General features: G+C 51.8%; 5 protein-coding genes across 18 annotated transcripts in view; 3 read left to right on the top strand and 2 right to left on the bottom strand.

Moving 5' to 3' along the window:
- The first annotated feature begins 12,362 nt into the window (after nucleotides 1-12,362).
- SDHB (succinate dehydrogenase complex iron sulfur subunit B) lies at nucleotides 12,363-31,769 on the top strand. Its single transcript, XM_074975326.1, has 8 exons — nucleotides 12,363-12,563; nucleotides 13,390-13,538; nucleotides 15,236-15,321; nucleotides 18,698-18,834; nucleotides 19,215-19,331; nucleotides 22,941-23,042; nucleotides 25,140-25,262; nucleotides 31,550-31,769. Exons 1-8 carry the CDS (start codon nucleotides 12,489-12,491, stop codon nucleotides 31,625-31,627), a joined length of 867 nt encoding a protein of 288 aa, XP_074831427.1. The 5' UTR covers nucleotides 12,363-12,488; the 3' UTR covers nucleotides 31,628-31,769.
- Nucleotides 31,770-35,849: 4,080 nt separating this feature from the next.
- Nucleotides 35,850-105,981, top strand: ATP13A2 (ATPase cation transporting 13A2). Its single transcript, XM_074975266.1, has 29 exons — nucleotides 35,850-35,929; nucleotides 57,845-57,918; nucleotides 59,890-60,057; nucleotides 60,538-60,596; nucleotides 62,217-62,328; nucleotides 62,454-62,533; nucleotides 69,023-69,100; nucleotides 70,755-70,824; nucleotides 72,061-72,195; nucleotides 73,304-73,370; nucleotides 76,199-76,330; nucleotides 77,391-77,558; nucleotides 78,842-78,952; nucleotides 79,056-79,102; nucleotides 80,116-80,304; nucleotides 80,398-80,604; nucleotides 93,171-93,284; nucleotides 94,563-94,719; nucleotides 95,267-95,387; nucleotides 96,054-96,178; nucleotides 96,605-96,765; nucleotides 97,525-97,635; nucleotides 98,559-98,638; nucleotides 100,121-100,273; nucleotides 101,059-101,155; nucleotides 102,257-102,480; nucleotides 102,905-103,056; nucleotides 103,183-103,355; nucleotides 104,246-105,981. The coding sequence occupies exons 1-29, from the start codon at nucleotides 35,899-35,901 to the stop codon at nucleotides 104,414-104,416; spliced, it is 3,567 nt and encodes a 1,188-aa protein (XP_074831367.1). The 5' UTR covers nucleotides 35,850-35,898; the 3' UTR covers nucleotides 104,417-105,981.
- Nucleotides 105,982-117,660: 11,679 nt separating this feature from the next.
- MFAP2 (microfibril associated protein 2) lies at nucleotides 117,661-153,033 on the top strand. Of its 2 annotated transcripts, none has more exons than XM_074975213.1 (9): nucleotides 117,661-117,813; nucleotides 134,380-134,486; nucleotides 143,589-143,672; nucleotides 145,518-145,544; nucleotides 145,977-146,063; nucleotides 146,592-146,630; nucleotides 149,830-149,917; nucleotides 150,557-150,630; nucleotides 151,154-153,033. In XM_074975213.1, the coding sequence occupies exons 2-9, from the start codon at nucleotides 134,450-134,452 to the stop codon at nucleotides 151,255-151,257; spliced, it is 540 nt and encodes a 179-aa protein (XP_074831314.1). In that variant the 5' UTR covers nucleotides 117,661-117,813; nucleotides 134,380-134,449; the 3' UTR covers nucleotides 151,258-153,033. The 2 variants fall into 2 exon arrangements, with proteins under 2 accessions (XP_074831314.1, XP_074831313.1); XM_074975212.1 differs by having other exon boundaries at nucleotides 143,586-143,672.
- Nucleotides 153,034-156,163: 3,130 nt separating this feature from the next.
- Nucleotides 156,164-215,772, bottom strand: CROCC (ciliary rootlet coiled-coil, rootletin). 12 transcript variants are annotated; one of them, XM_074975199.1, is made up of 41 exons: nucleotides 215,519-215,772; nucleotides 212,414-212,555; nucleotides 211,156-211,307; nucleotides 202,466-202,516; nucleotides 201,699-201,749; nucleotides 200,616-200,699; nucleotides 198,999-199,190; nucleotides 197,907-197,990; nucleotides 197,220-197,317; nucleotides 196,087-196,252; nucleotides 195,343-195,449; nucleotides 194,617-194,844; nucleotides 193,408-193,504; nucleotides 193,060-193,164; nucleotides 191,760-192,008; nucleotides 191,067-191,266; nucleotides 190,648-190,830; nucleotides 188,855-188,999; nucleotides 187,641-187,787; nucleotides 186,340-186,570; nucleotides 185,584-185,777; nucleotides 183,955-184,082; nucleotides 183,397-183,566; nucleotides 181,115-181,294; nucleotides 180,601-180,735; nucleotides 179,559-179,702; nucleotides 179,000-179,238; nucleotides 178,757-178,916; nucleotides 177,784-177,951; nucleotides 176,873-177,257; nucleotides 175,964-176,175; nucleotides 175,719-175,839; nucleotides 171,032-171,195; nucleotides 166,632-166,847; nucleotides 165,767-165,991; nucleotides 165,124-165,273; nucleotides 164,185-164,385; nucleotides 163,082-163,213; nucleotides 161,492-161,533; nucleotides 158,958-159,137; nucleotides 156,164-158,674 (listed from the first exon to the last, which is right to left on the bottom strand). In XM_074975199.1, exons 1-41 carry the CDS (start codon nucleotides 215,573-215,575, stop codon nucleotides 158,588-158,590), a joined length of 6,402 nt encoding a protein of 2,133 aa, XP_074831300.1. In that variant the 5' UTR covers nucleotides 215,576-215,772; the 3' UTR covers nucleotides 156,164-158,587. The 12 variants fall into 12 exon arrangements, with proteins under 12 accessions (XP_074831300.1, XP_074831301.1, XP_074831303.1 ...); XM_074975200.1 differs by having other exon boundaries at nucleotides 211,156-211,304; XM_074975202.1 differs by lacking the exon at nucleotides 201,699-201,749 and having other exon boundaries at nucleotides 215,519-215,771.
- Nucleotides 215,773-229,630: 13,858 nt separating this feature from the next.
- Nucleotides 229,631-233,768, bottom strand: part of NECAP2 (NECAP endocytosis associated 2) — a 16,174-nt gene continuing 12,036 nt past the window's right edge. For both annotated transcript variants that reach the window (XM_074934110.1, XM_074934111.1), the window contains 2 exons: nucleotides 232,395-232,479; nucleotides 229,631-231,162 (listed from right to left, as the gene is read on the bottom strand). In XM_074934110.1, the coding sequence (XP_074790211.1) occupies nucleotides 231,114-231,162; nucleotides 232,395-232,479 (134 nt within the window). In that variant the 3' untranslated portion in view covers nucleotides 229,631-231,113. The remainder of the gene's footprint in view (nucleotides 231,163-232,394; nucleotides 232,480-233,768) is intronic.

The following is a 233,768-nucleotide window of genomic DNA, read 5'->3' as shown; positions in this document are numbered from 1 at the left end:
TTCAGTCTTTATTCCTCAGATGTTTCCAAGTGTGTTGTTGCAGGGAGAGTGAGGACCGCCCATGATGTCATTTTTCCCCTTTTATATTTTCTACTCACTTGCTGGAAAGCTCTTTTGCTATGACCTGGGTCAAACAGTTCCCATTGTGCTGTGCTATCTCTGAGAACTTTCTATTGTACACAGTTCCTGGGGTAATCCCTGTGCTTGTGTGCATTTCCTGAATAAACCATTCACATTGTTTGGCCTTTTTACTGTTGCACCTGAAAGGCTGCTTGTGGGTGTTTTCAATCTCACAACATGTTTCAGTAACACACACAGAGCCAAATTTCAAAACTTCACATACGATGATAGCACATACAATCCAATGAGATATTACTGTCTAGCAGATCAAGACATGATACCTCACAAGACATACTTTGTGCAAAATATATCCTAATTACATGATAGTGGTGAATATTGTGGTGCCAGGGTGTCACACTCGCTGCCAGGAAGATTTTCCCCTATTGTCAGCCTAAATTTTCCCTTTCTTAACTTCATCCCCTCATTTCCAGTTATGCCTCTTTGCACACCTTAAATATTTTCTCTTTTTGGTATTTACATACCTCGGTTAGCTGAGATTGTTACGTTCATGCATTACCCAGTCTCTGCACATCTTTCCTCGTAAATCAATCAATCCCTCAACCTTTCTTCATCGTTTTGCTCTTTTTTATACTATCCCCAGCACATCTGTATCTGTTGGACCTGAGGTACAGAAAGGGACACAATATTAGAGGTATGGTCTTTCTAGAACTGTAGAGAGGGGTCCATCCTCTTGGCTGGATGGCATTCTGCCCCAAGTGGAAGGAAACTGGTCCTTTTTAAAGGAGACACTCTGGACAGTAAAGAAATGGTCCAAATATGATGAACCAGAGCCTAGTCTGTCCAGACTTTGATTTCCACTGAATCTCTTTGTATTATTTGTACTTAGTAAGAGAAGGCGCAGATTGATTTTCAGCCAAATCCCTCTTCCCTGAGAATCCTACATAGTAACCAGGACCCAGATCTTCCAAGGGAGTTAGATACCTAAATACTAGGTGTCCGGAGACAGCAATTACCACTCTTCATGGCAGTTCTAATGTATCCCTGGCTGGTTCTGTGCTAGTCAATTACAGTTTACTGGGCTTTTTTTGCCCAGCTCTGAACCTAGCCTCATGTGACCATGCAATAGACCATCAAAAATTGGTTGCTTAGTAGAGATGGGCATATAAATGAAGGAGAAATAAAACTGCTCTGGAAACCTTGATGACACTTTACATTGTTGCTTAAAAGAGAGGAGTGCCTAATGGTGATGCTCCTGTGTGCAAGTTTCACTGTGTATTGGGCGGGGGAGTGCAAAATGCAGCCCTGGGATATTCTGAGAGTACCTTGTATTGTACGTTAAATAACGCCTTTTCGTGCTTGAAATGTTACTTTTCTATGAGGTTAGATTTCACTATGAAAACTCTTCATTTTCTCTCCCTGCTCCATCCATCTCTCCAACCAGCATTTCTGTAGGTTTGAGTCCATTCTAACGTGTCTAAAATGCAGATTTTAGGGACCTCATTTTCCACTGCCTTGCATCTCGGGCAGTCATCCACGTTGATCCAAAGTGGGTAGAAAACTCTACCTTTCTGATCTGGCAGCACTTCTCACTGGAGTAAATGATGCGTCGTGAAGAATCTGGACTCTATAAGAGAGGATGCATAACACATGCAAATTGACTTATCGACTGATTTCTCTGGCACAGTGCCCAAAATCAGACCTATGTCCTCTGAGGATCCCAGTGTCCAAAAGCAAACATTGTCACTTCTAATATTTTATTGTGAGTTCAGCAACCTGCAACACAAAAAATAAAGCTGGAGATGAGCGCACGCCCTCCTCCAGTCTATGGGAAGGCTTCAGTTACACGCCAGTCAAGGCAGCAGAATGGCCAGTGGAAGAGCGAGACAAGCAATGACCACACACAATACTATAGAAAGCAACACAGACTATTAGATGACGCAGGGTTCCTTCAACGGGGGCAAAGGCCCAGAAAAGACCTCTTTTTTAACAAGAGGCTGCTCACCCCGTTCCAGGCTAGTGCTCCGGAGAGCCAGAACAAGAGGACAGCAAAGGATGAAAGGGTAGAAGCGCCATGAAAAGAGTCAGGCAGCTACTCCCTGCTCCCCTCCCCTCTGAAATCCCAGTCATTGGGAGATTGTTTGGGGATTAGAATGTAGACAGGAGACAGCGTTATAGGTCTGCCTGTGGGGATATTGTGAAAGCCAACCACACAGAACCAAATCCTTCCCATCTATTATATAGAGTGTAAATTAGCTGCTGTAGCCACAATGTCTTTGGCATGCATTTGATCGTCCAGTGTAGGTAGGACCCCCTCCCATCAGCAACATGCAAGCTGATGCCTCAGTCAGACCCAAGCAGCTAGTTGTATACCATTTCTTACACACCATGAGACCCCAGACAAGTGCCTTCCCTGCTCTGTGCCTCAGTTTCCCCATTTGAAAATTGGAAATAAGGCACACCTAGGGGGTGCAGTGAGGCTTGCCTCGCCAGTGGTTGTAATGTGCTTTGAGATCCATGGATAGAAGGCAGAATGGACCTAATCCTGTGAAGGGCTGAGTGCCCCCAACTCCCCATGTTTTTAGTGGCTTGACATATTTCAGGAACAAGCCAATATTGCCAATTACATACTAACACTGAGCAGGAGATTCTCCTACTAGCCACGGAAACCAGGAACCAGTCCTCTTTTTAGCACAATTGCTGGAGGCAACGCAAGGGGGCAGTTACAATGGCACATGGCTTACCCGCCAGAGACAGCAACTGGAATTGGACTAGGCCTCCAACCAATCAAGCTGGTGATCCTTGAGTTGCTCGCTTGATAGGAGGAAGTTAAATTGATAGCTTTTAGCTGTGTTCCTATGGAAGATTTTTACAGCATTAATTTGTTGGGGGCAGATTGTTCCCTATGCAGAAATAATCTGAGTTGGGGCTAGAGACGCTGTGAGGTTCCCTGGCATCATAGAAAGAAGCTGCCCCCCTGTGGAACTAGAAGGGAATTTGATCTCCGGTAGACCAACAGCTTCACTAAAGTCCTTTGCTTTCACGTTGGCATCCAGCTCCCTCTGACGCCAGAATCCCCAGGCAAGGGGCCCAAATCATGAAAGCAGAGGGTGCCTAAGTTACTGCTGGCCCAGTTCTATGCCCTATTCTGCCACTGATTCCCTCTGTAACTTTGAGCAAAGCAAGCTGGGCCTCAGTTTCCCAAGCCAGGAGGCTAGCACTCACCAACGTGGAGAAGTGCCTTGAGAGGCTCAAGTGAAGGGCACTATTTGCATGTGCAAAGCATTCTCAGCCATCTGGACTGAGCCCAAACCCTCCAGCAAGGAGATCAGGTTAGAAAAAGAGCCGGAGCAAGGTGCTGTGTGACAGGAGATGGCTGCAGCCCCCATAAAGCCGGAGCATTCACTAAGACAGTGTCACCGCTGATGCTAATACCACCACCACCCTGGCCCAAGATTAAATTTAGTCCCAAGTGGCTCAAAAGATACTAAATGGCTTGTAGGGGGTGAGACTCCCAGTAAGGACAGGCCAGTCAGCCGGCTGCCAGGGAGGGCCAACGGATGACATCGCTGTCTGTTCTGGGAATCTGCCCGCTGGAGGAATGGAGAGTGGAGGCTAGAGAAAGATAGACCACATAACTGGTGAGCTCCAAACCTGCCTGTCTTTGTTGTGATGCCAGATGGGGTTACCATCCTGCTAAAGTGTTCAGAACTTGCAGCAGCTGAAGTGCCCCCAACTATGTGAAATGCAACCCAAGAGAGGGGGTGCATGCCCTCTCGCTCCAAATGGGGCTGTGCCGTCACCCCGCTAGCGGGAGGTCCAGGTCAGGCATGCCTGTTGCCCCTCGTCCACCTGTTCTGGAAGATGGAGTCCACAGCTGAAGGAAGCTTTAGTCAGACATTCTTTCTCTCCCAAATGAAGGGTCTAATTATGCTCCTCAATTTGTGTGGAATGTTTTCGGAGGTCTTCGGCCAAAGCAAACAGGAGAAATAGCTGACTTGTGAGGCAGTGGCCATGCTGATTAGATGAGGACATCCACTTAATGAGCCCAGGTCAAATTTCCACTGTGTTTAGTAACAAGCGGCAGTAACATATACATCGACATTTTTAACACCCCGATTATTAGATTTTCCACCAGCAATGAATGCAGAGGAAGATCAGCTGCTAAGACTTCTCTCAGCCAAATAAACTCCTGAGTCTTTTGACGCTCTTCAGTGTCATCTCTGAGCAGAGAAATCAAAAGGATTCTTCCTATAAGTTCAAGTCTTGGCATTGTTCTCCAACGCGGAGTTTGCGCTGAGCATGCCAAAGGACTTCTCCGTTCTGCTTGTAAGCTACAATAAGCATATGACACCCCAGCCCTGATTCTCTCCTCCTTTCCTCAGTGGTGTAAAGCAGGAGTAACTCCATTTTCTTCTGCGGTGTTGCACCAGTGTGAGGAATGATTATTTATTTGTATCACAGCAGCACCTAGGGGCCCCCATCCAAAATTGGGGGGCCCCATTATGCTAGGCACTGTTTGTGCCCATAGTAAAAGACAGTCCCTGCCCTGAAAGGCAGACATAAGATGGAAGAAAGGACGTGTAACCTCTCTTTTACCCAAGAGGTTAGCCAAAATTCAAGGGCTAGCGTGGTGTTTTGCTTAGGAGGGAAAAATGGATGAGGGAGTCAGGTATTTCTTTGATGCGTTCCTGTTTATTTACAAAGAACATACAAAGCCCTGTTTCCCTGAACACAAGAGGACTCAAACAGTAGGTGACAGTTTCTTTGCTCACAATACTAAGCCACTTTATAGCCAGCATTTAACCCAAAAGCTCTCTTTCTAGGCTGTCCTCAGTGGCATGTTCCCAGGGCTTGTTCTAGCTATGTCTCCTGCTTCTCTCGCACACACAAAGGCACAAAGCTCTCCCGAAACTCCTTCACCCACAAAGCTGAGGTTCCCGAGCGGCTTTCCTTGTTTCTGTGTTTTGGGTGGAGGTTCCTATTGTTCTACAAGGCGCTTAATTGTCTCTTACGTTTATCCCAAATGAAGGGCGGCTGTTACTCCCACCAGTTGCAACAAGGCTTAACTCACCCCTAACCAAGGGCTTATTCTCCTCATTTTACAGATGGGAAGTGAATCTCGGAGATTAAATGACTTGCCCAAGGAAGAGCGGTGGAGTCAGGAACCGAAGTCAGCTCTACGGCATCCCCGTCTCGGGCCGTGGCCACAAAGCCACCCTTACTCAGAACCAGCGCCTGTATGCACCCCGGCACCTCCAGCTTCATCCACGTCATTGTTACCCCAGGTGCCTAGAGATGAATGGATCAGAAAAGACAATGGACTGTGTGACACTCAATCAGGTTACTGATCCAATGTGAATGAATTAGATAAGACTGCCCAGGATTATAGCAGAGGGACAGTGTTTTAATGTGTCCCCACCAGAGCTTTATAGGGTCTGATGAGCCCATGGGAATTCCGATGTAGCCAGTCATGAGGGGAGCAGAGCTAGGGCCATGTGAACTATGCCATCCCACATGGTGCTCTGCCCCAGAGGCTCCCTTGGCAGCAAAAGTCTGAGGGCAGGTAACAGTGGCAAGAAAGAAAATGGTAGAAGAAGTGCTAAGCCACCTGCCCGTCCCCCTGAAGTCAATGGGCATTGTGAATCACCTGCCTGTCTCAGCGTCAGGCCCTAAATCAGGAGATGGGAGGGGTGAGAATGGAGGTGAGCCACAGCTGATGAGCAACCAGAGCAACAGAAGATCATGGTGGGAGGGAAAACCAGGAGTTTCGTTGGCATGAACAAAATCAGTGACCCCTCTCAAACGATCCTCACACTGGTGACCCTCCGTAAGCCAGCACTGGAGTGAAGGCAGCATTGCAGGGGACCAGCTCACATCTGTCATAACAAAAGGTCCATTGAATATTCAACAGTGGATCTGCAGTCTCTACTCTGGCCTTGTGAGACCTATCCTGCCCCATCTGTTCTCCTGCCAGACGAGGCATGTTCCACAGCATGATAACGAGTGACAATACTGGCCTAATTTTCACAGCTAATGAGCAACCCCAGCTCCTAGGTAAGTCAATGTGACTGCAAATGCTCTGCATCTTTGAACACCAGGCCATAAGTGCCTGTACTGCTTTGAGATCAATTTAGTTAGACCTTCCGATTGCTTCCTAGTGCTCATTCTGCATCTGAGCTGCATGGTCTCTGCAGTTTAGATTGTAGGCTCCTCAGGGCAGGGACTGCCTCCTCTTCTCTGTTTCCTGTGACTCACATGGGATCAATAACTGATCATTTCAACAAGGCCAAGATGAAGAAGGCAAGAGATGAGGCAGCCCTGATGCCTATCATGACCTAGATCAATTAGCCTAGCAGACTATTAGCAACCCCGGGGGGGGGGGGGGGGGTTGATGTATTAAGGACAAATATTGTGGAAGAGGTTCTAAAAGTAACGGCTACCAACACACAGGACAGAGCCCCATGGCTCCTTGGCATTGCTTTCTCTGCCCTGAAGGAAACAGGGCATGCCAACTCCTGGTCACCTCTCTGTTATGCAAAGGGCACCTCGGGTTACCAGCGACCCTGCCTTGGGAGTGGGTATGTTAGCAGGGGAAATGGAGTTCTGTAATCTGAGGGCAGGTCAAAGGGTTTGAAGTCGAGGGCTGGAGTTGGGGCACAGCTGTGGAATGGGATGCGTCTTTGGGACGAGGGAAACAGGATCCTGCTTGAAAAGGGAAAAGTGCCTGAAATGCCAGAGCTATGCGCAGCACAGAGCAGCAGGTCTCCCTCATCTGCTGTCTTGTGACCTCTCCCACCATATCCTTTTACCAGTGGGACAGGTTCTAAGACACCTGTCCACTGCGCCTGCAATAATGCCTTTGAATTCTATCTGCCACTTAAAAGGGAGAACGCTCAAATTCAGCACCTCTAAGGATGGGGAAATTCTGTCACCCCCAGAAGATGCACTTTTTACGTGTTAATGTAGCCACAGCTTCTCCAAGTTGGAAAGTGAAATATTAAGAAGCTAGGCAAAGTCATGGGGCCAGGTCTTTGCTTGGTGTAAACTGACATAGGGCTAGATCCTCAGCTGGTGTCAGTCAGCATAGCTTAAAAAGACAGGAGTTTGCTGATGCTTTAATAAACAGATCTAAAATTCTAATATGGAAATGGTCTTAAGGAAAACCTGATGTGCAAGAGAGAGGGTCAGAAGTAACCAAGAATTATAACCTGGCTAACATAGTTGAAGATACTGAATGCCTTAAACAATGTTTCTTTCCTGTAACTAAAGTAAGAAACCTCTTGCAGGAATTTCCATACTAACCAATTCAGGCATGTAAAATTTAACAGAATATTTAATTTGCTGTTTTCTCGCCCGTAATCTTTACAATGAACATTGCTTTGATGTTACAGATATTAACTCAACTGTCAGCATTCCAACCGTTTGGGTTTATTATTTTTAAAGAGCATCAGTTTTCATTAAGATCACTGTGAAAAGCAGACCAGAAGATTTTGTGCCCGAGCAATTCTCCCTGATGCCTTTGAAAGCTGTAATGGCAATTGCCACCCGGGTCACAGTTGGGAATATAGGACCTGAGCCAGTGCCCACTGAAACCCATTGAATGTTCCCCCGCCTTGATTTCATGGGCTTTGGATTGGGCCCATAGGGCCAAACGCTGCTTTCAGTTACGCTGATGCAATTGCACCCAGGTAACAGAGCAGAAAATGGTACCAGGTGATCCGGGCCTGTCATTACTAGTCTTCAATTCTGCAAATGGTCAATAGAAAAGAAAAAGGTATTTCTTGCATAGTTGCTGATCTGACGGTGAAGGGATCGGGGAGGAACGATGTTATAAAAACTGGCCTTGCCCAGCCTAGGGGAGTCCAGGCACTGAAAGGGACCCAGACCAAAAGCAAGCTAATGGCCCAATTCTTCTCCCATTGAAATCAATGACATAACTCCTATTGCCTTTAATAATGCAGGATAAGATCTTTAATACTTGACAAAGCTATTCTAATCTCTAGAGAAAAGGTGACCTTTACCTAATGTAACAACTGGTTTTAAAGATAATTGCAGAACAGAGAAAGTTCTTTTCAACATCTAAGAGCCCTTTGTCTGGTCATTAGGTTGCTCAATGGTTAAAGCAGAGGCATTCAGCTCCAGCGACTTCAGTTCTGTTTTAGATCAGCTCATAAGTGAAAATGAGTCACGTGGTTTCATCTGAGTCTGCAGTGGACATCTGCCCAGCTCCTAACACAACCACACATTTTGGCACAATTGAGCATGATTGGCAAACTCATGAGAGGCCCAGGCCTGAAATAGCAAGGGGTGCTCAGGTCAGGAGTGAGCTGCAGCTGCAGCACTGTGAGGGGCCCAGGACAAGAATAGCAAGGGTTGCTACAGGTCAGGATAGAAATTAATTGCTTGAAGGTGTCATAAGGGTTTAAAAGGCCATTCCCCTCTCCGCTACACCTCCCAACACGGAGGGCAGGAATCTGCTCCTGTAGGTATGTGTTTGAAGTGAGGGGAGGACAATTGCTGACAAAGACTGACTTGCAAGCTGCAGGAGAGGGTCAGCTTGCTCAGCAGCCAAACAAAAAAGTAATTCACCCATTGAGGTTTTAATCTGGTAGTCTTAAATACCATCTATCCTACCAAAAATACCCTGTGCTACCAACAGGTGTCAGCAAAGAGTGCAGCTGATCAGACTGCTCAGTGTAGGCCGATATTCAGCATTGTTAAAACCATGTACAGTAGAACCTCAGAGTTACGAACACCTCGGGAATGGAGGTTGTGCAAAACACTGAAATGTTCGTAACTCTGTTCAAAACGTCATGGGTGTTCTTTCCAAAGTTTACAACTGAACATTGACTTAATACAGCTTTGAAACTTTACTAGGCAGAAGAAGAATGCTGCTTTTAATCAGCTTAATTCAAATGAAACATGCACAGAAACAGTTTCCTTACCTTGTCAAATCTTTTTTGAAATGTTCCCTGTTATTATTTTAGTAGTTTATGTTTAATGCAGTACCTTACTGTATTTGCCTTTTGTTTTGTTTTGTTTTTTTTGGTCTCTGCTGCTGCTTGATTGCATGCTTCCGGTTCCAAATGAGGGGTGTGGTTGACTGGTCAGTTCGTAATCCTGGTCTCATACCTCTGAGGTTCTACTGTCATGCACAGGTTCAGCAGCGTCCTCTGTGCTGACACCTGTTGTTAGCAATGATTCTTTCTACAGTGCAGGCAAGCCTGCAGTGTGCCGAGATATAAGCAAAGAAACACATGAGAAAAACCCACTTTGGGGTCTACGCCAGCTTTTTAGCAACTACGGGCTGAGTGAGTTCTACCTCTCTCTTTTGACTATTAGATGGTAGCTGTTGTAGTAGAGCTCATTTTATAGATGCTGACAGCAGCCTGACACAGCAGGTGTGTATCAATGGCCACTTTCTCCATCTCATCCCAGCGTCTCCCTCTGCTTGATCATGCAGCAGAGTCAGAATCCATCAGTATTTAGCACATCTCAGCTTGATGGCTGCAGAAATGACTGATGGGCAGGAAAGGTGTCCCTAGGCTCTGTTTGCCAGAAGCTGGGAATGGATGACAGGGGATGGGTCACTTGATGATTCCCTGTTCTGTTCATTCCCTCGGGGGCATCTGGCATTGGCCCTGTCTGAAGACAGGATACTGGGCTAGATGGACCTTTGGTCTGACCCAGTAGGGCCATTCTTATGTTCTTAAACTCAGTACTATGATATTGCTGCTCCACTATGTGGACTAGATGCAATGGGGGGAAGAACATGCCCTTATGAGCATGTGAACAGAATTTAGCCTCAGCAACAAGTGCCAAGCAAAATTATAGAAAACATCCAAAAGACAAAACACATCCAAGTTTAAATCTGACGTTGTTGAAAGTTTTCTCCAGTGCAAATCTCCTTTAAAGTGTTAAAACCACCCCATAGTGTCCTAATCTTATCTTTTCTGTTCTATTCTATATAGGTTCTTATACCACGCTCAACACCGTGGCATTTGAGCACCTTCCAGCAGGGCATTAAGTAATCTGTCTGACATCTGTCACGTTTGTTCTCTCTTTCTCTCCCCAGGGGGAGATGTGTGTACAGAGGAGTGTCTTGTTTTGGATTATTTTTTAATGTTGCTAAATATTTAAGTTAGAGAAGGCAGGTCAAAGACATGCCTCTGGCACATGGAGTGGGGAAGGTGATGGTTTTTAGTTCCTGGGGGTATTTTATTCTAGCCTTGGACCAGCCCCGAAGAAAGTTCTGTCTCCCACACAGATGGGCTTTACCCTTATTGTAGATAGTTCCATTGTGCCAGAGGAGTGAAGTTCTCACCCACAGTCTTCATCCTGGAGCCCTTTCCCAATCTTCTGGAATGTCTCCCATATTCCATGACTTTTCAAAGATAATTGCTAATGGCTCAGGTATCTCCTCAATCAGCTCCTTGAGTAGTCTAGGATGCATTTCATCAGGCCCTGGTGATCTGAAGACATCTAACTTGTCTAAGTAATATTTGACTTGTTCTTTCCCTGTTTTAGACTCTGATCCTACCTCATTTTCACTGGCATTCACTATGTTAGATGTCCAATCGCCACCACATGTCACCGCTGACCTCCAAGGGACGGAATGTCAGACTTTCTCATGTACTTGTGACCTTTTATGCTCTAGCGGTGGGAGGCCTAGAAGCCCTAATGCTACTATAGTAAAAGGAGGTTCTGCTGTACCTCCTGGTAGAAGGACTGCACTTTAGGAAGAGTAGGGCCTGAGATAGGGTTGCTACCTGTCCACGCTTTCCCTAGATCATCCCCTTTTTGAAGTATCTGTCCCCAGAAATCTGTACGGGTGCTCAGTGCACACTGTCAGACCAGCTATCTGATTTTATGGGCTCAGGATTGTCCCGGATGTCCTGGTTATTTGTATCTCAAAGGTGACATCCCGAAACTGAGATCTGTCGCTGGTGATAACTGCACAGTCCCTGCTGCCATCACTGATTAAAGATGCCATCATTTTCCCAGTGTGTTAACAGAGCCTGAAGATGAGACTCAAAGGATCCTGTCACAGCCCCATGCCCTTGGTGCCATACCACTGTACTAAAGGCAGGTGGAATCTCCTTCATTTTACGCCAAGTAGGAGCAGTTGGTGGGCCCCTAGCAAGTCATCAATGTGTCCTTATATTGTGAGGCATGGATGCTCCCAGGTCTGCCTCCAGCACTCTCCAGAGCCACTCCCAAGTTGGCTTCTCAATGTCCGTCTCTCCTCAGCCACTCCCAGTCTTCTTCTTCTTATGTGGCATCTCCATTACTGGTGGTTTGCAACCATGACAGACCATTCTGAATGATCCTCTGCTAATCTTTGTGGATGAAAAATCCTTTTTAATCCACCCAGGATAGCACATTGCTCCTCCAAGATCTTTTTCTGCCTTGTGTTCTTCTGCCATCAACTTTCCCTTCTTGTGCCCGTAGACATGTATTATGCACTGAACCTCTTAAAATGTGCCCTGCAAATCGAATTTTTCTTTTCATCAAATCTCTGACTAGCATTTGCAGTTTTCCAGTCATGTCCAATACTTTTTAGTTGATTACTTGGTCTACCCAGGGTATTTTCAGAATTCTATAGCATGACTGCTCGTGCCGTCTGTATTATCGACTGTTTGAAAGTCCTTGTTTCACAGCTGTAATTTAACACAGATCAAATGTACGTTTTTAAGAGTCTGATTCAGATTTCTGTACCATCTCATCAGACGTTTATGCTTCCGGAATGTCTCTTTCGCTCTTGCTGGTCCGGTGCTGGCTTCAGGATCCCGATCTTCCATCGTCCACCGTGATGTGCCCTAAGCAGCAATAATTTCTCATTGCTGAACCGCCATGTCGATCACTGTGATCTTTCGTGGTTTCCCAGGATCCTTGCAAACCACCGGAGTTTTTGCCTGGGCCACATTCAATTCTAGACCCTATTCTGCCATTCATAATCTTCTCCACCAACTTCATCAGACCTATTTCTGAATCAGCCAATTGCATAGCCATCAACCAGTCATCCGCCACTCCCAATATGGCCGCCTGTTGGCGCTATCTCCTGAGCCTCTCCCAATATGGCTTCCCAGTGGCTCTATCTGTACTGGGCCACTCCCAATGTGGCCTCCCATTGGCTCCATCTGCCGGCAGCCTCTCCCAATATGGCCTCCCATTGGCTCTCTCTGCCCTCTCGCGCTCCCAATGTGGCTTCCCATTGGCTCCATCGCTCCTCAGCGGCTCAGCCCCTCCCCATGGGCCCTTCCATTGTCTCCCTACTTAGCCACTCCCAGTATGGCCGCCTAGTCGCGGCTCTGTGGTCTTTAGGGAAAGCAGCGTCCTTTCCTGTTCCGTCGCGGTGGCCTGTGGGATTGCAACAGCCCGTGTCGCGGTTGGTGTCCGCGCCCAAGATGGCAGCGGCCGTAGTCGGCGTCTCCTTGAAGCGCCGCGTCCCCGCGGTGACCCTGTGGGCGGCCGCGCGGCAGGTGAGGGGGGCCCGGCGGGCGGGTACGTCAGGGAGCGGGTCGGGGGCTGGGCCCGCAGGGGAGGAGGTGGTGGGGTGCCGGGGGGCTGTGAGGGGAAAGGGGGTGGGGGAGCCCCCCTGGGCGGAGGGAATCCAGGGGTGAAGAGTCTCCTGGTAGTGCCCTGCCTGGGTCTCCTGCCCGCATCGCGCCTCTGCCGGGCCCCCCATCGCCCCCTGGGAGTGGGTTGGGGGCTCCCCCGTCATCGTCACTGACTTAACGTCTGATCTTGGGCAAATCATTTCCCCTTTCAGTGCCTCAGTTTCTCTGTGACATAGGGGCGGGCGCTGCGAGGCTGGATAGGTTTGGGGCCACCAGGGACACGTCGGTGACTTTGGTGACAGCTGTTCTGTTTGGCTAAAAATGAGGTTTTTGAGAGGCACGTGAATCATTTTGAAAGTCCTCTAGGTTGGTCATGGTTCTCTCTACCGATTTATGCCAAAAATATATGAGTAAGTAATGGACATCTAGATATTATATGTGGTGGTTACGCTAGCCAAAATTGGATCTGTAATTCTCCTCTGATGTTAGCAGTGTTGGAAACTGTAGCAGGTATGTGGGTAAGAGGTAAGTATTATCTCTGTCTGTTTAATTAGAAAATGAAAATGCTGAGGTGGACGCTTGTTGAAGGCAACACAGTAAGTCAGTGGTCGATCCTGGGCTCCTGACTACAGATATCTTGCTTTAATCGCTAGGCAGCAAAATAAATCTCTTCCCAACCCAACATGTGTTGTCTAGAAAAATACACGAAGGAAGTCTAAGGGGCTGTGTTGTCATTGTTTGAGCATAGGCCTGCCGTGGAGCACAGACAGCAGCTGCAGCAGCACCCGCTGCTCAGGCCATAGCACCACGTATCAAGACGTTTGCTATCTACAGATGGGATCCAGACAAGCCTGGGGACAAGCCGCACATGCAGACCTATGAAATTGATCTGAATAAGTGAGTATGCATGTCAAATTATATGGATGCTGACCCCAGAGTGCTGCTCCACAGAGATGCCTTTTCCTCTGTCAGCTTTGGAGTGGTGTAAATCCTTTAAGACTCTAGACGTGGGTTTAATTTAGTCACTCTGTAGCTGTTAATTAAAGGTCATAACAGCTCTATTAGTTTTACATGATCATTTGAGCTATGTTAGGATGATCAGTTACTGCACAGACGTGTCTCAATCATGTTATAACAAGGCTTGATTTTGCCAGTGTAGATGGGACCAGATAATGTTGTCACCAGATAAAGGAAGCCTGGTACAACCATGTTGTACAATTCCTTTAGCCTGATGGTAACACAGGGCCAGAACATAAGTAGAACTGTGTCCAGAGGAGTCCAACACAGGTGTCTCTCAAGATGATTAAAAGGATTGTTCAATTTCAGAATGTACATGAGACCCTAAAATGTCCCCAAGCCACACTAGAAACGCAAACACATCCAAGGTTTTAACATGTTTTGGAATACATGATAAAGTTTCCATGTTTGTTCCAAAGTGGAACCATGCTGCATGTACAGCTCATGCTGGTATATCAAGAGAAGGATCTAGCAGAAATTATGGAGGTTACATCAGCTCCTCTCAAAGTGAGCATGTGTGCCTGCCATTTATCACTTGGGTTTGCAGCTTGGGGTTGTATTAGAGATGCTCAAGTGGTAGCTGTGGCCAAGAACACTTTTTCCCTCTGCAGTTAGCAAGAAGTGTGCAGCCTTTTCTCTGGGATGTAGGAAGGAACCTTGGTACAAACACCTGTGCCTCTGTTTCCTCAGGATCCATTGCACGCTACTTGGGGTCCATCTTAAGTCTATTCTGAAATTCTAAACTAATGCAGAACGTAGCCACGTGCTTATTAAAAAAAACATCTCGCAGAGAGAGCTGACTCTGTTGCTACTCTGTAGTCAGCATTGGCTTCTGACTAGTTTCTGGGTGGAATTTTGTTTCTTACCTATTACATAAGCCTATTTATTACATAAGCCTATTACATAAACCTATTACATACTTGAATGATTTTGAGACCTGGCTTTCCTTATGTATTATCACCTCATTTATGCTTAATGAGGACACTCAAACTCATAATAATAAACTCATAATTGATTTAAAAGGGAGGAGCCTGTAGCAAGGTCATTTGCAATGAAAGCCTCCCCACTGTCCAACCCAGCCAGAGTTATTGATCTTTGGGGCACAGTGCGAAGCTCATCTGGTTTTTTGGTGGCTTCGTACCCCCCCAGGAATTTTGGTGAGGGTGTGTATTAAGGCATGTGGGGTAGTATCTGTGTTTTATTTGATTGGGTGATATATATTTTGTCACTTGGGATTGGTTTAAATGGGCAAGCTATTGTATTTAGAATTTTTATCCTTAGTATATTTGATAGGCACTTCCTAATAGAAATGCGAAGAATAAAAAATCCAGTTTTTGTAGGATCTGTGTTCTGTAACAACAGACATATAGGCCGATAGCTGGGGGGTGCAGATACTGCTCCTCAAATAAGGAAATGAATCTCTTCAGAATTTCATCAGGAGCAAAGAGGGAGTTGTTGCAAACAAGGTCAGACAAGTAACTTTGTTTCCAGAATCTAATGTGTGAAAAGAGTGGAAAGGAAATAGTTGGGCTGTGGGGAATATGCAGGTTTATTAAAGTGACTGGTTTCCATTATAGGTGTGGGCCTATGGTACTTGATGCGCTGATCAAGATAAAAAATGAGATGGACTCCACTCTGACCTTCCGCAGATCATGTAGGGAAGGTGAGGTGCTCTTTTTATAATTAATTATAAAATCAGTTATGCTGTGGATCATTTGACACACTGGGTTCTGAGAAGATACTCATCTAAACAAAAGTGGATGATGAGAGTGGATATCCTATGTCCAGAAGAACAACTCAGGATAGACCTTAGTATAGGGTGACCAGACAGCAAGTGTGAAAAATTGGGACGAGGGTGGGGGTAATAGGAGCCTATATAAAAAAAATACCCAAAAATCGGGACATCTGGTCACCCTACCTTCGTATACTATATTGCCTCTGATGCTATTAAGTACAGGGCACTTGACATCTGTCAGGTTCAAGTGCTAGGCTCATTCATAGAGGAAAGTTATCAAATAACTTTGTTTCAATCTCAGTACATCAGTCAAAATTATTGCTCCTGAGTTTTGTTTTGTTTGCTGGGAATGACTGAAGGATTTTTCACTCTTTCCTCTTGACCAGGTTAAATGATTAGCGTCGGGGGGAAAATCAACCTTGATGAATTTAAAAGCCACTTCTGTTGTGTACCTTTGTGTGTGCTAGAATGCAGGAGGGTAATTGGCCAAGAATTGTTTCTGGTTTTGCAAATATTTCATATACTGTAAGTCCAGAAGGGACCACTGTGTTCATCTAGCCTGACCTCTTATAGAACACATGCTATAGGACTTCCCTGAATTAATTCCTGTTAGAATTAGAGCAGATCTTTTAGAAAAACATCCAATCCTGATTTTAAAATGTCCAGTGATGGAAAATCCACCATAATCCTTGGTAAATGGTTCCAGTGGCTAGTTGCCCTCGCTGTTCCATATTTGCAGATTATTTCTAGTCCAAATTGTCTAGCTTCAACTTCCATCCATTACCTTTGTCTGCTAGATTGAAGAGCTATCCTTCTAATATCAAATTTCTGTTCCCCATGTAGGTAATTATACACCTTAATCAAGTCATCCCTTAATCTATTCTCTTTGATAAATTAAGTAGGTAGAAGTCTTTGAGTCTTACTGTAAGGCTTTTTTCCCAATCTTTCAGTCATTTTTTCAGCTCTTCTCTGAACCCTCTTCAATTTTTCCAATGTTCTTCATGAAATGTGGACACCAGCACTGGACAGAGTATTCCGGTAGCAGTCACCTGAGTGTAAAATACAGGGGTAATATAACCTCTCTACTTGTAGTTAAAATTCTCCTGTTTATACATCCAAGGATTACATTAGCCCTTTTAGTCACAGTGTCGCACTAGGAGATGAGGTCCCTTCTAACCCTATGATTCTATGTAAGTATCATGCGCAGCTGATTATACATCATGACCCCTAGTCTTTTTCAAAGTCCCTGCTTCCCAGAGTAGCCCTTTATCCTTTAAATGTGGCCTAGGCTCTTCGTTCTTAGGTCTTTGATTTGGCTGTCTTGAAACACAGATGCTGTTCTCTTGCCCCGAGCTTACTAACTGATGCAGATCACTCAGTATCATTTACCTATCTCGTCATTATTTACCATTCCACCAATCTTTGTGTAGTCTACAAACTTTAGCAGTTATCTCTTTTTCTTCCTGGTCTTTGATAAAAATATTGAATAGTGTTGGGCCAAGAGCCAGTCTCCTGTGGGACCCTCTAGAAACACTCCCAGTTGATGGCAATTTCCCATTCACAATTACTTTTTGAGACCTATCAGCTAGCCAATTTTTTATCCATTTAATGAGTACCATGTTGATTTTGTAGCTTCTCTGCTATCCAGCCTAGCTTCTCTTGCTCAGTCCCAGGGTGAGACCATAATTCTGTTGGTAACGACAGTGTGCTGACCTGGGAACAGTTGTGCTGTGATGGCATGGGACAGAAAGATGGGTTGAAAGGGGCAGAGTCCTCATTTTTAACTAATTATACAAGGTTGCAAATAAAAACCAGAAACAAAGGGAAGGGGAATAGATTTCTGTTTAGTCTCAAGTACTAGAATCTTTTCCCCAGAACTGTCTAAAAGACATCTGGTTTTAAATGTTGTTGCCCAGTATTGACTCTGGATATCACAACGAGGAATTTCACACTATGCAGTTGCTTTCAGAATCTGGTGTTGAGGAAACAAATACCTAAGAGGTGGTGCTTACTCTCAGTTCAGTTCCCTATGCATTTGGAAGTAGTTGCTTTGAATATTGTTCTTTAAAAGTTTAACAGTCCCAGTTGGGCTGACCTAATATATGTCCTCTTCTGCCACAGACATTGTTTTGCTCTCCAGTCCCTATTGATAGCTTGCTGGGCTGTCAGAGGGTGCAGGAATTCCACACCAGATCCAACTAGTGGTCCAGCTAGTCCAGTATCCTGTCTAAAAGTGGCCAGCATCACATACTTCTGAGAACAGTTCAAGAATCCGCATAATGGAATAAACAAAGGAAGCTCCTTAACCTGTTAGTTACTGGTTGGCTTATCCCCTAAAACTGGGCTTTATGCCCCTTAAAATTTTTGTGTCCGTATAAAAAGTGAATCCCTCTTTGGAACACTAAATCTTTCGTCTTGGTGATATTTAGGACAGGTTCCACAGAATCTGTTACCAGTGCAGAAAAGTGTTTCCTTTTGTTAGGCTTAAAATGGTTGCTTTTCAGTTTCACTGGCTTTCCCATTGTTCTTCAATTGTGGAAAGATAAATAGCAGCATCCAATATACCTTCTGTATACCATTCATTATTTTATAATCTTCTGTCATGTCTCTTTTCTAAGCTACGCCATCCCAATTTGTTTCAGTCTTGCCCTGTATCGAAGTTCACTGTGCCTTCAGTCTTCTTTGGTTTTTGGGTCACCTGTGTTAGGCCCCCTTCTGTTTTTGCTACATCCCTTTAGGGACAGAGTGACCAGATCTGAACACAGTATTCCAGCTGAGGGGGTGTGATGGATTTTATATAAAGATACTATAATCTTAATAGTTTCCATTCCATTCTTTGTAGAGCCTCAAATATATTTTGCTTGCGTGTGTTTTTTGAACACTGCTCCACATTGCACAGAAACTTCCAGGGAGCTGTCCACAGTTACACCCAAATCTATTTCCTGCATGGCTACAGCTTGTGTATGTGTAGTTCAGATTACTCATTCCAATGTGCATTACCTTACCTTTGTCAACCCTGAATTTGCCAGCTTCTGCTACAGACCCAACATAGTCAACTCTTGATGGAAGTTTGATGGAGCCTGTTTCATTGTTAAACAGTGACACTTCTGGCTGGCACAAGAGTGGCTTTGAATGAGATCCCAAGAGAATTCTGATCTTTCTTCTGGTAGAAGAGTGACAACTACACTAGCTTTTAAGATGGCATAATGGCTGGGGGAAAGGGGTAGTTTGGGGCAAGAAGGCCCCACCAAGAGGGTGAAAGGTTACAAGTCAGATGCTCCATTGTCTCTTCTCTCCTTCTCAGGCATTTGTGGCTCCTGCGCTATGAACATCAATGGTGGGAACACCCTGGCCTGTACCAAAAGAATTGACACCAACCTTAGCAAGGTCTCCAAAATCTACCCTCTCCCCCATATGTATGTGGTAAAGGATCTTGTTCCGGTGAGTTTCTGCCTCTGTTGTGATTTGTGGGACCACGGATGACAGTGTTTCAGACTATACCGTGGTTTTCAGGGATAGAGCGGCATGCCGCTGAGAGATCATTCCAAAATTCGTACCTTTATATAATGTCTTTCTAAAAAAATTTTGTGACAGAACAATGAGAGCTGGGGCAGAGAGAGCTGAGTAACTGATTCCTTATTCCTGTAGCTTCATAGCCAGTGGTTATACCTGTTACTGTTAAATAGGAAGTGGGAAGTTAAAGGGGCAAATGCAACACTTTTTTTGCCTGAATGTGCGTACAGAATGTCTGATCTCTTGCTAGTACAAATCATAGTAAATAGTCAGTAAAATAATTTTTGTCTTTTTTTGTTTAAACTCAGGACATGAGTAACTTCTATGCTCAGTACAAAGCCATTGAGCCTTACCTGAAGAAGAGGGATGAATCGAATCAGGGCAAAGAACAGTATCTGCAGTCTATAGAAGATCGTCAGAAACTGGTTAATACTCATGTTTTATTCCCCCCCACCCCACCCCGGTGCTTTAATTTCATCCATATAAGAATTAGGTTAGATATTTTAACATGTCTGTCGTCGTACGTAAGTCAGGGCTGTTCCTTAGAGGTAGGTGCAGAGTGGATGGTGCAATCATTTCACATCCCTGCTAGAATCCTTTCAGAGATTCCCTTATGTGGTGGGAATTGATTGGCTGGAATGTGGATTCTGTGAGTTTGTCTGCATGGGGAAACTAACTACATAGTGTTAGTTACCACAACTCCTACAGGTTGTAGTCTAACGTGATGGGAAAACAAGCAGTATAGACACGGACTTAAACATCAGATCAGCTGTCTGCACTGTTGTTTTGTCTTCGCTGCCAAAGAAAAATGTTTCTGTGGTTTTTTGTGTTTGCTTTTTTTATATCAAGATAACATGCATTAGATCTCTGTGATTTTACAGCGAGGTGAGACTAGGCTTTGTAGGTATTACCTTGACGTAGCTTGGTGTGGTCAACTCTATACCCCCATCCAAGTTAGACCTCAGCTGACTACATCATGGTAAAAATGACAGTGCCTTGTTTCCACTAGGATTTTACAGGGAAATAGCTAATGCACGTTAGCTAGCTCACTGTGAAAACACATGTTTTTGGCATTGTGGACATAGCCATGGTGTTAAGCCACAGTTAATATTGTATAAGGTACCATGAGTCTTTGTTGGTCATGTTTTAACACACTGTTGTTTTCCCAGGTAAATAAGCCCCTTGGGGGCTTTACACTGTTGACAGCTAGGATTGAAGACGGGAGGGCCTTTAAAGAGATTTGCCCACTGGAAAAGTCTTGAAGGAAAAAAGAAAACATTTCTAGAGAAAACATTTTACATTGCCAGTAACTTTCTGTATGTTTCTCCTTTTGCTACATTTGGTGGAAAAATACAGGTTTTTTCTCTTCACACCCCAGCCTGTCCGGATAGATCCTGCGATCAAGTTATAATTCTGTGCTAGGGACATTGGTCTGTTGCTATGGCCAATACCATGGTGTTGCATTTGCAATATCACTGCAGTATCAAGGAGGAGGAGATGGGCTAGGTTGTCCAAAGAAGTGAAAGAGGGCTTAGTTTGAACTGCAAATATTCCTTTTTTAAAAAACAAACAAAACAACCCTAAGAAATTGTTTAAAAACATGTGAGAAATAATAGGATATCATTTCTAAAGGAATATCTGAAAATTTCCAGTGTTTCTGACATATGAAGCTATCATATGACTGCTAAAAATGTCAGTGGTACCATAAAATACCAGTACAGAAAAAGGTGTGTTATCCAGCCTTGTACCAACTGGAAAGCTCTCTAAACCGGTGTTTCTAATCTTCATAAAAAGTCCAGTTTATAGTCCAGTTGGCGCGGGGCTGGCAGGCTCCCTATCTGGAGCTCACCAGAAGCAGTGACATGTTCCTGCTGCTCCCAGGCGAAGGAACAGCCACAAGGGGTTTGGTATGTGGGAGGGGATGCAGCCCACGGTCAATGGGAGCCGCAAAGCCAGCGTTCGGCACGGGGCAGGGGCAGCATGCAGAGCTGCCTGCCGCGCCTCCACCTAAGAGCAGCAGGGACAGTTCGCCGCTTGTGGGGAGCCACCCAAGGTAAGCGCCCCCAGATCCAGCACCCCAAAGCCCCTACTGTGCACTTGTCCCGAGCCGCCTCCCAAACTCCCTCCCAGAGCCCGTGTCCTGCATCCCCTCCCACGCCCCAACCCCCCACCCCCTCCTGCACCCAAACTCCCTCCCTCTTAGTTAACTGGAATTTTTCACTTACTGGCACCCCCCATTCCCCCAACATGCCAGATAAAAAAGCTTTTACTGTACGTTCTTTAACAAAACCCCAGAATTTCCCATCCAAAGGTCTGAAAGTCTGGATTAGGGTATGGAAAAGATGCTGTGGTGCTAACTGTATATGGGATGATTAAATTAAAAGTCCTGTCAGCTTTCCTTTTATAAAGTGGCATCCATTTGAAATCTCATCAGTTTAAAAAAAATGAATTAAAAGTCTTTTCAGTTGCTATACAGTGCTGGAGTCTGATACTACCAATGTTTCGGGTTTTGCTGTTTTTTCTAAAAAAAATTCTTATCTTGCTTTGTGAAAACCTACAGAAAGCAAAACTGACCAGGCACGATGTGGTTTCAAATGCACAAAGTAAACTGAAAAAACAAAACATTTTTCTCAAATCTTTTATTTCTTGTAATCTCGGGTATTACTACTAACTGGTAAAAGTTTTGAGGAAGAAGCTAATTTCAGTTTCTTTGTCCTTTTAAGTCTTCCAAAAATACATTGAATCCTTTTCTCCAGTCATACAGCACTTTTGCCACAAACTCTGATTAGCTTCTTGAAACTTCAACTATATTTTCCTAAAAAATTGAAGCTTAAGTGTTGAAAATGAGTTTGATACTTCCTACATTTGGAAGGATTTCACTGCAGTACAGCCCATCTCTTCTCCTGTAGACTTATTTTATTGCTCCTCTTCGCTGATAAATTTATTCTTGTATTTTTAATTCAAAACCTTCAGAATTGCAGTCCTGTGCAAATAGGGTTCATTCTGTAAAAGGGGAGCCCAGTTAGAGTGTATCCCCAAGAAGCAATACTCAGAAATGAAGTTTAAATCAGATCAAGCAACACCCTTTAACTTGAGGTTGGGGGAAGGACATGGAGGACCTTCTTACAAAAATGACCCTGTTACTTTTATTTTTTCTTACTTATCAGAGGACGCTTCCTGACTTGTGTTCATCCATAGTCTACGCTTGAGAGTTCTACTATGAAATAATGGACTATTGTGTTTCTAGCTACAGGCGTTGTGTCTACACTGGCCTAGAGGTCCAGTGCCGTACTGTATAGTACATCTCCCTTTTTTCTTTTTTTTTCTCTGTGTCCCTAATAAATGGAACTCTGAACAGTCAGGATACGATAATTATCTGTTTTCGTATAATGTGCCGGATCCTGTGATGCTCCAGCAAATAGTTAAAGAAAAAACACAACTCCAGTGTTTTGTATATAGAAGTGGCTTCATGTTGTGGCTGGGAGAGCAGGGATGGTGTGACTGCCCTAAGTTGTATTTGTGGATCTGTTCAAAACACATGGTAAAATACCACTTCTGTTCTTTAGTGGTTTTGCCCTCCTCTTTTTTGGTAGCCCTCACTATTTCCTTCTCCTCCTGGGAATGTTGACTTGAGCTATGATCAGCTCTTGATGCATCCATGCTTTTCCTTACAAGCCCAGTAGGGCCTGCTTGAAACAAGCTGTTGGAATATAAGCATTGTTTTCTCTTCCACTTCTCCTACTCCCCCACTATTTTCATTGCCCCCTCCCTCCACAAAGAATCTTATTACAATACAGCCAGAAGTAAAGGATCCCTGGTTTCCTGTTTGAAAGCACCAACTGACAGGAATCTCTCTGCAAGTGCAGAAACTGGTCCTTTACCACACTTAGCATGTGAACATATGGAAGTAGGAAGTCACAAGGGGGAAGAGGGTGGCCAGGGAAACACATGTCTGTGAAGATCACCTTTCAGAAGAATTGTTTCATAGATAATGTCTTGCATTGCTGGCTGTCCTTTCTCCCATTTGTATTCAGGACGGACTCTATGAATGCATTCTGTGTGCCTGCTGCAGTACCAGCTGCCCCAGTTACTGGTGGAATGGAGACAAATACCTGGGCCCTGCGGTGCTTATGCAGGTAAGAAGAAGGTAACTGCTGTGTCGTGGGGGAGGGGCAGGGGCAGGGCGGCATGATGGTGTTTGATAAAACAGGGTTGTTGAGTTACTTTCTGGCACTTCCCCTTTTTCTGAAGCCAGTGGAAATGTGCAGTGTGGTACTGAAAATCCTTTTAAGGGGGTCTTGTTTACTCAGAGCTCAAGAGCAAGGGGATTTAGTAAATAACCTCAAATATTAAAACACTATAAAATATATTTGACACTAAACTGGGAGGAGTGGTAGATACGCTGGAGGGTAGGGATAGGATACAGAGGGACCTAGACAAATTGGAGGATTGGGCCTAAAGAAATCTGATGAGGTTCAACAAGGACAAGTGCAGAGTGCTGCACTTAGGACGGAAGAATCCCATGCACTGCTACAGACTAGGGGCCGAATGGCTCGGCAGCAGTTCTGCAGAAAAGGACCTAGGGGTTACAGTGGACGAGAAGTTGGATATGAGTCAGCAGTGTGCCCTTGTTGCCAAGAAGGCCAATGGCATTTTGGGATGTATAAGTAGGGGCATTGCCAGCAGATCGAGAGACGTGATCGTTCCCCTCTATTCGACACTGGTGAGGCCTCATCTGGAGTACTGTGTCCAGTTTTGGGCCCCACACTACAAGAAGGATGTGGAAAAATTGGAAAGAGTCCAGCAGAGGGCAACAAAAATGATTAAGGGACTGGAACACATGAGTTATGAGGAGAGGCTGAGGGAACTGGGGATGTTTAGTCTTCAGAAGAGAAGAATGAGGGGGGATTTGATAGGTGCTTTCAACTACCTGAAAGAGGGTTCCAAAGAGGATGGCTCTAGACTGTTCTCAGTGGTAGCAGATGACAGAACAAGGAGTAATGGTCTCAAGTTGCAGTGGGGGAGATTTAGGTCGGATATTAGGAAAAACGTTTTCACTATGAGGGTGGTGAAACACTGGAATGCGTTACCTAGGGAGGTGGTGGAATCTCCTTCCCTAGAAGTTTTTAAGGTCATGCTTGACAAAGGCCTGGCTGGGATGATTTAGTTGGGGATCGGTCCTGCTTTGAGCAGGGGGTTGGACTAGATGACCTCCTGAGGTCCCTTCCAACCCTGATATTATATGATTCTATGAACATAAATTTTGAAAAGTCAGTAGCCCCACACGGGGATGCACCTCTCTCTAATCCTGTGTAATTCATCCCCAGTTAGTGTTGGTTATCCAGCCTAAGCCCTGCTTGTTGTGAACAGTGTGGATGGGGCATGATACAGATGTTATGAAAGGCCTTGTGATACTACTTAAGGGTTAGGTAACAAGCGTTTTTCATTATCTAACAGCCTGAAGAGCAGTAAGGCACAAAAGGAAGGTATCTTGTTTTTCCACTGCTTACCAGAGGCTGGCTTGCTCTTCTGGATGATACACATAGACTAATTGCATCATGTTCTTTACTGTCCTTTAGAGATCTCCCGTTTTTTTTTTTTTTTTTTCCTCATTCCAAAGAAGGGTATTAAACCCACTTCCTGGCTTGTTCCAAAAGATCAGTGGGTCAATACTGAATATAATACATTTGTAGAGAGAGAGAGACTGAGCACAAGATAGAAAGCCAGGAATTCCTGAGTTCAAATTCCAGCTCTGAGACTCTCCCTCTGTGACTATGATATTTTCTCTAATTTTTCTCCCTCAGTTTCCTTGCCTGTGGTGTTAAAATGACAGTAATACTTGCCTACCTCACATGGGTGTTTTGAGCAAATAACACTTTCTAAAGTGCCTTGAAGATGAAAACTACTTAGTAGTTTTTATTACATCTTACCTGTCATGCTAATGCACTGAGCATATTGCACTGGCAGAGGAAGCAAATTAATCACTGTTCCATTGATGAAAGATCACATTAGCTATTGCAACAATTTCCAGATATTTTAACTAATTACTTCCAATAACAATTGCACCCAAGATTTTAAAGAAGTAGTTAGTTTTTTAGCATATTAAAGGAAGTGATTTAGACTCCGCACTGAAAGCCTTAAGTTAAATCATGCTTTTGATATGTATCTTTAATCAAATGCTTTTTTCCAAGTATGGAAGGATACAGCATGCCCAGTAACGCTCTGCTTTTCAGGCATATCGCTGGATGATTGACTCCAGAGATGACTACACAGAAGAACGTCTGGCACAGCTTGAGGACCCATTTTCCCTCTACCGCTGTCATACCATCATGAACTGCACACAGACTTGCCCCAAGGTACGTATCCCTCTGACAGCATGCACCCCTATGTTCACCCCTTTTTCAACACTATGATAAATTTCGTACAAAGTATGCTTTGTGAGGTATCATTTGAAAACTCATAATTTACTGATCATTACTGTTCTGGTAAAATATGTGGTGGTGATGTATATAAAGTTATAGGATTCTGCTGTATGATATTAACACAGGAATGTTCCGAGTCTGGGGAAGAGTCAAACCAGTTCCCCAGAGACACAAGTTTAGCCGACACCTCAGCCAGATGTCAGCAAGATCAAATGGACTATCACCTGGTTAAGTGGCCACCCTTTGGCAGGAAAGAGGATGTGGGCAAAAATCTACATCTTGACAAAAAGAAACAGCTGGGGGTTCTGTCCACACAGACTTTGTCTCCTGAACCTCAGCTGGAGATGATTCTCGGAGGAGAAAGAGTTGTAAAAAGAGATAGGAGATGCCCCAAATTATCTGTTCCTCCTTTCTACCCACGGTTTCCATAACAGCTGAAGAACAAATTAAACAGCTCTGGACTGGGGGAGGGATCTTGGCTGAAAGATTCAGGCTTTGTCTACACAGGCAAGTGAAAGACACCACTTTTGTCATTCAGAGATGTTTAAAAAAAAAAAAAAACCAAACCACTCCCACCCCTGAAAGACAGAAGTTTTGTTGACAAGAAGTGCCGGTGTGAACAGTGCTTTGTAAAACACTAATGCCACTCGTTTAGGGTGGAAGTTTCTCTCAGCAGGAGAGCTGCCGACAAGCAGTGGCTAGGCTGCATGCCTTTTAACGGCACAGCTGTGTCGCTAAACACCGCATAGTGTAGACATAGCCACAGTCATTACCTTCTTTCTACTGTTAATAAACTTGTCTTATTGTTTTATCTAGACCGGTGGTTCTCAACCTTTCCAAACTACTGTTCCTCCTTTCAGGAGTCTCAAGCTCAAGCCCCCTCCTTGGGGCTCAAGCGTGTATCTTAGCTTTGTGGGGCCCCAGGCAGTAGCCCTGTTTGGCACCCCATATTGACATATGTTAGGGGGCTTATTCCTTCACCCACTTACTTCCCTGGTCCTTCTTGCATGAACAGAGAGCAATAATACCCGAAGTCCAAAGGTGCAAACAATTCGATGTTTGTTTATTGGGGTGAACTTCCAGCAAGCATGATTTCAGTTTCCTTCCTTAGTATCCTCCTTCCCAGCTCTGACACCACAGAGCCTTACACCTGTGTCCCTGTTCCCATTCCTGCCCTTAGCAAAACATGATTCCAATTTCCCCACTCCCTCCCACCCACCCACTTCCTGATTGACTGCAGACTATATAGTAAAACTTGAGTTCTGCTTAGCTATACCTTAACCAATCATTTTCCTGAAATTTAACTAACCAGTCCTAACATGATTAGCTAACCAATTATATCCCACCACCTTAATTAGTTTACACCCAGCAAAATTAATTATACAGCAGACAGAAACAATCACAGAACCAGACAGAGATTATACAAACAATAGCAAAGTGGGAACTATATTGACAAAACAATACAGAAGTGAGGATTTCACATCCCAGCATCCTGTCTGGCAAGAACTCACTTATCAATAGCTATCAAACTAAGTTTCCTTTTACATTTTCTAGGCACTTCCCTTTCTCTGGAGGTGATAGGCATTATCAGGACAGGATTGTATTCCTAACAGCCCAATAGCACCTTATTTCAATGTGACTAGTTTGGAATGTGAGGACGTGACTGTTCACTTCCCAGCTTATGGCTGCCTCTGTTGCTTAGCCAAAGGCCTTAGCCTAAGAACAGGGCCTCAGACTGTCACGGTAAGGGAAAGCCCTTACGCTGGCAGACAGTGATTTTTGATTCTTTTATACCTCTATAACTAGCCAAGTGATAAGAATACACCGAAATTCTTAGAGTATAGGCCTTTACAGACAGACCTGAATATCTATATCCTAACAACATACCCCCTGGAAGACCTCTGTACGCACCCAGGAGTACACATACTCCTGGTTGAGAACCACTGTGACTGGAGTCCCAGGGGAGCCAGCTGAGGTCGCTCGATTAGGGTGAACAGTAAAGAATGGGGCAGACAATCCCCAAAGCTGGTGGATATTCCAATACTTAGATTTACCAAGCCAGCACAAAACAGCTTCTACAATACCTCACTGGTTACCCAGAAGCCAACAACACCGTTCCCTTAAAGCAACCCAGCCTCAGGCCTCCACCCAGACACCCAAGTCAAATATGATGAGGATTACTGAAAATCTTATTCATCATATAAAAAAATTCTACCAATCCCAAAGGATCAGACACATTACCTCCCAGGTTAATGAAGATTCCAGATCTTACCCAAATAGATGCTTTCAGCCAATTCTTATTAACTAAACTAAAATTTATTGAAAAAATAAGAGTGTATTGGTTAAAAGATCAGTATACATACAGACATGAGTACAATTCTTGAGATTCAGATTCATAGCAGAGATGGGAGCTTTGTAGTTGCAAAGAGCTCTTTCAGAATTAGTTCATAGGTTATATTCCAATATATATTCAGGGTGGTCCAGTCAGGAATCTCAGCCTTGTGGCTTAAGCTTCCCTTGCATGAAGTCTCAAGCAGAATCTGAAATATAATAAAAGGATTGGGACCCAAAACATCTTTATATAGTTTCAGGCCTTCTTGTAACAGTTCAGAGTCCTTCAGTGAACAATAGGCAATTATGGAGACTTTTGAAGTAGATCCATTTTCTAAGCATCACTGGTAATTATCTACACAGATTAACATAAGGCAATTGCCTGTTTTTCCACCATTCACAGATGATTTGCTATACATTTCAAGGAGAGATGAATATAGGATATCCTATGTTTACAGTTCATTTAAATGTTAAGATGTCCTTTTGATCTCTGAATTAACAATACAGCATAGCCAGGGACTGTTTGATTACATTGTTAACCTCTACCAATATATATGTAAACACACACAAACACAAACGTTATCTACTAATGTGTCTTTAAGTGTTGGATTTGGATCATTTATCCTGCGGGATGTTTAACCCTTTCTGGTCATGCATCACAAACCACTGATCTAGACCGGGGTGTTTGGACTGAAGTGTTTGGGAAGCTCCATTTAGGATAACAAGATCTGTGCATATCATTTTCTATTAATAACATGACAGACTTTATATGAGCTTGTGTTGCCCAGTAGAGGGCTGGGCAGTACGAGGTGTTCATTTCTTGAGGGAAAGTCCGGGACTGGGAATTTGCTTGTGTGTCTCTGCTGTGTAATTCAAAGGTGGCTGGCCATAGCACCCTTCACAGTATAACAGGGAGTAACTTACATGCCGGAGGCTGTGTGTGATCAAATCAGGAGTGGTAGCTCTCACAACAAAGCAGTGTAAAAAGCATCCCAGGTTGGAGAACTGAGGGAATACAGCTGTTCACCGGGTCAGATTGTGCCCTGGGTAAGGTCACACCCTCCCTGCCTGATCTCACTGCTAGGATGTTTGCAAAGATGATGTGCGGTGGGAGCAGGTGAGTAGAGTCCCATGTAGGTTGTTAGACAATCAGGTTGAGGAATGAGAGCGCATCAGGCTGAACAAAACTTTAAACTTGCCCTCTGAAATGTGCTGTATGCTTATTGTCAAATAAATTGGTTAGTCTCTAAGGTGCCACAAGTACTCCTTTTCTTTTTGCTGTATGTTCTTGTGTCTGAACAATCAGCTGCTGCACTCCTATAGCAATAAGTGAAACCTATCATGGAATGGAGCGGTGACTGAAGCCCATTGTTTGTATTACAAGCAATTGTGACATCTCTTCTCCCTCACCAGTGGGGGTCATAGGTGCAGGGGTACTCGCACTCAGTCTGTGGGCCCAATGACTGGGGTGCGAGCAAGAAAGTCTCTTGACTAACATGTTTGTGAAATGCTGGGATTTTTTCCTAGGAACATATGCACCCCCTTAGCAAGGGGCCTCTTTCCTGGATTTTTTTCTTAGGGTGGGAGGGAGGTAAAGAGTCTTATGAGCTCCAAGAAAAGGAGTACTAGTGGCACCTTAGAGACTAACCAATTTATTTGAGCAGAAGCTTTCGTGAGCTACAGCTCACTTCATCGGATGCAAGACTCCAGAAAGTCTTGAAAGCTGCCTTCTTAGGGGATATTTGCCATGCACTTCAACTCAATTAGGCACAATTAGTAGTCTCTGCTTCAGAGATTAGGGCTATAATAGCAGTGGGAGGTGCAGGTAAGGACTGCAGTGCCTTGACTGAGTTGTGGTAGGCGAGGGAAGTCTATCGTGGTTCTAAATTTTGGTGTTCGACTATCAAGAGCAGTACGTTTATCCTCTAAATAAGTATCTGTTCATATTCCTGCCGTTCGGGGTATCATTGAAGTGCTGTATAGCGTGTGAGTGTGTGAAGAGGCTAAAGTGGGCTTCAGCTATGTCTGGGAATTGTAATGCAGTGGGAGCCTGTTACCAAGACCAGTTTAGGTAGCTCCCAGTTTGCTTGTTGTTAACGTGCAGATCGCTACATTCAGAACAACGGGAATGAATTTTTCAAATCAAATCTGTGCAGAAAGTAAAATCTCCATCATGCAGTGACCTAGTGAGTTGTCATGGCAGATAATCAAGTTTGAAGGGGTCTAGCTCTCCTGCAAATAGTAGTATTCTTTAACTCTACATGGGTTGCAGCTGGAAAGGTGTGAAATTCTTCCCTATAGCTTTTTGAAAACAGCAAAGAAATTGCTTCTAATCAGATTTACAACTGAAAGCCCACTACCTAGTAGGGAGGAGGCATATGCCTGCTCCAGGACTACATAACTCTTGGAAGTAAGATTCTCGGGGATCATCCATCTCTACAAGTGCTGATCACTAAAACTCAGTGCTTCTGTGCGTATTAAATTGTGATTCCAGGTTACATTTATTGCTGACTTCTAGAGAATGTAGATAACCAGTTACATTTGGAGCTAGATCATCAGTTGATGTGAACTGATGTAGTTCCCTTGAAGTCACTGTTCATCTATACTAACAGAAGATCCTATGTGCGCGTGCACAGGTGAGAGAGAATTGTGTGAGCATTATAATGAAGCAGCAAATCATGGGTTTTGCGTTTCTTACCGGTATCTATGACTTATTAGTTAATAATCACCATGTTTCAACCCAGACACTGTAACCCTGGGTCTTCCCTTGGTCATATCTGAATTCTCCATGATTAGCGGTCTGGCAGGGTGCTTGTGATTTTTCCCTTTTATGTTGAGATTAAGCATACTCATTTAGTTAGGCAGCACTACAGAATTATATAAAGGCCTTTCACAGCATGAATGGTGGCTCTACAATACAACAACAAATCCTTTGGAAAACTGAACAACCAGAAGCATGATGGTGTGCTAGAATCATTTTTGTGTTGTAGCCTGAAGTGCTTTTGCTTTCTATCCCTCAGGTTCCATTTAAGATGCCGTTCTTGCTTTTCTCCTAGTTTTAAATAAAACATTAGATTTTTGTATCTTGACTCCAGTGAAACTTACACAAGAGACCATCTTGATTAGGCAAGCTCCTGCCTTCAGAGCCCATGTGAAAATACCTCCAAATGTATTGAGTACAACTCTGCTCCAACTTAATCAAGAGATCTTATCTCTGAGCCGTTTGTTGTCAGTCCCTTGAGTGGCTGCTTGTTAGGTCTTGCTATATTCAGACCAAAAGATAACAAATACTTTTGTTTCTTAAAATGACATGGGCTGGTGCTAACAAATATATATTGTGGCCCAGGAAGGGGCTGCAAATATTTTGAACAAGAGCCTTTTTTGAAGATTTTATCGGGGTCAGAATTGGGCACCGTTGCAGAGAGGCAGCTACCTGCTGGATGTGTCCCCACTCACCCCACCTGGCTTGCCTCTTCCTCTCTGCTGCCCCCCCCCCAGCCCCCAGACATTGCTCCACTCCTTCCCTGAAAAGTTGGAATTGGGGGTGCAGTGACTTTGCATCTTCTCACATTATGGTATGCAGAGACATCCAGGATATCGCCTGTCTTGTCTGGGGCAGATCATAACTGAGTGGCTCCCCTGTGCACCATATCATGCGAACAACCAAAAGGAGACACCATACTGGGGCTTGCCATGGGAGCAGGTGGACTCTACTTTTATTTTTCAAAATGAGAAGGCGTGGATTTTGCAGCCCACACTCTGCCAGCTTGCCTCAGTGGGGCCGGCATGGCTGTGAGCTTACAACACCAACCCACGTTGATGTAAAGGAAATTCTATTAAGTGTAGTGTTAATTTCTCTGTCCGCTAACTGTTACACTTTGTCTTTGTAGGGACTGAACCCTGGAAAAGCAATTGCCGAAATCAAGAAAATGATGTCAACTTACAAAGAGAAGGCAGTCAGCGCATAATGCTGTTTCTTAATCATAGACGTAAAACGCACATACTGTAGCTGAAGGTAATTTATATCTGATTTAGAAAGAGGGTTCCAGCAGGGACTTATGTTTTCCAGAGATATGCATGTACAATAAATACTGTAAAGAACAAATAAGAGCTCCTACTTTATTAATATAATTGAACCAACTTCTCTCTCTCCCCTGTGCCTCCTGGATGAATTTGTAAATTCCAGCTGAAGTCTGAAACTGGTTGACCTTTTGGTGTGTGCAGGTTATGGGAGTGCTACACCTCAGGCTTCACTCTAAGATTCTGGATATGGGGAAGTCATCTGTTTCCACGTTGGCACCACAGCAAAGTAGTAACCCGAAGACGATAATTCATCTAATAACGTTCATTCAAATATAGCCATCGCTGAGGTTAAAGGTATGGGAGAAGCTTTCAAGGAAGGTGTGTGGGTAGAAATTACATGTGATGTGGGAATCATCAGCCTGAAAATTTGGGAGGTTTTATGGGAAGAACCTTGCCTGTCAATGAAACTGTAACTACCTAGGTAAGTGCTATGCTGCCTCAAACCAGTGGTCTCCCAGCCCGAGAACTTAATGATCCAACCAGCACAACAAATTCAGGGATGAATCCTGGTCAGGCGCTGCGTACATGCTAAGAAGTTGTCCGCATCAGATGCTTCCGAGTGCAAGAAACCCTGTAATGCAAAACTGTGGAATAAGCTACCCATAATGGAATGTTATTTATTCCCCTGTTAGTTACTGGTCTGCCCTGAAGCACGAGGAGTTACATCCCTCCTGAAGCACACTTCTATTTAATGGAACCCTGCATGTTCTTATCCATATAACTATCTGCTCCTTTTTTGAGTACTTAGAACTCTGGGGTGCTCTCAGAACTTGAGGCAATGAGTTCCATAGGTTGGCTATGGATTGTGGTTAAATCAATTTTCAATTTGCTTCCTTTTCAGTCTCATTGAGTGCCCCCTGTGTGCTACATATTTCACTCAGTTGCAGCTGACCTGACTCAGTTGCAGCTGACCTGAAAGCCATCAGCACCGGTTAACATCCTAATTGGATACAGATCCACAAGATTCCATGTGCAAATATTTTAATGGCTTTCAGCTAACTGCAGGCACATGTCCCCTTTAACTTATTGATATGTCTGTATTCTATTACATCTTCCCTTCTGCAAAATCTGACAATCTCTTCCATCTATGGGAAGAATTTAGTTTCCTTATGAATAATTTGTTACCTTATAAAAAATGTACTCTCCATGCTCCCTATTGCTAAGAGGCAGAGCAGCATCTGAGTAGATGTTCATATCTTCATCACATATTGTTCCTGGAGTCAAATGAATAATCTCCTCTTGAATTCTGGTGAATATCTGCTGACAGCTTAAATCAATTTGCTACTTATCTTCATGATGCCAGAGGCAAAATCATATATTGAGTGAAAGAAACCCTGCAGAAGACAAGGAAAGAACGAGAATAAAGTTTGTGGCGCACCATCAGCATTATCTGTGTAGAAGGTTTCCTCTGTGAAACAAAGTTTTGATGATTTCTTAAGACTGTCTCCACCTAAGAATAAATAAATCCCGGCCATGCAGAATTTTGTTTTAATGGGAAGGAAAGGGAATGTACCGGTTGGCATATTTTAGGGGGATGTCTTTTTAATCAGTTTCCACTAGTTGAGGATTGAAGTCCATGGCCTATACAAAATTAAAGATTTACATTTTTTGAGCTCTTCATGTCAAAAGCATCCCAAATACAGTACAAGGGCTGGCCGCTGTGTCCATTACTAGGGTGGCTTTACCTGTTGCTGAAATGCAGCCACCTCTGCAGTAAAGAAGGTAGCAACAATTCACTCTCCATCCTCAACTCTTGTGGAGAACACTGTATGTAGCTGAAAGTGCAGGGAACCTCAGGTCTTTACCATGTAATTACCAGAGCTGGAATTTGCCTGGAGTGTGGGTTAACATCCTTCTTCTTCAGCTGCTATGGCTTCTTTTCAGATCAGGGAGGGTGCTGCTTACTGGTTAGCTCCAATTCCGAATGGCTACAGCAATCCAGCATTTATGATAAGCGCACTCATCTCATCCTCTTATTTATGGGTTGGGCTCTAAAATTCATAGGCCATTTTGGTCAATTTCACAGTTGTAGGATTTAAAAAATTGTAAATTTCATCATTACAGCTATTTAAATCTGAAATTTCACAGTGTTGTAATTTGTAGGGATCCTGACCCCAAAAAGGGGTTGGGGGGTTTGCAAGGTAATTGTACGGGGGGGGGGGGCGGTTACGGTGCTGCTGCCCTTACTTCTGCACTGCTGCTGGCGGCGGTGCTGCTGGCCAGGATCCCAGCTCTGAAGGCAGAGCCGCCGCCAGCAGCAGCGCAGAAGAAGGGTGGCCTGGTGTGATGTTGCCACCCTTATTTCTACGCTGCTGCCCGCAGAGCTGGGCCCTCGGCCAGCAGCTGCCACGGTCCGGCCACCCAGCTCTGCAGGCTGCAGCAGCGCCGTTGTCCAGCTGCGAAGGCAGCACAGAAGCAAGGGTGGCAATACCGCAACCCCCCTAAAATAACCTTGCAACACACACACACACCCCGCAACTCCCTTTTGGGTCCGGATCTCCAATATGAGAAATGTTGGTCTCCCCTGTCAAATTGGTTTAGAGCGAAAGCACACAAAAGACCAGAGTTCACAGTCTGTGATGTGTTTTTCATGGCCGTGAATTTGGTAGGGCCCTATTTATGGCGACATGGGAAAGAGACAAGTGAATGCTGAGTCTTTGTTTCAGCTTACCTGGCCCAGCCGATGCTCAGTTGGAAAGCTTAAAAGTCAACGAGGCATAGCTTGGTTTAAACAACAAAGGGAAACTGTAGAGTCATAAAGTTTAAGGCCTGAAGGGAGCACTAGATCATCTGCGCTGACCTCCTGTGTATCACAGGCCACCCACCCCACCCCACCCCACACTGAAACTAGACTGTTTTGTGCCACAGGCTGAGAATAGTGGGGACCAAGGTGCACCAAGGCCCCTGTAATGACGGGGAAAGGATTATGTAAGATACACCCAGGTAATCCTAGCAAGTGACCTGCATCCACAGGCTGCAGAGGAAGGTGAAAAATCTCCAAGGTCACTGGGGGAAATTCCTTCCTGACCCCACCTATGATGACTGATGAGATCCTGAACGCCTGAGCAAGAACCAGCCAAGCACCGGAGGAAGAAAATGCTGGGTGCAACCTCAGAGCCCTGCCCCATGCCATCCAATGTCCCATTTAAAGTCATGGCCATCCCTGATGCTTCAGAGGAAGGAGATTTTAAAAAATAACAGAATACTTGGGGGGAGTGCCCTTCCTGACCCCTGGAGGTGGCCAGTTTCAACCCTGAAGCATGAGCTTTGAGGATAATAAGGTAAACACTAGAAATGAGCCTCATAGCTGCTAAGCCTGCCCCCTACTAGCAGATGAGAAATAAAATCCCAGGGAGGGAGAGGAATTGTTTATGGTGCCCAGGAGGGTATAATTAGGATTAATTGCCCCACTGAGAAGGTCAGTTCACATGAGGAATAGTCTCCAAGGGGAGATGGTGGAAGCCTCAGTGAGTCATTTAAAACCAGGCTTCATGGCACACTGGGCAAACAGTGAACAGAACCATCCTGCACTGGCTGAGTAGAATGGACTAGATGATAACCTACCTGGCCCCCAAGAGTGGCATGGTCAGCGTCAAGGGGGCTAATTCGGCGGATCACAGAAGAGAAAGAGAGGGTGCGTTCCATAGCTGTACATATGAAGTATAGATGGATGGACACACAGAGCTCTAGATAGTGTGTGTCAGTAGTTGGGCAGCTAAAGCAAAGGAGGGGAAGTCAGGAATGGACTTTGCCTCTGCCACAGAAGTGGGTTACCCCCTGCGTAACAGTGGGCAAGCCCAGTCCTCTGCTCGTGCCTCAGTTTCTCATCTGTGAACCGGGGGCGCTGGAGTGTGTCTAATACCCTGGGGCGCCCTCCCAGCTCAGTCCTGCCGCAGGCGGGCTCTTACCAGGGCTCAGAATCGGTGCCGGGACCGGGAGACCCTCTGCGGCTCATGAGCTGGGGGCGTCCTGGGTAAAGACAGGACCCTGACCCGAGAGGGCGCCCGGGCAGAGAGAAACTACAAGTCCCAGCCGCCCCTGCGCGGCCGAGCCCCGCCCCGCTGACCCGCCAGCTGCGGCTCCTTTGTGTCTCCGAAGCAGAGGGGCCGGGGCGGCGCGCGCGGGCTCGGCTCCCGGGGGGCGCCGGGTGCTGCTGATGCGCGCAGCCGGGGCCGCCATGAGCGCAGGTGAGCGGGGGTCCGGGTGTGGCTGCAAGCTCGGGGCCGTGCACAGGAACCCCCGAGGCCAGGCGGGGCGGCTGCAGGCAGGGCGCTCTCCCGGGCGGGCTGGAGCCCTGCTCTTGCTGCGAGGGGGGAGCTGAGCCGCAGGGGAAGGAAGTTGCGTTGGCCCCAGCTAGGGTAAGAGCCGGCGCCCCGGGGGGGCTGTTCGGTGCATCCCTCTCGCGCTGCTATTCCGGAGCAGGGCGCTACGGGCATCGCACGCCCCCAAAGCCTGGGCTCTCTGCAAAGCTGGGGACGCTGCTGCTGGGATTGACAAGGATGCTGGAGCCAGGCGGATCTTGGGGCGCAGCTGGTGGGATGCTTCTGGGGAGCGGTGGGAGGCAGTGTGGAGAAAGTGGGGTAACCTCCTACTGTGAGCGTGGGGGCGGGGAGATGAATAACCTCCAAGCTATGCGAGTCCCTTCTGATTCTCTCCTCCCAGCCCATCCTGCCCCACTTACTGGGGGCTTGGCTGGCTTGGTTTGGGGTTGTTTGATGTGCAAACAGTTGTGAGCCGTTGGGAACAAGCTGTATCTGTCCCCGCCAAAGAGGAGAATCGGTTTCATTCACACACACCTGCCTCCACCCCTGGGGCTCTGGCAGTCTGCTCTTTGAATGATCTATTTGTCTCTTCCCACCCCCAAAGCTTTCTTAAGTTGGGCAGTTTGGACCTGCCCTGTGACACAGTCCCTCTCAGGGGAGCAGGCTGCTTTGGGGGGTAGCCATTTGTGGGGGCAGGAGGACTCACGCCACAGCGTTACCCAGGTCCTGGAGATGGCACGCACCTGTTTGGTTTGTGTTTCTGGGGCTGCTCCACTCAACAGCCCTCCCTTGCCAAACTGGGGAGCAGGGAACATTCAGGTCCCTTGGGCTGCGCTGAGTCTCCAACATGCCTCTGATCAGCAAACTTATTTCCCAGGGACTGTCTTGTCCCATCCCTTGCGTGTCTTAGACCAGGGGTTGTCCAGCTTATGGCTTAGAGCCTCCCTATCCCCTTTACAATCACCCATTGTCCTTGGGGCTGCTGCCGAAGTCGCTTAGGCACCAGACTGACATTAGGGAAGTCTTGATGTATTTTTAGCTGTGTTTGACTCTGCGTTCACAGCCCCTGGAGGGAAAGGAGGGGCGGCCATTCAGCCCGCCAGGGATCTAGAGAGGGTTCTGCAGCTAGTCTTCAGTTGATAACCTAGGATCTACGACCCTGGAGTCTCTCTTCTCGAGTTGTAAACTGCTCCTGAGAGCAAAAGGGGAGGTGGCAGCTGAGTCCTGGAGTTGAGAGCTGTGACCCTCGCTGGGCGGCTTAGCACTTACTCTTTAAAAAAGGGGGTCTAATAGCATGGAGGTGACCCCAGCGCACTGTTTGTGGTCAGGCGCAGCATTGCTGGGTGAGCCACTGCCTCAGTTTCCCCTCACCCAGGGTATAAACAAGTCCAAGCAGGCCTTTCGAGTAGTAAAGAGCACCCTCTTTGGAAGGTGTTGTTTATTTAACCAAAAAGGGCAACAGGAAAACAAACAGAAGCTTCCGTCAGCTACCCCATCAGGAGTTCTCTGCCAGTGGTTTGATCAGTCTGATCTCCCCTCACTAGCCCTGGAGCCCTCTCACGTCGAATTCCCTGCCTGGAGCTTGGGCCTCTGCGCGTTCGGCTGGATGCCAGTCTTGCCCAGACAGCGCGCCGCTCTTTGCTGAGCCAGGACATCCCACACGCAGTTCGTTCTCCTGGGCTCTCTAGTGCCTTGCCTGGCAGCACTGTGGGCTGGGCCTGTTCCTCTGCCTGTGAGCCTCGCTCTCCAGGGAGATGCCACTGGGAGCAGCATCCGCCTTCCAGCCTGAGCCCTGCTAAGCCTTTATTAGGCCCAGACGCTCGTTACCTAATTAACTGTCACCCAGCTATGTAGGCAGGTAGTCACGGGGGGATCTGGGTTGGCTCATTCTCCTTAGTGGAGCCTGTCATAGGTAGGCTGACACCCCCCCCCCCCCCCAGCCCCCATGGCAGCGGGCAGTCTAGCTAGAAATGATCCAGGAAGGTGGGTTCTAACACATATACAGCTTAGTCTACGCTTAAGTGTAGCTATTTCATTTGGGGTGTGACTTTTGTATTTCTGACATCGCCGTACTGGTGTAAGCCCGAGTGTGAACATGCTGATATTGGTATAACCGATATCCCTTGTGCCAGGTGCATTGAACACACTTTTGCTGGCGATACAGTATATTGGTATAGCTGTCCTGGCAAAGCCGTCCCAGTATAGCCCTGGTTTTATGTCAGTCTCCCAAACTGGCATAAGCTGTACCAGTGTAAGCGCTCAGAACTATATAACCGCATCCTTGCTCGGAGGGGTTTGCTGGTTTAACTACCAACTGTCCTGATCGAATTATACTGGGCAGAACCTACCTAGTGTGGACAGAGCTTACCCAGGTGAATACTCTGCAGCTGCGGGCTTTAGGAATGCTGAAGAAAACCAGATTTGTTTGCTGCTTTCTGTTTTAAAGGGCCACTGCCAACTTTCTTTTTTTTCCCCCCACTGGGTTTTTTAAAAATTCCAGTATCTGACAGAGCCCTCCTATAAATAGCAAGTCCTGGAACTTTTTAAACATGCTCTCCAAAGAGAGAGCTGAGGCCCTGATCCCGCAAAGACTTGAACACTGGACCTCTCACTGCCCGAAGTGAAGCACCTGCATAAGGCTCTTGGGATGGTGGCCTGAGCAGACAGGAAGCAGCGAAACGGATGGTAAAGTTCTGTCGAATGCACAGAGGTAACAGCCTGGAAACTAATCATATCAGTTTCATAGATTCCCCCCCCTCCCCCCCCAGGCCTGAGCGGTTCATTATGATCTTCTAGTCTGACTTCCTGCATAACGTAGGCCAGAGAATTTACCCTGTGAAATTAAGGGTGCCCCCTTTAAATCTGAATTTTCTTATGCTGATCACAGAGGCATTGATAATATATGGTAAATGACCTCTGGATCAGCGAGCCCTTTTGCTTCTGTTGCACTGGAAACATTCACTCCGTTTTACATAAACGTACATAAAACAGGGTTCCTGCCCAAAGCGGAGCTGCTCCCCAGGGTCAGACTGAATGCACCATTCTGCAAAAACTCCTACCTGGCGGTCATGAACCTCAGTCAGAATTTTCTCTTTGCAAGAGGAATCAAAACCAATAATGAATGTAAAGTTCCCTTTAGAGAAGTTCCACGTGCGGCATAGTAAACAGCTGGTCAGGGTTATTCTTGGGTTCCGCCCGCCGCCCCACTCCCTATACCAACTGACTTTGGCAGAACTGAAATCTTGTAACGTACTACTTCTCGACTTCATAATGGGTTTCAGTTCTTAGTTTCCTCAGGGCACATCAGAACAGTGATGTGAGAAGGTAAATGATTTGCATAGATGCCTGTATGGTAATAGACTATGTGCATTAATATTGTTATAAGAAAGGGACATGGTGAGCGTGGATTTGTCTTTCTGTTGTTCTAAATGAGCCAGTCAAATGCACTTTGAGTGAATAAACTGCTACATACTGGCGAGATCCTGAAAGTTCCCCACAATTACATTAATCCAGTCGAGACTCTGGTGAGTAAATGAATGTGCCTTGCAAGTGATTGGGATGAATTTGCTGCTCCTGGGAATGAGAGGAGCTGATAGCACTGGTAGGGACTAGCCTTACTAATGACAGGTCCTGTATAAACTTCCCAGGTGGTGCTTGACCAGTGCATCTCAGTGCTCAGCTGCCGGGCATGTCCTGTGGGCGCGAGTGATGCCAAACGGTGTGATGGCTTTTGTGACGTGGGTAAAATCCACGACACATTAGATAAATCTAAATTTGTGCCATTTCTAACTCAAGAGGGGCCAATAACTAACAGCCAGCGTTAGCTTCTTGTTCTGTAAGTGGTACAGCTCTGACTCCTCCGTGCTGAATCCAACTGCCTGACAGCAGTTATCACAGACATATTGTCTTTACCAGCCTTAGCCGGTGACCCCAACACCCCCACCCCCGAACTGGCCCAACCTGTGAGCTTGGCAACTCCCAGCCCCCCACCTTAGTTCAGCGGGCTAAGAACATCCATTTGTTCCTTTAAGGAGACAAAACTGTAAGGAGGTTGTCACACCAGCTGGAGCTGACATTCACTTGTTAACACGACATTATTAACAAACGAAGATTGGACTTTGAGTTCACGGATAAGAGAGAGAGTTAGAAATGGTTACCGGCAAATAAAAGTGAAATCACACATCTAAAACTTCAGTCTAACGAGCTTTGGTTTAATGCTTTGTCCAAGATGGCTTGTCTCGCCCACGGTCTTCCTGCAAGACGGTGTGAATCCCTCCTTGGTCGGGATCTCTTCCAAAGGCCCAGAGATGCTGGTTCCTTTGGCTTCTTAGGTAAAAGAGAGAACTTGGCGTTCTCTGCCTCTTTCTTTTATAGGCCGTTGACTCTTTGAAATGGGTTTTTCTGAAAGATGCCTCCACGGTCAAATTCATTCAAGCCGTGAGAGGGGCGACACGGAGTCTGGTAGGGAAGAAGGCTCCCTGCTCTCTTCCTCCACCTGTGTTTGCTGAAATGCAAATTCTTTGGTTTCCTGCCATCTCCCCCGCTGCCGTGATGGTAATGGCCCTGTTCTCTACATAGGTATAAACTGACGTAAACCCTCATTCCTATGTTCAGGCTGGGCATGTTTAACAACTTTGCCTAGACAGGGCTGCCTGGTTTTAGACAAGTAACATCCTACAGGGGGAATTTATAACTTCACATATAATGTTGCTACCTATGCATTTCACCGTGATCTCATTGACCAGGGTGGTGGTAGTTTTCAAATGAGACCTCACAAGGTACATTTTGTATGAAGACTATCACAATGGTGTGTAGGGTGTGGATACAGGGTGCTTTGGGGTGCAAGCAGGGATCAGCATGTTCTGAAAATCCAGGCCTCCTTCAAGGTGTCTAAACTTGCGATCCAGAATTCTTAGTCTTGGAAATCTTGGCTGTAGCCTGGAGTTGAGCTTGGTCCTCTTCTTGTGTGCCTGCCTGCGTGTTACTCAGAGCATCTGCAGTAGGGAACACGTGTTTCTACAGCACAATCTCTAGCCCCTGGTCCAGCGGTTAGGGTAGAATTTGGGATTCGAGTCCCTGATCTGCCACAAACTCTCTCGGTGACCTTGGGCAAGTCACTTAGTCTCTTTGTGGCTCAGTTCCCCATCTGTGCAGTGGGGATAACTGTGCCTTGCCTCACTGGGTTGGTGTGAGAACAAATGAATTAAAGACCAAGGCACCCATATCCCATGGTGATGGGTGCCTTCTCCCTTACATAGCTAGAACATACTGTATCATTCTAATGGAAATGGGAAAGATCTTGTTTTAGCTAGTGAAACCGAGGGGGAGCCTAGGTTTCAGCTCAACCAGCCAAACTGAGGAATAACTCCAACTTGCCCTGTTTACACTAAGATTCTACAGCATGAGATCAATCATGGTGCAAACCCCCTCACTTTCCCTAGTGTAGACAAGGCCATTGAGTCGTCTGTTTTAGAGGGAGGAAGTGACTGGTTCCTGCGTGGCTCAGATGCAGGATCACAGTCCTGGTCTTGACGTCCTTCTGTTTGAGCAGATGGCTGTGTGACGTACGACAAGACCGGCAGGTGTCTTCTTTCAGCAGCAGATGCATGGGTGTAGCTGGGCCACGGGGATGAAAGTAAACTGCTCACGTATCGTCGTTGTCCTTGTGTTCTTTCCAAAATAAACAGTGTGGTTAATTTTGACCTCCCGGCTCAAGTACTGTAGCTTTCTGTATTTAAGAGTGAAGCCTAATGGTCTGGGAAAACCTTGAACTGCTACAAAGCTCAGCAGATCATCTGGTTAACGGTGCTGTGAATTCATTTTCCCCCACCCCAACCCCAAGTCAGGGTCTTTGTCCTAATAGCCAAAGCCCTCGCTTGGGTTTGGCCAATGCTCTCACTCTGGAACCAAGACGGCCACGTTCCACTGGAACAATGAAGCCAATTGTGGAGACGCACGGGGCAGGACGTGCCTCTTGCCGCTGTTGTTTCAGGCTCTCTGCAGACTCTTGCGTCAGATCTGCTTGGTTCATGTTTTCCAGGTTTTCTTCTCGCCATAAGGGTGAGAGGTGAGATTCTGGAGCACAGAGGAATGAAATACACATGGGTCCTGGCCTTGAGCCTGTGCAGTAGCCCCCAGATCTGTTGCAGATGGGGAGGGTAACGTTCCGGCCTGCCCTGCAGGTAACGGTGGTGTTGATTCAGAAGGGGGCGCTCTTACCTCTGAATCAGTACAGAGCCAGTGGCTCAGTGCAGGGCTGGTGCGCTCTGCTGTAGGACCCATCTTTGGGATAATGCACAGACAAGGTCCCAACCACTTGTGTTTGTCTGAGATCCCACAGCCCTCTCCTCTCAAGAACTGGCTGAATTGCATCTCTGGTTACTGCATTCTGGGTGGTACCTAAACTTCCCCTTTACTTTTAGCTGGTTAAGATATTCCTCCCTTTCTCCCACAGTGTATGTTGCTGGTTAAAACCAGGCCATGTTCCAGCTGTGAGCTGACATGACAGAGCAGCATCTCGGGGTTCGGATCTTGCAAATAGACGACATTATCCGTCTTGCCCAGCAGGAGAGAAATGGTCTTTAAGGCCGTGCCACCAGCCCCCTGTCTTGCTGCGCCACCTAACCCGGTACTTCTGTTTTGAACAACCCTTCCTATCCCCCTGCGTCTGAGGATCTCCAAGCACTTTGCAAACATGCAAGAATTAAAGCCTCCCACCCCCAAGGCAATTATTACCCTCCCCCCTTCTGTGAAATAGGGATATCTCTCTGTGCCTCGGTGTCATGAAAGATCAGGCAGCAAGCTTGTGTTTAGAGCTGGGAACAGAGCCCAGATCTCTTGATTTGTAGCCCTGGGGCTTTAACCACGCAGGCGTTCTCCGTCCCCGCTCTGCTTATGAGAAGAGGCAGCCCTTTCTCGAGGTGGGTGCTCCATTGCCCTTGGAGAGCCCCAGGGCCGAGCCCAGCCCTAGGAGTGTGAGAAGAGGGGCCGTGGGCATGCTCTGTTGGGACTTCCCTTCCCCAGTGACACTGCAGCTCCCACCCTAAACATGACCCGAACTGCCTCTTGCGTGCCAGCCCTGCCTATTGCCCCTCCTCTAATGGGCAATCGCGCCCCCCCCCTTCCCGCTAAACACCTCCCCTGTGCCTGACCCGTCCGGCTGCCGTTTGACCCGTCCGGCTGCCCCGCGCCCAGGTGCGCTACGTGGGCTGCGCACGACCGGAGCCCCTGCCCTCAGGCGGGACTCGGCCTGCCTTAGCCCCAGCCCGCCTTTGGGCACGTCGTGGAAGAACAAGAAAGAAGCCCGAGAACTAAGCTGCCCAGAAGTGGGTTCTCCGGACCCAGCACCCCGTGCGGCCCTGCAGTCACGCTCCCCTCTGTGGCAGCCGTTTTGCTGGCCGTGCTACGTGGAAACCGTGAGATCAGCAAACAAAATGACCCCGGTTTATTTTTAAGGAAGGCTTTTTAAAAAAAAAAAAAAAGCCCAGCTTTGCAGCGTCCCGAGTTTCCAGTATTGACCAAGGCAGAACGGTTTCTCGGCCGCGCTCCATACGTTCTCCTGCTCAGTCCTTAATGCGAGAGCAAAAGGGAAGTAAGTTACAGGCAGAAGGTCACATGCGTACATAGCTGCCTAGGGTTTCCCGCAATACTGTGGGATGTTTGTGAAACATCCCTAAGTAACAGCAGCTGCTTCTGTTAAAGTGCCGGCTCCGTCCGCAGTTATTCTTGGGGCTGGCAGATGTGCATTTCCTTGGGTCCGGGTCCAAGTGACGCCTAACCAGTTATTCCTTCCAAAGGATCTAAATATCCTCGGTGATCCTTGTCTGAGGCTCATTTGCTTGTGAAACATCTGTCGGGGAGGTTCCCGCAAAGTGCCTCTGGAGCCTTCAGAATCCTTGGCGATGTGGAATCGGACCCTGGCCACGCCGCTGCTTCCCATCATTACCTGTGAGCCTTTGCTGTGATCAACTGATGCGAGTCTCCTTGTCTTGCCTGTACCTAACTGAGGCACACAGCCAGAGGTTTGGGCGTGTTGATCTAGGTGGAGGGCTCTAGGTTCTGGTGGTGTTAATTCAACACTTCCCTTTGCCTAGCATTGGGCCGTCTGCTTTGAAGTGCCCCCTGCCCAGGAATCTGGAGTCCAGAACTTGCAGAGTTGAACCTTTCACACTTGTCTCATGCACTAATTAACTTGAGGGGAGTTTTTCTCTCACGCCAGGCCTGACCCTGGTTGGTGACGAGGTTATCTAAAGAGCCATCCGAGTGCAAGCAGTAATAAAGCCAAAAGTGCTCCAGCCGGCATGAGTCTGGATGAGCCTGGCTCAATAGAGTTAAGCTCCTGCAGCTTTAACGAGTAGCGTAGCGGGTGATGCTCTGATCCTTTCTAATCCAGTGGCACTAGGCTGGCAGTGCAACTACACCAAGTCTGGAGGCATCATGGGGCCTAGTCTCAAGACCGACATGCTGTCCTTTATTGTAAGGATCTGCACGACGATTGGGGTGAGACAGTGTGGTCCTGTTTTATTGGTAGAGTTGGGTGCTGAACCAGGGCCAGGACAGCTGGGATTTCCAAAGGGATGTAGGGGAATTAGGCACCCAAGTCCTATTGCTTTCTTATTCTGCCCAAGGCTTTGGCGCCGTTCAGGGACGGGGTTTAAAGTCGTGTCTGCGCAGTAAGGCGGAACTAACCAGCGTGGCTAAGGGGGTGTTTTAAGCCTTGTCTGCACTAGGGGATTCTTACAAAAATTCCCCACCGTCGTTATCTCAGGAGCGGCCGCAACATAGGGTGCTCATTGAGTAATACACGGCGTGGGCTTTCTTCATAGACCAAGCTGCCCGGTAGAGGGCACCCTTCTGCTGAAACAGACGGGGAATTTTGGCTTCTCTGGCCCTTTAACTTCCACTTGTGGGAAGGGAGAGACCTTGGTTTAAAGTCTCTGCTGAACCTCAGCAACTAGGTTGGAAGGACTTGTTTGTAATCAGAGGGCTTGTGCTATGTGACCCACGAAAAGGAATGGGAGGGGGGCGAAAGAACCTCTTTGCTCTCCATGCAGGCTGCCCACGCTGGGGGTTACAAAGTGGATAGGGAAAGTGGGCTTCCCCCTGCACTGGAGCAATGAGTGGGTAAAGCCTTCGCTCTGCCTACTCCACATTGCAGTCCCTGCAGCAGAGCTGTTGTGGAGTGGGACGTGAGCAGTGCGGGGGAAAGGAGGGACGTGGCTTAGTATCCCCCACTCCAGAGCAAGTGGAAAGCAGACACCGAATGATTATTTGTATTGCAGTGGGGCCTAGGAGCACCAGCCATAGGGCAGGCCCCCGTTGTGCTAGGCACTGTACGAGCACAGAACAAAACGCTGCCTGCCCCAAAGAGCTGACAGTCCTGTGACAGAGAGTCACAATTTGGGCCTTGCTCCTGGGTCCGTCCAGCTGCATGCTGCCCCTTGCGCTGGGCAGATTGCACCATTACTGTCCCCAAACAATTGTGAGTGGCGGTCAGTTTATCCCTCCACCCACGGAGGACAGGAACACTAAATTCCATGTTAAGTCAGACAAATAGAAAGGGAGAGTTAAACATTTGCTGGGTGGCCGTATCAGCCCCAGCTGTCCTCTTTGGACTGTTGCTTACCTGATAAGGAGAAGGGAACGTGCTGAAATAACTGAATTGCTTTTTATTTCTGCTCCTGCCTTGGTTAGGCTTTAAAACGAGTGAGTGTTTGGGTTTTATGAACTTCCTGCTAGCGCAAAGATCTGTTCACTAGCCCCACCTGGGAAGTAAACAGCCGTGTCTGTAAGATGTTCCCATACTATGATTCCAGACAAGGCGTACAAATGTAGCTAGGAAGCAGCTAGGAACAAAGCTGAAATTGACACTCCTGTTGGTAGAGGAATAACTCTTCCCCCACCCCCACCCACTACCACCCCCCGAAGTACTGCTGGAAATTATAGGCCCCACATGAATGTCTGAGCGCCTCACCAGCTATGAGTTTTATTCTTTCACCGCCCCTGCGTGAGATGGGAGTTTTATTATCCCATTTTAGAGAAGGTGAAGCCAACTCATGGGGAACATAGGGACCAGATTTTTAAAGGTATTTAGGTGCCTAATTCCCATTGATTTCCATGGGCATTAGGTGCCTCCGTATCTTTAAAAATTTGGCCCTCAGTGTCTTGCCGGAGGTCACGCATGAACTCAGTGGCAGAGACAGGACCTGAACCCGGATCTTACATCCCTCCCCCTCCAGGTCTGGTGCTGTAATCCCACAGCCCCCTTTCCTCCTTTTTCCTTTGAGTCAGAAACAGAGGCCTTCCAGCTATGCTAAGGAAGAGTTTCTGGTAAGTTTCATTGCGTGTGAATGTGCCCCTGGAGGAGAGCCTGATCTCTCTCATGCATTCGTGGATCTCTCCCCTTCTCCCCCCATTCCCACTGCACCCTGATTTTCCACCTCTCTGCACACGGGGCATGGGGCTACCGAATCGGGGACACCCGAGAATGCTTGCTTCATAAACAACCTGACCAGGCCTAACTTCTAGAACAAGGAGCGTTTCTAACCTCCGGGGGTGGCTGCACGCCCTCCAGCTGAAATTTGCGCTTGATTCATCCCGGTTGCTCTCGTACCATGTGTTCCCTTTGTGCTGGGGTGCCGCTGGTGCTTCAGTCATCCCGACAATGCTGCGTTTTGTGTGGCCTCCCACAAATGAGGGCAGCTGATAGCAAGCCCAGCCCTTTACATTCTCTCTTAAAAAGCAAGCGCTGGGTGCATCTCGCGTCTCCCCCCTACCCCTGGCTCTCGCCATCTTCTCCAGCAACAAATGGAAACAGAGTCGTTCCCCTTGGGATACTTAAAACTCTAGGTGATCACATGGCAGCAGGTGCAATCTCAGGTACTGGTGCTACCCGAAGGACTTCCCGCTGAGCGAAGATCATCTGGCATGGATTGGGAGAGGAGAGGGAGCTTGAGAGTTAATGCCTTAAAAAAAAAATGGGGGGTGGGGAGGGGGTGACTCTTATTTTAAATTAGGGTGCTTTAAAACCCATTTACCTGGAATGCCCACATATGGAGGAAGGGGATGCCAGAGCCTAAAGGCTAATCTTGTGTTTAGAGCCTGGCACTGGGAGTGGGGAGATCTGGATTCTGTTCCCAGCTGACCGTCCCTTCCCTCTCTGTGTCTTAATGTCCCTGTCTGTAAAATCTATTTTAGGTCCCATGCAGCCTCCATTGCCATAGAATCTGAGCATCTCATGATCTTGAATGGATTTATTCTCTCCAGCAGAGTCTTTGTAAAAGAGATGCTGTCATTTGACCGCTTGGGATACTTGCATTTCACTGCACTAAGCGACCAGAGTGCACCCAGATTTGTTCCCAGCTACAGCAGCAGCCACCTCTCCTAGGGAAGTGCAAAATCAAGCGTCAGTGGATACAAACCCTGGGGCCAGCCCCTGCAAATGCTTCCTGGGTTTGGTGCCAGCCACTGGGAATTTGCCCTACTGACTCATCCCTAGAAGTGTGGACAAGGCAGGGCCCACAGTTTGGACACTGGCGACCTTGCACATGTAACAATTTGCATGGCGTGTGATCCATCTCTCCCTAGCAGTGGGCCCACATAGCGGATAACAGCCTACTTCTGCTACCAGCTCAGGTCTGTGCATTGGTTCTACAGGTGACAAAACCAGCTCTACTCAGGAAACCTGTTTTGCAGAAAGAATATCCTTATAACTGCAGAAAAGCAAGCCCACACGGAGGTCACAAGGCGTGGTCACTCCTGCACGCTATCAGGAAGAACTAGTTCAAGAGGGAATCTGATGCTTAGGGCAGTTAGTCTCTTAATAAGGGCAGGGTTTTTAATGCATTTTCCCTGTATTCATAGAATCGTAGGACTGGAAGGGTCTTTGAGAGGTCTTCTAGTCCAGTCCCCTGCATTAATGACAGGACTAAGTATTCTACCATCCCTGGCAGGTGTTTGTCTGACCTGCTCTTAAAAATCTCCAATGATGGAGATTCCACAACCTCCCTAGGCAATTTATTCCAGTGCTTCACCACCCTGACAGGTAGGAAGTTTTTCCTAATGTTCAACCTAAACCGCCGTTGCTGCAATTTAAGCCTGTTGCATCTTGTCCTAGCCTCAGAGGTTAAGGAGAACAATTTTTCTCCCTCCTCCTTGTAACAACCTTTTATGTACTTGAAAATTGTTCTCCTGTCCCCTCTGTCTTCTCTTCTCCAGACTAAACAAACCCAATTTTTTCAATCGTTCCTCATAGCTCATGTTTTCTAGACCTTTAATCATTTTTGTTGCTCTTCTCTGGACTTTCTCCAGTTTGTCCACCTCTTTCCTGAAATGTGGCCCCCAGAACTGGACACAACACTCCAGTTGAGGCCTAATCAGTGCGGAGTAGAGCAGAAGATTTACTTCTCGTGTCTTGCTTGCAACGCTCCTGCTCATAGGTGCCGACTCTGTGGGTGGTGGAGCACCCATGGAGAAAAATTAGGGGGTGCTTAGCACCCACCAGTGCCTCTCCTCCCCCTGCGGCCCTACTGATCACTCCTCCCCCTCCCTCCCAGCGCCTCTGGTCTGCTGCAAACAGCTGTTTCACAGCCTGCGAGGGAGGAGCGGGAGGGGTTGGAAAGAGGCGGGGAGGGGGTGGAGCAGGGGCAGGAAGAGGTGGGGGCTTGAAAGGGGTGAAGTGGGGGTGGGGCCTGGGACAGGGGTGGGGTCGAGCACCCCCCCCCCCCCCGGGTAACGGGGAAGTCAGTGTCTATGCTCCTGCTAATACATCCCAAATGTTTCCTTTTTTGCAACAGTGTTTCGCTGTTACTCATATGTAGCTTGCGATCCACTCTGACCTTTCCGCAGCGCTCCTTCCTAGGCAGTCACACTGTAGTGAACGATCCCACTTTGGCAGCGAGATGCGCTCGGTCTCTGATTCAGAGAGTGAAAACCCAACAAGCGTCTCTCCTGGAAGGGTCAGATTTCTATCCTGAAATCCGTGCCTAGGTAGGGTATTGGTGCTGCACGTCCACAGCTGACAGCGCAATGGAGGGGGCACTTTGCAGCTTCCTGCGGGCATCACACCTTTGAAATCAAAGAGCCCTGGGCCTCCGTGCCCCCTCTCCTTGCCAAGGCTGTCATTAGGCAGGCTGTCAATCACTCGCCATTGTTCTGTGCTCCCCTGGCTGTGGCTAACAAAGAAGTTCTTATTATTAGATTATTATCCACAGCCACTGTTACATGGCTCTGTGAACACACAAAGGACTTGCAAGGGTGGGGGGAAAAATTGAGGACGTGGAAGGGGGTGAGAATTCCCTCCCCCCTTGGGCTGTGTTTGGGCAGTAGGTGTGGTTGCTTTGTTTCATAGTGGTAGTGCAGACCTCTGAGGCGGAGCATTGTTACTGCCCGCCCCCATTCCTCCTCCCCACCCCGCCCCGAATGTTACCTGCCCTACAGCAGTGTCCATGTAAGGCAAGGCTGTGATTTCTCTGCAAGAGAACAGGAAATACCTTGGGAAAGGGGGAATCGCCACCTGCTTTGAAACAGGTAAGCAGCCAGGAAGTCCTCTCTAGAATGCGCTTATTGGAAGGCAGCTGGTGTGAGAGGGGGAGATAAAAATGCAGGTGTGCAGGGTTAGCAGGTAGCCGTGGCTTGAAGTGCTGTTACTCTAGAGATGCTGTCACATAAAAAGCATCTCGCTGTGGGCTTTTGAGGCCTGGATTTCTCAGGTCTGTTGAAACGGAAGGCCGAAAGGGACCCGGTCGGATACTGAAACAAAGCTCCTTATCTTGCCAACACCGTCTTTTTAAAAGGAAAAGACATTTTAAAATGCTAGTGTTTTCCTTCCTGTTTATGTGGAGAGGTACAGAAAGCAAATTCATCACTTCCACATTCCTTTGGGTGGTCAGTTTCTAATTAATTTCATTTGTAATTTCACATGCTTTAGCTGCAATATTTGGGTTGCAAAGGCAGCTAGGGAAGGCTTGTGTTTAAAACAAACCCTTTCTCTTTTCTCCCCCCTCCTTTTTAAATTTTAAATAGATTCAGAATACAATCATAGAACCAAAGGGTTAGAAGGGACTGCAAGGGTCATCCAGTCTAACCCCCTGCCAAGATGCAGGATTTGTCGTCTAAACCATCCAAGACAGATGGTTTCAACCTTGTGTTCACGCAACTTATATGCATAGCTGACCTGCCTAAAATGTACGTATCGCAGACCCACTCGTTCCATGGTGTTTGGTTGATAACTAATAGATCTGGAGCATGCAGTTAACCCGCCTCTCTCCCGTGCTTTTCACAAACTTTCTGGAGTCCTGCCTGTGAGGTTTGACTTTATTTGATGAAACGGTTGCTCAGACTTGTTCCCTGTGAATTGGTGACATAGCCAGTAGGAAATGTTTGTAGTCAAACAACAGGAATGCGGAACAAACCGAACCAGGTTGGGTGAGTGGAGAAAGCGACCAGCTAGCTTTCCCTGGGGAGGCCAGATCTTATCAAAGAGCTCAGGGCTGGATTTCCAAGTGCTCAGCACCCACAACTGGGGGCTGGATCTTCAAGCATGCCCAGCACCTAATGTGCACCCAGCGCCCTGGGCTCTTCAGAAAATCTAGCCACTTGTTGTGGTGTGTAAATGGAAGCTGAGTTCTGTTGTCAGATTTATAGCAGCTGCCCCTCTGAATTTTAACCAGACTACGTCTACACTCGAATCTTCAAAGCGCTCCCACGGCAGCGCTTTGAAGTGCGAGTGTCGTCGCGCGCGAGCGCTGGGAGAGAGCGCTCCTGGTAATCCACCTCCACGAGGGGAATAGCGCTGAGTGCTCAGAGCCTGTCCACAATAGCGCTTTAAAGCGCTCAGACTTGCTGGGCTCGGGGGGGTGATTTTTGTCACACCCCATAGGCAGCAAGTTGGAGCGCTGTAAAATGTAAGTGTAGACAAGCCTTCAGTTGTAAGCTCCCTTAGAACAGACTTTCTCGCAATGGGATCTGTGAGGCCTGGTGGCAATTGGCTGCGACGCCCCTTTGCTGTTCATGCAGAGAGAAGGGTGCAGGGACATACACACAATATAAATGTGGGACCTATTGGTGAGATGGTTCCACTTCAGCTGTTCAGCAGAACACCCTCTCCCTTGGAAGATCTGTGTCTGTTACCAAAGCTGACCAGTGGATTTAGCTGCATGGCCGCCACTGACAAGGATGTGGGCTGCATGACTCAGATCCCCTTGTCATCTTTGAGATGCTGAACTGTCCTTATCTTGGTGCTGCCATGTTAAGCCCTAAACCTGAGCCAGTGTGAGTCTGTCTACCTGGGCTAGGAGGGTAGACATGCCCTTAGGGCCATTTTCTGATCTCCTTTCTCATGCTGAATAGCCCCATCCTCCCCGAATAGTTCACCTGAAATCAAGGGGGCTGCTTTTGGAGCAAGGTACGATTCTGTCTATCAGAGTCTGGCCCTTTAGTTCCCTTTCAGTTTTATCAGCCTTCCCCTCAAACTGGGTCTCAATCTTCTAATGCACCAAAGACCCAAGTGCAATACAACAAATGAGATTTTGCACCTGTGTAGGCTCAAGGATGCTTTCGTCTTTCCCTTCTGCCTCTTTCTGAGCCTGCTCGAGAATCCGCAACCTCACACTGAAGAGTGAAATTGACCAGGTTGCCATTACCCAACTTTCATTCTATCTTCAAGGTGTATTCGTCTGTCCTGGGTACAAAAGGGGAAAGTGCCACTCTGAGGGCCATGCTGTGTAGCTAAACAAGGAAGCTAGAGTTCAAGGCTGCTGCCTCGCGGCCTCCCCCACCTGCTTCATTAAAAGGTGGGTCTTAAAGCCAGGCCAGGGGAGAAATCTCCCCCCAAACTGCTCAGCTTGCTAAACACCAAATGAACAGAGTAAGAGCTGCATTGCGCTGTTCATACAAAGAGAAGGGAGAGGGGCACACGGACATGCACATGGTGTAAATATGGGACCTATTTGGGAGATGGTTTCCACTTCAAAAATACAACGGGACATCCTCTCCCTTGAAACACCCTTTTCCCCTCGCAGCTGCCGATGCTGTCTGGGTTTGTGTGAACACAATGAGCAAACAGCCGGCAGCAGGTGTGTCTTCAGGGAGCACGCTGATGGCTCGCTTTTTGCAAATGTCCACTGGTATGGGTGGGATGGGTTTGAAAGCCATCAGCATGTTCAGTGAAGAGCAGGTCACGGCTGCCCCTTCCCTGATGGAGCCGCTGGACCAGCATCGTTCTGTGGCTCGCAGCTGGATTGGGTTACTGCACTTGACACTTCAGGAGTTTGAGGACACCAAATCCAGCCTCTGTCTGAGATCGATCCGTGGCTGCCGCCACTCCAGCTATCTGGTGCTGTCTGTCCATCACCTGGGCTCCTTGTCCCTTTGTACATAGCCCTCTCGATCAAACCCCGTCTTGTTTTACTCAGCCTCCTCCCTGGGAGCTGTCCTCCATTCCCACACTTAAAGGGACAAACCAGCATGCCCTAGTTACCCTGGGGATTTGCCTAGGTTATGGCCAGCAGCGACCAGCCTCCACTATAGCTGCACCAATGCAAACCCCTGCTCTAGTCAGAGTAGAGCCCTAGTTTAGTCCCATTTCAAGCAGGGGAAATCTGCGCTGGTATATGTAGCAGCTTTGCTTGCCTGCACCAGCTCTGACACAGCTGCTGCCTAAAGCCTGATCTAAGCAGCAAAAAAAACAAAAACACACATTCTTCTAGCTAATACAGCTCTGCCATCAAAACCCCAGTGTAGACACAGCTCTGCCGACAGAAGAGTGCTTCTGTCGGTTTAGCTAATGTTGTCTGGGAAGGTAATGTGCCTGCACGGACAGAAAAACTCCTCCTGTTGGCACACGCTGCGTCTAAACTAGGGGCTCTGCCAACACGGGCTCTGTAATGTAGACGTGGCTTTAGCCTGGCCTCCCTACGTACTGGCCTTTACGCAGCACTGTCCTAGCGCTAGCTCCGTGTGTTGAAATTCATGATCTTGGGTGGTAACTCTATCCACAGCTTTCCAGGCCCAAAGGGCCTTGTAAGAGCCCCACAGCCGTGCTGGAAAAGGGTAGCTGGACGGTTCTACGTTCTTTCTCATGCTAGTTACCCACTGAAAGCTGTTGCTCTAGGACAGAGGTGGGCAAACTATGGCCCACGGGCCACATCCAGCCTGCGGGACCGTCGTGCCCAGCCCCTGAGCTCCCGGCCGGGGAGGCTTGCCCCCGGCCCCTCCCCCGCTGTCCCCCTCCCCTGCGGCCTCTGCTCGCTGCACCGCCAGCGCTCTGGCCCGCTGCTCCTGCCGGCAGCGGCGTGGCTGGCTCCGGCATGGTAAGGGGGTGGGGGTGTTGGACAGGCGGTCCCAGGGGGCAGTCAGGGGACAGGGAATGGGGGGGGGGTTGAATGGGGTTTAGGTCCTGGGGGGGGGGGTTAAGGGCAGGGGGTCCTGGGAGGGTGCGGTCAGAGAACAAGGAGCAGGGGGGGTTGGATGAGTCGGGGGTTTGGGGAGGGGGAGCGGTCAGGGGGGGGACAAAGGAATGTGGATGGGGTTGGGACAGGGAGCAGGGGGGGTTATATAGGGGGTGGGGTCCCGGGGGCAGTTAAGAGTGGGGGTCTCAGGAGGGGACAGTCAGGGGACAAGGAGCTGGGGGGTTGGATGGGTCAGGGATTCTGAGGGGGGCAGTCAGGGGGCGGGGGCCAGGCTGTTTGGGGAGGCACAGCCTTCCCTACCCGGCCCTCCATACAGTTTTGCAACCCCGATGTGGCCCTTGGGCCAAAAAGTTTGCCCACCCCTGCTCTAGGAGCTGTAAAGCTAGCATGCTGGATTTCCTCGTTTTTAAGTGAAAGAGGCAGTGGGAAGGAGTGGGAGGAAGAGGATGATTGCATCAGGAGGACACCAGTGTATTAACGGCTGCTGTGTCTTCATGCCTTTGGGGCCGGAATACATGTCGGCCTTGTTCAGAAAGTCTGGGCCGAGCTGTGAAGATCTGGTGCAGCTGTAAACCAGGAGAGAACAAGTGCAAAGATTTCATGCCACTCTGAGGACACCGAATCCATTACTGTGCCGTCTTGAGGCCGGATACGGCTGTTGAATCCTTGTGGTCTGACAGTGTTGGCTTGTATGCCGTGCTCGTCTGTCACTGAGTCACAGGTGCTGGAAAGCACGACAGCGTTGTAGACGCTGCTTTACAGTGTTACGTAGTTAGGCGGAAATGCTCTTAGTGAGGCGTCTTGTTCTCGTCAGAGCTGGGATCTAGCTCCTGAGTTCCCAATCCCGCTGTGCCACTGACTTCCTGGGGGACCTTGGGCAAGTCTCTTAGGCCTTCCGTGATGGGAGGAAAGGGGAGAAGAAAAGGAAAAGGGGAAACACACATACATACACACGTGCTCACGCAAGTCTGGTTTTGTTGAGAAACCGAAAAACTTCCATGAAAAATTTCCAAGGAGATTCGTGCATGTATAATAATACAGAGCATTTTCCAACAGCTCTAGTTAGCTGAAACCACTGGCTTCTAAGCCAGGGTTTCTCTTCTGCTGCACGCTTTCTCTGTATGCTCTGCAGCTATTCTGCTTGCCCAGGGCTGTCTCTAACCACAGGGGGAGGCAATATTCTCACTCAAGCTTGGTCTACACCAGGGGATCTCAACCCTTTTTCTTTCCAAGGACCCCCCCAACATACTATAAAAACTCCAGGGCTCAGTGGGGGGGGTTGGGGCTCCTGGCTTCAGCCACCGAGTGTGTGGGGTGGGGGGGCCCACGGGGCTTTAGCCCTGCAGGGCTCAGGGCTTCAGCCACCGGGCGAAAGGCTGGGGCTTCAGCCATGAGGTGACGGGGGCTCAGGGCAGTTGGAGAGCTCGGAGCTTCAGCCCCACAGGGGCATCAGGGCTCAGGACTTTAGACCCAGGGGGAGCCCCACAGCTCCCTGCAGTTCCGCTCCCGGCTTCAGCCCCACAGGAGCCACTGGGGCTCAGGGCTTTAGACTAGGGGGGAGTGCCAGGGCTCGGGACTTCAGCCCCTTGGGAGGCGCCGGGGCTCGGGGCTCCCCATGGCTCTGCTCCTGGCTTCAGCTCCTGGAGGCACCAGGGCTTGGGGCTCCACACTTCAGGCACAGGGCCCCGCTGCCCCCTGAAACCAGCTTGCAGAGCCCTGGTTGAGAACTGCTGGTCTGCACTACGTAACTACGTCCCTGAGGGGTGTGAAAAATCCACACACCTGAGCGATGTCGTTAGACCGACCTAACCTCTGGCGCAGACAGCGCTACGTCAACAGGAGAGCGTTTCTCGGGGACACACTCACCGCCTCTCGCCGAGGTGGAGTTTATTAAGCAGACAGGAGAGCTCTCTCCCGTCGGCTTAGAGCGCCTTCACCGGACGCCCTACCAATGTGAATTTGTAGTGCAGACCTGCCGTCGGTCGCTCGCTATGTCCACACCTCCGCTCTTCTGCGCTGGGGTTGGCTCATCAACTCCATGCAAACAGCACTGGCTTCCCATTCGTTTCTGGGTTGAAGTCAAGATGGCCTTTAAAAAAAAAAAAAAAAAAGAAAGGCCTCTATGAACCATCCTCCACCTCTTTACCCTCACGTTCTCAGCGCTTTCATCGCAAGAGCTTTCTCCACTGCATCTCCTGCCATCTCTGCCTCCAGCGAGGCTCCAAATCGTTTCATTCCCCTGCTACGCTCCACATCTTTTGACACCCTCTCTCTCCTCTTTGTGACTGTGTAACTGTATAAAGTGTTTAGTGATACAGTTTGCACGGAAGATACTATATAAAATGCAGCTGCATATTGTGTCTGAATGTTCAGTCTCTCTCACACACACACACACACACACACACACACAACACTATTAACCTCTAGTGCCCGTACACAGTCATTCCCCAGATGCACCGTGAGGCAGGAAAGTTTCTACAGATGGAGAAACTGAGGCATCTCAGAAAAGCGGGAGGGGGCAGGGAACAAAGTTTTCATTTTTGTTTGAAAAGCAAACCAAAAATTTCAACCAAAATGTAAATTTTTTTCCCCCCTTTTGGTCAAAAAATGTTTTGGATGAAAAACTTTCTCGGGTAGCTGGGTTTGTGGCCGGAGACTGGAGTCTCGCTTCTGCCGAGTGAATCCCACTGCAGGCCCCCATAATCATCACCATCCCTACCCCATAAGGGCCGAGTTTAATTCCCTGGTATCTGAGAAGCTCTTTGAAGATCCTTGGCTGGCAGGTGCCAGGGAAACATTAATGATTACTTGGCTGTTGCACTAGGTTTTAATGCCGTTGTCTGCCTCTGTGCTAATGGCTGGTTTTATATATCGTTTCTAAAGCCAGACGAGATCTCTGTGATCATAGCCTTACCTCCTGTTGAACTCGGGCCAGAGAGCTTAATTCCTGTTTGAACTAGGAAAACATCCATCCTTGATTTAAAATGTTTTAAAAGCTTTGTCGTCATTGTGTTTGCTTTCGGTGCCGTTGCGTGTGTTTGTCTCTGTGAAAAGTCCTTGTTTAATACCACCTGCTGCTGTGAACAACCGAAACAAGGGAGGGGCTGGGAATGGGACGCTTTGCAATGAAGGAAACTTGCTGATGGCAAAGCTGAGGCAGCCGTGGGAGTGGAGACTCGAGAGCTGGCTTTGAAGTGAAACACCCCTTTGGGCAGGTCTCGGCAAGGCCAGGAGCCCGGCCAAACCAGCATCTCTTGCAACCTTTTCCACATAGACATTAGATCGCCTTCCTGCCCGACGGCAGGGGTACGTGGCCTTGCAGCCTTGGTGAATAAAGCCCCGGTGCCCCGATGCTGGGTTGCTAGTCGGGGTCGGGTGTTGGTATCGCTCATGAGGAGAGCTGACCCAATGGCACGACGAAGGATTCCTGGAGGTTCTCTTACATCCGAGGGCTGATTTCTTTATGATTCGTCGGGGGTTCGATTTTCATGTCTCTGTCTTGGGGGTTTGTACTGCTGCCCAGCACTGCAGTATCTGAGCACCTCTTATGTAAATTCAATAGTAATAGTGGACTGGGTAATCTCTGGCACTTCTCCCTTTTCAGGGTGAAAACTGCTTGGAGTAGGGTGGTGGTTGTTTTGGGTTTTTTTGTTTTTTGGTGGGTTTGGGGTTGGTTTTTAAAAGATTTTATTAATTTCCTTTTTTTTTTTTTTTAAGAAGTCAGTGATTTATCTGAAGTTTCTTGCTTGTTCCACGTTTGTTAATATATGCACTGGTGGTGGAGCTGTGGTGCTCCAGTCAAATTGCAGAAACAGTACCGGGCGTGTCTACAGTAAGTCAGTTGGGATTGCAGCATGTAGGGTCATACCCAGCTAGCTTTAATCTTCCTGGCTCGATTAACAAGAGCATTAGCACTGACTTCAGCACACATACCCAGGGTCCCAGCTGAGCTTGTTCAGCCCGTGCTGTCATGGCTTCACTGCTGTTGGTACTCATGCTAGCTAGATCGACATGTGCTACAATCCCCTTTCCAATTGCAGTGTAGACATACCCTAAGACAACCAATTGGATACTGAAAACAGTCTTCAAAGCGAACAGTCCTACCCATTTGTGGGCTGTAAACTATTTGGCACAGCTGTTCCCTGGTTGCCGTGACTGCTGTCTGCCTCGCATGTTACCAGCCTCCATGGGGAGCCCCCTTTGGTCACCATTCCCCTCAGTCAGACCTGTGTGCTTCCCAAGCCCACTCACATGGCTGGCTCTGGAGGCACAGGCTGAGAATCGCTGCTCTGAGCCATTAGCAGGATCCCAAATGCAGCTGTCGGGACCCACCGTGCACCTCCGTGTGCTGGAGCTTTTTCCGATTCTGGGAAAATGGGGAAATACGACCAACCCATCAAGTAACATGGTGTTCCTCTGTTTGCATTCGCAGATAGCAGCAAGTTGCTGGGAAACCAGCCCCCTGTCTACGGGACGCTCCTGCAGGGCCCTGGTAAATCCTGCATGGTACGTAGGAGGATTTTGGGGGGGGAAATGCAAGGAAATTTTCAGAACAGATCATGAAAATATCTGTCAATGGTTATTTGCAAGGTCAAAAATGAGAGGGGGTATTTGCAAGTGGCTGGCCAGCGATGGGTTCTCTGTAGGGCTAGGGATAGAGCTCTTCGAGGGAGCTGGTTTCAGGCATGGAGGCGTTAATACTTTCCGCTGCGTTGTGCCACGCAGGGTGTTCAGTAAAGGACTGCGTGTGACGTTTCGACATAGGCGTTGTGAAAGGAGACAAGGTGGGCGGTTCTGCTGGTGCCTCTCTCTCGGGCCACTCTGCCGGCGCTGCGTCATCAACGCGATCGACCTGATTTATCCAACCTCTTCCCGCCGCGCCCTGTGGAACGGTGCCGTCGGGGCACGTGGTCAGCCACACTCCACCGGTGTCTTGGGTCCTCACCAGCGACACCTGAACAGCTATTAGCTGAGCGGACGTGAGGCCTGATCTTGTGCCCATTGACATCCATGGCAAGGCTCCCCTTCTCTTCAGTGGATACTGGGTCTGGCCAATGGTTTCCAAAACTTGGTTCTGGGATATCTTTGTTTCCCACCAAAGCAGCTTTGCTCTGGTTAACCCTGTTTTCAATCCACCAGTGCCAGGAAGTTTAGTGACTTAAGGCTTTTATCAGGAGGGGCTGTATACTTGGCATTCCTTTTTTTTTTTTTTTGATGATGATTATGACGGTTTTTTAAGTGAAACAATATCCCACCAATGATGGCGTGAGCACACCTCTGAGCCGCACACGGCACCAGTCTCCATCGCCCACTTGTTGAATTTTCAGACCGTTACCTATGTGGTTTGTCCTAGGCTGCCCCTCAGGCTCAGAAGCTGCTCCCCATAAACATCAGCAAAGTGACCTCCTCCTCCCAGGCCACCGGTAAATCTCTCCTTTGCCGTGATGCCTGTGCAAAAGCCGTCAGTTAGGCAGCTGGTGTGCAGAGCCCACTGTCTGTCATGCTGACCAATATTGTCTCGTTCTTTCCTTTTACTCCCCTGTTGGTTGAGCTGTATCTAGCTATTGTCTCTTGTCTTCTACTTAAACTGTCAGCCCTTTGGAGTAGGGGCAGTCTGTTTGCTCTGTGTTGGTGCAGTGCCTAACACAGTGGGGTTCTGGTCCGTGACTGGGGTTTCTACATGCTATGGGGGAAGACAATCAGATAATAACTAATATATTTCCATTTTAAAATCCACTGGCTTAGTGTCTCTCGTCTCTACCCTGCGATTGCTAGAGCAATTGACCTCTCTCCTATAGATATATAATTGGAGCAAAAGGTAGGAAGGAAGATTTTATGGTGGATCTCCATCACTTCGAATCTTTAAATGAAAAGTGGACTCTTGCTAAAAGATCTGCTCTAGATCAGCTGGTTATGGGGCTGATGCAGGAATCACCGGCTGAAGTTCTCTGGCCTGGGTTGCACTGGAGGTCAGGCTAGAGCAGTGGTTCGCAACCTATTTACCATTGTGGGCCACATCCAAGACGACCTGTATGGCCCTGAGGACGTCACATGGGCCACAGCTGTGTGCTGATTGGGCCACGGGTTGAGAGCCACTGGGCTAGAGGATCAGAATGGTCCTTCTGGCCTTGGAACCTGTGCAAATCCCCCATCGCAGGGTATGTGGGTAGAATTGAGAGTACCTTGGATGTGAGTTTTTTCCCATAAACTCTAAGCAGCAAGACCCGGGAATCAACGTTACCCATGTCAAATGAGGCCGTTGTGTGGACTTGGCCTGGGTGGCGGGGCCCATTAGCAACTCCTTTAGGTGGCTCTTGGAAGCCAGTGGGATCTTCGAGTCAGACACGCCTGGACTGGCAGGTTCTAAGGTCGGCCGCTGCCCGCTGCTGCTGTCACCGCCTCTTGCTCTCTACCCTGGAGAGCAATGACTTGGTCTGGACTGAGCTCTGACCTCTCCTGCCTGTGCTCTCTTCTCAGGAGGCTAGCGGCTACCAAAGCAGAACATGGCGGATAATCCTTTGCTACGTGTTCTCCGTGCTGACGGCAGGAATCCTGTTGATCGTCTTCCGCTGGAAACCAAGCCTGGAGGTCCGAGCAAAGTGCAGGCCGTGTCGTCTGCGGCAAGCCGACTGGCTCATAGTCACCGTGAGTAACTGTGGAGAGGGAGGGAGGATCTGGTGGTGAAGACACTGGACTGGGAGTCAAGAGACCTGGGTTCAATTCCTGGCTCTGCCACAGACTCCCTGCGTGACCATCTGTAATTTGGCGCCTTTCCTCCCACCCTCTGCCTTGCCTAATTCAGTTTCTAAATTCTTCAGGGCAGAAGCTCTCATCCAGGGCCTAGTGTGGTAGGGTCCTGATCTCTGTGGGAGCTGCAGATGCCACTGTGAGACATGTTATCAGCCAGTAACCAGAGACTGTGCAAAGTGTAGAAGCAGAGCTCCCACAGCATGAAAAGTTAGGGGGGAAACTGAGGCACAGAGCGACTGAGTGACTTGCCCAAGGTCACACAGAGATTACGTGGCAGAGCAGTGACTTGAGCCCTGGACTTATTGTTCCCCTGCAAGCACCCTAAACCTGGGGCCAGCCTTCCTCAAGCACTTGTTTTGAAATTGTATGTTCCAGGACCGGTTCGGGCAGTGCTTTGTTACCCAGGTGCAAACTGAACAGCTCGGCGAGGGCAGGTAAGTGGGACTTGTGGATTCACTCCTTCCTGAGTGTTTGGGTCAGTGCTCAAATGATCCCATTGTGATTTTGCCAAGAGAGTGAATGATCCCTCAGGGGCTTGCTGTGTGTTCCACTGTGGACTGAAACACAATGAAATGGATGTGAATGGAGGTGTGCAAAACTGAACCCCTTGCAGCTATGCAGCTTTTGTTCCATTTCACGCACCCAGAGCGCTGATTTGCGTTTGGGGTATGAACAAACCCACCATCCCACTGAAACGCAATTAAATCCACTGAATATACGATTGATTATTACTCCGATACCTGTGGAGTCCAAAAGTCACCATCTCTTTGAAAGCCAATCAGCTCTGAAAAATTGGATTGTTTTATTTTATTGTCATAGCAAGCACCCAGTCACGGACCAGAACTCCATTGTGCAAGGTGCTGTACAAAAATAGCTTCAGATATTATAGCAGCCCCTGAATCCATCTGACAAGTGGTGTTTTACAATCACATTTTCCTGCTTTTTTTCTTCTCTCTCCCTTGTTGCTGTGTGACAGACCCAAACAAACAAAAGAAATGGGTAACACTTTGTGCAAACAAACTGGTAAAATAGTGTTTTCCCCCCTCTGATCTTTCAGTTCTAGTGATCTTGGGTGTAATAAATAACAATGGTAGGTTTTAAAAAACAAAACAAAACCCTTTCAGACAGAAGTGTGATTAAGCTGATGGTTCCACTTTAATCACTAGATTACCTGGGTGACATAATGTTGGATCCTGCAGGGCTAACAGGAGTGAAAAGCACCAGAATCTGTTTCTAGTTACTAAAGCAGGCAGATGTGATCCTGAATATGCACAAGGCGCAGATTGGCTGCGTGAGACGCTGCCATTTCTACATAGTCATTTTTCAGAGAAGAACCACGCTTTACACCTGCATAGGGTTCTGCATCCCCAGAGCACTTTATAACAGCTAGCGAGGTCTCACCTGGGCAGGAATTGCTCTGGGAAACCCTATAGACCAGGGGTCGGCAACCTTTCAGAAGTGGTGTGCCAGTCTTCATTTATTCACTCTAATTTAAGGTTTTGCGTGCCAGTGACACATTTTAACGTTTTTAGAAGGTCTCTTTCTAGAAGTCTATAATATATAACTAAACTATTGTTGTATGTAAAGTAAATAGGGTTTTTAAAATGTTTAAGAAGCTTCATTTAAAATTAAATTAAAATGCAGAGCCCCCCGGACCGGTGGCCAGGACCCGGGCAGTGTGAGTGCCACTGAAAATCAGCTCGCATGCCGCCTTTGGCACGTGGGCCATAGGTTGCCTACCCCAGCTACAGATCATGGATAACCGGAAAAGACCTTGGTTTTATTTTAGATTACAGCTGTTGTTCAACTGTTTATTTCTTAGTGGAGTCAGAGCCAGATTAACTCCCCATCTCATGGATTGCCTGCGTGCATCGCTGGTATAAGAGGCACTGCAAGATGGGCTTGCGTGTAGTTGCAATTCGAAAGGCTCCTGGAGTTCGCCAGGGTTCCCAAAGCCCTTGCATACTGAAGCTCTGTGCTCAGAGTAGCACCTAGAGATGGGGCCTTTATTCGGGAGCAGGGCTTTTTGACATTGCGCTCTTCTTCCCGAGAAGCCTCGAGCATCATCCTGGGGCCAGAGCCGACGATGGGAGAACCAGTGTTGCCATTGGAGTGTTGGACGAAGACGACAGCAGAGACACCGTCCAGCTTCAAAGGAAGGAGGAGGTAACGTCCTTCCTTCTGCTTCCTGTTGGGTCTTGCCCTTGGGGCCATCAGAACCTCGTCCTAGAGGGGGCTGAGCCGTGCTGGGAGCTGGGGACTCTCCATCACGTGTTTCTCTCTGTGTTTAGAAAAACGTCGTGCGCTATCATCTCTTTGAAGGGTCGCGCTACATCTGGATTGAAAGACGGCAGGCGTACTGCAAGGTCAGGTATGGCAGCCATCCTCTCAGCTGGAAGAACTTTCCCCTTCCGTGCTCTACTTCTGCACTCTTCTTGCCTGTGACCCTCAGTAACTTTATTTGCACAATAGTAGTATCCGGAGACCCCAGCAGAGATCGGGGCCCATTGTGCTGGTGCTGTAGAGACACCCCAGGTCTGTCTTCACTGCGGAGTTAACTCAGGTGAGCACCCCGGGTTGGCCTCGCTTGGGTGTGAGCAGCCAGATGGCAAAGCCCTGCCCGTCCTCACAGGTGTTATGCTCATGCACGTTTTACTGGGGGCACATTGTGGCCATGGTGCTTTTAGCTCTAGTGAGCTGAGCCTCTCTACAATCCTTTCCCAATGAATTGTGAGAGAACTTGTCTGTCCTTGTGGGCACCCGGGGAATGGTGGGAAGGTACTGGAGGACTGTCAGCGATCGAGGGATGCAGCCGACGTTGTCACTGCAAAGCGAGCAGGCTACCTGCCCACATGGAAGTGGCTTTTGATTTCTAACTCACACCCCAAGCCAGGCCAGCTAGCCTGGAACGAAAGCACCACCAAACTCAGGAGAGAGGGTTTTGTGTGTGGACGGGAGAGAGGTTGGGGGCAACAACTGAATAAAAGCCCAAGTTAGCTCTGCAGTGAAGACCGACCTGCCCCACCTGCAAGGAACTTACAGGCTGAAGCCCTGATTCTGGAAAACATCCCCAGTCAGGACAGCATCTAAGCCAGCGGTGGGCAACCTGCAGGCCGCGTGCGGCCCATCGGACTAATCTGATTGCAGGCCATGAGACATTTTGCTGATGTTGACCATTGGAGGCTTGGCCACGGTTCGCCGTTCCCGGCTAATGGGAGCTGCAGGAAGCGGCTGGCCACAGAGACGTACAGGCCGCAGCTCCCATTGGCCAGGAACAGAGAACTGCGGCCACTGAGAGCTGCGGGGGGCAGCCTCCGATGGTCAACATCAGCAAAATGTCTCACGGCCCGCAATCAGATTACCCTGATGGGCCGCAGGGTGCCCTCCACTGATCTAAGCGCATGCCTAAAGTTCAACACAGGCCTCAAGTGTTGTCCTGAATTGAAGCCCAAATAGACAGGCAGATACAGGAGGGTAGAGTGGGATGCGCAAACGGGAGCTGGGGAGCTGAGCACAGTGACTAAGTGACTTGCCTGAGGTCAGAGCCAGGAATTGAACCTAGATCTTCTGATAGGCACATGTCTTCACCACAAGCCTGTCCTCCTTGTCTCTTGGCTGGGCGAATCAGAGAGCTGCCTGCTCTAGAAACTGTCCTCCATTGTGACGTTTTGGTGATCGCCCGGACCAGTCAGGGGTTCTGTCACCGCCTGCCCTGTAACTTCAGGGGCTTTTCTGCTGTGCAACTTTGGTTCAGAGCCCTGATGCCAGTAGCTGGCCCATAAGCACAAGGTCTACCCTGGCATCCACCAGCCTTTGCAGGGTGACACCAGCAGCCCTTCCCGTCCGGAGTCTCCCCAAATCTGTCCTCCCCGAGGTCTTAACCACCAGACGCTGACTTTCCCCTCCAGTGCGTCACCCTCAAAGGTGTGAAACCAGCCCCCCAGACACCAGCTGACTTTGGGCCCCACATCCGTGTGGTTTGCCCACTAGAGACCTGCGTGGGGTGAAAATAAACAAAAGGTTTATTGAATAGAAAAGCCACCGATTCAGAGATGAAATTGTGCGAGAGACCCAACCCATACAAGTGACACAGTAAATAAACACAAAGAGACACCCTCAGGCTTTACGCTTTTGCACGAGATAAAATCACTTTTCTCAGGGCTTGTCTACGCTTAAAACTCTGTAGTGGCCCAGCTGCACTCCTGTAATGTGTCAGTGTGGACACTAATCCATCCCATCGCTGTGGTTAATCCACCTCCCTGAGAAGCAGTTGCTAGGTCAATGGAAGAATTCTTCCTTCGACCCAGTAGTGTCCACACGGCGACTTTAGGTCAGTTTAACAACACCGCTCAGGGGGGTGGATTTTTCACACCTCTGATGGCCATAGTTAAACTGACCTTATTTTAGTGTAGACCAGGCCTAATACAAGTTACCTGTTGCTTTTGAATGGTTTCCCAGTGTACCCCCTAGCTTTAGGGGGTTTCCAGTGTTTCATAGACAGCTTCAGGATACCAAAGCTCAGACACAAACCTGCTTTAAAAGGGTTCTTCTCCCCCCCCCGCCCATGGTGACTCATGGTTTTTCAGTTGCGGGGGAAATTCTCAGGTGTCCCAATGTATGCAGTGTTGTTGTGGTCCCGGGATATTAGAGAGACAAGGTGGGTGAGTTAATATCTTTGATTGGACCAGCTTCTGTTGGTGAAAGAGAGGAAAGCTTGTCTCTCTTACCAACGAAAGTTGATCCAACCAAGGTATTAACCCACCCACCTTCTCTGTTGTCTCAATAGTTTAATGGTCCACCGTTGTCTTTACCTGGGCTGAGCGACAGGTGGTTATTTGAAGCTGGTTTCATGTAAACACCTGGCTTGGGTGGTGCCTCTCGCTGTCTGATCCACTCACCTCTGCTGTGAGATGGAGTTGAAGTTTCTGAGCACAGTTCTCTTATTCAGCACATTTGTAGGGTACAATAACCCTGTTGATTTAATTGCTTATTTGGCGGGGCTGGGGGGTCCTGTTCTCTCTTGGGGGTGCCTGGACCCTCCTTGTCGCAGCCACATATTCACAATTTACAAAGATGAGCCAGTTGGAGGTGCCTCTCTTTCCCACATCTACCCTGGGCTGAGAACCCGGTTGGCAGGACTGGATTCAAACTCTGTTTTGACCCAGCTTGAGGAAACCTGGTTCAGATGTTGTTGTGTCTCCATCCGGCTAAGCCAGCTAACGGGAGCAGATTCAGTGCCATGTGTGAGGTGAGGTCATATCAGTTTGTGTGCTTTTGGATGGGGCTAAAATGACTTGCGTTCATACCCCCATATTGAGCATCTGCGCCATCTCCTCACCTGGTTTGGTGATGCCTTAAGCGTGGCCTGCACTGGTCAAATAACCTGGTGTTGACAATGGGCGTTAAGAGCAGGTCTCGTGGACCAAGGTGGAAAACGGTTTAGCAGCAAGTACCATTAGGATCAAGTTTTCTTCACTGTCCATTGCAGAAAGTGTCCCAGAGACCTAGAGGTGGCTAGTGCACCCCACCCTGCGTGTCTGCCCTGGCAGCCAGATGGTACCAAGTCCAGTTGTAAGACGAAGGAGGCTGGCGACTCTTAATAACAGAAGATCACTTTTCCTAGTGTAGATTCACCCTTAGCAAATGGCTTGTGGGTGCCGCTGCCCTTACCTAGGTCCATCTATTTAGTGGCAGAGGGTTCGGAGGAGAGGGATGATTTGGTTTTGTCTAATGGCGATTACATGAAATCACCTTGACTCTAGATTGTAATCTCCCTGGAGAAGAAAGGATGGTATTTTCCCTCCTATCTGTTTCCATGGGGTCCTGATCCTGGATTGAGGTCTAAAGTGGTTATGCTACTGCATAGGTGAAGCCAAGCCTAAGAATAAGCCAACCCTACCAGAACCATGCCTAGGCAGAAAGAAAGTGATTTAATAGGCCAGCACAATGAAGTGGCTTCTTGCGTGCAGCTCTGCAATGCTGTGTGCTTATGTAACAGGAAACCCTGATCTGGAGGATGGGGATTCATCCTGGGCCAGCCCCCAGAACTAGCCTGCAAATCTGTAGAGCGTTCAGGCTGCCATCTGAAATGTTGAGGCTCCCAGCTGGAGTGTGGAGAGGAAATACACGTGAAAGGATAATTCTTGTTGACTCGAAGCTTTTTTTTTCCCCCCTTTGTGTCATGTATATTGAACTCAAAGTGGAGTTCTGATCTGGACAGTGACACCAAAAAACTCGGCAGGCCTGTGCTATGCAGGAGGTCAGACTAGCTGATCGAATAGTTCCTTACGGCCTTAAAAATCTTTAAGCTGTACTTTGGTTTGTTTGAAGTCCAAACCATGACAGTTTGAAGCCATCGGACTGTGAAATAAGTCTCTGGTGTTACTCCTGAGGCCAGGGGGTGAGAGCTCTGGATCTGGGCACAGAAAAGCACATTGCTCCACCTCTCCTGGGAGGCTTTCTGACTGATCCCCTATCGGAACTTTTCATGGTGTGAACTTTCAGAATACATTTTTCCCAAGCTCACATAGGTAGGGCTTGTATAGAGGCTGTTGTGCCCACAAATCGGTTGTGACGAAACACCGATCACCCCTTCGCCCTTGTGATTTGAGGTTTCTCGTGATACCTCCTGACGATGACATGAAAATCCTGAGCCAAGGGGTGCTTTTAAAAAAATAAATTTCTTAATCTGGCTAAAATGATTAGAGAAAAATTAAACCATTTAGTTTTGCTAGACAGATTTTTGTGAGCAGCCAAGCAGGTCTGTTAGCAGTGTTTCTGTGTGAATGTTGGGTTCTGGTTTATTTTCTTACCGTAATAGAGTCTCGGTGTCATCAATTGTGATTGTACTTAGGTTTTATTGTTATAGGTTCTTGATTGCACCTTCTGTAGTTAAGAAAGGAAAATAGTCCAGAGAAAGGTAGCGTAGCCCAGCAAAGAGATCACTAGACTGAGACCAATGAGTCCTGGGTTCTATTCCCTCCTCTGCCACTGGCCTGCCGGGCGACCTTGGGCAAATCACTTATTTGTGCCTCAGTTTCCCCATATGTGAAATGGGGTAGTGATTCTGACCTCCTTTGTGCAAAGCATATAAATATCTTCAAGCAGAATCTGAGCATGGAAAGTATCATCCCCAAAGGTGAATGTTTCAGAAAAAAGTTCTAAATTTGATCAAAAGTCAAACTTTAGTGATCGGAACTTCAAAAATATTTGGAACATGGCATGGCCATAGTTCTTTTTGGGTTAGTGTCCTTGCTTGGTTTGGGGGCAGGGACAGAGGACTGTCTGCAATTTAGCACAGTTGCAGCCATTTGAAAATGTCCATGGAGCATGCAAGGTAGACCGGTCCTTTTAATTAGTAGGTGCGCACTAAGAAAGATGCATTCTTGTGCATCTAGCTGAGCATATGCCTCTTGATTCAACAGCTTGGAAATTCTGGTAGCAATCCTCCGATATCTGTTTAAAAAACAAAAAGCCACACACCCACCACTTCGCAGATTAAATGCATAAAGCTTCCGTTAATGCAACACAAAGATTGAGTTGGGGGTTCACAGCTTCTTCAGGGTAATGATTCTTCAGAAGACCTTTTCATCTGGTTACACGGCACATCTGTAGTGTTGGTTTGGGTGGCCTCTTTTAAAACTCCTTTTTCCTGTGTTGAATGAATGTTTTCCGCTCTGCAAATACGTACGATAAAATATGCAGCAAGTGCCCAGTGCCAGCACTAATGTTGCCAGAGCTGCCTTAGGCCAGAGTGTGAGCTTTCTATTCCCACCGGTGAACAATGTCCTGGTTTCTTACGACTTGACCTTGTAACCTTTAATCATAGAATATCAGGGTTGGAAGGGACCTCAGGAGGTCATCTAGTCCCACCCCCTGCTCAAAGCAGGACCAAGCCCCTGATGCACTTGTGTTAGCGTTTAGCATTTATAGCTTTAATTCAGCTTTATTTACCTGTCCGTCTGCTCTGTCAGACCTATTGATCTGAAAATGTTTTATTTCAGTTATTGTACTGTTGAGATCTGCTGGTACTGACAAATGTTGAAACTCAGTCAGAATCCTGGCACGTGCGTGTGCTGCATAGGTCTATAACGTAGAAATGTAGGGCTGAAAAGGACCCCAAGCAGCTGTCTAGTCCTGCCCCACCCCCCAAGCCAGGACCAAGTATACTTAGACCATCCCTGACAAGTGTTTGTCTAACCTGTTCTTTAAAACCTCCCTTGATGGGGATTCTGCAGCCTCCTTTGAAAGCCTCTTCAAGAGCTTAACTACCCTTAGAGTTGAAAAGTTTTCCCCACTTTCTAACCTAAGTCTCCCTGGCTGCCGATGAAGCCCGTTGCTTCTTGTCCTACCTTCAGTGGACACGGAGGACAATTGGTCACCATCTTCTTTGTAACAGCCCTGGACGTATTTGAAGACTGTTCTCAGGTCCCCCCTCAGTCGTCTTTTCCCAAAGCTAAACCTGCCCAGGTTTTTAGACTTCCCTCAGAGGACGGGTTTTCTATACCTTCCGATCAGTTTTGTTGCTCTCCTCTGGACTCTCTCCCCAGTTTGTGTAATACTATAGATTTCATTGTAGGAGGCTAACCGTGACAGCCATCTCTGCATAACTGATTGGTATGTGATGGCACCAGCTTAGTATTGTTCGAATGGTTAATAAAACTAAGGGACAGGTTTATGTGGTGGGCTCTTTCTTTTAAAATGAGCCCTACCCCTCATAATGCAGGATATTTGAGATAATATCCATGTGTCCCTGAGTTCTGGTCGCCTTCACTTCTATCCACATACCCTCACCTGGATTTGGCTATTACTGGACGTGTGTAAATCCAGGTGTCTTCTTTTTGGTGCATGTATTTTTCAGTGTCTTAAATGACGGCTGGACCTGTGCAGACATCCATCTCTCCCGGTCAGGCCTCAACCACCAAGACCACAGCACCAGGTAAGTACACTATGGCTTTGTTAACGATTGGGGACGGGTCTGGCTGCAGATCGGGCTGTTTCAGGGAGTGGCAAAGCTGGTTTGGACAAGGAAGCATAAAAAGCTTGGTGTGTAGTTAACCTGTGGGACGGGGAGCAGAGCTGTCTCAGATCAGTGCAGGATTTTAATCCCTCCATGCCAACAGTCTGTGCCTTGTGCGTTCTGGCTTGCTTTGGCCTTCCTAAAGTCATATGCAAAGCACGTGAATTTGGAACCTGGCTGATCAGCTCAGAAAGCCCATGCGGGTGTCACTGTAGTGCAAGGGAAATCTGAATATGGTCACACAAGGGCCCAGGTTTATGCAAAGTCCCGTGGACAAGTGTTCACGTCCCCTCTCAGGTCTTCTCCGAAAGATTTCACCTCCAGCAGGACGATGTCCCCAAATGCCCTGCTGGGGCCTGACTCTATCCTCTGTCCACCACCTTCTGAATCACCAGCGCTAGCTTCAGAGGCTTTCCCTCCAGTAGCAAACCAGGCACGACCCTATGAGCTTGTGTGACTGAAGAGATCACTGCCTGGCGCAGCCACTTGCCCCGCAGATCAGCTTTCGGGTGACTGATGGCACCTGCGAGAACTAACAGGTTGGCTCTGGGCAGTGGTTTTCTGGCGAGGCGGCGCCGTTCTGAGCTGCAGCTCCTGCTATCCCAGCTTTGTGGACACTGTCTCAGGTAGACCCTGATCTTGCACCGTTAACAGTAACGGGGGCTTTCTCGTTGACTTAAATGAGCGCAGGATCCAGCTCTGATTAGCAGCTTTATTGTTCCCTGTACGGCCCCCCCAGAATGTACCCAGGCACTTCCGCTGTCCATAGAAAAGCCTTGCTTCTTGCCCCAAAGAGCTCGCTACCTGCCACCTCGGTACCTGTTGTTAACGAGCAGCAACAAAGCTTGGGTGGGGAGCATGGCGATTATAACGAATTAGGGGATGTGGCTGTTTGACTGCAGAGTACAGGCCTTGATGACCGGCTGTAGATACAGACGTGTGTCCGGAGCAGGGCGGGTAGACGTCTAAAATGTACATTCAGCTTTAACATCAGGGTTGTTTTTTTTAAAAATTATGCAATAACTTGGGTGATGTAAATAAGGATTCCCTAGCTATTATATGGAGATCACAGTGTTAATTTCATTTGTATCCTAACCTACCTTGAGAGTGCCCCCCCTGCCAGAGGTCAAAGGGCTAGTGACCACTCTGTGTGCCCCTTTGCCCAGCCACCACTTGGCATCCATCTTTACAGCTGCCTGACTTATTTCCTGGCGCTATGTATTATGATGGCTTGGGACCCCATTGTGCTGGGTGCTCCCCAGAGAGGTCAGATTCTCTTCTCACGCCCAAAGAACTTATGACTGCTTAACCAACTAGATGTGCTCATGCGTTTAACAACAGTAGGAGGGGGTGGGGGGCCGGGGTTATAGTAAAACTCAGGCGGGATCTGTGTGCACTGCTAGCTGGCGTAGAGACTTCCCTAACGGCGGTAGGCTGACTACCCTGTGCTCCGCTTTAAATTGGCACTGCGAGCCGGGGGTGAGATCTGGGCAATGTGTAGCTCGCTTAACAGGAAAGTGTGAAATTCCGAGTCTTCACCTAAAACCTCTGGTTTCTGTTCTGTTCTGCACAGGAGAAAGGTCTATGGGCCAAACCTGATTGATGTGCCGGTCAAATCCTACCTCCAGCTGTTGGTGGACGAGGTACAAAGCTACAACGTGTAACGTGGCGGCTGCCTTTCGCAGAAGGGAAAGATCAGCTTTCCCCTCCTCAGACCTGGCAGAAATAGACTCCGTGTTAGCCAGGCCTGGCGGGACAAGATGGGGCCCTCTGTGAAGCCCCTTGTTAGAGAAAAACCCTGTTGAATATGTGCTAGTGCAGGGGCCTAGTGGCTAGGGCTCTGGACTAGATGTTGCAAGTCCTGGGTTCTATTCCCAGCTCTGCCACTGATCTATGGGTTGACCTTGGGCTAGTTGCTTCCTGTGTCTGTCTTGTCTAGTTAGTCCCTGCCCCAAAGCGCTTACAAACTTCCTTGCTGTGCGTTTGTCCAGCACCTACACGATGGAGTCCTGATCTCAGTTGGGGCCTCTAGGTGCTACTGTAATGCATTCTTCTTCCGATGTCCTTCCGCCACAATCAGAGGTTTTTCCAGCGTTGGGCACATTGACATGACCCAGTCGGGAGCCCTGGCAAGATCTCCCTTGGTCCATGGTTCCTCCAGGAGGAGGCCAACCAATAGATGTTCCGTGGTTTGCGTTTCACTGTCTGCGAACCCAGCTCAGCACCTGCCCCATCTCTAATACAGTGACCCATAATGTGGATTTTCAGAAGAGACCTTTGAAAAACACCCGCTGCTCTTCCCGTATCTCCACTCAGTGGCTGGGCTAGTGTGGGGTGAACTGCGTGGTGGTTTCTCTCTCCTCGCACCCCCCTCTTGGTTTGTAATGCATTGCCAGGTCAGGTCTTTGCTGTTTTCTTGGAGGACTGGGGAAGTCCCTTTCCGAACTCTGAAGGGGTGGGGATATTGACTCACCAACAGCAGGACGACGACCGTTTTAACAGATGCCGGTCGGCCAGACTTGATGGGCGTGGGTGAGACGCGAGAGGCGGGGAAGCCAGGCCACAGCAGGTTACGGTTAATGGCGGGCAGGCTGCGGTACCTGCCGCGGACAAGCGCTGTAGCATCTCCTAGCTCAGACGGGGCACGCCCATCAGTAGCTTGCGGGAGATTGCTTGCGCTCCTCAGGATGTGGAGCCCTCTGCTCTGCACCAGCGGGTGAAGAATCCAGGGCCGTGATGTGCTCTGTCCACCAGCTTTCCCAGCACTGCCAGTAGCCCCCTAATCTCCCTGTCTTTCAACCAGCTGCCACATACTGAGTCGGAGAGTTTCTTTGTATACTGATTGCCCTAAAGGCCCCCTGCTTGTTCTCTCTTTCCAGGTGTTGAATCCCTTCTACGTCTTCCAGGTTTTCAGCATCATTTTGTGGCTCTGTGACAATTACTACTACTATGCTGCCTGCATATTCATCATCTCTGCAATATCCATAGGGCTGTCTCTCTGCGAGACTAGAAAGGTGGGTGTCCGGCCTCTTGGGAGGGGCAGGACAAAAGGCTGCGTTCTGCTGTCCGCTCCGCATTGCAGGGTTACTCCGGGGATGCTGAGCAACTCCCGCTCTGCACCCATGGAACAGAAGAGCAGCCAGACTGGGTCAGACCAGTGGTCCATCTAGCCCAGTATCCTGTCTTCTAACCGTGAAACAATGCCAGGGGCTTCAGAGGGAATGAACAGGACAGACAATCGAGTGATCCATCCCCTGTCATCCACTCCCAGCTTCTGGCAATCAGAGGCCAGGGACACCCAGAGCATAGGGTTGTACCCCTGACCACCGTGGTTACAAAAATTACTGGCTTGGGGCCAGTTTTATTTTATGTGGGGCTAAGAGCTCTCGAGAAGTATTCCTTCCCTTTTGTCCCCATTATTCCTGCAGGCTGGCATTCTGCCGCATGTGCGCTGCTTGCCAGGGGGTGGTTTGTTTGCATTCCTTGTACAGTTGCAAGCCTTTTTCCAATAGTCTTTTCCTAGCCAGGAAGACTGGCGAAGGGTGGGATGGAGCAGCAATTATCAGCACACAGCCAAATCGAGCTCTCACGTTTTCAGTCATAGCACAAGTGCATTTAAAGCATGTGACGGCCTATTGCATCCCCTGGCTCTTGTCCCTGCGGCACTGCCTGGAAACAACCAGCCCTAGCAACGCAAGGGTGCTTCTGGGGTTTGTATCCTTCTGGGCGCAGTGCATCGCTGCTCTATACTGGAGATGCCTTTATTGCATAAAAGGGAAAGGGGATGGGGGAGGGGGATGAAGAAGGAAGAGGAGAGATGGTACAGAACAGAGCCAGATCTGGTGGATTCTCCAGCAGTGAAGTCTGGAAATCAGCACTGAAAGATTTGCTCCAGTGAAACCAGAAGTTATGGGCTTGGTGCAGGCATCACGGGGCCGGTGGAGGACTAGATTGTCCCTCCTGGCCTTAACGTCTATGAATCCTGGGGGGGCGGGGCGGGCAAGGAAGGGTTTCCTGCCGCCGTCACGTGGTGCCATTTCCATTCTGAACTAGTCCCTGCGAAGTGCGGGTGTAAAGCCCTCCCTGCCCTGCTAGCGGATAGTTCTCTTTGTTTCCTTGCAGCAAAGCATAACGCTGCGGAACATGGTGAAGATGGCCATCAGCGTGAGAGTCCACCGAGCCGCTGGAGGTGAGCAGCAGCAGTAGGTTGTAATTCTCCACTGCCGCATGAAAGGCAGGCAGATGCCACGAGCTTTCGAACCATCAGCGCTGAGGTAAATGGGCCTTTGTTGGCAGAGCTACAAGGGGGAAGATCACGCCGTGTCTGTGGTGCCATCGTCCTCGCTCTGAGCAGCCGGGTCTGTTGAGATGGTGAGGGTAGCCTGGACCGGATGCTTCGCCTGTTGCAAAACGAAAAGGCTACGCTCTTAGGCCCTGATCCTGCAAATGCTATCGGGCATGTATGCTTGCTCCTATGAGCACTTCCAGTAACTTCAGTGGGGATAGTTGAAGTATTAAGATCCTTGCTCATAAGATGAAATTCACCCATGCACAAGGTCCATGTGCCACTCCAGTCTCCCCGAAGCCTTTCAAATAGGATTCAAGTGGTGCACCCGCCTTGTGCAGGCTGCACGGCTGTGAACCGTTTTCCCCCCCTTCCCTCCCCGTCAGGCCTTGCACTCCCCCTGAGCTGCTGACGTAGTGAAATCTCACGTGTAAACTGCCAGGCTTCGTGAGGGTTAAGGCATTGTGAAAGAGTGCCGTGTGTAAGGACGCTGTTAGATTTAAATCAGATAGAACACACAATTTGCTCCCCTGTGATTATGAAGGCAGTGAGGTCTGGTGGCTAGAGTACAGGACTGGGACTCAGGAGACCTGGGCTCTATTCCCTGCTCTGCCACTCACCTGCTGGGTTTGTGCCTCAGTTTCCCCATCTGTAAAATGGGGGTGGTGGTATTTTGTAAAGCACTTTGATTAGAGAGCTTCAGCATTCCAATGAAAACAGCATTTGGGATTTTAACTTTTCCTTCCAATGGCCCCAAGGTTGTGAACGTTTAAGGAGGCTCCATTCATGTGAGGAAAGCCATGCACAGGTCGGCAGGATCAGGGCTTGTATGTCTGTAGTGCGCATGGAAACGCCCTTGACAAGGAGAAGGGGAACATATGCGTTTATCTTCATTGTCCAAAAGGAAGCGAATGGCAGAAAGTAACACCTTATAACGAGTGAAAGGAAAATCCAGCTTTTGAAATGCTTTTCATTCTAGCAAGCTAGGTGGTGTTGTGAGGCACTCGGGATGGTTATTATTATGTAGTATCGAGCGCTTTTCCATCAGTAGATCTCAAAGTGCTCTACAAAGGAGGCCAGGATCATGATTCCTGTTTTACAGATGGGGAAACTGAGGTTGGGGCAGTGCAGTGAGTTGCCCAAGGTCACCCAGCAAGCTAGAGACAAAGCCAGGAATGGAAGCCAGGTCTCCTGAGTCCCAGTACAGCGCTCTAGCCCCTAAGGCAGGCTGCACTCGGCTTTGTAAAACCTCTAACACAACATCTAAACTTGGAACCTAGGCAGGTCGTTGCTCTGTCCCTTTCTAACGTGAAAAACGTACCTGCTGTTTAAGGAATGTTGCGTACGAGTTCTCTTGTAAACCAGCCCAGCTGAGCAGCTTAATCATGCTCCATTAGGCAGAATTTCTTACGACTGCCTCTCCACTGAACTCCAGTAAGCCGCCTTATTAGTTCAAATTAAATTTTCTCGGCAGATAAAAGGCTGGCTTCTTTTTTTAACTTTTGCTAAGCAGCTGTTTGCCTGGGGTCTCGCGCCCTGTGATCACAAGATTAAAGTTAAAAGGTTAAAAATTACATGAGACTTAAAGAACCGATTCCCGCCAGCCCCTGCTGACTTGTCTTTTTGTATCTAATCTTTGGAAGGTTCTCTCTCTTACGGTGGCTGGCGGGGATTTAGTTTCGCTATCTACCCGCCGCGGGATGGCATCTCCTGCTGTGTGTGCCTATCAATGCAAGGCTAACATGATATAAAATAATTGAGCAGCCACTCAGAGCACAGATATTAAATGCACCACGGCACATCCTTTTAAGCCTTTAAAGTGGTGATTGTGAACCAGTTAGCTCCAATTTCAGCCTTGATCCGAGGCAGAGCGATCTGCGTAAGTTCTTTAGTGGGGATTTGGACTTTAATGCCTTAATGATTAAATGGAGGCTGATCCATTGCTTTAAGGCAGTGGCTTTCAACCTGGGGGTACGCAGAGGTCTTCCAGGGGGTACGTGAACTCATCTAGATATTTGCCTAGTTTTACAACAGGCTACATGAAAAGCATTAGCAAAGTCAGTATAGACTAAAATTTCCTAAAGACAGTGACTTGTTTATACTGCTGTATATATATAGTATTTATATTCCAGTTGATTTAATTTATAATTATATGGTAAAAATGAGAGAGTCCGCAATTGTTCAGTATTAGGTCTGATTTTGTCAGCAAGTTGTTTTTAAGTGAGGTGAAACTTGGGGGTACGCAAGACAAATCAGCCTCCTGCAAGGGGTACAGTACGCTGGAAAGGTTGAGAGTCACTGCTTTAAAGCACCGCAGGGAAGAGTTGGAGGACTGAATCTAGGAGGGCTTATCCCCGTGGTGTGTGCCAGGAGTGGTATTGCCAGGCTGTCCCGCAATGAGCAGAGGAGGAAGGTACAAGACACACCCACCCACATACACCCAAAGTGTACTGTTGCTGCGGCGATATTTGCTCATGATACGTGGCCTGTGTTGCGTTTCCTTGGTCCCAGTCCAAGGCCCTGGGTTCTGTTCCCTGCTCTGCTGCTGACCTGCTGCGTGATCTTGGGGGAGCCCCTTCCCTGGGCTTCTGGGTCCCCGCTCTGTAAACCGGGGGCAGTGCTATTTAACACCTTTTGGAAGCCGCTGCGAGATCTGCCGGTACCAAGCACCACGTGCCTGCTTGTTACAGTGGGAGGAGTCTGAGTGCGCTGTGGCTTGCCTGCCTTTGCAGAGGAGGCGGTGGTGAGCTCTCTGGACCTGGTGCCGGGCGACTGCATCAGTCTCCCCTCCGACGGGTTCGTCGTCCCTTGCGACGCTGCGCTGCTAACGGGCGAGTGCGTGGTCAACGAGAGCATGCTGACAGGTGAGCAGGGGCGGGAGCGCGAGAGAGGTACATTGTGGGATGCAGAGATCTCTGCTTACCCAGAGCTGACTGTCCCACTCCTGCCATTAGCAGTGCACACAAGGAATCGGAGCTCAGCTGTCTGCCCGAGCCTGTGGTCCCTGACGCCAGCAGGACGGGCCGTGAGCGTCACCGCTCAACTGAGAGCAGTGAAGCCGCAGAAGGGCAGGCTAGTGACTCGAGTGTATACCCGGGGCCTGGGCAGGCTTGTCCAGCCCGTGCTGCCATGGCTTCGCTGCTATTCTTATTGGAGCCAGCTAGAGCAAAGCTAGTTCAGGCAAGTCTACACGGGCTACGCTCACACCTCTGAGTGCAGTGTAGACGTACCCTAAGCCTCTTTTGGGATGAGAGGGGGAAGCTCTTCAGTGACCCCTTCTGGCCATCCATTGGAACACAAGGAGACTTGGTCCCGGGGTTAGGGCAATAGTCTGGGACTAGGGAGATCTGTGGTCAATTCCTTGCTCTGCTACTGATTTCCTGCATGACCTTGAGCAAGTCACTTAAGGCCAGAATTTTACAGGTATTTAGGCACACAAAGATGCAGATAGGCGCCTAGTTTGTGCCCAGCTCCCATTGATTTCAGTGCTTGATTTCAATGGGTGTTCTTGAAGATCCCACTATGCACCTGTCGGCATCTTTCGGCACCTAAACATCAGTGTCTCAGTTCCTGGTCTGTGCAATGAGGATGACAGCCCTGCCCTGCCGCACAGGGGCACTGGGAGGATAAATCTACTTGTAAAAGATTGTGAGCTGCTCAGATATTACAGGAATGGAGCCCAGATCAGAACACGCAGCCCTCTGTGGCTGAAGGGTGGATCTGTCCAGCAAGAGGGCTTTTGAAGAGTGTGTTGGGGAAACTAAGAGCATGGATGGTGGATCCTGAAGGATTCCCAACCTGCCCTTGTTCTCCCCCAGCCCCACTCCTGCGCAGCGAGAACTCAAACACTGGCTGAATATGAAGGCATGTTTGTACGAATCTGTCTATCCATAACCTCACTCTCCAGCTGATTTTCTCCTGTAGGGGAGAGTGTCCCAGTGATGAAGACGCCTTTACCCAGCGGACCCCAAGCTGCCAACATGATCTATTCCCCCGAGGAGCACAAACGGCACACACTGTTCTGCGGGACTCAGGTTCTCCAAGCCAAATCCTATGTGGGCAAGGAGGTCCTGGCTGTGGTGACACGCACAGGTAGCTGCATCGTGGAGCAAACCCAGAGCCCCCCGGTCCTTAGTTCCCATCTGTACTGTGCCCAAGGCCAAGACTACAACAGGGTTCAAAAAAGAACTAGATAAGTTCTTGGAGGTTAGGTCCATTAATGGCAATTAGCCAAGATGGGCAGGGATGGTGTCTCTAGCCTCTGTTTGCTAGAAGTTAGGAGTGGATGATGGGGGATGGATCCCTTGATGATTCCCTGTTCTGTTCATTCCCTCTGGGGCAACTGGCATTGGCCACTGTCGGAAGACAGGATACAGGGGTAGATGGACCGTTGGTCTAACCCAATTTGGCCGTTCTTATGTTCAAGTATCATTGCTCCCTGGATATGACACATGGGGCTGGTTCTGTTTTATCCTGGCCAGATAACAATTCTCCTTCTGTCCAGATACACCTGTACTAGCGACTTTGCTGTTCGTTTAGCCCTGGTCCATTGAACAGAATGTTCTTAGAAGCCAAATTAAAGTGTATTGTCTCCTTGGCTAGCCTGGCACCATGGCAGAGCCGTTCTCCTGCTGAAACCTGTAACGTTCCTAGGCTGCTGGCTACTCCTCATTCTCTGTAGTTAGCCTGTTACCCCCTAGCGTTCTCTGCCGTGCCCTCCTTGGGACCCTCCCGCTCTGCAGGGAGAGCGTGTGGAGTGTAACGTGGACACTGACCCTGCTCTCTCATGACTCAGAGCACCAACGGGGCAGCATTTTCACAACGTGTTTCACTGGCCCGCACCTACAGCCTTGGAGACTCGGATTCCCACCCGTGCTGCTGGGGATTCCCTGCCCCCCAGGGCGAGTGCAGCTGGGGAACACTGAGCTCTGCAAAAAGGGGAAGGAAAGTCTTCTCTCCTTTCTTTCAGGGCAAGTGAAAAACCAACTAACCTGGACAGACGGACGGGCACGCATGCACCCCATGCGCACAGGCGCTTAGGGGATCCCCTTCACACAGCAGAAGAACCGTGGTTACAGCCTGTCAGTGTTGTTGCAGCCAGGCTCGTGAGCAAGGGTTGAGAGATGCTACATCTCCACAGTCAGGAGCTCTGAGCTGATCGTGTTGGGTGTGGACAGAAACCCTGCTTTTTAATTCAGTGTTTCAGCTGTGTTGGAAGAGCCCCTGTGCTCTGAGATGAGCTGTTATGTCAAAGGGAATCACAGGGCGGCTTCTTCAGTTCTCCCAAAGATCTATGGCTTTTAATGGCCACAATTCACAATGTGAGTTTCCAAGTCCCATAAGCATCTCTTTTCCTTGCCTCCTCTCTCCCGCAGGGTTCTGTACAGCCAAAGGGGACCTGATCAGCTCTATCCTCTACCCCAAGCCTGTGAGCTTCAGGTTCTACAGGGATGCGGTGAAGTTTGTCCTCTTCCTTGCAGTTCTGGGTACGTCTGAAAGCGGGCGGCCTTGCAAGCAGCAGTCGTCTGTTGCTGAGTGTCTTATTAACTGATGAATCCACTTTACAGCCGTCCCTTCTCTCTCTTGCAGCTCTTATCGGCACCACATACAGCATTGTGATTTTGATTAAAAACCAGGTAAGTTGCCAGTGATGGGGAAAGCTCTCTCCTCCCAGCCCTCTCCCTTCTGTGCCCCTCCTTTGATTTGGATCCAGGGCTTAGATCAGGAATGGTCCAGACAAGTTTGGCTCTGTTACAGATGCTGGCATGGGAGAAACCCTAGGCATTGCTCTGCCTCCAGTTTTCTCTAACAGCCAGCACTGCAGACTCCACCCGGGATCTGCTCTGGGTTCCTTCTGGCTCTCTCATCCCTCCTAGTAACAAACAGCCTGCAGATGAGTTGGCTGACACAGAATAAACCCCCCCAGTTCAACTTTTCTGGGCCCTGCGGGGCTAATGGCAGACACAGCTTGTCTTTGTTGAGGAAGGAAGCAGAGGCGAGATGTTAAATTTAGAGACTGCAGGCGGGAGACCTGCAGAAATGCCTAGGTGCAAATCATCAGGTATTTGATCATCATTAGGGGGCTTGACAAAGCCCTGGCTGGAATGTTTTAGCTGGTATTGGCCCTGCTTTGAGCAAGGGGTTGGACTAGATGACCTCCTGAGATCCCTTCCAACCGTGATAATTCTATGATCTCATTGCACCTGCAATCCATATGCTTGCGAAAGTGTCGGGGCAAATCATGCTCTCCAAAAAGGGAGCTGTGGCGTCTGAAAACGTGGATCACATTCTAAGTTGTTTTTCCTTTCTGCTCTGTCTGGAGCTGTCAGGGGCATGGCAAGCTTGTGTGTGTCTCTGATAAGGAAAGACCTGGGAAATCCCAGGTGCTCTCAAACCCAGGTGAAGGCTGCTGGTGAAAAGCTGGTTTAGCTTTATTAAATACACCCGTGCAGGGTATTATGGGCGTTTGTGCTCCATGGTCCATCTGCTCCCGATGCTGCTCAGATGACCCACGGATCTGGGCGCTGCACTGTGGGCTAGTGTGTCCTGCAGAACCCCCACCCCCGAAGATCCTACACCCAATTTAAGCTGAGCTCTCGTGTTCTCTCTCCTCTCCCACCCCCCGTTCCTGGCTGTCGCTCCTGGACAGGTTCCTCTCCGGCAAATAATTATCCGTGCGCTGGATCTCATCACAGTCATCGTGCCCCCGGCTCTCCCTGCTGCGATGACCGTGGGCACAATCTACGCCCAGAACAGGCTGAAGAAACATGGCATCTTCTGCATCAGCCCTCCCCGGATCAACCTCTGCGGGAAAATCCGCCTGCTCTGCTTTGATAAGGTGAGTCTCTGGGCTCGTGCATCGGGGCTGCAGCTGGCTTGACAGCCTGCCAGCTTGTGGGCTGATCAAGTTGTCTTCTCCCCCTTGCTGCAGACAGGGACCCTCACAGAGGAAGGCCTGGATGTCTGGGGCGTCGTTCCCGTGGAGAATAACTGCTTCCTGCCCATCACCCACGAGCCCCGCTGCTTGGCCGATGGCCCCTTGCTGTACTCACTGGCCACCTGCCACGGTGTGTCTCTGCTGATGGAGCAGCCCATAGGAGACCCCATGGACCTCAAGATGGTGGAATCCACCGGCTGGGTAAGAGGGAGAGGAGTCAGGGTGTGAGCCAAAAGGCTTTGGACTGATTTTGGGAGTGCAGGGGAAGTTTGGAAGCTTTCAGGGGAGTGTGTATTGGCTTGCATCTTTGGGTGGTTTGCAGAAGTGGTGAGATAGCGGCTGGCCTTCTGTATCCCTCTGAGCCTTAGGGCCCTCCCTCCCCTCTCCCGCCCCATTTGCTTCCTCTTTCCACCTCGCCCCACTTCACAGGCTCTGCATCGCAGCCTTCATCCCTCTAGCCAAAAGAGACCAGAAGACACACCTTGGGGAGCCCATTTGTGCTGCAGAGAGGCTGCCGTCGAGGTATTGACTGAAAGGGATAGCCTCTAGTTGACTCTACTGGGGAATGTTCAAGAGACCAAATAACCGAGCTCAGCCAGATCTATTGTCTAAAGACAAAGCAATGCGGTACAGGAAAGAAAGAGAATTCTCACAGTGTGGTCAGTTCAGCTTACACAGAAGGTGTGCTCCCCTTAAACTTGCCACCATAGCATGGCTGTTTACAAGTTACACAGTGCTGGTCAAGTTACTTAAAGTTTAACTAACCAGCTGGTGCCAGCTTTGTCTTTGGTGCCTCCCTGTGCCTTCTCATCTCTTGCTTTGAATATTGAATTCCAAGCGTTAGGGGGCTTGAAGATACTCCTTACAGCGGTCCTACATCTTACATGATTCCTTGTGCTGCGTTGTTCCTTTGTTCCAGATATTACTTTTTGGTACATGACGCGCGTCCGTGTAACTCTTGACCGTTTCTGTATTTGCCTATACCAAGTGCTTAGGTATACGTGTCCCAGGGCATCTTGGGATGTATGTCTTGGCATAAGTGAGCAAGAACAAGCATAATCCAATTTAACATGATTGTCCGACACTTATATATCTCATGTTAATACCTTGCAAATAATACCTCGTAATGTGATGTGTGTATAACCCATATGCGTTGGCTAACCGTCCCCCACTTGACAACATAATAATTATATCAGGGTTACACCGTAGCCAAATTAATATATGAGGCAACAGTAAGAGGTTTCATGGCAGATTGACACTGTTTTAGCAAACTGCATAAGCAGCAGTATTAGTGCAATTAAAACGAATACACCTTGTCGTAGACGCAAAACCTTCAACACAACTTCTGCCCAAGTGCGGGAAAGTAGTCCCGCCGGGTCACCTGCATGGATAAGGTTATCCAAGGTTTGGGCTGCTTTAAGAATGCCAGTGCTCATCTGAACCAAGTGGAGTACCTTTGTGTTCCGATAAGGTTTTAAAATGCAAAGTTAGGGGATCCCTATATACACTTAAAAACTGGCGCACACATATTTTTTACTTCATCCTGGTGCTGGGACTTACTTTGAACTGTGTATTTATTTTGTAAACCTGGGATGGGCATTAGTATTGTATGACACCGTACCGACCTACATGGGGAGTAAAACAGAAGTTTTGAGTACAATTATAATTAGTAACTACACAGTGCTGCCTATTCATATTCTAGGTCAGAGGTGGGCAGACTACGGCCCGTGGGCCACATCTGGCCGGCGGGATCGTCCTGCCCGGCCCCTGAGCTCCCAGCCCCTCCCCTGCAGCCACGCTGCCACGCCGGCAGCGCTCTGGCCCGCCGCTCCTGTCGGGCAGCATGGCGGCGTGGCTGGCTCCGGCATGGTAAGGGAGCAGGGCGGTTGGACAAGGGACAGGGGGTCCTTAGGGGCAGTCAGGGGACAGGGAGCAGGGGGCGGTTGGATGAGGGTGGGGTCCGGGGTCGGTTAGGGTCGGGGGCGTGGATAGGGGTTGGGGCACTCAGGGGACAGAGAGTAAGGGGGGTTGGATAGAGGGTGGAGTCCTGGGGGGCAGTTAGGGGCGGGGGATCCTGGGAGGGAGCGGTCAGGGGACAAGGAGCGGCGGGGTTAGATGGGTCAGGGGTTCTGAGGGGGGCAGTCAGGGGGCGGGAAGTGGGAGGGGACGGATAGGGGGCGGGGGCCAGGCTGTGTGGGGAGGCACAGCCTTCCCTACCCGGCCCTCCATACAGTTGCACAACCCCAGTGTGGCCCTTGGGCCAAAAAGTTTGCCCACCCCTGTTCTAGGTTACTCTTATTGCGGGTGATTGCCTCTTAGCCACTATTGTCTCATGCCATGGGAAGCTTGCTAGCTTTGCTTTCTCATTATACTGGTCCAGGCTTGCATGGGCACACACTGAAGATGCAAAGTGAAAAAGAATTACATATGTATGGATATTCCTTAACAGAAAAACTGATTTTTTTTCCCCCTCCAGATTTGCATTGAAACGAGTAGCTGAGGTAGATCCATTTGTTCCTTATAGATTCCTTTTTTTTTTTTTTTTGGTAACCTATTGAGTGCACAGTAGCCGAGTTGTCAAATGTTTCAGTGTCAGTATCTAGTTTTTGTAACAATACCATAAAAGAAATATACACAGAACCAGACACTGAGCAATATGGTTTTAGGATGCAGTGTCACTGACCCCAAAGTACAAATTGTGCAAAAGAGAATTTGTCTGCACAATTTAGTGCATTGCCAATTTATAATTGTTTTTTGTTCTACACAGAGAGTAATACCACCTTGCTAATTGCTTATCATTAATAAGTAGGGCCCTACCAAATTCACAGCCATGAAAAACGCATCACAGACCATGAAATCTGTCCTTTTGTGTGCTTTTACCCTATAGTATATCGATTTCAGGAGGGGAGACCAGCTTTTCTTAAACTGGGGGTCCTGACCCAAAAGGGAGTTGCAGGGGGTCGCAGCATTGCCACCCTGACTTCTGCACTGCCGCCTTCAGAGCTGGGCGGCTGGGGAGTGGCCGCTGTTGGCCAGGTGCCCAGCTCTGAAGGTAGCGCCCTGCCAGCAGCGCAGAAGTAAGGGTGGCAGTACCAGCCCATGCCACCCTTACTTCTGCGCTGCTGCCTTCAGAGCTGGGTGGCCGGAGGGTGGCGGCTGCTGACCGAGGGCCCAGCTCTGTTGCTGACGGCGGCTCGGCCTTCAGAGCTGGGATCCCGGCCAGCAGCCGCCACCCTCCGGCCACCCAGCTGTGAAGGCAGCGCCGTCGCCGGCAGCAGTGCAGAAGTAAGAGCAGAAGTACCACAACTCCCCCTCCTCCCCCCACAACTCCTTTTTGCGCCAGGACCCCTACAATTATAACACCGTGACTTTTCAGCTTTAAAGAGTTGAAATCATGACATTTATGATTTAGAATCATAGAATCTCAGGGTTGGAAGGGACCTCAGGAGGTCATCTAGTCCAACCCCCTGCTCAAAGCAGGACCAATCCTATTTTTTTAAATCCTATGGCCATGAAATTGATCAAAATGGACTGAATTTTAGGTAGATTAGGCAGGTTTTCCTTTTGAATCTTATGGTAGTTAATGCATAACTCCCATAAGCAGCTCATTTAGTTTTGGGGTTTTTTTACCTACACAATTTTTCCTGATTATCTTACTATATTCTGTGACTAATTCATAAATTTTTTTCTTGTTTGGTTAACCAGTTTAGCAGTGTTATGCCTCTTATATAGCACATCCCATGTTTATAATAGCTCGGGGGTCCTCCGTGTCGCAAACGATTGGTTTAGAGACCGTTGCAGCTGCCTGATGTTCAAAATAGTTCATGACTTTTATTTTCTATAGCAGCCCTGTTCCAAATAGACATTTTAGATCCAAATAGTCCTGAAATACAATCAATAATTCCATCTCGTTTTTGGAGTCTCCTATTTGAAAGATGCCAGACTGTAGAACAGTCTTTTGCCCAGCTATTGAGTTTTATGCACAATCTTGATAAGATGCTATTATACTAATTAACAAAGACAGCCCACAATGATACATTTGCTTTTAAACAAAAAACAAATTTAGCTATATTCTAATGAGAGAGAATCAAAACCACAGGTGTATGCATAAACCCACTGTATTTAATAATATACAGTTTAAATAACAGTTAGCCCTGCCCGGACTAGTGGTCTCTTTAATGGTTCTATAGTTCGTTGCTTACACAGTCGTCCATAGATGGTAGGGTGAAGTGGTTTAAGAACTTAACATTATTAAGGCAATTCTAACCATCAGAGGAGTGAAGTTTTGGAATAGCCTTCCAAGGGAAGCAGGGAGGGCAAAAGACCTATCTGGCTTTAAGATTAGACTCGATAAGTTTATGGAGGAGATGGTATGATGGGATAACATGATTTGGGCAATTAATTGATCTTTAAATATTCATGGTAAATAGGCCCAATGGCCTGTCATAGGATGTTAGATGGGGTGGGATCTGAGTTACTACAGAAAATTCTTTCCTGGGTATCTGGCTGGTGAATCTTGCCCATATGCTCAGGGTTTAGCTGATCGCCATATTTGGGGTCGGGAAGGAATTTTCCTCCAGGGCAGATTGGAAGAGGCCCTGGAGGTTTTTTGCCTTCCTCTGTAGCATGGGGCACGGGTCACTTGCTGGAGGATTCTCTGCTCCTTGAAGTCTTTAAACCACGATTTGAGGACTTCAGTAGCTCAGACATAGGTGAGAGGTTTTTCACAGGAGTGGGTGGGTGAGATTCTGTGGCCTGCGTTGTGCAGGAGGTCGGACTAGATGATCATAATGGTCCCTTCTGACCTTAATATCTATGAATCTATAAGTGTAGCTGGCCAATCTGTAATTTATAAAGCACTTTATCTTTTCTGTTTCTTCGGACGCCTGGGAGTTTCTTCCCTGTTCACTGATATATTCTTGTCTCTGGTTTGTGGGATTCACCTTTCAACTGCTTAAGTTGGCTAACTTGATAAATTTCTCCACATTTCTTTTGTTTCCAGTAACCCAAATTTATACACAGATGAGCTCAGTTTATTTACCATGTAATAGGGACCAAGTCATTTATAACACAAGTTATGCTTTGGTACAGCATATGACTGAAGCATGACCTGTTCTTTTTTTTTTATACCTTTGTTATATATAATTTATTTGTACTTCCTTAACATGGGCATTACTAGTTTTCCGTAATAAATATAGTACTTGACAGCTCAGTCTGATGCTCGCTATCTTCTGTGAGAAGATGTATTGCTCTTCCTCCTGCCCCAAGCACTCTGTTTTAAGAAGAGAGTTAGCAATAGACTTTTTACCCAAGCTTTGGAGAGTTAATTTGCTTGTTGTAGCAATTAAACTTTCGGTCAATATTTGAAAGCACAAACTTTAATAACCAACACTTTTGTTAACAGAGCACAAAAGAAAATAGTGTAAAAAGTAAAGCAAAATGAAGTTTAAATGCAGATTTATTCGAACACATTGAGGGTAATGAACTTTTATGACATTTGCTGATGCTTGAGAGAGACCGACGGAACCCTGTTGCGGTTTATTTGAGTAGCTATCATGTTTTGCAGTATAACCAGACATACTGTGTATATTTTAAAAAAAGAAATTAGCTATGACCTAGCTATAACTATATTTTAATAGTAATAAAGGCACAAACAAGTTTATAAAGCCTTTAAAAAGTTATGGTTTTATTAATATTTTTGCCTCAATATTGAGGTTCTCCCCTTCAGTTTTCTTTTTATTTTTTTTCTTTGAGCGAAAAAGTTTTGATTAATAATAAAAAAGAAACCGTTGTCTGCAATTGAATTGTTTAGTGGGGCAGAAATATATGTGCATATGTTAATCACTGTCGCCTTTTAGAGCTTTGCAAAAAATTGAATTGGTATTGAGGAAATGGTTATAACCCAACCACGATGTTAAAATACTGTGGGACCACTAATATATATTTGATAACGAGTGCAAATTTGATTTTTGTTGCAACAAAGTAAAATCAAAAAGTCGTATGGCACATGCACGGTGCATAAAACATAGGACAAGCTTACGATTAAAGACGAGTGGTGCTAAAATTGTATTTATACCTCTACAAGCTAGGTCGTTAGGAACTTAACGTTAAGGCAATGTATTTTAGAAAACAAACATTAAAAGAATTAAATACGTAATATGGCAGGTTCTTTGTTTTGTTACCTTTTTATTTAAAACTACTTATAAGAATTGATAAAAATCCCTATGAAGTTATTTGCTTACGTCTTTGTATTAGTTTAATTAACTTAAGGCATTTTACGTTACTTTTACCTTAAGAATACTACTGTATAGGAATAAAAAAAAACCATGTTTCATATATTAGTGGCTAGTATTTAGAATTAGCATTTTTGTTTCTTGGCAACCATATCTTCAGGAAAGTTTGGAGTTCGTTTAGTTGTTGCGTTCCTGAAGGGTTAAACCTATTAGTCTTGCTGGACTTATTTAAAGTAAAGTTTTTATTTGAAGTACTTGGATTATTTCTTTGTTGATTTTTTTTTTCCGTTTCCCCCATCTCTTTGTGCAGTGGGTGTTTCTGTAATAACTATAACCCTTAAAACAAAGGGGGAGGACAGAGATGGAGGAAGCAGCATAGGAAGGGAGGGAAGCATAAGCCAGTGGAGATTAATTAACTTTGTGAGGGCATTTGAAAGTACAGCACCAGCAAGCGTAGCAAACTGAGCTGAGTGAATAGTACAAGAGAAGAAAAGAAAGGGTGCGGGGGGGCGGGACAGAGAAAGGACATAAAGGAAAAACCTGACCCAAATGTAAAAATGTTAGTGAAAGAAGGTTATGCCGTTAGCTCTGTAGCCAGTGACTTCACTTTATCATTCATTTATTGTGCGATGTTAGGATTAACTAACACGTCGTGTCCTATATAATCACTGTATGTGAAATAGATTTAAATTGTTGGATTAGAGCAGTGTAGGATTGATTAGTAGTTAGAAGGGAGAAGTATGCATTAGGTATCTAAGTAAGGAGGGCTGAAATTTAAGGCCTACAGGCTGAGCCAGCTTCGCCGTGCTAAGCCATAGGTTTAAGAAATGCTTGACATAAGTAAGTGACCAAAGAATGACCCTGATGCCACAAGATTACGGGAAATGAGGTGCCAATGGGTGGAACTGCAAAAAAATTAACAGTAATTTTTTTTGCTTACAAGATACCCAGTAGTTATATTTTTCTAACACACGTTCTGGATCGGGTTCCCAGACTGGGGGTCGGGACCCCTCAGGGGGTCGCGAAGTTATTACCTGGGGAGTCGCGAGCCGTCAGCCTCCACCCCAAACCCTGCCTTGCCTCCCGCATTTATAATGGTGTTAAATATATAAAAATGTGTTTTTCATTGATAAGGGGGGTCGCACTCAGAGGCTTGCTGTGTGAAAGGGGTCACCAGGACAAAAGTCTGAGAACCCCTGCCCTCACTGCAGGGTGCACTATGTGTGTAAATGCTAATGAGGTGTAGTTAGAATCACGTTATAAAAAGAGGGTGCCCAGATTGGGTAAAATGAGTTCCCTACGGGAAAACTCCAGCAGGAACCATCCTTCTACTGAGGCTCAATGGGCAAGGCAGCCATCAGAGTTTAAGAGTATCATTAAGGATGTGAGTCCTGTATAACTATATTTGTAGCTCGTGCATTGGTCTTTATAGGATTTCTATACGCTTGGATAATTATAAGCGTAATTATAACATTAATAACGTTGATAAAACAGACTAGACCTTGTACTTGTGAATGTCAGTGTGGTGGTCACTATCCTTGATCTTTGTAATCCTAGAGACTATAATCTGAAGCAAGTAGCAGAGGTGACTTCGCTCTTTTGAGCTTGAAACTGTAGTGACCAGAGCTGAACCTGCAGTGGTGTCATACCACTTTACTACATTCACTTTAAATCAAATAAAAAGTTACAGCTCTGAGAAGGGAGTGGGGTCTGGTGGGTTAGAGCAGGGGGGGCTGGGAGCCAGGACACCTGCGTTTTATCCCCACTCTGGGAGGAGAGTGAGCACTGCTACTGTCCCTGCACAACCTGAATTTCTTCCCCAAGTCCCTGTTGCTTGTGCCTGCACTCCTAATGCTCTTTCTTGCTGCAGTTAACTGTTTCTGGGCCACTTGATACAAGTTTTAAGGCTTTTTAACCTGTCTTTGCCAGCCTAACTTCTATCCCTCTTGTTGGCTGTACCTTACCTGACAATCTCCTGGTCTTCCCTTCACTTCTTGTAAACTGTAAGCAAGGTACAACTGCATTACAGTTGCTGATATTGTCCGTTTGCTGTTTTAATTTCCTCCTTTGATCTCGTTCTAGCTTTAACCTCCTTTTAGTCCTTTGACTTGTTTCCTTCTTTGTTTAACTTTCATTTCACAGAAAGAATCCCAGGGTTGTGACCCGCGTGGGTGAACCAGCCCCATAATTAGTTACATGTTTTCATACAAAAGATTCTAGAGCTCTTTTATGATGGTTTTTGGCCATCATTACTGCTAATTCTCGGGTTTTGGCATTTTGCTGTTTTAACGTTTGTTGTATCTGGGCATTCAGCCCAGAAAAAGATTCCCTTGTAATTAGTCTTTCTGTATTCTTAAAGTATGACTTTATGCCCAGAAAAATACTTTGCTTTTATTAGTTTAACTGGTTATTTAAGGTGTTGTGCCAATTTAACACTTATTATAAACCCTCCTTACCCCCCCAAACGGGCTAGCCTGCTGCACGTGTAGTTAGGACCGCTAGCCCCCAAAATCCAACCACTATGAGATTGCTATCCTGAATCCAAATGGCCCATTGCCCCATGCCAAATTGGTTTAGCAAACGGCTCCTGCCTGGCTCGCCAACTATTCACTGAAAGGTGTAACCAACTAATTGGCTACACTTGTGGTTCAATATTAATAATGTTCAAGAGACCCAATAAATCTGGCTGAGCTTGGTTATTGTCCAAAGACAAAGTAATATGATACAGGAAAGAAAGAGTTAATACGTCACCAGTTCTTCCCAGGAAGTGAATTCTGGCTTCATGTTCAGTTCACCTTATGCAGAAGAGGTGCTTCCCAAATGCCCACTTAAACTAGCCATCGTTTATAGCATGGGTGTTTACAAGTTACACAGCGCTGTTCATATCACTTAAACTTCATGTTGAACTAGCCAGCTGGTACCAGCTTTGTTTGGTGCCTCCCTGTATCTTCCCATCTCTCATTTTGAATAATAAATGCCAGGCATTACAGGGTTTAAAGATACTCCCTAAAGCAGGGGCGGGCAAACTTTTTGGTCTGAGGGCCGCATCGGGTTTCTGAAATTGTATGGAGGGCCGGTTACGGGAGGCCGTGCCTTCCCAAACAGCCAGGCATGGCTCGGTCCCTGCCCCCTATCCAACCCCCCCACCCCTGCTTCTCACCCCCTGACGGTCCCCCAGGGACCCCTGCCCCATCCAACCCCCCTGTTCCCTGACGGTCCCCCAGGGACCCCTGCCCCATCCACCCCCCGCTCTCTGTCCCCTAACCGCCCCCGGACCCCCCGCCCCTAACTGCCCCCCGCCGCCCCAGCCAACTCCCCTCTCCTTCCTGACTGCCCCCCCCCAGGACCCCTGCCCCATCCAACCACCCCTTCTCCTTGACTGCCCCCGCCGCCCCATCCAACCCCCCCCTCCCTTCCTGACTGTCCCCCCGGGACCCCTGCCCCCATTCAACCACCCTGCTCCCGCCCTCTGACCGCCCCGACCCCTATCCACATCCCCGCCCCCAGACCACCACCCCTGAACTCCCCTGCCCTCTCTCCAACCCCCCCAGCTCCCTGCCTCCTTACTGCGCTGCCTGGAGCACCAGTGGCTGGCAGCACTACAGCTGAACCGCCCGGCTGGAGCCAGCCGTACAGCACGGAGCACCGGGTCAGGCCAGGCTCTGCAGCTACGCTGCTCCGGGAGCTCGCAGCCCCCCCCCCCCCCCCGCCCGGAGGGTTGCGCCGGCAGTGCAGTGAGCTGAGGCTGCGGTGGGAGGGGGAACAGCAGGGGAGGGGCTGGGGGCGAGCAACCTGGGCCAGGAGCTCAGGGGCCGGACAGGACGGTCCCACGGGCCGTAGTTTGCCCACGTCTGCCCTAAAGCGTTCCTACATCTTACGCTATTTCCTTGCACCACATTGTACTTTTGTTCCAGATATTGCATGTTAGTACATGATGCTCGTCCATCTAACTCTTGACGGTTTCTGTATTTGCCTATGCCAAGTGCTAAGCTGTACTTGTCCCAGGGCATCGTGGGGTATACGCCTTAGCACAAGTGAGCAGGAATAAGCATAATTCATAAGGAAGTGTTGTTTGCTACTTCTCATAGCACAAGAACTAGGGGTCACCAAATGAAATTAATAGGCAGCAGGTTTAAAACAAACAAAAGGAAGTATTTCTTCACACAACGCACAGTCAACCTGTGGAACTCCTTGCCAGAGGATGTTGTGAAGGCCAAGACCATAACAGGGTTAAAAAAAGAACTAGATAAATTCATGGAGGATAGGTCCATCAATGGCTATTAGGCAGGATGGGCAGGGCTGGGGTCCCTCGTCTCTGTTTGCCAAAAGCTGGGAATGGGTGACAGGGGATGGATCTCTTGATGATGACCTGTTCTGTTCATTCCCTCTGGGGCACCTGGCATTGGTCACTGTCAGAGGACAGGACACTGGGCTAGATGGTCTGACCCAGTTGGGCCATTCTTATGTTCTTATAATTCATACCCAACACAGACACACTATTAATACCATGAGCATAATGCCTATTAATGTGATGTGTGTTTGTGTGTAATCTGTATGCACTGGCTCCAGGGCATTTTCCCTCACCCCCACTTTTGCTCTCAAAGTGCAGGACTCTGGCACTGAATCTCAGGCCTCCTGTGTAGCAAAGCGAGAGGTCCTTGGATGGCCGCGCTCTCCATGTTTGTTTGCTGCCCACCTCACCTGGGAACTGTTCAGGGCACCCACTGGCCTGAAGGGAGAGATGGAGACATTGGGGCAAATAAGTGTTTGCCACCAGCTTGGTTTGTAGCTGAAAGCACTTTGCCTCACATGAATTGTCTGTGCATTGAAAGGTCTGGAGGGTGTCCAGCCCATGTGACTTAGTTCAGAGAGACGTGATCGTTCCCCTCTATTCGACATTGGTGAGGCCTCATCTGGAGTACTGTGTCCAGTTTGGGCCCCACACTACAAGAAGGATGTGGAAAAATTGGAAAGAGTCCAGCGGAGGGCAACAAAAATGATTAGGGGACTGGAACACATGAGTTATGAGGAGAGGCTGAGGGAACTGGGGATGTTTAGTCTTCAGAAGAGAAGAATGAGGGGGGATTTGATAGCTGCTTTCAACTACCTGACAGGTGGTTCCAAAGAGGATGGCTCTAGACTGTTCTCAGTGGTAGCAGATGGCAGAACAAGGAGTAATGGTCTCAAGTTGCAGTGGGGAAGGTTTAGGTTGGATATTAGGAAAAACTTTTTCACTAGGAGGGTGGTGAAACACTGAAATGCGTTACCTAGGGAGGTGGTGGAATCTCCTTCCCTAGAAGTTTTTAAGGTCAGGCTTGACAAAGCCCTGGCTGGGATGATTTAGTCGGGGATCAGTCCTGCTTTGAGCAGAGGGTTGGACTAGATGACGTCCTGAGGTTCCTTCCAACCCTGATATTCTATGATTCTATGAACATTGATCATGGGAGTTGTAGTGTCTAGAATAGCTACAGAACCAATAACACCGATAAGTCTCGTGTCTCACCCAACAACGTTACCGGGCTCTGTCATTGTTGAGCAAGGTGGTGCCCTCAGTTGGGAAAGTCGAGAAAAAGCCACTTAAATTGCAGCACTTTGTTTTTCCAACAACACATTTAGTCTACTCAAAGCCTCTCCAGCAGTGTATAAATAACAATGCTGTTTAACTACTTCAGGGAGGCCATAGCAAAGCCCTGAAGAGGATTGTTTGTTTGCACTGGGTCCAGTAACAACACATAGACTGGTAGGTTAAAAAATGTAGTTATTTAGGCTACAGTTTAGGGAAAGATTCCAAAGATTCACGGGGCCCCATTTGTGAAAAAAGTCGGGGCCGCAAGTCCAACCCCCAGAGAGGTGGTCAGAGCACAATTCTTGGAAATGTTCAAAGAGAGGTTTGATGAGACACAGTCTGTCCCCCACTTGCCTGCCTCATGGATCAGGTGTGACTGAATGAATGAAACAGGCATTCCGCTGCAGGCAGGAGCTGTGGAGAGGTGACTCCTGCAGCTGGGGAGAGCTGGATTTTTTTTCTTTTTTAAACATCATATCAGTAGATCTAAAAGGTCAACATGTTTTCGAGTTACTCTCTTCCATCCAGCACTGTCCTGGCTCCTGTGTCTGTGCATTAAAGCCATGGAAGCACTAGCTCCATCGGCAAAGCTAAGGTTATGTCTACACAGCATTCTGGAGCAAGCCTCCCAGACAGGGTCGACGGATTAAAGGGGCTTGCGCTAGTGTTTGAAAAACAGCCATAGAGACACTGCTTTGAAGTCGCAACTTGGACTCTGAAGCCCACCCCCTAACCAAGGCTTCAAGTGCTAGCACAAGCCCGTCGACCCTGGCTGGGAGGCTCACTCCAAAATGCTGTGTAGACATATCCTAAGAGGCCGCATCTGAAATGCAAATTGCTGCCTTTGTTTAGCGAGCCCATTGGTTTTGTATGGCTCGGTGCTGTGAGCTCAGCTGTTGGGTGGGGAATAGATGCTGGGCTTGCAGAAAAGGGGCATCTTCTAAAGTGCCTGACTTTGTCGGTTTCAGACCCTGGAGGAGTCCACGTGGGAGGAGGCCAAACTGCGTGCAGTCCAGCAGTTCGGGACAAAGGTCCTAGCGGTGATGAGGCCGCCCCCTCTGGAAGAACAGCCCCACGGCATGGTAAGCCCCTGCTTAGCTGGTGTCCTGATTGCACAGGGATGGAAGTGCCATGGCTGGAGTGGGAGGGAGGGGATGTTTTGTACTGTACTTCAGAGGGGAGCAGCTTAGTTTCTCTTAACTACCAGGCTGGCACCTGCTGCTGGGGTGACACAGATTCCATGGCCAGAGGGGACCATTGTGATCATCTGGTCTGAGCCCTGGCTAACAAAGGCCGGAGAACTGCCCCAAAGCAATTCCCAGCACGTACCTCCTAGAAAATACGTCCACTTCTGATTCCAAAATAGCCAGTGATGGAGAATCCATCATGACCCTGGGTAAATTGTTTCAAGGGTTAACCCCCTCGCTGCTAAAAATAGACGCCCCACTTGCAGTCTGAAATTGTCTAGGCTCGTGTCCAGGCCTTTCTCTGCCACACCAAAGAGCTCACGTAGAAGAGGCACCAGAGCTGAGCGTATTGTTTTGGTTCGGGGACCTCAGCAAAAAAATCCCGGGGGGATCAGCTCACTTCGAACCATACTGAATTCTTTCAACGTTTCATCAAATTGAAAACTCAAAACCCTTTTGTTTCAGATCAACCAAAACCTCTAAGGTCGATTCAGAATGAAATTTTTCCCCTTTTTGTTTCAAGTGGACCAAAAGGTTACGGGGCAGGGAGGGATAGCTCAGTGGTTTGAGCATTGGCCTGCTAAACCCAGGGTTGTGAGTTCAGCCCTTGAGGGGGTCATTTAGGGATCTAGGGCAAAAATTGGGGATTGATCCTGCTTTGAACAGGGGGTTGGACTAGATGACCTCCTGAGGTCCCTTCCAACCCTGATATTCTGTGAAAATAAATTTTTTTTTTTTCAGGTTTTCCATTTTGATTTGGCCATTTTCAGGAGGGGTTTTTTGTTTTTGTTTGTTTTGCTTTTTTTAAATTGGCCAAATATGAGTTTGAAACACTGGTCCCAAATGAAAAGTTGAAATGAAACATTTTAACACTAAAAAATAATCATTTTTCAGTCGAAATTATTTAGCCAAATTTGACCCGAATTTGTGAATAGTTTCAGAGCTCCCCAACATGCATTTTTGACACCCCCAAAAAACAAAATCTCCCACGGCTCCCATTCAGATGTGCCATTCCTACCATCCCGGGAGCAAGCAGCGCTTCTGGCGGGTGGGTATGGGCCACCTTGTGACTGGAACCCTGCCACCCACGGCTGATGTGCCATGTAATCTTAGTGTCGCTCGGCACTGTCTGGGCATGTCAGGGCATGTCACTGGATTCCATTCCCTCCCCAGAAACACAAGGTATCTGCTGGGATTCTCCGTCGGTTCCCGTTCTCCTCCTCCCTGCAGAGGATGAGCGTCCTGGTGAAGCTGCCTGGCGACGCCCCTTCGGAGGCGTACATGAAGGGGGCTCCAGAGATGGTGGCCAGTCTCTGTAAGGAAGAAACAGGTAAAGGGCAGGGACCCACATTTCACAGCTAGGGATGTCTGACCTGCCTGCTGGGCTTGGCAGTCGGCAGTGGAAACCACCCGTTAGCATTTCCCTTTGCTCTCCAAAGACGACCTAGAGAGGAGGCAAATGGTTCAAATTTCATGAGCAGCAACAATAGTGACACCTCTGTTTATGGCAGCCTGATGTTGGAGGCCATTGTCTATAGCAGACCAAGCAAGGAGATCAGCTGTTAGGACTTGGGGGGTGGGAGGAGCAGGTATTCACTGAGCAAGGCTAAGAATCTCTGCCACCCAAATCTCTCTAGATCATGTACCTTGATTGCCAGCTATTTCAACTTCCTGGCCCCTTATCTTGGGAGGAAAAGGGAGGGGATCAAGCCACCCTGTGGGCAGTAGGTGAAATGAGTTGCCTCTTGAATTTCCAGTAGCCCTGAAAGTGCTGATATACACTAGATCAGCCATTGTTCCCAGACTCATTCTGCATGTGGTCCCTGGGACCTTGGACGTAGTCTGCGTTTCTGAACTGATACAGCCCTTTTTTGCAGTCCCTCTGGATTTCTCCCAGTTGTTACGACACTACACTACAGATGGTTTCCGGGTCCTGGGGCTAGCCTACAAAACACTAACTACCGTCAAAACCTTTGAAGAAGCTCAGCAGCTGACTAGGTGTGTGAGCCTGCATGAAGTTTTCCTTCCTTCTCACTTTCCTCTCCTCCTTTCGTTCCTTGTACGAGCCTTGGGGCACTTCAAGTTCCCTGAGTCAGCTAGAGCTGGGCAAAAGTTTTTGACCGAAATTCTTTTCTGAGAAGAAAAAAGTTGCTTAGTGACACTGCACCATTCCACAAATTTGTGTCTGTTTCACTGAGTTGTTTCAGCTGGGGTGGGAAGGAAAACTTATAAATAATAATCAAAAAATGAATGTGTTTGGGGGTTTTTTTGTTGTTGTTTTTTTTATCCAAGGCTTCATTTAGAAATGTTCTTTAATTTTATTAAACTGATCAAAACTGTTGAAAAATGGTCAAATGTTTCATTCAACCCAAAATGATTTTTTTGTCTGTTTGGAATTGTCAGCAAACATAAAAATCACTTCTTGGCATCGCTCCAGGGTCAGCATTGAAACAAAACTCAGTTCCTGGAAGGTCTCTGTCCTGTGTAATAGGAGGTCAGGCTAGATGATCGCAATGGTCCCTTCTGACCTGAATCTATGAATATTAGGAGATCTAAACGGCTTTTAAAGGATCAGATACTAAAGTAACGGCCAGTCTAATTCACTCCCCTAATCTTGTTTTGGCATCCGACACTTATGCCAAGTGCCATCTTGTGTCCTGACAGGGATGCCGTAGAGAGTGGAATGACTCTCCTTGGCTTCCTCGTGATGAGAAACGTTCTCAAGGCGGAGACGGCCCCCGTGATCCACCTGCTGAGAAATGCAAACATCCGCACCATCATGGTGACAGGTAACCAGCAGAGCTGCTTCTGGGGTTGGGACAGGAGAGGCCGGATCTGTGGAAGGGATCACGGGTTTAAAGCTTATTGCAACGGCAAAGGAGTAAACAGCCTTTCTAATAAGTGTGGGGTCTAGTGGTTAGAGCAGAGGACTGGGAGCCAGGAGTCCTTGGTTCAATTTTTGGCTCTGCCACTGACTCTCTGTCCTTGGGCAAGTTGCTCTGTTCCTTCGTTTAGTCATCTGTAAAATGGAGCTAGCAAAACAGACCCCTTCACGGTGAGAGGGGGACTTGGAGGCTCATGTGTCCACAGTCCCTTATTTATTAACAACCTTGGCAAGATCAGCAGTGTTAAGTCTGGTTCTGGTTGTGAAACCATGAGCTAATGTAGCACTGTTCTGAGAGGTGTGAACTCGCCCATTCCTCTCTCCTTGCCAGGGGACAACATGCTGACCGCGGTGAACGTGGCCAAGAGCTGCCGGATGGTGGAGCTGAAGGAGCGGGTGGTTTTCGTGAATGCCTCGCCACCCAGCCACGACAAACCCGCCGCCCTCAAATTCATCCTCTCCGACGACCCCCAGGGGCAGGAGCAGCCACAGGTGAGTCTCGGCCGGGACTGTGGGAAAACCCAACAGCCTTGCAATACTATGGGTTATGGAATAAACAGGGCCATGCAAGAGCCCTCTTCCGTCCCCTTCTCCCCCAGCTGGGCTTGTGAGGCATCCAGCTGGTTCAGTGGTGAGCCGAGAGCTGGATGCCACGTGCCCCATAGCACCAGGACTCCAGGGCCCTGCAGTGGGGCTCAGTAACTTGCCCTCGTCTGTTCGTCGTCTTTATTATCTGCAGTGTCGTGTTGCCCCGAGGCCCCTGTCTGGAGCTGGGCCCCATTGTGCTGGGAGCTGTACACGTGTCCTGTACCTTGCTCCTGCAGGCAGGCTGGTTCCCCACCCCCAAGAACATACTCATCCCCCAGTCGTAGCTGACCCCCTTCGCCGGAACAGGCAGGCCCAGGCCGGAGCACGGCAGGCGCAGCTGCTCCAAACTTCCGGCTGCTTTAGGCAGTGGGATCCGATCTACCCTGCACTTCCTCAGCCAGGGCAGGGCACGTCAAAGGAGCCAGCGCTCGGGCTCAGCGAGCTGGGGACTGGGTCGTGGATCAGGGCGTGACCCTGATTTGGGGCCGACGGGGGTGGCTCAGCTCAATCAAAATCCAGCTCTCGTTTGGGTGTGGAGAGGGATGATCTCCCTCGGCCATCTCTCCCCGGCTGCTGATCACAGACACTGGGGCTAGGTTAGACTGTGGAAAGAAGTGAAGTCCACGAAGAGCTGAGCGGCTGGTGGTGCGGTTTGCTCTGCAGGGCCTGTACCAGCAGGATGGCTGTTTCCTCGAGCAGCAGCCCTGCCACTTGGCACTGAATGGGAAATCCTTCGCTGTGGTTTGTGAACACTTCCCCCACCTGCTACCCAGGGTAAGTCCTTCCCTCTCCCGCCTTCCCCGTCTCATGGAAACAGCCTGCTGGTGGTGAAGCCTGCATTGCAGCTGCAGGGCAGTGGGGACGGCGAAGGTCTCCTGCCCACCACCAGTCTGTGCTTGACGCTTCTCCTCCTCGTTTTCTGCCCGTGCCTGGCAGTAGCGGAACAGAGGCGCACAAGCTGCAGCGTTCCCGGACTGCCATGAGTTTGTCTCCCTACAGATCGTGTAAGGAGGCAGCCCCTGCCCTGTGGGATTTCAGGGCCCTATTTCATTGCAGCTAGGAGCATGGGCGATGCATGAACGGCCGGCTGAGGGAGGCTAGCCCGTGGCCCCACCCCTTCCGCCCAAGACCCTGCACCCGCCAGAGCCCCCCAACCGCGGCCACCAGCCCTTGCACCCGGCTAGCGCCCCCGAGCACCAGGAGGGCAGGGGGCACAGCCGCAGCCGAAGTCAGGGCCGCCGCAGAGGAGGGCCTGGGGGTGGAGCATGGGTGGGGCCACACCTGGCTGTTTTGGGAGGCACAGCCTTCCCCAGCCTAGGATACCACCGCCCATGGCTAGGAACCTCTCCTACGGGTAGCTCCTTGGGTTCCTGTCATCACTGGTCATTTATGAGGCGTCTCCTGGACCAAACACTCCCGAGTCCCCATGGGAACCAGCAGTGGATACTGCATAGCCACATTGCTTGCCCCGACCTAACCACTGTGGAAACAATCCAGGGACCAGAGTCACAACAGTGAGGAGAATGGCCCTTCTCTCGGGCGGCAGCCACGCCCATCGGCCCACAGCCACTCCCATCATCCCATTGCCCTAAAGCAGTGGTCCATTAGTCTCTACCGAGTAGCCACATTGGTGGTAGCTCTGCTTACGTGCTTCTGATGTCATGACTTACCTGACCATGAAGCCCTTTCCCTTTCAGATCCTGATTCAGGCCACGATTTTCGCTCGCATGTTGCCTGACCAGAAAACACAGCTGGTTTACAGTTTACAAGACCTCAAGTAAGTTGGGGGGGAAGAGGAGGGTGACAGGACGGTTTAAGACCTAACACTTCCTTCCAAAGCAACGTCTTGTCAATGCAAAGTGCTACACTTCCTTTCTCATGGGCTATTGGCAACTGTGAAATCACCTTCTGACCGACCACGCCATTGGATCCATTTCCATCTTTTCCCTCCCCCACCCAAAAACTGGGGGTTACCCTACTTTCATGCTGCAAAACCTGGATCCATTTTTTTCCCCAAATTCACAGGGGTTTGGCCCTTTTATAGAGGAGGGGGTCTGAGCTGTGATGTTCAAATCGGAGTTTTCCCCAAGATCTGAGCTTGTTGAGAGCCTGATTTTTGATCCATACCCATCTCTGGTTTCTCTAGGCAGGTGGAAACAATGATTTTTCTAACTACAGATTGCGGGGGAGAGATAAGAAGTTCATGATTCAAGAAACCCTTAGGAAAGTCCTAGAGGACTCGGAACCAAAATGCTATGGTGCTTTGGCCGTTTTGGAAGTAGAGATCTTGGGGTTTTTTTAGCCAGAGGGACATAAATTTAGTTAATCTGAGTAATTGAGAAATTAGCGCATTTGTCCTTAAAGCTGAATTGGCTTCTCTTATTGACTTGAGTCTAAACAGTTTTAAGTAGAGTTATTGTGGGGGGATGGAAGATTTTTTTAAAATAAAATAAGCATTTCAACTTCTCTTTCAGGTTTGTTTTTAGTACCTACATAGGTCTAAAGAAATTTAAGAAGTGACTTGATCACAGTCCGCTAGTATGTATGTGGTGGTCGGCATTTCTGCTGCTTTTTCATCTAGCAAAAAACGGTGCATAGCAAGAAATTCTCTGGCCTGGGTTATGTAGGAGGTCAGCCTATATGATTCTTAAAGTCTCTTCTGGCCTTAATCTGTGGATTCTGTGAAATGCTGAGTGCCCTCCTCTTTTTCCAGAGTCAGTGCAGGCTGAAGTTGCTGCATGTGACAGGTGGAAGCGTGTGTTGCCCTTATTAATAGAGGCACTAGGTCCCTGCCCTGAGGAGGTTACAATCTGAACATTATACCAGGTTGCAAATGTCTCCTCTCCTGTAAGGGAATTTGAGTTAATCTTTATGGAATGATTGTTATGGGGAGGAATGTTTCGTAATTAAACGGGGGCGGGACAGGGAGTCGGACTCCTGGGTTCTACTCCTGACTCTGCCACTGATTCTGGGGCAACTTGGTCCCCCCCCCAGCTCTGTGACTCCATTTTCCTATCTCTAAAATGGGACCGATGATCATTCTAGCCCATCTCCCAGTGGGTTTGTGAAGCTCGGTGCTATGAAGAGCTTTGCACGGGCCTGGCGCCTTTGTTGGAAGATCTCAATGTACCGTCAGTGCTTTTAATGCTACGTGCCCCGTGCTTTCCGACCCTGGATCCAGGATGCTTCATTTCCTGGCAGGGAGGAGGTGGGAATCCTTTGGCTTATACGGTTCGTGTGTGCGTGTCTCTTGCCGCAGCTATTGCGTGGGGATGTGCGGGGACGGTGCCAATGACTGCGGAGCGCTGAAGGCGGCCGACGTGGGGATCTCTCTCTCGGAGGCAGAGGCCTCCGTGGCTTCGCCGTTCACCTCCAGAATCGCCAACATCGAGTGTGTGCCCATGGTCATAAGGTGGGCTGCGTCCGCCTGGAACCGCATGGCGGGGGGGAATGGAACATGGGGGCGGGGTGGAGATGTGAACACGGCAAGGGGCTGGCAAATTGGCTGGAAGGGCGTGTAGTGGCTGCCAGTGTGCGGCCTGGAACGCGGAGATTAATTAATGTTAATTAACAATATTCTGAGAATCTCAGTGCTTGTATTTTAGTGACCTGACCATGGCCTCTGACTCCCCATTCCCAGATCATAGAATCATAGAATATCAGGGTTGGAAGAGACCTCAGGAGGTATCTAGTCCAACCCTCTGCTCAAGGTAGGATCAGCCCCAACTAAATCATCCCAGCCGGGGCTTTGTCAAGCCAGGCCTTAAAAACCTCTAAGGATGGAGATTCCACCACCTCCCTAGGGAACCCACCCCAGTGCTTCACCACCCTCCTAGTGAAACAGTGTTTCCTGATATCTTCACCCCTTGCCCTCTCTCCTCTTCACCCTGCCGGGAGCGTCCGTGACCTGCGCGAGGTCCTAGCCACGAGGCTGGCTGCCGAGCTGTGTTCATGAGCAAAGGGAGTCTCCCCTTCCCCTCACTCTGTCCCCTCCTCCTTGCCCCTAGCTTAGGGGCTATGTCACTTATAGGGCTTTTGAACTAGCCATGGAGGCGGCTGCTTGGCCCACAAACCTGGTCTTCCTCCCTGCTCCAAAATGAAGTCCTGTCGATTCATACCTCTCCTCCTGCACAGAACTGCCTGGCCCCCTTGTCTACGAATGGCAGGTCCGTCAAGTCTTTCTGATCTCTCTTTCAGGGAAGGCCGATGTTCTCTGGTCACCTCCTTTGGGGTTTTTAAGTACATGGCCCTGTACAGCCTGGTGCAATTCGTCTCCGTGCTTCTACTCTACACAGTGAGTGTTTCGGGGACCATCATTTGTGGGTTGGAGGAGAAAGGGGGACTGGATGGTTCTGGGAAGCTGTAAGGAGACCCTGGAGCCTCCCACCTCTAAACCCCCTGGTTTGAATCCTGCAAGAGCCTCTTGCTTGCTGCTGTCTCGCAGCTGGCTGGCCAGGGCAAGTGAGGTGATGGAGCTGGCTGCTTTGGGAGTGTGGGCAGAGAGGCCAAGAGTCAAACGGGCCCTGGAGACTGAACTCTCCTGGTGCCCTGAGAGATGTGGCGTGTCCAGACAGGGCCAGAGCGAGGCGCGCTGGTTGACTGGAGGGGAGGTAGCATTGCTGTTCCGGGTATAACCAGAGGCCCCGGATCACTGAGGCTGTTAGTCAAGCTCCTTTCACCAGCATACTGCCAGAGCTGGGAGTCCCAAGGGAGGCAAAACACAGAGCTCCCGTGCTCCCCAGTGTCTCCGAGAGCCCCCCTCCAGTGAGAGGGGGTGGGCTTCAGAGGAGATCTCCTCCAGGCCTCGGCTGCAGCGTCGGGGCTCAGCAAAAGTGGGGGGTGGTTGAGATGAATGGGTGGAGGGAAGCATGTGCATCTGGGGGGGGCAGGGCTCAGAGGTTGGGGAGCATCCTGTGACGTGGGATAGTTTGTGGCTCTGTGGGGGTCCTCTTTGTAAACTGGTGTTTGTAACTTTGAAGGACAGAATGATAGAGACCATAATGCACCACTGCCCGCTGGAATTGGAACCGCCCAACCATGTGTCATAGCCCCCTTTACTGCCAAGAGCAAACTGGGATTCTCCTTTAGCTCATCTAGTCAGGGCCTGTGCTTTTCATAACTGAGCTCTCTCTCTCCAGCACACAGGCCGGTCTGAGCAGCTGGGCTCTGCAGCATAGCAGCCACCGTAACGTCCTAGTCAGCCACTGATTTGTTGCAGTATTTTGAATTCGGGTCTTTCCTCACAAGATTCTGCTTTAGTGACTTTCTGTCACTGTTGGATTTGAACCAGTGACCTTGAGATGAGGCTCTGTACCCCACTGCCCAGTCCCCTGAGCCATCCCAGTCTGCTCCTGAGGGAATATTCCATTTTTCCTTCTTTCCTGCCCACGCCCAGATTAACACCAACCTGAGTGACTTCCAGTTCCTCTTCTTTGACCTGGTCATCACTATGACTGTGGCTGTGCTGATGGGCAAGACCGGACCTGCCAAGGAGCTGGGCGCAAAGCGCCCCCAAGGGGCACTGATCAGCATTGTTGTCCTCGGCAGCCTCCTCCTCCAAACGGCTCTGCTGATCACGGTCCAAGTCATGAGTTACTTCATCACAGTCTCGCAGAGCTGGTAAGTGTCTGCCTGGGGCAGAGCTAGTTCCTTGCCTGCAACTGGCTACAGCAGCTAAAAAGGGAGGCCCAAAAGCTCATTTTGGCCTCGTGAAAGGCACCGTGTTGGGAATCCCCCAGACTGAATCAGAGCTGGGGGCATCCAGTCTCCTCCCTGGCCAGCACCATCTGCATCAGGCACCAGAACAGCAACCTGCCCCCAGAGGAAGTTCCTTCCTAACCCCCGTCAGATGGGTCATGCCCTGAAGCATGGGGGTTTATACCCTTTCTTGTCCACTAATCCTCAACTGGGAACCAAATGCGGCTTTCGGCAGTGGCTCGCTCCAGGTCAAGCCAGCTGCACGTTGCAGGCAGGTCCTGCCGGATCGCGCCGCTCCCCGCGTTGAGGCTCGTGCCTGATCCCTGCCCCTTCCCTCCTCACCCAGGTACGTCCCGCTGAACAGCACCGTGAGTGCCCCCCAGAACCTGCCCAACTACGAGAACACCGTGGTGTTCTGCATCTCGGCCTTCCAGTACCTGATCCTCGCCGTCGCCATGTCCAAGGGGTACCCCTTCCGGCAGCCGCTGTACACTAACGGTAAGAGCCGAGCCGGCCTCCTCTCTGCAGGGGGTGATTCCCGTGGTCACTTGGCTCCTGTAACCGGTCCTTTGGGGGCGGGAGCTGCGTGTCCTGGGTCTGTAATGTCTCCTCTTGCCCCCCCAGTGCCATTCCTGCTTGTCCTCGTCGCTCTCTTCGGCCTGACAATCGGGATAACTCTTTACCCGCTGGGTTTCGTGAAAGCCATGCTGAAGCTGAAAGACGTAGGCGACATGAGCTTCAAGCTGCTGCTGCTAGGCATGGCCATGCTCAACTTCGTCACAGCCTTCATGCTGGAGGTAGGAGGGCCGGGGGGAGCTGAATTCAGAGGGAGCACCCAGCTACGGGGGCAGGGTTCCTGCGGGATCCCCCTCTTACTAGTACCCCTCACTAAGCCCCCCATGGGCTGATGTTCCCGATGGGCTGGGGAGTGCTGGGCACTGCTCCTTCTAGAGCAGAGGTCCCCAAAGTGTGGGGCACACCCCCCTGCGGGGGCTTGGAGGACCGTCTGGGGGGTCACGGCGGGGTCCAGGCTAGCCCCCACGGAGGTGGGGGGAGCACCACCCAGCCTCTTTCCACCCCCAGCTCTGCTCCGGTTAGGCTCCCAACCGCGGCCCCAGCCACACACAGCCCAGGTCCCAGCCTCAGCCAGAGCCCAAGGCCAGGAGTGGAGCCGCACCTGGCCAGGGGCCTGACTGCCGGCCCCCACCACAGCCTGGCTGCAGCTCTGCTCCTGCCCCCAAACCCACTCCCAGCCTCAGTCCCCTTACTCCTATCCGCATCTCTCCCTTCCCGCCCCCACCAGCCACGGCCCCGCTCCCAGCCCCGGCTTTGGGGGGAGGCGTGGACACGGGTAAGGGTGGTGTGACTCTCAAAGGTTTGGGGACCACTGTTCTAGAGCCAATCAGTGCTACAGAGTGCATCAGCCAGAGGGTACCACTCTGGATTGGCATGAGTATGGGCTCCCTGCCTGGGCCCTTCTGACCTGTGTCCCAGCACAATCCTGATCCAGGCCTATCCTCCCAGCCCAGATTCACCCCTTCTCCCAGGGACAGGTGGCCAATGAGCCATTCCCTTCCACTGCAGTGCTGTGGGTGTGATGGGAAGGGAGCTCGACGCTGGTACGAGCTCCCCTCATTCCCTGCTGAGGCTGCCTTGACCCACGTCCCTCTCGTCCTCCCTCCTCCAGACCGCCCTGGATCACGGCATGCTCACCTGCCTGCGGCAGCTGCGCCGGAAGAGGGCCTCCAAGAAGCTGTTCAAGAGGCTGGAGCAGGAGCTCAGTCAGCAGCAGCCATCCTGGCCGCCATTGAACGAGCCGCTCTTTGCCACGCCCAAAATGTCCATCTCCGGGAGCTAGCCCCAGCTCCTGGAGAGCCCTCGCTCCAGGGACAGTGTCCGTGAGTCCAGCAACAGCCTTTAAGAGCTTTCCGGCCTTCCCCGATACAGCTCCGTTTATTTATGTTCATCTGTCCGTCACTGCCTTCCCCATGGGCTCTGGCTACAGCAGGGTTCTCAGCGCCCCGCCCCAATGAGAAACCTCCCGCTGATCGCCCCAAGGTGCTCGTCTCAGGGGAAGAATGCGGGAGGCAGAAGAAGGGCCGGGGAGCCCATCGCCCCTGGGGTGCAAGTACGCCCTCGCTCTGGAAAGCAGGACAGGTGCGGTTACCCCGGGGAAGCCCTCAGCAGCACTACCACAGAGCAGCTGCCCTCCGCACGGGGAAACTATTCCAGATCTCTGGCGTGCGTGGGTCAAGCGCCAGTCAGGATTAGACGCGGGCAAGTGACTGGTCCAGTTGCGCCTGTGACTCGGGAAGAGGAGCCGTCAGGGACTGCTGCTATGTCTTAGTCACGGTGCCCCGTCGAATGGTTAGCTTCCCCGTATGGGGCCCCAGCTGATTCCTTCATCCCCCTTGAGACCCCACTCTTCCACTTGCTGTGGGTGGCTGGCTCAGATCCACAGCTGGGTGATTTGCCCTGGACTGGGCAGGGAGCAGTCCTCACAGATACGTTACACCTTGTCAGGAAGGGATGCGGGGGGCAATGTTTGAAAAGGGGGAACCCCTCCCACCCCACACCGTTGTCCTTGGTGTTAAAAGCCACTAATAAAAGATGGCCGCTGTTGCCACAGTGCTGCCCTCGTCTTACGGCTCTTCTCGCTGTGAACAAGCCGCCGGCATCCCTCCGCAGTCGAGGCGGTGACCTCCGAACGGCCACGCGGAGCAGACACTGTTAGCTTGCCGGACCTGTTTGCAACCCAGCTGCTGTAGCAAAGGAGAGTGTTACCTGGCACGTGTGATGCTCAGCGCTCATTGAGAGACCAGGCATGACTAGCTGCTGGAACGTGACCAAGGATGGGATTAGAGATATTTAATTAAGAGCTGTATTTATTCTCCTCCCCCCCCCCCCCCCCCGCCTGTTCATCAGAGCAGGTAGAATTGTAGCAGTCGGCCGTAGTGTCCATCCAAACCGATCCTTGCCTCCACTCTTGGGAAGCGCATGGATTGCTGCCACTGTTCCAAAAAGCTGGGTCGTTTGCCACCACTGTAGCCGAGAAGCTGCGTGCCAGATTCCAGTTTGAAAGCCAGGTTTGTGCACTTCCACTGCTGATGGGTCCTCTGCTAGAACATTACTGGTGACGCTTCGGCAAAGTGATGGAATTGAAACGGAAGATGTGTAAGATGTAAGCTCTATTTTTATTCGTCAAAGAGTATAGAGAGTGGGGAGGAGGTGGTGTGTAAATCATGTACAATCTCCAACTTTGCTGTGTTGCTTTTTTGAGTGTATCTAATAAATCAACATTATTTTCTTGAAAACTAGCTTGTGCCATTTAATTTTGAGGGGCTACATTCCCCAGTGCATCACAACTAGGTAATGGAGAACAGGTATGGAGATCGAACCGGGCTACCCAGAGACTAACACGTGTCTACCAAGAAATAGGAAAATGTATTTGTGATTACATGGAAAAATTCCTTTCTTCAAATAACAAGTTAACAGTAATATTCAGTATTGTTCATGTTTTTTTTACTGAGTGCTGTTGGTTGTGGTATTTTTGTTTTTATATCTGCTCCTTCTGTCACTTGCATAGTCTGATGGCTTTACTGATACAAACCCATTTTAAAGCTGCCAAATGTAAGGTCACACATCTATGAACAAAGAATAATAGGTCACTGTGACATACCCAGGGTACAGTCTGGACTGATGAACAGCTGTGTTCCCTCGGTTCTCCAACCTGGGGTTCCTTTTACACTGCTTCACCATGAGAGCTACCACTCCGGATGTGCTCTCACACAGCCTCCAGCATGTAAATCACTCCCAGTTATACTGCAGGGGTGCTACAGCCAGCCACCCTTGAATTACACTGCAGAGCAACACCTGCAAATTTCCAGTCCCAGACTTTCCCCCAGAAATGTGTCTTGTACTGCGCAGCCCTCTCCTGGACAACACAAGCTCATAGAAAGTCCGTCATTTTATTACTAGAAAATGATGTGCACAAATCCTGTTATCTCAAATGGAGCTTCCCAAACACTTCAGTCCAGGCACACTGGTCTAAATAAAGCAATAAAACTAGTTTAACACTACAGAAAGATGGATTTTAAGTGATTACAAGTAATGAGGCATAAAAGTCAGAAGTGATTACCAGAAAATAAAAGTAAATCGCAACTAAGGCCTAACTGAACAAGTTAGAGTGAATTCAAAGCCAAGGTGTCTCTCACCATACGTTTCATCAGTCTTACTGGCTGAATGTTTCCATCAGGGTCCCTCCCGCAGTCCAAAGCTGTTCCCTTTGTTCTTCAGGTGTCGTGGATGCTGTGGGAAGAGAGAAAGGAGGAACCATTAGGAGCATCTCCTCTCTCCGTTTTTAGCTCTTTCTGTTCTTGGAGAATCATCTCCAGCTGAGGTTCAGGAGACAAAGTCTATGTGGATGGGAACCCCCAGTTGTTTCTTTTTCAAGACGTAAATCTTCACCCACATCCTCTTTCCTGCCAAAGAGTGGCCACTTAACCGGCGATGGTCCATTTGATTTTGTTGACACCTGGCTGAGGCGTTGGCTACATTTTTGTCTCTGGGGAGCTGGTTTGTGGCTTCTCCCCTCCAGACTTGGAACATGTCTAGTAATATCATACAGAGGAATCCTATAACTTGAAATCTGTGTGGCAACATTGCATGTAACCAGGATAATAATGATCACCAAATTATGAGCTTGCAAATGATATCGCACAAGTCATACTTTGTACAAAATTTATGTTCACCCCTTTTACAGGACTATGATGGGGTACAGACTGTCATAGTCACCCTTATGATTAAGGCCAGAATTCATAGAGTTTAAGGCCAGAAAGGGCAGTTAGATCATCTCATCTGACCTGTATTTCACAGTCAGTATTTCACCCAGTTATCCCTGTATTGAGCCCAATGACTTGTGTTTTGAGTAAAGCATCTCTTCCATAAACTCTTGATCTGAAGACATCAATTGATGGAGACTCAACCACTCCCCCAATCGTTAATCACCCTTATTGTTAAAACATTAGTGTCTAATTTGAATTTTGTCTGGCTTTGGCTTCTGGCCATTGATTCTTGTTTATGCTTTTCTCCAAGTGACTGCATCCTGGAAAGAAATGTCTCTGAGAAGGATTTTGGGGTCTCAGTGGACAACCAATGTTACATGAGCGCCCAGTGCAATGCTGTAGCTAAGAGGGCAAATATGACCCTTGGATGTAGAAGCAGGGGAGTAACTGAGCAGGAGTAGGGAGGTGGCATTACTTCTGTATGGAGCATCAGTGAACCTATCACTGGACAACCGTCCAGTTCTAGCATCCACTCTTCAGAAAGCATGTTGACAAATTGGAAAAAGTTCAGAAACCTGCTGCAAGCACAATTTCAGGTCTGGAAAGCTGGGAAGAGACTAACCAAGATCAGTCTGTTTAGTTTATCCCAGAGAAGGTGACCTGAGCATGGTCTACGCGTGCCTACTTGGGGAAGAGATTTCTGATAATAGACCGTTCTTGAAAGCGGCAGAGGTCCAAAGGCAGGCAACTGAGGCTAGACAAATTCACACAAGAAATGAGGAATCCATTTCTTAACTGAGGGTAATTCACCGTGAGAACAACTTAGCAATGGGCATGGTGGATTCTCCATCACGTGAAGCCTTCAAATCAAGACTTTCTAAAAGATGTGCTCTAGCTCCAACAGATGTTATGGGCTTGATGCAGAAGTCACTGGCTGAGCTTCCCAGACTAGTCTATGAAGCTTGCTCCTGAGCTGAGCCAGCAGAGGTATTGGGGAGAGAGTCGATTTTCCTTTGGCATTATGCATAGCAAGGAAATCATTCAGTTGCATTCGGACTGCTGAGACTTTCATCAGCCCCAGCAAGAAGCCCAGAGAGCACAACCTGGATAGAAATCTATTGCTTCTCTTTTTCTTTCCGACTTTGGATTCTGCTCACCTGCTTAATAACTTGTGACTTCAGAACTGAATATCTGACACAGACGTCACCAAGGAGGAGTATACAAAGACCCATCCAATTGTAATATTCAGAGGCCTTCTCAGATTATAAGAGCTTCATCTAAAACCTACTGTAGTCAGTGAGAGTCTGTCAATTGACTTAACTGGTCTTTTGGATCGGCTTTGATCTGCATTTGCAGGCACTGATTCAGTATTTCCACCCATCTGCAAATTAGAGAGACAGGGTGGGTGAAGTGATATCTTTTATTGGACCAGCTTCAGTTGGAGACCGAGACAAGCTTTTGAGTTTACACAGAGCTCATCTTCAGGCCTGGGAAAGGTACTGCAAATATCCCCTAGAGGGCGATGTGAGACTTGAGCTTGAGGCTATGGAGGAGAAGCAGTAGCCTCTGAGTCAATTTCCTTTTTCAATGACACAAGATGCCTCTTCTGCAGATCTGAGCAAGATTAGAAGAGAAGACAAAGCTTTGAGGCCTGTACTGTTTGTAAATTCTTTTGGGGCAGGAAACTGGTTTTTAGCTGTAAAGAAGCTTCAGTGATTTCTGGAGCCTGTCTCCAAACACAGCTGCATTTCAGGTCCAGAGTTTGTTTGCACTTTTTATTGGCCATATGACCTTGTCCACACTAGGGCTTGTAAAACTTGTTTGGAAACCATCTCCAAACACTGTGACAACCCAACTCTGCCTGCGTCCAAACGCAAACCATTACAGCGGCGTTAAGAGGCTGTGTTAAGAGCCTGATCCACTCAATGGCAATCAGCGTTGTTAAACACATTCGATCTAAATACTTCTATGTCGTTCTAATACAAATATTAAATATAAGCACACACAACAGCCAAAGTGAATCGAAGCAATGTTGTGCTTTTGGTTATTGGAATGAATTATTCATTCATTCAACATCACTGAAATGAGAGAATCATTCGGACTTTGTCTCCACCAAATTTTGTCAGAATCGACACTTTCCTGGGAAACGTTTTGATTTCGACAGTTGCATTTTCCAGTGGACAACTGGTCCATCTAAAACTTTTCAACCCTGCTCCACCCAGGAATTATGATCCCATCCTTGAGTGCCATCTACTGGCCTGTTATCCATAAACTCTTTACATATACACAGACATAAGCACTCTTGTCACAAAGGCCTCCTGACCGATGATGTTTCCTCTTCTTCCCCACAACCAAATTATCTTCGTAGCAGAGCAGCCAGGCTCCTGCGAGGTGGAAAACTTTCAAGCCAGTAATGTTCCCAGCTTCCACTGACCTGAGAAGTGTTAGCAGCCGTAGGGAGGTGCAGTGCTCCTGTGCCGATTTGCCCCTCAGCCAGCCCAGGTGAGTCTCATTAGCTCCCATGGAGCAGAGTGTGCCTCTCTGAAGAGGGCAGCAGTAAGAGAGGGACAGGGCAGCTTGCAAGCAGGGCAGCTCCGGGGCTGGTCAGCTCAGGAGCATAGCCTTGTTTCTAGGGGGCTGGTTGGAAATATGGCTCCTGCTTAAGTCTCTCAGGAAGGTGGATAAATTCAATGATCACGAAAGGGGGTGAGCTTTCATAGAGATTTCATAGAATATCAGGGTTGGAAGGGACCTCAGGAGGTCATCTAGTCCAACCCCCTGCTCAAAGCAGGACCAATCCCCAACTAAATCATCCCAACCAGGCCTTTGTCAAGCCTGACCGTAAAAACCTCAAAGGAAGGAGATTCCACCACCTCCCTAGGTAACCCATTCCAGTGCTTCACCACCCTCCTAGTGAAAAAGTTTTTCCTAATATCCAACCTAAACCTCTCCCACTGCAATTTTGAGACCATTACTCCTCGTTCTGTCATCAGCTACCACTGAGAACAGTCTAGATCCATCTTCTTTGGAACCCCCTTTCAGGTAGTTGAAAGCAGCTATCAAATCCCCCCTCATTCTTCTCTTCCGCAGACTAAACAATCCCAGTTCCCTCAGCCTCTCCTCATAAGTCATGTGTTCCAGTCCCCTAATCATTTTTGTTGCCCTCCACTGGATGTTTTCCAATTTTTTCGCATCCTTCTTGTAGTGTGGGGCCCAAAACTGGACACAGTACTCCAAATGAGGCCTTACCAATGTCGAATAGAGGGGAACAATCACGTCCCTCGATCTGCTGGCAATGCTCCTACTTATACAGCCCCAAATGCCGTTAGCCTTCTTGGCAATAAGGGCACACTGACTCATATCCAGCTTCTCGTTCACTGTAACCCCTAGGTCCTTTTCTGCAGAACTGCTGCCGAGCCATTCAGACCCTGGTCTGTAGCGGTGCATGGGATTCTTCTGTCCTAAGTGCAGGATTCTGCACTTGTCCTTGTTGAACCTCATCAGATTTCTTTTGGCCCAATCCTCTAATTTGTCTAGGTCCCTCTGTATCCTATCCCTAACCTCCAGCATATCTACCACTCCTCCCAGTTTAGTGTCATCTGCAAACTTGCTGAGGGTGCAATCCACACCATCCTCCAGATCATTTATGAAGATATTGAACAAAACCGGCCCCAGGACCGACCCTTGGGGCACTCCACTTGATACCGGCTGCCAACAAGACATGGAGCCATTGATCGCTACCCGTTGAGCCCGACAATCTAGCCAGCTTTCTATCCACCTTATCGTCCATTCATCCAGCCCATACTTCTTTAACTTCCTGGCAAGAATAATGGCAGCCACTGCACAACTGTTGATGGGCGGGAGTCGAGAGTGTGTCTCCGCTGTGGCTTGCCTTGCTGCCATCCCTTGGGGTGGGGGAGGTGGCCCTTTCCAGGGCAAGACCACCACCAGCTGGAGGCCAGCGGGGCAGAGCCAGGAACATGATGGGACTTTGGGGGGGGTGGGAGGGGCGAAGTGACCTGTGGGTGAAGCCAGTGCTGACAGGCAGGAGGGAATAGGGGAGGGGGGTATGGGTTGCTGCGGTTGTGGGTGCGGAGGAGGGTGTTACTTTGGGTGATGGTTTTGAGGCAGGTTGTGGTTGTGGCCGGGGGAAGCCCAGGAAGGGGAGTCTTCCCATTCACTCACTTATTGCCCATGGGTAGGATTTTCAAAGGGTCTAAGGGACTTAGCCCCTCAACTCACCCTGAAACTCAGCGGCTGATCTATGCTCCTTTTGTGAGGAAATGTCTCGTTTTGCTCGTTCGATCTGTCAAGTTTGGAGCAAGCTGCCGGTACCTTTTGGGCAGTGCAAGATCCTGGGCAGAGGGCAAACAAAAGTCTTCCGTGCTAGAGTTTCAGCCAGCATCTTGTCTCTTTGGAGCGCTGGGTTCAAAGCCTCATTCGGGTTCCAATTGAAAAGACTCACGTTTATAAAGTCTGGCTCTGGAGTTGGAACCACCCCAATGGTTCAGATCCACGTTAGATCGGGATGGGACGCTCATTTCTGCTTCCCTCATCTCCAGCCTCGGTGCGGGCAGCTCGCGTGAGATTTAGGTCTGGTGGGTTAGTGGCCGCTTGCCGTATCCTGCTGCCGAGTTCAAAGTCGGGCTTGTGGGTCTGGTAGCAGCCTGCCAGGCTCCGACTCTGGATGTGCACCCAGCAATTTAATGTGCTTGCTCGCATCTTTTGTCAGACTATCACACAGGGAACGTCTAGACAAAGGCGGCAGCAGCCACCATTGCTAACATCAACACCAAGGCCAGACAAAATAAACAGCGAATGTTCCCAGTCCGGTGGGCTTGTCTGTCTCTCCCACAGAGATCTGTGGGGCTCTTTGTTTGTAATACATGTCTGAGTGCTCAGCTGAAATTCAGTATCTGGATTTACTAGGTGCGGGGAAGGGGAGGGTCCTGTGGTTTAAAACCCAGAGACGGGACTCCTGTGTTCTACTCCCAGCTCTGCCATTGACTTGCTTGGTGACCTTGGGCAAATTGTTTAGTCTTTCTCAGTCTGTTACCCCATTTTTTTTTTTTTTACAGATGAGATTAGTCCTTAGCTTCCTACTAAGGGTGGGGTTGTGAGGTTCTGTTGTGTGGTATGTGGTTGCTGGTGAGTATTTGCTTCAGGTTGGGGGGCTGTCTGTAGGCAAGGACTGGCCTGTCTCCCAAGATTTGTGAGAGTGTTGGGTCATCCTTCAGGATAGGTTGTAGATCCTTAATAATGCGTTGGAGGGGTTTTAGTTGGGGGCTGAAGGTGACGGCTAGTGGCGTTCTGTTATTTTCTTTGTTAAGCCTGTCCTGTAGTAGGTGACTTCTGGGAACTCTTCTGGCTCTATCAATCTGTTTCTTCACTTCCGCAGGTGGGTATTGTAGTTGTAAGAATGCTTGATAGAGATCTTGTAGGTGTCTGTCTCTGTCTGAGGGGTTGGAGCAAATGCGGTTGTATCGCAGAGCTTGGCTGTAGACGATGGATCGTGTGGTGCGGTCAGGGTGAAAGCTGGAGGCATGTAGGTAGGAATAGCGGTCAGTAGGTTTCCGGTATAGGGTGGTGTTTATGTGACCATCGTTTATTAGCACTGTAGTGTCCAGGAAGTGGATCTCTTGTGTGGACTGGACCAGGCTGAGGTTGATGGTGGGATGGAAATCGTTGAAATCATGGTGGAATTCCTCAAGGGCTTCTTTTCCATGGGTCCAGATAACACATACCACACAACAGAACCACTAATCCAGGAACCTATCCTTGCAACAAAGCCCATTGCCAACTGTGCCCACATATCTATTCAGGGGACACCATCACACGGCCTAATAACATCAGCCACACTATCAGAGACTCGTTCACCTGCACATCCACCAATGTGATATATGCCATCATGTGCCAGCAATGCCCCTCTGCCATGTACATTGGTCAAACTGGACAGTCTCTACGTAAAAGAGTAAATGGACACAAATCAGATGTCAAGAATTATAACATTCATAAACCAGTCGGAGAACACTTCAATCTCTCTGATCACGCGATTACAGACATGAAAGTCGCTATTTTACAACAAACTTCAAATCCAGACTCCAGCGAGAAACTGCTGAATTGGAATTCATTTGCAAATTGGATACAATTAACTTAGGCTTGAATAGAGACTGGGAGTGGCTTAGTCATTATGCAAGGTAGCCTATTTCCCCTTGTTTTTTCCTACCATTCCCCCCCACCCCCCAGACGTTCTTGTTAAACCCTGGATTTGTGCTGGAAATGGCCCACCTTGATTATCATACACAATGTAAGGAGAGTGGTCACTTTGGATAAGCTATTACCAGCAGGAGAATGAGTTTGTGGGGGGTGGGGGGGTGAGAGAACCTGGATTTGTGTTGGAAATGGCCCAACTTGATTATCATGCACATTGTAAGGAGAGTGATCACTTTAGATAAGCTATTACCAGCAGGAGAGTGGGGTGGGAGGAGGTATTTTTTCATGCTTTGTGTGTATATAATAAGATCTTCTACACTTTCCACAGTATGCATCCGATGAAGTGAGCTGTAGCTCACGAAAGCTTATGCTCAAATTGGTTAGTCTCTAAGGTGCCACAAGTACTCCTTTTCTTTTTGCGGATACAGACTAACACGGCTGTTACTCTGAAACCTGTCAGTTACAACACAGAATACAAGGTGTACAGTGCTCACTTTATATTTATTTTTTATTACAAATATTTGCCCTGTAAAAAAACAAATAGTATTTTTCAATTCACCTCAGACAGGTACTGTGGTGCAATCTCTTTATTGCGAAAGATCAACTTACAAATGTAGAATTATGTACAAAAAACAACTGCATTCAAAAATAAAACAATGTAAAACTTTAGAGCCTACAAGTCCACTCAGTCCTACTTCAGCCAATCGCTCAGACAACCACATTTGGTTACAATTTGCAGGAGATAATGCTGCCCGCTTCTTGTTTACATCACCTGAAAGTGAGAACAGGTGGTTGCATGGCACCATTGTAGCTGGCATCACGAGATATTTACGTGCCTGATGCACTAAAGATTCATATGTCCCTTCATCTTCAACCACTATTCCAGAGGACATGCGTCCATGCTGATGATGGGTTCTGCTTGATAACGATCCAAAGCAGAGTGGACCGACACATGTTCATTTTCATCATGTGAGTCAGATGCCACCATAAGAAGGTTGATTTTCTTTTTTGGTGGTTTGGGTTCTGTAGTTTCCGCATCTGAGTGTTGCTCTTTTAAGACTTCTGAAAGCATGCTCCACGCCTCGTCCCTCTCAGATTTTGGAAGGCACTTTTGATTGTTAAACCTTGGGTCGAGGGCTGTAGCTATTTTTAGAAATCTCACATTGGTATCGTCTTTACGTTTTGTCAAATCTGCAGTGAAAGTGTTCTTAAAACGAACATGTTGGATCATCATCCGAGACTGTTATAACATGAAATATATGGCAGAATGCAGGTAAAATAGAGCTGAAGACCTACAGTTCTTCCCCAAGGAGTTCAGTCACAAATTTAATTAACACATTATTTTTTAAGGAGCATCATCAGCATGGAAGCATGTCCTCTGGAATGGTGGCCGCAGCATGAAGGGGCATATGAATGTTTAGCATATCTGGCATGTAAATACCTTGCAACGCCAGCTACAAAAGTGCCACGTGAATGCCTGTTCTCAGTTTCAGGTGACATTGTAAATAAGCAGGCAGCAGCATCTGTTGTAAATGAAACAAACTTGTTTGTCTTAGTGACTGGCTGATCAAGAAGTAGGACTGAGTGGACTTGTAGGCTCTAAAGTTTTACATTGTTTTGTTTTTGAGAGCAGTTATGTAACAAAAAAACTGCATTTGTAAGTTACAGTTTCAGGATAAAGAGATTGCACTACGGTACTTGTATGAGGTTAATTGAAAAATTTCTTTTATCATTTTTATAGTGCAAATATTTGTACTAAAAATAATATAAAGTGAGCACTGTACACTTTGTATTCTGTATTGTAATAGAAATCAATATAGTTGAAAATATAGAAAAATCTACAAAATATTTAATAAATTTCAATTGATATTCTGACAGGTTTCAGAGTAGCAGCCGTGTCAGTCTGTATTCGCAAAAAGAAAAGGAGGACTTGTGGCACCTTAGAGACTAACAAATTTCTTTGAGTATAAGCTTTCGTGTGAGCTGTAGCTCACGAAAGCTTATGCTCAAATAAATTGATATTCTATGGCTTAACAGTACAATTAATTGCGATTAATTTTTTTGAGTTAATCGCGTGAGTTACCTGCGATTGAGAGCCCTACTTCCTATCCAGGTAAAGCCTGGAAGAAGAGGTAACACAAACAGATCCTCTGCTTCTGTGTTATTGGAATAGGTCCTGTTTGTATAACAAATGTCGTATCAGTTTAACACTCATGCAACCTCTACTGAGAGGCAATATGGACTATATTCTGCCTAGAGCTGGGCAGGAAATGGTTTTCCTGTCCAGTGAATATTTTCAGGCGTTCATTTTTCCCCCCCATCTCAAATCAGGATCAAAAGTCAAAATTTCAGATATTTTGCAAACTGAAAATCCAATTTTTTTCCCCATTTCAGGTCCATTGAAATATTTGAATTTTGCTTTTTTTCTTTTCCATTTTTTTTTCAGTCTAATGGCTTACATTTCTAAATGAAAAGTCATTATAAACGAGAAAACTGGCAGTTTTTGGGTGGAGAACGTCTTGACAATTTTTTTTTTTGAATTTTTTTTCCCTGTTGGTTTTCAAGGCAGGAAATGTGTCAAACCCAGCATTGTTTCGCAAACAAGTTGGGGTTTCAAAAAATGGGCATTTTTTTCAACAACAAAAAAGATTTGTCAAAAAAAAATCTCAGCCAGTAATATTCCTGCCTTTGCAGGGGGGTTAATTTAATCTTGTGTGTTCTATTTTTAGGGGAGCAGTGGGGCCAAGTGCTTTGAGAAATGGAGTCTGGGGGGTTCTGTTCCCAGTTTTTCTCTGACTTTCGGTGGGACCACAGACACATTGCTCCCCTTTCTGTGCCTCAGTTCTCCCTTCTGTAAAATGGGGATAGTATCCAGTTTTGTGAAGTACTTTGCATTGCTATAGTGCAGAGGAGCTTGGAGATCTGGGAATGGTCTTCACTTTCTTACTGCAATGTAGTGCTGCTAGTCTGTGGACTGCCATCCTCTGTTTAACCACAAAATGGAGCATCCAAGGCCACAATAGTGCAAGCTCCCGCAGGCTGCTCTGCCAGCAGGGCCTAGGAGAAGTGACTGGGAGGGATGCCTCTAGGCACTGAAGAGAGCTCTAGCATGGAAAGAGGAATTCCATTCTGTCCTTGGCCTCTTTGCTCTCACTGCCAAACACTCAGAGCCTGAGCCAAAGCCAATTAGACCCGCCATTCTCTGGGGCAGGGCTGGATGGCGGTTTGGTTCGGTTTGTCCAGCACTTAGCACAATGGGGGCCTGGTCCATGGTGCAGGTTCCTAGATGCTACCACGATACAAATCATCAGTAAGAGTGTATTCGGGTAACCGTCTCTGGGGCAAGATGCACACTGCACTGCCAGCCCAGCCGTGTGGGAGCCGCACTCGTGGACTCACTGTTTCTAGGCCTGAGCTCAGGCTGGACTCAGGCCTCTCGGCCGTCTGAACACATCCTTACTGCGCTACACGCAACTAATTTGGATCTGCGGCTTGTCCTGCGTCCACACTGCAAAGTGACGGCTTGGCCCTGAGTCTCAGTGGGGCTCGGACGCTCACCATCCCATCTGCAGCAGGGGCCTGGGACCTGAGCCTAGAGGGGCTCTTGGACCAAGGTCTGTGTGGATGGAAGGGGAGTTTGGGCCCAAAGCCAGGGTTTATGGTGCAGTGTAGACATCTTAATTGGCCTGAGAAGGACTTTGGATGAATTATAATGGGGCCTTTGCCAGGTGCACACTAGTCTGCTGAGGCCTGAGCTAAAACCACCAGTGTTTTTGTTGTTCCCACTGAAAAGCTGGTGAAGGGGAATGATTCCTGACCACCACTGTGACCACCTGGGCTGTGCTGGCACCAGTGAGCCAGTATGGGAGTGCTCTGCATCCCATTCCCAATCTGTTGAGCCTCTGTTCTTAGTATTTCAATTATCTGCCTTGCAAAAGTGCCTGAGAGCGCCAAATCATGGATCAGAATCCCATTGTGCTTGGCCCTGGACAAACAAAACCTCCAGCCCCTCTCAAACCCCGCTAGGGTTTGAGGAGTTTAAAAAATAATCCTGCAATTCAGAGACTGGCAGTAACTTCCATTTATATTTTCCCTTTAAAGGAAGCAGGACTGAGATTGCACTGGGTGTAGCATTAGGACCCAGTGGTGCAATCATGTTGGAGGTAGGAGCTACTTGTCCCATTTTGGAGCTTTTAGACCAGACAGAAGGGATCAGGGCATCTGGAAAGGAACAAACCGGCACATAGATCCCAAACTGGTAAGAGAATGAGAAGGGGTGAGAGGACACATTGGGATAATATCCCTTTGATTTGGGGAGCGGAACGCTTCCCAGCTGGAGAGGTGACATCTTTGGGTTAGACTTGGAGGGACGATGGGAGGTATGATTTTAGTGTATAGTTAGCTCAAAGTGCGGAAATGCAGAATTTCTTGGTTGAATAGAGGAAGGGGGGGTGGAAATCCCCTCAATTGCATTTTTTCTTCTTGCCAAATGTGTTTGTGTTTCTCCAGCCGAAGGTGGAGCTCAGCTCTGGAAAGCTGTTCTCTGGGCTTTAAGCAAAAAGCAATTGTTCTGAGCAGCCAAAAAGTTTGATGGGGGGGAAACGGTTTGGGGGGGGACGACATTTTTTAAATCTAGAACTAGACAATTGTAGAATTACAGATGTTTAGCCATGAAATAAATCTAAAAATATCCTAACTTTTGAAGGAAGCTCTAACTCCCCCCCCCCCCCCAGAAACTAACTGTACAAAAGATTGTTAATGTCTCCCCCCACCCGCCAAAAAGTGTGTGCGGGGTGGGGGGAATTAAGCCCACTTCAGTGAGTTTTACCTTTGGTCAGTGGCCAAAAAAACCTGAAACCTCTCTCATTCTCTTTGTTCTCTCACTCTCTGGCAGCTGGATTGCTGTGTAAAAAGTTGGGGGAGGGGGCCAGCCTTTTGGAAGGTGGGGTTTAACTGAATGAAAGAGGGCGACTGTGTTGTTCTTTCTCTGAGATTGATTGTTCCCAGATGTGCATTACAAAAACATCTGGTTTCTTGGAGCGCTAGACCCCTGCACAGAGCAGAAAGGAAAGTTCCTCCATAAACTTGGGCAGATTTTCCCACTTCCAGCTCCCACCTCCCACTTCCAGCAACAGCCACATCTTTCATAGCAAAATCTATCCTCTTTCCAACTCTGCCTGGGTGTGGGGGTACATTTAATGGGGTTCTTCAGTTCGGTGAGTTGGAGCCTGGAGTGTGTGTGTGTGTCTTGGTGCCTGTTGACTGTTCCATTGATTTGCTCCAAATGAGACACTGGGATGCATATGGCTAGTGCCCGTCTATTGGGACCCTTCGACCACTCACTCTTGGTGGGGAGCAGGGGCATGCCCAGAGTGAATGTAGCAGCATGTCACTGGGTGAGCTTCCCAAGAGGGGGCAAGGGCTGACAGCTGAAAGGATGAATTGAGGACTCAGGGCAGGGGAAGAGGGAGCTGGTGGCTCGAATGCGGCTTTGTGGAGAGTCAGAGCTTGTCTACACTTGGACGTTTTCTGGACAAAGAGGGATTTCAGTAAATTGCCAAGTGGAGACCGGCCCCAGCAGCTTGTGGAGACAAGAGGACAAGCTGTGACATTAACTAACCAGCAGTGGCCACCGTGACCAGTCTAATGGCTCAAAGGGCCATCCTTTGTCATGGCCCTTTGTATCAGTAAACAGACAGTGCAGCCCAGGGACCAACTCTATGGAGCAATATTGTTTGGTTTTGGTATTACAGCAGTGCCCAGAGGTACCGATCAGATTAGGGCCCCGTTGTTCCAGGTGGTGGACAGACCCCTGATAAGAAACAGTCCCAGCCCTGAAGAGCTTAGAGTAGAAACGGACAAGACAAAGGGTGGGAGAGGAAAGAGGCACAGGGAGGTCAAGTGACTTGCCCAAGGTCACAAAGCAGATCAGTGGCAGAGTCGGGAATGGAATCCCCTGGCCCATGCTGCCTCCCCTAGGCAGGTTAGCTCAGAATTTTGACTCCATTTCAGTTCGTCGCCAATCTTGGATGGTAGTGATGAAAATAGACCTAATGGAGTTGATTCGTGCTTGCTACATGGGGAAGCGCATTGGAAAGCTTATGCTCAAATAAATTGGTTAGTCTCTAAGGTGCCACAAGTCCTCCTTTTCTTTTTGCGAATACAGACTAACACGGCTGCTACTCTGAAACCTGAGATAAATGCTGGCTTTTGAGGTGTAAGTGAATCTCAAAGAATTGATTAGAAAAAGTTGAACTGACCGGGTGTTGCCACCCGCTGTTTAGGGATACGAATGTTCAGACAAAAGACGTGATCTCTGCCCACATCCCCAATCTACATCGCACACACAGCCACCCCACCTGAGACTGATTGATCCCTTTGTCACACAGTCCTGGCCGAGAGGCTAAGGTCTGAATGAGCCGGCATGGAGCCTGTACTTCCCTCTCACTCCTGGTAGTGCTCTACCCGCTGTGTGGATAGAGGACTTGATGTGTGGGGTTGCCATTGTCCCCGTACCCTATGCCCACCACACTCACACATGCTAACAACCCAACGAATTAACATATTTCAACCCCGTAACTTAAAGAAAAAAATAGAACAACATGACATCCAAAGTCTGGCAAATAGCAATAGCTGAAGCCTGGATTCGATCAGTCAGGGGGGCCCTTCCAGGCTGATGTTCCTGTGTGAATGGGCCCAGTTCTCCCATCCCTTTGTGAGAACTACGAGTCTGGCTCGGTGGAATTGAAGCACTGCGCCGCTCAGGACAATGCAATCAGGCTTGAAATCCAGGGAGGCAGAAGTCAGAGGTGGGAGTTAGATTCACCCTCCTGGATCCAGCCGCCCGAGCGGTTGGATTCTGGGGTAGAAGAGATACAAGTGCAGCGCTGGACGAGTGCCAGGCTTGAGCTGTGGTTAAAAACGAGGATGAGTCCACGTGCTTCTCTCGGTGTGGCAGGTCAGGCTGAAGGATGGGGCTCCAGAAGACCCAGTGCCTCTTGGGATGCCAAAGGAAGGGGCCCTGGGTCCATCTGGCAGTGGTGGGGAGCTGGGCAGGGAGGTGGCCCCATTTTCCTTCTCAGCACCCCCAGTTCTGGCAGCTGAATTCCAGCGTCCCGTGCACGTGGGCTGACAACGGGGGGTGTTCCTCCTCCTCACCTCACTCGCTAGAAAAGATGGGATTGGCCTTTTCCCTTCCCCTGTGGGACTCTGAATCTGTTCCCCTCTCCTTTATAGCCCCAGTGGGGTGAGAACTGGCTTGGAACCAGACTCCTCAAGCTTCAGAGCTCCAGATGCAGCCCGTGGGGGAAGGGGTTTTTTTGAAACAGTGCCCAGCTCCAACTGGTCCCCCCTCCTGTGGACGTTTCCACCCCCTTGACCCAAGGCAGTTGCCCTGTCCTGTGATGCCACCCACATGCCTGTTCTCTGGGCTGCCAGTTGTGGGGTCTGAGCTGGCAGGTTTGCATGTGCAGACACATGTGTTGCACCCTGGGTGCGGAAGGCTCAGCCCTGGCGCGTTGACTCTGGGCTCTTAGGAGGAGTGAGAACAGAGCCTACAGACCATGTGCAAATCACAGCACCCTCGTCTATTGTAGACGTCAACGGGAGACCAAAGCAAAGCTTCGAGATGCTGCGGTACCCGTGCTCCAGCGCCAGAGCGGCGGCACTGCTGTGTAGCCAGGGCCCGGGCATTTTATCCACCGGCGCGTGCTTTTGTGACGGGTGGTAACAACCTACGCAGGTGTCAGCACCAGTGCAGCTGCGCCATTGCTGGACCATGGGCAGGAATCTTTCCGAGTGGAGATAAGGCCTGAAGGAGCGAGGATTGGCCAACTGAGGGCTTCAAAGACTCCCACCAAAACCTTGGAGCTAGTCCACTGCTGGCTGGGGTGGTGTGTGCTCTCATCAGCGGGTGTTGCCTACTGGGCAGGCTGCTGTCTGCTGGGTAGCTGAATCTTCAGTGTGAACCCCACATTAAGAGGCAAATGAGCCTCATTCACTCTGGTCTCTGTGTGATCTTGGGCAACTCTCTTCCCCGGACTGTGCCTCAGTTTCCCCGTCTGTATAATGAGGACCATTATCCTTGCCTATCTCACAGGGGCCTTTGTAAGAGTTTGTGTCTGTAAAGTGATTGGACTCCTTCAGACACAAGAGGCAGGAGAAGAGTTAAGTGTTTTATTAGGGCCGGGCAATCTCATTTGGCCTGATTTCAAAGGCACTGGAACATGGTGGGCCTGGAAGTTTTGACTTGGATTTATTGGCTTCATATGCCTCTCAGAGGCAAGACTGAGACAAGAAAGGGAGAGGGGAGAGTGTAATTGGGAGGAGTGAGAACAGAGCCTACAGACCTTTAGGATGATGGGCTTGTCCCTAGCCAACAGCACAGGCTCCCTGTCCTGGAGCTAGGCGAGTGGTTACCACCTATTTACCCTTGTGGGCAGCATCCAAGACAACCTGTGCCCCTGAGGAGGTCACGTGGGCCGCAGCTGTGTGCTGATTGGGCTTCCAGAACAAGACACAAGAGGGTTTGCAAAACTCTAAGTGGCTTTGTCAAACCAAAAACAAATGCCGGGGCTCTCAAACTCTGACCCCCATCCCCAGTGACAATATGTTGGAGGATTTTGTAGTCCTTGCTATTCATTCACCAGTGTTGTACAAGATGCAAAATACCCCTTGACACAAGGAGCATATGATCTAGGGGAGCAGTCGAACTCTGTCTGTTTCACCCCCAAGGGGGAGAAATCTTGCAATAAGCTTTCAGTAATGTTGTGTATTTCACTGCCAGCCGCAGGGGCTGCAAGTTAGGATGGCGGGGTGTAGAGACAAAGTGGTGGAAGGCCTAGGGCTGGAATAGCAGGAGGTGCTGGAGATCTGGATTGAGGTGTATTGGCAACACGGTGGGTGGTGGAGGGCAGGACTGGAGTGCTGGGGGAAGTGGGAAGTTGCAGGACAGGATTGAGGAGCGTGGGCAAACTGGAGGGGGAAGAGGAAAGGGTGGACCAGCAGGAGGCACTGTGTGTGGGGACTGAGGGGCATTGGCAGAACTGCATATGGAAGCTTTGCAGCACCTTCCGCCTTTCCATGGTTGCCTACAATTAACCATCAGTTGTTTGTCTCTTAAATGCAATTCTCGAATCTTGCTTCCCAAAGCTATCACGGCATTGCTTGTGCTTTGATGGGAGCCTGGCGTGACTCTCCAAAGCAAACTGCTCCTAGGAAGGGACACACAGAGCCTTCCAAGGAATCCTTCCCAAATGGGCTCAAACCTCTGCAAACCACTGAAAGCCAAGCACGTGCAAATAGCGAAGAACCCAGCATAGTCTTGTCTAGCCCGGTGTTCAGTCCTCAAATGCTAAGCTATCCCATCCTGCCTTGGGGCAAAGGCCCCACTCCCAGCCACCCGTGTGCTCAGACTAGGACTCCTGGCAGCCCAAGAGGAATCTAGCTTGCTTGCTTGCTTGAAAAGTGCTTTTCTGGATCATTGACCTCATTCCTTTTCCAGCTGACTGCATCAAGGGGGCGTTTGGCCCTGGATTAATTGATTGGAAGCTGGGGAGGGGCAGGAGTGGGGGGAGAAGAGCATCAGCACGGGCAGAAATGGCCTCCTTCGATGCTCTGTGCATGCAAGCAGAGTTCCACGGCATTTCTTCAAAGGGGGGGAAATACCAGGAACCTTTCCTAAAGAACGAAGCGTATTACGTTCCAGGCCTGTTTTAAGGACACTTTGCTCAGAGCATCGAGCAAGTATTTCCTTTTCGGTGAAGGACCTTGGGGGTGGGTAAGGGGTGGGGGGAAGCATTCCAAGGAAAACAGGCATGGTCAGCGGGGGGGAGAAAGAGGAAAGAAATTCTCCCCGCTGTAGCTCAGGAGAGCAAGTCTCTATTCATGCATGGAGAAATCAAAGGACACTTGGAAAGAGCTGTTGGATGCATTAGAAGTGGGACTTTCAACCTGTACGCTGGCCCCTTAAATAGGAGGCTTTTGACCACAGTCTGTGCTAATTGCAGAGTTTGGCTATGTGATCCTACTCTACACACACCCACCACCCCTGTACCTCTGCTATTTCTTAAAGGGGCACACGCACCAAAGTGGTGATCTATGCCAGTGTATTTTTTCAGTTCACATCAGTCTGGAAAAGAATCTTTTAAAACATATCCTTCCCCCTCCCTCCCCATGTGATTTGCTGTTCCTGCAGCTGCCAGACTGTTTTTGGCTCCTGTTCTGCAAACACCCACACTGCCCTTGACTCATACAGTGGCTACTCCTGGGGGTTAAATTAAGCATGTGGGTAAGTGCATGGGGAAGCCGGGCCTTTGTTTTGAGGGTGGGGAGTTGACAAAGGGGAATCCCCCCCCCCCGTTTTTTTTTTTTAAATGTGCTTAGCAAAGGTTGTGCAGAGGTCCGTTAAGCACAGGTTAGCGGTGCTGGTCACAAAGGAGTTTTGGGAAATAAGCTTCATACGCTGATAACAGGGATGACTTATCTAGAGGAGGAAGGACACGTTCCACCTTGCATTGGCACTAACAAGACACCGGCAGCAGTCCAGGCGGTGGGTAAGCCGTCGCAACGGCATCTTTGCCAGAGAAGCTGGTAAACAGATGGGCAAAATAGAGGGGAAAGACGAAGGGCGAAAAAGACGCGGTTTTTGTTGGCCCGTTACCACCCCCTTGTCCCCCCTCCCTTTACAAGCTGCACCAGCAAGTCTTTTGGCTGGCAGCTGTACAACCTGCAGGGTGTATTCGAGTCGAGGAAGAGCTCTGTCTTTCGCCAGCAGAAGTTGGTCCAATAAAAGATGTGGCCTCCCCCAGCTTGTGTCTCTGATATCCTGGGACCGACACGGCTACACAACACTGCGCATAACACTTAAGCTTAAGCAGCGTCTGCTCCTATCAGTACTGAGGTGCGAGTTCTCCAACGAAGCCCCAGCTGCTGCAAGAACGAGGCAGCATCCTGCCGTCTGCATGAACCCACTGCCCCAGCAGGACGCCAGGGGGCGCTACGCTGCTGGAGTTGCTTTGTCAGGTGACCCATCGACGCGAGCTCCCTGCCGCTTGTAGCAGTTGAAGATTCCACAGCACTGTTTCTGTTTGTTTCTTTGTAACCTTTCCAAATGAGTATTTGCATATCAATCTAAAACCAAGAAATTGGCTAGTTGTTATAGTTATCCCACCGCTCCCACCATGTCAAGGTTCCTTCCCCACTCTGAGCTCTGGGGTACAGATGTGGGGACCTGCATGAAAATCCCCCAAGCTTACTTTTACCAGCTTAGGTTAAAACTTCCCCAAGGTACAAACTATTTTACCCTTTGCCCTTGGACTTCCACTGCTACCACCACCAAACGTTTATCTGGGTTTATAAATCTCCTCCCTGTATTTTCCACTGAATGCATCCGATGAAGTGAGCTGTAGCTCACGAAAGCTTATGCTCAAATAAATTGGTTAATCTCTAAGGTGCCACTCGTACTCCTTTTCTTTTTGGGAATACAGACTAACACGGCTGCTACTCTGAAACTAGTTATTATCTAGCACTCTTCATCCAGAGATCTCAAAGCACTTTACAAAAGTATGAAAGAATCATCCCTTTTTAACAAATGGGGAAACTGAGGCACAGGGCAGGGCAGTGACTTGCCCAAGGACCCAAGAATACAACCCCCGGTCTCTCTTTCCTATTCTCCCCCCAATTCACGTCATTAAATTGAGCTGAACTCCAAAAGGAAACCCACTTACGCTACAGTGTATTTAATGAATCGGTGGGAATTATGCCAGCAGTCCTTTCTTTATAGAATCTCATGTCCAAAACTGATTTTTCCAACCTGGGATCCACTTACTTAGTAACTAAGGGTACGTCTACACAGCAAAACAACATAGCAGCTTCCAGTTTCAGAGCCCAGGTCTACAGACTTCGGATCAGCAGACTCGCACTACAATTCTAAAAATAGCCATGTAGACGTTCTGGCTCCAGCTGGTGCTCGGGCTCTGAAGCCTGGAAAGGGAGATCGGTTTCAGAGCCCCATCCCAAGCCGGAATGTCTACATGGCCGCCAACCCAAGTCTGTAGACAGAGGATCTAAGACTCACTGCTACGTCGTCTTTTGCTGTGCAGACATATTCTACCGCACCTTGGCTTTCAGTTCTCCATGGGCAAAACCAGGCTACGTCTTTGGTTTCGTGCCCAAATGTGAAGTTGTTTTGGTGTATTTGTTAGTTCTGCAAGGGATACAGAGCATCCATAGTTGGGCCTGGCTTCTCAGATTTTACTGGAGAGCTTGTTAGTTGTGGGAAGCGTTTACTTCCTTGCTAGAGCGTTTTGTACAGATATTATAATACTGGTAGGTAGTTTAACATGCTGCGGAACTGGGGACCCTTCAAGAAATTTTTCCAAAAAACTTTCTGGCAAAAGTGAAATATCCAACTACGTTATTTTTCTTATATCAGGGTTTGCATATTTCTCTCGCCCCCTTGGGCATTGGGAATGACCCCATAGCAAGCACTGCTTAGCCACTCAAACTCCTCTGGGAGCAATGACCATACTTTCTGCCCCATGATGTTCCCCTTGGGTTTCAGTAGGGTTGGCTGGTTTTCTTCACTTCTTGTGCCAAGCTATGGTGTTTATCCTTAGACCTGAATTTTTTTTTAATGGAAAACATTGAATTTTTGCTGAAAAAAAAAGAAGAAAACTTCCACCCCAAAACCTCAAAATTTTGATTTGAAATGCTGCCCCACTGCTTCATGGGAATTTTAGTTTGGTGGTCTCATGCCTCCATTTTAGTCTATGGGCCAGGTCCCTGGTCAGACTACATCTCCCACAATACACCACTGTGGCCCTTCTTGTTGAGCCACCATGGTGTATCACAGCACATGTAGTCGGAACCTGCCTGTAGAGGAGAATGGGGCCACGAGCTGAACACCAGCTCCCAGAAGGCACCGCAGCAGCATTCCTGAATCAAATTTTTTCAGGTATTCAGTTTTTCGACTAAAAGTTGAGATTTGCAGTGGGACTCAGACACTTTTTCCACGAAAAAACTTCTTTAGTCTATGCCCCAATTTTCCATCAAATAAACAGTTTCCACCGGGCCTCGTGCTGCTGCATTCTGTCACACAGCCATGACATTCCACCCCAGAGGTGGCTGCATTTCAGTGGGAGGAGAAGAGAATGCTGAAGCATGTGATTAGTCAAGGACTACTGATGAACATGTGAGGACCATGCTGATATAGTTACCATCTTTAAGCAATTCCCTGTGTGTTGAGAGAGGAGAACAGGGGGTTCAGATGAAAGTTGGGAAGCCAGGGCAGCGATGCAGCATAGATGTGTGTCAGTGCTGACCATCGCTTGAGGTTTTGGATTGAGTCAGAGGCCATCTTTGGAGGTGACCCAAGACGCACCCAGGGGTACTGCCTTGTTCTGCCTTCCTTTGAGGCTGATGCTACCTGGAGTCACTTCTCTGCCCTCCATGTAGGGCACCATCCATGATGCCTCCACTGATTCCCCTTTGTATGTCTCCTGGCTTCAGATGATCCTGGTGTTAAAAACAGCGAAAAAACAAACAGCTAAGTAAAGTCAGGCTAAGCATTGACAACCCTGGTCATGTTTTCCCCGTGTGATGGGAGGGGGATTGAGGTAGACCAAGAGAAATCACATTCTCGCCACTTGTGCATCGTTCTCCTGAACCAGAGTGGCTGAGGTGAGGTCCTTGCAGATGAGTCTGTTCCACTCCAAGATCAGGTCGCCATCCCACTCCTTGCCTCCCCCAGGGATGCGGAGGAGGAAGATGGAGCACGTTCGCCTGAGTTGGCTTGGATTGAAAGCCATTTCTCTACTGAGACATTGGAAGACTTTCAGTTTCACATGAACGTGGGGGGAGGGGGAGCCGGCGTGAAAGGCTGGAAGATAATGCACTGGATTGGGACTCGGGAGATCTGGGTCCAGTGCCTCCCTGTGTGACCTTGGGTAAGTCACCTCATCTCTCTGTGCTTCAGCACCCCGTCTCCACAGTGGAGATCATAATTCTGCTACCCTTTCTGGCTTGGATGCAAAGTTCACTAGGGCAAGGACTCGCTCTTGCAGGGTGTATGTACTGCCCCTAGCACAATGGGACTCTGAGCTTAGCTGGGGCCTGTTAGGAATAGCAGGAAGTGAACGGTGCTGGATTGACAGCACTGAAGGCCTCTGTTTAGCCGCAGGATAGAGATCACACGTTGGCGGCAGTACAGGCATTCTCCAGGTTGCTGCCCTTCCCTCCCTGCTCTCCCAGCGTGCCTCCATCCATCCCCAGAGGGACCCTCCCTAGGGGCCGGAGGAGAATTCAGTCAAAAATGGTCCTTCACCTTGCTGGAGAAGTAAGTGCCTGTCTCCACAGTGGAGGCTTTGGGATATAGACACCAGTCCCGCTAGGAGCTGGACTGAGATCCCCCCAACCCTGCGCTGAGGTGAGGATGAGCTGGTGACTCTGATGCTGCGCCCAACAAACCGTATCAGAGATCATGTCCTGAGGTTGGGGGTTCCACGACCACCACTCCCAAGAGAAGGAGGCGGGTGGTTGGTGGTCGGGGACTCTCTCCTCCGGGGGACTGAGTCATCTATCTGCCGCCCTGACCGGGAAAACCGAGAAGTCTGCTGCTTGCCAGGGGCTAAGATTCGCGATGTGACGGAGAGACTGCCGAGACGCATCAAGCCCTCGGATCGCTACCCCTTCCTGCTTCTCCATGTGGGCACCAATGATACTGCCAAGAATGACCTTGAGCGGATCACTGCGGACTACGTGGCTCTGGGAAGAAGGATAAAGGAGTTTGAGGCGCAAGTGGTGTTCTCGTCCATCCTCCCCGTGGAAGGAAAAGGCCAGGGCAGGGACTGTCGAATCATGGAAGTCAACGAATGGCTACGCAGGTGGTGTCGGAGAGAAGGCTTTGGATTCTTTGACCATGGGATGGTGTTCCATGAAGGAGGAGTGCTGGGCAGAGATGGGCTCCATCTTACGAAGAGAGGGAAGAGCATCTTTGCGAGCAGGCTGGCTAACCTAGTAAGGAGGGCTTTAAACTAGGTTCACCGGGGGAAGGAGACCAAAGCCCTGAGGTAAGTGGGAAAACGGGATACCGGGAAGAAGCACAGGCAGGAACGTCTGTGAGGGGAGGGCTCCTGCCTCATACTGAGAATGAGGGGCGATCAGCAGGTTCTCTCAAGTGCTTATATACGAATGCACAAAGCCTTGGAAACAAGCAGGGAGAACTGGAGGTCCTGGTGATGTCAAGGAATTATGACGTGATTGGAATAACAGAGACTTGGTGGGATAACTCACATGACTGGAGTACTGTCATGGATGGTTATAAACTGTTCAGGAAGGACAGGCAGGGCAGAAAAGGTGGGGGAGTAGCACTGTATGTAAGGGAGCAGTATGACTGCTCAGAGCTCCGGTACGAAACTGCAGAAAAACCTGAGTGTCTCTGGATTAAGTTTAGAAGTGTGAGCAACAAGAGTGATGTAGTGGTGGGAGTCTGCTATAGACCACCGGATCAGGGGGATGAGGTGGATGAGGCTTTCTTCCGGCAACTCGCAGAAGCTACTAGATCGCATGCCCTGATTCTCATGGGTGACTTTAATTTTCCTGATATCCGCTGGGAGAGCAATACAGCGGTGCATAGACAATCCAGGAAGTTTTTGGAAAGCGTAGGGGACAATTTCCTGGTGCTAGTGCTAGACGAGCCAACTAGGGGGGAGCTTTTCTTGACCTACTGCTCACAAACAGGGAAGAATTAGTGGGGGAAGCAAAAGTGGATGGGAATCTGGGAGGCAGTGACCATGAGATGGTCGAGTTCAGGATCCTGACACAGGGAAGAAAGGTAAGCAGCAGGATACGGACCCTGGACTTCAGGAAAGCAGACTTTGACTCCCTCAGGGAGTGGATGGGTAGGATCCCCTGGGGGACTAACATGATGGGGAAAGGAGTCCAGGAGAGCTGGCTGTATTTCAAGGAATCCCTGTTGAGGTTACAGGGACAAACCATCCCGATGAGTCGAAAGAATAGTAAATATGGCAGGCGACCAGCTTGGCTTAATGGTGAAATCCTAGCGGATCTTAAACATAAAAAAGAAGCTTACAAGAAGTGGAAGGTTGGACATATGACCAGGGAAGAGTATAAAAATATTGCTCGGGCATGTAGGAATGAAATCAGGAGGGCCAAATCGCACCTGGAGTTGCAGCTAGCAAGAGATGTCAAGAGTAACAAGAAGGGTTTCTTCAGGTATGTTGGCAACAAGAAGAAAGCCAAGGAAAGTGTGGGCCCCTTACTGAATGAGAGAGGCAACCTAGTGACAGAGGATGTGGAAAAAGCTAATGTGCTCAATGCTTTTTTTGCCTCTGTCTTCACTAACAAGGACAGCTCCCAGATTGCTGCGCTGGGCATCGCAACATGGGGAGTAGATGGCCAGCCCTCTGTGGAGAAAGAGGTGGTTAGGGACTATTTAGAAAAGCTGGACGTGCACAAGTCCATGGGGCCGGACGAGTTGCATCCGAGAGTGCTAAAGGAATTGGCGGATGTGATTGCAGAGCCATTGGCCATTATCTTTGAAAACTCGTGGCGAACGGGGGAAGTCCCGGATGACTGGAAAAAGGCTAATGTAGTGCCAATCTTTAAAAAAGGGAAGGAGGAGGATCCTGGGAACTACAGGCCAGTCAGCCTCACCTCAGTCCCCGGAAAAATCATGGAGCAGGTCCTCAAGGAATCAATCCTGAAGCACTTACACAAGAGTAAAGTGATCAGGAACAGTCAGCATGGATTCACCAAGGGAAGGTCATGCCTGACTAATCTAATCGCCTTCTATGATGAGATTACTGATTCTGTGGATGAAGGGAAAGCAGTGGATGTATTGTTTCTTGACTTTAGCAAAGCTTTTGACACGGTCTCCCACAGTATTCTTGTCAGCAAGTTAAAGAAGTATGGGCTGGATGAATGTACTATAAGGTGGGTAGAAAGTTGGCTAGATTGTCGGGCTCAACGGGTAGTGATCAATGGCTCCATGTCTAGTTGGCAGCCGGTGTCAAGTGGAGTGCCCCAGGGGTCGGTCCTGGGGCCGGTTTTGTTCAATATCTTCATAAATGATCTGGAGGATGGTGTGGATTGCACTCTCAGCAAATTTGCGGATGATACTAAACTGGGAGGAGTGGTAGATACGTTGGAGGGCAGAGATAGGATACAGAGGGACCTAGACAAATTGGAGGATTGGGCCAAAAGAAACCTGATGAGGTTCAATAAGGATAAGTGCAGGGTCCTGCACTTAGGACGGAAGAACCCAATGCACAGCTACAGACTAGGGACCGAATGGCTAGGCAGCAGTTCTGCGGAAAAGGACCTAGGGGTTACAGTGGACGAGAAGCTGGATATGAGTCAGCAGTGTGCCCTTGTTGCCAAGAAGGCCAATGGCATTTTGGGATGTATAAGTAGGGGCATAGCGAGCAGATCGAGGGACATGATCGTTCCCCTCTATTCGACATTGGTGAGGCCTCATCTGGAGTACTGTGCCCAGTTTTGGGCCCCACACTACAAGAAGGATGTGGATAAATTGGAGAGAGTCCAGCGAAGGGTAACAAAAATGATTAGGGGTCTGGAACACATGACTTATGAGGAGAGGCTGAGGGAACTGGGATTGTTTAGTCTGCAGAAGAGAAGAATGAGGGGGGATTTGATAGCTGCTTTCAACTACCTGAGAGGTGGTTCCAAAGAGGATGGTTCTAGACTATTCTCAGTGGTAGAAGATGACAGAACAAGGAGTAATGGTCTCAAGTTGCAGTGGGGGAGGTTTAGGTTGAATATTAGGAAAAACTTTTTCACTAGGAGGGTGGTGAAACACTGGAATGCATTACCTAGGGAGGTGGTAGAATCTCCTTCCTTAGAAGTTTTTAAGGTCAGGCTTGACAAAGCCCTGGCTGGGATGATTTAATTGGGGATTGGTCCTGCTTTGAGCAGGGGGTTGGACTAGATGACCTCCTGAGGTCCCTTCCAACCCTGATATTCTATGATTCTATGATCACAGATCCTCCTCTCTGCAATCCAGCATCCGTGATGGGCTATTGCCAGGAGATGATTAGCCTGCTCCCCCCAGGGCGCTGTGACTCAGATAGGCATCTTGTTTTGGGAAGAAGGATGCTCTCGCTCACCTCCCACCATCAGGACACGCTTTGGGGAGATGTTAAGATCCGCCAGCCACTTGGCTCGGTGTCAGCCAGCTGTTCACCCTGTGTGGATACAGTAAGAACAAGGAGAGTACGTGCTTATGTCAAGTGACCTTTTGAAAATGAGCCCAGCATGTGTTCTCACTTAGCCGGGCTGGGCTTGCCCTCCAGAAACTTCCATCACCCCAGTGGAAAGAGGCGGACTGTGTGGATTTTAATTGGGAACAGCCTGCCTTCTGCACTGGGGTTATCAGTGTGCGCAGGCTGCTGAGAGCTCCAAGGAAAGTGGCCAATGGCATTGCCTGTTTCTTGTTGGGGAGCTCGGGTTCAAATCCAGCCCTGGTCACTTGTGCAAGGAGTTTGGCAGCATCACTTCTTGGCACCCTTTGGATACAGCATTGCATAGTTCCCTCTGCCTGGCAGCCTCTGTTCTTGAGGCCCAGTGTAGGAGAAGCAAGGGTTTTGCAGGCCAGGGCTGAGTGCTTTGTTGGATGGGGAGCTTGGAACTGGATTACTATGGGGTGTTGCAAGACAAGAGTGTGGGGCAGTGGCAGAAATATGCATAGGACCCAGGACTGGGTAAGGTAGGGTTGCCAACCCTCCCGGTTTCACCGGGAGTCTCCCGGAATCAGGCCCATCTCGCAGAGGATACTGAAGCCAAACCGGGAGATTTGAGGCTGCTAAAAGTCTGGCAGTGCAGCGGGGCTCTGCACGCTGCCCCTGCCTGCAGGCTCCCTCCCCCTGGCTCCGTGCAGCTCCCGGAAGCTCTCCATTGGCCAGGAGCTGCAGGGGGCGGCACCTGCAGGCGGGGACAGCGCGCCGAGCCCCCATGGCTGCCCCCCCCCAGGAGCCGGAGGGACATGCTGGCCGCTTCCTGGGACCCGCCTGAGGTAAGCGTCACCTGGAGCCCACAGCCCTCAACTCCTCCTGCACCCAAACTCCCTCCCAGAGTTTGCACCCCTTCCTGCACCCCAACCCCCTGCCCCAGGCTCAGCCCGCAGCCCCCTCCCACACTGAAAACGCCTCGGCCCCAGCCCAGAGGCCGCGCCCCCCCCACACACCCCAACCCCCTGCCCCATCCCAGTGAGGGTGGGGGAGAGCAAGCGATGGAGGGAGGGGGGAATGGAGTGGGCGGGGCCTAGGAGAAGGGGACGGGGCCTCGGAGGAGGGGGTGGGGTGGGGTGGGACAGGGGCATGCCAAGGGTGTTTGGGTTTGTGTGATTAGACAGTTGGCAACCCTAGGCCTGGGTTTCATGGGCCTGCCCTGCTTTGACCCCCCCCCCCAAAACCCCTGTCCTGGTTGAAGGGCCCCCAAACCAAGAGGTATACAGACCTAGTGCAGAGGATCGCAGTGCCACTCTGGTTTGGCCCGTCCAACCCTCTGTCTCCATCTGCAGCAGGGCAGAAAGGCTGAACCTGAGTGGCAGGGCGGGGCACTTTTAGCCATTGGAAATGTTGGGAGGGATGAGGAAAGGTGCAGTGGTAGAAGTGTGCGTTTGCACGGGGGCAGGGTCCCAGCCTGCTAGCAGATGGTTCGACGGAAACCAGAATTAAGGTGCACTGGCTGGTCAGGGATAGATGCTGTCTGCTGTGTTGTCTCAGAGCAATGAAATTCGTCGTGTTCCCCGACAATCCTTCTGAAAAAGAAATGGTGAAATATCGTCAGTTCGCTCTTACGGGGCCCCTTGCACCTGATCTTTAATGCTTTACAAAGGAAGGTCGGTAACATTATCCTCACTTTGCTGATGGGGAAACTGAGGCATGGCGGTTGTCCGAGGTCAGCTCTGATGCAGATGTATGGAAGCCGAACCTGTCTCTTCTGGCTCCCAGCCCGGTGCCCTATAGATCTAGCAACAGGCACTGGGCATGCTCCTGGTAGAACGGTAGTCAGTGCAATTCTATCGGCGCTGGACCTCTCTTGTTAGAGCTTGGAGAAGAGCTTTCCAATGAGGCTTTCTGCCATGTGCACAGAGGACACGCTCTGCTTCCATCAGGAAGGGAAGGAATGCTGCATGTTCCGGCGATTCACCAGCATCTGGGGGCTTGGGTGAGGGCTTGGGCCCATTATAGTAGACAGCATGGAACACGCCTTTAAAAAACAAGCTGGTCTTGGCAGGGAGCATGCACATGGAGGGGCTGCGGATGGTTTCCTGATGGGGAGGAAGGGATGGTCTTGTGGTTAAGGGGCGGGGGGAGTCAGGGCATGGGTTCCAGTCTCTTTTCTGCCACTGACATACTGTGGGGCCTTAGTTAAGTCACTTAAATTCTCCAAGCCTCAGTGTCTCTGTCTGTGATGGGAGGATGATCCTCAAAGGGGGGGGCAGTTCAGGCTTCATTAATGTTTTGTCAAGTAGCTTTGAAACCCGTGGCTGGGAGATGGCACAGAAATGGCAGGTGTTCGGAAGTGTTAATTCTCAGTGTTTCTATGGAGGAGAGCTTAGAGCTAGATGTGCAGAAGCCATTAATGGGTCAGACTTGTCCAGCCAGCGGCCCACAGTAATTCCACCCCCATTGGCCTGGGAGACGACGACGAAGGGTGTAGAACGCCCCTTTGGTATCTTGGCAGTATCCCCAGGAGACACCTAGGGATTGTCCCTGTAATGACATGGTTGGGACGACGTCCAAAGCCTCCTGCTAATCCCTTCTCCCATCTTCTTTTCCAGACTTCCCAAAGCTCCTCCAACTACCTCCTGCACTGCACTGCTCCGCTCCTCCCCGCTGCCCCCCGTGACCATGAGAGCAGTCTGTCTCATCCTGCTGTGTCTGCCAGGTGAGTGCAAGGCATCCCAGCCCCGAGCCCGCTGGCATGGGCAGGCCAGCATGGCATGCGTGTACCTTGGAGAAAAGTGACCTGGTGCACCTGGTAGAGTCACTGTGAGAGATCCACCCACCTGGTCAGTGATGGACCAAACCCAGAGGGTGGGGGGGAGGTACAGTCCCTCTCCCACAGAGCCTCTGATCTAAGCAGAAGAATGACACCGTTCAGGTGTACGATGCACTGACCGACCGGCTCTCCAAGTGTGGCAGAGTTTTCATCTCCTGAAGCTCGGACTCAAATGCCTCTCCCGGGATTGGCAGTCACTGCTCGGCCTCCCGGAAGAGGGGCGTGGAGGGGGAGGAGTGATCCGAAGCGATTTGAAGGGGAGAGGGAGTTTGAACCCTATGGCGCAATGTGGCAGAAGGTAGAAAGTCAAGAGCAGGGGGAGGGTCCAGAGGAAGGGGCGAAGCAGTCTCCATCCATGGGGCTTCAGGAGTGAATAGAAAAAAAGGGAACCGAGGACAGGACCGCCTAGTGGCTACAGCAGTGGATTGGCCTTAATGGGCCTGGGTTCAATTCCCTTCTCTGTCACAGATTCCCTGTTTGTCACTTAGACTCTCTGGGCCTCGGTTTCCTCACCTGTGAAATGTGACGACATCCCTTCCCTACCCTCCGGCAGTGCTGGGGGGCTGGCCGCTGCTTTGAGATCCAGGGACACAAGGGCCTATGTAACAGCAGATTATTGCATCATTAATGACATTTTATGCACTTGTCCCTGATGGCATGTGGAGGGCTGGGGGGGCGCCAGGGAGATAGCGTCACTGTTGATTGTTGGTTTATGTGGATAATTAACGAGGCTGTAGGGTGTCTGTCCCCGGAGCAGGGCAGGAGGGTGGCGATGGCTCTGTGAGGTTAGACTGCATGTCTCCAGCCTGGGCAGCGAAGAGGCTGCTGGTCCTAGTTAGGGTTGCCAACTTTCTATTTGCAGAAAACTGAATACCTGTGCCTCGCCCCTTCTCCAAGGCCCCGCCCCCACTAACTCCTTCCCCCCTCCTTCCATCACTTGCTCTCCCCCAGTCTCGCTCACTCATTTATTTTCGCCAGGCTGAGGCCGAGGGGTTTGCAGTGCAGGAGGGGGCTCTGGGCTGGAGCAAGGGGTTGGGGTGCGGGAGGGGGTACGGGGTGTGGGCTCCAGGAGGGGGTTTGAGGTGCAGGCTCTGGGCAGCGCTTACCTTAGGTGGCTCCCGGAAGCGGTGACATGTCCCTCTGCCTCCTAAGTGGCCCCGGGGGCTCTGCACGCTGCCCTCACCCGCAGGTGCGGCCCCCGCAGCTCCCATTGGCTGTGATTCCCGGCCAATGAGAGCTGCAGAGCTGGTGCTTGGGGCAGGGGCAGTGCGCGGAGCCCCCATGGCCATCCATGCGCCTAGGACCCAGACGGACATGCCGGCAGCTTCTCGAGAGCCAGGCAGGGAGCTTACCTGCCCCACTGTTGGCAGCCAACTGGACTTTTAATGGCCCAGTCAGTGGTGCTGACCAGAGCCACCAGGGTCCCTTTTCGACCACCGCCTGCACAGAGGGTAACAAACGTGGGAAACGTTCCCAGGCGGGGCCGAGAGAGACCAGAGCATATGTGCATTGGCGCTGGACAGGGAGTGGGGAGCGAAAGACTAGAGGAGAGGTGAGGGGCGTGGGGGGTAGGGGAAGGGACCAGGCAGTGCACAGAACAGCTGGTGACCCGTGTGGTTCCATCTCTTAGAGCTTTCCTTACGTGACAATGGTTGCAACAAGAGATCTCAGTGGAAGGCTGATGAACCCGCAGGATGCCCCAGGCCCAGCTACTCGCAACGCAGCAATTGTGCAATTAGGACCCAATCCAACAAGGCACTGAGCAGCCCGCGCACCCACCATTCAGCAGCCACAGGGGAGAGGGTGCTCAGCACCTAGCAGGTGGAGACTTGATGTGCAGAGCTGGTGAGCAGGCCCGTAGCAGGTGGCATAAGAACCATGCGGCAGCCGGGCGCTTGGGCTGTGCCTTGGTCAAGCAGTCGGAGATGGGTCTTCCCCTCCAACTCCGGGCGCTCCCCTGAGATTGTCATCAGGCTGCCCGCTGCCATGCCACGCCCAGCTGGTACCCCTGAGGGCAGGCCCAACCAGCCCACGCAGAGGTAACGCCAGTGGGGAGAAGGAGCCAACCCGTCTTTGCCCGGCTGCCTGACGGCCACTGTCAGGTGGGGAGGGAGGGAGAAGGTGCTGCTCAGAGCTGGCCCATCCTGCCGCAATACAGAACTGGTGGCAGGAACCCGGGCCAGGCAGGTAGAGGTGGGAGGGGTGTGAGCGGGTGGGCAGACCATCTAGGAGGAGATGGAGCCGGGAGAGAACTTTGTTGAGGAAACCGAGAGTGGGACATAACCACCAACGCCGAGGTGGGTCGGGGGCTAACTGAGCTGAGGCACCTCTGTGCCCTTGTTCAGCATAATTGGACTGTGCTGGGGATTTCCCTCTGTCTCTCTTCAGCCTGCCCTGTTTGGGATCCTCCTTGCAAACAGCCTTGCACTGCTGGAGTTTCTGCAGTCGGCTCCAGCTGGCAGCCAGGGGGTGGCTCCATGGCTGGCATTCCTCTGAGGGACCCCTCTGGGACTGAGACGGTCTGTGTTCTCCAGAGGGGGGAGGGTTAACAGTGTCACCTTGAAAATGGGGAAGGGGAGGAATTTGCAGACACAGCAGGTGTCCCCGAGCCACTGAAGAGCGGGGAGGTGGGTGGTGGTTATATGACAGGAGCACCCTGAAATCAGGGCCCCGTTGCACTAGGAGCTGCACAGACAGTAAGGCAGTTCATGCCTCTGGAGCTTGCAATCCAACTAGCTCAGAAAAAAGGAAGTTTTGCTACCCCCATTCTACACATCAGGAAAACTGAGGCATGGAAAGATCATGGTTTGCTCAGTGTCACACACAAGACCTACGGCAGAGCTTGGAAATGAACCCCAGTCTCCTGCATCTCCATCCAGTGCCATAAGCACAGGGCCGTCCTTTCTCTCAGGGTAAGTCTCCACTGCAGAGGAAAAACCCGTGGCAGCAAGTCTCACAGCCTAGCACTAGACTAGCCATGTAGACATTCTCATTTGGGCTGGAGCTTTGAGACCCTCCCCCCTCGCCAGGTTTCAGAGCCCAGGTTCCAGCCCGAGCCTGAATGTCTACACTGCTATTTTTAGCCCTGCATCCTCTGAGCCCCATGTACTTGAATCAATTGACCCAGGCTCTGAGACTCGGTGCCCTGGGTTTTTCTTTACAGTGTAGACGTACCCTTGGGCACGTGCCTTTCACTAGCTTGTTCACTGACTTCTGTGGGCTCCTGTCTCCACTATGAAAGGTCTCAGACCCTGTGATGAATCTCAAGATTGGGCCTTGAAAACACATTTCAGGTCCCGTGGTTTTGATGGCCTATGTGGATGTGAGGAAAACTTTGAGACTAAAGTCCAAACTAGACCCAGTGCAAATCCATTGACTTCAGTGCAGCAACAGCTGCTTCCACCAGGGCTGAATTTGCCCCCACTTAGTGATTTTCCACAAGCTCTTCCCATTCATTTAATTTTTGTTGTTTATAAAACGATGTGTTCCTGGAAACATTTCCATGGACTGATCCTGGAACGCCATCCCGGGGTGAGAGGAGTTGCGTGGGATGAATCAAGTAGTCAGACCCTGGCTACATTAGCCAGGGGTGACAGGTGATTTCATGCACAAGCCCCCTGCCCATCTCCCCAGATGGGGTTGAAACCAGTTTGCTCCTGTCTACACTAATGACCAACTCACTCTCGACCCCAGTTAAGGAGTCTGGGAGAAATGGGGGGGATCTTGTGTTGCACACCTGTTGTTAACCGTGAGTCATTCCCAAACACAGTCTATAGTTAACCTCCAATACTCCTCCTCACCTTGTCCCAGGAGGTGACAGAGCTCACGTTGTGATAGTCTGTGGGCTACTGCAGCTGAAAGATGGAAAACTGGCCTCTCGGGTGAGAATGAGTTTCCGGGTACAGCTGAGTCTAGACCCTTCTCCATGTAGGGTTTTAACCAGTAGAGAGCAGATTCCCTTTGTGAGTTTTAGATAAATCCTAGGCTGAGTAGGTCAGGGGTGCCTTAGGCATTCATGGAGTCCGACCCCTTGCAAAGACCCATCTTTCAGAAGTGTCTGATTCATAGATACTAAGGTCAGAAGGGACCATTATGATCAGCTAGTCCGACCTCCTGCACAACGCAGGCCACAGAATCTCACCCACCCGCTCCTGCGAAAAACCTCTCACCTATGTCTGAGCTATTGAAATCCTCAAATCGTGGTTTAAAGACTTCAAGGAGCAGAGAATCCTCCAGCAAGTGACCCGTGCCCCATGCTACAGAGGAAAGCAAAAAACCTCCAGGGCCTCTTCCAATCTGCCCTGGAGGAAAATTCCTTCCCGACCCCAAATATGGCGATCCGCTAAACCCTGAGCATATGGGCAAGATTCACCTGCCAGGTACTACAGAAAATTCTTTCCTGGGTAACTCAGATCCCACCCCATCTAACATCCCATCACAGGCCATTAGGCCTATTTACTGTGAATATGACTCATCTCTTAGAGTATTGATCAAGGACAGTGGTGATGAGCATGTCTGTCGCACAAGGGAATACTGGTACCAACGCCAGCCCCCACTCTGTGCTAGAAGCAGCTTCTACAAAGTAGGGCATAGCTTCAGTATCCCCAATCCCAAGCGTTAAAAAAATCACGAGTCCAGCCCCCAAAATCATGAGATTTGCTTTAAAATTGTGAGATTTAAGAAAATACATGTTGGGGGTGTTTTTTCCCTTCCCTTCCCTTCTGGTCTGTGAGCCTTTTGGATGCACTTGGCTGGTATTTGCAAGCTTTTCTCCATACTCATGAATGCTAGAAACTTTTTTTTAAATGAAAGTTGAGATTCTCGTACATTCACATGACTCCAGGAGCTGGGAACTTTTAAATCCAGTATCACAAGAGCTGGCAACACTACAGCTGTGTCCTCAGGCTTCTCTAGACCTGAATTTGCTGTTGAGAACAGATAACAGCTGTGAATCGTTAAACGTGCAAAACGTCTCAGCAGTTAAATCCGATGCATAAGTGCTGTCCAAGCAACAAAGGCACAATCTCTGCTCTCAGGAAGAATCTGTCGTGTACAGACAATATGTCTAGACTAGGATAGAGGTGTGTTGGAGAAGGGAAAGGCGGTTTAAACATATGAGCTAAAACCTTTTAGCGAACATGGCTTTAAACCCTAGTGTAGTCAGGGCTCCCCTGCTGTGGAAAAGCTTTCCAACTTATAAGGACAGATAGGCACTGGAAGAGGTTACCTAGGGAGGCTGCAGGTTGCTGGAGGTTTCTAAGATCAGGTTGGACAAACACCTGCCAGGGATGATCTGGGTTTACTTGATCCTGCCTCAGCACAGGGGGCTGAACGTGGTGACCTCATCCAGCCGTACATTTCTATGATTCGATGAACCAGCTCGCACATCTTGTCTTGCCTACACCATGGTTTTAAAATGTGTTAATAATGACCCCTGGTGCATATCTGGGGCTTTCCATCAGTAGCTCTCAAAGTGTTTTACAAAGGAGGCCAGGAGTGTTACCATCACTTCACAGATGGGGAAACAGTGGCACAGAGTGGGGACATGACGTGCTCACCCAGCCGTGGTAGAGTCAGGGATAGAACGCAGCTTCCCTGAGTCCCCCTGTATGCTTGTGGATTGCTCGCAGTGCACAGAGTTGCTGTTCAAACCTTCTGCAAAATCAAAGGTCACTAGAAACATTTCTCTGAATTTCTTCAAATATTCTGATTGCGTCATTATGTTTTGGGCTGGGAGGGACCGCAGTCCCTAGCAGCATTTGCAGCCCTAATGTTGCAGCCTACTGCTATTACATGAGATCCAGCAAGTGAAACCAGCCAGCCTATCTGATCCTTGAGTGGAACTGAAAGAAGCAAAGTGGCGTTAACAGTGAGAAATATGCGCCAAACGTGAAGAGTCGAGTTTGTGAAAGAACGTGCTTTTTAACACGGTGTCACTTTAAGGCTGTGTGTACATGGGAGCTGGAGAGGAACTGGTTTTACCATCCCATGACAACTTTTGAGGGAGTCATATCCCAGGTGAGTCCTCTTCCACGCCGTTGGCTCGGCTGCATCTTTCTCTCTCTGGTTGAGATCAGAAATTCCATCCTGGACCTGTGAAATCTCCGTGAAAGTTTCGTCAGAACAGTACATGCCCTAGGAATCTTTCGACAAAATTGTTTTGACCAGCTCTAGTGTGTGCTTTTTCCGGGAAAGCTTCTTGGGGCATCTCCCCCCTGCCAGCAGGAGCACAAGTGTGGACGGCGCTCGGGCATTTTCACCATCGTGTCCTCTGAACTTGGCAGGTCTATAAAATACCTGTGGTCCCTGAGGCCTGTCTACACTTGGGCTCTCGCTGCCACTGGCAGAGCTGTGCCTACGATCGAGGGTTGGCGGGGCAGAGACTTCCCCAAAATGGCTGATTTTGAGAAGGCTGAAGTTTGACTCAGATGAACAGTGGCAGCTGTGGCGAGCAGCGTAGGGTTGGGGTTCAGAAGGGTGGCAGCCAGGTGAGTATGGTGGCAGATTTCATAGAGCGGCAGGGGCTCAGCTCGGGCTGGGGTTCGGCTAGCCGGTTGCTTTGGGGGTTGGGCTGGCACTCAGGGGCTGGAAGGCGGCCTGGGGGTTGAGCTGGTTTGGCAGGCAGGAGGGGGTGGGCTCGGGGCTCTGGTGGGCGAGGGGGCGGGGCCTCAGGCAGAAGGGGCGGGCCCGGGGGACTAGCTGGGTGTATTTTTTCAGAGGTGCAGATAGGGAAGGGGCAGTGGGTAGTGATCTCCACTGGACGTTCGGCCTGTGTTTGTTTTATACATGAAGTGTGTGTGTCAGGGAGGAGAGACCCTGTGGGAATTTCCAGACTTCCATGTGCGTCCCGAGGGGAAGTGCGTTTTCCAACCCCACCGTGGGGCCTGAAGATGGACAGGGGAAAAAATGGGTGCTGAGCAGTGATTCGGCTCTTACAGCTTCTTGCAAGGGTTGGGGTTTTTACCTGGCCTTGAGTCATGTTAGGCTGTTGCTCTTTCTGGGCCTAAGCCAGCTCTTCTCCTTCCTCCTCTGCCATCTGCTGCTTTGTGGAGGAGTGGAGGAGCTCTTGTTCACTCAATGACTTCCAGACGGAGGGAGACTTGTCTCAGTTTCCTGCTTCATTTGCAAAGCCCTCGACTTGCAGTGCATCGGCTTTCCTAGCTGCATTTGAATGCAATGGCTGAAGAGACTAGCGTGCATGCGTCCCATAAGCACAGCAGGGTTGGGGGTATGTTTCCATCTGGACGTGGGTACCCCATCGGCACTCAGGGGGCCGTGGGTGCGACACGTGCTCTGCACATCCAGAGGAGAGGGCCTTAAATGTCCACTTTGCTCCGCATCCGGCATTGTCGGTAGCTCAGCCCAGATTGGACCCCAGGGTGGTTTTAACTTGGATCCAGCCACGCGTAAATCCGTTGGGCTGTCAGTCAGGTGATTGTCTGTCTGTGCACCTCGGCGGGGACGCCCGTTTCTAATACACTCCCTGAACTTGTGCTTGACAAGACAAATTTACCAAGCTGCCAGCCAGCCAGTTCCAGGCACCAGACCTTGCTGTGGGTGTAGGAAAGGATGAGGGACAAGGATCAGGAGCAGACGGACTCCCTCAGCTTGCAGGCCTGTCCCACACTTGAGATAATTCATTTGCTGATTTTGGGACCTAGCATGGTCCGTGCTCTCTGAGGTCCCTGCAGGAAATTGTGGCCCTCATTTGTGCTGTCTCTGTGTAGCATGACTCACCCTACGATTGGCCTGGAATTAAAGATTAATCTTTAATTAAAGATTGTCATGTGATGAAATCTCCAGGAACACACCCAAAACTGGCAACCTTAATCCTAGTGCTTGAGTACACGGCTGGATGCATCATCCGAGAGGTGGTGGCTCACAGCTGGGTCTAAACGTTCATGCACTTGGCTAATTTGAGGCCTCATAAAGTTCCCACCTGCAGTGAGGAGGAGGATGTTTGAGGCAGGACAATGCCAAGCACGCTCTCCCAGGACCCCTGTGAGTCCCTGCCCGGGGCGGGGGGAGGCAGTCCACAGTCTGTGCATCTGATCAGCGGAGACGGAGAGCACTGGCCCGTGTAGCTCAGTTCAATGCACTGTGCGGCCTTCGGGGTCGCCGCTATGTGAGTTCAGCTCCCGCTAGTTGAAGCTGCTTCGGTAGAGCCATCGTGGGACAAGTAACTGTCCCAGACTCCCGCCCAGCTTGCGCTGTTCCTCCTGGTTGTACGGTGCTGGTGCTGTTCGGGTTGACCTGGAGTCCTCTCCTGAGAACTCCCGCTCTGCAAGCGGCCCTGTCCAAACCCTGACAAGGGGCAATCACAGCGACTGAGCCCCTGCGGGCCTGAGCCGACCTTCCCAGCTGCCAGGAACGGTGGCTAGCCACGCTGCACGGAGACACACGCTGGCGATCCTGGGGCCGAGCGTCAGGTCAGCTCTCTTCATGCAGACGAGCCCTGACGATGAAACTCTCAGGGAAACTGAGGCAGCAAAGGGCCTGTTGCCTCCCTGTGCTGCTTTGACCACTGCCCGCCGACTTCCAGGCACTGAGCCCTTCACCCACCCAAAGGAGCCATTGCTACTGGTCTAGCATTCCCCCGATGGGCTGTCCCGGGGGGGCTGGTGAACCAGTTCAGACACGATCACCCTCGTGTGAACATGGCGGTGGAGTCCAGTTGTTGATTTCCAAGAGCTTTGCTAGGCCAGCGGATTGGGGCTCTTCCAGGGCTGCTGAGAGTGTGGTGTGGGAGGGGGGATTGAACTCACAGACACCTGGATGTTGGCTTGTGCCTAGGATGCTGGCTCCCCTTCTATGTGTCCATCCCACGGGCAGTGGGGGCAGCTTTCTTACGCTGTGTCTGCCCCGCACTCAAGGGACAAGCAGCGGGAGGGGCATGGGGGGCCGTTTTGAAAGGGTCAAATACTTTGATCACTCAGTAAACCACAATGATTTCTCTCTCCTGTGTGTGTGTGTGCATGTTCCCAGCAGCGCTCCTGGCCCAGGGACAGTACGATCTCGAAGGACCCCCTTATCTTGACCAGCTGCAGTATTCCCAGTACGACCCTCAGTTAGGTGAGTGGTCGTGGTGGCTTCATGTATATATCTCCCCCCTCTGCCCGCTCCATCCCTCAACATACACACCTGCTCTTTGTGTGTCTCGGTGAGACAGCTTCATTGCCTAACAGATCTCGCCATCTAGGAGGGTTTTTTCCTGATATTCAGTCTGAACGTCCCCTTTTTGATTTCATTCCAGTTTGTCCCATGCCAACCCTTTCCTCTCTCTCCCTGGTATTTACACCTTTCGGGTCCTTGGCGAGATCTCCTCCCAACCCATGCTCCAATCCCAGTCCACAGATATCGCTCCATTAAACTTCCCCCTAAACCAGTTCCTGGTAATCATAGAATCTCCGGGTTGGAAGGGACCTCAGGAGGTCATCTAGTCCAACCCCCTGCTCAAAGCAGGACCAATTTTTGCCCCAGATCCCTAAATGGCCCCCTCAAGGATTGAACTCACAACCCTGGGTTTAGCAGGCCAATGCTCAAACCACTGAGCTATCCCACCCCCCCAAATGTCTGATGCGCTTCACTGAACTCTTCTGATTTATAGGATTGTAGAACTGGAAGGGACCTCCCTGGGTCATCTCAGTGCAGGGGACTGGACTGGGCAGGATTTGTTGCTATCTCCCTGGTAACAAGGTGCCCAGAGACAAACAGAAGCACCCCCAATTCTACATTCCAGGATGCTGTTGCCTTTAAACTGCATGAAATGTTTCTCACTGTCACATCGCCCAACAAACTCACAACTGATATGCTGCCCACGATCATCCCTAGCTGATAGAGAAGGTTGGGCAATTTAGGGTCCTCCCAAGTAAAATAATCTGCCTTTTCCCATCTGGCAAAGCTAATTTAGTCCATTAACAGAAGTTTGGCTGACTCAGGTTTCTACTTCCCCTGTTCAGAGTGGCTCATGAGATTTCAGGGAAATGATTATTGCAATATAGCAACTAAACTCCGATGGTTCCTGGTATTCTGTTGTGCCAGGCTGCTTCCAAGAAGTGTATTCACTGCCCATGAACCTTGATCAGTCTAAGATTTGTTAAACGTACAGATGTGTTGCGTTCCAGTACGGTAACTGTCACTGAATTAAACCGAACGTGCTTTATAGCCCAATGCTCTTTGCAACACACTGGTGGGGGTGGTACATGGAAAGCCCAGGCAAAGGTAGCAGCTGCTATGCCTTCAGTACCTGCTTTCTCTCAGCCAGGGTCTTTCAGACATTACGGTGAGGGAGTGTTGTCCAGGCCGCTGGGATTATCATTTAATCTGATCTGGAAAAAAAACAATTATTGGGATTTTACATTCCCCCTGGAGAGTCGCTGGAAATGGGCCGAAGAGACCAATGGCCAAGATTTTCAAAAGCGATGAGTAATTTGGGGGGCCCAACTTGAAACATCTTTCAGAAAGTGCTGGACACCTGATCTCTGAAAACTAGGCCCCTGTACGGTGTCTTGATCACTCCATTAGTCGCTTTAGAAAGTTTTGACCTACTGTGTCCTCGCTCAAACCATGTCTTCCCCTACTGCAGTGGGTGAAAGTTTATGCCTTGATTTTTCCCCCAGAGATGCTGATCACTTCTCCCTCCCATTGACTTGGGCGATCAGCAACTCAGAGCAGACTTGTAAACCCTAGAGTGGATTCCCTGTACAATGCAACCACTGGGATTTCCATTGCCCTTGGGGTTAGGAAATCTGTCAGTATCCCAGGCGAGACGCAGCCACCACCGAGATTACTGGGCGAGACAGGTTTTGTGCAGGGAGAACAAGAGCAGTTTGTTTCCTTCTTCCACATGCTATGTTGGGTCTTTGCTGTTCCTAAAATGAGACCTTTCTCTGTGCTTTGTTTTTGTTTTGTTTTTAGACAATCAAGATTACTATGACTATCAAGGTAAGCACTTTCTCTGTTGAGCACTCATCTGCTCTTCTGAGCTGCCCTGTTTGCTCCAGCTGGCCAGCACTGGCTGGAGTGTAACTAACGTGCCGTGGAGGCGGCATAATTGTGCTTTGTTGGGAATATGAATTCTGCCGTTCCCAGCCTGGCTTCTGTTTTGCCTTGATCTTGCAGGGAAGGTCTAGTCCTCTGGGGTTTTATGATGCAATCTGTTGCCCCAGTTACTATGTGGCATTGATATGTCACTGCTGGATTCAGGAAGAAATGGAGGAGGATCCAAACTGCAAAACGAGGCTCCCGGGGAAAACTGGAAAAATGACCAATAAAACAAGGCTCCTGGGGAGGGAGAGTGCTGGGGTCTCTGGCCCCGTTTGGCAGGGGGTGCGTGTGGTGCCTGATTAACCTGAACATGTCCGTTCTCCATGGCAGATGTCACCCAGCGCACTCCCGAAGAGCAGTTCCAGTATCAGTCCCAGCAACAGACCCAGCAGGAGATCATCCCAGCGCCAACCCCCGGTGCGTTGTGGAGCCTTCGCCACTCCTGGCGGAGAGGGGCTGTGGGCAGCCGTGTCTGCTGCCGGAGTAGTCCTATTGTAGTCAGTATGTCCGCTGCCGTACACTAGCCGAGGAGCAGATCCGCTGTTTAAATGTGGAGCAGAGTATAAACAGTGTCCAGTGTGTGTGTAGCTTTCCTGGGCAGTAGCACTTATCCCAGAGAGGGAGGATGGCGCAGTGGTTAGTGCACTGGCCTGGGACTGTGCAGACCTGTGTGCTCTGCCATAGCCTCCCTGTGTGACCCCTGGGCAAGTCACTTGGTTTCTCAGGGCCTCGGTTCCCTATCTGCACAATGGGGAAAATGGCCCGCCCTGTCTGGCAGGGCGTGGTGAGGATCAATACATCTGAGATTGTGAAGCGCTCAGATGCTGGAAAAACGGGGGCCCTGTATGTACCGTAGATAGACAGGAGCATGAGTTATACCAGTTTGCAGCCCACTCCCAGCCTGGTGCTGTGTTCTCAGCTCCACCTATTGTCTTTCCCCTCCAGCTCTTCCCGAGACCGAACCCACAGAACCTGGACCTCTTGGTAAGACCCGCAGCCTGTTGTTCTCCGAACCGTAGGGTGACTCCGGGAGCTGCAGATGCCTGAAGTCAGCTCTGAGTGGGAGGAAGGGCCTGCAGGAGGCAAGGCTGGAAAGTATAAAGGAGGTGGAAAAAGCTGCTCACTCCAGCTCTGAGAGAGGAGCCAGGGCACTGGTTTCCCTCCTCCGCCCCCAAGCATGCAGGCAGGACAACCTGGGGTGGAACGTGCAGGAGACACCACAGCTGGGAGGCGGGGCTGGGGGCTCTCTCCAGCTGGCAGGGGCTGCCTGGTGGATTTCTAGCTTTGATGACGTTTCGCTTACAGGAAACGCTTTAAATTGAGCAGGGAGTTAATGAGGCCACCCTTGTACCTTCTAATCCTTCAAACCACCATTGATCGATTGTGAGCATATCGTCTGAGGTCTGCCAGAAGCGCAAGAAACCTGTATCTCCTCCGACACGGCTGCCCCACATATCAGCCAATCTGCCTTTGATCCGGGGCTGCCTTGAGTCTGAGAGAGAACCTGCCATTAACAAGCAGGATAGTAGATGGGGACAGAGTGTTCTCTCCTTGGACCAGATCGTGCAGCCCTCCCTTCTGGGAGCAGCCCTGCTGAATCCAGCAGCGCTTCTCCCGGCACTGCAGGATCGGGCTCTTCCAGCTGATGCTCTCGGTGACCCTTGGTTTTTTAACTGATGTCGGAGAGTAGCTTAAAGACCCTGCACTGCGCAGCCCCTCCTCTGTGGGGAGAAAATGTCCAAACCTCAGAGAAAGCACAAAGTCCCCCTTGATTTCCCCCCACATGGATAGATTTCCAAGCCATGGTGCCCGGTGGAGCCCTGGAGGCTACGAATGAACCTTGTTACATTTAGCAGCATTTCTCTGGCTCTTTCACTTCAATGCACTTGTTTGACTTTCACTTTATTTGTTCCTCAATCCCACTTCCTCCCTCTCCCCCTCACTCACAGCTTCAGGAGCAGTGGGGGGTGGTCTCCTCCGCCTTCTCCCTAAACTCTGCCTGCGACACCATCTGCCATCACTGCCCTAGAGTTAGACACGAACCAGCTGAAAGCCCCATGGAGTTTCCTTCTCTTGCCCACTGGTTACCGCTCTGCCTTTGGGTTAGGAATCGGATCTGTGCGTGTAGGAGGAACGTTCAGTGGCAGAGCTAATAAGGATGGGGAGCAACAGCCCCCCCAGTGGCCTCCAGGTGTATGAGGGATGCCTTTTGGGGACCCTGCAGTCACCCAGCAGTGGCCACTCCTGTCCCGCAGGGCTGTACCCAGTTCCTCACTCCGAGCATTGCAACACGGTGCCCGGGGTCCCATGGCGCTGTGACCTCACGTGCCACATTGCAGCGCCACTCACTCCAATTTGGCCCAGCCGCCTGTCCATCATGACACCCATATGGCACTGCAATCCCACGCGCCAGTTTGTACCGCCCAGAATGGGGAGCCGGGCACAGGACAGGAGCCCACTCTGCTGGGTGGGTGCGGGGGCAGGCTCACTCTGCGGCCCGCCACCAACGACCCATCACTCGGGTTGTGCCATCTGGCTCCGCAACTGGGAGCATTGCGATGTCGGGGGTGGACACGTTGCTGAGAGCAGTTGAGAGGGTTAGAAGTCGGCTGTCTCCCAGTGACGTGTTGCAGGGCTGCTACACGCGCAGCTGGCTGACCAGCCGTGGTTGCAGGGTGGGGGCGGAGGGACAGCGCAGGCCAGCCGAAGCCATGCTCCAGGCCAGAGCTAGCGATCCTGCCGAGCGTGCACAGAGGCCGGAGTGCTCTGCTCTGCTCCGCTCCAAGCTAAACACAGATCGGCTGCTCGCAGCACAATGGTCCCACTCTGGCACGTGTCGCGAAATCACATTTTTCCTGCTTTCTCTCCCCCCCCCCCGCCCCAAAAAAAGGAAAAATCGAGATCACCTTCCAGATTATACCGGGCCAAACTAAAGGAGGCGGAGAACTCCTGAGCCCTGCCTAGTGAGGCCAGCTTTCCAGGAACTGCTGGATGGCCCCACCGTGGCTGCTGGCACTACCCGAGGGATTAGCTGCCTGGCTCCTGCCAAGTGCTGGTTACCCTCCAGCCGCATGCAATTCAAGGCCCTTGCAAGATGTGGCTTTTAGCTTGTTCAGTCTTTGCAGCAGGGTATTTATCTGTGAAGCCCCCCCACCCACGGTAGCAGCACAAGATCAGCACCTGCCCTTTCACCCATTGAGATACTAGCTGTAGGCATTCCTGCCCCCCTCCGGGGGGGGGCACTTTGCCTCCTGGTCCCTACAGCCGTGCCAGTAGCAGGGTTTGCAAGCTAAGCAAGGCTCCGGCGTTCATGCAGTTGAGGGGCATCCCCCTCTGACAGCTGGGTCAATGCCCCAGCATTCTGCAGGGGGCGCTATTGTGCTTTGGAGGTGTCGTCGAAAGCTGAGGTTCTGGCCACTGTGCTCTTTAAAGATCCGTGGCCCTCGCCACAAGAGGAAAGGCGTTAACTCAGCTGTCCGGCTCCAGTAACTAAAATCTCCTTCCCTGAAGTCCCTCCGCCCCGCCCCCCCCATCCAGTTTTCATTGGAGATAAAGTTCTTCACTTTCTGCCCTAAGCTGTGGGGCTATTTAACCAGTTGTGCTGTTCCACCCTAGAAGTGGCCGCATTTCACTGCTCCTGAAAGCAATTCCCGTGCACGTGGGTACAGTCGTTTGGGATCCTACGGGATGAAAAGTGTAATAGAGAGAGGACATTCCTACTCCATCTCCACTCTGCTTGTGTGGCACTTCATTAACTCAGGGAACCAGGACTAGGCTGAGGCTGAGGAACATCCAAGTCAGTGCCTGGCATGGCACTCCCATTGAGATGGTGACTGGGCCCACTGAAGATCTCCCCCAGCCCTGCGCTGCCCCAGACTGGTCTGAACTCCAGCTGGGCTCATGCTGCAGAACTAGCAGCCAGTGCAGAAGAAACAGGAGAGGCTGCTCTTCAGGGAAGGGTTAAGGGAGATGGGTGGCTCGCTGACCAAGGGATCTGAAATGAAATTGTGGGTCCCTGTTAAACACTCATCCCTACCTCTCAGCTTCCCCCATGAGCCAGGCACCGCCCATGCGGGCCAATGCCAGAGCAACAGCAGCTGCTCTTGAGTTTGCAGCTGTCCGCAGACTGTTCAATGTCGTGCTAGTGCTCGGTCCCCAGTGCCTGTGTTCTCTCGTTGGGCAGATTGCCGGGAGGAGCAGTATCCCTGCACCAGGCTCTACTCCGTCCACAAGCCCTGCAAGCAGTGCCTGAACGAGATCTGCTTCTACAGGTAAGCGGCAGGCAGGGCTGCACCCGCATGGCCTGGCTGGAGGGCCAGGCCCCGTGTTTTCATAGGCCGTCCCAGGAGCATCCCCCAAGATGGCCCAGTTCTGCATTTAATAAAGGAAAACAAACAGTTCCGTCTGGGCTGCTCGGAGTTCGTGGTGTGACGAACTGTGTTTGGGGCTGCCCCTTTGCCCGGAGTGAATCTGAGCTACACACGGGCAGGGGCTTGTGACGCTTGTCCTCACTAGCCAGTGAACCGGAGCTTGTAGCGCGAGTGGCCCCGTTCACTCGCCCTGTGTCCACGCGCACAACCCACTCGTGGTAACACATGGGGGGCGGGGGAGATAGGGCAGACCTTGAGTGAGCCTCCATTGACAGCCACAAGCTAGTATGGACATAGGTAGCAGAGAGCCACTGGTGCTGCAGCACCTTCTCACGGGCCCCCAGAGCCTTTGCCCTGTGGCTTGTGTTAGAGGGGAAGAGTTCTCCCCCATTTTGCTGCTGACTCAGCTGCTGGCAGTGAAAATACAGGTCACTTTGGCACAAGCATGGGCAGAGAGCAAAGAGCCCTTCCCCCACTCTCCACGTCCAGGACTCCCTCCACCCTGGTGTCTCAGGCCGTGTGTTCTGCTCTCCCTTTCAGCCTTCGACGGGTGTACGTTATTAACAAGGAAATCTGTGTCCGTACTGTCTGCGCCCACGAAGAGCTGCTCCGAGGTAAGGAAGTGACGCGCCAGGAGCCCCCGGGGCTGAGCTGCTGCCACAGTGTGAATTGGCCCATAAGACGGGACAGGTCCTGGTCTCTGGAGGACCCCAGGCAGGGACATTTCAGCTGGAGGCTGGCTGAATGGCAGCTCTCCAAAAAGCGGGGAGGGGAGACTTGGCTCACACCCTGTGGGGACCCTAAACTTGTGCAGTGGGTGCGAATCACTCCTTGATCAGTACAGAGGGGCTGGTGAGGCAGATGTGTAAGCTGGCAGAGGATCCAGCCACTAAATCCTCGCTCTGCCTTCCTAGGACAGGCTGGCCCCTCTGCCCCTAAGATGCTAAACTCCTGGACACAGCTGCTCGGGAACTGATTTCTTTTATCCCCCGGGGGAGACAGGGATAAAAACAAATCTTCAGCTGTAGAAACTTTCTGGAGTTCTGGTTTTCAGTTTTGACAAAACCCTGAAACTTCGTGTTCCGTTCCCCTGAGCTCTGCTCTGTTCCTTCATGGTTCCTCGCCTCCCCTCCACAGCTGACCTGTGCCGTGACAAGTTCTCCAAATGCGGCGTGCTGGCAACCAGCGGCCTCTGCCAGACCGTGGCTACCTCCTGCGCCAGAAGCTGCGGCGGCTGCTAAGGCTGGACGGCGGATGCCCCAGCAGACGCACAGGCCACAACTGCTCAAGGCCAGGCCAAGCCGACCCAGAGGAAAGCTCTCTCCCCGAGCTACCTTCCGTCTGCCCCGGTAGAATAACATTGTCATTGTGCTCATGAAGTCAATGGTGCTAAGGAAACATGGTGCATGAAACAGCATAGAAGTCCATTTTGTGCACATAATATAGGGATTTTTATGTTTTTTTATTACTTTTTATGATATTGGAAGAGTCACCGGCAGGGGCTGGGCTGAGCCAGTGCAGTCTGATTGGATGCAGCTGGCGCACGCCAGCCCAGCTGGGCTGCTGGCTCAATTTATACGTAGAGTATCCAAGAGAACAAGTGTAAGGGGTTGTCTGAATTTCTGGTCTGTCCCCCCCCACCCCACCCTTTTGCTGCTTTCTTAGACCGTTGCCCCCGTCTCTCCTTCCTCCTCCTCCTCCTTTCCAGTGGATTTGATGGCTGCTGCTTTATTCCTTGGTTTGGACCAGGGTGCAGTTCGAAGCTCATCCTGGATGCTGGCCCAAGGGTCTATTGTTTGGGGCCCATCTGGCCCCAAAGTTGTGCCGGGCTTGGTCAACTCTGTAGCTGCCACAGCGCTGCTGTAGCTGGGCTCTGCCCGCTGTGTCCCACCCCCACTCTGCCTCACGCCCCGTCTCCTTGTGAACGCGCCAGCTGGCTGAATGGCAGCTTGGCACATGCCCCCATTCGCCTCTGCTCAAGTGTCAGGATAGCACCGATTGTTACCTGACCCACGGCGACTGCCGTGAGGGAAACAGCGGCTCGGCTGAAGATGTCTGAGCTGGGCCGCAGCAGGTACGTTGTGCTGCCCGAGAGGCAGCCCGGGGCGTATTTTGACAGCTGGCAGTTTCATCGTTGGGTGCTGCTGCAGAGATGGGAGAAGCCCATTCTCTCCGTGCAGGGACTTTGGATCCCATGGGGGAGATGACGGGCTAGAGAGGTCAGCTGCCAGAGCAAATAACTTCCGCCCATTGCAGCCAACCGCAACTGTAGGAGCTCGGCCCTTCAGAAACTCAGAGCTCGGATGATGCTGGTGCCTGCTCCCACCTGGTCCTTACTTGAAGAGAAAATGACTCTTTTGAGGTAGACACCGCACAGACGGGTGGATGGAGGCCACTCGTACCATCTCCCTCTGTGCTTTACCAAAGTCAGCCCTTTTCAGGTGCGGACTTTAACTCTTTCCCCGTGCTCTTGCTCCTTCATCTCTCTGCTTCCTCGGGCGGGTGCCAGCTCCCCCGTACCACTCCCAGCCGTGTCCACCTGCAGGGGAGCCTTGTGGTCCACTGTTCACTTAAAAATCATTGGCCGTCTCTGCCTCAATGAGCCAGGAATCTGTCTTTCTTGCAGCTCCAGACCTGATCCAACTGGGGGACCCCTCCCCTCCTTCCCTTCGAGCCAGGTATTTAGGGTTACCGCTCTCAGCATTTCTGTGCGTAAATGATTTAGGAACCTAAATCCCATTGGCAGTCAATGAGATTTAGGCTCCTAAATGGCAATGCTGAGTACAGCAACTGCAAAATAGCTTTTGTAAAAAAGAAGCTGGGCCATTGATGCAGATGTGACCCTGACTGCGGGCAGTGAACTGGCCCAGCCTCACTTGCTCCCAGGGCTTTGAGGGGCCACGCAGCGCTGCATTCTCCTGTACTGTTCTGGTTTTCTTGCTTTCGCTGTAGCGTTGTACGGATAATTCCTTTTTTTTTTTTTTTTTTGTACAAAATGAATGTTTTAAAAAAATAAACAACCTGAAAAGGTCACGGCTGGCGGCACTGAGCTTGCTCACAGCTTGAGCTGGGGGAGGAACGGCTAGGGCTGGTCAGTGACTTGCCACACGCTCTACTATGAAAATAGTTTGCATTACGCCACTGCGGCTTCAGCAAAATCCCGACAGCAAAGAGCATCCTGCAAACATTGTAACCGAGCCAAATGCCAGAGTCCTGGTTAGGCTGAAGGGAGTAGCCTAGTGCTTTCTGCTGCAGCTCCCCCTTTCCTCTTCCAGCCCTTCATTTTTAACTCCAGTAGAACCTCCAAGATACGAACACCAGAGTTACAGACTGGCCAGTCAACCAGACACCACGTGAAACTGGAAGTAACCAATCAGGCAGCAGCAGAGACCAAAAAAAGAAAAGCAAATACTGTACTATGGCTGTATTGCATCTCAAAGGTAGGCACATCTGGGCTGCCTGTCTCCCCCCCCTTCACCCTCACGCAGGGGGCAGCCCTGGGAGGGGCTCAGCTGCTGCGGAAACCCGGCCTGGCGGGTCAGCTGCTGGATGTGGAGCCTGAACTCTGCTTTGTTCAGCGTTATGAACATTCCAGAGTTACGGACAACCCCCAATCCCACGGTGGCCATAGCTCTGAGGTTCTACCGTACATTTCAGTCCCTTGGCGGCCAAGCAGGAGCTGATTAAGCAGCAGTAACTTGTCCCTGGGCTCAGACCACATTCCCTCCTTGCCAGCCTAGAGAACCTCAATCCGTACCAAGACAGCGCTGGATGAAGCATTAGCTTCAACGAGTTCGCCTCTAGGTTTCCCCAGCAGGAGCAGGATAATTTAGGTCTACATAGGAGCATGCTAAAAATGGAAGTGGAGCAGCAGGCTGGACTAGCTGCCCACATATGTATCAATGGTCCCGACTCAATTGTACTCAGGGCAGCTATCCTATCCCGCCACTGTGGGCACACTGCTATTTTTAGCATGCTAGCTTGATCAGAGCTAGTGCAGGTATGGCTCCAGAAGTCAGATAGTCCAGCTCCACCTGGTGACAACCTGAAAGTGACCATCCTTGTCAGTTTCACCGCTAGCCTGAGGGGATCTGTATGACAGCAGTAAAACTATTTACTCATGTTAACTCAAACACGAATTAAGTCAGGAGGTCCTTCCTGGCTTTATAATCTATAAACATGAATCAATCTGCTACTGGGTAAGGCCCAGGATTGGCTCTTGAGTTACCCTCCAGCCCTATAATTCTAGTCGAATGGCAGCAACCTACTGCAGGAGAGAATGAAATCACACACACTCACTTGGCACACATTTTTCTTCCTGTTTAATGTGACTTTGGACCAGGTGCCGCTCCCTGACAGCAAAAGTGGGGAGGCAGGCTGAGCACTGTCCTGTCTGTGGTGTGTTGTGTTTTTTTTTTTTTAAATCCCCCTGTAAAACATTTATACAAACTTTGGACATGTTTAAAACTCTGACGCAGAGAGACAGAGTTCCCTGGTTGGTCTTTCTATTGCCTCAGCTTACAGGGAACTGACCACTAGGGACTTCAAATGCCAGGTGAGCTAGTTGACAGTCTGACATTCCCCGCAGCACCAACCCCGTGCGGGGCAAGCTCTCCTTTTTCCTCCCACAATGTCCAAATTCATCAAGAAAGTACCAATGTAATCTATAAAAAAAAACCTCTTCCTGGTGTGATTAATTGTTATGCAAGTGAAAAACAACAACAAAAAGTAGGAATTTCTAGTAGAAAACCTGGTCACTTTAAAAAGAAAACCATCCACCATCTGTAAGAAAACTTTTGTGCTAGAGAACCAGGATTTCAGTAGCGCCCTCCTAGCACGCTGCTGCTGTGGGTGCTCAGCCTGAGCCTTAAGAAAAGGAGTACTTGTGGCACCTTAGAGACTAATCAATTTATTTGAGCATAAGCTTTTGTGAGCTACAGCTCACTTCATCGGATGCATACTGTGGAAAGTGTAGAAGATTTTATTATATACACACAAAAAGCATGAAAAAATACCTCCTCCCACCCCACTCTCCTGCTGGTAATAGCTTATCTAAAGTGATCACTCGCCTTACAATGTGTATGATAATCAAGTTGGGCCATTTCCAGCACAAATCCAGGTTTTCTCACCCCCGCCCCCCCTCAGACGTTCTTGTTAAACCCTGGATTTGTGCTGGAAATGGCCCACCTTGATTATCATACACAATGTAAGGAGAGTGGTCACTTTGGATAAGCAACTACCAGCAGGAGAGTGAGTCTGTGTGTGTGGGGGTGGGGGGGTGAGAAAACCTGGATTTGTGCTGGAAATGGCCCAACTTGATTATCATGCACATTGTAAGGAGAGTGATCACTTTAGATAAGCTATTACCAGCAGGAGAGTGGGGTGGGAGGAGGTATTTTTTCATGCTTTTTGTGTGTATATAATAAGATCTTCTATACTTTCCACAGTATGCATCCGATGAAGTGAGCTGTAGCTCACGAAAGCTTATGCTCAAATAAATTGGTTAGTCTCTAAGGTGCCACAAGTACTCCTTTTCTTTTTGCGAATACAGACTAACACAGCTGTTACTCTGAAGCCTGAGCCTTGTCAATTTAGTGTCACAGACTGGCCGGGAGAGGAATTTTTCCAGGCATGAAAGGACTAAAAAAACTACAGCCTGAAAGTGTGCTGTTTTTTAGTGGGGTTTTTTTGGTATTTTGTAATTAAGTCTTGGCTCCTGCAGGGCTAATACTGTCTGAAAGGGACAGGTGCATTCTGGCTTCCTTGGGCAGCCTCAGAGCTGTTTGCTGGATTCTAATCAGTTACACCTGCATCACTGAGCACGGACAGACTGAGGGCGGTTCCTGCAGAAGCGTTAGTGCTGATGCAGGTGAGGGAAAGGGCCCAGGTTGACTCGGAGCCTAGAGCAAAAGTTAGGTCGTCTGACTTGTGAATGGAGCACAGCTGAGCTGAGAAGGTGCTTGCCTGGGCCTCAGATAAGCTAGAGCTTGGCCAGGCATTCTAAGTAAACAGCTTATGCTATGGCTGAGTGAGCCAGGCTCACTTCTGCCCTGGGCTGCCTCCATGGACTTAATTTGACTTCCTCCTTTCCAGCTGCATGGGCCGGGGGGGGCTGCAGGGTGGGGCAGAACTCTGTGCTAGTTAGTAGGGGTTACATTACACTAGTGCTGGGGGCTAAGATCAGAGCCCTCTGGGTGCTGTTCTAGTCACCTTACCAAGAAAGCCGGGACAGTGGTTATTAAAGTTCCCTGCAAATGCCACCTCCACTAGGTGCAGTTCCTTCTCCTGCTCTAATTTAACAGCTGCCCTTCTTCAGCTGATTCTTTCATTTGACACACAACCAGAGCAGCCAATATAGCAGGAGAAAAGTCTGAAGAGATGCTACTGTAATTAGCCTAGACAGCTCTGCTTATCAAACTGAGTGACGGGGCCACCGCTGGCTCAAAGGCGTGGCGTTTAACAATCACACTTTCCGATCTTAACCCCCCCCCCCACCAATAAAACAAGGGACACAGTGAAACTGACTAAACACGCAGTGCTGTCAAATTCACAAACTAAACTTTGAGAAAAATAAATGCTCATGATCTTGGTGTTACTTGGAATAAGTTAAAACTTTTCAGACATCAGTACCCAAGCTGGCAGGGTCTCTTTAAATAGACACTCAGGACAAGGCTACTCACTCTAAGGGACACTAATGATCAACTTGTTACTATTGTGGAAAAAGAACTTCTTCAGGGTCAATTTGTCTCCTAACCCAGTTATCTCAGCTCTTCTGGGTTTCAGGGTTATTCAACTTTCCACGCCCTGATCACTAGCACTGCAGTAAACTAGGATTTGGCCAGCACAAATAATCACTATAGCTCTGATGGTGGAGTTTATTCACCTACTGGTTTCAGGAAGCAGCTACAAGCTCAGGGTGTACTTAGAGCACATATTGCTTACTACAATAAGTCGTCCCAGTGCAGGCGCTGGATGTGAGAAGGGTGCTGGGAGAAGCGGGGGCCCTGAGATGGTAATGGACACACAGTCACGCTATGGGTACATTCTCAGACAACATGCTCAAGCAGAGCATGATGCTGCTGGCTCCTGGAAAGGAGAAAACATCTGGAAAGGAGGAGCAAACATTCAACAGCTGTTTAGACTTGGGTTCTGTGAAACTGACCCTTCTCTGCTCTAAGGGAAAAAAACTGGGAAGGCCAGCATAGAGCAGAGCACCCAACTCAAACGCTCACATCCTTGATAAAACAAAATCTTCCACCTTCCATTTTACAGAAAGGGTTATGGGTCTTCTGGGCAACACCACATTGGATGAACCAGAGCTGCAGAAGCAGGTTAGGACAAAGTATTGAAAAGTTTCCAAACCTCTGATAAAAACTGCAGTAGAAAATGACATGTATCAAATATACATTCTCCTCCATTAGCGTATTACCCTTAGGAAAGTCCTGTTTTTTTAAAAAATGGAATGGCAGAAATGTCCTTGCTGAGAAGGTAAATGCTGGTTTTGCAAGACCTAGTTCAGCTTGGTTGTAGATTTTTTTTTTTTGGTCCCCACCCACCCCCAAAATATATTTTTGCTTAAAGGGGCCTTTTAGGTTAATGAAATAGCAGGACAACACAGATCAGCAAACCCATTTCACTGGTGACTGAGCCCATGTTTGGACTCCAGTCACCCCGGGGCATTCAATCGTCGGCCTGCAAATGCACTCCCCTCTTCAGAGATGCATTTTAAATGTTAGCCCCCAACATGACCCTCTGGACAAAGAAGCCACTGTTTCTATTAAACTTAATAATATTGCTTACGAATAAACCCATTGCAGAGCACCTTCTAGCAGAGGATCTCAAAGCACATCACGGGTAATTGGTTAAGCCTCAGAATTCCTCTATGAGGTCAGTATTATTAGCCTTGCATTAGATGGGGAAACTGAGGCACAGAGTGAGGCAATCATACGATGTGTCAGCGTCAGGAAGAGAACCCAGGAGTCCTCACTCCCCTGCTCTGAATACTAGCCAACGTTACCTTCTATCCCCGCTTCAAAAGGAAGGGGGCTGCTATTCAGTGTAACAATTCACTCGCTGTTGGAAAGATGCTACAAAAGGATTGAAGGTGGCTTCTAAGCAAGGCCACCGGGGCCCTGATTTCCCAGCGCGGAGCATCCCCAGCTCCAATGGACTGTACTTTTGAGCTGGGGGTGCTCAGCGCTGCTGAAAATCAGACCCAGGCTGACGGTTGTCACTGATTACCAAGCTACTTTTCATTCATAGCGTATCAGTAACGATACGTTCATGGAGAAGGCAACTTAGCAGCTCTGAGACGCTCCCCGATTCCATGTCAACCCATTGGGGCCCTGACTCGATGCACGCTCAGGGGAACGTGTGTGCGCGCTTGTCTTTTGTATAGGGCTGAGCACCCAAGGAATCCACAGGGCCGTATGGGGAGGGTGGTCCCCATGGCAGGGGCATCCCCTCTCTATACAAACCCAATTTCCCCACCGCAGGGCTGGAGCATAAAGCCGGAGGGGCTTAGCACTGAAGGCTCCTTGGTCACAGTGTCGCTAGTGAGTGGCAGGGAGCCTAGTTCCCTGAGAGGAGGGAGGAGTGAGAGTAATGGGACTGGCACCGCCGCAGCTCCTGCTGCAGCTGATCCTTCAGCGTCGAGATCTGCGAAGGAGAGGGTTAAAAAAAAAAGGGGGAATCCAGTCAGCGCTTTGGCTGCATGGGGGTCCCCCGAAGCCATGGCAGAGCCAGACGGTGCAGCAGGATTTCAGGGCTATTTCCCCGAATAGGCAAAGGAATCCAGGAGGATGGGAGCTGGAAGGGAGCGGTGGGAGGGCAGTGGCTGCGGGGGAACTTACTGCTCCAGTCTCAGCCTCTCCCAGCAGCGGGCACTGTAGGGACCCTGGCTGCTGGGGAGCTCCCGGCTAGTCAATTTCCAGCCGCTCACCTGCTCCTCCAGCCCCTTGACACGCTGCCTGTGTGCTCGCTCCCTGGCCTCCAGCGTGCGCTCTGCCTGCAGCTGGGAGCCGCGCAGCCGCTCGATCTCCAGCTGCAGCTCCTGCCGGTGGCGCGTGGCCGTCTCCACCAGGCTCTGGGACTGGGTCTGCTCCATCTCCGCTACCTGAGCCTGAACAAGGGAGAGGAGGGTCCATACATCCAGGCTTCCACAGGCAAGGGGCCACTCTGAGCTAGTGACCACACAGGCCCTCCTCTGAGGGTTGATTTATTCCAGCTTGGGATTTCTCCCCCTCCCCCTCCCGCATGCAAACAAAAGTCCCCTGCACCCCTTTTGTCTGTGCGTTACTGCTGAGGGCCACCGGCCCGCAATCCAGGCTCTGAGCCAGTCGGCTCTCTCGGGGCTGGGAGAGCCCAGGGTTCAACCATGATTACGCATGCCCACGCACAAGCATCGTTCCCCTTCCGGCCTGCTGAAGGTTTTAATGCAAGCTGGGGGACATATTTTGACCAAACAAATTTTCCTGGCAGAGAACAAAAATTCTCCAGGGGACAATGGCAGCCTTGATTCAATGCTCCAAGCAGGACAATAAAAGTAATGGTTTCAAAGCTGGTTAAGTATCCCTTCGGGGGGTGGGTGGGGGGGACGGCTCTTCTCTCTCTTGCAGAGACACACCCGCTCCCTTCTGGCTTCTGCTCTAGTCCAGGCCCAGACAACCCCCCTTGTGATCACATCACTCTGCCCTCATTAGCCACCACCGGCCTCGTTTCCCGCCCCCCCTCCCCACTCCCTACTGACACAGCCCACGCCGTCTCACAGCCAGCGCCGCAACAGCCCCCCCACGTGCGTCCTCCCTTGCTTGGAGACACCAGGGACTTTAAAAGGAAACAGAGGTGCCATCCTACCATGCCGCTGTGTCTGACGCAGGAAGGAGCCAGCCTCAGACCTCGGTTCATGTGGAAGGGCCACCATCCACCTTGGCGAGGAGTCACCCCCTCCCACACTCCCTCACAGGCTAGCGCCCTGTTTTCAGCTCCAAGTGCCTTGCCACGGCAGCAGCATCTGACCGGTTACCCGCGCTGGGTTTGTCTCTGGCTGCAGCCTGGGTTCTTCCAAGTATTGGCTGAAGTCCACTGCACAGTCCCTCGGCTTCTCTGCTGCCTTGGACGTGACCATTCGTCACCACACTAGGTCTGGTGGACCTCAGCACTGCACTGGCTTCAAATTTAACCCCACCTTCAAAGCTGGTTGCGTGGCTGCTGTGCGATAAGGCGGCTATTTTAAGGGCCCTAGGCCCCGCCCAGGGTTCAACCATGATTACGCATGCCCACGCACAAGCATCGTTCCCCTTCCAGCCTGCTGAAGGTTTTAATGCAAGCTGGGGGACATATTTTAACCAAACAAATTTTCCTGGCAGAGAACAAAAATTCTCCAGGGGACAATGGCAGCCTTGATTCAATGCTCCAAGCAGGACAATAAAACTAATGGTTTCAAAACTGACCCAGCGTCACTTCGTTTCGGGTTTTGGAAACCAAGACGGTGCCATTTTCTGTTGGGATTTTGGGGCCCTCCTGCCTCCCACCCTCCTTTTTTTGAAAAGATCTCCCCCGTCCCCCCAAGTGGAAAAAAGTTAGAAAACCGAGTTTGTGGGAAGGGAAAACCCTTAACTGGCTCCCAACTGGAAGACATTTGCTGACCAGTTTTGGTTGCAACACAGCTGAGTGGCGATGGAGTAAGTGCTGTAGTGTAGACGAGGCCCCAGGACTTTATGCGCTCACACAGGCCATCGACCGCAGGGGGCTCCCGCAGGCTCCGGTTCATAACCACCTGCTCCTGCACACCCGAGAACGTGGGACAAAACTCCCTTAGGGCTCAGCCGGACCAGAGCGGGAGCCCCAGAGCAGGCTCAGGAGCCGAAGTCCCCGGCATGTCACGCGGCACCCTGGCTGCTGGTTTCTCAGAAACACCCGCGGCAGCGTCTCGCCTCAGTCACTGCCTGTGTAACACACTCAGAGTGCGTGTTACAGTTCCCTGGATGTCCTCACGCCATGGAGGCTACGAAACCGTTAGAGCCCCCAGCTCAGGAGTCTGGGGGCTTTCGTACAAGCCGTAGCAGCTCATGAAGGGCCCCAGTTCAATCCCCAGTGAGTTGTTTGCACTCAACTGCAGCGTATTCAAACTGTGGCAGCTTCTACCCTATTCTCGGCTCTGCCACTGAAATGCTGTGTAACCTTGGGCGAGATACTTCTCTGCTCTGTGCCTCAGTTTCCCCACCCACCCCCTGTCCATACAGATGGTAACCTGGCAAGGTGGTCTCCTACTCCAGGCCTGTATGGGGCCTCCCATGATAGGATCCTGATGGCAGTTATGCCGGCTGTAATATGAGTAACAATAATGCGCAGCAAGCCCTGGCCTGCTTTAGACTGGCTCTCTGTTAAGAGTGGGAGCGTCGTACGGGAGGGGCTGGGTGAGAGGCTCCCGCACACAGGACTAGCTATAAGCACTGAGCCAGTGGCGTAACTCACCCAGGAACACGTTATCGTCCTTCTAACCATGCTTAGGTTCTCCTGCAGGGACCAGCAGCCCAACCAAAAGAGAGAAGTCAGTAAGCACACCTGTGAGCGCCAGGGTTCAAAGGTTATCTGAGCTAGGGGAGGGGGCCAGGTGAGCGAGGCTCCCCGCTCCGAGGAGAGCCAAGGATTCCAGGTGACAAGGGGATGGGGGAGTTGCACATGAGTCTGATCAATGAGCGTCTTTCAATCGACCACGATGAGCTTTGGATCAGGCCCTGGGCAGGGATACAGCTGCAGGGCCCCTGCCTGCCTCAGTCCTGGGGGCTTTACCGCTTCCTGTATCTGCTCAGCGCAGCCGTGTCCGGCGCCTCTGGTGGCAGCAGGGCATTCTGGGAGTCTGGACACATTCAGCGCCCCAGGCTGGTGCTGGGAGGAGGGTGCAGGTGTGGGTCTCAGCCCGTGTAGGGAGAGGCTGTGCCCCGGCTCGGGCAGCCGGAAGGGAGGGCGGCCTTGGGACGCGCCTCGCTAGAGCTTAAGGAATGGGGGGAGGGTAGCTGGGAGGCGCTAGGGAGGAGTTTGGCAGCAGGGGCAGGTCACTGGCTGTTCATCAGCACAGCTACGGGTGCTGCTCACCCCCTGCTCTTCCCCCTCCTCTGCTCTCCGCTATCCGTCTCCCTAGAGGAAGGATTAACCCTTCAATGCCAGGGCAAAGTCGAGGCTGGGTCCCCCCTAAACTTCTGACGAGTTGCACTTCCACAGCCCCTTGCCTCCACAGCCCAGCGTCGCACGCCCCAGGGCACCATCCCCATCCCTGCGTTCCTGCGGAGGCACAGAGCGGGCAAGCGCCAGGGCCCAGGTCACACGGCGTCCCAGTGGCCAAGCAGAGAGAGCGAGCCCGGATCTCCTGACCTACACTCCGGCCTGGGCTTTAACTCCCAAACCACCTTCCCCCTCGTGTTATACCCATGGGCAGAGATGACGTCCTGTCCACCCCGCTCGGCTCTGGGGCCCGTCCACTGGGCTGGAGCAGCTGGGAAACAGCCTGCAATGGGAGCTCGGGGTTTCCGCCGTTAGTCTGTTTGCAGGGAGAGGGCCAAGAAAACAGGCAGCACTAGCCCTTCCTAGCACACCTGCCTTGTAAATTAAACTGTATTTGACCCTTCTCAGACCCACGTCTTCACCCTCTGTGTCCCTTGCCCCCACTTCCACCCTGTCCTTTCATCCCTCACCTGTCCCCACCCACCATTCTGGCCCCTCCTTCCCCTCACCCCCAGTGGTTTTTTGTGCAGAACCATAAACATATGTCCTGCCTGAGGCCACAAAGACCCTGGTTAAGGTCAGGCAAGGGAGCCTATGAAGAGGCCCCGTCGACAGCGCCCTGACCCTGCAGCATAGTCTGGGCAGGGTGCGGCACACCCTGGATCTTGGCTACGTCCTAACAGCCATGGCAGCGCATGATTGAAGCTGCGAGCAGAACCGCGGGGTGTTTCCACCCCCGGGGGTCAGCAGGAACCAGGACTGTGCCTAGGGCTTTGGAAAGACGCCCCCCCCACCCTGTCTGCTCAGGACAAAGCACTCAGTGGGGAAGGTTTGATGGCTGACCTCGAGCAGCTGGATCTGCCGCTGAGCCTCCGCCAACTCCTCCTCCACCGTGTTGAGGGAGCGGTCCAGCCGGCCCTTCTCCGCCAACAGCCGCACCGAATCCTCGTGCGTCTTCAGCTTCTCGCGCTCCACCTGCAGGCCAAGCAAGCCCAGGGAGAGAGGGTGGGTCAGGCCACACTGGTTATGGCTACACTCCACATTACGCCCTGGCCCGTAGCAGCCGGGCTGGTGGACTTGGAGGTTCCAAGCCTGCACTTGAGCGTCCACACTGCATTGTAAACCTTCACTTCTGGGGAGGAATAAGGCCCCCACTCTTCACCAGAGCCCTTACACCAGAGCTCTCGGGAGGGGGAAACGACTCCTCCAACAGGATTGGGTCCCCAAGCTGTGCTCTCTGGAGGACTGCAGGCAGCAGCTGAGGATCATGGGAGTCTGGCTATGTTTCTCTCTGCCCTGAGTTTGCTGGCTCAGAGCACATTGCCAGGCACCGATTTATGGGGAAATATTTGAACGTGGATCACTGTTGGGTGGGTTTTCCCTATGGCAGACGGGTGGGGGGTCGCTCAGGAAGGGGCTGTCTGCTATGGCCAGTCTAATTCTATGGGTTGCCAGTTGAAATCGCAGGCACAGGAGCACAAATGCAATGACCGAAGCGCCACTGAACGGACAGAGGAGATTTCAGGCCGTTCCCGAGTGCGATGCCAGGGATAATATCCCTCACGCCCCAGCAGTCACAGCTGATTGGAAGCCAAGCTGAGCATTCACCCCCATTCGCTCTCAGTACAAATGCCAGCTCGGGATTCGAACCCAGTGCCAGACCCAGGATCCTGTGGAATTTTGCAACTCCTACTAGTCACCCCCATACTCTGTCCAAGATCAGGCAGCCCCCTGCCAGCAGGGAAGATGGCATGGAACTAGCGAATTCCCAAAACAATCTCCCCATGGCTAATCCTGGTGCCATTTCGTGGAGGGACATTGGATAAGAAGCCTACAAACAGGCTTGTACCATTCCGGCTGTGTGTGCCGGGGGGAGAGCACCGGGAGCCATGCATACGAGCAGAAAGAAAGAGGCACAAGCCCCATCCCCTGCTCCTGCCGCTCACCTTGTCCAGGGTCTTCTTCAGGGCCATCTTGTCCTTCTCCAGCCGCAGGGAGGAGCGCTCCGCCTCCCGCTTCTCACTCTCCAGCTGGGCCAGCGCCCGCTGCAGGCTGCCCAGCCGCTCCTGCAGCAGGTGCTTGTCCTCCTGCAGCTTCTGCAGGCTCCGCAGGGCCGTGCTCTCGCTCTCCTGGCACTGGCGCAGCAGCTGGGCAGCAGGGGAAGAGAGACGTGGCTGAGCACAACGTCGCAGGGCAGGGAGCCACTCCAGTGATAGGCACGTGGGATCGGCCCGGTAGCCGAGTGGTTAGAGATCAGCTCTTCCATGGGGGAGACCCGAGTTCAGTGCCTGTGCCCAGCACACGGCTGTCGGCACAGAGCAGCGCGAGAGACAGTGGGGGTTTAACAACCGAGGGGCTCAGCCCCCTGGGAATGCTGGATTGCGGGGCAGGAAGGGCCCAAACACCGAGGAAAGGCAGCTTCAGCTCCCAATGCCCTGGCTTGGACAGGCAGAGGTCACAGATCCACAGGGAGCCCTGTGTACAAATGCTCTCTGGGGGGAGCTACAAGTGACCCCACAGGGGATGCTCCAAGGAAAACCTCCCTCCAGCCCCCCATGACTATGTAACACTGGGGTCACCATCCCAGCACAGGACATGAGTGGCACAGGGTGCTCTGGGGAAACCGCTCTCCCTGCCCCACATACGCGTCCCGTTCTCTGTGTCGGTGGTACTCAAATAATGCTCTCACTGGGGTCACCATGGAAAGCCAGACATGACCCAGTGACCCACTGCAGCACTCCTACGTCTCTACGGAGTCAGCTCCCCTACTGCCTCCCTGCCCCGATACCAGCCCAGCTGATCAGCAGCAGGACGGTTCTCTGGCCAGCTCGGACTACATTCATGGGACAGTCACCCCCAATCCCGACCTGGTGCCGTGTCCTCACCTCCTGCTGCTGCCGGACCTGCCCTTCGAGCTCCTCCTTCTGCACCTCCAGCTCCTGCTGCTCGGTTTTCAGCACCTGGACCCGGTCGGCCAGCCCGCTGTTCTGCTTCTTGGCTTCTGAGACCGCCTGGCGGGCAGCGTCCAGCCGCTCCTGTGACAGGAGAGGAGACGGTGACACCCCAACGGCACAGAGGGGCCAGGCTGTGCAAAACAGATCCCGGCAAAGCTCCCCGCTTCACGAGCTTGGACTGATTAACCCAGCACTAGCAGGACGGAGCCACCTGCTCGCAGCAAAGACAATGGGGAGGGGAACCGGTCCCCATGTTGTATGGTGGGGTGGCTGGCACAGGGAGGATGGTGTGAGACTGAAGGAGGTGTCTACCGTCAGGCTCAGTGCCAGCAGTTTCCCCTACAGCTCCTGATGCCCCTGCAGCCCCTCCTGGCTCGGCCAGTCCTGGCCCATCCAAGTTAGATCTACCAATGCGCCCAATCCTGACCCGCTGGAAGCCTTGGGGAACTCCAGTCCTGGCCCGATTCCCCGCCCACCTTTGCCAGTGTCCCTCAATCCTGTTGGAAATCTCTGTCCGGACCCCCCACACACATACACTGCCTCTCTGCACCTTGCAGCCCCGGGCGAGTCCCACCTGCAGCACTCGGCGGTCATGCTCGCTGGCCGTCAGCGCCTTCTGCAGCTGGAGCACCTTCTCCTGGGTGGCACCGGCGTTGGCACTGCTCTCTGACAGAGACAGGGCCAGGCCCTGCACCTTGTCCTTCAGGGCGCTCTCACCTTCCTCGGCCTTGGCCAGGGTAAGGTGCAGTCGCTCCACAGACAGCTGCAGGGCGTTGGCCTTCATCTCGCTGTCGGTGACCTGCAGTGGGATCGGCACAGTCCGGCAATGAGCCAGGGCCCACGGCTGCATCTCCCGAGTTACTATCCGATGGTCGCAAAGGCTCTGCGGTCAAAGCCCTCCCCTTAGTGGCAGGGGCCGCACCGGGATGGCTGGAGCGGTGCCAGCCCTGCTGGCGTTACCCAAACCGGCTGCCGTTAGGGATCCTTCGAAGAGGAGCAGCCTGCAGAGCCGGCGAGTCCAGTGTGCTAGGCCACGCCCCCAGCCAGTAGGCCACACCCACTCAGGACAGCAATGGAATGGACTCCCGGGGAGATCGAATCCACACCCCAGCTCATGGGTAGGGAGCTGCTGCCTAGGGGCTGGACCATGGTGCTCACGCACCCACCGCACCAGGATGATGACCCCAAGGCTACATAATCACAGACCCACTAGCCACGTCACTCCCTGCCTCCCTGGGGCAGAATTGGCCCAGAGCGCTGCTCTATGACACGCAGGGGCACCCGTCAGCAGCGTGGGCCTTTGTGCCTCATCACAGCTCCTTCCCCTCAAACGCAGAGAGTGCCCGCAGGAGGAGAGGGCGCAGCCGGTGCCAAGAGGCTGCCACGGCCTCGGTCTGCCACGGGGCACAGGCCCAGCCCAGAAGCCACGGCGGCGCTACCTGTCTCTGCAGCGTGTCACCGCGGTCCTGCAGCACCTGGATCTCCACCTCGCGGTCACTCAGCACCAGCTTCACCCTCTGCAGCTCCCCCTCCAGCGAGCGCCGCAGCAGCTCCAGCTTGGTGCAGCGGCTCTCCGAGGCGTCCAGGACCTCCTTCAGGCGCCGCTTGTCGTTCTCCAGCTTGGCCTCGTTGGCTTTCATCTTGCTGATCTTCTCCTGGGGGACAGCGGGGAGAAGAGTCACCAGCCGCCTCCCCTCTCCCCAGGCTAAGGGCTCATCTGGCTCTGGGGCCTTACAGGGTAAGCTCAGGGCTCACGGAAGATGAATGGCATGGCCAGTCCTGAGCAGTCTCTGCCTCAACTTCCACACCCAGCCCTGCTGACGTCCGGCCGTAAAGATCTGCAGCCCCCTTGCTAGTCCAGCCCGAGGGTCCCTATACAGCAATACTGACGTGCCTCCATTCTCGCCTGCACCACCCCAGCGAGTCCAGTCCCAGCTCGGCTGATGTCACTCGGTGCCACCCTGCAGCATCCCCTGCTATACCAGCTTGGGCTCCCCCCCAGCTCACCTGATGCCCCTCAGTGCCACCCTGCAGCATCCCCTGCTATACCAGCCTGGGCTCCTGCCCCAGCCCAGCTGATGCCCCTCAATCCTACCCTGCAGCCCCCCGCTGCTATTCCAATCTTACATCCCCCTGCAACTCTGCTGAGGAGCCTCAATGCTCAACCCACGGTGTCCCGCCTCCCCCTTCCGGCACTTGGGCCCACTCCCCAGGTTTGCTGGTGCCCCTCAAGCCTGACCCGCAGCCCCCTCCGTTATCCCAGCCCTACACCCCTTCTCCCCCTGCAACTCTGCCCATGCACATCAGCCCTGAGCATTGCATAGCAAGAGCACGTCCGCTGCAGCGTGACAGGGGGGCCAATGTGAAACTGAACCGTGCGGCCGCTCACAAGGGTGCACGAAGCAGCCTGAGGGGCGAGTGGGAGAGCAGCACCCGGCCCTAAGTCTCCATCTGCAGAGACTGCACGGCCCCATTGTGAGCCCAGCTGGGCCCCATTCCACCTCCAGGCCCTGCATCCCGTCCTTCCCCCCTTCGCTCCCATTCCAGGCATGCAGGAGGCTGGTTACAATAAGGCAGGAATTCAATATAGCTCCAGCGCCACACAGGAAGCCATGGCTTGGCTCAGCTGCTGCTCAACGCTCAGCCAGAGAGACTGTGGGCTCCCACGTCCAGCCGTCACCCCGCATCCCGACGGACGGTGGGGAGCAGGGGCTGACACACAGCAGTGGGGCTGGCTTCCCCTGCTATCGGGGAGGGGATAGGAGACAGCATGTGCTACAAGCCAGGGCTGAGGGGGGGCTGGCAGCCACAGCCCTGGCAGGTCAGCTCTCAGCATTGCAGGTGCCAGCAGGAATCTGCGAAGAGTGGCCAGGGCTCAGCCCTGGCCTTTGTGAGCCAAAAGCCTGAAAAACGCAGCACCCCTAGAGCCAAAGGGCTATCAAGGGGGGGAGCCCTATGAACTAAGCTCTTTGCGGCAGGGATGCTATCATGTTGTCTGTGTTTGTACAGCACCTTGCACAAGGGGGTCCTGGTCCGGGACTGGGGCTCCTAGGTTCCACCACAATACAAATATTAAACAGTAATAGACAGCCCCAACCCTGGGAGAACCCTGTGCTCTGCTGCCCAGCCTACTCGCCAAGTGACAGTCCCAGTTGCACCCAGAGGCCATGATGGGGGACAGACACCTCTCTGTCCCCAGGAGCGCAGTGCATCAGTGACCAGCATGCATGTTGGCCACCAATCCGCTGGCCTCCTCCCCAGAGTCAGCTCAGAGATCCCTGGAGCTGGAAGATCTTCGCGAGAACAGGGGAGGTGAATTATCCCTGGGATCCGGGACAAAGGCTGGTCGGGCAGGGGTTAATTCCATGCTCTAGCGCAGGGTGCAGGAGGGGGTAGTAGACAACACAGGATCCAGCATGCACTGCGACAAGGCCGGCCAGAGCAAGCCGCATTGCATGCTGGGCACTGTAGTCTCCCCAGGCCACACGTCCAGCCAAGAGCCAGTGTGGCGGCAATTGGCTCTGTTATAAGGTGTAGCCCTAAGCGTCCGTCTGTGCTGAGCAGGGCCCTGCCAGCCCTACCCTGGACAGCCAGGCTCTCAGGGGTGCCCATCTGCCTGGCCTTCGCCTCGAGGGGTGCCCACAGCCCCCTCCCCTTTGAGTCCACAGCCCCGGGAAGTTCTCCTAAGAGACAAAGATGCAGCAAGTTTCCTCCTGCTTTGCAAGGGCAGAATGCAGGGAGAGCCGATGTGGCTACACCCTCCCCCGTCCCGGGACCTGGCCCTTCCCGGGGCTTCGAGCGCGGCTAGTGGCAGAGACCCCTGCAAGAAAGACTGTTCCTCCCCTTCCCAGACTGCTCCCAAGCTGCACGCTCAGCAGAACGCCTTCTTTGGCCTCCATCTGAGCCGACAGACCCAGGCCCTGCCAGACTGGCAGCCTCCCAGCGTTGTTCCTTAACCCAAAGGCATGGCTGGCCTCCAAGCCCGGCAGACATAACACACACAGCCCAGACACGGGGCGCCCCTGAGACCGTGAGCAAAGAGTTCCGCCAGGCAGAGAAGCCCCCTCGCCGCCAAGAGCCAGCCCCACAAGGCACAGCGAGGGTGCACGCCCGCTGCAGGCGGAGGATGGAGCAGACCCCCCTCCGGCCCCCTGGATTTAGCCCCAGTGCCAGGCTGGGGGGCAGGGAGTTACTGGAGGAGTCTCACCCCTCATGCCCCGTCTGTTGCCCAGTGCAGCTCAGCAGATCCAATACCCCGCTGGATCTCTTTCCCAACGCCTCTGGGAGGTCTGCGATGGCACAGAGCCCCACAGCCTGACAGATCAGGGGCAGGCAGCTTTGTCTAGGGGACAGGGTACCGGACTGAGACTCAGAAAACATGGGTCCCAGCTCTGCCACAAGCCTGCCGGGGGATCTTGGTCAAGTCACTTCCCTTCTCCCGCTATGTCCGTCTGGTCTGTTCAGCCTGTAAGTGATTTGGGGACAAGGAGTGTGTGTGAGTGTGTGTGTGTGCGAGTGTCCACATGTGTGTGTGTCCGTGTCGGTGTGTGAGTGTGTCCATGTCTGAGTGTCCACAGGTGTGTGTCCGTGTCCATGTCCACGAGTGTCCACATGTGTGAGTGTGTCCGTGTCGGTGTGTGAATGTGTCCATGTCTGAGTGTACACAGGTGTGTGTCCGTGTCCATGTCCACGTGTGTCCACATGTGTGTGTGTGTCCGTGTCGGTGTGTGAATGTGTCCATGTCTGAGTGTACACAGGTGTGTGTCCATGTCCACGTGTGTCCACGTGAGTGCCTATGTACATACACACACAACGCACAGTGCAATGGGGCCCTGATCTCCATGGGTGTAAGTAAATCAGAGGTCAGGCAAGCAGATCCCGGTCACATTAGCATGCAAAATGAAGCCACTTCCGAGTAGATCTGGACCTCGATCCGCATTCTATCCCACAGAAACCTCGCAGAGATGGGGGCGCCCCAGCCCCATCAAGTCTAAGGCCTGGTCTACGCTCCACAGTTAGGTCGACATGAAGCAGCCTATGTCGAACTAATTATGCCAGTGTCCACACTACAGCTGTGCTCCCGCCCCTGTGAGTGCCCTACTGCACCGACATCGTATCTCCACCTCCACAAGAGGCGCAGGGCTCATGTCGGCGTAGTTAGGGCGACGCAGCGTCTGTGTAGACTTACATCGGCTATTGGCCCAGCTCCCGGCTCCCCAGCCAGGCTGCTGCCCGGTCTCTGCTCCAAGCCAGGCTGCCAGACTCCCAGCTTGGGCTGCTGCCCGGCCTCCCCAATCCCCACACCCTGCTGCCCCCAGCCCCCCCGGCTCTTGGCTCCCCGCCAGGAGCACGGCAGTGGACTGGACTCCATGCCTGGATCTCCCACCGGAGGCAAGGAGATCTGCAGTAATGATCTCAGCCCCTGCCAGGAGCTGCAGGCACCGGGCATCCCCACTGTAGTCAGCCCAGGCCGTTCACCACCAGCCAGGGAGACCGAGCAAGGAAAACCAGCTCCTTGCCCACCCAGGGTGAACGATGGTGAATCTCTAAGCACCCAATCCAGAGGCGGGTGCATCAAGCTGGTATTCAGTGCCCACTGCAGCCGGAAGAGAGGCCCTAAACACTCATTTTAACCCCCTGGTGCCCCAAATGGCCTTGATCCCCCCACCCCAATTCCAACCAACGAGCGTACACAGGGCTCACTTCAACCCGTCTGAAACGCCTTGTTCCCCTGGTGTCCTCATTCACCCTCTCTCTACGTATTTGCCTTCAGGTTCTGCTCCTATCCCTGATCCATTAGAACCTCCCCGGCCAGCGACCTGCCCCCGGCCCTCTGCACCTGGGTGGTTCGCCGGTCGCTGTCTGCCGACTGCAGGCTCCGCTCCAGCGCCGTCACCTTGTCCATCAATGCCTTGCGCTCCCGGTCATTGCGGCGGAGGGTCTCCTCCTGCAGCAGGAGGGCGGTCTGGGCGCTGCTCAGCTTGCCGTCCGCGCTGCGCCTCCCTGAAGCAGAGAACGCGGGCGCAGAGCCAGTGAGGGGGCATGCGGGCACTTTGCACCAGAAGCCAGCGGCAAATAGGAGGCACAGAGCACTTGGGTTCTAATCCTGGCTTTGACACTGATGCACTGCAAGACCTTGGGGCGAGTTCTTTAAACCCTCCGTGACTCAGCTTCCCCATCTGTAAAATGAGGCTAATGCTTGCCTACCCCAAAGGGTGAGGGAGAGAAAATCCGTTACCAATGAAGATGTGAAGCACTCACTCTCAGAGCTAAGTTTTACTATGCAGCTTGAATAAACACTTGTCCCTGAAGGGGACATCTTCAGCACTTGAGTGGGGGCTGCCTTTTGGAGTCTCAACGTATAAACCCGGTGATCGCCAACTTCTTCACACAGCATGGGCCACGTCTCACAGCACCGGGCTTGGATCCAGGAGAAGTGAGTTCAGTTCCCAGCTGCATGACGTGGGACAAAGTGGGAATTTTTGGTAATGTTTTTATGAATCCGACGTGTGCCTCAGTTTCTCCCTATACTTTGCATTGTTACCAAGTGAGGGTGAAGGATTACGTCTGCTCTCAGGGCAGACTAAGGGTATGTCTACACTTAAACCACTGCCGCTGCACCACTGTATCGCTTCTGTTTTGGGCAGGTCTACACTGCAGAACTACTTTGGTATGTTGCTCAGGGCAGTGAAAAATCCACACCCTGGCGTGACGTAGTTATTCCGACCCGTGCGCTGGGGCAGACAGCGCTATGTCTGCGGGAGAGCTTCGCCGCCTCTCGCAGAGGTGGATTAATGCTGCCGACGGAAGAGCTCTCTCCCATGGACGTAGAGCGTCTTCATTGAAGTGCGACTGGCGCAACTGCACCGATGCAGCCTTTTAAGTGTAGACACTTAGACGCTATGTACATTGATGGGAGGGGTTCTCCCTTTGGCACAGGTAATCCACTGCCCTGAGAGGCAGTAGCTAGGTCGACGGAAAAATTCTTCTGTCCACCTACCACTGTCTACACCAAGGCTTAGGCTGACAACACACAGTCAACCAGTGGAACTCTTTGCCACAGGATGTTGTGAAGGCCAAGACTCTATCAGGGTTCAAAAAAGAATTAGATAAGTTCATGGAGAATAGATCCATCAATGGCTATTAGCCAGGATGGGCAGGGATAGAGCCCCTAGCCTCTGTTTGCCAAAGGCTGGGAGTGGGCGACAGGGGACGGATCACTTGATGATTCCCTGTTCTGTTCACTCCCTCTGGGGCACCTGGCATGGGCCACTGTCGGAAGACAGGACACTGGGCTAGAGGGACCCTTGGTCTGACCCAGTATGACCGTTCTTATGTTCTTAGCTATGTCTCTTAGGGGTGTGGACTTTTCACACCCCGAGAGATGTAGCTATGCCAGTCTAAGTTCCCACTTGTAAACCAGCCCTAAGAGACAGACATAGCAGTGTGTTTCACCTTCCTGTCTGGGTGGGATGAATAGAGCCATTAAGGAACTGCCTGAAACTGACCCAGATCAACAATGGGTCCAGAGACACAACACAAGAGTCAATGACTCATGGATCGACACTCAGTGGGCTGGACACTCCGGTCAGCAGGGGCTTGCCTGGAGAGTAAAGGACCGAGCCGTGACCGGGAGAGAATAAAGTGTTGACCTCTGGAAGAGGCTGGGAGCTCTCGGACCGGGGAAGCGACGAAGTCAGAGAGAGACAGAGCCCGAACATGGGAGCCCACTACAGCTTGGCTGGTGAACTGCGGCTTGACCAGAATGGATGATGCTTTAACCGTTATCCTCTGTGCTAAGCTAAGGGCTTCCTCTGCTGTGTTCCAGCCGACTAACCCACCCAGGGGGTCACTGCAAATACTGGCTGGGGCGCATTCGTCCCCAAAGAATGCACTCATCTCTCCCAGGAGTCTCTCTCAGTCCCACTCGCTGAGCACAGCTCACGGCGTGAAGCAGGAGGGCTGGAGCCCCGTAGCTCAGTCTAGGAAGCAGTGCGGGGCTCTGGCACACTGAAGGGGTTCTTCCAAGAGACAAAAGCTGGGGTGTAGCACAGATCCTGCAGATTTGTGACAAGAAGACACACTGTGTCTTGCTCCTCTCATCCCTGGGGGGATAATAATACTGACCGTCTGCCCCCCGCTCTTTGCCTTGGTTATTTAGGCTGGAAGCCCTTTGGGGAAGGGGCCGAAGCTCACTACCTCTGCACAGCTCCTAGCGCGATGGGGCCCTGATCTCAGTCGAGGCCTCTGGTCGCTACACCTAACAATAAGAAGGATCAAGTGGTTTTGAAGCCCCACGTAAAAAAGTTTTAGCCTCTCCTTGTGGTTCCCCCTCAACCAGGGAATTAATTTCGATGCTAAAATAATGCTTGAGAATGAATCAATCTGTACAGCTGGATTTCAAAATGGCCCCCTTCCCAGTGAACCTCAGAGGAAAGGTTTAAGGGGCACAGACCCGGGCAAGGGGAAAGCATGACACCCACAAAAGGGGAGAGGGCAGGGAATAACCAAGCATCCCCGAAATGCTGCGTTCCCGACACCGCATGTAGGAACAGGGCTCTGGGAGCCTGGGAAGATATCGCTGTCTTCTGAGCTTTCCTAGCTGTGGCAACTTAGAGAAAGGAGGAAAATGGATTGTCCCTTGCGGGGGGAGGGGAGCAGCCCAGCAAGAGGGCAGCCAAATACAGAACGCCAGAGCCGAGACACAAAACCCCAAGTGCCTGGAAATCCCCAGTTCAGGATTAAACCTCCAGTTGCAAGTGTCGGCAGGGGGCAGCCATACCAAGCGATGCCCAGGCTCTGCTGGGGGCTAGTGGTTCAAAACGAGGGCTGGTATTTCCTAGTGTTCCTCTCATTCCAAGTGATCCCAAAAACTGTATACAGGTATCCTTTCACCCACCACTGAAATGCAGCCACCTCTGGGGGGGTGGGCGGTAACAAGCTGTTTAAAAGAGCACAGAGCAGCGATACACAACAATCTAGTGCTTGATGCAGATGCCACAGGGACAAGATGCAGGTGCATGGGAGAGACGGCACACACAGGCTTGAATGGGAGGGGACTCTGGAAAATCTCACAAGCCCTGGCCTGGAGACTCACTAACGGCCTCCTACGGTGCTGCTCTCGTTCTCTGGGTCTGTCCTTGCATTTCCAACAAGAGAGATGAGCTAGGGCCTGCTGCATGTTGCAATGGACCAAGCCTGCGTGCCTGCCAGCTGGGTATAACCTCTGCATGGTAGCCCAGCCCACTGGCATAAGGGCATTAAAGCACCGAGTTTACAAACAAAAGGTACCACTGCAAAAAGTAAAAATCCGGGAGCACCATGGGTAACAGCATGCAAATTACTATGAAGAGACAGTGCAAGTAGGGGCTTAGAAGAGTGGGGACCCTGACCCTGCCACTGGCCTGGGGCAAGTCATTTCCCCTCTCTGTGCCTCAGTTTACCCCTCTGGAATATGGGGCTATTAAGACTAACCTAGGGTAAGGGGTCGTGAGGCAAAATGCATCCATCTGCACACCGAGTGCTTTGAAAGGCCCTAGAGATGGGTCAAGCATTGCCAAGAGCGCTCATTATTACGATCATAGAATCATAGAATCATAGAATATCAGGGTTGGAAGGGACCCCAGAAGGTCATCTAGTCCAACCCCCTGCTCGAAGCAGGACCAATTCCCAGTTAAATCATCCCAGCCAGGGCTTTGTCAAGCCTGACCTTAAAAACCTCTAAGGAAGGAGATTCTACCACCTCCCTAGGTAACGCATTCCAGTGTTTCACCACCCTCTTAGTGAAAAAGTTTTTCCTAATATCCAATCTAAACCTCCCCCATTGCAACTTGAGACCATTACTCCTCGTTCTGTCATCTGCTACCATTGAGAACAGTCTAGAGCCATCCTCTTTGGAACCCCCTTTCAGGTAGTTGAAAGCAGCTATCAAATCCCCCCTCATTCTTCTCTTCTGCAGACTAAACAATCCCAGCTCCCTCAGCCTCTCTTCATAAGTCATGTGCTCTAGACCCCTAATCATTTTTGTTGCCCTTCGCTGGACTCTCTCCAATTTATCCACATCCTTCTTGTAGTGTGGGGCCCAAAACTGGACACAGTACTCCAGATGAGGCCTCACCAGTGTCGAATAGAGGGGAACGATCACATCCCTCGATCTGCTCGCTATGCCCCTACTTATACATCCCAAAATGCCATTGGCCTTCTTGGCAACAAGGGCACACTGTTGACTCATATCCAGCTTCTCGTCCACTGTCACCCCTAGGTCCTTTTCCGCAGAACTGCTGCCTAGCCATTCGGTCCCTTGTCTGTAGCGGTGCATTGGATTCTTCCATCCTAAGTGCAGGACCCTGCACTTATCCTTATTGAACCTCATCAGATTTCTTTTGGCCCAATCCTCCAATTTGTCTAGGTCCTTCTGTATCCTATCCCTCCCCTCCAGCGTATCTACCACTCCTCCCAGTTTAGTATCATCTGCAAATTTGCTGATAGGCACAGGCCCCTCTGCACGCCCCCACCACAGCCCTTACCTTCCTGGCTTTCCGTCACTAGCTTCTGCAGCTGCTGCACTCGGGTGCTGGCGCTGTCCCGCTCCGACTCCATCTCAGCCAGCTGGCGGGTCAGGCTGCCCAGCTGGGCCCGCAGGTCATCCTGGATTCGGAAAGGAGGGCGAGACAGGAGGGGGCGATCAGCAGTCGGGAGACCCGCCAGGCTGCTCGCACTTCGGGCAGAGCAGCGTGGGCAGATGTTAACCCCTTCCTCCCCACACCGGTACCCGCTCGCGCTGCGTCTCCCGCAGCTCCTGCAGGAAGTCCCGGAGGGCGGCCCGCACCACTTCAGGGTCGATATCCGCCACCAGCTGCTCGCTGCGGCCGGGCGAGAGGGCACGCTCCGGAGACAGAGGGCGCAAGCTGGGGCTGCGCTCGGGGCTGCCCGCCTGTGGGGTGGGGCTGCCGCGCCCATCCGTGGTGCTGTACGCGTTGTCACCTAGGGGTAGACGGGCACAGGGGAGAGATGGTGGGCCCCAGCTGGGCTTCCCGCAGAGCGGGAGTTAGCCAGATGGGGAATCATCGGGCAGGGAACAATGGGGAATCCAGCACTAAACCTGTCAGGGTTTTCCTAGCCCCCGGCTCTGATCCCACAAGGAGAAGGGGGACACCTACTGGCAGGAAGAGGAGCTGCAGCCCGGCCAGAGAAGACCCTCTCCAGTACAGCAGGGCCGCAAAGGGCCCTTCACCCCACCCTGAAGGGCTCAAGGCAGCGAACAGGGAGGACCTGAGGGAGAAGCCACTGGACAGGCGTGAAGAGCAGTGCAGGGTCTGGAGTGAATCCCAGCCAGCCATTCAGGCCAATAGTTCTACCCCACCCTCCTCCAGGCCCTTCCACCTGGGCACCCCCAAGTGCTTTGCAAGCGTCAGTGATTGAGCCTCCCAACCCTGCCAGGACGCCAGGGGCCTACTATCCCCATTGCAAAGATGGGGTACAGGCAAGGGAAGTGACTTGACCAAGGCCCCATGGCAAGCCAGTGGCACGGCCAGGAATAGGACCCAGGAGTCCTGGCTCCATTCCACCAGATGCCACTCCCACACAGCAGGGCACTGAAGACAACCAAGCCCTCGAGGTTTGGGGAGGAGAGAAAGGGGCCTCCTCAGGGCTGCGTCCGAGGGCTCTCCTGACCCGTTACCTTTGGTAGGAGAGAAGAGTCTTTTGGGGGAGCTGCTACGCCCCCTGATGGCTGGGCTGGGGGCCCGGCCTCCCCGGCTGATGCCCAGGGTGCGCCTCAGGGCGGAATGCAGGCTCCCCAGCTTGAACTCCACGTCCCGCTTCAACCCCTCCACTCGAGCCAGCTCAGCCTCCAGGCCGAGGGTGCGGCCCTCGGCGGCACTCAGCCGGAGGCTCAGCTCCGCCGCCTCAGCCTGCGCGTTCTCCAGCTTGATCTCCAGGTTGCGGGCGTTGTCCAGCAGCTTCTTCTCATTGCCGCGGGCCTCCTCCAGGCTGCCCAGGAGGTCCTTCTCCCTCACCCGGAACTCGCCCTCCTGTTCCGACAGCTTCCGCTGCAGGTTGTGGAGCTGGGGAGGCAAGAGCGAGGGCTGAAAGGCATTCTGGGTAGGCAGAGCCAGCCCAGTGAGAGCACACGGGACCAAGCGTGGCACAGCCGCCTCCGCGCAAAAGCCACATGTCCTCCTGGCCACATGGCTACTCCAGAAGGACGTGGTCTCCACCACTTTGGGCCACTCTCCTCCATTTTATCATGCCAAGTGGGACAGGCAAAGAAGACCAAGGAGGAAGCATGGTCGGCAAGTTCTGGAGGCAGGAATTACTTGGGAGGTTCTCTGGCCTGGGTTACACCAGGCATCAGACTACAGCGCTGTAATGGTCCTTTCTGGCCTTAACCTCCATGAGCCTCCTTCAAGTTGCCCTGGAGGGACGCATCTGCTCCCCACACCCGGGCCACATGGGCAGTACACAGCACGACTGGTCCCTGGCGGCGGCATCGCGATGAGCAAGAGCTGGGTGGCCGACAGGCACGACCAGGAGAGAATTCCTGGGCTGAGGAGGGAGGAGCATGCGAGATCAAAGGAGCCCCACGCTCACCTCCTTCCTGGCAAACTCCCTGCTGGCTTCGCTCTCCACAATCTTCTGCTTGAGGCCGAAGGATTCCCGCCGGCTCTCCTCCTCCCGCTGCTCATCCAGTGCCACCCGGGCCTGCAGCTCTGCCACCTCCTTGTTCTTCTTGGCGTTCTCACTGTCCAGCATCTTGATCTGGGAGCACCAGAAGGGGGGCGGGGAAGTACATGACTATGCCCCGCGGACGGGAGTGGCGCAGCGCAACGGAGAGGCACCAAAGCTGTTCCGGGCCAGCGAGGGGAACTGCAGCTCGCCCCAGGGCCGGAAGGGCGGGATCCTACACACTCACGGCCCCTCCTGAACTACAGATGCTTGGCCCGGTGGCCCAGACTCTGCTATGCCAACTGTGCCCACACCTTCCTGTCCTCCCGACAGAGAGTCGTCAGCGTGGGCTCGGGGGCAGCTGGGCAGAGCCTCCTCTTCACCGACGCCTCGCGAGCCCCTCACTCAAAGCCCTGCTTCGCCTTCCCCCACGGCCCCTCGGAGCCGTTCAACCTCAGACAACCCTGGGGATCCGGCACCATGGGCCTGCCCAGTCCCAGCCCTCACCAGGAGGACAGAGGAGCATCCACCTCCCATCTGCTCTGGCGAGGAGGGGCCTGCAGGGCACATTTCCTCTGGGGTTTGATTCCCTGCCCGAAGCTCCCAGCCGTGGGAGGAGGTCGCACCCCCAAACGCGGGGGCAGCAGCCCCACAGTCCGGGACAGGGGTCACACCCAAGGGGTAACTCGGGCACCGCGTCAGGGAAAACAGGCTCATCCGAGGAGCAGGGCCCTGCCCCCAGGCAGCTTCGCCTGCACAGAGGCCAGGTCCTGAGCACTTGGGGAAGGTGCAGGCCCAGTTTCCTAGTGCCGCGGAGCCTGCTCCTTCCAGCCATGTCCCCCTGTGCCCCCCCCGACCCCGTGCACACACACACACACACACACACACACACACACACCTGTCGCCTCAGCTCCTGCAGCTCCCTGCGGGCCTCCAGCCGCGATCGCTCCACCTCCTGCAGGCTGCTCCTCAGGTCGGCGGCTTCCTTGCCCACGGCTGCCCGCGCCTCCTCCAGGGTAGCCAGCTTCTGCTCCTTCTCCTCGTTGGCCCGCTTCAGGCTGGGGACCAAGGCGGCGTCAGATCCCAGCGGGACGCAGCGACGTACCCCGCTCCCACCCCCCACGGCGGCTCCCCCCATCACCTGATGCGGTCGCTCTCGGCTCGCTTGACGGCAGCCCGCAGCTCCTGGTTGGAGCTCTGCAGTGCCTCCTTTTCCTTGGCCTCGTCGCTCAGGCTGCGCCGCAGGTCCAGGATGTCCTTCCTCTGGACCTCGTGGCCCTCCTGGCTCTCCCGTACTTTCCGGTGGGCCTCGATCACGTCCCGCCGGATGCTGTCCCGGGCATCCTCCACCATGCGCAGCTGGGTCTTCAGCTCCTCCACCTGCGTGGCAGAAGACGGGTGCGGCCGCCCTCAGATCCCTGCTGCCCCAGCACACATGGGGACCGTGTACTCGGCAGGAGGCAGCCCTGGCACGATCTCCAAGCCACTGCTCCCCCCACCCTCCGGCACCCTCCTCCCCAGGAGCCCCACCTGCCATCTCCAGCGCAACACTGTGAAGCCCTGCTGAAGGAGATCCGCCGTGGCTCATGGCTCCACTTCTGCCCCCCGGTGACTCCTGCCCCTGCTTCCATCCCCTTCTGGAAGGGGGAGGTTGGCAGTGGGGCCCACCCCACTATCCCCCTCCCCATGCCCGCACTCACCTCGCGGAGGGTGCATTCCCGCTGCCTGGCCAGCTCCTTGACCTGCTCCTGCAGCCCCCGGGCCTCCCGCTCGTGGGCCGCGATGGTTTCTTCCAACTGCACCCGCAAGCTCTTCAGCTCCGAGGTCAGGGCGTTGATGGTGCTCTGCGAACAAAGAACGGCCCAGCCCTTACTGGCCTGCACCGGCTCCCCCCTCGCTGGGGTCACATTTACCAGGGTCACCCGGCCAGCTGCCAATCAGCGGTTGCCCGCGACATGCACTGCACAGCCACCAGGTACAGGCAGGGGGCATTCGCCGTGAACAGGAATCAGCTTCTCCTTGGTGCTCCAGGAGGGGAGACGGGCATCTGGCTTCCTCCCCCTCCTGCGTCACGGAGCTCAAGGCGAGGCGTGACCCAGCGCAGCAGCCAGTCTCCGCCCAGGGGTAGGCTGGGAAGTGACCTGCAGATCAGGAGCGAGGTGGGAGGGGACAGTAGGGAGACAGGAGGGGAGCAAAAGAGGGGGCTGCAGGCCAGGAGCAAGGTGCACAGGCATTGCTGAATGGGGGGTGGCTGCGGGCCAGGAGTTAGGTGCAGTGGCATTGCTGCAATTCAGGTTTGAAATGTCTCAGCAGAGGACCTGAAACAGGCTCTGCAGATACAGATTAAGCATCTATGGAGGTGTGTAGGGCAACAAGAGGCAGTGTGGCCTAGTGGGTAGGGCACTGTCCCGGGACTCAGGAGACCTGGGTTCTATTCTCAGCTCTACCACTGGCCTGCCCAGTGACCTTGGGCAAGTCACTTCTCTCTGTGCCTCATTTTCCCCAGGTGTAAAATGGAGCTAATGCTGGTTTGTAAAGTGCTCGGAGATCAACTGATGGAAAGCGCTACGTAGGAGCGAGCTGGTGGTGGTATTTGCTTCCCAAGTTCTGCTTCGGTTCGGCGGCAGCAATCAGCACCCCCTTCCACAAACACTGCGGTGAACGCGCTCACCACCAGCGACCGTCTCATGTGCGTGTGTCCATCTCCCACCCTCCTGATGCCCGCACAGCACCCACACCAACCCGGTCCTGCTCCTGCCGGCTGATGGCCTCTCGCTTCTGCCGCTCCATCTCCACGGTCACGCCGGCGAGGCTGTGCTGGGCGCAGGCCAGCTTCTCCGACAGGAGGGTCTTCTCCGACTCCTTGAGGGACAGGGCCTGTGTGGCCGGGAGAGATCCCAGCGAGGGAGAGAAATTCAGAGGGCGTGCGACAGGGGTGAGATCCAGGGGGTGAACTCGGGGGGGCAGGGATGGCGATAAAGGCGCAGAGGGGCTGGAGCTCCGGGATTCTGGGGAGTGGGTGGGAGCCGCAGCGGCTGTTCTGCCAGCTGGGAGCCGGCACATGCTGGGGCTGGTGTGGGGCCGGGCAGGCCCTGCTCTCTGCCCCGTTCCACCACACGCCGGCTGCTGCTGCTGCTGCTGCTCAGAGTGCTGAGCGCCTGCCAGGATCCGGCCCCAGCTCTCGGCTGGAGTTAATGGGAGCCTCCCCCAGGCCGGGGCTGGCAGCAGTGCCAATCCCCCGCGCACCCTCCCCTACCTGCTGCTTCTCGTTCTCTGCCTGCAGGAGGCTCTCATCCCGCTCCTGCTGCAGCGCGGTGATCTCCTCGCTCAACTCCTCCTTCTCCGCCTCGTAGCGGGCCAGCAGCTCCTCCCGCTCGTGGCTCAGCCGGTGCAGCAGCTCCTCCCGCTCCGACTCCAACTCCAGGCGCACTGTCTCCTGCATGGACCAAGCAGCAGACGCCAGAGCTCTAGGTGAAGGTTCCAAAGCCACGGCTCGGGCACGAGCCCCTCCCCGTTACCAGAGGGGATAGCAGAGCTGCACATGGGCTAAAGGTTCACACGGCCCGGGAGTCCAGGGAGGTGCACTTGAGCCCTAATACTGACGCAGCTGATGGAGAGTTCCAGGGCTGGAGGCCTTTGCTTTCAGAGCTGCGGGTCCCAAGGAAAGTAACCAGCAAACCAAATTGCCCAAACCCATGCTAACTCCTCCATAGACCACAGAAGGCCTGGCAGGCTCCGTGGCCCTTTCCCCACCAGGGTTGCCAACTTTCTAATTCCAGAAAACCGAACACCCTTGCCCCGCCCCTGCCCCAAGGCCCCGCCTCCCGCTCACTCCATCCCCTCCTCCCTCCGTCGCTTGCTCTCCCCCACTCTCTGTCGCATGCTCATTTTCACTGCACGACCCAAACAGGCGTATTTCTTGTTTTGACCGATGTGTTATGCTAAGTTCAGTTGTTACTTGTTACAGGACGCTACAGCTGGCAGCAAAATAGTCAAAAAGGGTCATTTTTTAAAAAAAATGAAATTTCACAAAAAAGTTTTTCTGATTCTTTCCCTCCCCTCTTCCCATTTGTCGTAACCAGCTCCATGGTTTTTGTTCACTAAAGTTATTGTAATTTTGTGTGTGGAATTAGGACACACTTTATCACAGCTGCTCTGGGTCCATTAAAGGCCCACTCCTGAAGCCCAAATACAAATCCAGAGAGCACAACCGCAGAAATGCCCCTGTCCAGAAACCTATATAAATAAATCTGTAGAAACTGACTCCCACACCTACATGCAGAACCACACGTGTATTCATGTGTACACGTCTAGCACGCCCTAACACATGTACTTCCACATTATTTATTATTACAATTGTTGTTTAGTGCCTAGAGACCCCATCTAAGATCAGGGCTCCAGGGTGGTCGGTGCTGGACATACACATAAAAAGAGAGGGTCTGCAACAAAGCGTTTATAATGTCGCAAGACAAAGGTGGGGAGACGTGTGTGATACATCGGCTCTTCTGCAATGCCTAGTCTACAACATTCACTCTTTAAGAAAGAATACGTTTCTTTTAGAGTTCCCTTCCCTCTTAAAAACTTGTTATGAAATGAATACCCACGCATTTTAGGCCATACACTCTTTTTGTGCGCAAGCCAGTAAAAGGAATAAAAGTCAAAGAGTTAGGCTGAAAATTGTATTCACACAGGTATACACACAGGCGACAATACATGCACCTCCCTACACAAAGACACACAGTCTCTTACACACATACAATGCACATACACACTTGCCTACATAGAGACACTTTTTCATACACTTTTCCAGGGGCTGCCTAAGTCACCCAGCTGGGAAGGGAGGAGGGTGGGCTGGAGGGGAAAAGATGGGGTGGGGACGGGGGTGGAGGATGGGTGGAGGGTGGCGAGGGAAAGAGGCCAAGGACAAGAGCAGGGTGGGGGTGAGAGGGGGCAGTGAAGGAGAGAGGTGGGGGTGGGGGGGGATGTGGGGTGGATGGGGATCCAGGGGGAGGCAGAAGGCTACAGGTGCATGAGGATGTGGGGGGGCACAGGGGACATAATGGGAGTGCAGCAGTGTATGGACGTGAATGGGGTGCAGGGCTGTGGGGGGTGGCCGCTCTGGGAGGTGGAGAGAATGGGTGGGAGAGCGCTGTAAGGGTTACAGGGCTGGGATGGGTAGCTGTGGGGGTCAGGATGGGATGGGACGGGGGAGGAATGCAATGACTGGGGGATGGAGGTGCGGGGGGGTTGGGGAGGGATGCAATGATGGGGTGTGAGGGGTGGGACGGGGTTGGGACAGGGAGGGATGCAGTGAGGGGGGTGGGGGTGCAGCTTACTGCCTCTCCCCCTGAAACCCACAGGAAAGATTCGTGCACTCCCACTGCAGGGTCTATGCCGGCACCACAGAAGGCAAGGAGATGTTGCCATTGACTCACTGGGATCCCTTCCCCCAACTGCCTGAGCCAGCCCGGCTGAGCCACTGGGGTATGTAACATGGCACTGGTCTGAGTCAGACACGGGGCCTGCCCTGAGCCGTACCTTCTCCCTCTGGAGCCGATCCACGTCCTCCTCGTGAGCCACCTCCTTGTTTCTCAGCGTGACCTGGGCCTCCTGCTCCGTTTGAGCCAACTTCTGAGCCAGCAGCTCCTTATCCCTCTCCAGCCGGGTCACGTCCAGCTCCCTCTGCTTGCGGATGCTGGCCAGCTCCACTGGGGATAGAGCAATGAGGATCCGATCAACATCCACAGCGTGAAGGGAGATCTGCTAACTACAGCCCTTCCCGAGGTCTGGGAGTCTTGGCAGCATGGAGGAGACAGGGACCCTGACTCTCTCACAGCCCTTAACTAGGGACTTTCAGCCACACAGCTCATTACAAAGGGGAGGGGGTCATTCTCCCCAGCAGAAGCAGGACTAGAACTCAGGGCTCCCAGTCCTGTCTCCTACCCACTGAACCAGCCTCCTCCTCCCTCTCAATCCAGCCACCAGAGCCTGGTGGGCCTCAGGACGCCAGCAGCAGCTCGGCGAATGGGGGACAGACACTGGAAAGGGGTGAAGGTGGGAACTGAAGGAAATGTAGGGCAGCCAGGCCCAGGTTACCCTGCAGCATCTCCTTGGCCAGGAGCAGGTTCTGGCTGTCGGCCTCCAGCTGCTCCTTCCGGGCGTCCAGCTGAGCACGCTGCTGCTGGATGTCAAAGAGGGTGGTCTCCAAGGCATCCTTCTCCGACCTGGGAAAGTGCGAGCAGAGTGAGTCCTCCCAATCACCAGCCCCTGCCCGCCCGCCCCAGGTCTCAAGCGGAGAGAGAGAGAGAAAACCGCCGAGGAATTGATGAGCAGGCCCCCAGTGTGCTAGGCACTGGACAAAGCCGGAACAAAACGGCCCCTGAGCGGACGATCCGCAACGAGAAGTACGTTGCTTTGACGACTGAACAGGCATGCCGTGGGTCCTGGCACATGGCGGCACCCTGGCCTCTGAGTGGGGCTGCAACCAGCCCTTAAAATCCCCATTGGGCCCCTCCAAGGAGGCGTGGAAAGCCACCCCAATTCACCCTCCTGCCACGGGCACAGTGGTGCATTTCAGAGTGCCAGGAAGTCGCTCCCTCTGCAAACCTCTGCCCCGAGGTCAGGAAGCTCCCGGCAGCGGGGCCTCAGGGACCCCAGGAGAGGCCTGCACCACTGGGCACTCCCTGCAGATGCACAGGTGTGGGGTTGTCTGCAGGGCAGCGGTGAAGGTGCCCACGTAATCTCACACCTCCTGACAGCGCAGGGGGGCGGGTGAAGGGCCAGCTCCGTCCCAGCCAGGGCGGCTGCCCCGGCACAGATCTGACCCCAGGGCTGGGACGTGCATGGGGCATAGAGAGGGCAACGAGGAGACGGGACAGGAAAGGCCGGAGCTGGGGGGGAGACACTGACCTGCCTGGGGATTGCGACATGAGAGATTCCACCCGCTCCTACAGACCCAGGGCTGCCGTTCGGCAGGAAGGCTCCGTGCTCCCCCACTCCCTGACCTGACACACCTGTTTGCAAACACTGCTCCCTGGTAACCATCACACACACACACACACACACACACACACACACACAGAGGCAGCTGCTTCAGGGAGAGCTCGCTGGGCACCTGGCCCCTGCAGCGTGCGCCCGTAGCTCGCCACGCCTGGATCCAGTGGCCCCAGGAGCCTCTCTCGAACCTCACAGCTGAGCAGCAAGGAGGCACGTGCAGCCTCCCTGCGCCTCAGCTCAGGCCCCTCATCCTTGCTCCGGGCCACCTATCCCAGGGGGGTTGCCAGGGTTTCTGGACTGGTGCCAAGCACTTGGGCCTCGTCTCCACGTGCCACTAAGCCTCACCCGGCCGTACTCGTGGGCGAAGAGCACCTTCCCAGCGCAGGCCACGAAACAGAGGCCCGGGCGAGCCAGCAGTGAGGGGGGAAGGCAGGGGCGGCCCGGGCCGTGGGGACAGCCTGGCCATGGCAAGGGGACGAGCCCCCATGGGAAGGGGAGGGGAAACACAGGCTGGCCCCACCATGGAGGGGAGGTGCCGGGGAACCCTTCTTTCCCCATCCCCGAGCGACAAGTCGCTCCAAGATGGCAGTACCCCTATAGATGGTCTCAAAGGCAGGGTGCCCATCGAGGGATCCCCATTCACAGCACCCGTGGGGAGGGAGAGACCAGGGGCTGTATGTGTCCAGCCGCAGGAGGGACCCCGTTGTTCCTGGCCTGCCCAAACCTTACCGGAGCCCGGCGATCTCCTCCGCCAGCCCCCTGTTCTCCCGCTCCGACGCAGCCAGCTGCACCACCAGGCTGGCCTTCTCCTTCATCAGCCCCTCCTTCTCCCTGGCGGCTCGCAGCAGGGCCTCGCTGAGCCGCTCCTGCTCCCGGCGGGCCTGCCCCAGCTCCTCGCTGGCCGCGTTCCTCTGGCGGGACAGCTGGCGGGGAGGGGAGGGGACAACAGGCAGAGCTGAGCCTGGAGGGGAGGCCATGCCCTGGGCACCCAGCCCCCTAGCAGAGAGGGAGCCAGGCTCCAGCCACTCTCGGAAGGACCCATCTCATCTGTGGTGGCCGCCTGCCTCCCCGGCTCCCAGCACCCCCAGCCTGCTCCTCTGCCCCGTGCCGGCCATCTCCCAGCAGCCCCAGCCTGCTCCCCACCCAGGCCCTCCCCCCGCCTACTCCCTCAGCTCCCAGCGCCCCCCAGCCTGCTCCCCACCCAGGCCCCCACCACCACCCCGCCTGCTCCCCCAGCTCCCACCACCCTCTAGCCTGCTCCCCACCCAGGCCCCCACCACCCCCCTCCTGTTCCCCCAGCTCCCAACACCCCCCTTCCTGCTCCCCACCCAGGCCCTCACCACCCCCCAGCCTGCTCCCCCAGCACCCCCACCTTTACCCCCAAATCCCAGCACCCCTGCAGCTCCCAGCATCTAGCAATCAGTCCCCCACATGCACCCCCCAAGTGCATGCCCTCCATGTGGCTCCTGCGCTCCACCCCACTACCTGCCCCAGCTGCTCCTGCAGCTGCACCCTCTCCTTCTGCAGGGCCAGCAGCTCCCTCTCCAGCCTCTCCCGGCTCCGCTCCACATCCTGCAGGGAGTGCTCCAGCCCCTGCCTCTCCGTGTCCAGCTCCAGCTTCTCCTGCTCCAGCCGGACCAGCTCGTCGCGGATTGAGGCCTTCTCCTGCTCCACCTCCCGCTTCTGCCCCAACACGGCCCCCTTCTCCTCCTCCAGCTGCCAGGGGCAGGACAGGAGAGACCGTCACCTGCCTAGGAAACAAAGCCCCCACCCCAGGTACCTGGGGCAGCTCCTTGTTCACGCCCTGCCCATCTCCTCCTCCAGGGGCCTCAGCCATAACCCCTCTACCCCTCCCCATGGGAAGGAGCCATGGGCCAGGCCAACACTCCATCCATCTAGGACAGACTGGGCTAGGGTACTTGTCCCCCATTGAGGCTCCCCCATTTGACTAGGGACCAAATGGCTAGGCAGCAGTTCTGCAGAAAAGGACCTAGGGGTTACAGTGGATGAGAAGCTGGATATGAGTCAACAGTGTGCCGTTGTTGCCAAGAAGGCTAACGGCATTTTGGGATGTATAAGTAGGGGCACTGCCAGCAGATCAAGGGACGTGATCGTTCCCCTCTATTCGACATTGGTGAGGCCTCATCTGGAGTACTGTGTCCAGTTTTGGGCCCTACACTACAAGAAGGATGTGGGAAAATTGGAAAACGTCCAATGGAGGGCAACAAAAATGATTAGGGGACTGGAACACATGACTTATGAGGAGAGGCTGAGGGAACTGGGATTGTTTAGTCTGCGGAAGAGAAGAATGAGGGGGGATTTGATAGCTGCTTTCAACTACCTGAAAGGGGGTTCCAAAGAGGATGGATCTAGACTGTTCTCAGTGGTAGCAGATGACAGAACGAGGAGTAATGGTCTCAAGTTGCAGTGGGGGAGGTTTAGGTTGGATATTAGGAAAAACTTTTTCACTAGGTGGGTGGTGAAGCACTGGAATGTGTTCCTAGGGAGGTGGTGGAATGTCCTTCTTTTGAGGTTTTTAAGGTCAGGCTTGACAAAGGCCTGGCTGGGATGATTTAGTTGGGGATTGGTCCTGCTTTGAGCAGGGGGCTGGACTAGATGACCTCCTGAGGTCCCTTCCAACCCTGAGATTCTATGATTCCCCTGGAAAAGCAGAGATTCAAGTCGATGCCCCTTCTCCCCGCAGGCTGCCTGCCAAGGTCAATGTCCCCAGACCAGGGCCCCCAGGAGGCGCTGGGCCGCACTGCCAAGCTCATGGCGGCACCGACCTGGCTGATGATCCTGTTGAGTTCAATTTTATCCTGGGCCAGCCCCTCGTTCAGGGAGCTCATCTTGGACAGCGAGTCGCGCAGCGAGGCCTCCTCCGCCTTCAGCTTGCTGGCGGTCAGCTCCAGCTCGGCCCGGCTCGCCTCCGCCTGCGAACGTGGGGCAGGGGGAGAGAGATTGAACAGCCAGGGTCACTGCAGCAACTTGGGCACAGGAGTCCCCACGGAGCACGGCAGGGAGCGGAGAGCCGCCCAGCAGGGGAGGACGCAGATAGAAGACTGGATAAGCCAGGGGTGTGAATCCCACTAGCCAAGCTGAGGGCTAGGACCCCTCCCCCAGCCCTGGGGCAGCCCCCCTACTGTCCCAGTGCGGCATGCATAAAATAAAGCAAACGGCAGCAAGAAACGCAGCACCCTCCAGTGGTTACAGCTGGGGACGGCGTTCTGCGGTCTATTCCCAGCTCTCACACTGACTCGCTCGGTGACCTCAGGCAAATTCTCTTTGCCCCTCTGCGTCTCAAAGGACCTCCGAACACTGTCTAAATATTAATCAAGGCTACGACACCTGCGTGAGGCCGGGACGATCCTTCTCCCGCTTTGATGGAGGAAGCAGAGAAGGTCAGTGGCCTGCCCAAGAGCCCACAGCAGATCCATTGTTAGCTAATTATTTGTATTACCATCGGCTCTAGGAACCCCATGGCCCGGGACCCCACAGTGCTTGGCTCTTTGCAAACCCAGACCAAGATGGTCCCTCCCACAGATTGCTGACAATCTAAGTGCAAGACAAGAGAGAACAGGTGGATACAGACAGACAGGGGAGTATCATGAAACAATGAGCCAACAGCGGTCAGCGTGACAGGCAACAGAACGCAGGAATCCTGCCTCCTGGTCTTGTGCTCTAACCACTAGGAAGTGCTCCCCCTCTAGAATGGGGGCAGCATCCGCCCATCGGATCAGGGAGTTGCGAAGGGCAGTTTTGTTTGCAGGCCTAAGAGGAGAGGCGCTAGAGAAGGGAGCATCCTTCGTCAAGATCTCCTCGGGGAGCTGCCTTTAAAACAGACCTGTAGATTGGAAGTGGCAGAACGAGCGATGCTACCATAGCATTATCCATCAGACACACCCATACCAGCCAGCCCAACAGCTACTCCCGAGCCCCACTGTAATACCTGCCCCCTCCCTCCCAATCCCCGGCTGCCTCTCGGGGCGCAAAGCCCTACCTTGGAAAGCGCCTCTGCCATCTCCACCTTCTCATTCTCAGACACCTCCTTCTCCAGGGTGGCTTTGTTCAGAGCCTCCTTAACAAGCATCAGCTCCTTTTTCAGACTGGATTTCTTCACTTCCAGCTGCTCCAGCTGTTTGTGGCTGCAGGGCACAGAGAGGGACTCACACACAATCCCCTGTGCTCTGGCAGCAGGGGACCTTTAACACCCTTTGTCACTGGCTATCCTTGCAAGGGAGCACAGCAAAGGGACTTCAAAGAGCTAATTAGTCCAAAGGGTGGAACTCTCCAGCCTGTGTTATACACGAGGTCAGACTACGTGATCCAGCCTTGGAATCTATGCAGGGCTTAATTTGTGCTGGGGCTTGCCAGGGCTGAGCCCCGGGCACCTCGGGGCCTGGCAGTTCAGAGCCCCGGGCACCTCGGGGCCTGGCAGTTCAGAGCCCCGGCTCCTCGGGACCTGGCAGTTCAGAGCCCCGGCTCCTCGGGGCCTGGCAGTTCAGAGCCCCGGGCACCTCGAGGCCTGGCAGTTCAGAGCCCCGGGCACCTCGAGGCCTGGCAGTTCAGAGCCCCGGGCACCTCGAGGCCTGGCAGTTCAGAGCCCCGGGCACCTCGAGGCCTGGCAGTTCAGAGCCCCGGGCACCTCGAGGCCTGGCAGTTCAGAGCCCCGGGCACCTCGGGGCCTGGCATGTCAGTTAGGAAACAAAAAAAATTGCTTGAGCCCTGGCATCTCTTCCATTACAAATTAAGCACTGACTCTATGGCTCTATTTTGTCCCCACTGCAAATTTTCCCTCCCCAAGCCTCTTCTGGAGTCCTGCCTTCGCTTTCTCCAAAAGCTTCCTTTTTGCCTGAAAACATTCAGGACAGAAGTGAGGTTTTTGGAAATTCTGAAGGAAATCAACAGGGTCATTTCTGAATCTTTATGGCTCTGAAAAAAACGATCATTTTTCTAGGTATAGCCAGAACACACACACAAACTATATATATGTGAGATTATTTGCAGCGTTGTAGCTGTGTTGAGCCCAGGATATGAAAAAGACAAGGTGGGTGATATCTTTTATTGGACCAACTTCTGTTGGTGAGAGAGACAAGCTTTCGAACTCCACAGAGCTCTTCTTCACTCCTTATGCTAAACAATCTGTCCCACCTTGTATTTAGCTGGGACACACCAAGTCCCTTTCCCAGAACTGAAGAAAAGCTCTGTGTGGCTCGAAAGCTTGTCTCTTTCGCCACCAGAAGTTGGTCCAGTAAGAGATATGACCTCACCCGCCTTGTCTCTCTCTGGATATGATTGAGGAGTGGTTTGCCCTCTTGTGGTGCCTCATACAAGAACGTCTGCTTTTACCAGCCCTGCCCATCACTCAGCGCCCTCCCTTTGAACCACCACGCCAACAGGAGATTAAGCTTAAACAAGCCAGGCAGAGGGTTTGGCCTAGGTGTCCGCAGTAAGAGAAGGGAAAACACTACTAACGGGGGTTGTTTTTATAGCAGCTCAGCTCAAATGACCCATGGAGAAATCTCACCTCGCCTGGAAGCCAGGCAGCCTGGGTTTGCAAGACCTCAGCTGGCAGGGAGAGTTGGGCCCCAGGATCAGAGCTGGGACGCTGGGCATGGGCATCAGCAGGGCTTGCCTTGGGGTGCTCAGGGGAGGAAGGCCTGGCACGTTGGAGCACCGGGCTAGGGTGCTGCTCACTGGAGCCGGGTAGCTACTGAGGAGCTTCTGTCTCTGGCTTGGTATTTCCTCCACACCCACCCCCCCTGCCACGCTGGCCACTCTCCCCATACCAACCCGCGCTCAATCTCCTTCTGCGCCCGCTCCTTGTCCTTGGCGATGTCGTCCTTCTCGTCCTCCAGGTGTTCTCGCTGCCGCTGCAGGTCGCTGTTGGCCAACTGCAGCCTCTCGCTCTCCTGCCGCAGGGCCTCCATGTGCTGCTGCAGGGCCTGCAGGCTTCGCTCCAGGTTGCTCTTCTCACTGACAGACGGGCACCGACAGACAGATTTCTGGGGGCTGAACAGCCCTTTAAGGAACAAAAATCAACCCTCCCCACATTCCAGGGCCCTTGATCTGTGGTGCAGAAAGTCGCCCCTAGAGCAGGCTCCGCTCCCAGGATGCCAGCAGGGCAGAAATGCCCATGTGATGCCCGTCCCATCAGCCGGGATATGCTGGAGCACAGGGGGATGGGCAGGGGGGAGCGCCCATGGAAGTACCTGCCCAGCAGGTCAGCCGAGGAGCGGAAGCGGCTGGCTTCCCGCATGGCATCGTCCTTGGCCCGCAAGGAGCAGTCGACGTCGTCCTTCAGCTGCAGGATCTTCTGCTCCAGGGAGCGTCGCTCGTGATCTCTTTCCGCCAGCTGCTTCTTCAGGGAGCCCACCAGCTCCTGGATGGCTTCGTACTTGCCGTGGATGTCCTAGCAGAAACTCCAGAGAGTCAGCTCCTCTCCCTCTGCAGCACTGCCCACCCCCCATGCACCCCACCATCCACACCCCCTGTCACCGGGGCTTCCTGCATGACTGACCACACTCCATGCCCTTTGAACGACCATCTCCCATGGGAATCCCACCCATTCCAAACCCCCCTCCCCAGAATCCTACTCCCTGCAAGGCACGAAAATCCCCCAGGTGTTTCCAGCCAGCAACTACCCTGTCAGGATGCTTTATCAACAGAGCAACCCTTGCAACCGTGTTCGCTTCCCACTCCCCTGGTGGGCACCAAACAGCCCCACAGAAATGCAGCCCGAACAGCTATAACCCCACAGATGGTCCTCGTGGCTCAGCGGCCCCACTCCACGCAGCCTCGCAGAGCTGGGGAGCAAGAGTACGTCTGGGTGCCCAGTCGAGGGCTGGCCCACCGCCATGAAGGAATCCCATGGCCACGTGCTCTGGGAGGTCCCGTCCCCTCACCTGCACCTGCAGCTGCCTCTTCTGCAAGGCGGAGTGCACCACGGCCAGCGTGGAGTCGGAGAAGGCCGGTGAGAGGCTGCGCCGGGGGGAGGAGCTGCGCCGGGGGGAGGAGCGCCGGAGCGGAGACGGGGTGCGGAGGCTGGAGGAGAGGCCCCGCAGGCTGAATCCCGTGGCGTCGCTGTCCGAAACATCCGTCGTTCGCTCTGTGCCTGTGAGGTGGATGGCGCTGTCGGCGTCGGACAGGACGGCCTGAGCGGGAGAGACAATGGCGAGCCACTGGGTACAGGCACCAGGATGCCAAACCGGTCTCTAGGCTCCCGTCGCCAGACGCCGCTAGCCGGGGGCCTAGGCCGCCAGCCTCCAGAGCGCGACACCGCCACCGCTCAAAGCCCAACTGGAGCAGGGCAACATTTTCCCGGCAAATTAGTTTTTTCATCAACAGCTTTTGGGGCCCGGAGCTCCCCATGGGCGTCGGGGTGAATTCGACCACTAGCTTCAGGGGAAAAAGAAAATGTAAAAAGAGTCAAAACGTTTCATTCCGACCATTTCGAAAAGTTTGGTTGCGACTTTTTTTGTTTCAACTTCAAAGTTTTGCCAGGTTAAAAAGGGGAACCCCCCGCTCCAAAACGGAATTTAAAAAAAAAATCATTTTGAGTCGACTCAAACGTTCTGGGTCCATTCAAAACTTTTTTTTTTTTTAGTTTTTCGAGTGGACAAAACAAAATGTGAAGACCTTTCTGTTTTGGTTTGACTTGAACCGGATTTTTCCTCTGGATTTTTCAGTTCAGCCCCTGATGACTCCGAGAAAACAGCTTGCTCCTGAGAGGGGCAGCTCCTCCCTCCAGGTGATCCATTTGCTGCCCTGCCCATCAGCTGGGTGACAGGCCCGCGCCTCTCCCTGATCTTTCCCCACAGGTCAGACTGGCAGAGAGCTGGGGGAGTTCACCTTTCTCTGCAGCATGTGGGTGCAGGTCACTTGCCGGGATTACCTGGGTACATCTCACTTGATCAATTTCCTGCCATTGCAGGAGCCTCGGGCACTCGTGCCCCGGGGTCCCTCCCGTTCTCTGCCTGTGGCACAGAACAGTCTAGTCTCCTGTGGGCTGTAAAACGTTGGTCTCATTTCGGCTCTTGGGTTTATTGTACGGGTGCTGGCGGCTGAGCTATACAGGAGATCAGACTAGATGATCGGGGGGTTGCTTCTGACTGTCAATTCTACGACTCGGTAACTGCTCACAAGTCGGAGAACCCTGCTCTCTGGGGCACCCCGCCTCGCTCACGGGACCCGCGCGCCCTGTACCTGAGCAAGGTCTCGCAGCGTCTGCTGGAGCATCTCCGACTCCGTCCGCAAGGCCTCGATCTCCTCGGCCTCCAGCGCTGCCTGCTCCTGCGCCCGCGCAGCCTCCTGAAAGCAGAGACACGGCATCAGCCAGGCGGCGCTCGAGACCCCCACGTCCGCTCCACGGCTCGTTTCTGGCTCCAGCTCGCAGCTCTCTCCAGAAGGCCCAACACTGTGCTGCGAACAGCCGGGGAGTGGCAGGCTGACTGCTGGTGGGCCCTTCGCTGGAGCACAGACACCAAGATGGATCGCTGTTTCAGATGCTCCCATCTCCTCCGGCAACCAGCCAAGTCACGCTGAGTCTCTCACCAGATTTTCCAGCTTCTGGGTCAGCGTCTCGACCGTCTTCTCCTTCTCCGAGTTCTGGGCTTTCAAGCGTTCCACGGTGGCCGTCATCTCAGCGACTCTGGAGCAAGGGAGGGGGGCTGGTCAGGGCAAGCAGAGGAATGGCCAGGGGCCCGTACTACACGGCCAGAACTCAACGGCCATGGGCCAGGTCAAGCATTTGGAGATCCCTGGACCCCCAGCCGTGCTAGAGAGAGGTTTACCACTCCACATTTGGTCCAGGGACCGAGATGCTTCATGACGACAGTGCCCTGGGAAAACCCCCACCCCGGTATCTCAGCCCTGGCTGGGGCACATAGCAGCTTCCTCTCCTCTCCATGTCCCACTAACATCCTCCACGTACACCACGTCCCCTCCCCCAGCCCTTTCCCCACGGCGCTGAGCTTGCCCAGCTGATGTCTAGTAAGAGGCGGGGGGAGACCAGGCCACACCCCATGTCCTGGGCCTGGCACCTGGGGACCCAAAGGAATGGCTCTGCGGGGAGCCCCTGATCGGCTGGAACCAGGAACCATGTTACTCTCCAACAGTGATGCTCAGACTGCGGCTCCGGAGCCACGAGCGGCTCGTTAATGTGTCTCCTGCGGCTCTTTGCCGCACACAATATTAAACACCACGGGATGTAATTATTGACCTAAGTTATTAACCAATCAGGAGGCTTTTCCGGTGTTATTAACCAATTGTAGCTGATAAAATAACAACATTGGGTCAGAATAACCAAGAATATATAAATAGTAAATGAAACACTGAACCCCCACGGCTGGGGCTCTTTTGGGTAATGCCAATTGCTAATTTGGCTCCTGGAGAATCCGAGGCCAACACCGCTACCCAGGCCCGCATGAGATTTGAACCGGCAACCTCCACGTTCTGAGACCACCTCGCTAACCCCCTGAGCTAGAGAGCCAGGCACTGAGGTCTGAGTATCGCCGCTCTGCAGGGCCGGTGGGAAGTTAAGGCTCCAAGATGGTCATAACATGGGACAGACGGGCCCACCTCTGCCATTCCTTCTCCCATGAGCAGGATTTGCTCAGCCCACTAGCCCCATCCGCCAAGCCAAGGACCTCCAAGGGGGGGCAGCGCTCCCTGATTCCCCATGGATGCACGGTGCATCTCCCAGACCGGCGAGCTCCAAGCTTCAGGGCCTGGGACACTGGCCCTGATCGGGGGCATCCGTACCTGGTGCCGAGCTCCGCTTTCTCCATGTCACACCTGACCTGCAGCTGGATCATGTCGCGCACCTTGTCCTTCAGCTGCTCCTCCAGCTGGGCCAGCAGCAGGGCCTGCTTCTCCAGGGCCGCGCTGGCGCTGCTCTCCGACAGGCGCAAGTTGCTGCTCAGGTTCAGGCAGGCGGCGTGGATGGTGCGGCCGGACCGGGACAGCTCGTTGCTCAGCTCCGACAGGTCCCTGCACCCGAGTCCCAAAGAGAGGGGCGTTTCCGGGGGCCCGGGCAACGCTGAGGGATCTACAGAACCCCATGCCCCATAACCTGCAGGGCATCTCCCTCCGAGGGGGCCTGGCTGGGATCTAAACCCACAGGAGCCCGAGTGTTCAGAACCGACACAGCCTCGCCTGCCTGCAGAACTTACAGAACCGCCCCTGCCAGGGAGAAGGTCATTAAAGGCCCCCAGGCAGGACATGCAGAGAAGCGGAAATCAGGCCGGGCAGCCAAACATGGCTCCCAGAATGGGCTAACGGGTTTGTCTGGGGGGTGCGGGGGAGATCGGGAGGGCTGTTCTGCACTCAGGTTGTTCTCACAGGGATCCTGGAGGAGGCACTGTAAGCCACGGGGTTCTGGGCCGCTCAGGTAGCTTTCCCAAGCCCAGCTCCTTGTGCTTTTCAAAGAAAAAGAGCCCAGCGATCGCCCGCCCCACGCACACACCCTGCCCCCACACTCCTCCTGACCTCTCGGTCATGGTCTTCATCTCACTGAAGTGGCGCCGGAAGCCCACCACCTGTCTCCAGAGGGTCAGCAGCCGGCTGTGCTCGTTGCTGAAGTAGGTGTTGAATGACTGGGAAGGGAGAGAAGAGGAGAAGCAGTGACAGCCAGATCCCCCTCCACAGGCACCCCCCTACGCTGCCACGCCCCCGTTCAGAGCGACGCGCTAACGGGAACGGCCAGCGCACCCCGGGGGAAGCACAGGGCACAGCAAGGCACTCGCTGCCTGGCTGGATACAGAGCACCTGGCCCTGATCGTCCATAACGCCCCACAAGTGAGTGAGCCCTGCTCCATGGGGCGCCCTGCATTGCTCTCGGTATCCCGAAGGCGCAGTTACCGCTGACCTCAGTGGCAGCTCCAGGCAGGACTCTTAGCAAGAGCTAAGTTTATACAGAGTTTTTGATGCTGCAGGACCCCTTCCCCCACACAAAGGGCTTGACCCAGCTATGCACAGACTGCCCCACTGAAATGCAGCCACCTCTGGGGCGACGCAGTGACCGTTGGCACAGAAAGGCCCGGAGCAGAGAGACTTGGCTCCCACTGATGGTAAAAGGAAGTTGCAGGGGAGGGGACGAATCACCTCTCCAGGGACTGGCAGCATGCGTGCGGATCCGTCTCTGCCCAGCAGGACAGTGCACACACATTGGGCATGCACAAGGGAGAATGACACATGCCAACCAGGGCCGCACTGAATCTCTCTGGCCCTAACCTCCTCCTCTCGCCTCCACTCCACCTCCCGCTGCTCCAGCTCGTTGCGTGCTTTGGTCCAGTCAGTCGTCAGCTTCCGGATGTCCTCGCTGAGGGCCTGGTTGGCGGCGTTGGCCTGGTCCAGCTGCTCCCGCAGCATGGCGTTGACCTGGGCCAGGCTGGCGCTCCTGGAGACGGGGACACAGCGAGAGCATCGGCACTGACCGAGAGAGCAAGGGCTGAGAAGGAAATGAGGGGCCCGCGCAGAGCCGGCAAGGGACTGACTCTGGCATGGGGCAAAGGGCCCAACATGGAGGATGGGCCCTGACATCGCAGCTCTGAGACACCGAACAACACAGATCCAAACACTTCATTCAGAATAAGACAATCACTGCCCAATTCAAGCGCCTTCCAGCCAAGCGCCTCATAACCCTTTCCAGGCATTAACTGAGCCCATTGTCAATAAGGGAGCTACAGGGATCAGTTCACCCACCACTGCCAGGCAGCCACCTCTGAGGCACAGCGTGGCAGCTGCACACAACAGGAAGCAAGAAAAGAGCCCATCCAATTGAATTTGAAGAGGAGATTTGGGGAAGCCCAATGTAATAATCTGCGAGGGAATTTGGCCGTGAGGCTGGAGTTAACGCCCTGACTCAGCCAAAGCACCAGGCGACCAATAGTGAGCAAAAGTGCTCAGGACAGTTTCACGCCGCAAAGTACACATCGCTTCCAGTCACGCAGCACCCCTAGGCCTGTGCTAGGGGTTAGTACTGCAGTACTCCTGGGGGGGTGGGGGTAAAACCCGGCAAAACCACTGCCTACAGTAACCAGGCATCCTTGGAGGTCACCTGTCCAAATATGAACCCAGCCGGACCCTGCTTAGCTGGAGAATCACAACCCCCGGTGGCTCAGCTGCAGGGAAATGCTGGGCCTACGTGCAGGCGATACCAGGAGCACGGACTCCAATGGTAGATTCCTGGCATAGCCCAGACTCCAAGGAAGCTGCTCTCCCAGCCCAGCATGAAGTCCAGCCAGGCAGCAGGTACAACAGAGGCCCCGAAGAATGGGGCTCCAAGGATGCAGCAGCCCAGACCCACCTGAGCCCCAGGTGGAGCCCCGTGAACAGGACCCCTCCAACCACCTCCCCCGACACACCTTTGCTGCTCCTCCTCCAGCCGGATGAGCGCGTTCTCCAGGTCATTGCTGTGCTCTTCATCCTGGCGCAGGCGCGAGTCCGTCATGTCTAGCCGGCTCTGGGGGAGGGCATGGGCAGCGGCTGGTTAGCAGCGGGCTACGGGCCCTGGAGAACCAGGCCGTCCCTTTCGGCCATGGGATGGAGAAGAGCAGCGTGGGGCAAGCGCCCCCCAAACACCACCCCAGCCCTGCCTGGACCCACCGCCACGAGTCGGTCAGGCCTTGGCCTGGCAGCCGAGGCTGGGCAAGGGGGCCAGTTAGAGCAGCTGCAGAGCTGGCTGGTGCAGCCTGGGCTCCCATCTACCCGAGCAGGAACCAGCCGGGGGGGACAGGCTCATTCCAGCAGGTCCAATCAAGCAGGAACACGAGAGGGCCGCCTGCCGTGACCGAGTCCCTGAGCCAGCCGGCCCCCGGCAGGTGGGCAGAAAACAACGGCGGGTGTAACCCACCCCCACGCCGCCTGGTGCCGTCCCCGCTAGTCACAGGCTTGGCTCAGAGCTGGGCCTTTCCACTCAGACAGCCGCTGCTCTTACTGTTCGACCAAGAAGTCGCCAGTTCAATCCCAGCCAGGAACATCATTTCATCATTTCATAGTGGGCGTGGGTCCTTCGGGCTTTTCGCTGGCACTGGGAGGAGGGCGACACTCACCGTGAGTCTCTGCTGCTCCAGCTCGGTTGATTTCTCCAGCAGCTGCTGTTCCACCTCCCCACACTTCTTCTTGTACTGGAGAACCTGCAGGAACGCAGCAGCTCAGACCCCGCTGCCAGCCTGGCTCCACGGATGCTCGGCAGGACAAGGAAAACACAACCACAGAGCCGGCCGCCCCCCCCCCCCGCCACACCCACAGTGCCCTGCAAGGCCACTCACTCCTGAAATCCTAACCATCATCAGCCGACCCCCATGGCAGGCCCCTTCCACCCCACCTAAGTCACTAGTTCGGTAGGTTCCGCTACCTAGAATTAAGCACTAAGGCATTATGCACAGTCCCTGCAAGTGAGGGGAGGGGGACAGACTGGTCTCCACACCCCATAAGCTGAGAATCTTCAGCTATCTCCAGCAGGGCCCTAGCTCTCCCACAGCTAACCCCTTCCCCCTCCCGCAATGCCCCACCACCCTCCATCTGACGGAGAGCCCTCGGCGATGGAGCAGCTCTTTGAGGAGAGACTAGTCCATGACTCCAGGGAGGACTGAGTCACCTCGAGGCCGCTGCACTGAGCCCCCGGCCATTTTGAGGGCCGGGGGCACCTTTCCTTCCAGCCCAGGCCCTGCCCGCTCTGCATGGACATTACAGATCCCGGAGCACTTTGCCAGTTTTGCTCAGACATCCTGCAAGGCTATATCCCCTCGCCACTCGTCTCAGAGCCCGTGCCGCCCTGGGCACACCTACACGGCCATCAGGAGGGGTGAGGGCAGCCTGGGTAGACGTGCCCGAGCTGGCTTGGACCCCACTAGATCAGTGGCTCTCAACCTATTTACCATTGTAGGTGGCATATGCAGCTCTCTGTGGGTTCGGTCGACATACTCCCTGTATGGCCCTGAGGCTGTCACAGGGAGCCGCAGCTGTGCGCTGGCTGGCGGGCAGAGAACCAGCGTGCAAGATCGCTGCTAGCTGAGGTAGCCGGGCTAGTCCCAGGGAGAGCAAAGCCAGCTCAGGTGGGCCTGCTCCAGCTGCAGCCGCACCTCCCGCAGACAGACCCCCCCCCCGAGCAGACCCCGGGCCGTCCAGTGCCGGACACCCACCTTCGCCTGCAGCTTCTGCACGAGCTGCGCCTGCCGCTGCTGGCCCTCCTGGTAGGCCTGGAGCTTGCGTTTGTAGGCGGCCTGCTCCTCCTCCAGGTGGCGCCGCAGCTCGACGTTCTGCTGGGCCAGGCTCTTGTTCTCCAGCGACTCCCGCTCCCGCTCCCCGGTCTCCAGACGCAGGGCCTGCTCCAGCTGGGCCCGGAGAGATGGGGGACAGGGTCACTGCAGACGCGCCTGCCAACCGGCCTCCTGCGCACTCGATCTGGCCCCTTGAGCCACCCCTTTCCCCTGTCCCATTTGGGAGGATTAGCCCCCAGCAGAATCCAGGGCTTCCCCCGGGAGCCACAGTGCCCAGCTTCTTTGAATTCATGCTCTGTAGAAACCTGCTGCCAGGACAGGGTTAAAGGGACATTCTTAGTACTTTTTGCATGGCAATAGCACCTATGGGCCCGTCACGGATCAGCACCCCCTTGTGCCAGGCGCTGCACAAACCCAGACCACACACGCAGCCCCTGCCCTGAAGAGCTTGCAGTCGAAGTAAATATCCAGCAGCGGAGGCAGAGAAAGACAGAGCTACAAAAAACTAATATGAACAGAAAGGATCATCACTATGTTTCAGTGAGAACATGCTACGTTTGCACAGAAAGGCCTCTGGACCCTTCCTTTTCAGTGGCCTCCGCAGAACTTCCTGCTGCCGAAGGAGCAGAGCGTTACTGAGCCGTTCGCACCCGGGAAGGAATCTCGTCCTCAACAGCCTTCAAGCTAGAGTAGAAGGCCTGGAAAGTGAAACTGACCAGTCTAGCCTCACCTTCCCCAGCTATCGGCAAAAAATCAAAGCAGCCACTCAACAGCTGACAGTGCTATTAGGACCAGAGTATTTATCCTGGCAGCTCCCCTCCGCCACGGGCCAGAGCTTTGGGGTTCCCACTGGGGTCAGGTATAAATATTATTTCTCTGCAGCAGAGGCCTCTCTGAGTCACATCACATTCTGATGGCACCATCGGTGCCAGCCTCCCTGGTCGGAGTTGGTTTCTTTGCACCGAACCCAGCTGAACCTCATGCCACCCTGCCCCCTCCGCAGGAAGGGGCAAAGACACTTTGAACAGCTTGTTGCTGCTGCTTTGATTAGCCACTCTGACTGTCGGGTCTCCACCACTTCCAGCCTCCCTCATGCCTGGAAAGCAGTCCCCTCCATGCTGCTAGGTATTCACCTTTTGCCAGAGTCCGAGATACCAGTGGCTTTTCATCTGTAGATGCTACTGTAACAGAGAACCCAGCCGAGATCAGAGTCCCATCATGCTAAGCACTGATCACACGTTCAGTACAGTCTCTGCCCTCTTGAGCCTCAATACATCAGACAGAAATGGTGGGAGGGGAAACAGAGGCACAGAGAGGCAAAATGATTTGCCCAAAGGTGTCACAGACAGATCAGCATCAGTGGCAGAACCCAGGTCTCCTGACACCCAGACAAATGCCCTATCCACTAGGCCACACAGCCTCTCTAAATCCTTGATTTCCATTCATCTTATCTAAGAGAAGAGACTCAATGTATTACAGACGGGGTCCACTTCTGCTCCACTGCGGCCAACAGAACAGAGGCCATCCCGAGCTCCTTACCATTTGGTTCCTCCTCCTCAGCTCCATCTCTTCCAAGCGGTTGGTGCCCAACCCCCGACAACTCCAGCTGATGGCTTGCTCCAGCTTCCGCAGCAAAAAACATTGCGAGATCAGTGCTTGGAACCACTCCACATACACAGCATAGAGCCCGGGTGACACAGGGGCTGCATGCTGCTAACCGTGCATGCTCTTCCCTGACTGTCAACAGAAAGAGAGCCCCGCGGCATGCAAAGCAAACCCTCCCATGCGTCAGAACACAGCAATGCAAACCATGCACCGAACCCCTGCTTGGGTGAGAAAAACGTCACTGCACGGTGCTCCCCAGAGTTCTGAGAGCAAAGACAGCAACTCTGCGTAGACAGACATCTGCATGCAAAGTTAAGATCCCAAGGGACTTGGCAATGAAATGTTTTGCTTGCAAAGAAGACTGCAAAAAAGATCACATATACATAGCTAGCCTCCTGGGCTACCAAAGCCTGAAAGGATATACAGCAACAACACTGCTTAGCTGGTGGGGTGGCCCTTCAGGGGCAGCCGTTGTAAAGGCTAGGAAAGGGGTCTGGAATCTGTAGCAAGTGGCTGCAGACTGCTGGGTTGCTAGCCTCAGAATACATAATAGTGAGACCCCTTCCAAGAGCCATGGGGGACACAGGGCAATTCACATCAGGGCAACATCACATCTTGCATGATATGGGCAGGCAGACTCCTGATCGAATATCATCTGCGTTATCACATGACCCCAGAGTCAGAAACCAGGCTGGAGTGAACAGGACTCCACCTGTCTGCACTGGGCTGGGGGGGAAGGTTACCTAGCTTGTGGAGGGAGGACACACCTATAACACCAGTTCCCACTGCTGGGCCCAGACCCTTGGGGAGCTGCATAAGCACAAGATGACGTGGGCCTGGCCGACCGAGGGGAAACGTAACTTCTGGGGACTTTATGCCACATTAACAAGCATTAAAAATACCTGGCACATATTCTAACAAGGGCAGAAAAAATTAGATCATCTACTGGGGGGGGGGGGGATTTGTTAATTTATTTGCTGAGCAAGATAAAAGTCTCTCCTGTACATGCACACAGACCTCAGTAAGGGAGCTCCCACCCAGGAGCCATCCAACCTCCAATGGGGATTCCTAGTATAAAGCAATGGTGACAGGACACATAAGCCACAGAGCTTTCCCTGGGAATGTTACACACAAGCACATGCTAGGTCGGGGTTTGGTTCCTTCCATGAACGTAAAAACGGGGCCAGGCTCATCTGACAAGGCGGAGGGAGCTGGGAACCCTAACGTGTGATTTATGAGCTACCATGCTTGAGGCTCAGCTGTGTCTCACGAGGGGCACAAGGGCCCGGGAGACAGGGGCGGGGGTTCTAGCTCCTGTCCAGTCAGTCAGAGGACGGACCATCTACGAGCAGCATCTGTAGGAACTCAGGGCCTGATCCACGCTGAAATCAATGGAAGCCTTTCCACCGAGTTCAGCAGGGTTTGGATCAGGTCCATCCCAGGGCATGAGTGGGTGTTAACTTGGCACAAGTCATCCCGTTCTGTAGAACTTTGTGGGTTACGGGTTTGGCTCCTGCTCCGTCATGGGGAGGAGAATCCTGCCTTTGCAGGGATGTTGAGTGGGACATTCAGCCAGGAGGGGGCTGGTCCAAGCCCCTCGTCAGCTATTCTAATCAGAGACAGGTTCGGCAGCGTGGTGAGCCATGTACCCAACTGGCCGGGGCAGTGGGGAGGTCTTGAGCATTTTGAGGCACCAGGGTCACAGGGCTGTGCTCGCTACCCATGTGCTGTACGGGGTTCATGCCTTTCCAGCCAGCAACAGCCTTCCGCTGCAGGATACCCACGTCAGCATTGGTCACCGGGTCCGTCCCCTTCAGGCGCAAGCTCTCCTCTAGCTGTGGCGGGGAAGCAGGTGGAGAGACAGAAAACAGACAGCATGAGCACAAACAGCCGGGAGGAACCAGCCCCACCCGAGCACAGACACCAGCCCCATGCCCACAACTGGACACAAAGCAGGGAGGGGAAGCACCAGATCTCCCCAGGAACGGTACAGCTGAGCTGCAGGGAGAAGGAGCGATGGAAAACTCAAAGAAAGAGGGGGGGAGAAGGAAGAGATGGGGGGGCGGCCTTAAGAAAAGCAGGGGGAGGAGTTTGACTTATTTGCTTGCGCAGCAGAATTTAATCCTCCCCAGCCCACCTCTTGCAGCCCTGGGTGAGCCAAGCGCAGAGAGCTGCCATCTCCACCAGCGCATCAGGCCAGACGCAAAGAGCTCATCCATTGGCTTTTTGTCACCTGGGGAATCCAGCTGGATTTGTTTTTAAATGGGCCGCCGACTCATTTGGTGCATTTTTAGGGTTCATTTAAGTCAGGTACCAACAGCTGATTCGACAGGGGCCGGCGCAAGCTTCGCACATGCAGCTCTGCCAGGGCGTTTCTGTCCTGATCTGCAAGACACCAGTCCTGGGATCCCCCCCGTACAGCTTTGGCAAGATGCTTCAGTCGTCACCTGCACCATCTTCTGATGATATTTCCAGTCCTACCCTTTCCACACACAGCTCAGCCGGTGCCCCGCCACCCTGCTCTGATGCCCCCACCCTGCTATCCCAGCCCTGGATTCCCCCCCCAACACCGCTCAGCTGGTGCCCCGCCACCCTGCTCTGATGCCCCCCCAGCCCGCTATCCCAGCCCTGGATTCCCCCCCCAACACCGCTCAGCCGGTGCCCCGCAACCCTGCTCTGATGCCCCCCCCCGCCCGCTATCCCAGCCCTGGGATCCCCCCAACACAGCTCAGCCGGTGCCCCGCAACCCTGCTCTGATGCCCCCCACCCCACATCCCAGCCCTGGATTCCCTCCCCAATACCGCTCAGCCGGTGCCCCGCAACCCTGCTCTGATGCCCCCACCGCCCGCTATCCCAGCCCTGGGATCCCCCCAACACAGTTTAGCCAGTGCCCCGCAACCCTGCTCTGATGCCCCCCCCGCCTGCTATCCCAGCCCTGGGATCCCCCCAACACAGCTCAGCCAGTGCCCCGCCACCCTGCTCTGATGCCCCCCCCGCCCGCTATCCCAGCCCTGGATTCCCCCCCCAACACCGCTCAGCCGGTGCCCCGCCACCCTGCTCTGATGTCCCCCACCCCACATCCCAGCCCTGGGATCCCCCCAACACAGCTCAGCCGGTGCCCCGCAACCCTGCTCTGATGTCCCCACCGCCCGCTATCCCAGCCCTGGATTCCCCCCCCAACACCGCTCAGCCGGTGCCCCGCAACCCTGCTCTGATGCCCCCCCCGCCCGCTATCCCAGCCCTGGGATCCCCCCCACCCCATCCCCCAGCCCCTACTGAATTCTTGGGGCTTCTAGAGCAAAAACAGCCAATTGTGGCCAGCTGGGTGGTGGTGGCCAAACTGCCCACTAGGGTTAAGGTGTCAACTCAGCCAGCACAAAGAGGGCTCCCAAAATCATCCCTCTGGGGCTGGAAGCAGGTTTCAAGCCGGAGACCCGGCGGCGAAAAGCCAAAGCTTATTGCAACCCCCGCAGTAGTGGTCGGCATCCAGATCAGCAAGCCCGCGGCTGCCTCCGGGAGGGGGGGGTGGGGGGGGGGCTGTGCACAGAACAAAATCCTCCCCAGAGAGCCCACCCCGCTGCCCAGCAACCAGCTCCCACCACCTGCTCAGCCGGGTCCCACCACCCACTCTGCCTTCCCCAGCAAATGCCAGCCGGACAGGCCTATAGCCAGTGGGGGCCAGCCTGTCCCAGAGAGAGCGCAATGGATTGGCTCTCCTGGCCAGCACACTCCAATCCTGTCCCCCCGGCTGACCCAATGGGTCACCATAAGGTAGGGGACCCAGGGATCTGGACCCTTGGTGTATCCAGCTACTGTAGGGGGCTCTTCCAGGCTAGAAGGAAGAGCAGGGAGATCACAGACCCTCTCTAGCCTGGGAAGGAAGGGAGCGAAATGCGCAGGTTGAAGAACCTCCCAGATTCTCTCTTTTCTACTCCCGTTTTCGAAGGGAAGAGCCCCCCCCGCCCCTGCCCCCATAGGGCACAGCCTGGCACAGCTCTGCTCCCTAGGGCAAGGCATGTAAGAAGCCAGCCTGTGTGCCACAATCCCTGGGAGGGGCTCTGCAAGTCAGTTCTTGCACCCAGTGATGATCAGCCATGGCTGGCAATGGCATACAGCTCCCCAGGCAATACCCTCCCTGCCCCACCCCCACCCCCAGGTTCCTTCCTGGCATCCCTCTGCAAGGGCACACGGCAGCCCCTACTCCCGCCCCAGCACCCCCCGCCCCAGGCATCCACCGGTGAGCCCAGCTCAGCCCAGGCTGTAGCCACTTGCCCGCTCCACTCGCTTCTTCACGTAAAGCCCAGGGGGGTCCTCGGGGGGCACGGAGGGGGCTGGATCCTCAGGCTCCATCCTGCAGGCAGCGTCGCCAGACATATGCGTGCCCAGATCCTGGCACAGCCCTCCCGCTCCCTGCTCCAGCGAGGCACAAAGCCCCGGCGCCTTCGAGACACAGGCTAAGAAATCCAGCTGCCGGCGGAGCCCAGTTTGTGCATTGTCTCCCCTAAGCCGCCTGGAGACGCATTCACATTCTAATGGGCAGCTCGGAAACGAGACACAGAGCAACCGTAATCCGTGGCCTGCCACCGCTCCAGCCTGCCTGCACAGGCCCAGAGGGGGTCGCGTGACCAACCCGGTGCCGGGGGGGTCTGCGGAGCAGCCAGTTCATGCTCAGCTGGAGACTGCTGGCCAGGTGTCTGCACCAGACATGGACAGACAGACACTAGCCCCCATCCTCGGCACGTCGGCAGACCCACAAGGCAGCCAGAGAGCACCGTGCAGAACTCCCCCCAAGCAGCGTCACTACGGAGATTCAGAGGAGTTCAGTTTCGTTTGGTATTGGAGAGCTCCAGTGATATTCCCCCCCGGTTCTCCATCCTCGAGGGTCTTGATCCAGGACACTGCCCCTCCCCACCCCGCCCCCAAACTAATCAGTGCCAGCCTGAGGGAGTGGTTCATGAGCAGGGTGCTCCCCCTGCACACACACCGTGCCACAGGGCATGTTGCCTCTGCAGGAGGGCTCAGGACACAAGGAACATGTCAAGGCTCATCACTCCCTGACATGCTCAACAGCTGTGCCTCGGTTTCCCCATCTGTAAAGTGGGCACGACAACATGCACCCACCCCATACGGCGCTTGCGTGAATGACGTGCTTCGAGGTGCTTGATGTGTAGAGAAGGGGGAAGGGCTCTTACGTCTACTCCAGGCAGAGGTGTTTCAAACCAAAAGACGCTGGCTCATTTCCCCAGCGACGGCGCTCGGGGGGCAGCTTGCTAACGCAGCAGAGAAGGGGCAACATCTCAACAGCCGATGGCACCGCTCTTCCCATGTCCACTTCTGGACACTTACAGCACACGGCCCCAAGAGACTATGGTAACTGGCACTTCAGAAACTCTACAGGTTTGAGAGACAGGCCACTCAATACCCGGTGAAGGGGCCGCAGGGCCAATCCGAGCCTCCCGACAGAGAAAAGGGCCCATTAGCGGCTGTGCCTGTCTGGAAGTTTAACGCCCTGACTTCATCTTCTTTAAAAGACAGACTTGTTTCTATGCTTAGAAAATGCAACGGATTTTAGCCATGCAGCAGCCCCAGGAGATCAGGTCCGCTTCTTCTCCAGTCAGATCGGGTGAATCAAGCAGAGCTGGGTTCTATTCCCAGATCTCCCAGTGACCCGCTGGGTGACCTAGGGGTTGTCCCTTCCCCTCTCTGGGCCTCAGTTTCCCCATCAGTACAATGGGGTTAATATTATCGGTCCATATTTGCAAGGCATGTTAGGAGCGCAGTACAAGAGCTAATATTAGAACTGATTCATATTTTTGTTTCTGATCTGTCCCTCTTCTCCTAGTCACATGCATTCTCTCTTACATCTAGCCACATACGAGCCTGAAACATACAGATTTGCTGGGTGTCCCGTTTGCTCGGCTCCCGCACTCTGCACCTGTTTGCTTACAGACGTCGTACCTGCTGCTGAAAATCCAGTTAAACCATCATTTTGAACAGGGGCAGGAATCATGGGGAAAAGAAGAAAAAAATAAATTATCAGGCAAGCGAACAGACGAGCCAGATCACCTTGGGTCCTCCAGCTACAAAACGGGAGCTAAAAGGAAAATCAGTTTTTCTCTTAAAAAAAAAAAATTAAATTGTGTAATAAAATAAAAACCCAACAACAATACGTAATGCTTATTGGGCAGTCTACCATCCCTACGTCTCAAAGCACTTTACAAAGAAGAGTCAATATCTTTGTGCCTGTTTTACAGCTGGGGAAACTGAGGCTGCAGGTCAGTGGCACAGCTGGGAATTACCACCAGGACTTCCGACTCCCAGTGTGGTGCCCCGTCCCCTGGATTTTGTTGCTGCATTTGCGACGGCAGCTACGGGCATCAAAACCACTTCTGTGGCCCCAGAGAAGCCAAGCAAGGTCCCCGAGACCAAGAAGCCAGAGTTACCAAGCCTCAGACATGTAGCCTTCATTTTCGGGGGCCTCCCGCTCACATGGGGGGAAAAGGATTCCCAACTGCAGGGCCAACCTGCTCCCAAAGAGATTTCCGTCAGTGGCACCAAGATCCGGCCCGCTGGTATTTCGAAGCTATTCTCAATTGTTTTCAAGTCTCTCCAGTGTTTATATCGTCCCAGCTTGGTGGAGCCTGGAATAAACTCAAGGGGTGACCCCGCCCCACCTCTCTGCTCATCTCATTGTTAGTATTATTAAGTATTCTGTAAAAGGGGCCTTTTCCAAAGGCTCAGGCCCTGGAATGAACAAAGTTTACCATCTCCCCTAGCAACTGCTGCCTTAGCAACCAGGGATTCCTTCCATTCTTCTGCCCCGTTGCCATGGACACCAGGAATGTCGCTAGCCCAAAATGCTCCCTCCAAAGAAGATGAGAAACCGTGAGGGGGCTCGCGCCGCCCTGCCACAGCCCCTGCTCCCCCAGTTTCTGGGCTACAAGTGCGGAGATGCCGCCAGCCCCCATAATTTGGGGGTCTGGAATATAACGGTGCCGGGTTAGGCTGCACAATTCCCAACTGGCGTGCTGCCCCGGCCCTGCGGCACTCCGCTCTACCAGTCAGTGCCCCCGCGCCACTCTGCCCTTGGCCCCGGGGCTGACAGCAGGGGCGAGTTAGTGCCAGCTGTGCCGGTGATTTCACAACAGGGACACTAATCCACCAGGAAATGGACAGACCCACCACCGTCCGCAACTGCTGTAACACGGGCCACGGCAGCAGCAGCAGCTGGGAGCACCTGCCAGTCACCACCAACCAGGATGACACTTGAAATAGTGACTGAGAAAGGCAACATGTTCCTCCACGGATGGGCTGGGCTAGCAAAGAGGAAGGTTGCCTCGCGGATCAGGCACAGGACTGGGACTCAGGAGACCTGCATTCTGTTCCCGGCTCAGCCACCGGCCTGCTGGGTAATCTTGGGCAAGTCACTTCCCTCCCTCCGTGCCTCAGTTTCCCCACCTGCACAAAGGGGATAATGATCCTGACTTCATGGTTTGAGATCTACTGATGACTAGCACTATCCCAGAGCTGTGGTTTATTAATTATTATTATTTCCATTTAGCACGCTAAATATAGACACGTAGCCTCAGTGGCACAAGGAGCTAGCTGCCCCAAGTACATACCGATGGCCGCAGACAGGATCATTCTTGAGGCGGTGAGCCTAAGTCCCCTTCCCCACTCCAAACTTTCTCCCTTCTCCCACTGCCCCTCACTTGGGAACAGCCTAATACCACCCCTGTCCACTCCTTCAAACAACTCCCAACCTCCAGCTCCCGCGATCGCCCCTCGGTTGGGGTCTATACTGTGACCTACTCATGCAAACTCCTCTGCACCGCGTGTTATTAGCTGGGTGCAGTTCAGCTGCCATACAGCACTACAGGTGCTATCTACACACCCAAGAACACACGCAAGCACCACCCACCACCCTCCCTCCCCGGGGGTCCAGAGCCCACCAAGGGGCTCTGACCTAAGTGCTTTTCACGGAGATTTGTTACTGCACTTGGAGAAATCCCTCAACAAAACCTCCATTCAAGCAGCCCGACGGGCGGGAGTTGGGAGTGGGAGGGTCCCTCTGGCCCAACTTCCCCCGCGGGGCCTTCGCTGCAGCCGGAGTCGCACAAAGGGCGCGATTCCGAGCCTCCGTTGTAGCTGCTGGTTTCAAATCAGATGCTCGGTGTCACTGGAAGGGCCTTTTCTGTGGTTTAACCCCCGCAGCCCGCCCGGCTGTGTCGGGCGCAGGTCAGTATCCCACCCCCAAGGTGAGTGCCAAGGACACCGACCGGCTGCTATCCCAATCACTAACCACCAGGCTGTTTATTTCCTCTGGGACAAGTCCCAGCAAGCCCTGGTCACATTCCCCGCAAGAACATGCCCAGACAGGCCCGTGATCCCGGCGTGGACAAGAACACACACAACTTCCCTCGGGATCAGCCAACCTGCATATCCCACCAGGTCACTGCCCCAGACAGGCCGCTGTGCACAGGGCCCCCCGGCAGGGAAACACGTTACATTGTGCGCTGCCAGTTTTGGTTGGACATGTTCCTGGAGGTTTCATCACATGACATAATTCTTTCATTAAAGATTAATCTCTAATGCCTGGAGACTTCAGGGCAATCCTGGAGGGGTGGCAACTCTATGTGCATTCCGGGCTAAAGCCAGGAGAGATGTGTCACCATTCAGCCCCCGCAAGCATGTTCCCACCTTGGCACATCAATGCAAGAGAGCGGACTTTCCGCCCAGCAGGAGGTCGAGATCAGCCAGGCATGCAACTGCACAGGCCCCCCCAGCGAGGCAGGAGCAGCCAAGGCCGCTGCAACAATGCACACTGGTTGAGAAGCAACAACCAGGAGCCCTCTCTCCCCCCAGCACTTACTGGCGAGGGCTGAGTTGAAATGCTGCACAGACGCTCTACAAGCTGGAAACTCAGCTGCTGTATGCCCGGCGATCCAACTATCAGAACATGCTTCCCAGCCCTGCTGCAGTGCTTAATGTGGTGGCAAAGGAGCATCATTGCCTGAGGACAGCAGTTCCCTGGCTCCTAACCAGCTCTCAGCTGGTTTCAATGTGTTTATGAAGGGGAAGAGTTGGGTTTAACACCAGGCGAGATGTTCTGAGCACACCGGCCGGGGTACAGTCCCGAAGCGATGGGCGTCCCCACACCAGGTCGCCAACCCCAAGAGACCAGAGCCAAACCAAATTGAACCTGGAAGATTTGCTTCCAAGCCAGAACACACAGGGCCCCATCCCCAGTGCATGGGCCTCCTGCACATGCACCCTCCCGGCACCCTCACCGCCGGCGCTGGAAGCCAAAGAGAGGAGGAGGCTCCAAGCAGACCCCGGGGGGTGGGAAGGGCGGATGTTTCTTCAGACTCAGCTGCCCTGCTGCATCTCACTAAGGCCTGATGACTAGAGCTGGGCAATTAGCTGATCGTTCAGTTCACTGCAGGTAATGCCAAAAAATGGGGGGGGGGGGGTGGAGTTATTTCGAGTCACCTGAAAAAACAAGATTTTTCTAAATTTTCAGCCAATCGAAAAGTCAGGAAAAAATGAGTGTGGGTCTATCAAAGAAACGTGGCAGCTTGACGTTGAGCATTAAGGGGGGATATCATAGAGGTCTATAAAATCACGACTGGTGTGGAGAAAGTAGATAAGGAAGTGTTATTTACTCCTTCTCATAACACAAGAACTAGGGGTCACCAAATGAAATTACTAGGCAGCAGGTTTAAAACAAACAAAAGGAAATATTTCTTCACACGACTCACAGGCAACCTGTGGAACTCCTTGCCAGAGGATGTTGTGAAGGCCAAGACTATAACAGCGTTCAAAAAAAGAACTAGATAAGTTCCTGGAGGATAGGTCCATTAATGGCTATTAGCCAAGATGAGCAGGGATGGTGTCCCTAGCCTCTGTTTGCCCGGAGCTGGGAATGAGAGACAAGGGATGGATCCCTTGATGATGACCTGTTCTGTTCATTCTCTCTGGGGCACCTGGCATTGGCCACTGTCAGCAGACAGGATACTGGGCTAGATGGACCGTTGGTCTGACCCAGTATGGCCGTTCTTATGTTCTTATTTTCCCTTTAATGTTTTTGTCATAAAATTCAAGGGCATTTCAAAGTGAAAAGTTGAAATGTTTTGTTTGGAAAACATCAAAAGGAAATGTTCTGACATTTTTAGAATTTTTTTCAGTGTGTTCCTCCCCCGCCCACACTTCAACCAAAACACTTTGGTGAAATCGACTGGAATCGGCGAATATTTCAGTCAACCTCACTCTTAACTCTTTTGGGGGGCAAAAAATGTTTTGAATGAAAAGTTTTGCCCAGCTCCAGTGACGTCCTCCCCTCCCCCCACGTTACAAAGCCCCATTTCTGGCACAAAGGACTTCTCCCTGAGCACACAGCACCTGCCTGAACACAGACCTGGGGGGCAGGGGAGGATCCACCCCCATCCGGACAGGCACGGCTTCCCACACCTACCCTCTCGCTGATGGCGTTGTATTTGATGGCCAACTCATCGCGCTCGGCCCGGCTCTGCGCCAGCAGGTCCTCAACACGGGACAGCTCCTGCTGCAGGATGCGGTTCTCCTCCTGGAGGGAGAGCAGCGACGACATCTCCCCAAGGCAGGCTGCTGTGGGGAGAAGAGCGAGAACCGTAGCAGAGCAGGGCAGGATGGGCATCAGCGCCCAGCTGGCCCCACCCCAGAGCCACAGGGAGGCAGCTGCCTGGAGAAGAAGCTGGCCCTGTGGTTCTCCTACCAGGGGTTCAGATCGCCCCGGTTTAAGGTCTTGGTAACAGGCATGACATCAACAATACGAGTGACGCGGCCGCATGGGTGATCACCCTCGTTCCATGTGACGCATCCATCGGTGCCACAGAGTGAGGTGGGGCTAGCCCAGCCCTGTCCCCTTCCTGCCGAGCCCAGGGCAGCGTTGCAGCAGGGAGTTCCAGGGAGCCCTCAAACACAAGACTCCCAAGGCAGCGGCCAGGGGCAGCACGAGATGTAGAGGCCTTTGTGGTAAGGCAGAGGCAGGACTGAATACAGAGGAGATACTTTACAGAGGCTGATGGATAGAGGCAGGGTCCAAGAGGTGGAGAAGAAAGTGGGGTCGGGGGCACTGGGGGGCAGATATCAACTGAGGTACAAGGCAGCCATAGCTCCTAGCCCCTCCCTGGGCTGCATCGCTTTGCTGCCTAATCAGCGACCACCTTTGGCAGTGGGCCACCAGGCTGGGCACTCCACCAGCGCACAATCCCGGGCACTGAAAGGGTTAATCTGGCTGTCATGGGTGGCCCAGCTCTCCCCTGGCTTGGTGGGCCCCACAGCAAGGGAGGTTTTGTGGGGGGGGCCACAAAGCACCAGTTTTGCCCGGGCGACATTCACCTCTGCATGGGGGATGGGGGATTTAGCAATGCAGCTGCCCTGCTTGGATCCAGAGGGATCACTGCACGCTCGGGTCTAGTCTCTGCAAAGGCGGCTGCATTCTACACCATCCAGGCTTGGTCCTGAGGCTCCTGGCAAGCTACCAGTGCAGCCATCAGGTGGGCACAGCCCGGCAAGGGCCAGGTGCCGAGAACCCACCGAGAAGCTGCTCCTTGGTGGCTGTGGTTTAGTGTGGCCGGGCAGAACCCACGGGCTGCCGCAGCACGAGGCTCAGCCCAGTAGGCTACGGCAATGAGCGGGTTAGCCTGATGGACCCGGAGAGCGGCAGGGGGGCAAGACTGCCACAACCCTACCTGGGCTCTCCTGCTCCGACAGGTTCTCGGCGACGATCTCTCGGATCCGGGCGAGCAGGCGGGTGGGTGGCGCGTCCTCAGAGCTGCTCCGAATGGTAAAACTCTTCCCCTCCCCTGAGGTCAGCACACTGCTCTCCAGCTTCTGTTGGGCGTGAACACAGCAGGCTGAGCGCGGGAGCCAGGCTAGTTCCCCCTACGGACAGGAGCTACCCCAGGAGACCTCCATAGCCCATACGGCCTCCTCCTGGCCCTTCGTGGCCCTGTGCACCTTGGCAAATCCCTTGAACTCGCCCTAAACCTTCCTGGGACTGCAACTCTTGCTCCCCAGACGGTCATACTGGAAGGCAGCCTTGCGCCGCTCAGACACCAGTCAGTCAATCAAGACACAATGCCTGGCCGTCCACCCCTCCTAACCAGCTGTGACTGGGATACAGGTGACTCACTGTGGAGAGGCCAAAGACAGGAGGGTGGGATGCTCAAGACTCCGTCTAGCTGGATTGGACCGAGGTCCACAGAAACGTCACAGGCAAAGCCAGCATGGAACCAGGGGATTAGCATCCACCCTGCTGACCTGGGTTCAAATCCTGCAAGTCTGGCGGGTTTCACCCTATCCCATATCCAGCCCTGCTGCAAACTCACTGCACGCACCTGCTCAGGAGAGGGCCAAGCCTGCAAGTGGCCCAGGACGGAGGAGTGGGGCAGAGATGAGGGAGGAGCAGCAAGAACAGCGGTGGGCATGGGTGAATTTACACAGCCCCTGGCTACTCTACACGTCCTTTGCTTTGCTAAGAACCAAATTCACCCCGAATAGGAGAGGAAAGAAATGTCAGCAGGAGCTGGGAAAAGGAAATATTGGGGGGAGGGGGAGATTTAGCGGCCCCTAACCCCCAGATGCTAGTGTAAGAGATCAGTGCCCCAGCACCCCCACGATGGGACTCAGCCAGGGACAAATAAATAAACCGAATCCACTGGACTTTATGACATCCCACAAAAATCCCTGGCAACACCCAGGCTGCCGGCTACTGCGGGTTCCATTTTTCATCCTCATTTGCTTAAACGTGGCAGCATTTTTCCCAGGGAGGATGAGAGCACCTCTGGGGTCCTGGTCACAGCCTGCCTGTCCTGGGTTCAGATCACGCGGGAGAAAGTCCACGTCAGGCTCCTGGGTCATTTCCCCTTCACTTGTCACCAGCAAGGCCGATGGATGGTTGTTTCAGATGCAACGGGACCAACCCCACCCTTCCCCGAGGGAGATTCACGGGGCCAGGCCAGACCTGATAGTCACTGGGGTCAGGCTGAGAATGAGAGGACAAGAGGATTTTTACTGTCAGCCCCAATCAAGGGGGCGCCAGATCCTAGCCTCCAGCTCCTGGCCCTGGGGAGAACAATCCTCACATCCCATCGCTCGCTCTCTAGTGCTGGGCTGACAACCCAGGAGGCTGAAGTCCTCAAGTAGGGCCTGATCTAAAGCCCGCAGAGGTTGATGGTGGGTCCTTCGCAGGCAGGGCAAGCTCCCACCGGGACACCATCCATTCAATCCTCGGCCTCACCACAGAGGCAAAGGGGGCCGGAGGTCAGAAAGGTTTTCATGGGGTGTGGAAATCTGAGCACTAGGGACCTGGTCAGAGACCAACCCACTCGCTTTACACAGGCCACTGAACAGCCATCAGGATGGAAGCACCTGGCAGTTCAGAACCCAAACCGAGAGCTTGGAGGCAAAAGGCTCCCGGTTCCATTACCAAGCCCCAGCCCCTCCACTTACCCCATGAGGAGCCTGGATTTGGACCCAAGCTACTCGGGGTGCAGCTCAGAGCTGTGACACCCCCAGAACCCAGGAATGGGCAAAGCACTTTGCAAACACTTTCGAGGTGCAAACTCCCCAAGAATCCCTTACAAACACGATCCTAATCTCTCCCTGCCCCATCACGCCCGTTCCCGCCAGGGCAATACGGACAGGCATCCTTTACCCGTTGGCTCATCTCACACCTGAGAGCTCTACGGTATCTTCCAGAGAGACTCTCCCCCTGGCCTGGAGTGGCTCGGACTTGGAGTCGGACCCAGCCCTGCCTCCGAACCTGGTTCCTTGGCAGCTTTCATTTCAGGGGATAAAAATAGTGCCCTAATACATTGTGGTGACCTGCACAGGGGGTAGAAAAGTTGGGCTCATGCCCTTTTCTGCTGCTTTCCCACTCTACGATAGATAGACAGATAGATAGAGGCCTGTAAGGGGGCCCTCCCCAGCTGTTTTTGTAACAGACGTTGGAGTTCTTGTCCACCCCGTTCCCACTGGAGGACTCTGCAGCCAGCAGGAGAACTTCGAGGATGATGCGATTACAAGCTTGAAACCTGAGCAACGGATGTTTTTTTAAAAAACCACTCATATAACTCCAATGCCTGGCACATGCTTGGGAGACAAACACTCCAGGATGGATTGAAATACACCACCGCTCCTTTAATAGCTGGCTCATACATCTCCCACCCTGAGCCTCTAGCTGTCCAAGCAACGAATGGGAAGGCAAGATATAATATTCCAGATATTGTATGGTTAAAAAAAGGGAGGGGGGGAGAAAACAACCTTTCAAACTTCACCTATATATCCTAAAAGCTGCATCAGCTTGGCAGGTCACCCTTAAAGCAACCAGCATTTTCAAGGAGGCCTTTCAGGACTGGCACATACACTGTTGCTACCCAAACAGTCAAGTATTTGGAATATACCAGGGACCTGATTCACCTCTCGTTGGCCCCAGTATAAATCGGGAGCAGCCCCACTGCAAGCAGTGTGAAACCGGTGTGAAACCCGAATCAGGCACTGGGTCCCCCAGCAATTCTCACTGGCACTGGGAGGTGTAAAATCGCTAAATTGCCACAGCAGGGAGAGCCCGAGCCCTGGGCAGAGAAGGGGAGTCGGCGCCTCACTTACAGGCTCCGCTTGCAAGGCGAGGAAGCGCGTTAAATCCCGGACGGCCCTGGAGTCCCGCAGGCCGAGTTTCTGATCGGAGTGAGACCAGAACCGGGCGCTCCCCCCTCCCCGCTAGTCACTGCCCCGGATCCTTTCAGCTCCGCGTCTGGACCAGTCCCTCGTAAAAGCGAAACCATCCCACCAACCTGGATCACCGCCTCCAGCTTCAGCTCGGCGTCCGCTGCGCGCTCGGGGGCGCTCATGGGGAGGGGGGGTCCCCCCGAGAGATCCGCGAGCCCCCCACCAGCCGGCCCAGCCCCTCTCCCCGGCTGCTAGCGGCTCAGGAGCGTCCCATCGCCGGCGCCACCCGCGGGCTCTGCCCCGGGGACAGCGGCTGCTCCGCGCCCACGGCGCAACAACCGGGAATTGGGGCTTAGGATTAAGTCCCGCTCCCGCATGTGACCCACGGGCAGGGAGCCCCCCGGGCGGAGGGCAGGCGGCCTAGGAATCCCGCCCCTTCCTGCAGCTCTCGCTCCTGGACGTCCTCTCCCGGCTCGGGGTCCTAACGCTCCCCGGCCGCCTGCCGGCAGAGAGCGGCGGGGCGAGGCCCGGGCCGCGCACACCGGGGCGGGCTCACTGAGCCGGCCGGCGCCCGGGGCTGGGGCGTAACGCGGCCAAGAGCTTTGGGCCGGCTGTCGCCACCGCAGGAGCCCCGAGCGCTGGGGGGGAGAGCAGGGAAGTGGAGTCGACGTTTACTGGTGCCCCCCAAGAACTTTGGGGAGACGAGGATAAAAGGGTGTTAAAACGTGCTAATCAACACGTTTTAAAGCTGAGTGTGGATAGGGTGAAGGGTTATACTGAGGCCAAGAATTCAAGATTCAAACAGGGAGTGGACATTTCTATCCAGATGGAGAATCTGCAGTTGTTATTACTGACAAGGAAAACTTTGGAAGGGATATTCAGCCTCGTGCTTCAGGGCTTAAGGCAATCTCTAACTATTAAAGAGCGGGATAAGACCCCGTGTGGAGGGCAGTTTACCCCACATCTGCCCCCTGAAGTGGGGGGTCTTGAACAGTGGCGGATTAGCCACTGGGCCAACAGGGCCCATGCCCAGGGGCCCCAGACAACTGGGGGGGGCCATAAAAATGGGATCCCAACCCACTCTGCCCACCCACCCGGCACTCCTGCCAGGGAGCCAGGTCAGGGCACAGGGGCTTGCCCCACTCCGCCCGCCCGGCGCTCCTGTCGGGGAGCTGGGTCAGGGCACAGGGGCTTGCCCCACTCTGCCCGCCCGGCACTCCTGCCAGGGTGTGGGGGAAGCCCAACCCCATTTCCCCAGCAGGAGCATGGGGGAGGGGGCAGGGGGACTGCAAGTGGAAGGGGTGGAAAGGGGCCCCCACTTGCTCTGGCCCAGGGCCCCACAAAACTGTAATCTGCCTCTGGTCTTGAACCTTCTTCTGAGGCATTTGATGGTGTCCACTATCAGAGGCAGGATACTGGGACAGACAGACTGATCCAGTCCAGCACCTGCTATCCCTCAGCATCCCGGAATCTCACAGACAGCTTGGGCCTGAAAGCGCCTTCCTTTCAGTAGCTAGTAGGAAACACAGATTCAAATTATCAGACTCTTACTAGTCAAAGGCTGATGTGACAGATTAAGCCCCCAAGAAGGGTCCAGAAGAGAAATCACCCTGCTAGAAAACCCAGCACCTCTCCCAGGCCTGAGAATTTTGCTGTAAATCACACTATGCTTAAAAAAGTACAGTACTCTCAAATGTGTTCATTAACTCCTCCCCTCTCTGTGCCCCCTGCCACTAAGGGGTGGGGAGAATCAGACGAATACTTTGCCCTTCTCTGGAGCCTTTTGCCCAGGAAAAGCCCAAGGCGCTTTACAGATGGTAATGAAGCTGCACAGCACCCCGGCAGGTGGATTGTATTAGACCCATTTTACAAATAGGGAAACCGAGGCACAGAAAGACAAACGTGACTCGCCCTAGGTCACCCTGCAAAGTTGGTGGGAGAAGCTGGAAATGGAACTCAGTGAGTCCGTCTCCCTGTCTCCTGTTCTACCCACTAAGCAACACTGTCTTGAATAAAGGCAGCTGCAACCTAGCAACCTGGTCTCCTGAGAAGCCAGAGGGATAGGCAGCAGGATTTACAACAACTGAAGCAACTGGCACAAAAAGGCCATTATCCTGACCCAATCAGGTTAGACTGCGTCCTCTTGCCTACCGAGGGATAGTGCATCTAAGGGTATGTCTACACTGCACCGGGCAGTGTAACTGCAGCTCAGACAGGCACGCTAATCCTGCTAGCACAACTGAGAAGAGCAGGGAAGACGCAGCGGCACGGACCCCGGCACAGGCTGTACCTGGGGCTCCCGATGGGCTTGCCCAGGCCATGCTGAAGCCCGGGCCACCGCATCTTCACTGATTTCTTTAGCCATATTCCTAATGGGCATGCCTCCCCGAGCTGCACTCACGCCTCCGACTGCAGGGTAGACATACCCAGAGACACAGGATTCACACAGTCTTTCTGGGCTCGCAGCTGGGACCCTGACTTTACACTTCACAGCTGTCTCTGGCACAAGCATTTTTAGAAGAATTTCCCACTGCTGCACTAGCGCTGCGGCAGCTCTGCTGGTGCTAGCGATCGTGCCAACCCTAACAGGGGCCTGTCACTGGTGTTATCACCACCGCCTCAGCTAACCTGCCCTCCGGTGGACGAGGCTCCAAGGGGACATCTCTGGTGTCACCAGCATCATCATCCGAAGGCAAAGCAGGGTGCACTAGGACCCAAGAGTAGCCTGGCTTTGGAGGGGGGGAAGGGGGGGATCAAGCCAATGGGGGAGAGGGATATACGAGATGGGGTGCTTCACCCAACCCCTAAGCAACCATCACTATGACAACCTCAAACCTCCATTACTATGGTAATACAAATGTGGGTAAACTCCAATGCTGAAGAATCCCGCCTTTTCAGACCTTGATCGGGCTTAAGCAGAAGAGAGGCCCTTTGATTTCAGTTTTTACTTTGCTAAACTTTCCTGGTAACTTATCAGTATCTATTAGTAGGGGAGAGGGATAGCTCAGTGGTTTGAGCACTGGCCTGCTAAACCCAGAGTTGTGAGTTCAATCCTTGAGGGGGCCATTTAGGGATCTGGGGCAAAAATTGGGGTTTGGTCCTGCTTTGAGCAGGGGGTTGGAGTAGATGACCTCCTATGATTCTATTACAAAAATTAAACAGCGGGTGAAAATCAGTGCAAAAAATTAACAATTTTCAGGATAAAGATCAGATTTACTATCGGGAGAGGGGAGGACAGTAAAAAAGCAACTAATAGAAAAAAGTAAAAGTATTGAAAGTCAAAGCAGCTTAATATTGTAGTTTACTTCACAAATTGGACATGAACCGTATTTACACACATGCACACCCATGCGTGTGTCTTCCACTACATTGCCTTATTTTAACAGACAGCCTCGTTTTTAACACTTCGACTGACTTCTTATTAACATAAACGCTCCCACCTAATGGAGTGATTAGATTTCCTTATCATAATCAGTATTTTCATGTACCCAAGTGGTCCCAAATTTGGCTGTAAATCAGTAAAAATGGAACAACCGCTTTCGTGAAACCTGGAAATGTTTCCGTAAAAAAAGAGTAACAACTGAAAATGAAAGGCCTTAAGTAGAAGCAAAGGTTGGAAGAGCCCAGTGTTCCCCACCAGGCCATCTGTAGAGAGGTTAGGTTGGTAAGAATCCTTCCCAAACATAAAAGTATTTTCATCTTAAAATCAGCCTGTAAACTAAGAGAATCTCATACAAATAAACTGAGAATGAATGAGGTAGAAATTAACAGCTGCAGCTAAGCCCAGAAATCCTGCTGTCTCTGCTTGTCAGCATGTCTACACTAGAAACACCCTTTTGGGACACTGTTGTTAGCACTACCTATGTTGCCGTGCTCTATACGTAGGTGTTCCTTTAGAAACTCCTACGACAGACAGATTGGTTCTGGAGCTGACTGCTCAGATCTCAAACACCCCAGATTTCATGGGAGAAATGGCAGACACTGGATTCAAACCCCCCAAAGGCTGTCCCGCCAGGTGCTTTGATCCTAAATCAGATCTCAGGGCAGAAGAACCCTGATTTCTAGGTCCAATTGACTCCCAGTCCAAGAGGGTGGAAAGCTCACAAGCCAGCAAAACTTCTGCCATTTGAGGGATGTGGACGATGGGCTCTTCAAAGCCACAGGATTTTCTCCCCCAGAGTCCCATCCTTACACAATGAAAGCTCAGGTGAGCCTCCGGCTGAGTCCCACTGAAAGTCAATAAGGGCAGCGGGGCTAGAACTCTGCATGAGCAGACACACACAGCCAGACAAACTGGGCAGAGCCAGGCCACTGTAGCCTCGATGCTTCCCACATCCGTGGAAGGGGGGTTTCTGTGGATGCAGTTTTACCACCTCTCCAAGAGGTGGTAATTCAGCTGACTGAGGAATCCTTCCATTGACCTACCTGCATCTTCAGTGGGAGTTAGGTCGACCTCACTATGGCGCAAAATTTTTTCCAGCCCTGAGCAACATAGCTTGGTTGATCTGTTTTAAGATGTAGACCAGGCCTCAGTAACATGACCTGTGTGACATGACGATGAAATGTGGCCTCAACTCGACCACCCTTATTATTATATTACAGTGGTGCCAGATTAGGATCAAGGCCATATAGTACGGTGTACTGTACAAACAACATCAAGTCCCTAAACCAATGAGCTTGCAGCGTAATGCCCTGATCCTGCCCTAAAAATCAGGCAAGTGAGCCCTGGTGGCCACGTAGAACCACTCTGAGGCACCCGGGTGAGCAAATTGCAAGGTCAGGGCTCAATTTCAGACAAGATGCAGTAAGTGCCTACGGCAGAGAGAGGGGTGCTCAGTTTACAAAGGGAAAACCATATTTTCCCCTAACTGCCACCCCTGCAGAATCACCCCAGACTCACAGTCAAGCTGGCCTCTCCTTCTCAGACATCGCCAGGCATAGAGCTCCATCAGGTCACGTTCTGCCTTCCCCGACAGCTGTGCCATGCCCACGGCTTTCAGCGGGGTTGTGCAAGTGTAACTGACCGGAACTTAGCAAACAACACACAAGGAATAATAGAGTCCAACTCCCCCCTCTGCCAGCCGCGTTGGCTCCTACAGGGAAACGGGAGTAAAAACGTATGTGAGGGTCTAACAAGTGGTGCAGTGATGCTGAGATGCCCCTGGGGCCAATCGAATGGGGGCCACTTGCCCAGATTCACTTTTTAGAGGAGACCCACTTTGCAAACAAGGGTTGTGCTCTCAAGGTAACCAAACAAGAAGCCAGCGACTTAAAGCCCCACATAGATCAAGTACAGGTGTCACAGACCTATCCCTACCCCAACCCTTCTGCTGGCTTGACCTCAGCGCCTCTTCCCTCAGGGGGCTTTGCGGACATCCCTTGGGTTTACAGACAGCATGGCTGACTCTCGATCACGTAAACCCAGCCCTGCTGACCTGAGGTGGGGATGCTCATGATATTGTGAGCTGACCTGCAGGGCAGCCGTGCAGGCCTGAACCAGTGTGATTCTGGATCTGGATCCTTCCCGTGCTGTCCAATGTAGGTTAGGGAACCCCCAAGACCTCCCCCATCCCTGCCTGCACTGAGTTACTCTTTGCAGGTCCCCTCTGCCGGTAAGAAGCAGTGCAACAATTGAGCATCAGCCAAATAAACAAACGCACCAGCAGCAGATGGCTCAGCAGTGAGACGGGTTTACGCAGAACAGACATCATGAAAGGAGGGAGCAGGGGGATTAAGGCAGGAGGCTTGGGATCGAGGCAGCCGAGAGTATCTGATGGGAACTGGGGAGGGTGGGGGGAAGGTCATGGGAGCTGAAAGATTGATGGGGAAGGAGACTGGGTTAGGTAAATCTGGACCCTTTGTAGTTTTGATCCAGACCCCAGCAGTGCTTTGGCCGGGTGATTACTGCTCAGTCTGTGCAAATATAATCCCTCTGTGCAGGCCTCCCCTGCCTTCCGGTAACCAGAATAGTTCACGACAGCAGTAACGCGCCCGAAGAAGCAGCATTAAGCTGGATGCTCACAGGCCTCAGGTGTAAAGGGCCGTAATTTGGGATAGCAGCAAGCTTTTGGGGGACTGTTTTTTTGTCTTGCATGTGTGCTCTCCAGCAGTGTAGCCTGGGGGCTAGAGCAGTGGCACAGGGCCTAGGAGACTTTGGTTCTGGTCCCAGTTCTGCCACTGGTCCGCTGAGTGATCTTGACAAGTCATGTCCCTGCTCTGTGCCTCAGTTTCCCCTTCTGCGACATGGGGCTAATGATACTGAATCTTTGCAAAATGCTTAGAGATCTGCTGAGGAACAGCACCTAGCCCAGTGGCTTGGGATCCCGCCAGGCTGCCAGAAGATGTCACAGATAACAACAATGCCAGGTGCGTGTTGCTAATTCTATGATTTAACCTTTCGGCTGCAAGAGTCCATCAATAAATCGATTCTCCTGACCCTGCGATGGGAGCCTTAGCTGTGATGGGAGAGGGAGGCAGGGGAGTCAATATCTTTTATTGGACCAGCTTCTGTTGGTGAAAGAGACAAGCGTGTGAGCCACACGGAGCTCTTGAGGAGCATTTCTGCCCGGACGTGCGAGATGCCAGGCGTGCCACTGAGATGGGCGGCAAGGTCATTAGCACCCTGCTGGTCACTAGGCACCTTGTGTTCAGCACCAGAGCCCCCAGCAGTTGCAGAGTGTTGTATTTACGTGGCGTGGGGGGAGCAAGCTAGGGAGGAGCCAGCAGAGCAGAGAAGAAGAAGGAGGGTTACAGGGTTACCAGTGGCAGGGCCAAACGCAGCTGCCCCCAGCAGAGGTCTGGTCCTGCCCTTCCCCCTTCACAGATAGAGCCAGGGGGCCTCCTCCCGCCACAACCCCCAGAGAGGGGGGAGACCTGCCCCTGGACACCCCACACAAATAGGGGTGCTCTGCCCTGCTGCTCCCACAATACCCCTGGGGTAGGGTCTCCCCACATGCTCCATTAGTGAGATCTCCCTCCTTCCATGTCCCACCCCACAGGGATGCCTTGGCCTCATCCCACCTCTGCATCTGTCCCCGAATGTACTCCACATTCTCCCTTCCCAAAACTAAGGGGGTGAAGCCCTCAGGGTCTCCCCACCGCCCCAGAATGCTCCCAGTCCAGGCCACTCTTGTTTTCATGGGGTCCTGCCCCATATACCCATCCTCCTGGCTCTGTGCACCAGTGGCCCCTATACATGCATGGAGGACTTGACTCCTCTAAGCCAGTTTGGCCCTTTGGTACCACAGTGATGCATGTCCCATAAAAAAACCTACAGTAGAATGAGGCCAGGCTGTGTACTGGAATCCTCAACCGGGTCCAATTTACATGCACAGGGATCGGGGCCACCCTGCATCCACCAGCACCCTGGTTCCGCATCAGCTCCAGGCTCATCCAGAGTGCACCGAAAGCCCAATCCGTGCCTGGGTTGAACAGCAGAAGTGCACATGCTATTATGAAACTGTTGCCATCTAGCATAGATTTCACCAGGGCTACTGTTGGCTTCCTTTAGTAGCCTGCTTAGCCCCCCCGCCCCCCCCATCTGCACTAGTCAGTTTCACCAGTTTGGCTACCAGTCCCTCAATATCTTCTGTTGTGTTTGGCCTGCACACGCTTCAGATTATTATATATGATTTGTATTATCCCAATGCCTAGGAACCCCAGTCACGGACCAGAACCTCAGGGTGGAGGATCTGTACAAAGTTTCTGCCTCAGACAGCTGACAATCTAAGCATAAGTCAAGAGACAAACAGCTGGATACAGACAGACTGGGGGAGTACAAGGAACCAGTGTGATAGCTGTTACTCAGAGCAGGGGTTCTCAATGTTTTCTTTTCGAGGCCCCCCCAGGGTGCTATAAAAACTCCACGGCCCACCTGTGCCTCAATAACTTTTGGGACCAGCGTTAGGGGGTAGGGCAGTTGCTTGGGGGGGGGGGGCAACCACACCACAGGGGGCCCTGCAAAGCTAAATTGCTCAGGCTTTGGCTTCAGCTCAGGATGGCGGAGCTTGGAGCCCTGGGCTTCAGCCCCAGGCGGTGGGGCCGTGGCTTTCTGCCCTGGGCCCCAGCAAGTCTAATGCCAGCCCTGCTTGGCAGACCCCCCTGAAACCCGCTCACAGTCCCCTGGGGGCCCCAGACCTCTGGTGGAGAACCACTGATCTAAATCACTGATGACGATCTAGAACAGAACCTGACCCAGAACTGATCCTTATGGGACACCACTCAATATGCCCTTCCAGCATGACTGTGAACCACCCTCCGGGAACAGTTTCCCAACCAGTTATGCACCCACCTTATAGTAGCTCCATCTAGTACTCCATGGTACTTTCTATGTACTTACTTTCCTCAGCATTAAACAAAGCTTACACGTATCCATGAAATTCAATACCTTCTCACCAGATAACTCGATCACCATAGCTTGAAAGGCCTCAGTAACTGGACTACACTAGGGCTGGAGGTTGGCCGTGCCTGTTACTTTGCCGTTTTAAAGCTGTTAAATCCTCCTGAGCTTGTGTCGACACATAAGTCTTGTCTCCCATGCTTTGCAAACTGCTCCGAGCATCACACACAAGGCAGATATTAGCAGCTGGGTTTGACAAAGCACTGGGCCATTCCTACTTAACTGTATCCTCCCCTCGAAGGAGCCCAGGAGACCTGCCAGACTTCCGGGCATTTCCCCCCGTTTGGAGAGATCACTACAGCTGGGGGAGCTGTTAGTTACAAACAATGTGTTTGAGGAATATAGCCATTTTTTCTGCTTGTTACTTTTCTGTTCACATCGCTTTACAAATGTGTTTGCCATGCAAAGCTATTTAACCAATAGCTTTTACAAACACCTGGAAGCTACAGAAGCTTTGGAGGAACTGTTCGGCTGCTCATTTGATATTCAGCTATTTGAGCTGTACGATTGGTCAGCTAAGGCACATGGTAATTTCTGTCCCTCTGATTGGATAACAGCTTTCATTTATCATCTACATTTCCCTTCCACTCCAAACCAGTTTAGTTTCTTGATTAAAGGCATCTCAGTGACATGCCCTGAATTCAGAGCTCTGAAACATTTTACAGCAATAAAACTCTCCAGCAAGGTATTAAGATTTTGGATACAAACAATGCTTTTCATTTGTAGATCTCAAAGCACTTCACAAAGCAGGGTCAATGTAAGCGTCATCTATATTATACATAGGGGGTAACTAGAGCACAGAGAGGTGTAGAAACATGACCATGGTTATATAGCCAGTCAGTTGCAAGGTTGTTATAGAAATGTAAATGGTCAGTATTCGCCCTAAAGGATTTGAAAGAACTTAAATGATATACAGGAATCATTTTACATGGTTCAAAAATGCAGCCACCTCTGGGGTGGAATGTGGCAGATGTTCAACAGTCCACATTAACACTATAAAACAGTATAGGAAAGGAAATTTATAATGGTTTCCTGCCTGGCAGGTTTAAAGAGATGGAATGTACTTAAAGGGACACCAGCTTGAATTTCTTTGAAATTCACTAGCTTTTTTTTTTAAGCAGGATCCTTATAGAGAAAAACTGGAAGGTTTTAATCTGTTTTCAAAAAGTGCATCAGTGCCTTTTTCTACTCCTCAGCTGATTCTCTGTCCAGGAAGGGAGAGCGCCAAGGCCTGAGAATAACACTATTAAAGATGCTCAGGCCCCACTCTTATCCTCTCCCCACTTCCCCAGAACTGTCTGGTGGCCTCTTCAGCATCAGCATGGAAGAGATGCAGAGCCCAGCATTAACATGGGATCTGCAAAAGAATCCCCTAGCTCCACCACAAGTTCTCGCTGCCACTGTTTCGAAGCTCCACGCAGGGGGCTAGGAAGTAAAGAAGGAGCTTCTCTTAGCCATTGCCCTGGGTCGATGGAGAAGGAACTGTCCTGCACCCAAACTCAAACTGCAGCAGCTCTGGTGCTATATTTCTTGGCCAACACCCAGCTGGGGTAGAGCATGCCGGTGACCCCATTTCCCTGCCCCAAACAGTTTACAGTCTACATAAATTTGTTCTAATTTAAGCCCTGATCCTACAATCCCAGACCTGTGCTAGTGGACACAATCCCAGGATGTGGCAACAGAAACCAGAAGTGACATAAAAATGCTCCATGCATGAGACAGGAAGCGAAATTAACGATTAATCAACCAGTGAAACCGGCTAGGCATGAAGCACTGCCCCCAAAGAGAGAGAAATCTTGAAGCGTTGGCTCGAAGCTTGTTCACTTCTAGCCATCAGGTGATACCTGAGAACAATACACGACCCATTCTCAGATAAAACGGGGCCCAGGTTAACCATGTTAGAATTTGGCCAGGACACAAGCGCTAATGAGCATAACTCCCACCAAAAAAAAGAAAGAAAATAGTGTCTCTGGCTTTTTAATGACAGGTTTCAGAGGGACAGCCGTGTTAGCCTGTATCAGCAAAAACCACGAGGAGCCCTTGTGGCACCTTAGAGACGAACACATTTATTTGGGCAGAAGAGAAGTGGGCTCTAGCCCACAAAAGCTTCTGCCCACATGAATGTGTTCTTCTCTAAGGTGCCACAAGGACTCCACGTTGTTTGGGCTTTTTAATAGCAGCATCTCATGTGTAAAGCCCCCTACGACTGGGCCAGCAGTAATTCAGAGGGAAGAGCACCACCTAGAGAATCGCCAGGGTTGTGCCTTGAAGGTCTCTCAGCCAACTGCTGACCCAAGCCTGGCCCTGCTTAGTTTGAGCGATCGCACAGTACCCCAGCACCAGGTGGTATGGCTTCAGACTGGGAGAGCTCTACCCAGGGCGAACCTCAGATTGCTTTGCCTGGGCTAGCAGACGGCATGACCGTTGGCCAACAGCAGTGCGACCAACAAGTGCTAGCGACTGTGAAAACAAGGGTGCGTAGACCAAGCGCACACAGGGGTCTTCAACCTGATAGCATGAAACTCATCCCCATCTCCACTGCTGCTTACACCATTGCTGGTGGCAATACAGGTTCAGCCGCATGAAATGCTGTAGTGTAAACGCACCCTCTTAGTACCGAACAAAGATGGATTTTGGCTCGGGATAAAACTGTATTTTGATTTAGTTTATTTTAGAAATTGCTGGAGATGTTTGGCCAGGGAGACATTTCTGTGCAGCAGCCAAAAAGACATGCACTGATAAAATCCTTGCTCTTGCTGAAAAGGCCTCCCATCTATGCCCGTGCTACACCTGACCTTCCAAGAGTCCGAACCGTCATGCGGCACAACTCCGGGACGTTTGTACGCATCGTTCACACACATTGTCGCCTTTGGATTTCACAAAGGGAGACTGACACCCTGACCAGGTTTCCTTCTGCAGAGAGGGGTTGGATCCACTCTCCTCCCCAGCGTTATGTTTAGCTGGTGGGGTGACCCAGCAGACAACAGGCCAGTTGCAGTTAGCAAGGTCTGAGAAGTGTTAATAACAAGACATCAAACGGCTGCAGCAGGAAGGGCGATGGGAAGTCAAACACCCTAAGAATCCCTCCACTGTCTCCAAAGCAACCACTTTCAGAGCCCTTTCCCTGAACACCTTCCCAGGAGGTGGAGGGAAGCTGAGCTGGATTTAACCCCTCGTTCACCAAGCACCAGATGGCCCCTGCTCCCACCACAGCCAGGGAGCGCAATCAGTGTTAAACCTCACGCTCCCCTTCCACCTTCACGCCCATACTCACCTGCAGTGATCGCTCTGTTAGGTCGCTCTGGGGCTTGCTGGCGTGTTGGTTAGTCTCCCAGGGCTGGTTACTATAGAGCTGGGCACATGCTGCCAGTGCTATGTGACATTCAGGTGAGGTCTCTTTTGTTGGACAAGGTCACTGCCGGCTCCAGCATGGCCACACTAACCCCTTGAATTCCTGCTGGTAACCAGGTACCAGGAGCCCAGCCGCCCACATCATAACTCAGCCTGTCGTCGTAGGTGCTGCCCTCCTTAAGCTCATTAGCTGCTAGGGGTTATGACTCCACAGGGTGCTGGTAAACAAAACCTGCCCGCCCAATCAGTGACACATTGCTATAGCAGTCAGGTTTTTCCAGGACTTGCCAGTTTTCGTTCATAAATTTTGACTTGGCGCGAAGGGTTCTCTCTCCCCAGATGGCTTCAGTGAACTGGCCAGTGCTACAGATTAATCATGACTGTGATCGTGAACACGTCAGTAACAGTGCAGGATGCTAGCTGCCGTCATGGATTTCAATTCAGGACACTTGCCCTACCTCCATTCCTCAATCACTGTTCTTTGGCCCTGGCCCACCCAGACCCTTTCCCTGTGCCGAGGAAAGATTCAAATCCATCCTTAAGACTCACAAGTGACAATTCTTTAAATCCCAAACTTCTAGTTGGGGGTGGGGAGGGAAATGACATCTGCCAAGTATGACTGCTTAGGGTCAAGGGCTACAAGATGATTCTCCACCCTCCTCCCAGTGCCCCATGACAGAGATGGCAATTTCCTGCAACATATTTGGGAGATCTCACTGTATAATGTTTATGCATCACTATGGTCCAGGAGTTCTCAGGAATTCCATTGGTGACAGGAACCATGGGTCCGCAGGGACTAGGAACAGTGTGTGTGTGTGTGTGTGTGGGGGGGTAATCAGGTTTGTAACACCTCCAGAGAGGCATCACCTCCTGGGGAGGCTCACTTGTATTCAGGCAAACTGGATTCTCCCAAGTCCAGCAGACAGAGAGGCGCCTTGGGGATAAATAAGCGGGGTTTAAACTGACTCGGGGCCTTTTTTCTGATCCAGCCAACAGACAGGACCTTCTCTCCGAGGGGAGGGCCCCACTCCTCAGGGGAGAGGTGGAAGGACTGACACAGACCAGAATCTTTTTGGACATAGGGGGTGATCTCTGATAAGCTTATTAGCATGCACATAGGTTCTTTTATTGTTTTTAATGTTTTCTCTGTCATGCTTTTACCTTAATAAAGGTGCTTGCTTAGAAAAAGCTGTGTTGTAACATACAGACATTGGCAATTACCCTGTTCATAACCTTCAAAGAGTAAGCAGAGCAGAGACACTGGGCTCTAAGCACTCTGTCCTGCTGGGTATCACAGTGTAGGCAGGGAACTGCAGAGCCCGGAAAGACCTCTGTCAGGAGGGAGATACGGGTCTCTGCCCAAGAGAGGTGACAGCTTGTGGACCCCAAACCCTTAAAGGGCCACACCATGTGATGGGGAGGGATGACCAGTGGCAAGTACTGCCCTTAAAGGGCAGATTACCCTGTCACCTGGCCCACTCACAGTTCACAGGTAAGAGTTTCCAGGATCTAGGCCTTGGACAGTAAGGTCTTCAGGGCAGAGACTGTGTCTATTTGTACTGTGGAGCCCTCAGCAGTTTTGGGCACTAAGTAAAAAATTGCTTTCACTTCTGGTGCAAAAGAGGGACAAGCCTAGAGACACTGCATGTGGTCTGAGACTCACTGGTATAATGAGTCTCTAAATAATGCAGCAGGATATCCCAGGGCTCCAGGATTCTCCCAACCCTTCTCCCTTGCTCAGCATTAGCAGATGGGGCAGAGGATTTGCTTGTCCAATCAGTCCAGACCAGTGTTCCTCACACACTAGCTTTTTCAAAGCCCACTGAACACAAAGGAAGAGTTTCCACCGGCTTCAGCTCAGGCCCTTAGGAGGCTCTGATCTCTCCCCAGCAGGAGGCGCCAGCCAGCCAAATGACACATTTTTCCCCGAAGTTCCCATCTGTGCAGGAGTCTCACTTCTGCTCTCAGCTCCTTGGCAAGAGACAGATGGCACTGCCCTCACTCTTGGGGGGTGAGGGGGTTTGACACTTGAAGACAATGGAAGCAGGGTAGGGTATATGCCAGATCAACGCTACTGGTGGTCACGTGCTGCCTCATGAACCCTACACTCTGAACGTTCCACCCAATTCATTCTTCTCACCACCACAGGAGACCACCTTGCCAGCCATCACGCCAACTGTTCAACAGACCCCATCACCTTGTCAGGTTATTCGTACCCTTCATTCCACTTGGGTCCTGTGTGGTGGTGCTAAATGTTAAGGTCATTGTTATTCAGCACATTTCTACTGTGCCTTCCCCCCATGCCCTCAGACCTTTGGCAACTGCCTTGGTATTTCAGTGCATATACTTCTGGTATCCAGCTGCGCCCCTCTCTATATCAGGAAGAAGAAAGAAGATAAATCAGGGAATAATTCCCTACAATCACAGCAGAGCCTGTCTAATTCATGTCGGATAACTCTGAAAAACAAAACAGGAATCATACTTACCCTCAAAACATTTTATTGTTAATTTAATGTTACATTTCCCACCTGTTTTTCCTACGTGCTCTTCCAATGGCTCAAAGAGGCAAAATTAAGCACATTCTAGGGATTTTTTTTTTAAATACCAGAAAATCAAATCCTCATCATCCAGTTTGAAATTAAAAAAAAAAAGACAGACAAAGTTGGAACACTTAAAAAAATAGCAGGACTTCATACTGGTAAAGGCCTTCACCTCGAAATAAATAGATAAGAAAATATTTTTTTTTTAAAAGAGAAATCTTAAGCCCAGCTCCATAAAAAAGGCAACCATAGCTTTGTCCTTCATTGCATCTAACTATGTCAGAGACTTAATATCAAACCATGAAAACTTAAGGAATTTCAGAGTTTTGCTCAGTTACAGCTAATTAACCAGAGTAGTCCAATTAACAGCTTTTCCCCATCACAGTTACCTATTGTAGTTAATCTAAGTGCTCAGAAGCTCTCAGGCCGTTTGTTAGCACCTTTCAAAAAGGCACATCTCAGTGACAAGGCAGCACGTCAGAAGACATGCACCAATTTGCTGTAGAAAAGTCTTGGCAAGGATGACACTAGAACAGTTCTTGGCAGCATTAAAAGGTCATGCTGTCGCTATATCAATCCCACTGTCCTTCCTACTGCCAGATGGGGAGTATTTCTTTCGCCACCAACCCAACAACAAACTATTCAAGGTGAGAAGTGCCCCGGCATACAGCTGAGGCATCTCATGGCAGCCCTCAGCTGCCGTGGAAGGGGTAGCCAGTTGTTAACCCTGCCGATCCCTTGCCGCACATGCTTGCATTGCAGGTGTCATTCCACATCTATTGCATAGCCCATTAGCACATCAGACAGCAAATGCTAACAAGATTTAATCCAAATTGGAGTCTTCGAATACTGCTCTTCGCTCCCCCCTCACCACAAGCTCTTTAATAAAGCATCTGTTTGTCAAAGGGTACCAGGTCAAGTTACTGTCTTTGGCTATCCCCAGTTACATTAGTCAACAGGCTGCAAATAAGGAGAGGGAGGAAGAAGCGATATGCAAAGCATCCTTGTTGGAAATATGTAAACACCACAGTGTGCTGGTTTGGAGAAGGCAGGGGAGGGGAACAATCGTTCCCCCCCTCCAGGTTTATAGTCCTCTACAGTTTGCTGTGATCTCAGAGCAGAATTAAGAGCCCCAGCTGCTGGGGCTGCTGGTATCTGTTGAGAGTTCAGAGTTTAAGGCATCACTCTCCCCAGCACTGGGGAACTTATTTCCACACTGCAGTCACAGGGCACTTTTTGGTTTTTGCATAGCTCTCGCCCCTTTCTTGTAATGCCCAAGAAAGCTACAAAAGGCTACAACCAGTCACGGACTGGGATCTCTTGAAATGGCCTGTTAGCTCCGCGTGTAGGGGGGCTTCCCCCAGGCTTTGGTCCACAGTGAAGAGGTTCCTTCCCCAGCATCCACACAGGAAAGCAGACAGGGTGTCTGGTTTAGAACTGAACCCAGCCCGGGCTCTGCTGATTTTGGGTAGATGCAGACCTGGAAGAAAACAAAACCATGCTTTGAGATGCTGAAAGTGGTTTGGGCTAAGGCTGCGGGTTGCCTCTTGAAGGGTTGGTCGCGCCGACCCGGACTGTGAGTGTTGGCCAAGCTGCCATATATTGCAGAGATCAAAACCCCTCTTAGAGTCTGTCTTCAATGCAGAGTTAACTTGGACTCTTCCTAAGGAGCTGCCCCTATCAGCCTCCCACCCACCCACAAAACCCTCTCACCTAAGTTTGTTGGGGCTTTAAACCTGGGCGGGCTGGCCTGGCTGCGGGAGAGAGTTAGAGCTTGGGTGCTGCTTTCTCTTGGGCTGGGAACCCTCCCACTTTGCAGTAAGGATGAAGGCTAAATCAGGCGGATAGTCCTCCAGTGCCTTCCCATGATTCTCCTGGGTGCCCACAAGGACAGACAAATTTGCCCACAATTCACTGAGAAAGAATCCTAGAGAAGCTCAGCAAAAAGTGACGGAATGTTCCCCCAGAAGTCTTAGCAACACACACAGGGGAGCACAATACCAGTGAGGACACAGTAACTTGACGGGCTGCTCACACCCGGGCTCCACTAACCCAGCTGCCAGTCAGCCAGGCTAATTGCAGTGATGACAGACCCTTAATTAACACTCGAGCTTTATCTTCACTGCTTTGAAGGGGGGGTTCTACAGTGAGAGAAAGGTGCGGTAGTTATGGAGACAAGGCACTTTTTGTGCTTCCCGGAGGTAGCTAGGCAAGGTCAGCACTGTACCCCACATCCAGTGTTGACCTCACCTAGTTTACCTTGTAGTAGACCTACAGTGCCCTGTCTCCCCCTGTTCTCCCAGCAGGATGGCTGTGTGGGGTAGTTATCCCATGGTAAACAGGCTGCAGTCACAGACAACAGGGATGTTAGGGGACAATACAGAGCGCCAACAAATACTGTCGCACTCAGTCCTGTTTCTAATGGATGAACGTCCAACGTTAACTCACCCCTCCCCTGGCTGGCAATTTAAACAGAGGAGTCAAGGACAGCTATCCCTTCTCACCCAGAGAACGGTGCTCTTCTAGTTCAGGGGAGGCGTGCATTGGGAGCACCCTGGAGGATGCCTGCGTTGCCACTGGCTGGGATGAACTGTCCAGTGGTGACGGGGATTTGCTCTCCAGGGCTGCCAACACAACGTAACTGTTCCCACCCAGAAAGCCACCCCTGCTCACTCAGCTACACACCACACTGAACAGCAGGAATGGCCTCACCCTGACGCTTTGGCAAAGTCTCCCCAGATATCAGCGCTGGCGGCTGTGGCGGCACCACCGGGCTGTGGCCAAGACAAAGCAGCATCTGCCGGCAACCAGGAAATTCAAAGGAAGGAAAAGAAAAAAGAAAGATCAGATTTCACCCCCATCAGTTATTTCCCACCAACCCTAGTTCCTTATGGCCCCAGGAAGGCACCACATCTTTACCAATAAAACTAATACAAGCCAGATGGAAACCTAGCTAGCCATGTCCACCTAGCTCTTCTCACTGGCTTAGATAAATTGTTTTTTAAGCCAATTAGTTGAACGGGTCAGCTGCTGGCTTGAGAGAGGAACACCTTGAGCTGCTTCTTTGAGATCTCTACAGCAGACCAAGCAGCAGCATTGGTGGCCTTGGAAGGTGGAGACTGATGGCATTAGCCAAAGCCAAACATAACGTGACAGGTTATATTTACAGCATGATTCCAGGCTGAAAAGTGACTCTACAAATGGTACTGATGAGGGAGAGGGGGCCACAATTTTTGCCTCTGTCTAGAGATACAATAGACATTCCTAGCCTCACAGACCTCACACAAAAAGAAAAGGAGGACTTGTGGCACCTTAGAGACCAACCAATTTATTTGAGCATAAGCTTTCATGAGCTACAGCTCACTTCATCAGATGCATCCGATGAAATGAGCTGTAGCTCACGAAAGCTTATGCTCAAATAAATTGGTTAGTCTCTAAGGTGCCACAAGTACTCCTCTTCTTTTTGCGAATACAGACTAACACGGCTGTTACTCTGAGACCTCATACAATGCATCTGCCAGGCTGAATTCTTACAATCACAGACTCAAAGTGCTGCCAGAACGAACCAGAATTCTGAGCACCCAGACAGACACCTGGGTTCTACTCCCATTTCTGCTACTAGCCTGCTGGGTGACCTTGGGCAAGTTACCGCTCTGTGCCTCAGTTTCCCCTTCTGTAAAGTGGGGATGAAACTGATCTCAAAGTGCTTCACAAAGATCTACTGATAAAAAAGCACTAGTTAGGAGCTAGGGATTATTAATAAAAGGTTTTCTACCGTTAAAAAAAAGTGATCACAAGGTCTCGGCACTGGCACAGGCACAAAAATAATCCCAGGGTCCAGCACAGATTTAGTGCTCCACAGAAGATACAGGGGAAGCGAAATTCACATGTTGCTCAGCTTCACTGAACTTTGTCTCACACGCCTGCTCTGGAAACACAGCTGCATAAACCCAAGTGACCATATTGATCCTACCTGAACAATTCCCTTGGAAGTAAGATTTAACTGGTTCCTTAGCTGGATGGCAGAAGGTACCATGTGGGCACAAACAGGTGGTCTCTTAGGAGACCAGAGACACACCTGCCATC

The sequence above is a fragment of the Natator depressus genome, chromosome 18 (assembly GCF_965152275.1).
Source record: "Natator depressus isolate rNatDep1 chromosome 18, rNatDep2.hap1, whole genome shotgun sequence".
In the NCBI taxonomy this organism is placed as follows: Eukaryota; Metazoa; Chordata; order Testudines; family Cheloniidae; genus Natator; species Natator depressus.
This window is presented reverse-complemented; position numbering and strand designations above follow the sequence as displayed.

Bases quoted from the DNA above. Each gene is read 5' to 3' on its own strand.
- MFAP2 (XM_074975212.1), top strand. From the start codon at position 134,450: ATGAGAGCAGTCTGTCTCATCCTGCTGTGTCTGCCAG. The intron at 134,487-143,585 runs GTGAGTGCAAGG...GCATGTTCCCAG, and splicing joins CATCCTGCTGTGTCTGCCAG to CAGCGCTCCTGGCCCAGGGA. The intron at 150,631-151,153 runs GTAAGGAAGTGA...TCCCCTCCACAG, and splicing joins CCACGAAGAGCTGCTCCGAG to CTGACCTGTGCCGTGACAAG.
- CROCC (XM_074975199.1), bottom strand. From the start codon at position 215,575: ATGAGCGCCCCCGAGCGCGCAGCGGACGCCGAGCTGAAGCTGGAGGCG. The intron at 212,556-215,518 runs GTTGGTGGGATG...CACGCCCAACAG, and splicing joins AGCTGGAGGCGGTGATCCAG to AAGCTGGAGAGCAGTGTGCT. The intron at 197,991-198,998 runs GTGGGTGTCCGG...GCGTTCCTGCAG, and splicing joins TGCAGAAGCTGCAGGCGAAG to GTTCTCCAGTACAAGAAGAA.
- ATP13A2 (XM_074975266.1), top strand. From the start codon at position 35,899: ATGCGCGCAGCCGGGGCCGCCATGAGCGCAG. The intron at 62,329-62,453 runs GTAACGTCCTTC...CTCTGTGTTTAG, and splicing joins AGCTTCAAAGGAAGGAGGAG to AAAAACGTCGTGCGCTATCA. The intron at 100,274-101,058 runs GTGGGCTGCGTC...TCTCTCTTTCAG, and splicing joins TGTGTGCCCATGGTCATAAG to GGAAGGCCGATGTTCTCTGG.
- SDHB (XM_074975326.1), top strand. From the start codon at position 12,489: ATGGCAGCGGCCGTAGTCGGCGTCTCCTTGAAGCGCCGCGTCCCCGCG. The intron at 12,564-13,389 runs GTGAGGGGGGCC...GTTTGAGCATAG, and splicing joins TGTGGGCGGCCGCGCGGCAG to GCCTGCCGTGGAGCACAGAC. The intron at 18,835-19,214 runs GTGAGTTTCTGC...GTTTAAACTCAG, and splicing joins TGGTAAAGGATCTTGTTCCG to GACATGAGTAACTTCTATGC.